Below are 288,358 nucleotides of genomic sequence, written 5' to 3'. Positions count from 1 at the left end.
CTGGATTCTCTGGCTCTAGAGTAGCTCTGCTGATCTGGTTCTCTGGCTCTAAAGCAGTTCTGCTGACCTGGTTCTATGGCTCTAGAGCAGCTCTACTGACCTGGTTCACTGGTTCTAGAGCAGCTTTGCTGACCTGGTTCTTAGGCTCTAGAGCAGCTCTGCTGACCTGGTTCTCTGGCTCTAGAGCAGCTCTGCTGACCTGATTCTTAGGCTCTAGAGCAGCTCTACTGACCTGTCTCTCTGGCACTAGAACAGCTCTGCGGACCTGGTTCTCTGGTTCTAAAACAACTCTGCTGACCTTGTTCTTTGGCTCAAAAGCAGCTCTGCTGACCTGGTTCTCTGGCTCTAGAGCAGCTCTTCTGACATGGTTCTGTGGCTCTAAAGCAGCTCTGCTGACCTGGTTCTCTGGCTCTAAAGCAGCTCTGCTAACCTGGTTCTCTCCCTCTAAAGCAGCTCTGCTGACCTGCTTCTCTGCCTTTAGAGCAGCTCTGCTGACCTGGTTCTTATGCTCTAGGGCAGCTCTGCTGACCTGGTTCTCTGGCTCCAAAGCAGCTCTGCTGACCTGGTTCTCTCCCTCAAAAGCAGCTCTGCTCACCTGGTCTCTCCGGCTCTACAGCAGCTTGGCTGACCTGGTTCTATGGCTCTAGAGCAGCTCTGCTGACCTGGTTCTCTGGCTCCAATGCAGATCTGCAGACCTGGTTCTCTGGATCTAAAGCAGCTCTGCTGACCTGGTTCTCTGGCTCTAAAGCAGCTCTGCTGACCTGGTTCTTATGCTCTAGGGTAGCTCTGCTGACCTGGTTCACTTGTTCTAGAGCAGCTTTGTTGACCTGGTTCTTAGGCTCTAAAGCCGCTCTGCTGACCTGGTTCTCTCCCTCTAAAGCAGCTCTGCTGACCTGCTTCTCTGCCTTTAGAGCAGCTCTGCTGACCTGGTTCTTATGCTCTAGGGCAGCTCTGCTGACCTGGTTCTCTGGCTCCAAAGCAGCTCTGCTGACCTGGTTCTCTCCCTCAAAAGCAGCTCTGCTCACCTGGTCTCTCCGGCTCTACAGCAGCTTGGCTGACCTGGTTCTATGGCTCTAGAGCAGCTCTGCTGACCTGGTTCTCTGGCTCCAATGCAGATCTGCAGACCTGGTTCTCTGGATCTAAAGCAGCTCTGCTGACCTGGTTCTCTGGCTCTAAAGCAGCTCTGCTGACCTGGTTCTTTGGCTCTAGAGCAGCTCTACTGACCTGGTTCACTGGTTCTAGAGCAACTTTGCTGACCTGGTTCTTAGGCTCTAGAGCAGCTCTGCTGACCTGGTTCTCTGGCTCTAGAGCAGCTCTGCTGACCTGATTCTTAGGCTCTAGAGCAGCTCTGCTGACCTGTCTCTCTGGCACTAGAACAGCTCTGCGGACCTGGTTCTCTGGTTCTAAAACAACTCTGCTGACCTGGTTCTATGGCTCTAAAGCAGCTCTGCTGACCTGGTTCTATGGCTCTAAAGCAGCTCTGCTGACCTGGTTCTCTGGCTCTAGAGCAGCTCTTCTGACATGGTTCTGTGGCTCTGGAGCAGGTCTGCTGACATGGTTCTGTGGCTCTAAAGCAGCTCTGCTGACCTGGTTCTCTGGCTCTAAAGCAGCTCTGCTAACCTGGTTCTCTCCCTCTAAAGCAGCTCTGCTAACCTGCTTCTCTGCCTTTAGAGCAGCTCTGCTGACCTGGTTCTTATGCTCTAGGGCAGCTCTGCTGACCTGGTTCTCTGGCTCCAAAGCAGCTCTGCTGACCTGGTTCTCTCCCTCAAAAGCAGCTCTGCTGACCTGGTTCTCTGGCTCTAGAGCAGCTCTGCTGACCTGGTTCTCTGGCTCCAATGCAGATCTGCAGACCTGGTTCTCTGGATCTAAAGCAGCTCTGCTAACCTGGTTCTCTGGCTCTAAAGCAGCACTGCTGGCCTTGTTCTCTGGCTCTGCTGACCTGGTTCTCTCCCCCTAAAGCAGCTCTGCTAACCTGCTTCTCTGCCTTTAGAGCAGCTCTGCTGACCTGGTTCTTATGCTCTAGGGCAGCTCTGCTGACCTGGTTCTCTGGCTCCAAAACAGCTCTGCTGACCTGGTTCTCTCCCTCAAAAGCAGCTCTGCTGACCTGGTTCTCTGGCTCTAGAGCAGCTCTGCTGACCTGGTTCTCTGGCTCCAATGCAGATCTGCAGACCTGGTTCTCTGGGTCTAAAGCAGCTCTGCTGACCTGGTTCTCTGGCTCTAAAGCAGCACTGCTGGCCTTGTTCTCTGGCTCTGCTGACCTGGTTCTCTCGCTCTAAAGCAGCTCTGCTGACCTGGTTCTGTCCCTCTAAAGCAGCTCTGCTGACCTGGTTTCCCTGGCTCTAGAGCAGCTCTGCTGGCCTGGTTTCTCTGGCTCTACAGCAGCTATGCTGACCTGGTTCTCTGCCTCTTGATGCACAGCGAGTGAGTGTGTACATCAGTGGGTCTCATCTCCTCCAATTAAATCCTGCAAATGAAAAAAAAAAGTGTTTCGAGTCCTTTAAAGGAAAGAGTGTATATCCTCTCATAAACTATACAATCCCTGTGGGCGTGGGCAAACGGAGACAGGTGGCAACCAGTTGGGATTGAAATGCCTCGTTTGCAATCATTGCACTGTCTTTGGCATCATTTGTGACGCCAAATGACGCGCAAGAATGAAATCCGCAGGCGGAGCTGAGACAGGGCTTTGGAATCCGTATTGATTCCAAGAAGCCCTCTGCATGGCAGAGCAGCGTGGGCTGCTTTCGCCAGGCCGAGACCTAAAAAGGATTACAAGGAAAAGACAGGAACTAAGGAGGGAGAGTGACTCTGGAGAAGATGATTGATTTATAGCTCATGTGTTGATTGTGAGACCCCCTCTATACAATGAGACTCGCCTACATAAGAGAAAGGAGCAGCAGAGCCAAATGTAAGGAGGAATGAGATAAAAGCTGGTTCTTAAAAGTAAGAAGACAGTAGCGGACCTTTACGTGGCTTTAAAGCAGATTTCAAATGCAATGGTTGATACGAATAAAATGGTGACATTCAATACAGATGAATTAACATTTTAGAATACGGAATTAGGGCAACGTGCTTGTTGTACTTGTGGAAAACTTGAAGAACTGGTGGAAGTGTAGGATGAGAATCTGTATAAAATGAGAATAGACAGATCATATAGAATGGACTGACCGAATGCTATTTACATGCTACCACAGTTGTCCTACTGAGAATGAATCTAGGAGAACTAATAAATACCATCAGAGAATTGGAGAATGTGAAAAAGTATACAGATAATTGGGACCAGATTAAAAGGGAAAAACAAAAGGAAAAGAAGCAGAAACAAATGTACATGTGAATGACACTGAATGTGAAGTGATTGTCATAGTCAAAAAGGCTTTATTTCGATAAATGTTATCATAAAAGCTTCATTTAAAATTTAAAATACACAAATTCATGTTGGAAATAACAAGATAAACAAAAACACAAAAAATGTAGTATACTGTTAGTTAAAAAGTTTCCAAAGTTCATTGGAAAAAAGAAATAGTTCATAAAATGGTTTAAGAAACGAATTAAACAATTGATTTAAGCCTCTTAGATCTAATGGACCAAGCCCATGATAGGAATTTTGCGAAAATACAAGCATATAGGGTACAACAGTCAGATCTAAGTACGCGTATTACCTCCACATGACGCCTAGTGCCTAGCTGGCGACATAGATGTTTAAGCCATTTCTTCCGTGGCAGGGTATACTCTCCGCATTCAAACAAGAAATGCGCCACTGTCTCTGGTCTACATATACACATTGGACAAAACTCTGTAGTTTGCACAGGTGGTTTCCACCGCGATGAAAAAGCATACAAAGGAAGAGTACCTGCTCTAAATTTAAAATAGAGGGCCCTATCAAAAGGTTTCTCGATTATATCTAAATATAGTTCTCGTATTGGCAGGTCCTTAAATTTCAGGAAATCTTCCGTCAGTCTGCCCAAGCAATCATTAGTGTTTCTTTTTGACGCTATCCAGCTCCAGTACAGGGTCTTAAGGGTTTCCTTTGGTGGAGAGGATCCGTTTAACCATGCTTCTTTTAAGCCCAGATTAAATAACAGGATTTTCATGTCTCTCAACCATTTAATTTTCTGCCATCCTGGAAGTGACATAATTTCTGAAAGGCCTTGCGCATATTTGTCAAGTTCCTGTACTCGCCACAGGCCGCCCATAACAGCAATGGCCGAAGTTTTGCTTTGTCATCAATTGGGCGGCAACCTAGATCCAGCATTAGCGGGACCATAGGCGTACCTTGCGGGAGAGACATAATTGCTCTGCAAAATTTCCTCTCAGATCTTGGCAGTTCGTTTGTAATAGATGAGCCCCATAACTCTGCCCCATAAAGAGCAGAGCTAACCCCTTTGGCTGTATAGATTTCAAGAACAGTAGATATGGGTCTAAAAACACAAGAGCGTTGTTCTTTCAATAGGGCTCCTGTTAGACGTTTATGGGTTAGCAACATTTTATCTAGATGAGGGGCCCATTGCATTTTGTGGGACAACCGAATGCCTAGATAGTCGAAAACTTCTACTTTCCCCAAAGGTTCTCCATTCAAAATAGGAGGGCAAATAGTTTTTTGGGGGGGATTCGGCACAAGGTACTTCGTCTTTTCAGTATTGATAATCAAACCCCGTTCAGAGCAAAAGGACTGAAAATTGTTCAAAAGTCTTTGGAGGCCAATCGGGGTTTTCGATATCAAAAGAGTATCGTCCGCGAAGAGAAGGGTAGGTATACGCTCTCCAGCCAGGGATGGTTCATCTGATGGATATTTCCGAAGATGCTCGACCACCCCATTGATGTAAAGGGAAAAGAGGGTGGGAGCTAGGACACATCCCTGGCGGACCCCCCTCTCTACAGGGATACTACTAGTTTTTTCACCATCTGGGCCCCACCTTATCTGGGCAAAACTGTCTTCATGGAGCCTGATGAGTAATGAGAGAATATAATGTGGCAACCCCATGTCAGCCAGAACTCCCCAAAGGGTCTCCCTCGGTACAAGGTCAAAGGCAGTCTTTAAATCGATAAAAGCGAGATAAAGACTGCCCTTGCCTATAACCACTACCCTCCAATATATCATCATCAGCCTAAAGGCTTGCTCGATTGTACCTGTGCCCACTCGGAACCCTGCCTGGTAATCGGAGAGTATTTTGTTTTGATCTAACCAATCCAATATCCTGACCAGTAGGACCTTGCCAACTACTTTTTGGCTGATATCCAATAAACGAATTGGTATATAATTGGATGGATCATCTCTGACGCCTTTTTTATAAATGGGGACAACCTCCGCCCCTTTCCATGATATGGGAATCAGTGCACCCCTACAGATGGCAGTGAGAAGGCAGTGGATGAATTTTCCCCACTTCTGAATATCTGATCTCAGCAGGGGCCCCGGTATACCATCCGGTCCAGCAGCTTTTTGGGGCCTGATGGTACTTATGGCATACTCCACTTCTTTTATTGTAAAGTCAGAGCTTTCCTGAAGGGTCGCCCAATCCAATTCAATCGCAGGTAAGTTCCCTGCCCTTACTTCAGCAACAGTGTATAACTTTGAGAAATGGTTGACCCACGCCTGGCTTGGGATATTACATGTTATAGGATCAGTGTCAGGTCTGTTTCTGGCTCTTTTTTTATCCCAGAAGCATTTTGAGTCCTTAGAGCTAGCCTCTTTCAGAGTACGCCAGTACTCCTCTTCCCACTCTTTTTTTGCATGTGCCAGTGTAGTCCTATGCTCTTTCCTGGCTGTCTGTATCGAGGGTTGGGATTTGCCCTTAACGGCCTCTATTAAGAGTGACTTAGCCCGTCTGCATGCTGGGGTGTACCACTCGTGCTTCCCCTTGGGTTTACACTGAGGTGGATTCCTCCCTGCAAAGCCCTTACCCTGAAATACATCCCCTATGGACTTCACAGCTGCCTCGAAAATAGATGTCACCTTTTCAACTGGATAGGCCAGATTGTTAGCATCTAATTCGATCTGAGAAGTCTGAAGTAATTCCTTGATGGTAGAAAGTTTAACAGTGTCAGTGGCGATTTTATTCCACTTGAGACGTCGTTCACAGGATGCAACAGTGGTTTTATAAGTGCATTTGGGAAAGGGTACGATTGTTTTACTAGACCAGGGATCGTGTAAAGATAAAGAAAGCGAATTATCATCGCTCTCCGCGGTGGGTTGGACAACCATATCCTGGACCAGTCCCCAGAGTTTTAAATCCAACAGAATATAGTCAATTCTCGAGGTTTGATTAACCCTGTTGAAGGTGGGAGCACCTAAGCGATCTGAAGTTGTGCGGCCGTTCGTGGCTCTTAAGCCAAACTCTAGTGTTAGGGCATTTAGTTGAACTGCAGTTCGTGACCATCTTTTTATCGGGGCGATAGATAATGCTGGAATATCCCATCTACTATCGTCCTCACTTAGGTCTGAACTGCCCTCCATAGGGAGTGGTTCATATGTACAGTTAAAGTCGCCCGCTATTAAGATATAATCACCTTCTGCGTGATCTCTAAGTTCTGCTTCAAGGTTGGATAATACTGGGGGCGTGGCTTGGCGCCCGACGAGGACGGCAGCGCGGATGTGAGCGCTCCGGGTTGCTGAGGGCTTTCGCCGCCTCTATCACCCTGCCTGCACCTGCAAAGCACCATCTCATCGACCGGAGACCGCCGTCGACAAGGGGCTTTAAGATGCGGTCCTTTTCAAGTAGCGGAATTGCCGCTTTGCCGACTTTTGCAGCGGACGCGGCTGACTGAAAGTCGCGCCCGCCATTTTGTTTTCCTGCCACCGAGGAGTATGACGCTTCTGCCTCGCCAGCTTTCAAGCCTGCCACGGAGCCCCACACATCATTGAGTCTTCCTACTGAGGTACAGTCCACTGCTCTGCTTCACTGCTGCATGTGTGTGCCACATATCACTTCTCTACGCATTTTAACGAAGTTTCACTCAAGTTTTCTCTGATTGGCGGCCATTTTAAGCCAGTGAACTTTTCTTTCTGAGGAACTCTCCCCCTTCAGTTGCCTCTTCGCTGAAACTGCTGTCTTCTCTCATGCGCATGTGTTTGGCGCTATTTACAACTCAAGACAGTTTTAAGCATTGTTGCTGCACGTTCTCCCTTTCATGCTCCCCCTGCGTCCATGATATCCTCTCCTTGATGGACCTCCTCGGCTCTGTAACCTGCTAATTATCTACACGCGTCCTCCTGGTGATTTCACGCCCCCATCATCACTGCGTTAACTCCTTCCTTTAGCGAACGTGTTGCTGTTTCATCCATTTTCCTTGCGACCTGGTACACCTGCATCCTTTGCGGTTTGCCAGATATAGACTTTGACGTACACTTTTCATCGCCTCTGGATGAGCAGAGACTATTACTGAACTTCACCACTAACTTTTTTCTCCTTCCCTCTTATGGAAAAAAAGGCATTCCAACGCACTACCAAGCCTCCGCGTCGTGTCTTCCTTAAAAACTCTAAAGTCTTCTCTGCATTGGCGCACCTCGAAGCTTCTCAAGGTCTTGTCACTCAAATGTCGCAGTCCAGTACGGAGCGGTCCGTCCATCCTTCAGGGAAGATCACGCCGAAACGCCTTAAAAAAGACCCTCCCTCGCCAACGGGATCCACATCAACTGTCTCAATGGAGTTACTATTGGAAGAGATCCGTGCTCTTAGACCCTTCATGGAAGAAACGAATTCTAAGCTGCAGGTTCTCACTGACAACTGGTCCCAGATGGATGCCAGAGTCACCACGGTGGAACAATCTCTAACTTCTCTCCAAGAGTCTTCCTCTAAGGTATCACACATGCAGTCTCAAATTTCCTCTCTTCAAAAGCAAGTTGAAGAATTGGAGAACCGAAACAGACGCAATAATCTTCGTATCTACGGCCTGGCGGAAAATTGTGAGGGGAGTGACCCCATTGCCTTCTTCAAATCATTTCTGCCCAAGCTACTTCATCTACCTGAGGATACTGTCCTTAACATTCAGCGTGCACATAGGTTGGGTCGCCTTCCCTCCACTTCTTCTCCTTCTTCACGACCAAGAGGTGTCATTATGTACTTCTTAGAGTACACTGACCTCCTCAAAGTTATCTCAGCGGCTCGTGCATCACCTCGGTTGCAATGGATGGGCTCCAGTCTTTTCTTTGCGCAGGATTATGCAAGAGCCACAGCCAGCCGTCGCAAGGCCTTCTTGGATATGCGGCCAGAACTCCGAGCCATTGGAGCCAGATATGGTCTTTTTCATCCTTGCCTATTCAGAGTGACCTACAACAACAAGACTACGACATATGAAGATCCTGTCCGTCTTCGAAGCTTTTTGAATGCAACCCAAGCCTCTGATATGGACTTCTCTGGCTCCTCCTCAGCTTTCCCGCCATGATTCCTGCATGAAGAAGCGTTGAAGTCTCAATCAAGCTGCATACTTGTCTTGCACTGTTAAATGCATTACTGTTGGTTTATGCCACGTTTTCTGGCCATTCCTGTTTCCCTGTTCTTCCCCTCTTTTTTCGTCGTTTATCTCATATCTCCGTTCGTTAGTTCGTACGATTCCCCACTGTTTTCTTTACTCGTCTCATTGTACTTTATTATTGTTCTGCTCTCACCCTCTTTCATTTCTTTCCCTTACCATTGGTTTCCCCCTTTTTTTTTTTTTTCTTCCTTGCAGGTTTCACAAAAAGTATGGCGTTTCCCCTCCGACCTGTTGGTTCGTTCGCTTCTGGCGCTTGCTTCCTCTGCCTGGCGCCCCCCCCTCATCCACTTCCTCACGTATCCTCCCCCTGGTGCTCAATCCTCCTCGTTTCTACCCTCCGTAAGTATGTTTCCCCTTCTTTCCTGGTTGTTCACTTTCCTTCTTGTATCTTTTTCACCTTTAAATCTCCCAATGTCCTCTGTTTCACAGGTGTCTCTCTTTTTTGGTTTTCGAACATTTCTCTATTCCTGTCCTCTCATTATCATTCTATTTATTTCACGGACTACTCTATCCTCTTCTTCAAACTATTCGCCCCTCTTTTCCTCTTTGCTACCCTATTTTCTCTCTACTTCTCCTTTCGCTCATTATTGCATTGTATTGACTTTCATCAATTTCCCTGATCTCCCTGATCCTTTTAATCTTCTGGGTCTTTTTTCCACTCCCTTTTTCTCTTTTGACTTCTTCTTCTTCTCTGACATGATATGTCTCTGAAAGTACTCACATGGAATGTTAAGGGCGTCAATTCCCCTATCAAACGACAAAGAATATTATCTCATCTTTCACGATTGAATGTGGACATTGCTTTTTTACAAGAAACCCATTTATCTGCTGAAGAATCTGCTAAATTGAAAAGAAGCTGGGTGGGGGATGTTTATTACTCTCCTGGAGATGGTAAACGTAATGGCGTTGCTATTTTATGTCACAAGGCTCTTTCTCACTCCTTGCTTGCTCAAGAGTCTGACGCCGAAGGTCGATGGATTTATGCCAAACTCTCTGTCAAGAATGTTCCAATTTCTCTCCTAAATGTTTATGCCCCTACCACTGGTGATCCCACTTTTTGGCACTCATTTTCTCAACACATCACCAGGTTCATTGATGATAATTTTATACTAGCAGGTGATTGCAATCAGCCCCTGGATCCCTTTTTAGATAGGAATTCTAAAGCACACTTTATCCCTAACAAATCTCATAAATCCTTTTCTCAAGCTATTTCCCAACACAAACTCATTGATGCCTGGCGTCTTTGTAATCCAGACCTTCAAGAATTTACCTTTTATTCTCCATGTCACCATTCCCAATCCCGAATTGATTACGTCTTTGTTACCCACAACATTGCCCAAACTCTTACATATGCGGAAATTGGCCCAATCTTACTCTCTGACCATGCCCCTACATTAGCTCAATTGGACATCCTACCCAAATCAACGGGCCCTAAACGTTGGCGTTTCAATAATTCTCTCCTCCTGGACCCTAAATTTACCACCTCCTTCACTTCCTTCTCCCATGAGTTCTTCTCCCTAAATGATGATTCCCCTGTCCCCAAACACACCATTTGGGATGCCTTTAAAGCGGCGGCGAGAGATTTCATTATTGGATTCGTTGCTAAAAAACGTAGAGCTGCTCGCGATTTTACTAAGGCTATCCTTTTGGATATTAAGAAATTGGAGCATTCTTATTTCACCTCCCGCTCACAGCAAACTTTAACCGCCCTGGTTAATGCTAAGATGAAATTCAACAAAAAATCCACGGACGATGCATCCTTGTACTTGTTAAAATCTAGTGCCAAATTCTATGGTGGCAAAAATAAGGCTGGCAAGATTTTAGCCAATTATCTCAAGGTGAAACATAATAAATTAAACATTGAATCAATCTACGACACCAATTCAAACCTCAAACACACAGACGCAGACATCCTCACTGAATTCTCTACCTTCTACAAGACCTTATACTCTTCTGAAACTCAGCCTTCCTCCCACGCTCTGGACACTTTTTTCTCCTCCATTCAAAAACCATCTCACTTTCCACTTGACCTCTCCCATTTAGAACTTGATATATCCCAAAAAGAACTCCTTAAAGCGCTTCAAACCCTTCAAAAAGACAAGGCCCCTGCGCCGGACGGCTTTACAGTAGAATTTTTCCTCCACTTTTCAAAGCTCCTTATCCCTAGACTCCATTCCCTCCTTGGCACCTTCCTCTCCTTAGGTTCCTCCTCAGGCTCTTTTTCTGACGCCCATATTTGCCTCATACCCAAGGAAGGCAAAGATCCTCAACACTGCAAGAACTACAGACCAATTTCTTTGGTCAACATTGACTATAAGATCTTTGCAAAATCTCTGGCAGCGCGTCTTGACCTTCTTCTTCCAGACCTTTTGGGTGAGGAACAGTCGGGCTTTGTCAAAGGCCGTTTTATCACTGACAACACCAGGCTTCTCTTTAACATCCTCTCCAAATCTCGCCCATTACCCTATCCCCTTGCGGCCATTGCCCTCGATGCCGAAAAAGCCTTTGATAGGGTTGAATGGACTTATTTATTTCACACCCTCCGTTGGTTTGGTTTTGGTCCTGTTTTTATATCCTTAATCTCACTACTTTACTCTAACCCACGTGCAGCGGTGTGTGCTAACGGGCAGATATCTTCCTTTTTTGATCTAAAAAGAGGGGTTCGCCAAGGCTGTCCCCTATCTCCCTTTCTTTTTAATTTGGCTTTAGAACCCTTCCTCTCCAAGCTTCGTCAAAATCCCTCCATTCATGGTTTCCAATTGTCCAATTCCCACATCAAACTAGCCGCCTATGCGGATGACATTTTGCTATTTATTTCTGACCCTTCCGTTTCCATTCCTGCTTTTCTTACTGAAGTCCAAGCTTATTCCCAAATATCTGGCTATAAACTCAATCATGATAAATGTGAGATCCTCCCCTTGACTACATTCACATTCCAACCCGATTTTGCTGCTTCTAATTTCACGTGGAAATCCTCCAATATTAAATACCTAGGGATGCATGTTACCCCTACCATTCCAGATACAGTTTCCCTGTGTTTATCCAAATGTATTCAAAAATTAACGGATCTCACATCCAAGTGGCACCCCCTTTACTTATCCTGGTGGGGTCGTCTGGATACCATTAAAATGATGCTGTCTCCCCTTGTTCTCTACACCCTCTCCAACATTCCGGTCCCTATACCCTCAAAATTTTTCAAAAAGATTAACTCTATTCTAATCTCCTTTCTTTGGAATAAAAAGAAACCACGAATGTCCCTAACACGTCTAATTCGTCCTAAATCAGAAGGAGGGGCTAACTTCCCAGACTTCCCTGCTTACCACAAGGCGTTCCAGTTGAGGCAGGCCTCTTTTTGGTTACAAGACCCTACCGCCCCATGTCCTTTATGGGCCAAATTCGAACGCCTCCTTCTCTCTCCCTTCACCTTTGCTGACTACCTCTCCTTTCCTCGTAAACCTGCCTCTATTTCTACTCAAATCCATAAGTTTACCACTAAATTACTCATCTCCTCCACTCACTCACCCCCTACTACCATCGCTGATTTCCTCTCCTCCCCCATATGGCATAATACATCACTACTCATCCGTAACAGACCCTTTTTCTGGAAAACTTGGTATACCCGAGGGTTGCAATGGATCTCCCAACTTTTTTCTCACTCCTCCATCCTATCCTTCGACACCCTCCGCTCTCTTCATGACTTACCCGCCCCCTTTGCTGGTAAATACCACCTGCTTAAAAACGCAGTCTTAACAAAATACAATAGCCTCTCTCAGCCCTGCTCACCTTCTGCTTCACCTACCTCTACTTCCACACTTCATTCTTTCTTGCGTACTACACCGAAAGCAGCTGCTATTTACAAATATCTTCACACCGGTGAGACCCCCAGATCTAAATCTAAAGTGGAAGAATCCTGGGAGCATGATCTGTCTGTCTCTTGGCCGATTTCCTTTTGGGACAAAATCTGGATCAAGCTCCGCAAGTCTTCCAGAGCAGCGACCCTCACTCAGACCCTGTTTTTTATTTACAATAGGCTTCTCTTCACACCCTCTGACCTCCACAAACGCTTCCCTAACACTCCCCACACATGCTGGTCTTGCTCGTCATCGCAAGCTGATTTATTTCATATGTTATTTCTATGCTCTCATGTACGTAATTTTTGGCTGCAGGTTTGGACTCAAATTAATTCAATATTCCACACCTCCATTCCTTTTTCTCACACACATATCTTTATGGGGAGCCTTTCCCCTTGCTGGGATGACGCTGATCTAAAACCCCAGATCATTGACCTATTACTTGCCGCAGCCTTCCAACAAATAACGGTCAACTGGAAAGACTTCTCCAAGATTTCCTTCAAAGCATGGTGGTTTAATGTATGCCATAATCATAGACTCGATACTGCTCATGTTTTTCCGGCATGTATGGCTACAAAGCGCATGGACTTGTGGACTCCTGTCACACTTTATCTGGACTCCTGTAGTAAACGCCTGTTTCACCCTTCGCCTCCACAACAGGAAGTTCCTAAACCTCCTTAATTGCTCGATACATTCCACTTATCCTCTATTGTACCAATTTATTTCAATGTTCTTATGCTTTTCATATTTTATGCTTAATATGTCTTTTCTTTTCCTTTCCCTTCTTTCTCATTTTTGCACCCAGATTTCTTTGATTATAATGCTTACATTTACATGACTGTTTTATTCTGCTCAGATTTTTCATTTGCTACCACGTTGTACTTTGTTTTGACACCTGGTTTTCTATCTTATTATTCTCAAATAAAAATTTTCTTGAACTTAAAAAAAAAAGGTTGGATAATACTAACGACGTCAACCCATTTTTAGTTCCTCTGGCATAGACATTATACAAGGCAAGGGATAAGCCCCTACTGTGATTTCTCAGTACAATTGCCAATATATCTGGGCTGCTGACATGCTTAGATGTAATGTAGCTGTTGAGGGAAATGCTTACCCAGATAAGAAGCCCCCCAGAGGGACGACCCTTCCCTTGTATGGTTTTCACAGCGGGCACAAAGTACGTTACAAAACCAACCCGGTGGAGCGGTTCAACACTCCAAGTCTCCTGAAACAGGCAAATTTTATGCGCCTCGACCAAGTCGTTCCATTCTGGCGAGCCTAGTTTCCTATGGATACCTGCAAGGTTCCAGCTAAGTATTTTTATTGAACCCTTGTCAGGGTTAATATTCCTCCTAATGTTATTATGTGGTCCCAGGCACTCTGTTGGTTGCATGGATGATACTATTTGGATTTTAGTTGGGACTATCTGGAATGATAGCTTAGGGCTCTTAGTTTGCCAACCAATCAGTGTATGCTCCTCCTCCCCCTGTTTCAAGTTTAAAGATGGGGTACTAGTTGACTCAGGGATGAGTCAATCTATCTCATCGAGCGCACAAAACCGGTTCCAGTGTGTAAACTGGGAGGAAAAGGGTCAACTGCAAGTGGGCCAGGCCAAGGTGATTGCCACTGATGAGAGGCATGCTGGGGAACTTGTGGATAGGCCCTATTTAAAGTAAAGCTAGTTTTCGGGATGTGTTGTCTATATACCATCGGGTAAAAGTAGGAGAGGGGAAGTGGGTGAATTTGGGTATTGGCTCCGCTAGTAGGTGCACTACATATGTGGTTCACTACCGCTGTATTCCTGAAATTAACGGTTATGACATCTCCTGCTATAGTTTTGGTGTTTCTGCCTACCCACTCTCCTCTTCTAACCGCAAGTATTTCCCCGGGCATATATGGGGGTAGGGGTCTGTTTAGCTGTAACCATTGGGCACATTTATTTCTTAATTCAACATTTGTTTCCCTTCTTCCTTCCTTCAGTGGTGGTACGCCCGTTAGTACGACCACAAAAGGTGCAGCTTCCACTGGCAAATTAATTGTCTTAAAGCGGGCTGGTCTTGACTTTGACTCTTGGCTTTTAGTAGGGGAGGATATTAATATTGTGTGTTTACTAGCACTTTGGGCATCTTTAGTTGCTCGGTTAGAGGGTTTTCCAGTTCCCAACTCCTGCTGAGTCCGCAAAACGGAATCAGCAGAGTTTGGAAAACGGTGCAGAAGGAACGTCTTTTTTTCCCATTTTGGGTCGGACAGTGTGGGTCTTTTGCTATGTTTGCCGTATTTGCCGGAGGCAGTTTCGGCTTTGTAGCAGTGTCTAGTTTACTAATGTTTCCCCCCAATGTCCCCCCTTTTGATCCCCCTTGGGGTAATGTACCCTCGATACTGCCTGGCTTGTTAGACCCAGCCCCTTTGGTATTCATTAGTGATGTCAATCTATCAATTTTTTACATAAGGGGCTTAATGTGAGCAATGATCGTGGCTTCTAGGTCCGCTTTGAGATCCGTTACCATGTTAATTACCCAGCAAGGTATACCTGGTGAGTGATTAGGAATTGGGGTCACTAAATTATGATTACGTGTATTAGCGTTCATCCTCTTCTTTTTCCTATGTACACTACTGACATTGCTTACATTCCCTTTTCCTGACCGTGTATTACTTGATGTTTCGCTGTCCCTTATGGAATCTGAATCGGGCATGGAGTTCTTTGGGACCCCTGGTGACTCGGTAGGAGGCTGACCACACGGGAGTTCCGCGAAGGAAGCAGTGACTCCAAGACTTAAGTCCAAATCCTCGGTAATATCTAAAGATGGAGACAAGCGATGAACTGCTGCCTCCTGGGAGTCGTGCAAAGTTATTGTTGGTGGTAAAGATAGCCTCTTTTCCATGTTGGCTATAGCTGAAGATACAACCCCAATAGTTTGTTGCAACATAGGGTCAATAGCAGTTAAAGTGGGGACCGGTTGGGGTACAGGTTCCTTACGCTTGGTTTTGGATCGTAAAATGGGCATTTTACCAGGTTTCAGACCCTTCCTCATGCCAGCGAAAGTATGCACCAGAAAGAGGGGTGGCCTGACCCGGCCTCTTCTGGCCGCTGAGGGCCGTAGAGGGCCCGCCCTTTGCCCGGGCTTCGCCCGGCGTCCCGCTTGCGTCCCGCAATGCGGGCCCTCGCCTGATAATGTAGATGAGAGGGCGTTTGTGGGCAGGGCACGCAGGGGGCGCTGACAGGATGTTGCTTGGTCGCGCAGGGACTCCTGGGACAGTGAGTCCCTGCCGCGCTACTCCCCCGCAGCCTCTCTGCATCACAGCTGGATCACAAACACGGTAAACAGGCAGCAGACAGCGTTGGTGGGCAGTCCTCCCACGAAGCAGCTCCCGCGAAGCGGGAGCGGCGAGAAGTTGCAGCAATGCAGGTAAGGGGCAAAGCAAACAGAGTATCCCCACGGCGTCCAGAGATTACACGGAGGGTCACACAGGTCTGGTGCACCGAGGTCCTTTTCACCCGTTTGCCGGTTGTGGGCGGGGCACGCAGGGGGCGCTGACCGGATGTTGCTTGGTCACGCAGGGACTCCTGGGAAAGTGAGTCCCTGCCGCGCTACTCCCCCGCAGCCTCTCTGCACCACAGCTGGATCACAAACACGGTCAAACAGGCAGCAGACAGCGTTGGTGGGCAGTCCTCCCACGAAGCAGCTCCCGCGAAGCGGGAGCGGCGAGAAGTTGCAGCAATGCAGGTAAGGGGCAAAGCAAACAGAGTATCCCCACGGCGTCCAGAGATTACACGGAGGGTCACACAGGTCTGGTGCACCGAGGTCCTTTTCACCCGTTTGCCGGTTGTGGGCAGGGCACGCAGGGGGCGCTGACCGGATGTTGCTTGGTCGCGCAGGGACTCCTGGGAAAGTGAGTCCCTGCCGCGCTACTCCCCCGCAGCCTCTCTGCACCACAGCTGGATCACAAACACGGTCAAACAGGCAGCAGACAGCGTTGGTGGGCAGTCCTCCCACGAAGCGGCTCCCGCGAAGCGGGAGCGGCGAGAAGTTGCAGCAATGCAGGTAAGGGGCAAAGCAAACAGAGTATCCCCACGGCGTCCAGAGATTACACGGAGGGTCACACAGGTCTGGTGCACCGAGGTCCTTTTCATCCGTTTGCCGGTTGTGGGCGGGGGATTGTTGAAAATGTGTTCCCATTGAGAGAAGCGCATGGAGGAGTATACGTTCATGTACCGTGGTCGAGATCTGATCTTCTTAAAAGAACTTTCCAGAGTTTAGAGAAGAGTCAGGGAATTGGTATACAGAGGTGGAGAGGTTTGTGACTATTTCATAGGTGCATCGGTTAGATTTAGATGCTTTGTTTTCTATGGTTCTGCCCCAGGATCAATGGTACAATAGCAAAACAACTGGGCAGTGACCAGAGAAAGATTGTCAGAGAAATGCCCCACTGTCCAAGCCTTCTGCAGTTGTCATGGTGGGAAAGTATAAACAAGTGATTGATCATTTTAACCCCTTGGCTGCGGGGTGTTTTCCCCCGCTGTGCGGGGGGGGGGGCCGCGCGCGGCACCGCTGTGCTGTTGACAAGCTCAGCTCGTCATGAGGCACAGCGGAGCTGCCCTCGTGACGAGCTGAGCTCGTCACACCACACCCGTTTTTAGAAAGTTTAGCACAGCGGGGAAATTATACCCGCGTGCGAACGTTCTAGCGGCTTTGACGAGCTCAGCTCGTCATGAGGGTAGCTCAACCGTCCCTGAAAGCAAATCATTTGGAGCTGGATGGAGAAGAACTCCCTCAAAACAGATACATATAAAACAGAACTGGTTATCATAAACAGTAACACCAATCCCTGGTCAAACTCTTATTGGCTGATTGAGCTGGGGATGTTGCAGGGATTCTGATTGGGAACAGAACTATGCTTGAGACCATCGAACATTAGCATCTAGGGACTGAGTCACGAGAGCACCTAAGTATCCACAAGCCCGAATCTGACTATCTATAGGGCCTCTCTCTTTTGCCCTCCTAACCTCACCAGAGAAGCAAGTTAATTGGCACGCCCAGATCACAGCACTCTCAACCCTCTAAGGAATCGTGGTGGCAGGACACACCCTTTCACTCTCTCACTCGTACTTCTTTACAATAAGAAACAAAAATAGTTTATAATATGTATTTAAACTATCATGCTTTAGAGGCACTAGTTGCTCCACAATTAGAGAACAATTGCATACTAAAAATATTATTAGCATGGTTAACAAACCATATATTATAAAAAGCCCCGTCATATTACAAGATAGATTAGCCTAAATCCCCACCTCTACTGAAGCTAAATGATTATATTATGGATCTCTGGGATTAGTGGCGGACCCCGTACCTGTGCATACATAGATGCATGTTCTACATGTTAGCTGACACAATAGTTTTGCTTCAGGACCTTCGCCAACTAAGATCGTCCAATCAAGCCCTCGCCACAGTCCCGCGCATCCGAAAATCCACCATGGGTGGCAGATCCTTCTCCTTCCTGGCCGCCAAGACCTGGAACTCACTCCCCTCTCACCTCCGCCTTACTCAAAACCACATCTCATTCAGAAAAGAACTTAAAACGTGGCTATTCGACAAATAATGAACCCCTTCCCAAGCGCCTTGAGACCCTCTGGGTGAGTAGTGCGCTATATAAATGCTCGAACTTGAACTTGAACTTGAACTTGTGTTTTTTAGAGCTCCTGCCCTCAGTTATATGACAAGATGTGTGTGCCCACAAACAGCAGCTGCATTCTTGTATTATGTCTAGGTGCTAATGCCAGAGAGAATAACAAGGTGCAGATAAACAAATACAAAGCACAGCTTGAAAATAGGATATACTGAAAATGAATAAAGAAATTGTCAATTTGGAAAAATAATCAAACTTGTGGTGTTTTGGAGGACTCCATTGAGTCACTCGCCTTATTCAAAGGCTAAGGACTCCATAAAGGAGTCCAACTCCGCAGATGATGATTGGTCCACATCCCGAGCAACGAGCTCCAAAGAACAGACATGATCCTTGATCTCAGCTGATGCCAAGTCAGTTACCGGGCAACCTGCACCCGTGTTAGTAGAGCCTGTATCCTGTGAATCATGTGCCGATACACTGGTTAGTGGCTCAATCTAAACATGTTGGAGAAGTTGCAAGCCTAAAGTCCAGTCCTGAAAATGGATAGTTCAGGAACTCAGCAGTCCAAAATCCAAGTCAGAGGGTGTCTGTGAAGTCAGGCATATGTTCAGTGCCCATTCGAAGGGGCACCAGATGCAGTGGAACCCAGGTTGCACGCAGGCAAACCAGGCAGGCCAGAAAGTTAAGGACCAACAAGATCCAGCTGCTGCAGAAAATATATTCCAAAGATCTGAAGCATACGCTCACGGAAATGTTGGAGCGGTTCCAGTTCCAGAGGGCCAGCCAAGGAGCATCCATTGCAGAGAAGCAGACACAGGAAGAGTGTGCCGCAAATGGGGAATAACAGCAACAGGAATCTTCCAACCACACTCAAAAAATAGAGTGAATAAAAGCCGGTATTATTCCAAAGATAGTTTGGAACAAACTAACAAGGCCGGAGCCGACAACCTTAAAAAAGCCGGCCGTACTAGAGGCATTAAATATTTGATGCACCAATTCTTTGAAATGCAGGGGCAGGTTTGCATTTAACAATGACTGTATTTCACTAGAAGTTCTAGACACCTGAAATTCGAAGGTTTCACAAGCAGATGTGAGAGTTACCTCTTGTTGGAACAATTATGCTCTGAGTCTGCTTAGCATGTTGAAGTCTGCCTTCAGAGTTGGAATGGGAGGCCAAAATTATCTATCTACAATCCCATGCAGTGGGGGAAACAAGACAGTGTTGCAACAAGTGACTAACTGATAAACATATAAAATATACAAGACTCCAGCTCATATTCCACAACATTCTTGATGGGTAGGCATTAAATAACCCATCAGAGAGCACCGAAATAAGGGGGAGAATTGCGGGAGCTGGGATTCTTTTTAAATGGCATGCCAAATTGGGTGCCAAGGCATTACATGCGCTGTTGATTTTATCATGTTTACAAACAAGTCAAAGTCAGACACAAGAGTTGCATTCTTCTCAAGTAATAAAAACTTCCTTATTGGCACGTTCACAATGATATGTAAAGGGAAGTGACCATAATGCATGGTTGAAGCTGCTTCCAAGCAGTTCGTATCATCCTACAGGGAAAGGTTTCATGCAAGCTGTGAATTGAAATGTGCAGATAGGCAGAGAAATAACACCATGTATTAACCATACAGCTGACGGTGTTTTAGCTAAAGTGAATGGAAGTTGTTCTAATTTCTCTAAATGCAGCTTTAAATAGGTCGTATCTTTCATCGCAATCAGTTGTTGTTTGTGTGTCATTTTAAAAGGCAGGAATAAATCACTGCAATGTAAGTGGTCTCATTTTACCTGTCTATTTTTAAGTGTTTGAAGCGTCCACTTAAATTGCCTAATAGTCCTAAGCTGACTTTGCCCATGATACAATGTTGACATGTCACTTTGCACAATATCAATAACAGATGACACAATGTTGTTTCAATATTACATTTGAGAAGACAGAGTATTCCCACTATTATCTACAACAGCAAACACTTTATCCAAATTATCTTAGTCAATATGTCTTAAACATGCAGCAGCTTCCATCTGGGATCATTTCCAAATGTCATTATAGGTAGCATAAATACATCTTTTAGAATGTGGAGATTTGGGATCTAAAAGTAAATGTGGCAAATTCCCACCTTTGGACAGGAGAGAAAAATGTTGTTTCTCTCCAGACAGTGCGGAATATTCCAATTATTGTGGACATAACTTCCCCACCGAATAAGAGGTAATAATACCAGATTGTGTTGACTTAGAATACCAGGGATCAGGTCGGTTTGATTTGAACCCAGGTGTGGAATGAAGAAAACAAGCATGACAACCATTAGTGTCTACTTGCCACAACAGCCACCCGGTAGGACCTGAAAATGTGGAATTCAATGTACCACTCTGCACCATGCTATTTAATTGTTCTTCAGTGTAATTTGCCAAACGTTGTCAATTATCAAAGTGAACAATACAGAAAGTTGTCGGGACATCCATTTCTTTCATTATTGCCAATCCCAGACATGTAATCTGCTTGATCTTTTAATTTCAGAAAATCAGTTGTGTGGAAATGTAATAGGCACGAGATATGGTTTCCAACCGTTGGAAAGAGGAAGAGGTAGAGGAAGAGGTGGAAGAGGTGTGGCGCCGCGGCCAGGGCGACTGACTCCGGAATCTGGGGATCACGGTTCGATCCCCGGCTCCGGCGGCAGGTTAGCCCAGCACCATGTGACTCTGGGCAATAGCTTGCTTAATCTTCCCGACAGCCCCCAGCGCCTAGAGACCCTTACGGGTGATTGTGCGCTTTACAAATGTGGATTATTATTATTATTATTATAACCGTTCCCTAAACTTGCCAAGATATCTTACCCCAAATTGATTTCAAATCAATTCTTTCCTTGCAGTAATCACAGCCTTCAAGAGAGATTTGATTGGCAAACAAAGCTGTATTTATCAATCAATCAATCACGACACATATAAAGCGCACTACACACCCGTGAGGATCTCAAGGCGCTGGGGGGTAGTGCTAGTGATCGAAGAGCCAGGTCTTGAGGAGTCTCCTGAAAGCCATTAGGTCCTGGGTCTGTCGTAGGTTGTCGAGTTGGGAGAAGGATCTGCCACCGGTGGTCATTCCTCGGATGCGGGGGACTGTGGCGAGGGTGAGGCTGGCGGAGTGGAGCTGGCGGGTGGGGGTGTAGAAGTTGAGTCGAGTGTTGAGGTATGCTGGGCTGGTCTTGTGGAGAACTTTGTGTGCGTGGATGAGGAGCTTGAAGGTTATCCTCTTGTTGATGGGGAGCCAGTGCAGTTCTCTCAGGTGGGGTGTGATGTGGCTGTGGTGGGGGATGTAGAGGATCAGACGTGCTGACGCGTTCTGGATGCATTGCAATCGCCTCAGGAGCTTGGCCGACGTTCCTGCATAGAGGGCGTTTCCGTAGTCCAGCCTGCTGCTGACGAGGGCCTGAGTGACTGTTCTTGTCTCGGTGGGGATCCACTTGAAGATCCTGCGAAGCATTCGGAGGGTGTTGAAGCAGGATGAGGAGACGGCGCTGACCTGCTTAGTCATGGAGAGGATGGAGTCGAGGATGACCCCTAGGTTGCGTGCATGGTCGGTGGGTGTCGGGGCTGTTTCTAGGGTTGCAGGCCACCAGGAGTCATCCCAGGCTGAGGGGGTGCAGCCGAGGATGAGGACCTCCGTCTTGTCCAAATTCAGCTTCTGTCGGCTGTTCCTCATCCATTCGGCGTCGGCCTTCATTCCTTCGTGGAGGTTGGTCTTGGCGGTGTGAGGGTCATTGGTGAGGGATATTATCAGCTGGGTGTTGTCGGCGTAGGAGATGATGTTGAAGGTCGTGCTGTCGGGCAATGTGGGAGAGGGGTGTCATGTAGATGTTGAACAGCGTTGGGCTGAGGGAAGAGTCCTGGGGTACGCCGCAGATGATTTCAGTGGCCGTGGAGCGGAAGGGGGGGAGGCGGACACTCTGAGTTCTGCCGAAGAGGAAGGATGGGGTCCAGTCCAGGGCCTTCTCTTGAATCCCGGTGTCATCCGTAGGCGTGTACGTAGTGCGTGGTGGCAGACTGTATTGAAGGGGGCTGACAGGTCCAGGAGGATGAGGGCTGCTGTTTCTCCATTGTCAAGCAGGGTCCTGGTGTCATCCGTGGCGGCGATGAGGGCGGTCTCGGTATTGTGGTTGCTGCGGAACCCTGACTGGGACGGGTGCAGGATGCTGTTCTCCTCAAGGAAGTGGGTCAGTTCTTTGTTGACGATATTCTCAGTGACCTTCGCAGGGAGATGGGTTGGAAGTTCTTGAGGTCCTTGGGGTCCGCCTTGGGTTTCTTGAGTAAGGCGTTGATCTCGGCATGCTTCCAGCTTTCTGGGAAGGTTGCTGTCACGAAGGAGGTGTTGATTACTTTCCAGAGATGGGGTGCGATGGCTGTGCTTGATTTGTTGAAGATGTAGTGAGGACATGGGTCCAGTGGTGACCCGGAGTGGATGGTGTTCATGGTCTTGCTGGTTTCCTCGTCATTGACGCTGGTCCAGGAGAGTAGGTGGTTGGTGCAGGTGGTGGTCGTGGGGGTGGTGGTTGTCAGAGCGATTGTGGCGTTGAAGATGTAGTGGATGTTGGCGATCTTGCGGTGGAAGAACGTGGCCAGTGATTTGCACAGTTCTTGCGAGGGCAGGATATCGTTGGTGTTGGAGCTAGGATTGGAAAGTTCCTTCACGATGTTGAAGAGCTCTTTGCTGTTGTGTGCGTTATTATCCAGGCGTTTTTTGAAGGAGGCCCTCTTGGCGGCTCTGATGAGTTGATGGTGTATGCGGGTGGTATTCTTGTGGGCTGCGTGGCTGTCCGGTGTTCATTCACGGAGCCAGTTCTTCTCCAGATTTTGGCAAGTTCGTTTGGAGGGCTGGAGATCTTTGGTAAACCAGGTGGCTTTCTTGCTGGTGTGTTTGTCGGAGGGTGTCTTGAGCGGGACGAGGGTGTTGGCTCAGTCGTTGATCCACTGTTTAAGGTTGCGGGCAGCGGTGTTGGGGTCGGCGGGGTCGGCAGGTGGGCTCTGGGCGAGGGTGTGGTTAACTAGTCTTCTGTGACCTTGCTTCAGCAGCGTTGAGGCATCTGTTGGGTGCGGTGGTGTGTGGTGGGCTTCCTGAAGGTGAAGTGGATGCAGTGGTGGTCGGTCCAGTGGGGTTCAGTGGTGTGGTCGAAGGAGAGGTGGGGGCTTGTGCTGAAGATGGGGTCAAGCGTGTGTCCGGCAGCGTGGGTGGGTGTTGTCACGAGCTGTCTGAGTCTGAGGTTGGCGAGGTTGGGGACCAGGGTGGTGGAGTTGGTGTCGTTGTTGTTCTCGAGGTGGAAGTTCTGGTCCCCTAGGAGGATGTAGTCTGTGGAGGCAAGGGCATGTATGCTGATGAAGTCGGCGATGGAGTCGCCGAACTGTGGTCGAGGTCCGGGGGGTCTGTAGACAAGGGTTCCTCTGAGGGTGGTGTTGGCATCGGTGTGGATCTGGAAGTGCATGTGTTTGGCGGTGCTGAGGGTGGCGTCGGTGTTGGTCAAGACTCTGAGGGTGTTTCTTTGGACTATGGCGATTCCTCCTCCAATGTCGTTGGTACAGTCCCTGCGGGTGATCTTGTAGTCTTCAGGGATGGCTATGGCAATGTCGGGAGCTGAGGTGGGGTTCAGCCAGGTCTCCGTCAGGAAGGCGACGTCTGGGGAGGTAGAGTCGAGAAGGTCCCAAAGTTCGACGGCGTGTTTGCCGGAGGAGCGGGTGTTGAGGAGGATGCATCTGAGGTAGTTGGGTTCTTTTGTTGGAGGTTTGGTGGGCTGGATGCTGGTGAAGCCGCAGATCCGGCAAGAGAAGGGTACTTGGGTGCGTTTCTGGGTGGCCCGGAAGCAGGTGTGTTTTCATCCTGGGTTGAGTGCGTGGAGGGTGTTGGCATTGTAGCGGAGTCGGGTGTCGTAGAGTCCGCGGGGGCCAGGGGGTTGAGGTGTAGGTGAATGTGATGAAGTGAGTGTAAATGTAAAAATTCCTCCATAATTCTACCCATTAATTTATTCTTGGTGATCTGGGGTATATTTAAAAACCCGAGCGTGGATAATGGGCTACAGAAACTATGTGTAGCTTGTTATTACCATATGATGGTCGACATGTTTCAGCCCACTTGAAAAAATATTGGGGCTTTCTTCAGGACCTCTCAAATAAAAGTGAGTGACGTGAAAAGAGAGAGTGGTAAAAATAGTTACCACGTGTTAAAGTATTTTTAGCACTCGCGCTAAGGAGTGCTATATGCATGGAGGACTGACCGTACGTTAGTCCTCGCAATTTGATAAATACTTGAAGAGAAACAATATAGTACAGTACAATGGTTATGAAACATTAACATCATTCCATGGATATTGCCAGCATTGGTAGTGGACCTACAAGGTTTTTGAGGCTTGCGGTATAAGACATACGTGCATCACCTTTAATACACATGCCTTCCAATACAATGAGTGAGGTGCTTTTGTGAGCCCTGTATTAAAGGTAAAACAGTGGCAGTGGCTAATCTGTAGGACTTATGGTGATTAGTTTTGTGGAAAGACCAGATCAGATAGCTATGGTGCGCTGTGAAAATGCCTATGTTAAAGCTATTTAACGTTGTGTGAAATCGTAATGTATATATATTGACTTAAGTAATAATTACACTAATAGTTTTGCAGGCTTTCGCATCTGGTCCTGGGGGGGAGCAAGCCGCTTTTAAGTCACAAACTAAAGTAGAGGAATTAAAAGAGAAGAGAGGATCAATGAGGACATCCGTGCTTGTTTTATAGCAAGCTCTATCCTGCCACCAGGCAGGTCGCTCCCCTCACCGCCACGCAGCCCCCTTGTGTGACCTGTGACTCTCTGCTGCCGCCGACCATGTTCAGCCCGCCTCCCCTGCGTCTCTACTGGTACTGTCTTTGTCTCTTTCCTCTGTGCCCATTTTGCCTTTTGTACCCCCTTCCTCTCTGTCCATATTTGCCTTTTGCTTTTATACCTTTCCGCTTGTTTGGCCCATTTCCCCCTTGTGCCCCCTTCCTTCGTTGTCCCCTTGCCTCTGTTTCCCACCGCTGCGGCCCTGCGGCCCCGCCCACTCATCTCCCATTGGCTGCCCACGCTCCCAGCTGCTCTTCCCTCCCTCTGACCCCCATATGAAGGCCGCACAGCGGCTGTGCGCAGCGGCCTCGGCGCACCAAAGGCAAGCCCGTCTGCGCCCGTCTGCACCTGGACCGCGCCCAGTGCCAGAACCCCTGGCTCCAGCCGATGCCAGGGCACCCGACTGAGATAGGACACGGCCACCCTCATCGCACTCACCGGACGACCTGCCGCCTGCCATCAAGCCACCCCGAAGCACACCCACGGACCCTTCACCTGCCAAGCCTGCAAATTCACCTGCCACCGAACCTGCACCCCGCCCACCGAACACAGCAACAATACCAACTACCACCTCAAGTGCATCCTCCTAAACACCCGCTCCATCCACAAACACTCCGTCGAACTCTGGGAACTCCTTGATACAACAGCACCAGACGTCGCATTCCTCACGGAAACCTGGATGAACGCCTCCTCGGCCCCCGACATCGCCATAGCCATCCCGGACGGCTACAAAATCACCCGGAAGGACCGTATCAACAAAACTGGAGGAGGAATCGCCATCATCTACAGGAACACCATCAGCGTCACGACCAACACCGAAGACACACTCACCGTCTGTAGAGGAATGCTCATCTACAGACCCCCAGGCCCACGGACACAATTCAGCGAAACCATCCCCGACTTTATCAGCCCGCACGCTCTAGCCTCACCAGAGTACATCCTCCTAGGGGACCTGAACTTCCACCTGGAGAAAAACAACGACAACAACACCACCACCCTGCTCGACAACCTCGCCAAATTCGGACTCAAGCAACTGGTGGACATGCCCACCCACCTCACTGGCCACAAGCTCGACCCCATCTTCTCCGCCAGCAACCACGTCTCCTTCAGCCACTACACCGGACTATACTGGACCGACCAGAGCTGCATTCACTTCACCTTCAAGAAGACTACATCCCACCACCACACGCTACAGATCTCCCACAGATGCTGGAGCAAAGTCACCACAGACCAGCTGACCACATCGCTGAGCCAGAACCCACCTCTGACACCAACGACGCAGCACACAATCTCGCGCAGTGGATCACCAACTGCGCCGACGACCTCGCTCCACTAAAGAAACCCCCAGGCAAGACTGGCAACAGAAAAACCTCATGGTTCACAGACGCCCTCAAAATCGCAAATAAATCATTCCGAACCCTCAAAAAAAGCTTGGCGCCACAAACGGACATCAGAAAACATGACAGCCCTCAAGAGCGCCTCCCGCGAATACCACTAGATGATCCGCACCACCAAAAGGACATTGTTCAAAGAGCGACTGGACAACAACACCCACAACAGCATGGAACTCTTCAGCATCGTCAAAGAGCTCTCCAACCCCAGCGCCAGCAACAACGACATCACACCGTCGCAAGACCTCTGCAACTCCCTTGCCACATTCTTCCACCGCAAGATCGCAGATATACACGACAGTTTCGGACCCCAGACTCCGCCTCCATCCACCAAACCAACGACCCCCACCACCACCCTCAGCACATGGACCCCCATCAGCACTGAAGACACCACCCACGTCATGAACACCATCCACTCTGGCTCCCCCTTCGACCCATGCTCTCATCATATCTTCAACAAAGCCGACACCATCATCGCACCCCACCTCCGGAACATCATAAACAGCTCCTTCACGTCAGCCACCTTCCTGGAAAGCTGAAAAAACGCAGAAATCAACGCCCTTCTGAAGAAACCCACAGCGGACCCCAAAGACCTCAAGAACTTCCGCCCCATCTCTCTTCTCCAACTAAAGTCATCGAGAAGACCGTCAATAAACAGCTGACTGCATTCCACGAAGCAAACAACTCGCTCGACCCATCCCAGTCCGGATTTCGAGCCAACCACAGCATCGAGACCGCCCTCATCGCAGCCACCGATGACATCAGGACCCTGATGGACAACGGAGAGACAGCCGCCCTCATCCTCCTGGACCTCTCGGCAGCCTTTGATACCGTCTGCCACCGCACCCTAATAACCCGCCTCCACAACACTGGGATCCAAGGAAAGGCTCTGGACTGGATCACATCATTCCTCTCCAACAGAACCCAGAGAGTCCGCCTCCCTACCTTCCGGTCCGCGGCCACCAAGATCATCTGCGGCATACACCAAGGATCCTCCGTCAGCCCAACCCTCTTCAATATCTACATGAGCCCCCTCGCCACCATCGCACGCAAACACAACATCAACATCATCTCCTACACCGACGACACCCAACTGATACTCTCCCTCACCAAAGACCCATTCACCGCCAAAACCAACCTCCAGGACGGAATGAAAGATGTCGCAGAATGGATGAAGCACAGCCGTCTGAAGCTCAACTCAGACAAGACGGAGGTCCTCATCCTCGGACAATCCCCATCTGCCTGGGACGACTCCTGGTGGAACACGACGCTGGGCACCGCACCGACACCCACGGACCACACACGCAACCTGGGATTCATCCTGGACTCCTCCCGCACGATGACCAAGCAAGTCAACGCAGTCTCGTCCTCATGTTTCAACACCCTGCGCATGCTCCGAAAGATCTTCCGGTGGATCCCCACTGAAACCAGAAAGACGGTCACCCAGGCCCTTGTCACCAGCCGACTAGACTACGGGAACACCCTATATGCAGGAACCACAGCCAAACTCCAGAAACGTCTTCAGCGCATTCAGAACGCCTCCGCATGACTCATCCTCGACATCCCTCGCCACAGCCACAGCCACATATCCGCCCACCTGAGAAACCTGCACTGGCTCCCCGTCAGCAAGAGGATCATGTTCAGGCTGCTCACCCACGCACACAAAGCGCTCCACAACATTGCCCACGAATACCTCAACAACCGCCTCTCGTTCTACACCCCCACCCGCCATCTCCGCTCCACCAGCCTCGCCCTCGCCACCGTCCCGCGGATTTGCAGAACCACCACCGGGGGAAGATCGTTCTCCTACCTGGCAGCCAAGACCTGGAACTCCCTCCCGGCACACCTACGACTGACCCAGGACCATCTCACCTTTAGGAAACACCTCAAGACCTGGTTATTCGAGCAATAGCGCCCCCCCTCCCTTCAGCGCCTTTAGACCCTCACGGGTGAGTAGCGCGCTCTACAAATGTATTGATTGATTGATTGATTATTCCAATCTGCAGTTTTTTTTAAATTAACGTGGGTGCAGCAGTAAAGCCAGCTGTACGCTGACATAGTTTTATCTTTCTTTGTGTTGAGGTCTCGTCCACGGGTTCACCTATGTGGGGTCCTCGGAAGCAGGCTGGCACCCGTCCTGGTGGCTGCACTCGTTTTGTTGGATATGTTCCAGTACTGGAATCGCTTCCAGGTGGAGGGTGCTTCATCACGCACGTAGCGTGTGATGCAGAAAACGCCTTTGCGTGTTAGGAGAGGTGCCGGTGTCTATAACGTTACCTTACACTTTGCTTGTCCTCAATTACCGGATGTGGATTGTTAAGCTCTAACGCAAATTTGTTATTTACACTCGTGGGCTCGATTACTTTGCACCAGAGTTTAATTTAGACGCACTATCATTGTCTTCCGCGGTTTGTGGCTAATGCAGAGGAGGAAGAAGTGCCACGGATGTTAGAATCAGGGGCGGTTCAAGGCTCATGGCGGCCCTGGGCAGGGAGCATAGGTAGGGGGCCACGGAAGAGGGGGTCTGGCATGGCAGAGTGCGGAGGCCAGTGAAGAGGGTGGGGGTCAGGGTGTTTGAAAGTGGAACAGAGCCGGAGGACGCCAAGTCCCTGCCAGGGGCCACCACGCAAATATGTATCCATCCTCAGAGGGTTATTATATTAAGGATATATATTGGTGGGCTGGCCGCTGGGGTTTGGTGGCCCTGCGCTGGTGCACAGGTTGCACATGCCTAAGGCCGCCCCTGTTAGAATCACCCTTTACAGCGCAAAGTGTCATAGATTGTACAGTACATTTTTCAAAGGGGAGTGTACTTTGTGAAACAGTGTGTAAGCAGCTAAATTCCAATGAAAACAGGCTCCCTAAATGGCACAGCTGGTCTTAATAGCGTACTTGAGTTACGAGGAAATGCTCAACCGCATTAAAGGAATTCATGGAACATGCTGAATATTAACACTGCATCAAACTATTGTTTATTAAGCATTTTGCCAGGCTACTCTTTTTTACTTACTTCTGGTCCAAATATTAAATTGAGTAGGAGAGGAGTAACAAAGTGTAAAGATATCATTCGCCAGCATGCCGTCATGTGGCAGGTACAACCAATCACTGATTTGACACGATCAACGGATGACACAGGATCCCATTTCTGTTTAAGGTGCATAGAAGACAAACGCTACAATTAAGACTCTCTAACACTCCCTATAAGGAATTAAATGTCAGCTAATTAAAACAAGCCGCGAGTGGTGCGCGAGAACACGCGCGCGTGCTTGTGTGAGGGAGCAGGCAATCTGTTTTGCATTATGGCGCACGAGTCTGGGCACGGTAATGCAAAACGGATGTCGGGCGTGTGAGTAACCGCCACCAACAGGCCATGGGCGGAGCAATGCACCCGCCTTTGGCAAATTGCGTGCCGTCTTTGTTAAAAAGACGCACGCAAAGGCCAATAGCCTGGGGCAAAAGTAAAAGCACACACGCATCGTTTGCGAGCCTCTGAAGCGACTTCTGAAAGCCCCTACATGAGTCTTCACCACGCTGTTACAGGCTCGACCTAACAAGCATTTGCAATGTATTAGGTCTCGCATTTATGCAAGTTTGAGCTATTGACATTGCAAATAACAATGCTTTTTATTTTTGTTTTTAAAATATAAATAAAAGGCATTATCATTTACAATGCCAAGAGCTTAAACTCTCGTAAATGCGAGACCTATTGCAATGCAATAAGTCCCACATTTATGCACGTTTAATCTATTGGCATTGTAAATGACAATGCCTTTTATTTATGTTTTAATAACATAAACAAAAATAAAAGTCGTTGTTATTTGCAATGTCAATAGCTCAAACTTGCATTAATGCGAGACCTATTGCATTGCAAATGCTTGTTGGGGAAGTAGTCGAGGGCTCGGAGATCCAGACTAGGTCGCAGGCCCTTTTCCAGGACCATAAAGTAGCAGGAACCACCGCCTACTTCTGGCGCGGATCCCTCTCTATGGCTTCCTTGGCCAAGAAAGTCATGACTTCCTCTTGAGACAAAGTCAGATGATCTTCCGACAGCAGGTTAGTCTCAAAGTGGAGGGAGAAGCCCCGTTGGACTGTCTGAAGAACCCACCCGGGGTGGTGCCCCAAAACCGGTTCCAGGATGCTTGTTTTTCCGTCCAGGGAGGACCTGGCCTAGCAGTTCTGGCTGGACTGTTCCCATGAGGAACAGGGTCAAGGCTTATTTGCATATGGCTGGGTCCAAACTGGAATGGCGTGGCGAGCAAAATAATGTTGGATTAAATCCAGATCTGCGACAGGGGGTGAATGTTTCACAATGTTCAACATTTCGTCCATCATCTTTGTGAGTGGTAAATGAAGTGCACAGAGGCTCAATGTTACTGGTACATTAGCAAGACATTCAATGTGTTGACGCTAGAACTAAAAGTAGACTTCTATGTACAGAGTCCTGCTGTGAGAAAAGAGTCACTTTAACCCCAATCCTTCCAGCTCCACCTTGCGTTTTGTCCCCAGTCTCAGACCCACCCTGATTTATTTGCCGACACAGCAGTAAACCCGGTAAATTCCGAAAACACTCCAGAGAGCTGAAAAACACAGCCACACGACTCGTGTTCAGTAACTGCCACATATCTGAGGGTCACACCCAAGATGTTAGTGTTCACTGCCGCGCTCCTTTTGTTCCTGATCTGGAAGGCGACCAGCCTTTCCCACCATGCAGCCACATCCTGGTCAGGCGAGGGGAGCCGGGACTTATGTTTGACTCCACTGCCATATATCCAAACACGCTGCTCTATGGGGCTAGCTGGAGGGGAGAACAGATGCTAAGGGGGAAGAGCACAGCCCTGGAGGTGGGCATCTCGAGGCAGCCATGTCATCACCGGGAAACTGTCTCCCCACGTGACTGCCGGGCTGCGAGCAAGAGTGAAACACCGACCCCCCCAACGCAGCCATCAATGGTCGCCCCGCAGAGGCTGGCCGGACAGACCAAGAGAAGGTCCGAGACTAGGAAAGCCACAGAGGTAGGAACATAGGAGGCAGGGTCTGCGACAAGCCACTCCACCCCTGGAAGAGCATAGAGCTGTGCTATGATTGTCTAAACTCTACTGAATCCAACTACCTCCGAAGGATGAAAGGTGCGGCCCCCCCAGCTGCAGGCTCGATAGATGTCAGCAGCAAGCATTTAACCTCTCGAGCTATCTCACCATTTGACTAATCAGGCACTGTTGTTCCTTGTGTTGTCCTCTTCTAGAACTCGATAGGGTCGAGGGGCACCCCCTGACCACGGCAACAGGCCCATGGCCGGACTGACACCTTCAGGGGCTGCTCCGCCACGCCCACGCCCACTCCAAGGCCAGGGCACTTCCTGAAAGCGGAGCCTCAGACTGCAGAACTCCGATCGAAGTGACAGTGTGCCCTGGACACAGGTGGGGGAAGGGAAGAGGTGAGCAGAGCACCCCGCGGCAGATGTGGCACCCCGAGGATACGGGCAAGGGCAGCTGGTGCCAGGAGGTTGGGGGCAGGGAAACTAAACGCAACGCCTGACCCAACGGCTCTCCCCGGCGCTGTACCCTCCTTCCTGGCTGTCAACAGTAGGCACTCACTACCTGCCTACTCCCTCAGAGACACCTCCTGAGTTCACACAACAGTAGGTGCGCACTATTCCATCCCTGTGGAGAACACTCTGCCATTTGCTGCTGTCTCAACAGTGGGCGCTCCCTTCCTGCATCCTCCATCAGAGACACCACCAGCCCTCACACGACAGTAGGTGTGCGCTACTCCATGCCTGCAGAGACAGTTCCTGCTGCCTCCACAGAAGGTACTCAATGCTTCCTACCAGACTACGTTGCTACAGCAGACACGTAATGCCACTCCCGCTCCACCATAGACACAGCTCAGGGCACTCTCGCCTGTCTTACAGAGCAGAGACTGCTCCCCACTCCTGGAGTACCGTAGGACAGCAGAGACACCTCTTGCCGCTCACTGCGCTCACACTACAAATTGTGAAACTGGACAGCAGGGTTCAAGCGGTCTGAAGTACCCCCGTATACGCAGGCACGCCTGGACGCCGTTGAGAACACGAGGCTGCTGCTTCTCGGACCAGCAGAGCACCATGAAGAGCTCAGGTTCATCGGCGATGGGCTTCAGCAGAACCAATGCTTCAAGGCAGAATTAAAAACCCGCGCTGACTTGGACCTACAGCTCAACACTAGCTCATAGTGCCCAGGTCAAACATGAAATGAAAGCAGTGCCGCCCCTCAGAGACTTGGCATCGCTTGGGTCCGTTTATTTAGGACCCCGTCCAAATCCTGCCAAGTGTAGTTACACGGCTGCTTAGCCAACTTTAGACGGACGGTGGTAGGGAAGTGTCTGCCAAGTGCTACGCATGGTGGTAATCCGCACCTCAACTGCACGCATATTCCAGTTTGCGCACAGCCCCAGTGCAAAGGGACGGCACCATTTTTTTCACTATTTATGGTATTGTACCAATGTGGGTGGTCGCATTTCTACACAAAAATTAAAAACAGCAAGGCTAAGTACTTTACAGACTGAGGCATTTTTAAAGTTCTCACATGGTTATAGAGATCATCTCAGTGCTACATTATTTGATACTGGAAGGCTCATCTCTAACCATCTGTCGAGTCTCTGGGCGTGCTCATTCAGTCAGGGCTTTTTGTCTAAGGATATTTGCATTCCCAGACTTCCATGTACTCCATTGCAAAATCATAAATCCACTTCATTTGTAATCTTCTTTGAACAAAATCGTATTGCAATGCCAAAAAAGCAATAGTTGCTTCTCTGTGAAATGGATCACAAAAAGAACAAGCCCGCGAGAGGTGCGCGCGCATGCGCCACAGCGAGACATTTTGGTTTCAATTATCGCGCCCGTGTCTGGGCATGATAATTGAAACCACATGGCGGCGGTGCCGGTAACCGACACCAATAGGCCATGGGCGGAGCAATGCGCCCGCCTTTGGCCAATTGCGTGCTGTCTTTGTTAAAAAGACGGACGCAAAGGCCAATAGCTTGGGCTAAAAGGAAAAACACACACGAGCATGTGCGATTCCTAGGTTAGTTTTCTAACCCCCTACATGAGGTCTCTTGCTGCACGCCAATGATGCGCACTGCAACGCTAGGCGCGAGACCTGAAAAGGAGTCTGTTAGGGTGACCAACTGTCCGTAAATTTCACGGACAGTCCGTCATTTCGTCCGTCTGTCCGTTGTCCGTGAAGGATTTTTTAACGGACGCCATTTGTCCGTAATTTTAACCGGGCACCGGTCGCCCCACCCTAAAGCAGGCACAGCTTGCCCCCACCTCCCTTCCTGACTTGACATGACGCATTCAGGGCTGTTTGCATCTTGATAGATGCCCCTGCTCTTGAAGCTGCAGCCCCCCCTCCCACCTCCAGCCCTTGATGAGCTGTTAAGAGGTGCTTGAAGGTGACAGAGGGGGGCTGCAGCTTCAGGAGCAGGGGCATCTATTCAGATGCAAACAGCCCTGAATGCGTCATGTCTCTGCAATTTGTGTGAGACATTCCCTTTCTGCCCAGGGCCCCAAACATCCTACAACCGGAGGAAGGAGGAGGAAGTTTCCACACATCCTCCGGGTGTCACAACATAACAAAGTTTGGAGCGAAGTCAAATCGGACAGATTTTATTTAAGAAAATTTTTTTACAGCTCGGACTAGAAGCTGAAAACATAAAAAGTGTCCAGCATTCATTGGCTCTCGTGGGATTGGGCGGCAAAGAGATTAATACTGCTTGTTCATTGCACGACCCCCAGCTAATAAGTCACACCAGCAAGACAGAGAAGTGCAACGCACTGTCACACACGCCAGCAAAACACTCCCCTGACACTCCCACAGCCATCTAATCGGACTCAAACATGATGCTCAGGTGTGCTACCTCTCACCCTTCCATGCAGACGATGCTACAGGTGACAAGATACGTGTATCACTTTGGTCATTAGGCACAACACCAAAACACTTCCAACACAATGGGGCTTTGCGGGGGGTGGCCGACCGGAGGGAGGCTCGCCCCCCCGGGGATTTTGGGGCTCCGGGAGGTAGGGGAGGGGGAATAATAAAAAGAGGACACAGGAAGGGATATTGGGCTGGTTGGGCTTGGCGGCGGTTTTTGGGCTTCTTTTGGGCTGGGAGGGTACTTAAACGGCCATTTTGGGTCACTGGTCACCATTTGATGGGACAGTGACCCAGCAGCCGGGGAGGTGTAGGGGTTTTTTGTTGTGTAGGAGGCTGGTAGTGTTACTGAGGGCGTTTACACATTGCGGGGTAGTGTGAGCGTCTTGGACTTACTTTTGAGCGTTTTGCTGGTCGGTTTGGTGCGAGGCGGTCGGTGGCGCAGTGAAGAGGCAGGCAGACGCGGAGAGCGGATAAAATGGCGGCGGATGATCTGGCGGACTCGAGGGTGCGGGAAGCGCTTCGCCTTCTGGCGGAGGCTGGCAGGACCGATATCCTCCGCAGCGGAGTGCGGGTAAGGCCACCGCGGCGCGCTGCAGATGGCGCCGCGGCGGCTGTTGCTGCCTGTGACCCGCCGAGGTCACGTGCGCATAAGGGGGAGGGGGCGGGAGCTGCGAAGAGGGCGGCGCGCGGTGGCGGCCCACAGGCGGCTGGTGCGCCGAAGCGCAGAAAGGTACCGGGGAGAAAGCGCGGTTCAGGTAGGAAGGCGCCCCTGGTGTTTGTGGGGGATGTCGTGGGGCTGGGGGAGGTCAGGCATGACGGGGGGGCGGGAGTGGATGGCTCAGGAGGATCGGGTGTGGACGGGGAGAGGGGTGCGGTGCACACTGAGGTCGCGAGTACAGGGGTGGGTGAAGGGCATGAAGGGGGAGGGGCCGGGGGGCTGGGGCAGACGGTGGTTGAGGTAGGGGGGAATTAGAGGGGGAGGGGAGCGAGGGGCTTTTGGAGGGGGTGCAAGGGGGAACAGGGGGGGCAGTGCAGGGAGGGTTTGAGGGGGCTGGAGGGGTATCCCCGCTTTTAATTGAGGATACTGAGGGGGAGGAGGAGGAGGGGGTGGGGGGGTAGAGTGGGCAGGAGGTGGAGGAGTCTGAGGAGGAACAGTATAACCCGTCAGGCGGTAGGAGTTCACCGCGGGGTGGGGGGCGGGGGGTGATGGGGGGAGGGGGTGCGCAAGGGGGCAGGAGGGTGCAGGTGGGGGGTTGGGGGATGCGCCGGGGGGTGGGGGCGGAAGGAGGTGGGGGGAGGTTTTTTGGGGGACCCAGCGGAGGTGAGGGCAGTTTTGAGGGTGCGGGGGAGAGCAGGGGGGGGGGAGTTGCATGGTTGGGGTGGGTGGGGGGGTATGGGAGGGTGCGCGTGGGGCGGGTCGGGTGGGGTAGGAAGCTGGGGGTGGGGGGAGAGTGGGTGGGGGGGTCGCCCGGCGTGGCGGGGAGGACATTCTGCGGCAGGGGGGAGAGGCGGTTGGGGAGGTAGTGGAGATGGTTTTGCCCCGGCTTGCTGGACTTCCCCGTTTTTCTCTTGGCAGGAGCAGTGGGGGAGGGGCTCGGGTGAGCAGCATGCGGCTCCACCCCGCCGAGTGGATGGGCCGGCTCTGCCTAGTACGGGCGGTCGCGCTCCAACGAGGGACCTGGGGTGGTCCGAAAGAAGATGGACGGAAAGTAGCTCTCCAGCGCCCCCCTCCCGATGGGTCGATCCGGCCGCCGGGGGACGGGGATGGAGCAACGAGGCAGCGGTTTCTTCTGATTACCAACATGAGGGTAGACGGAGAGTGAGTGTGGACCTAGGGGCCTTGATGACGGAGTGTAGAGCTAGAGCAGGGTTGAGCAGGGTATCTCCTGGTAGGATTGTGGTAGAGGGGGCAGGGGGGGCGGAGCTGGAGTCGGAGGAAGAAGGGGAGCTGCGGGAGGCCGGGGAGGTTTGTAACGTTGTTGCCAGTGTTTTACAGGACTGCCCCCGGCAAGTGGTGCCGCGAGTGACGGCCCCCCCTGATGATCTGGTTAGGCGGCGGGATCCGGTGAGGACGCCAGCCTTGACGCCAGGTAAGACCAGTACGGGGTCGGGGAGTGGCTTGGGCACGCCTCAAGGAGGCAAGGCGGGAGGGAGTGGTGTTGGAGGACACCACGTGTCGGTTGGGACGGATGCGGAGGGTGGGGATACAGTGAGACTGGTGAAGGGTAGGTATGTGATGGATGCCGGTGTGTGTACGGAGGCGGTTTGCGGGTCGGCGGGGAGTGCGGGGTTGAGCGGGTCCTCTAGTGAGTTAGTGGCGGCGAGTGTCGGAGCGAAAGGGAACGGCGAGGGTCCGGTTGCAAGCGCGGCGGTGGGGACCGCTGGGACGGACGTGGCTTTAGGTGGGTCGGCTGCGTCGAGTGCCGGGGCGAAAGAGAGCTGCGACGTTCCGGTTAAAAAACTGCCGTACATGGGAGTGGCAAAGCCGTTGGGGGCGCATTTGTCATTGGCGACCAGGGAGAAGATATGGAAGGGGGAGTATGTCGAGATCTTTCGGTTGCTGCATCGGGAATTGATGGCCAAAGAGGGGTCGAAGGAAGAGGAACAGGAATTGGCGCGGCGGCCGAGGGTGCCGGTTACTATTGAGAATTGGTCAGGGCGTTCTTAATCTATGCGAGCGTCTACTGTGAGAAGTATCCTGACAGGGCAGTCGTGCTGTTCAAGTACATGGATGTAGTGCGGAGGGCGCAAGTGACTTACGGTGGCAATGCGTGGTCGCATCACGACGAGGAGTTTAGGGCGCGCATGTCGTCGGACCCGGAGGCTAAGTGGGGGGATTTGGAAGCGGACCTTTATCAGCAGACAATGAGTGGGGTGAAATTTGGCCGCACTATCTACACGGCAAGTGGTTTGCCACTGGCTTCCACACCCTTTTCGGCTCGCCCCACCCGTGGGGGGGTGGGACCGGGGGGAGCTGGGAGCTTCCAGAGCTGGGGGGCCTGCTGGGATTTCAACAGGGGTTCCTGTCTCCGGCAGATGTGCAAATTTAAGCACGAGTGCTCCTCTTGTGGAAAACGCCATCCAGAATCGCGTTGCTGGGGGCTTTGGGGAGGCCCCACGCAGGGCACATACCCGGCTCCCGTGCCAGGCAGGGGGAGAGGGGGGGGAAGGGGGGGTGCGAGTACCTTGGGAAAAGGCTCGTACACCGGTTAGGCTGGACCGGTTGGAACCCCTCTTGGAGGTTTATCCGCGGGCGGATGATGCGTCGGTGCTGCGTCGGGGTTTCAGGGAGGGTTTCCGGTTGGGGTACGAGGGTCCGCGGATTGCTCGTTGGGCGGAGAACCTGAAGTCTGTGAACGCACACAAGGGCATCGTCCGGGAGAAGCTTTTCAAAGAAGTGAGAGAGGGGAGGATGGTGGGACCTTTTGAGGTGGCGCCGTTGGAGGATCTGATCATTTCACCCATTGGAGTGGTGCCAAAGAAAGAGCAGGGTCAATTTCGCTTGATTCAACATCTCTCGTGGCCGGAGGGCGCGTCGGTGAACGATTTTATATCAGCAGACTTGGCGTCGGTGTCATACTCGTCCGTGGACGTTGCGAGAAAACTGGTGATGACGGCGGGACGAGGGGCGCTCATGGCAAAATGCGATGTAAAATCGGCATTCAGACTGCTGCCGGTTCACCCAGAGGATCATCAGTTGCTGGGAATACAGCTGGACGGGTTAATTTTTGTGGACAGAGCGCTTCCGATGGGGTGCTCCGTGTCATGTGCCTTGTTCGAGCGTTTCAGTTCTTTCTTGCAGTGGGCGTTTTCCTGGCGCACAGGCTCTGAGGCGATTACGCATTATCTGGACGACTTCTTCCTGGTGGGTAGCCCCGGTTCAACGGACTGCCAGCAACAGCTGAGTAGTTTTATGGACTTGATGAATTACCTGGGGGTGCCTTTGGCGCCAGAGAAGACACAGGGGCCCAGCACGGTGCTGTCGTTCCTCGGGATAGAGCTCGACTCAGCGGCCATGGAAGCACGCCTGCCGGAAGACAAGAGGTCGGCGATGGTGGTTCTGGTGAGGGACATGTTGGCCAAACGGAAGGTGTTGGTGCGGGAGGTACAGGTGTTGTTGGGGCACTTGAATTTCGCGTGCCGCGTGGTGCGGGCGGGGCGGACCTTTTGTCGAGGGTTGGGACTGGCTTTGTCGGGGTTGTCGATGCCTCATCACCACGTACGGCTGCCGGCGGGCGCGAGAGAAGATCTGTGCATGTGGTTAGTTTTTTTGGAGAGATTCAACGGTGTTCCCATGGCGCCGCCGGAAGAGTGGGAGTGGGACATGACGATGTCATCGGATGCGGCGGGAGTCGGCGGTTTCGGACTCTACTGGGCGGGCCGGTGGTGCGCGGAGCAGTGGCCGGAGCAGTGGCAAGCGGGGGGGAGAAGCATTGCTTTCTTGGAGTTGTTCCCGCTGGTGGTGGCTGTGACAGTGTGGGCGTGTGAGTTGGCGCACAGGCGCGTGTTGTTCAGGGTGGACAATATGTCGGTGGTGCAGGTGGTGAACCGGCAGTCTGCGAGGGAACCTCAGGTGCTGAAGCTGATGCGCGTGTTTGTGTTGCGGTGCCTGGAAAACAATATCTTGTTTCGGGCACAACATGTGCCGGGAGTGGACAATGACATTGCGGATGCTTTGTCTCGTCAACAGTGGCAGAGATTCCATGGGCTAGCCACGGAGGCGGAGGCGGTCAAGACGGAGGTGCCGGAGGAGATGTGGTTAGTGGGAGAGCGCGGGTCGTTCGATTGGTGAGGTCGTCAGTGGCGGTGTCCACGTGGAAGAGTTATGAACAGGCCTGGTTGGAGTTTCTGCGTTTTGGAGCGGTAAGGCAGCGGGACAGGTGGCGTCGGGAGGAACAGGTGGTGCAATTCATGCTGGGGTTGATGGACAGAGGTCTGGCGAGAGTGACCATTGCGGGTAAACTGGCGGGTGTGGCGTTTATGGGCAAGCTTTGGTGGGGCTATGCTCCCTCGGCGGGGGAATTGGGAGGGCGTCTTCTGGAGGGTTGGGAGAGAGAGAAGGGGGCCCGGGTGCGGCAAAGACGGCCCATTACGGAGGCAATGTTGGAGGGGTTGCTGAGTCGGTTGCCGGTGGTGTGTAGAGATCAGGAGGAGGCGGTGCGGTTTTCTACATTGATGTCGTGGTTGTATTTTGGGGCCTTTCGGGTGTCAGAGCTGGTGGGTTTGAAGGGGCAGGCGGGATTGAAGTGGGGGGACGTGGAGTTTCGGGGTAGGGAGGTCGCCGTGCGGCTTCGACGTTCCAAGACCGATCAGCGGGAGAGGGGCACGTGGGTGGTACTGGGTCCGGGGGACAAGGAGGCGGTGAGTCCGGTGGAGTGGGGGAGGCGGTTGGCGGCCGGTGGAGCGCAGGCGGGTGCGGAGGTTTTTGACAGTTGCTATGGGTCCTGCGGCACGCCCTGCGGTCTATGGGTGAGGATCCAAAAGCTTTCGGGACGCATTCTTTCCGTATCGGGGCGGCGACGGAGGCGGCGCGCCGGGGTTGGGGGAAGGAGGACATAAAGCGGTTGGGGCGCTGGAAATCGGATTGTTTTAAGACATACGTCAGGTTGCGAGGGGTAGTGGTGGAATGAGTGGGTGTGTGGACTTGCTGCTTACATGTGTTTCTTTTCAGGTGCAGTGGCGGGGCCTACGGCGGCGGCAGTGTCCATTTATGTGGTGGGACATTCTTTTGTTAAAAGAGCGGAAAAGGCCGAATGGGATAAATGCAGGAACCTGAACCTGGAATTAGATGAGCAGTTGTTTCAGTGCCATTGGAGAGGAAAAGGGGGTATGCGTTGGCACGAGTTGGTGCCGGTTTTAAATAACGTTGTTCGGGGAGGGGTGTGCCCGGATGTTTTAGTGGTTCATCTGGGTGAAAACGACCTGGTGCAATGTAAGGGTTTGGCTCTGGTGAAGCAAATGCGGAGGGATCTGTTGGAAATCAAGAGGCAGTGGGCGGGGTGTCACATTATCTGGTCTGAGTTTATTCCGAGGAGATGCTGGAGGGGGGCAGTGAGGCCGGGGGCGATCGACAGAACTAGGAGGAAGATCAACAGGGAGATGAGGACCTTTTGTGAGAAAGAAGGGGTGGGCAGAATGGAGCACCCGGAGCTAACGTATGGAGCCATATATTTTTTCTTGGAGGATGGGGTACATTTGTCCAGGTACGGGATGGAACTTTATGTGGTACAGTTGAAGGAGGCGTTGGACAGGGCGATAGGGGTGAGACGGTATCCGAAGGTTCAGAGGTCCTAGGGGGGGGGTCGAAAGCAGTAAAGGCTTTCGAGTGGCGCTTTCCCTAGTTATAATGGGGGGGTAGGATAGGAGGAAGGAGCTTTACTGGTTGGAAGGGAGTGAGTGTACATAGGGCAGAGGTTTTAAAAGACATTGAGCCAGGCGTTTGTGTAAATGATAAAGAGGTTTATGAGGTTGTTGGGGAAATGTTTAGGGGTGGGGGTGGGGGGATTTGCAGATATGTGTATATTTAGTTAGGCCTAGTTTTGTGCGGCAAAGGCCAAGGTTGGGGTTATGTTCAGGATGCACCTGTTTCCAATAAAAGCGGCCTTTAACACACCATATACCTGTGTCCGGTCGGTTCTTCCCCTCCCCGTCTCCCGATGGGCCCCAAACACACTGCAATTCAACATCCTTCCAACCAAGCACACCCAAAGTATTTCACCGAGGCAGCACGTGCTTCTCTTCACAGCACAGAGCTTGATTACTGTCTTTAGTCATTGTAAAATGTGTCATATTTATTCTTACTTTTGCTTGTACACTCTGTTCAGGCTATTTTGGTTTGTTCTATTCCTGCAACAGTTCTGACACCTTCGGGTAAAGTCCGCGCTTTATAAAAATGCATTAAATAAAAATAAATTAAATAAATAAATAAACTGTCACTAAATTGTAAACAAACCTCGATTCTTCGAACAAGAAGTATTTAATGTAATAAAATAAAGAAATGGCACAATCGCACCCACACTGATTAACAAAGGTTGGAGGACAATCAGTTATACCAGTTCTCTTAGAGTATCTCCTGTAAGTACTGTACATCACAGTGGGGGGTGGCATTTTGGACAGAGAGCCTGTCATCTCGTTGTCTTGTGCAGGAGGGGGCGAGGAGCCCTACCCCACCCTGGAAGAGACCAAGATGATACTAGAATACTGCATGCCCACCCCTGTGCCCGGCCTGGTGGATCCTGTTCCCCCTCCTGCCCCCCTCCCCCCGTGATGGCTCCTGTCCCTCACCCCCCCCCCCCCCCCCCACCTGTGGAGGATCCTGTCTCTGCCCTGGGGGGCTTCTGTCCCAGTCCAGGAATGGCTCCTGCAGCTCAAAAAGGCTCAGCTCAAAATTAATATGGACAGGTGGGCGAGTGAGTAAGTGAAGGGATGGGTGGATGGCTGGATGAATTAGTGAAAGGGTGAATGGATGAATGAAAGATTGATTAGATGGATAATAAAAGAGGATGGATGGATTGATGAGTGAGTGGTGGAAGGATGGAAGGGAGAAAGGGTAAATAGCTGGATGAATGGGTGGGAGGGTAGCTGGATGGGTGAAAGGGTGGATGGGTGAGTGAAAGGATGGATGAGTAAAAAGGTGGATGGGTGAGTGAGTGGGTGGGTGGATGGATGAGTGAAATGATGGATAAATTGATGAATTGATAAGGACAAGGGTGAATGGATGGACAGATGAGTGAAAGTGGATGTAAGGATGGATGAGTGAGTGAAAGGGAGGGTAGATGGACTAAAGGATGAATAGATGAGTGAAGGAGTGAAAGGATAAATGATGAGAGAAAGGATGGATGAGTGTAGGGTCAATGGATGGATTCATGAGTGGATGAGTAGATGGATGGAAGAACAGATTGCTAAGTGAAAGGGACGATGGAGACAGAAAGGGAGGATGATGGATGACTGAAAGGGTGGATGGGTGGAAGGATGAGTGACTGGATGGATGGATGAGTAAGAGATAGGATGGCTGGATGGGTGAAAGGGTAAATGGCTGGATGGATGAGTGAATGGATGGATGGCATGAAGAGTGGATGGATGAGTGTACAGATGGATAGGGTGAAAAAATGGATGGATGAGTGAAAGGATGAAGGGATGGATGAGTGAATGGATGGATGGCATGAAGAGTGGATGGATGAGTGTACAGATGGATAGGGTGAAAGGGTGGATGGATGAGTGAAAGGATAGATGGAAGGATACACGATGGATAGGTTTGCAAATGGTTGAATATGTTTGGATATGGCTGGGCTTACTAATATACTATTGCACGACCTCTAACGTGTCTGTAAAACTTATCCAATTGTCCTGAATTTGTGTCCTGAATTTGCACCCATGCCAGTTGGTCACCCTGGAGTCTGTGGGACACACATCTCTCATTACACGTTCTGTTTGAACAGAGTTGTGATTTAATCTGTCTTAGGGGTGCCAGGCCGTCGTGTTGCTAAAGCGCCGTGTGCTCTGGTGCAAGTCATTTATCCCCAGCCGTTGCAGCCGGTGATTGGTCCCTGCACGGTGGTGCGCCTGGAGCTGTGCGTAATCAGGACACATCGCTGTTGTCAGGGGTGTCAGGCTAACTCCAAGAACGCAGGATAAACTCATTAAAAACCATTGCAACCGAGGGCCCTGGCGAGTTGATTCGGGGCCTTGGCACCGCCAGGCTGTGCCTGTGCCCCCGCCCTCTCTGCTGCCCGCCTCCGCCACGGGGATGGCATAGCTCCTGGAGGGGCCTAGCGCTCTTTGCCTGCAGTCTTTCGGTATAAAGGCGAGCTGTGAGCTCATGACATAGTGCTCAGCATCGGCAGCTAACGTTTCCACGCGTCCCCCAGGATCAGAGAACCATGCCACTTACCTGCTGGGCCGAGACGCGAGTGGTACCCTGTCAGACATGTCTCCTGGTGCTGGGGGGCTGGGGTGATGGTGAGGGGTCGGTGAGGGGTCAGGGGTGTGTGCCGGTCGCACCTCTCACAGCTGCCCACAGCCCGGCTCTCTCCACCTCGGGCCGTTCTGCCTCTGCAAAGAAGGAAGGGAGGGTATGAATGCGCAGCACCTGGCACAGAGGGGCACCGACGGGTGTGAGGGGTCGGTGAGGGCTCAGGGGTGTGCGCCGGTCGCACCTCTCACAGCTGCCCACAGGCCGGCTCTCTCCACCTCGGGTCTTTCTGCCTCTGCAAGGGAGGAAGGGAGGGTATGAATGCCCAGCACATGGCACGGAGGGGCACCGACGTGTGTGAGGGGGAGGGAGGGCACAGGTGGCAGTGCCATCCAAGCCTCACCTCCTGGGGTCTGCAGGGGGTCTGTGTCCCTGGCAGCTGCTGCTCTGCCCTCTGCCTCCTTCAAAGACTGGGGTTATCTGTCCCTTCACTTCCTCCTCCCCCCTGTTGGTAACATACACCTCAGTCACGCACCGACTAACCCCCCGCAGGGACCCCACACTCAGGAATGTTGCATTTTCTCGTGTTTCAACAATCCACTCGTTTCTTGCAAACCACGTGACTTCCTTGAAGCTGGCGGCTCCTGGCCACGTCCAACCCTCTCTGAGAAAAAGAAAATACTTTTTCAGGGTTATGTATCTCTTGTTTGATTTCTTTCATAAAACTGTCAGCAGTAAAAGAATCCGGAATGCTTCCAGAATGGCACTGAAGCCCTGTACTCCCGACACACTGCTGTTGGAGCGGAGTTTACCTCCACAATACTCACTGGAGCCCACACACATCATGCAATAGCGAGCAAACCCTACTGCGAACAATTTGGAATCTATACAATGATAAAGCCGGATTCTGATCTACCTTACCCTCACCAAGGATCCTCCCAGTTCGCCAGGATCTTTCTATCTGTTGAACAGTGTGAAGGGAAGAACCTTCCGTCTTATTACATGACCAACAGCCTGATTCATCAAGCCAAAATCGGCTCGCAAAGGGCCAGAATCTGAGAATCTGGCCCTTTGCGAGCGCTATTTTTGCATTTGGGATTCATCATCCCAAATGCAAAAATCGGTAATTGCTAATTCGCTAAATTGCGAGGAATTACATTTAAGGAATCTCTATTTGAGATTCCTTAAATGCAATTCATCAACCATTTTTAAATTGCTAATTCGCAATTTCGGGCCGCTATTTACCGAGAGGTCAGACCTCTCGGTAAATAGCAAAATCTTAGAAAAAAGCTTTTAAAAGCATTATTCTAAGTTGCATGTTGCACACACACATGTCCTTTGGACATGTGTGTGCGCATCACCTGTTCAAATGTGCATTTTAGGGGTGCTACAGGGTGTCCTTTGGACACCCCTGGCACCCTTAAAATCGCTATCTTATTTGCGAGTAGTAAATTGCTACTCGCAAATAAGGAATAACTCCCCATTCATTCCTATGGGCCTTTTGGCCCATAGGAATGAATGGGGGGTTATTCCTTATTTGCGATTAGCAATTTGCTACTCGCAAATAAGGAATGTGTAGGAATCGCTATTTATTTAGCAATTCCTACATGAATCCCGTTTTGCGAGTCCTTAATAGCGATTCGCTATGAATCGCTATTAGGGGCTCGCAAAACGGCCCGTTGATGAATCAGGCTGAAAGTAGCACACAAAAACCCACATGCAAAATAAGGAATCGCAAAATTTGCGATTCCTTAAATGCAATGTAGGAAGCACCCAAGTTGTGTGACTTTTGGCTTAAGGAATCGCAAAAATACCACCAACTACAGGGTTATTCTCCCCAGAAAATTTTGGGAAACGACAGACCAAAATGGTAAATTTTACAGCACATTTTTCATTACATGTTCAAATTGTTTCAACTTTCAAAGCACAGTAAATAGCAGATGATGACCTTATCCCCTTGGCCGCGGCGGTAATTCCGCCACGGCTCTTGGGGGGGTAGGGGGGGGGGCCGCGCGGCGCCGCCATGCTGGTGACGGAACCATTCTGTCACCAGCCACGGGTGGGCTGTGCTAAGGACGGAGTAGTTCCGTCACGGCCCGCCCGCCCATTAGAACGCGCCGCACAGGTGCGAAATTAACCACTCCGTCATTAGCACAGCCCACCCGTGACTGGTGACGGATTGGTTCCGTCACCAGCATGGAAGGGGTTAAAGAACATCAGGTTACCCACCCCGTCATATGTACCCACAGACATCAAAAATAGACACGAGTAGTGAATCAGAGAGAACAAAGTAAAAGTGAGACCAGCCCCCACGTGGTGTGTAGCGAGCAAGCGCAGTGAGCAGCCACTACCAGGGGGAGTTTGGAGGGTTGAACTTCTCCCCCCCCAAGAAAATATGAGAGACAGAAAGGCCCAAACAAAGCATTTTTCAACATATTTTTCATTACATATTAGATGGTATTAACTTTTAAAGCATAGTAAATGAAATTGCATACAATGCTGCCCAGGACTCTTTAAGGGGCTGTGTTGGACTTGGCCCTTTTCACGGAAATTTTTAGCTTTTTGCTTCCCCTAATTCTGGATGTCCCCCCTTTATAATGTAATTGTATAGGCCCTGTGAGGTTGTAATGCCCTGTGTATTGTTAAAACCCATGCTAGGTGCAGGTGCCCTCTACCCTCAACATGGCTGCCATAGGCCCCTGCTACTGCAGTGTGGTCTTGTTAGGGCGCATTCTAGTTGCCAGGAGCTGGCAGGGACCCCAAACAATGTTGCCATTCCAGCCGGCCTTGCCTGCCCACAGTTAGAGTAGGGAAGCTCCTGGCACCTTCTAGAATAAGGGCAGAGCCTAGTTTTGCCGCCTTAGAGGGTGGTCACCTGACCTGGGCCTATATAAGGAAAGGGAGGGAAACTTTCCAGTCAGTTGGGGCATCACTGACCTGGGGAACCCACGCAGGAGTTTTAGGCGGTAGGGCCTAGTCAGGGACTTATGCCACTGAGAGTGACAGGGTTTAGGTGCTGCCTCTTAAGTTGAGTGAAGTACCCTGGACTACCCACTGATCTGGCCCGGCGAGAGGGGAACCCAGGAACCATCTACAGTGACCTGCAGAGGAAGCCTGCCTGCAGCCCCCAACTCAATCCCCCCCTTCAATAAGAAACAAGGAACTGATATTTACAAGGGCGCAGGAACCATTAAGCGCCAAGAAGAAGTTTAACTGCGCTGACCAGGTACTGGACTGTGCTGCACCTGCGCCCCCCTGACTTCACCTGGGTCCCTGCGCTATTCTGCCACTGTTGTGTGGCCTTACTTGAGGAAAGTGCCCTCACTGAAGTGTCTGCTAAGCGCTATCTCTGCGTAGCGCTATCCCCCTGAACTGCCTTCCCAGCGCTCTTCTGCTGTGCCCCTGTGAAGCGGTGGGTCCTTGGAGACTATTGTGCCCTGAAGCGCGGTGCCTGAGAAGCACTATTATTTTGACTGTCTGCCCTGCCCGAACTGCTGGGTGTGCCCCCACATCGTGTTTCACCCAAGCGCTGTGGTGTTCCTGAAGTGCTATACTCCTGAGACGCTACTGCTGTCATTGCCCCTTGATAAGCGCTGGAATTCGGGAGAGGATTGCTGCCCTGAAGTGCTGATGCCGAGACTGCCCCAAAGCGCTGACCATGCAGAGCGCTACACTACACAATCCTGCTGTGAGCCCTGAAGCGCTATCGTTGTCCTGCGCCGTTCCGCCCTGAAAGCGGCTGCCCGACTTACCCCGGCAGAGTGGTAGCCCGTGGAGCCTTCCTGCCCCGCCATCGTCTGTCCGGCGGCCCCCGGCGCCACGAGAGGGCCACCGCCGAGAGGCTGTAGGCCGCGCCCGGCCTAGGTGGGCGATCGTAAGAGGCGCTGCCATTCAGGGCGCCTGTGGGCCGAAGGCACCGCCGCAAGCCCAGCCCGAACGTGGAGAGTCCCTGCGGCAGCCCCCAGTGCCAGGAGAGGGCCACCGCGAAGTGTGAGAGTGCCGCGCTAGGCCCTGAGGCAAGAATACCCCCATCACGTGACGGGGGACGCCAGCCGTGTCATCGGCCGCGCCCCCGTCCAGCGCCGCGCAGCCATTGGCTGCCGTTGCCGCGCCCTCAGGAGCTGCGCTGCTATTGGCCGCTAAGGCCAAGCCCCCCTACAGCCGCGTCCTGATTGGTTCCCGGGCCGTGGAGGCTGTGGAAGGCCCGGGAACAGCTTGTTGTCGACTGGGAGGGCTCTGAGGAACCCGAGAGCCCCTCCCTTCCAGCACCATCGCCGGAGGGCCCCGAAAGAAGCCTGGGCCCTCCCCACACCGGAAACCCACGCAAGGGCTCCTGTGTGAGCCAAAGAGAGAAGGTAATCCCTGGGGAGGTGGGCGGGAGGCCGTAGAAGGCCCGAGTTCGCCCCTCCCCGGGGGAAAGTTGAAATTGGGCCCCGTTGGCCCTCACAAGGCTCCCTGAACTGGGGAATAGCCCCATTGAAGACTGGTGACTGGGCCTGTTGGCCCCTATCTGCCCCAGGAGTGGGTTGTTCCTAGGTAATGAAATGTTTTTCCGATGTAATGAAATGTTGATGACTGCGCAATGCAGCATTTGATTTCCTTGAATGCAATGGATGCTTACAGAGGAAATGTTTGCTCTTCAATAGGGAGGTAGGCTGTGTTGAGTAGGGAATCAAATCCTTTACTCCTGAATAAGGAAATGTTGTACCTGCCTTATGAGAAGGTTCACGCGGACCCAAGGAGAGGTTGCCTGGGTTTTGATGAAATCTGACCCCGGCCTGTTGAACGGTTCAATACTACTAAATGAAATGCTCACCTTTGCTTGAGGGAATGTTGGTTATACCTAATGAAATGGTTATTCTTCCCTAGGAAAATGGTGATTAACTACCTACCAGTAGATGATTAAAGCTTTATTCTCACCTGGGGGAGGTATATATTCTTGCCGGATGAAAAGTTATTCTTGCCTAGTGAACGTATTCATTTTACCTAACGAAATGCTCCTTCTCACCTTAGGCATGGTTCATTCCAAATTAATGAGATGCTAAAGGAAGCCTACAGTTACCTACTGACATGTTTACTGTTGTGTCAAGAAACGTCATTTCTTCCCTGACAGGGTTGTTGCGATATGCGGAGTTGATTAAGGAATTACACCCTTTACTCCTGCAGGGAAATGATTATTAAGAGGTGCTGCATTGATGTTGAAATGGTCATGTTTACCTTATGGGGTGTTACCTCTGATAGAGGACATGTTTTACCTTCAATGGCCTGTTTTACTCCTGATACAGGAAAAGAGTTATTCTAAACTAAGGCAGCGGCTAAGGAAATGTTTTACATTTAGCGAAAGGTGTTATCTTCATTTAATGCACTGTTTATTCCTGCTAAAGAGTTTTATGTAATGTTCACCCTTTCTTGGTGAGAGGGTAATTGTTTTACCTACTGAACAGCTTACTTACTTGATGAAATGGAGATTTCTTCATACCTAATGAGATGTTTGGCTCCTGTTTAAGGAGATGCTAATTCTTTCAGGAAATGTTCATCGTTAACTAATGAAATGCTAATTTTCTAATGAAATGTCATGGTAACATGTTAAATTGGATATTGAACTGCTCCCTTTTCTCCCCTCCTATGAAATGCTTTGATGAGTAACTGATACTGTGATTTTCCACTCCTGAACCTTAATCTTACATAAAAAGTTATTTGATTTTTAATCAAACACACTGGAGTAACGTCAGTCATTGCGTGCCTTTTATTGTCTCGGTGGGTGTGTGCTGTGTAGTCACTTAACACCTAAGCTTTCGGGTGCCTACCTGCTCGTGCCAGGCTACCCCCGGGGAACTGGCGACCCCAGTTCCTACAGGCTGCAGTGCACATTTAGAGGAAAGAGTGACTGGATATATGATTTTTGCATTAAGGAGAGGCAAACAGGTCATCCAAGATTTCCAGGATATTATTTGCATTAAAGTAAATTGTATCATCAGCTGACAATATGACAGAAGTATTAGGTGGGGCGAGTATGTTTGTTTGTGGATTAAACGTAGAAATTATGTTTTTAACTTTATTCTAAAAAATAAAAAAAACTTGCAGATTGTCACACAGCGTTTGTTTGGGGGTGACCAATTTGTGAAGAGCCAGGTGGATTAATTAGGGTGAGCACCATGGAGACAATTATCTTTGTAGCATAAGGGGATGCTAAAATTTCTTTAGTGACTAACTCTGCTTTAGTGGCTCTAATCACCTTTTTGTAATTCTTCAATGTAACCATAAATTCATATTTTAGTTCCATCGAATAGTTGGTGCACCAAGATGTTTTTTTAATTTTTGCATTTGCGCTTTGATGACCTAGATGTCCCCCTGCAAGTGGGTGCAGTCACTCCCTGCTCATTCAGGTACCTCCATTCCCACCCACTCTCGGCACTCCTTGTTCTCCGATCTGCAAAATTCATGTATAGAAACGGACCAGCATTGTGGTGCAGCAGGAGGAACCTCAAGCACCCTTAGCAGCTGCTGCGTCACAGCAAGAGACAATGGATGTCTGGAAAACCTCAACACTGCTTCACTGTCCAGTAACTTCCTGCGACATGCAACAACAGTCAGAGGAAAACGTTGTTCTCTTTGTAGAAGCGTCATCAAGCCCACAAAGAGGAGGAAACATCTTGAAGCAGAAAAAAAGCACAGTTCCCCCCCTCTTGTTAGGAAAGATACGGTAACTTCCTAAAACATAACCTTGTACTCAGCAAGCTCACGCGGTCTCAACCCAATGTTTTCACGCTTACTCTGCCTACGGTATTACACATCACGCTGTCGCCACTTAGTAACAGTTAACGACTGAGAGCTTAACCAAGTATTCTTCATTACAAGTCATGGGTTTGTCTTTTGAAAACCAGCATGCTCATAATAGAAAAGAATAAAGAGCATATCATACAGGAAATGTGAAATGTGCGTTGTAAAACACCTCATGCTTATAAACCCCCATCAAACAAAACTGTTTCTCTCCAAGCCTGTCATCTTCCATAAAAGGTACAGCACATACAAGGCCACTAGAACCAGCAGCCCTCCAGACCAGTCAGAAAAAAACAACTACTGGAGGTGGACAACGGTATACAACCTTTACCACGCAACTTTTACCACGACCTACCTTTACCACGCAACTTTTACAACGCAGGACCCTTTACCACGCATACCATTACAACGCTGGTATTTACAACGCAGGTACCTTTACAACGCATACCATTACAACGTAAGTATTGGTAAGTATATAAATTTATTTAAAATATTTTAGGTTTGGGTTTTGGGTAAATGGGTATTTTTAGGGTTCAGGGTCAGTTTTCAGTTTTTGGGTAAAGGGGTATTTTTAGGGTTCAGGGTCAGTTTTCAGTTTTTGGGTAAAGGGGTATTTTTAGGGTTCAGGGTCAGTTTTCAGTTTTGGGTAAAGGGGTATTTTTAGGGTTCAGGGTCAGTTTTCAGTTTTTGGGTACAGGGGTATTTTTAGGGTTCAGGGTCAGTTTTCAGTTTTTGGGGTACAGGGGTATTTTTAGGGTTCAGGGTCAGTTTTCAGTTTTTGGGGTACAGGGGTATTTTTAGGGTTCAGGGTCAGTTTTCAGTTTTTGGGGTTCAGGGCTAGGTTTGGGTTTTGGGGTACAGTGGTATTTTTAGGTTTCAGGGTTGGGTTTGGGTTTTGGGGTACAGGGGTATTTTTAGGGTTCAGGGCTGGGTTTGGGTTTTGGGGTTCAGGGGTATTTTTAGGTTTTAGGGCTGGGTTTGGGTTTTGGGGTACAGGGGTATTTTTAACATATATATTTAAAAATTAATAAATAAATATTAATATAAATAATTAAAATATTAAATATTAAAATAATAATTTATTAATTTAAAAAATATTATTAATAATTACATTATTTTACCATATTTTTTACTTACCTATACTTACGTTGTAATGGTATGTGTTGTAATAGTACCTGCGTTGTAAATACCAGCGTTGTAATGGTATGCGCGGTAAAGGGTCCTGCGTTGTAAAAAATGCGTGGTAATGGTCTGCGTGGTAAAAGAACGCGTGGTAACGTCATATATCCGTGGACAACACCACACCAAAAGGCCAAATGCCAGGATATTACCAGACTGGATTTAAAAAAAAAAGAAAAAAACTGCAAAAATAGAAAACCAAAAGACACACATTCTCAGTCTATACTCCCATGATCTGGAACACCATCTTCATCAACATCAGAACTTCCCCAAGCCTTATGCCACACAAGACCTTTCACTGCCCACAAGCATCCTGCTTCATCGTAAACACTTCTGAATTGTAATGTGGGGCGCTTGAACTTATTTTGTACTCTAATGCTGTGTAGCCAGGAGCACACCCAGGCCCTGCACGGTAGTGCTGCGCCGCCCACCACCCATAAATCAGATCTGGCCCCTGACCAATGCAAACAAACAAATACTACACTCTCCTGTGCTGCGGGCGGCAAACAGGGGAGATTAAGTTACGGGGTGCGGATCTCTTACCTGGCTGTCCTGCTCTGAATGCCTGCCTCCACCTCGCCCCAGTCACGTGCACGTACCAATGCGCATGAGCATCGCTGCGGACCCCACCCTAAAAAAAACAGCAGCGCCGCGAAGGCGGTGACATATGTGCGCTGCGCGTGACTTCAACAACAAAACATCATCATGGTCCTGTGACAGGAGGTGAGGTCAGGTGGTGATGTAGTGTGTAAGTGTAATACATTAATGAGTAGGGCCGCAGGGCGGTGCGGCGCTGCGGCGGCCTGGCTGCCGCATGATCAAAATGAAATAATTTATGTGAAATCGGCGCGGCACCGCAGCTCACACGCAGACAGCAGACAGGCGGCCTGATTGTGATGTGCATAGCTGCCCAGGTTTCAGATTGCTTATGTGTGACATTTTCATAATTTCAGTATAATTATGAGTGACATTCAATGACTATGAGTGAAAGTTTCTTGCAACTAAAATCCAGCCATGAAGAAGAGGGAAAACCTACAAATATAATAAATTACAGTCATCTGAGTAGCGAGAACTATAGGAAGATCCTAAAATGGCTGCAAAGCACCAGAAATGTAAGGGCACAAACTTCACAGGAGGGCCTGGAAGTGATAAATGAATATTATTCCATTCCACCACCAAAAATCAATGTGATCTCTCTCCTCCTGCCTCCCCACATCACACCATACTCTAGACCCCAGCAGAAATAAATCACATGGATTCTGTCTGGAATACACCCTTGGCACTTTTTGTTTCAGACAGGATGACCACTGTGCTCCCCAGTTATGCCCATCAGGAGCCTTAAATGAGGGTACAATCCCAGTTTTGACACCGCCCGCCCTATATATTCACTAGCTTAAGCTGAGGCGCCTACCAGTTGGGTAGCAGGTAGGTGTGATATGTATCATCTCCACAACTACCTTCTACACAACTGGTCTTAATGCCAGAGTCACCACGTCTGTGATACAAGATGCTAGGCCTTTTTACAGAAAGCTGTAAGCACATTTTGTCCATAAATGTAAGTTCCACGATAATTTTAATGAAAGGTTCCCCTCAATTTGGCATATCAACAGCAGTTAAAATTTCAAATGTAAAGCTGAAATATGCTCTATGCATATATTTCACAATATTTGTATTGTGAGTAAAAAACTACCATCACATAGTTTGCTCACCCTGACTCGTGAAATAATGGCATTTTGAAGAAGACCTTCTATCTGTGGTAGCAAGCCTCAGCAAGGCCTACCAGTGCAAGGGATTTGCCCTTCTCTGCTCAGAGTCCTCAGACCAATAGGAAGAAGTTGGCACAGAAACTGGAATAAAAAAGACAAAGTTTATTAGACCTCAAGAGGTGGAACTACATTCACACAGCACCCTTCGGTAGAGTATGAGGTAGCACACTGACTGGAAGGAGCTTTGTCCTTTTATACCCACACAGGGGCTCAAATGACGGCGGTACGAGGTACAGAATGCTGGTTTCAGATACATATAAGGTCATACAGAGAGTGTGCTAGCAACAAGTGGGAGGGGCTGACGGTTAGCTAATTCTGGTGGACACAGCCTGACAGTTACAAGTTGAGGACAGCTGTAAGCTCAACTGAGCATGTGTGAAGCAGAAGAAACTAAATACATCTCGTTTCTAGGCATATTTCAAGAGCAGTTAACAGGAAGGTAGGACAGAGCACATGGTAGCACATGGCAAACAAAATAGCTGATAGAAATACAAAATGGAGTCCGTAAACGGACAAGATAGTCTCTAAATACAAGATGTCTTCTGCTAATGCTTAACCTAATCATTGCTAAATTACAACATCATGACACAGACACTCATGACACAGACACTCATGACTCAGACACTCATGACTCAGGCACTCATGACTCAGGCACTCATGACACCACCACTCATGACTCAGGCACTCATGACACCACCACTCATGACTCAGGCACTCATGACACAGACACTCATGACTCAGACACTCATGACTCAGACACTCATGACACAGACACTCATGACTCAGACACTCATGACTCAGGCACTCATGACACCACCACTCATGACTCAGGCACTCATGACACCACCACTCATGACTCAGGCACTCATGACACAGACACTCATGACACAGACACTCATGACTCAGACACTCATGACTCAGGCACTCATGACACCACCACTCATGACTCAGGCACTCATGACACCACCACTCATGACTCAGGCACTCATGACACAGACACTCATGACACAGACACTCATGACTCAGGCACTCATGACACCACCACTCATGACTCAGGCACTCATGACACAGACACTCATGACACATACACTCATGACTCAGGCACTCATGACACAGACACTCATGACACAGACACTCATGACACAGGCACTCACCACATAAGCACTCATGACACAGACACTCATGACTCAGGCACTCATGACTCAGGCACTCATGACACAGACACTCATGACACAGACACTCATGACTCAGGCACTCATGACTCAGGCACTCATGACACAGACACTCATGACACAGACAATCATGACACAGGCACTCACCACATAAGCACTCATGACACAGACACTCATGACTCAGGCACTCATGACACAGGCACTCATGACACAGACACTCATGACACCACCACTCATGGCACAGGCACTCATGACACAGACACTCATGACACAGACACTCATGACTCAGGCACTCATGACACCACCACTCATGACTCAGGCACTCATGACACAGACACCCATGACACAGACACTCATGACTCAGGCACTCATGACACAGACACTCATGACACAGACACTCATGACACAGACACTCATGACTCAGGCACTCATGACACAGACACTCATGACACCACCACTCATGACTCAGGCACTCATGACACAGACACTCATGACACAGACACTCATGACACAGACGCTCATGACACCACCACTCATGACTCAGGCACTCATGACACAGACACCCATGACACAGACACTCATGACTCAGGCACTCATGACACAGACACTCATGACACAGACACCCATGACACAGACACTCATGACTCAGGCACTCATGACACAGACACTCATGACACCACCACTCATGACTCAGGCACTCATGACACAGACACTCATGACACAGACACTCATGACTCAGGCACTCACCACATAAGCACTCATGACACAGACACTCATGACTCAGGCACTCATGACACAGGCACTCATGACACAGACACTCATGACTCAGGCACTCATGACACAGGCACTCATGACACAGACACTCATGACACCACCACTCATGACTCGGGCACTCATGACACAGATGCGATGCCTCCAGGCCCATCTGATTTCTAAGGGAGAGGTGTGGCGCCGCGGCCAGGGCGACTGACGCTGGAATCTGGGGATCAGAGTTCGATCCCCCGCTCCGGCGGCAGGTTAGCCCAGCACCATGTGACTCTGGGCAATAGCTTGCTTAATCTTCCCGACGCCCCCCCGCGCCTAGAGACCATAACGGGTGATTGTGCGCTATATAAATGTTGATGATTATTATTATTATTTCTGCTCAAGATTAAGGCCCCCTGCGGATGGTGTTACATTGAGACCCTAATGACCCTGCACTTGTGTTCTTGAGGCTTATTCCATTTTTTATGCAGGGCGTGATTAAGGCCAACGAGGGATACGCTCATGTGGCTATACCTTTATGTCTGGGTCTTGATGCCGATGCTTACTCTGCTCATGTCATGCTTCATGATCCATTCCTAGTACAGGGTATCTGCCTTGCACGCCTATTGTTCTTTTTGTAGGGGATGCTAATGCAAGTCATACTGTGCATTTACGCCTAATGTTTTATTTTATGCTAAATGCCTGCTGTTATATGCCTACTGCTAAAGTTATGCCTCTATGCTCTCATGCTTGTGTTGATTAGGTATAGTGAGATTATATGCTTACGGGATTGCTCATCCTTTGATTGATGCTGTTGATATACGGACCTGTATAAGGTTATGCCACGAGTTAATGCCTATGTCTTTCTTGCATCCTTGGAACTAATGGACTTACCTTTTTCTTCCTTTTCCTTTGCCCTGTACATAATCCCCCTTGTATATATTGCCCCGGCGCCAGTTGTTTACGATTGCTTATTTGGTACAATACAAAAGGTATTCTTTTTCACTAAAACTGGTTTTGTGTCTCTCTTTGTGATTTGCCTTGGGTGTCGTCTGTGTGTACTGCGTGGATGCTTCACACATGTCCTCAGGAGTTTAGCCTGCCCGCTCTGCACCATGCTACCCCCGTGGACTTGGCTACCCCGTTTCTAACAGGCATGAAGCCTCTTACGACACTGGGACGCCCACACCACCCAGGCATGAAGAGCTGCTTACAGATAAGTATGCGTCTTAAGGGATTTGGGACGCCCATACCACCCAGGCATGAAGAGCCGCTTACAGAGAAGTGTGCATCTTAAGACACTTGGGACGCCCACCCCACCCCGGCATGAAGAGCTGCTTACAGATAAGTATGCGTCTTAAGGGATTCGGGACGCCCATACCACCCAGGCATGAAGAGTCGATTACAGATAAGTATGGATCTTATGACACTGGGCATGCCCACCTCACCTAGGCATGAGGAGTTGATTACAGATAAGTATGCGTCTTAAGACACTGGGGACGCCCACCCCACCCAGGCATGGAGATCCACTTACAGATAAGTATGCGTCTTAAGACACTGGAGACATCCAAATGACCTAGGCATGAATAGTCCATTACAGATATGTATACAGTTAAGCTGTCGTGAATGGAAGCATGAGCAAACCGGAGACTGCTTAATCTTTGCAGTATTTACCTACAGAAACAAAAGTGTAAGCTTGGGTTTAACAAAGACTCGAATTGTACTGTGTTCCTGCAAACCAGCCATACCACCTCCTCTCTTGCGTCATCATGTTTTTATTTTGCGTGGTTTCTTTACAGAGCTTGCGGCTTGACAAGAATATGCTATATGGCCTCTTCAAAAGAAATGATTTCTGGTATTTATCTTTTTATTTGTAGTGTGATGGCGGAGGTAGCCTTATTGTTTGATCTGTTATGAGAAATGGGGTTGCGTGAAAAGAGTAAAACTACAAAGATCATAACACAGCAGAACCTCAAAAATGAGTCACGTGCTATATTATATATTGTTTTGGTTAATTTGTACTAGTAACTGACAGGAATGTCTCGAATTATGTTTCATTTGTTGATGTCAAGTGAAAACTTTTATAACTGGGTGCACGTACTAGAGGCGAAAGAATAGAGGGGCATATTATCAAGGGGGTTTATCTCCGCTTTAAAAGCCAAGAAAACCGAGATAAAACTATCTCCCTATTACCTAGCTGTCGCTAACACCAGTTAGCGACAGCTAGTAGGAGATAGCGACCATCTTGGGCCCCGCTTTGCATGTCAGTGATATTTATCGCTAATGACATGCAAAGTGGGCGTGCCAAGATGTTATCGCTATCTCCTATTACCAACCTTTGGAAATTTTTGCGCTAAGCGCTAATATCTCCAAAAGCTAACGCCTGCCCCTGAGCAGTTCTTAGCCATGTTATCCAATGGGAGGTGAATAACATGGCTAAGCGCATTAGCTCGATAATGTATGAATATCGCTGACTTTTCAGCGATATTCATGCATTGCGGCCGATTTTTATCGCATTTGCGATAAACCTTGGTAATACCAAGGTTTATCTGCGATAAAAATCGCCGCAGGTCGGCGATACATTTTTGTCTCTAACCAAAATATGCCCCAGAGTATTTTTTGCGTTTTGATTGAAGCTCTTCTCACAGGGTGTGCAGTGACAAGGCCTCTGTGCTGTGTGTGCTCTTTGGTGCTGTTGCAGAGTTAAGCTACAAATAAAGCTGTTCTCACAGGCAGTGCAGTGAAAGCGTCTCTCTCTTTATCTGCCCTGTCAGCAAAGCTCTTTTCATGCTCAGCGTGGGTTCTCGGGTGCAGTAAAAGATGCCTCTTTTGGGTAAAGTTCTTCTTACACTCAGGGCTAGGATAAGGTCTTGGGCTGGTGTACATTCGTTTGTGTCTCACAAGTCGTGTGCATGTAAAGTGACTCGAAATCCTTCGGGCATATTACCAAAAAGTAGCGATAATTGTCGCTAAATAGGCTTAGCGACGAATTTTTTCATCGCTGCCTATCGCTGGATATGTTAGCGGAGAAAACATGCTATTAGCAACGTTTTTATCCATTGTGCTAAAATATCGAGCGATAGCTGCGAAATGTGTGACTATCGCTGAGAATACAGCGATATTCACGCATTAGCGACGAAATGCTCTTAGCCATGTTATCCACCTCCCATTGGATAACATGGGTAAGAACTGGTCTGAGCAGGCGTTAGTTTTTGGCGATAGCGGGAATATTTCCATTGCTACGCCTACCTTGCTAATAGGCTATAGCGACTTTAGCGACTGCTTTCAGTCGCTAACAGGTTGGGTACGCCCACTTTGCATGTCATTAGCGATAAATATCACTGACATGCAAAGTGAGCCCCAATCCGCTCGCTATCGCCTAAAAGCTGTCGCTAACATTAGTTAGCGACTGCTTGCTAATAGAGCGATAGAATTATCGCCGCATAGTCCCCGAAAACGGCTGCTAAACCGGCGATAATTGCCTATCGCCACCCTTGGTAATATGCCCCTTCATTCGTTGGTGTTTTCTTTCGTTGATTCTTGCAAAAGCTTTAAGTTTCTCTTCCCCAATCATACTTTCTGTCTGCGACTGCTGTGCTGCACAATGAAAAGAACTCAGAAAATTATAGTAAGGAATATGTCTTGAAAAACCTGCTCTGTTACAATATGTGAAAGGTTAACAGTAATATCTAGGAAGCATTGAAAATGTTCCTACCTGTAAGCATGTGTCTGCCGCTTGACGTACTACAGCCCACGCTCTCTGCACCGCCTCCGGTGGGGTTTTGGGTTTGGAATGTGACATGTTTAGTTCAAAAACAGAAACCAATAGCTCTTTCTCTTAAACGTATATGCGATTAGGCCTTTACACATTTAAATCATACATTAAAAACATTGCATCTATAAGCATTAGTTCCATTTCAATTTATATTTGAATAATCAACCTACACGTGCAGACTTATATAGAGTGCACGTTTAAACCTAATGCATTACATTACACATGAACTAAATCGTTTAAGCAGCATTTACATTTTCTTTTCATTTAGGCTCTACATCAATTACTGTAAATAACACAATTACACAATTACATTTCTATCATTACTAATATATTTCTGCACTAATACCACATTTCTACTAATCACACATTATTACACATTTAATATGTGTAATGCATTAACTGTGACTGTAAGATCCATACACGGGTATTGGCTAATTGACTAGCAAGGTACCACCCCCTTCAAAAATGATACATTTTCAACTTGCGGGAAAAATGCAGTTGAACACTGAGGCACTGAGAGGTATATATGCATGAGAGGGATGTATGACGTTACAACGCATACTTTCACAACGCCTACCTTTACATCGCAAGTTTTACAACGCATACCATTACAACGCATAATGCTTTTGGGTGCTGGATAGTGAATAGTTTAATTTACTATTCCAACTCCAGTCCCCGTGGATAGTAGGGAAGGTGTTGGATAGTAAATTAAACCTATTCCCTATCCTAGAGCGCCCCCCAGCGCTATGCGTTGTAATGGTTTGCGTTGTAAAAGTTGCGTTGTAATGGTAGTTTGTTGTAAAAGTTTCGTTGTAAAGGCTGTATACCGCATGAGAAACTTGCAATGCTGTTGCGTCACTTTTAGGAGGCACAAACCTTTCAACCATATCTGTGGCTTTGAAGGGCTTCACAGATAAAGCAGCAGAGATTATTATTATTATTAGGGAGTTTTGTAAAGTGCCTGGTGTACGCCTGCAGGCGTCAGCAAAGCTCTTTTCATGCTCAGCGTGGGTTCTCGGGTGCAGTAAAAGATGCGTCTACGCCTGTAGATCTCTGCCTTGCCTTACTCTGCAGTAGGGAGGCGTTCCATGGTCATTGTGTGTGGGTGCTCCCAGGCAACAGCCACGGATTTTTGTGCTTTCCCTGATTTACAATAGACTTTAAACCTGGGGCAGCACCAAAACATTAACCTTCCCCAGGGGAAGCACAACAAGGACAAATATCTTTTTTTGTCCTCATTTTTATCTCTTTCTGTGTGTGCTGCATTTTGCAGCACACATAGAGAGAGGAATACATCTCCCAGGATTGTTTTTGTGCCCCTTCCTGCACAAAAACAATCCTGCCTGTAACACAGGCACCCTTGTGGAAGAGGTGTGGCGCAGCGGCCAGGGTGCCTTACTCCAGACCTCAGGGTTCACGGTTCGATCGCCAACAGCAGGTCAGCCCAGCACCATGTGACTCTGGGCAATAGCTCGCTTAATCTTCCCGTGAGCCCCCAGCGCCAGGAAACCACCTTGGAGGTAGCTGTGCGCTTTACAAATTCAAGGTTATTATTATCCTTACACCACTGGCAGCTGCATCTTATACAGCTCTGTGGAGAGTCTACCCTTCTTCCAGAGAAAGGTCCCCACCATGGCGTGTAAGGTGCAGAATGAGTCTCAGTGGATGTTTACCAGAACGTTGTGGAAATAATATAGTAATCGGGGAAGTATCACCATCTTTGATAGCGACACTCTGCCTTGTACTGTGAGCGGAAGCGTGCACTGCAATTGCAAAAGCTTCCCGGAAGTCCAATCTTATATCTGTGATCTCCGTTATGCCCTCTCAGACATCACAACATATATAAAGGCATCATCCGTGTAGAGCGACACAACCTGTGACACCCTGTCCAATGGTATGCCCCAAGCCTGGCCCTGTTGTCTTAGCATCTGTGCCAGTGACTCCATTGCCAAAGCAAAGAGGAGCAGGGAGAGACGACACCCCTGGTTTGATACATTGCCCTATCTTCACCCAGGTTGATGAGCCGAATAAAAGAGTCTGATAAGCCGCTGCAATCTGCCATCTATGGAGGCTAGTGTCGAAAACATGCAGTCCCAGTCGATGGTGTTCAACACTTTTTCTAAGTCCAACACTACACCATCTGCACATGGCCCGTGCGCTGGAGCCAGTTCCAGGACCGTGTGGAGCCTCCATATATTGAGGATGGTAGATCTGCCTGGGATATAGCCGGTTTGATCCAGGTAGACCTAACGGGGCGGGGGATATAATGTGGAGGGGAGCCATCCTCGAGAACAGATGGGCTTTGCTGTTTAAGACAATGAACGCACTGAGCTTGGATAATCCGCTGTACACTTTGGCGCCCATCCAAAGGTTTGGAATTATTTGTGGGACTTTGTCTGGCCGCCATGATTCCAAGCTCAATTCTTGATGGGCTATTTCAGTCAGGATTTTTCTTTTTTTATATATCACGAATGGACTTCAGAATCTTGGCCAGGCTGATATCCTCAAATGTTTAAATGTTTAATAAAATAGATAATATAAAAAAAGAGTATGTGTCGGAGGTCAGCAAAAGAAACAGAGGCAAGCTGTGGAAAGTGGTGGACAAGGAAATGAAGTAAACCGTTTTAGTTTCTTTGCAGTAGTGTCGTCTAGGATTATTCAGTCTGTTTTACAAACACAGCAAAAGGTGCTGCCAGTCTCCTCGCTGGGCAGACATTTCCAGACTGGAATGGGGCATATCACAGGCTAGTCGCCCCACCCGGATCCCAATAAATTCAGACCACACCAAATGTACGTTTTTATGGAAGAATTGAGGCCGAAGTTTATTAGGCATTTTTCAACTTACAAGCAATCCTTCAAACACCATTTAACTTATTAGGCGAGCCTTTGTCCTTAACCTTGTAATGTTGTGCAGTCTAGTAGTTGGGATGGGAGGAGCAGCGGGGTTGAGGGAAGAGGTGGAGTAGGAACAGGAAAGGGCAGTTAGAGTAGGGACAGGGTCAGAAGAAGATGTAAGAATAAAGCTCTTATAAATATAAAGAATTGTCAGTCGTTATTGCCACTACGACATGACAACTGGTGACGAGGGTGGGATTCAAGTGACCTGCTAGTCCTGCTGGAGAGCAAGAGAAAGAACTGACCTGTCCCGGACACCAGCAAGACGCGATCGCTGTTTGCGACGTCTGTGCCCTGAGGTCGCCGCTGCCCACAGCCTGAGGCCAGCGGTGGAGGACTCATCCCACGACCAGGAGATCGTGTGAGGCCACTCCAGAGCAGTGGAAAGTGAAGCACTGCCCCTCCGGTGTCCGGCGCTATTTTCGCGCCAAAATCGGGAGTGTGTCCCGAAGACTGAATCACGAAGGAAGGGACTGGGAGCCCACCCCAGCCTTCCTGAAGCGTCCTGCCCAAGTGAGGACCGCAGCGAGAGGCGAGTGAAGCCCGCGGAGGCGCCAGAACAAAAGCGCTGCTTTTGCCGACATCGGGTCTCACCCCCGATGCGTGAGGAACGGCACGTGGCGATCGCAAGATGCTGGAGCCTGCCCCGGCCTACCTGAACGGTGGAAGTGGCCTAGGAGTGGAGGTGGAGCTGCCAAATTCCTGCTGCTGGAAGAAGAGACCCTCGGTGAGTGCAGAAAGAGACCGAGTGTGATTGATGCTGAAGAGGAACTCAGGCCTCGTGGATGACTGGTGGCGGCCATTTTGAAGTCAGGCGACTGTAAAGGACATCCCTATGAAGTGAATGGGCGGCCATTTTGAAGTCAGGCATTGCCAGTGAAAAGGCAAAACAAGCATTGGAAAGTCAAAACAAGCATTGACAGATGCAAACAAGCATTGGCGAATGCAAGTGAAGAGGACAAGTAACGCAATAATAAAAGAGTGACTGGTGCAGTAACAAGCATTGAACTCTCCAAGGTGAGAAGGAGCCAGAAGACCGGTGCGTCATTGACATCAACTCAGCCATGTCAAATTCACCATCCTGGAACGGAGGTGGGGCAGCAGCGGCTGCAGCTGCCCCAGTCGCGCCCCTCGTCTCGCATTTACGCCCCCCAGAACCATTGACCCTGGTGGCGGGCGGAAGTATGGGTCCTCGATGGCAGGAGTGGCTGGAGGATTTTGAGGACTACCTAGAAGGGTCGAAAGTCACTGGAGACAGAGACAAACTAATTGTACTCCGCAATCTTGTTGGCAAAGAAATTGGGAAAGTGATCAAAGAACTACCGACAGATGATAAAGGGACCTATGATAAAGTACGTGATGCACTTAACAAAAAGTTTGTACACAAAAGAAATGTGGACTACGAGAGGTATGTGTTTCATCAGGCCCGCCAAGATAAAGAAGAAATGATGAGCACCTTCATCTCACGACTGCGTCGACTATCACAATACTGCAATTTTGACTCCTTTTCAACTGACGATGCCATCCGACTGAAAGTCATCGATGGTTGTCATTCAGAAACCCTTCGCAGGCGACTGCTAAGAAAGAGTCATAACCTCGATGAGATTGAAGAGATGACAAGAGTGCATGACCAGGCAGAAGAACATGCAAAGGTCATGGAGACAGGACGGGGCGAGAAAAAGGAGCAGGCGTACTGGACTCAAAGCTCCGGCCCTCAGAGAAGGTCGGGTGACCATCAGAGAAAGTCTCGCCCAGCGTCTAGACACACACGTCGAAGTCATCAACGCCACGACTCGAGAAGAAGAGGAAAGAGATCGAGCTACACCAGGAAGCCAGAACGTACAAGGAAGTGCTATCGATGTGGGTATGATTTCCCACACACAGATACGTGTCCAGCGATGGGGCAACAGTGACGTAAATGTGGACGCATGAACCATTTCGAAATCATGTGTGGAGTATACAACACGGAGAGGAAGAGTGAGAAAACTAGATCTCGGACGGATGAAAGGTGACACCATGCAAAGGCTGTGCAAGACAGGGCAGTGTCGTCCTCTGGCTCGTCACATTCCAGCAGAGAGTCTCACAACTCGCACTGGACTAGGCGGTCAACGTCCAGGGACTCAAGGTCGACTTCTCGAGAGACAAAATACACCGACGAATATGTCTGCATGGTTGCAGACCCGGATCAACTAAAAAAATATCCTCTGCTGGACATCGAAGTGGGGACTCACGCCACTAAATTTGTACTTGATAGTGGAGCGTCACTAAACTACATGCTAGTGACTGAATACACCAAGATGAGACCGCAGCCCACGTTAAGCCCTGCACACGTCAGAGTATTCACCTGGATGTCGAAAAAACCACTTCACTCTCTGGGCAAGTTCGCCACAACGCTTAAGCATGAGTCCACAGCAATTCAAGCCTACATTCACGTCATCCATGGACCGGAGGCTGATTGTCTCCTCAGTTTGCCCACAGCTGAGAGACTCAAACTGGTCGAAATATTGTACCGAGTACATGACAATCCAGACATTGTCCAGAAGTTTCCCAAGCTCTTCCAGGGACTTGGCAAAATGAATAAGTGCCTGATTCGCCTACACATAAATAACCAGCTGCGTCCTATTGCTCAACATCCAAGGCGAGTCCCTTTTCACCTACAACAGGCAGTGGAGGACGAGATTCAGGAACTGCTTTAAGCGGACATTATTGAGAAAACAGACGGTCCCACACCATGGGTGTCCCCCGTTGTGATCGTCCCCAAAAAGGGCACCCCTGAGAAAGTGAGATTATGTGTGGACATGAGGCTCATCAACACTGCAATTGAACGGGAACGACATCCAGGGCCTCACCTGAGCGACATGATAGCAGCGCTAAATGGAGCCAGGGTCTTCTCCAAATTAGATCTCAATAAAGGATATCACCAATTGGAGTTACATGAAAAATCGAGATACATCACAACGTTCGCAACACATTTGGGTCTATTTCGCTATAAAAGACTAAGTTTCGGAATCCCTTCCGCAGCGGAAATCTTTCAAGAGGTGATCCGTCAAACCATCAGGCACATCCCGAATTCACTGAACTACAGTGACGATATACTGGTGTATGGGTCAAATACTCAAGAACATGATCAGGCCCTGGACCGCGTGCGTCATGCCCTCCTGGAAGCAAACCTAACTTTGAACAAAGACAAGTGCGAGTTCCATCAGTCAACACTCAAGTTCTTTGGTCACGTCTTTTCAGGAGCTGGGATGAAGCCTGACCCCGAGAAAGTGACTGCGCTCAACACCACCAAGAGCCCTCAAGATGTCAGCGACGTCCGGTCATTCCTGGGCATGGCCAGCTACTGCTCCAGACACATCAAAGACTATGCAACGATCAGTCATCCCCTTCGTGCTCTCACAAAGCAAGGACAACCGTTTGTGTGGAGCCCCTCGTGTGAGAGGGCATTCCAAGAAATCAAGCAAGCCGTGGAGTCAGCGGATAATCTGGCCTATTTCAACACCAAAAGGAAGACGGAAATAACTGTGGATGCCAGTCCTGTAGGTCTTGGCGCCATTCTGGCTCAATACGATAACGACACGGAGCGACGCTACATCGTGGCATACGCCAGCCGCAGCCTCTCAGACACTGAGAAAGCCTACTCGCAGCCCGAGAAAGAGAGCCTAGCGGTTGTGTGGGCATGTGAACATTTCCATGTATTCATCTTTGGCAAACATTTTACCATGATCACGGACCACCAAGCTCTTGTCACTATTTTTGGTAACCCCAAGGCCAAGATGCCACCCCGCATTGAGAGGTGGGGTCTGAGATTGCAGGAATACACCTTCACCATCATTCACAAACCCGGGAAGGGTGAGAATCCTGCGGACTACATGTCCAGACATCCACAGACATCCCATGAATCACGCTCATCGATGTCTGAAGAGTACATACATTTTGTGGTAAGTGTAGCCCGACCGCCCGCAGTTCCCCTTGAGGCAATCAGGGAGGCGACGGCCCAAGACAACATCCTCCAGAAAGTAATGCGCCGGTTGTGCACGCATCGATGGAGACATGAGAGCGAGGATGAAATGAAAGACTCACAGATACGTCATGAGATGCAAGCCTTCCGTCACGTCAGGGATGAGCTGTCAACCACCTCAGAAGGGCTCTTGCTGAGGGACCACCGGATCGTCATCCCTAGACAGCTACGCCAAGGAGTGGTTAACCTGGCACACGAAGGTCATAGAGGAGTGGTTGCCACCAAAAGAACACTAAGAGAGAGAGTTTGGTTCCCGCAACTAGATCAAATAGTTGAGTCCACTTTGAAAGACTGTCCACAATGCCAACTGGTAAAATCAGGCGAGCCTCCAGCTCCCCTTCAGCTGACACCACTGACGGACGGAGTATGGCAAGAACTCGCCATGGACTTCTATGGACCCCTCCAATCTGGTCGGTATGTGGTGGCAATCATGGATGAATACTCGCAATTCCCAATAGCTCAATTTGTGCCATCCACCAATGCGTCCAGTACAATAGCGGTACTGGATCAATCAATCAATCAATCATGACACTTGTATAGCGTGCTACTCACCCGGAAGGGTCTCAAGGCGCTTGGGGAGGGGGTTCACTACTGCTCGAACAGCCAGGTCTTCAGTTGCTTCCTGAAGGAGAGGTGGTCCTGGGTCTGCCGGAGGTGGATGGGGAGGGAGTTCCATGTCTTGGCCGCCAGGTAGGAGAAGGATCTGCCTCCGGCGGTGGCTCTTCGGATGCGTGGTACGGCGGCGAGGGCGAGACTAGCAGACCGTAGCTGGCGGGTGGGTGTGTGAAAGGTCAGGCGGTCGTTGAGGTACTTGGGGCCCAGGTCGTGGAGAGACTTGTGTGCGTGGGTGAGGAGCCTGAACGTGATCCTCTTGTTGACGGGGAGCCAGTGCAGGTTCCTCAGGTGGCCAGAGATGTGGTTGCATCGGGGGATGTCCAGGATGAGTCGGGCGGAGGCGTTCTGGATGCGTTGGAGTCTTTTCTGTAGCTTGGCTGTGGTTCCGGCATAGATATTTTGAACAACGATATTTTTGTGCCGATATTTTTGTACCTCGACATTTTTGTTGTCGATATTTTGTCAGTGATCCGTTTCCGTAATCCAGTCGGCTGGTGACGAGGGCCTGGGTGACCGTCTTCCTCGTTTCGGTCGGGATCCATCGGAAGATCTTGCGGAGGGTGTGAAAGCATGAAGAGGAGACGGCGTTGACCTGTCTGGTCATCGAGAGGGAGGAGTCTAGGATGAATCCCAGGTTGCGTGCGTGGTCTGTAGGCTTGGGGGCGGTGCCCAGGGCTAGGGGCCACCAGGAGTCGTCCCAGGCGGAGGGTGATGGTCCCAGGATGAGGACTTCCGTTTTGTCTGAGTTCAGTTTCAGGCGGCTGTTCTTCATCCACTCGGTGATGTCTTTCATCCCTTCGTGGAGGCTGGTTCTGGCGGTGTCGGGGTCTCTGGTGAGAGAGAGGATCAGCTGGGTGTCGTCGGCGTAGGAGATGATATTGAGGTTGTGTTGGCGTGCGAGGGTGGCGAGAGGTCTCATGTAGACGTTGAAGAGGGTGGGGCTGAGTGATGATCCTTGCGGGACGCCGTAGATGACTTCAGTGGCCTCGGATCGAAACGGGGGGAGGCGGACTCTCTGTGTTCTTCCGGCGAGGAACGAGATCATCCACTTCAGTGCCTTCTCTTGGATGCCGGAGTTGCTGAGGCGTTGGACTAGGGTTCGGTGGCAGACAGTGTCGAACGCTGCGGAGAGGTCCAGGAGGATGAGTGCCGCTGTTTCCCCGTTGTCGAGCAGGGCTCGGATGTCGTCAGTGGCTGCGATGAGGGCGGTCTCGGTGCTGTGGTTGGCTCTGAAACCGGACTGCGAGGCGTCGAGGGATCCATTTGCCTCGAGGAAGGCTGCAAGTTGGCTGTTGGCGATCTTCTCTATGACTTTGGCAGGAAAGGGGAGGAGCGAGATGGGGCGGAGGTTTTTGAGGTCGGTGGGGTCCGCTGTTAGTTTCTTCAGTAGGGCGCTAAGCTCGGCGTGCTTCCAGCTCTCCGGGAAGGTGGCGGTGTTGAAGGAGGTGTTGATGACGTCTCGGAGTTGGGGTGCGATGTTGGAGTCGGCCTTGTTGAAGACGTGGTGGGGGCAGGGGTCAGTCGGGGATCCGGAGTGGATGGTGTTCACCGCGTGGGCTGTGTCTTCGGTGGTCACCGTGGTCCAGGTGCGGAGGGTGGCAGTGGGGTGCGTTGGTTCGACGGTTGGGTGCGTGGATGGTGCGCCGAAGCTGTTGTGGATGTCGGCAATCTTGCGGTGGAGGAATGAGGCGAGGGAGTCGCAGAGATCTTGTGAAGGGGTGATGTCGGTGTTGCCGGTGCAGGGGTTGGAGAACTCCTTGACGATGCTGAAGAGTTCCTTGCTGTCGTGGGCGTTGTTGTCCAGTCGATCCTTTAGTGATTTCTTCTTGGTGGTGCGGATGAGCTGGTGGTACTTGCGGGTCGCGTGTTTGAGGGCGGTCATGTTGTCAGTGGTCCGGTCGAGGAGCCAGGCTTTCTCGAGGGTGCGGCAGGTCTTCTTGGAGTCCTTGAGTTCGTCGGTGAACCAGGGGGCCTTCTTGCTTCTGGGTTTGCTGGGAGGGTTCTTCAGTGGTGTGAGGTCGTCGGCGCAGGTGGTCAGCCATTGCGTGAAGTTGCGGGCTGCTTTGTTGGGGTCCGGTGGAGGAAGTGTTTGCTGCGTGGGGCGTTCCCAAGGAACTCAAAACGGACAATGGCCCTCCTTTCAATAGCCATGAATTCAGTGATTTTGCGAAACACCTAAACTTTCGACATCAGAAGGTTACCCCCTTGTGGCCACAAGCAAATGGCACCATTGAAAGATTCATGGCCACTTTGAAAAAGACTTTCCAACAGGCTACGCTAGAAAAGAAAGATTTGCAGGTGGCTCTGAATGAAGTGTTAAGGGCGTATCGAACCACTCCACACGCCACCACCGGAAAATGCCCTGCCACACTCATGTTAGGTCGACCCATCAGGACAAGGATTCCTACGTGGGAAGGAGCTCTGGCACCGGTGTCCCTGACACGCATTCATCACGAAACTGCCAAGGCTGACTGTGCGGAGAAGAACAGAATGAAAATATATGCTGATGCCCGACGCATGCCAAGACCCCCTCCCTGCAAACTGGAGATTGTGTAGTGGTCAAACAGGAACAGACCAAGAAGACGGACTGTAGGTTCAAAGATGAACCCCTCACCGTTACCCAGCACAAAGGCACCATGATTACGGCTGAGTCGGAGCAAAGAAGAATTACTCGCAATGCATCTCACTTTCAGAAATGCACACCAGGTATGAAGGAAATACTTGAGAAAGACACGTTGCAACCAGACATTGGTGAAGCAAATCAACCAAGCCCGTCGATGAGGTTTGGCCAGTCGCACGGAAATGCGATGACCGACAGTGGACCCTGTATCAGGCCACGAAGAGACATTGTCAAACCAAAGAGATTAATCGAAGAAATGGACTAGAAGCGGTTCAAGTTTTTTGTTGACAAAGGGGGAGATGTAATGTTGTGCAGTCTAGTGTTGGGATGGGAGGAGCATCGGGGTTGAGGGAAGAGGCGGAGTATGAACAGGAAAGGGCAGTTAGAGTAGGGACAGGGTCAGAAGAAGATGTAAGAATAAAGCTCTTATAAATATAAAGAATTGTCAGTCATTATTGCCACTACGACATGACAAACCTATAAGCTCAGCACTGTGCCTTACATTCAGTGTGGGTCCATTTGCCGAGGTGACCTATCACCTCAGGACTCAACCCTTCACTTTCACTCTGGGCAAGCTTCTGCTTCCAGCCCGACCAGGTAACCTTTTTACTTCTGGTTGCCACACCCTCCCCTTGGGCAAGCATCTGCTTCCAACCCAACCAGATGACCTTTTCACTTCCGGTGTCCACCCACTCCCCAGATAATTATCCGCTTCCGACACGGCCAGGTGACCTTTCACTTCTGGTCTCCACACATCTCCTTCCGGGTAAGCGTTTGGTTCCAACCCAACCGGATGACCAATCACTTTTTAAATTTTTTTATTGTATTTTTATTGCATTTTAACACGTATGGAAAAAAAAACAACACCTATACAAAAATACAAAAAGAAAAATGAAATAATATACATCTGGATCACATAGGACTAAGGCAAATACAAGACTTAACAATATCAATACAAAGCATGGTGACGGGTAGAGGAAGGGCAGATGAAAAACTAGTGAAATTAGAGCAATAGAGAAAAACCCACAATTGATTGACAGGGCGGGAAGAATACTATTATTATTAAGAATGCAACTGGACATAAGAAGATCATAGAGTCATGCAAAATCATCTTCAATAACATTCTGAGGCATTACTTATACCTAGATAGATCAAAATTAAACATTAGTCTTCCGGTGCCTCTGCCGATTCTCTCTGCGCTGCGTGATATTGAGCAAAGAGACTCCAAAAACTCTTGGATGGTAACAAGGAGGGAGTATTTCATTATAGACATCAGATTGGGTGTTGCAGTATACCATGTCATGTTCCCACTTTGTTACTGTGGGTACAGGGCCCCTCAACCATTGCATCGCCAGCCGGCATTTGGCCTGGAGGAGACCGATAGCCACCAATTTGTGCACACTTTTCCTAAGGGAGTTGGTATAAGCTAGGTGCCTCATTTATGAAAATTGACGCATCGCTGCGTGAAAACAGTGATGCGTCACTTTTCACTGCGCACTCCTTGCGACACCAATGATGCGTCATATTTAATGCATGACGCATCATGTCGCAAGGAGTTACAGATACGTCAGTATTTCTGACGTATCTGTAAGCGCAAAAGTGACGCATTGCTGGAGTGTGTCACAAAAGTGACGCAACTCCAGCAATGCTCCCTTTCACATGGGGCAAGCCCCACATGAAAGGGCTTGCGTCAGTCTTACGCCTGCCATGAGGCAGGCGCAAGATTTTGACGCAACGGCGTCCTAAAAGTGACGCAGTGAAATCTCAATGATTTCACTGCGTCACTTCTATGACCCTTCCTTGCGTCAATACTCCCCCTTGCATACATTATAACTGGCGCAGGTATAATGTGGCGCATGGGTTTAAAAAGTGACGCATCTACCTAGATGCGCCACTTTCTAAATATGGTGCAACAAGGCGCATTATTTACGCTGCTGGTGCGTCACAAAAAGTGACGCACCGGCGGAGTAAAAGTGACGCGTGGACTCATAAATGAGGCCCTAGGAGCGCCAGCAAGGGGTCTGGTGTGAGGGAAAGCCCAAGAATATCATACAGCTTTTGCAACATCACTCCCCAATAGTGTTCCCCCTTGGGGGCACTGCCATGCCTGATGAAAAAAACTAGCACTCGACACACAACACCGCTCACAATTGTCTGTCTCCCGACACCTGTACAAACTAAAGCTACCTCTTGTCAAATCTATCTAATTTAACTATTGGCAATAGCTCTACTTGTAGTGTTTTAGATACAGCATAGATACAAGAGAAAAGAGAAATAAGTGGCTTTCATTTAGATTGTGTTTTATTTATCAAAAAACGTTATTTTTCTCTTTTTTTCTTTCTTTTTTTATATTTAAAACTATTATTTCAGAGGATACAAAGCATGAGATTATTTACAATATCATTCAAATATAAGGAAGAGAAATCACATTCTATTATTTCTCCGTTCATAAGTATTTATATAAGGTAATGACCCCGACAGAATAAGGACAAAAGTGAAATCAAACTCTCTCCCTCATACAACCTTTCTCACCGTTCATTCCTCTCAGACATACTAGCTTTCATACTGTGCAAATATATTCACAAGGAAACACATCTGAGACAGTGAGCTGTCTGTCTTATAGAAATACATTCAGAAAGGGCATCAGTCCATCATTTTGGTTTAGAAAAATCCTTTCCTTGGCACGGATCCTTAGATGGAATTCTCAGATGTGTGTGGCTGGCCTACGTACGTTTCGGTGAAAGCAAGATGTTATCACTTTCATCAGGGCCGAAAAACTGCAATTTCAAAGAAAGACATGGGGGTTCTTAGTATCTACAATAATACAATACAATTATAAGTATCTATGCTGTATAGCTAACCAAGAACAGAGGGGCATATTATCAAGGGGGTTTATCTCGGCTTTTTTGGCTTTAAAAGCCAAGAAAGCGGAGATAAAATGATCTCCCTATTACCAAGCTGTCGCTAACACCAGTTAGCGACAGCTAGTAGGAGATAGCCACCATCTTGGGCCCCGCTTTGCATGTCAGTGATATTTATCACTAATGACATGCAAAGGGGGCGTGCCAAGATGTTAGCGACTGGAAACAGTCGCTAACATCGCTATCTCCTATTACCAACTTTTGGAGATATGCGCGCTAAGCGCGAATATCTTCAAAAGCTAACACCTGCCCTGAGCAGTTCTTAGCCATGTTATCCAATGGGAGGTGGATAACATGGCTAAGAGCATTAGCTCGGTAATGCATGAACATCGCGGACTTTTCAGCGATATTCATGCATTGCGGCCATTTTTTATCGCATTTGCGATAAACCTTGATAATAGCAAGGTTTATCTGCGATAATTTCTGACGATGCTTAGCGTTAAAAAATTCGTTGCTAAGCATCGTTAGCGATAAATATCGCTTAACGTTGGTAATATGCCCCCTAGTTTATTATTCTAAAACATAAATTTTCGTGCTTAGAGATGAGAGTGTTACCACTGGGGAGACACCATTCAAAACTTTGAAACTTTGAAAGCCGCTCATTAGAAAAAGTAAACAGGTATTTACAGGGAATAGGATGAGGAAAAGTGGAAAGCCCAAGATCTGGACAAAGATCTTACTGGTATCACCAAGAGTGTGGACAAACAAGATGCGTGATATTTTTTAAAACCGACACCAAGAATACATTAAGAATCTAACTAAAACCTACATGTTTTGAGGAGAACAGTTTTTGGTAGGCGCATTTTGTTTTGTCACTGGGTCGGTATGTAGCCATCGTACTTAAGATCAGTAGCTGTAAGAGGGGACAAAACCTACCAGTTAGTTCTTATAACAGTCCTATGGCTGGTGGCAGGCTGTATGAGGGCTCAGTCAGATGAACTCTGTGACCCTCCCACAATCTGTTCCTCTGAGCACTGCCACGTACAGCGAGCTCAGCTCCCACTGCACACTCCAGGGGCCTTATTTATGAAGGCCTTGCGCCGCCGGTGCGTCACTTTTAATATGGGAAAAAGTGACGCACCGGCGGCGCAAGGCCTTCATAAATAAGGCCCCAGGCCTCTCATTAGCCTACTGTGCATTTCACTCATTCTCAGATGTGAATAAAACTTCTAGGCGCTTACTGAAGATCAGCGAGTATCTCTGAATGCTGCATGAAAACAATAAGAGTTAAGACATCATTCCTAGGAGCTGGAGACCAGAGGCTATATGCAAACTATGGTTCATTTGGAATGGTTCATAAACAAAGATTAAGACGTCAGAGAGTTATTCAATATCTCACCCAAGATAAATACCGTCTACAACAGACCAAACAATAGGTATAAGTAAGGAGAGTTAAAATGAAGGTGCAGTTTACAGAGGAAGGAAAAGATCCACGTCCACAAAATGTGTGAAATATTTGGAGGCCAACGATGGTATGGGGGAGAGTCTGTAAAGGTGGTAAGACTCCGCGAATCATTGTGTGCGGTACAATCCAATCCAATTGGATTTGTAAATCGCGGCTAACCACCTTTGAGGGTATCCAGACACTAATCAATAATTCATTTGTATTCGACGCAATGTGTGTAGGCCATTCTCGCGGTGTTGTGGTCTGGGTCCAAGTCGCAGCTGAGTCTGGCAGCTTTCTGTGATATTTAGTTCATGCTTGCCCTTTTTCACTGATCAGCAAGATCCCTCCAGTGATGTCACTGCGACGATCTCCCTGCACACACCTTCTGCCCCAGGAGCTACTTGCAGCCCTATTTGTGCCTTTTGACATCAAGACCTGCTTAGCAAGATGTTTCTGCTCACTGCCAAACTTCCCAACTGAAGTCGCCTTTGAAGCTGCAGGGGGTTGCTCAGTCATCTGACTTCAGTGAAGTTTCTTGCTGTGAAGCATGACACTTCACACATCTCCACCCACAACTGAATTATTGTCCTGGAACGGTGTATTGCTTTGGCAAACACTGGCAAACACACAACTTTAACATTGAACTACCTACAACCTGTAGCTTAGAGTGATGAAGCCTCTACAGTTGCTAGACTTCATAAAAGAGGAGGGGTACGGCTCCCTTCGACGGCTTGTCCCGGTGCACCCTAGCCCGACACCCCCCCTTGTGATCAGCACCCAGGCAAGCGCTTACAACCAAACAAATGTCAGCGCTTGCGCATCAGTAAATAGGGGTAGCAAGCGATACTAATGCTCTTACTGATAAAATGTCATCCCTGATGACTAGAAACAGTCTCCAATACTGTAAAAGAGTTCTTGGAAACTGTCAACCACAGACTAAGTCCACAGCCAGGCACATTGCGAAAAAGAGGTCAGTTTTCACTGGAAAAATGTGATGTGTCCTCGTTGCGTGTTGGTCCGTTTCCTGTCACGGGCACTAGGCCTTCCCACACAAGTCTGAACAATTTTTATCAGGAGACTTGGTGCAGAAATGCAGGAAGTGAAGTTCCTGGGAGGGCTTTCACGCTAGGAACTCACCTCTCGCCCTGCTGAGGTCCCGCTGTGGTGTGCTGTTTGTTTTCCGTGGCTGTGGTGGCGGCTGGGCTTTGCTCCGCCGCGGGTCATCTTCCAGCACTTCCGACTGGCCGGGCTTGGCTCCGCCGGTCGGGAGACACAGAACTACAGATCCCAGCAGCCTCTAAGCCAAGGTCGCCTCCCCCATCATCACCTTTCAGCGCCAGGAGGCGCATAAAGCTGCGCCAACTTCCTCGTCCCGCGAGGACGTGCGCGGGACACGCCGGGCTAAGCCCGGGCAAAGGGCGGGCCCTCTGAGGCCCTCAGAGACCGCAGGAGACCGGGCCGGGCTACCTCCCTTGGCTTTTCTACTTTTGCACAACTAGGGTAATCCCACACTGTGTTTGACTATAAAAGATTAACGGCCTGTTAGATTCCTGATGGAGGGTAAAAGTAAAAGCAGAGTGGTGGTAAGAAAAACACCCATGCACACACTTTCCGCTTTCAAGAAAACAAACATAGAATGTTGCAACAAACAATTGGGGTTGTTGAGACTTTCCTTACCAGCTAGTATGTGTTTAATAAGTCAATTGCCAAAAGTTATCAACCCACATGTTAGCGTTACAAACGAAACAACGATATCACATGACTCTCTTTTGTTACAATCTTTTGCAGGTTTGCCAAGGTATGACCCAATTCAATCTGATGTACCACAACCGTTAGAGCCTTCTGTTTTCTGTGTTAGGGAGAGCAGACTGTCAATAACACCTGACTTGTCAGCTAGTATAACACCGCAGCCCCTAACGCAGACTGATGTGCCTATAGACATAGGGGAACTGGATGTTTGTGACACTAATGCCATCATCTCAATTGTACAAACTAGTGACATCAGTTTGTTAAGTAGCGAAATCGATTGTGATTTTGCCCCACCTAAAAGGAAACTTACCCAAAGTAGAAAAAGGTTGATAATCAATAAGCAGGGTAAAACATATAGAAGGAAAAAGAAGAGAGCAGTACAAACCCTAGTAACCTATGAAAGAGAGGGCGAGATACACCAGTGCAGCGGAGGTACACACCTAAAGGATACACACTCAAAGGAAATACTAACTCCAACTAATGTCGAGGTACTTGTAGCATATCTGGACAAAATGGTAAAATCCTATATTTCACCAGTGATGGAATCTCTCGAAATCTTAAGTAAAAAAGTAGAGAACCTAGAAAAACTGGGCATAGCCAACTTGGATGTCCTAGAACATCTGGGCATGCAAGCCAGATCCCATACAACTAATGCACACTCTGGGAGTCTGAGCAAAAACACACCAAGTACAGCAACCCGAATTCCAAGTGTGTCCACTACGGTGGCGAATCCGGTAACATCTGTAAGTGGAATGCAGAGGCCAGTAACCACCGCCCCTAACATAGTAGATGGGCAGAAAGTAATTGGGGGTCAGAGGAACATCAGCGACCTTGTCCATAACAATAAGAACTTGTCAGTACCAAGGCGCCACACTAATAACATCATCCCAGCCACAATTAATTTGCCACCTGAATGTAGACCATATGTAGCGATTCTCGCTAATGTTCCCAAATTGCTGCCCACCCAATTTGAAAATCAGGAAACATTAAAAAAATAAAACCCTGCACTGGTTGGTGAAAAACTGTGGCTTCCCAATACGAGGGGCAGGTGAGATTATAACTACACAGAGGGTAGGTTGGGTGGGACCAAATAAAAAGGAGATAAATGGGGACTGTATAGTTATAAATTTTAGGACTACTGAATGGGCGAGAGATTTGATTTTACACGCACCCATGCCATCGAATCATGAATATAACACCACGCTGTTCCCACTTGATTATTTTTATAGGAACCAGTCAGGAAGACAAACTTCTACACATACCTTCCAGCACCCAAGAGTTGCCCTTATCAATCGTCCTATTGCTGCCCCCATTCTCCCCCCTTTACCTTCTAATATATATGACAACTTTTTGGTTCCAACCTCTAATAGATTTAAGTTGTTCAACTCACTAGAGGAGAATGATTGACTGAATGTTTCATCTATGGCCCCGCACCCTGAAAGTGCCGTAGTGGGTGATACAGTAATTAAGGAAAAAGATTTGGGGGACCAAAGCTGTGTAAAAGCTGTAACTGAGTCAAAGTTAATTCTGCTCAACAATGTGTCATGTATTGATAATGATATAGATAATGATGTAACTGTGACAAATGTTAATGTTAATGTTAATACGACAGTAAGTCTAGAAACATCATCCTTGTCAAACCACCCTGAAGGTACAGGAGCCAGTCATGTTGACTCCCTTGTAATTACTACCTGGAATGTAGCGGGAATTGTTGCAAAACTATGTACCCCGTTCTGGGACAACTTTATTACATGTGGTTATGATATAATATGTTTACAAGAGACGTGGCACAGAGGACAAGTACAAGTGGAAGGTTATACCTCCTATAGCGTGTCAGCAGTAGCATCTAAGTCTGGCAGAGCAAAGGGCGGCCTACTGACTCTGGTCTCCACAAAATTAACGGAATTTAATGTTGGGGGACATACAGTAGTGTGCCAGCATGCGTCTGTTTTGCGACTAACACACAGTCATGGCAGGGACTTAATTATTGTGAACTTTTATAACAATATTGTGGGTCCCAACCGGGATAAGATTGTTCCAGATGTCGAGTGTGTAATTGAAGCTGCAATTGCTCTTTCAAAGAATAATTTTGCAATACTCTGGACAGGTGATTTTAACATTCAAGCTTGTAGTCACGCTTGGAAGGGGATTTGTGGTCATTATGAAGAGCATGCAGGGGGTGACAGTGCTTTTGTTAATCATTTTCCGCACAGTAATTATGGCAGCGCATTGAATAACTTTATAGCCAAATTAAATTTGGAGCTGCTTGAATGCACAAAGAATAAAATCAATGAAAAGTGCCCAACATTTAGAGGGAGAGACGCCCAATCGAATATTGACCATATTTTGGTGTCTAATGGCTCCGTTTACTCCAATGTTTGGGTAATAGAGCAGCCTGTGAGTGATCACAATAGCATTTCAGCGGAGTTAATGGGCTGGGGCCCAAAAACTATTGTGCATGGCAGGCCTGTCCAAGGGATCACTGCTGTGAGACCAAATGGTATGAGAATTAAATGGATTAAAATTGACCCTAACAAATTAACGAAGGGTGTTATTTGTAAATGTACCTGAGAGGTGGATTACTGCCTTGCACCAAATGTGATAGCGTCCACCGTACTCTCTAATTTTTTGAAAATTACATGTACAGTCGAGAATTCTTTGGTAATAAGAAATAGGAAGCCTAAAAGAAATAATACTGTGTGGTTTAACAAACATTGTGCTCAGACCCTAAAAAAATTTAATTTAAATTTAAAAAGAGTGCTTGGTGATAAACCTAGAGATAAAGAAAGAGTGAGAGAAGAACGAACTAATTATAAGTTGGCCCTGGCAACCAGGAAAAAAGAGTTGCAAAACGAAGCCTGGAGCAAACTTGATATGGCCGCTGCAACTAAAAATCATAAACTTTTCTGGGAAACTATTAATGGCCCATTCTTAAAGAATGATAATACTCCTGAGGTCAGTTCCCATGTCAGCTGCCTCGCATGGACTGCGCACTTTTCAGAGATTTTCAACTCTGATTTTAATTTAGATGGGTCTACTTTTAATATAGACACAGTATCATGTTTTAAATGGCAGAAAATGCAGCTTTTTTTTTTAACTTTAAGCGAAGTCACAGAGGCAATTAAAAACAGTAAGGGGGGTAAAGCACCTGGGCCTGATGGGGTACCCATGGATTTCTACAAACATGAAACGTCCCTATGGGCCCCAATTTTAACTCGTTATTTCAATGCTGCGGTGGAAGATAGTTCACCACTGACATGGGGACAGTCAATCATCATACCCCTCTACAAAAAAGGATCCAGGTCGGAGGCCCGAAATTATCGTCCAATCTCACTTTTGGACTCAACAGTTAAAATCCTTAGTCGAGCCCTATTAGTGAGATTGGAAGCCTGGGCTGAGAAGAAAAACATCTTGATCCCAGTGCAGTATGGGTTCCGTAGGGGAATGGGTACAATGGAGCAGTGCGTGAACCTGGAACTCATAGTCGGCAAGTATACCAAAGCTAAACCCGGTAATCTCTACCTGTGCTTTGCCGACTTGAGTTCTGCATTCGATCTGGTGGAACACGCACTGCTCTGGCCCACTCTCTTGGCACTGGGTGCCCCCATTGAAATTATCCATCTGCTTGCCCGTCTGTACAATAATTTATCCAGCAAAGTTAGGTTTGGAACAGATGGTGTGTGCACCCCTTTTTTTAAAGTCAGGAGAGGCATCCGCCAAGGATGCGTACTCGCCCCCCTACTGTTTTCTCTTTTTATAAATCAGGTTGATATAACTTTAAGACAGACTAATGCAGATGCTCCCATTATTAATGGTAGCCCTATCCCAGTCCTCTTATACGCGGACGACGCGGTTCTCCTTTCTAGGACCCATAATGGACTGCAACATTTAATTAATCAATTCCACGTATTATTTGAAAGTAGGAAATTGAAAATTAATAAAGGGAAGACTGTTACTATGGTGTGCGGTAAGAGACCAAGAAAATGCAAGCCCTTTTTTTTAGAAGGGGAGAGACTAGAATTTGTTAGTAGTTTTTGTTATTTAGGCATCACCTTCTCGGGAGATGGGAGATGGGTTAATGAACAAAAAAGTGTTCTTTTTAAAATGGTCAGGAATACAAACTATATTTTTAGATTTGCTGCTAAATTAGGGGATTGTAGAATTTATGAAATGCTAACCACATTTAACGCAAGATGTATTTCTTCAGCCATATATGGGGCCGGGGTTTGGGGGTACGATGCACAGAGTGCCAAATTGGTTCAGGGCAAGGAGAATGTGTTTTTAAAACGATTGATCAGTGCCCCGGCTACGGCTTCAACTGAGTTAATACATAGGGAACTAGATATGAACCATGTTAATGATTTAATCGCCCTCCGTCCCCTGTCCTTATGGCGTTCAATTTGGGCAAAGGAGGAGACAAAGTTTACGCAGGACGTAATAACCGATTGTATTAAACTTGACCGCCGATCGAATATCCCCTGGCTGAGTCACATACAACATTGGTACAAAACATTGTATGGTTTGGACATTTTTAATGACTTAATAATAGGTTCCACACTATCGAAGCGGGAGTTGAAAGTCTCATTTTTGAAGTATACAGCTGGGATTAGAATGGAAAAATATGAAAAACAAAGTACATTCAATCTTTACCAGCAATACAACATCAATGAAGGCTTCCAATCTTACCTTGCAACGGTTAGTATTATTTCCCATCGATTTGTATTAACCCGTCTCCGCCTAGGAATTGTGCATCACCTTGTGGCTTTTCCTGTGCCCAAAAAACCTGGTACTTGTCTGTGTCCTTGTGACGGTAAATCTAAACAGAGCACGTGTCATTTTATGTTATCTTGTAAATTTTATATCTCTTTTAGAAAATTTTATTTGAAACCCATCTTTTTAAAATACAATACGCGTGGTATACAATCAGCGATGCAATTATTGTTTAATCTAGAGACCCCAGACGTATGTTTTCATGTGGCCACCTATATTTTAAAATGTATTTCTGTAAGAAAATCAATTATTGTATGAATTTCCTTAGCTGCTAAATGTACTGTGCACTTTAAAGAAGATGTTGTCGACATTATGCACTTTATCATGCTAATTTGCACTTACATGTATGCCGTATAAATTACTGCTACTGTATAATATGCACTGTTAGAATGTATAGCACTTGCACTTTGCTTTATTTTAATTGTATATAGTTAGACTAAGTGCTGCTAATTGCATATTGCACTTTAGGAAGGTTGCTATTGAACCTTGCTTTTCATCTGGCCAATTTGCACATGTTCTGCACTGGAATTATACTGCATCCTCTTCACCAAACATCTGCCAGAGCCTGGCTCTGTCCATGCCTGGCACCCCTGCAGCCCCTCAAGATAAAACACTTGTTTCTCTAAATCCCTGAACAGCCATCTCCAACATCCAGCACCGTGTCCCCGCCTTGTCCCTGATTGTGGCTCCAGAACTGGGCAACTGCTGCTGAGGAGCAGAGTCTTCGATATGTGCAACCCCCCCCCCCCCCCCCCACCCCCATCCCATGGAGACCCTTCAAGAGGCTGAATATGGTATTTAACTGGACCTTACCAAGCACTGAAGGCAGATACTCTGGGCCCGATTCACAGAACTAACTTAAGACAAAATCCTAAACTTACTACTATTTTGGTATTCACAGAAGGCACTTACTCATTTCGGTATTCACAGAAGTTAGGAGTCCTTACTTTACTACTCCTAACTCATCCTAACTTTAAGTCTTTTGGTTTTCACAGAAGGCATTTAGGAGTCCTACAGATAGGACTCCTAACTTCTGTGAATACCGAAATCTTAAGTCTTAAGTTAGTTCTGTGAATCGGGCCCAGTGCTTGGCTTTCAAGTAAGAATTAACCCCAATGCAGTGTCTGTAAAAATCTGAAACTTGCTGCTAGGAGATGCCTCCACCCAGCAGACATGCGTTTAGCTGAGATACCGCAAGTAACACAAGGCGGCAGAGCCTTCAATTTTATGACCCCCTTCCCTTGAAATGCTCTTCCACTGGCAGTTAGAGATAATAATAACTTCTCTTTCGAGATACAGCTTAATACGTGGCTCTTTTCACAAAATCCTGATTTCGAAAGATTCCTTCTGTATGTACTGATTGGATATTAGCGCCGAGCAAGGCTTGGGTGGCGGTTGCACTCTAGAAATTCCATTCCATTTCATTCATTCATTCATGCTGGATCACTTTAATTGTGATGCACAAACCAGGGGCGGCTCTAGGCTCATGGCGGCTCTGGGCAGGGAGCGTAGGGAGGGGGCCCCAGAAGAAGGGGTCCTGGCGGGGCGGAGCCCCCCGGAGCTCTGGAAGGGGGTCAGGGTGTTTGGAAGTGGAACAGAGCCGGAGGCCGCCAAATCCCTGCCACTAGAGCCACCACGCAACTATGTATCCATCCTCAGAGGATTATTATATTAAGGATATATATTGGCGTGGCGGCCCCTGGGGTTTGGCGGCCCTGTGCAGGTGCACGGCTTGCACATGCTTAAGGCCGGCCCTGCACAAACTAGTGCCAGGTTACTAAGATACACGTTCGATGAAAGATGTAATGAAATTGAGAATCTTCCTCATACGTACTGGGAGAAAAGATACTGCCAAGCCCATGCAGTATACTCTCGTCAGAAGAATCTGGACGATTAGAGGTTTGTAAGTCAATTGTTAAAAACGAGAGGGGATTTCATACATAGTTATGTGTCTGTGTCTTGTAGATGATAGGTTATCAGCTTCTTAAAACAGTCGCATTTAGAAAGAGCTGAAGCCAATATCCCTGAAACCAGATTCACTAAAGTAGACAAAGTCTTCTGCCCAGAGCAGCTCCTTCCGAGGAGTATCCGTAGGTTCTGCACTGCTGGATTCTGTTTAAATGCCCATTAAAGAATCTTGCAGAGCAACACGTTTCCATCGAAATAGTAGTTTCACTCTTAAAATGATGTGATGATGTGAAAATGTACATTCTATGCTAAACCAACCACTGCCTGCCGGCTCACGGGTATTTTAGGAGGGAGTGACATTCTTGAGTTAATTACTTGGTTTTCCTTTGAAATTGTTGAGCTGAGCTCGTCATGAGCGTACGAGAGGCGTAACTCATGACGAGCTCAGCTCGTCATCAGCGTCGAAGGGGTTAATGCTAAATTACATTAAGCATAACTTGGTAGTGATTAATGTTAACTGGGGTTGACAGGGATGTGCTCTGTTTCTTTCTTTCTTATACCGTATTTGTTTTAGGGCGAGCCTAGAGTCAGCGCCCATGGGCTGCTCCGCGAGACTTGCTGCACGGGAGTATGGAATAAACGCCCCACCCACTCTCCACCCATATTTGTCATTGGCTTGTGTCATTGTCCTTCGTAAGTGATTGCTTTTGATTTGTATATTGGCTTGTTAGTCCCCCCTTAGTACTGTCTTTCTTTGTAGCCTCCCATGGCGACAGGCCCTTTCACTTTGGTTGTTACACGGTGGTGTTATTTAGTCTTGTAAGCACTATTTTCTTTATTGAGTTTCTCTTACTGCAGGCACAACGTGCTTTGTTCACATTCAGCGTGCCGTGTGCGTTTTCTGTTTTCAAGTAGCCGTGACAAGGGCGGCCGCTTCTTTGGAATGGCATAGGTCTTGCATTTAAATGCGAGACCTATTGCACCGCAAATATTTTAGTTATACCATCTATGGAGGAGAACAACAAAAACAATTCTTCAGAGTCTAGCGTTTTTGCATTGAAAAGTGCACTATTTCTGTAAATCATGTGTAATCAAGCCACGTTTATAGTGTGTGTGACGCCACTCGAAGAGGGCTCGTGTTATATGTAAATTAATGGGAAACAAAGCTTCTGTGTGTGCAAAAACAGGTGTGCAGCTGTCGTCTGTTGAGGGTTGCAGGCTTTGTTAAATGTGGGGTGCAGGGGTGCTCAGTTTTCCAAGGTCTGTGTTATGTTTCATATAGGTACCCTAATATAGGCCCGGGTAACATCATACCCTTGCACTTACATCTCCTCTCCTACACTACACAGTAAAGAGCCTTTTAGGATTGAACCTTTACCTCGTTCTACTCCTGGGCGCAGAAGGAGGGTTTCCCTGAACAATAGTGTTCTTTGACTTCATCTTTAGACTGACCCGGTATGAATGAATATTCATAAGGGTTCTTGGAAACCAGGCAGGGGCTACACCACCTGCATAATATCTACGCACAAGGTTCATCCCATGTGTCATCCTCAAACCCAATAATGGCTAACACAAGAAACAAGGGACAAAGGCACCCAAGATACTTTTCTGTATAAATACAGCATCTCTTGCTTGTATTAGTTAGACGGAACCAAGACTTCCAGGCCGACACACTGACCAGAGACGCTGCGGCTCCTGCATGCAGACGCTCCAGCTGACAGCGGTCTAAACATCCCTTGCGGGGTGTCCAGGTCGAGACCAGGACGGGGTCCCACACTTTCTTTCTTCAGGTAATGGGAGTGACTGAGCGAAAGGTAGTACATTGTTTTCATGATCCTGAGGTATCAGGGTTGTCATGTTCTACGGTTGCCAGAAACTATTCTCTCCCCGATAAGAGGAGATTCTGGTAGCACTGGGAGCTAGCTAATGCAAACAGGCTAGCATATTCGGTGGGGGTGCTCAGAGTTAGTCTGCCAGCAATCCTACAGTTTATGTTATCCAAACGCCCACGTCCTGCATGGGTAATATAGGAACTACATGACATCTGGGCTGGGGACATCTGAGCTTTGATCCGCCGTTAGTCAGGCTGCTCCAAGGATGAGCTCACTTCCCAGAGGATTGTCTGCCAGATGTGCAGACTGTTAGAGGGGGATTACATGGGAGGAGGCATGGGAAGAGGCACATCTGTGCTGGAGGAAACCCTTCACTTCCCAGCTTTTGAGACAGGGGAATCTGTATCAGGTTGCCATCCCGGGACTGGAACTGGGAATGAGTGTGCCCAAGACTGGGTGAGGAGACTGGCAGAGGAGGACCCCTCTCTCACTCCAGCTGTGACCGGGGAGGCTGAACAGACCTCTTCACACAGCAGTCAGTCTCGGAGCAGGCTGGGTGCCAGTGGCTGTCAACTGCGCTCGGGAAGCCCGCAGGACCTGGTATGCTGCCGAGCCGCATACCTCCTGTCATAGACCGATCGACCGACCTCTGACACCACCGAATGAATGCTGTAAGTAGCAACTTTGTGACACAACTTTGTCCTTCTTTCATTTTATTTTATCTGTTTTTGTCAATGCCAAACATAGCGGGTGCTTTTGGAGCTTATTATTTATTTATTTATTTGTGGGTTTATACCGCGCTTGAATCGACTCCCGAAGGAGTATCTCTGCCTAAGCATCTTCATCTGAAGTCTAAACACGAACATACCCCACTGACAGAACTGAAGTGCAGTGTAATTGCGCTTATATCGCGCTTAGTACCCCTGATGGGGCATTCAAGCCTTTTCTGGCGAGTAGCAGACAACTCTGGAAACCAATGTCAGTGATTGATCTAGTGGTCAATGATTACTAAGCAATTTTGGTCTTAGTTTTATGCTGCCAAGGGACCCGTTCCATGCATTTACTGCAGTGTTTGTAGTAGATGAAGCTAATAGGAGTTGTGTGTGGACATTAGTGGCAGCTGTGAGTTCCTGCAGATGGTTGGTGGGGTAAGTAGACAGGATAGAGGAGACTTAGGGCCAGATGTAGGAGCCCTAATACCGGTCAGAAACGGCCGATTTCGGCCGTTTCCGACCGGTATTAGGGTTTTCAGATGTAGGGGGCTGAAAATGACAGAATCGGTATATTTACCGATTCGGTAAAATTACCGATTCAGTAAATTACCGAATCGGTAAATATACCGATTCTGTAATTCCAAATGTAGGTGGCACAGTTTACAGTGCCACAGGCCCTTAAGAGTCGGTATTTTACCACACAATCCTATTGTGTGGTAAAATACCGAATTCAGGTGTGCATGCACATCTGTGCATGCACACCTGTGCAATGTGACACACAGACATGCCCTTAGGGCACGTAAGTGTGCCACATGTCACACAAGCCTGTACTTGGGGTGCTAGAGGGTGTCAAAGTGACACCCCCTGCACCCTTGCAGGATTCGGAATTTACCGATTCGGTAAATACCAAATCGGTATTGCCCATTGATTCCTATGGGCGTCAAGGCCCATAGGAATCAATGGGCAATACCGATTCGGTATTTACCGAATCAGTAAATACCGAATCTTACAGATTCGGTATTCCTGATTTCGGAATTACCTACATCTGCCCCCTACCCATTTACAGACTCTTAAATACCGAATCGGTAAAATTCGGTATTTAAGAGTCTGTAAATGGGAATTACCTACATCTAGCCCTAAGTCTTGTTAGGTTTCAAACCGGAAGTTGCTATACTCATGAGAGAGAAGGGAGGTTTGCAGAGGGTGGTATGTAAGGAGAGGGTTACTGGATAGTAAGGAGATGAAACCAATCTATAGTTTTAATATAAGAACCATTTTTTTCATGTAATGTTTTTGGAATATAAGGGTAGGAGGTTCTTGAGAGAGGATGCAATTTGAGGATATACGACTCTATATACAAACCACATTATCTGCATTTGAGATTGTTTATTACTCCTATGTGGGACGCATAGCCGCACAGACAGTATGTTACACTGCGTGAAAGTGCAATGTCTGCTTTGAAATGCTTCCTTGCCATAATTATCATGGTATGGGGTGCTGATAGTGCGATGGATGAGGAAGCGTTAGAGAGATACATGCACGCTTATATTTCATGGCATTCTGGCAGCACTCCCTAGCTCTGTGGGTCCCTTAGTTGTGCTGGTAGTATTTAGGTCAAGACTGGGCTGTGAATGCGCTGCTTTGCAAGGCATGTTGTATTTGAGTATGGAGTTGAAGCTCCGCCCACTCTCTGCCCATATTTTTCATTGGTTTGTGTTGTTGATCTTTGTAAATGCTGGCTTCTGATTCGTTAATAGGCTTGTTAGTCCCTCCTAAGTATCGCCTTGTCTTCATTTCTAACCTTCCATGAGGACTGGCCCTTTTACTTCTGTTGTTACACGGTATGTCTTATTTAGTTTGTAAACACTGTTTTGTTTAATGAGTTTCTCTTACTGCATACGCAACATGCTTTCCTGCAACATTCAGCGCACCATGCGCACTTTCACTTTCCAAGCAGTCCGGGACAATTGCGGCCGCTTCTTTAAAATGAAATAGGTCTCGCATTACAAGAGTTTGAGCTATTGGCATTGTAAATGACAATGCTTCTTATTTATGTGTTAATTATCAAAGTAGAGAAAAAAAAGGCATTGGGATTTACAATGCCAATAGCTTAAACTCTCCCAAATTCGAGACCAATTGCATGGCAAATGCTTGTTTTGTAAAGGAGGGGGCATACAATGTGGAGGGGAGACACCGTCGAGAACAAATGGACTTTCTTGTTTGGGACAATGTACGCACTAAGCTTGGATAATCCGCTGGACACTCTGGCTTTCACTCCTAAGGTTTGCATAGCTGCCGAGGTTTCAGATTGCTATGTGTGACATTTTAAAAATTTGAGTGTAATTATGAGTGACATTTCAACAATGATGAGTGACACTTTCATTTGATCAAAATCAAGCAATGAATACTACGAAAACATATAAATATCAGAAATTACACCCATTTGAGCATCGAGAAACTCTAAGAAGAACTCAAAACTGATGCAAAGTGCCAGAAATGCAAGGGCACTTAGGTGTGACTGTGGGAGGTGCTCTGCTTCTAAGTGCCTGGCATCACACTGCAATCGACGACCTACAGCCCTCCATGGGTTCTGGGGAACTCTGTCCGCCCTATCATGACTCTCTAACTGCCATGTTTTCAGTTTGATTGTGTGGTATTTCAGTATACTTAGGAGTGATATTCTATGGCCAAATCATTGACACTTTGAGTGCCCATTACCTACTACTGTGCGCATTACAATCAATGGTTTGCATAGTTAAAGTGCTTTCTCAGTCGCAGAAGCAGGGGATGTCATAGCATTATAAATAGAGAAGTCACCATGCCCTGCTGCGCCAATCAGGTTTCAATTATTTTTGTCTCCTTAAAAACAGACAGACATATGCAGGAAGACTGAATTAACCAGGTGAGGTTTCACAATGTAAGAGAATATTTTGTCACTGATTACTTGAACTTGCATTTATCTTTCAATTAAGGTGCGTGCTTTAGATGTGTAAAGGTGAAACACTAACGAAAATACAGACAGAATAATGTCCTTTCTAACCACGCCTATGGCCCACGCACTGACACTGCCCCCATTGCTGCTTGACTCACCTGTGCCATACCAGAAATGACTGACAGGGAAGGCTGAATCAGTAGATAATCACGTTCTGCAGTGCACCGAGAGGAATAGTGTGTGTGCAGCCATTGAGTGTCATGCTACGTCATGCTACGCTGCCGGCTGTTTTCTAGCGTTGCTACCAGGCCCCAGTTAAGTCACGGTAACTGCAGTGGCCGGTGCTTGAAAGATGATTTGTGTCAGCTGAACAGGCAGACTGGCTCTCCCAAGTCAGTGCGCCGCCACTCGCAAGGAACTGGAGTACAAAGAGCCCACACGTGACTGGAGGCAGGAGGGCAGATGAGGACAAACAGGGTCCCTGCCCTCCACACATGTGGATGGTGGTTTTGGGGGCTGTTGGGGTGGGCTGTGGCTACAGGACTGGCGCAAGGCAATTGGCGAGCCCACTACTGGCTGCAATCATGTGCGTGCGGACGGGACATTTGTTAAGTTGCGGCCTCCGCCTGCATGCGAGCTCTGCCATAATTATAATGCAGTTGCCATAACTGTACCTGAAATGTTGCAAGTTCACAAGAGGGCCCGTGGGGTCGGGTCTATCGCTGCCTCACACAATGCGCGGCAGTCTAGGTTGCGAGCTGCCATACCCATTGCACAAGTCACTGCAGTCCATGGAGAAAGACTGGTAAGGCGCCCAACGCGCCGCAGGAGCCGGACAGTAGTTCTAAATTAAACTCCCTGCCTTTGGCAGGCGCAGCAGGAAGTGACGTCACCAGGCGGCGCCAGGTATGGTTTTATCTCATTGGAGCTCCCCGGCCTGTGATGTTAGTGGCCTTTGCGCACTACCGTGCGAGAGCGGAGAGACATGCAGGGATATAATTTTCATATGTTGGAGCTGCCTAGCACTCAGTCTAGCAGCTACAGCACCATACCGGCAGGAGCAGGCCGCGCTGCAGTGCCAGCTGCCAGACTCTATAATATTACCGGTGACGCTCAGGCACTATGCAAATGCGTGACAATGCATTTCAGTGCAATGATGCGGATCACCACACTGAAATGCGTTAGAGTCACACCTGATGCATGATTCTTCGCAGGACTGGGTTTGGAATTATTTGTGGGACTGTCAGTAGCTGCCATGTTTCCGAGCTCAATGATGCTTGATGGATTACTCCAGCCTGTTTTTTTTTATTCATCACGCATGGACCCCAGAAGCGTGGCAGGGCTGATTTCCTCAAATGTTTAAACGTTTAATAAACAAGATAATATAAAAAGGGTATGTTTATGAGGTCGACAAAAGAAACAAGCAAACTGTGGAAAGTGGGGCCAAGGAAATAACCACGTAAGACGTTTTAGTTTCTTTGCAGAAGTGTCCTGCAGGATGACTGAGTCTATGTTACAAACACAGCATCTGGTGCTGCCAGTCCCTCCATGGGCAGACATTTCCATATGGGGCAGAGGGGTCTGAGGTCAGTGGAGCAGGCTGTAAGGGTCTGAAAACGAAGGTAACTGCAGACAGACCCCCAGGGCATCTCTCCCCTGCAGGAGGCTGGGACACGCTGCAGTCCTGCCAAGTATCACGCATCATGTGTGACACTAACGCATTTTAGTGTGGTGTTACGCATCACCGCACTGAAATGCTTTGTCACGCATTTTTTATGTCACTGAAACTGGCTACGGCGCTGGTGCTAGCGAGCCAGCTCTGCTGCTCCAGACTTGCGTCCAGCAGCTCTGGCAGTGTGGCTCGCCGGCTCATAAGCAGTTAAGTTCTAGTGCTCCTGAGCTCCGGCTGAGTGAGCCACTGGTGGCACGGCAGTGATACAATGTTGTGTTTGCGGCCTCAGGCGCCTGCCATACTGGCTGCGTTTATTAATCCTCGTGCCGCCCGTGGCGCCGCGAGCCAGGCTGTTTTACAGCCCACCCTCTGCCAATCAAACCGATTAAAATACTTCCTGCACTGCACTGCAGGAAGTGAGGTCACCAGACATTGAAGAATCGGCGGGGGACTTGTACTTTGTGGCGCTGCAGCAGTGTGCTGCCTCAGATGTTGGTGACTGGCAGCACATAAATTAATAATTATACACCACACAGTTGGCCGCAGCAGTGGCATTCCGGGCAGCCCGAGGCTTTTGTCGCACACTACTGTAAGTCAGTGATAGCACGATGGCCCGCCGGGCCGCTGCGCTGCATGGTGACTGGCATGATCGGCGCAGGGAGTCTGCCAGCAGTGGCGCAGCTCATCGTGTGCCAGTGGGGCCGTGACCCCGTCACCACGGTGACCCCATGCAGCTCACAGCCGCCGGACGACCGTGTAGTAATGCTTGACTGAGAAGACCCGCGTTGTCCCAGTACGTTTTTACTGTCAGTTTTAGTTACTCTAGTTTCCGCCACTGCTGGGCAGGCGCTGCTGACATGGCCGGGCAGTTGGAGTTATAGTACTTTGCAGCTCCTGTGAAGCAAAGCGGGCATGGTTTTGTTTTCGTTATGGGGGCACCACAGAGAAGTCAGACGAGGGCATATCTTTAACTCTCGTGCTCCTGACCTCCCTTGCCCCCAGACAACATAATGACTGATGTCGCCAGTCGCCCTTCAAATCACACCCAAGGAGCCGAGAGGCCTCTGTACCACGTCGTCATCAGCGAAAACAGAGCCCCGCTGCTGCTCCGGGAACAGCTGTCATCCTGGGACCGTAATAATTAGGAGGTCATTAAAAAAATATTCATGTCCCAAAGAGAAGCGCTGTGCATTTGTTAGAGTATATTTTGTGTTCTTTGACTAAATATTTACCTCTAATGAATTTATTAACTTGGTCTTTAATGAATGTCAGTGCGTTAAATTGGTAACTACTTTTACAGCCATGAAGAATGTTAACACATTTTGGATCTGTAAGGGAGACGAAATATTGGTAAATGTATCTATTGTCAAAAGCTGTCTTAATTTGCACTGCGGTCAATAGGTTGTAAGAAGGGCTGGTTCCAAGAAGAAGCTATGAAAATGAGAGCTGTCTTTAATTTATAACAAAGTGTCAAACATAAGCCAGTGAAATGTTACTCATAAATATCCTGAAAGCATATAAATGTCACATATGGGAAAACAGAAAACCTGTCTGCTATTCCCACCCCATCCAGACACCAGAGCCCCCACCCCCCTCCCCCAACTTAAACAATTTACTACAGAAAATTAGTTAACTGGCTGATGAGATCCAGTTTCTCGGTGCTGGGAGAGAAAATGTTACTCATATTCGTTGAAATGTCACTCATAATTACACTAAAATTATGAAAAAGTCACACATGGCAATGAGAAACCTTGTCAGCTCTGCCGCTGCCGGTGCTGACTCTGCCTCCGGTGACCCGGACACTGTTCGACCTCGAGTCACAGAGGAGCTCAGCTGCTTCCGGTCCCGGGGCTGACTCTGCCGCCGCTGACCCGGAAACATACCTTTCTTTATGGGTCATGTAAATCTTCATTCCGCCTCCGCTGCTTGTGCTGACTCTGCCGCAGTTCACCCGGGAGCAGCAGCTTGCAGGGAAAAAAGATGCTTCAAACAACCTCCGCTCGGAGCTGCCACAACCTCCTGTCACCCGGAAGTGAATCTGTTCATGAGTCAACTACAGAGGGGAGCAGAGGCAGCTTCCAGGAGAGGTGAGTCCAGGGGCAGAGGGGAGAGGTCAGGGGGCACCAGGAGAGGAGGAGAGATGACACCAGGGGGGGGTGAGACCAGGAGAGGAGGAGAGATGACACCAGAGGGGGTGAGACCAGGAGAGGAGGAGAGATGACACCAGAGGGGGTGAGACCAGGAGAGGAGGAGAGATGACACCAGAGGGGGTGAGACCAGGAGAGGAGGAGAGATGACACCAGAGGGGGGGTGAGACCAGGAGAGGAGGAGAGATGACACCAGAGGGGGTGAGACCAGGAGAGGAGGAGAGATGACACCAGAGGGGGGGAGGTGAGACCAGGAGAGGAGGAGAGATGATACCAGAGGGGGGGTGAGACCAGGAGAGGAGGAGAGATGACACCAGAGGGGGGGGTGAGACCAGGAGAGGAGGAGAGGTGACACCAGAGGGGGGTGAGACCAGGAGAGGAGGAGAGATGACACCAGAGGGGGTGAGACCAGGAGAGGAGGAGAGATGACACCAGGGGGGGGTGAGACCAGGAGAGGAGGAGAGATGATACCAGAGGGGGGGTGAGACCAGGAGAGGAGGAGAGATGACACCAGAGGGGGGGGTGAGACCAGGAGAGGAGGAGAGATGACACCAGAGGGGGTGAGACCAGGAGAGGAGGAGAGATGACACCAGAGGGGGGGTGAGACCAGGAGAGGAGGAGAGATGACACCAGAGGGGGGGGTGAGACCAGGAGAGGAGGAGAGATGACACCAGAGGGGGGGTGAGACCAGGAGAGGAGGAGAGATGACACCAGAGGGGGGGGTGAGACCAGGAGAGGAGGAGAGGGGACACCAGAGGGGGGTGAGACCAGGAGAGGAGGAGAGATGACACCAGAGGGGGTGAGACCAGGAGAGGAGGAGAGATGACACCAGGGGGGGGTGAGACCAGGAGAGGAGGAGAGATGATACCAGAGGGGGGGTGAGACCAGGAGAGGAGGAGAGATGACACCAGAGGGGGGGGTGAGACCAGGAGAGGAGGAGAGATGACACCAGAGGGGGTGAGACCAGGAGAGGAGGAGAGATGACACCAGAGGGGGGGTGAGACCAGGAGAGGAGGAGAGATGACACCAGAGGGGGTGAGACCAGGAGAGGAGGAGAGATGACACCAGAGGGGGGTGACCAGGAGAGGAGGAGAGATGACACCAGAGGGGGGGTTAGAGCAGGAGAGGAGGAGAGATGACACCAGAGGGGGTGAGACCAGGAGAGGAGGAGAGATGACACCAGGGGGGGGTGAGACCAGGAGAGGAGGAGAGATGATACCAGAGGGGGGGTGAGACCAGGAGAGGAGGAGAGATGACACCAGAGGGGGTGAGACCAGGAGAGGAGGAGAGATGATACCAGAGGGGGGTGAGACCAGGAGAGGAGGAGAGATGACACCAGAGGGGGTGAGACCAGGAGAGGAGGAGAGATGACACCAGAGGGGGGTGAGACCAGGAGAGGAGGAGAGATGACACCAGAGGGGGGGTGAGAGCAGGAGAGGAGGAGAGATGACACCAGAGGGGGGGTTAGAGCAGGAGAGGAGGAGAGATTACACCAGAGGGGGTGAGACCAGGAGAGGAGGAGAGATGACACCAGAGGGAGGGGGTGAGACCAGGAGAGGAGGAGAGATGACACCAGAGGGAGTGAGACCAGGAGAGGAGGAGAGATGACACCAGAGGGGGGGTGAGACCAGGAGAGGAGGAGAGATGACACCAGAGGGGGTGAGACCAGGAGAGGAGGAGAGATGACACCAGAGGGGGTGAGACCAGGAGAGGAGGAGAGATGACACCAGAGGGGGGTGAGACCAGGAGAGGAGGAGAGATGACACCAGAGGGGGTGAGACCAGGAGAGGAGGAGAGATGACACCAGAGGGGGTGAGTCCAGGGAGGAGGAGAGATGACACCAGAGGGGGGGGTGAGACCAGGAGAGGAGGAGAGATGACACCAGAGGGGAGTGAGTCCAGGAGAGGAGGAGAGATGACACCAGAGGGGGGGAGACCAGGAGAGGAGGAGAGATGACACCAGAGGGGGGGAGGTGAGACCAGGAGAGGAGGAGAGATGACACCAGAGGGGGGAGGTGAGACCAGGAGAGGAGGAGAGATGACACCAGAGGGGGTGAGACCAGGAGAGGAGGAGAGATGACACCAGAGGGGGTGAGACCAGGAGAGGAGGAGAGATGACACCAGAGGAGGAGAGATGACACCAGAGGGGGTGAGACCAGGAGAGGAGGAGAGATGACACCAGAGAGGGGTTGAGACCAGGAGAGGAGGAGAGATGACACCAGAGGGGGGTGAGACCAGGAGAGGAGGAGAGATGACGCTAGAGGTGGTGAGACCAGGAGAGGAGGAGAGATGACACCAGAGGGGGGGGGGGGTGAGACCAGGAGAGGAGGAGAGATGACACCAGAGGGGGGGGTGAGACCAGGAGAGGAGGAGAGATGACACCAGAGGGGGGGAGGTGAGACCAGGAGAGGAGGAGAGATGACACCAGAGGGGGTGAGACCAGGAGAGGAGGAGAGATGACACCAGAGGGGGGGGGAGACCAGGAGAGGAGGAGAGATGTCACCAGAGGGGGTGAGACCAGGAGAGGAGGAGAGATGACACCAGAGGGGGGGTGAGACCAGGAGAGGAGGAGAGATGACACCAGAGGGGGTGAGACCAGGAGAGGAGGAGAGATGACACCAGAGGGGGGTGAGTCCAGGACAGAAGAAGAGATGACACCAGAGGGGGGTGAGACCAGGAGAGGTGGAGAGATGACACCAGAGGGGGTGAGACCAGGAGAGGAGGAGAGATGACACCAGAGGGTGGTGAGACCAGGAGAGGAGGAGAGATGACACCAGAGGGGGAGAGGGGAGAGGAGGAGAGATGACACCAGAGGGGGAGTGAGTCCAGGAGAGGAGGAGAGATGACCCCAGAGGGGGTGAGACCAGGAGAGGAGGAGAGATGACACCAGAGGGGGTGAGACCAGGAGAGGAGGAGAGATGACACCAGAGGGGGAGTGAGTCCAGGAGAGGAGGAGAGATGACCCCAGAGGGGGTGAGACCAGGAGAGGAGGAGAGATGACACCAGAGGGGGTGAGTCCAGGGGGCAGAGGGGACACCAGAGGGGGTGAGACCAGGAGAGGAGGAGAGATGACACCAGGGGGGGTGAGACCAGGAGAGGAGGAGAGATGACACCAGAGGGGGGGTGAGACCAGGAGAGGAGGAGAGATGACACCAGAGGGGGGTGGGACCAGGAGAGGAGGAGAGATGACACCAGAGGGGGTGAGACCAGGAGAGGAGGAGAGATGACACCAGAGGGGGGGGTGAGACCAGGAGAGGAGGAGAGATGACACCAGAGGGGGTGAGACCAGGAGAGGAGGAGAGATGACACCAGAGGGGGGGGTGAGACCAGGAGAGGAGGAGAGATGACACCAGAGGGGGGAGTAAGACCAGGAGAGGAGGAAAGATGACACCAGAGAGGGGGTGAGACCAGGAGAGGAGGAGAGATGACACCAGAGGGGAGTGAGACCAGTGAGAGGAGGAGAGATGACACCAGAGGGGGTGAGACCAGGAGAGGAGGAGAGATGACACCAGAGGGGGGGTGAGACCAGGAGAGGAGGAGAGATGACACCAGAGGGGGTGAGACCAGGAGAGGAGGAGAGATGACACCAGAGGGGGAGTGAGTCCAGGAGAGGAGGAGAGATGACCCCAGAGGGGGTGAGACCAGGAGAGGAGGAGAGATGACACCAGAGGGGGTGAGTCCAGGGGGCAGAGGGGACACCAGAGGGGGTGAGACCAGGAGAGGAGGAGAGATGACACCAGGGGGGGTGAGACCAGGAGAGGAGGAGAGATGACACCAGAGGGGGGGTGAGACCAGGAGAGGAGGAGAGATGACACCAGAGGGGGGTGGGACCAGGAGAGGAGGAGAGATGACACCAGAGGGGGTGAGACCAGGAGAGGAGGAGAGATGACACCAGAGGGGGTGAGACCAGGAGAGGAGGAGAGATGACACCAGAGGGGGGGTGAGACCAGGAGAGGAGGAGAGATGACACCAGAGGGGGTGAGACCAGGAGAGGAGGAGAGATGACACCAGAGGGGGGTGAGTCCAGGACAGAAGAAGAGATGACACCAGAGGGGGGTGAGACCAGGAGAGGTGGAGAGATGACACCAGAGGGGGTGAGACCAGGAGAGGAGGAGAGATGACACCAGAGGGTGGTGAGACCAGGAGAGGAGGAGAGATGACACCAGAGGGGGAGAGGGGAGAGGAGGAGAGATGACACCAGAGGGGGAGTGAGTCCAGGAGAGGAGGAGAGATGACCCCAGAGGGGGTGAGACCAGGAGAGGAGGAGAGATGACACCAGAGGGGGTGAGACCAGGAGAGGAGGAGAGATGACACCAGAGGGGGAGTGAGTCCAGGAGAGGAGGAGAGATGACACCAGAGGGGGGTTGAGACCAGGAGAGGAGGAGAGATGACACCAGAGGGGGGTTGAGACCAGGAGAGGAGGAGAGATGACACCAGAGGGGGGTGAGACCAGGAGAGGAGGAGAGATGACGCTAGAGGTGGTGAGACCAGGAGAGGAGGAGAGATGACACCAGAGGGGGGGGGGTGAGACCAGGAGAGGAGGAGAGATGACACCAGAGGGGGGGGTGAGACCAGGAGAGGAGGAGAGATGACACCAGAGGGGGGGAGGTGAGACCAGGAGAGGAGGAGAGATGACACCAGAGGGGGTGAGACCAGGAGAGGAGGAGAGATGACACCAGAGGGGGGGGGAGACCAGGAGAGGAGGAGAGATGACACCAGAGGGGGTGAGACCAGGAGAGGAGGAGAGATGACACCAGAGGGGGGGTGAGACCAGGAGAGGAGGAGAGATGACACCAGAGGGGGTGAGACCAGGAGAGGAGGAGAGATGACACCAGAGGGGGGTGAGTCCAGGACAGAAGAAGAGATGACACCAGAGGGGGGTGAGACCAGGAGAGGTGGAGAGATGACACCAGAGGGGGTGAGACCAGGAGAGGAGGAGAGATGACACCAGAGGGTGGTGAGACCAGGAGAGGAGGAGAGATGACACCAGAGGGGGAGAGGGGAGAGGAGGAGAGATGACACCAGAGGGGGAGTGAGTCCAGGAGAGGAGGAGAGATGACCCCAGAGGGGGTGAGACCAGGAGAGGAGGAGAGATGACACCAGAGGGGGTGAGACCAGGAGAGGAGGAGAGATGACACCAGAGGGGGAGTGAGTCCAGGAGAGGAGGAGAGATGACCCCAGAGGGGGTGAGACCAGGAGAGGAGGAGAGATGACACCAGAGGGGGTGAGTCCAGGGGGCAGAGGGGACACCAGAGGGGGTGAGACCAGGAGAGGAGGAGAGATGACACCAGGGGGGGTGAGACCAGGAGAGGAGGAGAGATGACACCAGAGGGGGGGTGAGACCAGGAGAGGAGGAGAGATGACACCAGAGGGGGGTGGGACCAGGAGAGGAGGAGAGATGACACCAGAGGGGGTGAGACCAGGAGAGGAGGAGAGATGACACCAGAGGGGGGGGTGAGACCAGGAGAGGAGGAGAGATGACACCAGGGGGGGTGAGACCAGGAGAGGAGGAGAGATGACACCAGAGGGGGGGGTGAGACCAGGAGAGGAGGAGAGATGACACCAGAGGGGGGAGTAAGACCAGGAGAGGAGGAAAGATGACACCAGAGAGGGGGTGAGACCAGGAGAGGAGGAGAGATGACACCAGAGGGGAGTGAGACCAGTGAGAGGAGGAGAGATGACACCAGAGGGGGTGAGACCAGGAGAGGAGGAGAGATGACACCAGAGGGGGGGTGAGACCAGGAGAGGAGGAGAGATGACACCAGAGGGGGTGAGACCAGGAGAGGAGGAGAGATGACACCAGGGGGGGTGAGACCAGGAGAGGAGGAGAGATGACACCAGAGGGGGGGTGAGACCAGGAGAGGAGGAGAGATGACACCAGAGGGGGTGAGACCAGGAGAGGAGGAGAGATGACACCAGAGGGGGAGTGAGTCCAGGAGAGGAGGAGAGATGACCCCAGAGGGGGTGAGACCAGGAGAGGAGGAGAGATGACACCAGAGGGGGTGAGTCCAGGGGGCAGAGGGGACACCAGAGGGGGTGAGACCAGGAGAGGAGGAGAGATGACACCAGGGGGGGTGAGACCAGGAGAGGAGGAGAGATGACACCAGAGGGGGGGTGAGACCAGGAGAGGAGGAGAGATGACACCAGAGGGGGGTGGGACCAGGAGAGGAGGAGAGATGACACCAGAGGGGGTGAGACCAGGAGAGGAGGAGAGATGACACCAGAGGGGGGGGGTGAGACCAGGAGAGGAGGAGAGATGACACCAGAGGGGGTGAGACCAGGAGAGGAGGAGAGATGACACCAGAGGGGGGGTGAGACCAGGAGAGGAGGAGAGATGACACCAGAGGGGGGAGTAAGACCAGGAGAGGAGGAAAGATGACACCAGAGAGGGGGTGAGACCAGGATAGGAGGAGAGATGACACCAGAGGGGAGTGAGACCAGTGAGAGGAGGAGAGATGACACCAGAGGGGGTGAGACCAGGAGAGGAGAGATGACACCAGAGGGGGGGGAGACCAGGAGAGGAGGAGAGATGACACCAGAGGGGGTGAGACCAGGAGAGGAGGAGAGATGACACCAGAGGGGGGGTGAGACCAGGAGAGGAGGAGAGATGACACCAGAGGGGGTGAGACCAGGAGAGGAGGAGAGATGACACCAGAGGGGGAGTGAGTCCAGGAGAGGAGGAGAGATGACCCCAGAGGGGGTGAGACCAGGAGAGGAGGAGAGATGACACCAGAGGGGGTGAGTCCAGGGGGCAGAGGGGACACCAGAGGGGGTGAGACCAGGAGAGGAGGAGAGATGACACCAGGAGGGGTGAGACCAGGAGAGGAGGAGAGATGACACCAGAGGGGGGGTGAGACCAGGAGAGGAGGAGAGATGACACCAGAGGGGGGTGGGACCAGGAGAGGAGGAGAGATGACACCAGAGGGGGGCGTGAGACCAGGAGAGGAGGAGAGATGACACCAGAGGGGGTGAGACCAGGAGAGGAGGAGAGATGACACCAGAGGGGGGTGAGTCCAGGAGAGGAGGAGAGATGACACCAGAGGGGGTGAGTCCAGGAGAGGAGGAGAGATGACACCAGAGGGGGGGAGACCAGGAGAGGAGGAGAGATGACACCAGAGGGGGGGAGACCAGGAGAGGAGGAGAGATGACACCAGAGGGGGGGAGAGCAGGAGAGGAGGAGAGATGACACCAGAGGGGGTGAGAGGGGAGAGGAGGAGAGATGACACCAGAGGGGGTGAGAGCAGGAGAGGAGGAGAGATGACACCAGAGGGGGTGAGACCAGGAGAGGAGGAGAGATGACACCAGAGGGGGTGAGACCAGGAGAGGAGGAGAGATGACACCAGAGGGGGTGAGACCAGGAGAGGAGGAGAGATGACACCAGAGGGGGTGAGACCAGGAGAGGAGGAGAGATGACACCAGAGGAGGAGAGGGGAGACCAGGAGAGATGACACCAGAGGGGGGGGTGTGACACCAGGAGAGGAGGAGAGATGACACCAGAGGGGGGGGTGAGACCAGGAGAGGAGGAGAGATGACACCAGAGGGGGTGAGACCAGGAAGGAGGAGAGATGACACCAGAGGGGGAGATGGGGGGACACCAGAGGGGGTGAGTCCAGGGAACAGTAGGGAGAGGGGAGGGGGCACCAGAGGGTAGATGAATTCATGATTCAGAGGCAGAGGGGCTGAGAGCAGCCATGGCTCCTGATTCTTGTTCAGACTGACATTGCTTCGATGCTGGATGTCCTGGTGCAGATCTTTGGTTATAAGAGCTTTAGATCTAAGAGGTATCTTCGCCTGAAGGGATGCCTTTCCACATTTCTAGACAGAATATCACCTCTTCTAACTGATTCATATTGAGGTTTTCCTAATGACCCTACATGTTGTGTTGTACAACGTTTGAAAGCGGATGAGCTTTGTTCAGTGGGACTCAAGCCAGATGCTGAGGCCATTTGTTGATTGACAAAAGCCATTTGGTCCTGTCCGATCAGCTGATCTGGTCCGATGGGTCGGGCATTTTATGGAAGAAGACTGGGTTGACATGAGTACATTTATGCACACTCAATCAGGGGTTCAGTTGTGCCCAACACATTTTTATTGGGCTCTAGGTTGGAGACTATTATGAGGGTATAGATTGGTCATCTTATTGTATTTCTAAAGACATTCTATTATAAGCCAATATCCAATGTGCCATCGGTGCTCGTTGACCCGCTGTAAACAAGCATAATCTCAGCCTCCGGTCCTGACATAGAATAAAAAATGATCTAGCTCCTGCATCAAGAATTATTTTCAATTCGATTAAGGGCACAGGGTGAGGATTATCCCAGTGTTAGTCAACATGTACATTAGTTGTGAATTAGGCCCTCATTGACATGGTGGCGGCATGTCCAATATGGATGCTGGACATGTAGTAATTGTTTTACTGTTTCTTACCGCCAGAAGGAACAATAAAAGCATTATAATGCTCCGCTCACCATGGGAGAAGACTCTCATGGCGAAAGGAGCAATGTATTTATTGTTTACAAAAAGAAAATCCAGTTTCAGGATTTTCTTTTTGCAAAGAAAAGACAATTACTCCATGCTACAGGGCTGCGTCCTGCCGGCACAGCCCCGTAGAAGAGAGTAATACCCATTGCCAGAAACCGCTGTCATGTTTTGATAAATGACTGCCTGCTCGGCGGTCATTTATAAATTAGGCGGACGGCGTCACCACCATGGGGATAGAGTAATTTACTTTCGTCCCATGGCGGAACTGCATACCATCCGCCCAATAATAAATCAAGCTTTTAATATTATATTCTATGATTGTGCCGGGTTTGAATATTTTCATTTAATGTCCTTCTCTGTTATTTGAATGTTCTGTTTTGGGTTGGACCTTACCTTGTTTAAAGTTGTTTCACGTACTAAGCAGGAGTAAAGGCTGTTCTAGAAAGCTGCACGGCCATATGGGCATTGCGCCATTAACAGGTTGGATCCTGTTGTCTTTCTGGAGTTGCTGTCTTTAGTGACAACGTTTTCTCATCCATGACCACCTGGAGGGTTTTACGCTATAGTGTAATTCTGTATTGTAACATCCATATTGGAGTTACAGTGACTTTTTGTTCTTCAGTAAGTGAAGTTCCAAGTTGTTGGACTGAGCAAAGAGGAGTAGTTTTGGTGCCTCTGATTGATAAAGGGACATGTGTGTGCTGATTAATTACTAAATTGATGGGAAATTAATTTTTTTGTGTTTGACTGTTCTTAATGGCCGCAGCGAATATTATAGCAAAGACTGAAAAGCTTAACCTTCACCTCTGTGATGTTAATAAAATTGATTGTTCTTGACGCAAAACCTACTAAACCTTTTATCCTTTTAAATGTTCTGTTACGTTGTACACTCCAGTGCACGTGAACAATATCCAGCTCACAGAAAGCCCGTTAAATGTTCAATTATGGCCTCCACTCCAGTGCGCATGAACAGCTTCCTGTGTAAGCTGCATGTTTGATACCCCTCCATCTCTAGGATTCTCTGAGGCCACAAGTCATATATTGCTATGTACTGCAGGAGAGGGAATGGTTTATGACATTCTTCAGCCTGTCTCATGAAGCAGCAAGGTTAACACCCTCATCGCACAGGTACTATCACAAGTTCACAGGCCCTTCTCTCTTAATGCTGGTAAGTGAGATTTGACAACTCACACCTGAAATATTGAATGTGGTGCCAGCGTATTCCAGGGAATCTTCCTTTTCAACACTACTTTAGCTCATTATACATCTGGTACTTGTCCTTCATACTGATACAGCTGCGTGGACTCTAGTCGTGAGTCAAAGATTATCTGCTATTGCTGTCAACTTGTGGCCACTTGTTTAGAACTAAGATACGTAGTGTATTATCACATATCCATCTCCAACCTTCTAACACCTCATGCACACACCACAGTAGCATAGGTAGGTCGCAGGCGTAGCCACGCCCAGTGAACACCACAAGGCCTCTCTGTCTCCTTCCTTCAGGATGTGTATTGAAGTTACACTGTTGAGCTTGGCCTTTGGAGTCAAGAACTGAGAGGAGCAGCTCAGGGTGTGGATACAACACATGATGGGAGACAGCACCTTGGCAACCCTCCCACTCACTCGTTGCGCCGTGTGTCACACAATATTGGCTGAGCAGGTGATATCACACGGTTCGCACAGAATTAGCTGGAAATACCTTCATAGATCAGATTTCCACGAATTGTTTGGTGGTTCTGTGACGCCTATGTCCATGTGAGTTTAAACCATCCCAGGTCAGCGGCGGCTGCCTCAGAAGCTTTGTTTTTAGTGTTGGGGGAGGGGTGAATTTAAAGCACCTCAGGTTGTGCTCTGTGCAAAGCCCTGCCACCTTCACGGACCTGACCCCCACCGCACATATTAAAAAATGTTCATAGATTGGCAGGTCTGAACCTGTGACGTTGTACGGGGGAGTCACAGTTCCTATGAAAAAATGTGATAGAAGAAGAAGGAGAGTGTCGTTCTCTTAATATAATGCCAGGGGACAGTGTGTCCTTATCTTGGTGCCCCGAAGGATGTCATGCTTCATCATTGCGGTACAAAAGGGGGTGGTGATGGACGGAGCATCTGAAGCAATCAAACAATCACACCCAGTCAACAGATCTGGGTTTAATCCATCACCGTTCTTTAGCCCACTCTGCCACCCAAGTTCAGACATGGCCATATGCAAATCAGTCTGACCCTGTGCCTCATGGGAACAGTCCAGCCCAAACTGCCAAGCCATGCCTTCCCTGGACCGGAAACAAGCTTCCTGGGACCGGTTTCTGGCATTTCAGCCGTCTTTAGCCAGGCTTGCTTGAATCCAGAGGCAAAGTGAGCAAGGGACTCACGTCTGAGCATATCCTGCCAACTTATGGCGAACAATCACCATTCTTTAGCCCCCTCTGCCACCCCAGTTCAGACATGGCCATATGCAAATCAGTCTGACCCTGTGCCTCATGGGAACAGTCCAGCCCGAATGCTTCATCATTGGGCGGTGCTCCTGGTCAGGCCGGCGCTGCAATGCCCCAAGGGACCCCGAAGGGTCATATTTTCATATTTATTTGATTCAGACCTCAACTGAGATCAACAAATACATACATAAAATTATTATTAGTGAATTAAGATAACATTTTTATAACTCTTTCTAAGATAGGGAAATAACAATGTATTACGTCCGCTTATACAGCATTTGATTGTATAAGTATATTAAAATTATGCACTTTACCTTCAAAACAGCTTTAAAAAAAAATCAAAAACTTAAACAGATTATAGCATACAAATTCATTAACTGGAGGATTACACAGCAAGATTAAATCATTTGATAAAATAGCTTTGTACTTTAATTGAATTGGAATTATGTATCGTCGTTGAGCCTCTACCATACTTGAATTAGGACAAATTAATAAAACGTGAAGCAAATCTTGTCGTCCACCGTGACACAATTCACATATGCCTTTAGCGTTATTTGTACCGTCCCAACTGGCTAAAACTGTTGCTAATGGGAGTATGCCCATACGTAAGAGTAGGATACAGCGCCTTACCCCATGTTCTAATTGAAATCGTAGATAGGGAGCATGGGTTTCAAATTCTATATTTGCTGCGAACACTTTGTAATGCTTTAGCTGGCTGCAATATTCTTTTTCCTTTTCATAACTGATTCTAGGGGCCAGATGTTTTAAAAAGAGCTTCAGGTGCGTTAGTGACCACTCCTGTAACCGTGCTGCAGTGCACCGTGAAACCTCAGAAGCTTTGATCAAATTCCTATTAACAGTATACCCAGATGAATCCTCTCTAAAAATTTCAAATTTTAATAAGTGTCTTAGGGCCAGATGTAGGTCACCAAATACCGGCCGTTACCGACCGGTATTTGGTGATTGAGATGTAGGGGGCCGATAGGAATCAATGGCAATTACCGAATCGGTAAATACCGATTCGGTAATTTACCGAATCACACAGATTCGGTAAAAATCAACAAATTTTTTCCTACATCTGATTTACCGAATCTAGAATACCGAATCGGTAAAATTCGGTATTCTAGAGTCGGTAAATCAGATTTACCTACATCGGGCCCTTAATGTATTTGGTTCTGCATGTAGGAGGTTATACGCCCGCATTATGATGTTAGAGATTACACAGGCGAAAATTCCCGAAGAGCTTGAACTGGTACCGAATGAGACACGTTTACCAGTTTTCGTAGTACGGTCCCCACCTTTACTTTTATGGCTTGCCATGTTTGAATTTGTGCGTATTCCATGGCATGTGATAGAATCGGAGGGATTTTCATACCATAGACTTCCAGCATCGGTATAAAATGTCTATTTCCCGTAGAGCGATACAGATGTTTGAAAGCCCAAACATGGGAGTCTGCCTTCCGACTTAAACGTTGAAGGGGGGCTGCATCTTGTAGATTATATGTAAAGATTCGGCCCAGATAGACTTACTGTTTTACTGTCTCGATTGGTTTACCTTCTAATGACCAAACATAAGATAGAGGTTTTTCTTCTGCCACTAAAAGGAAGAGCTTTCGTTTTAGAAATATTTGCCACCGGAAAATTTTCAGTTACATATTGATTTAATTAATTCAGGTTTCTTTGCAAACCTATTGGGGTTCAATCAAATATCACAATATCATCGGCATACATTAAACAGTGTATGTCAACTTGAGCTAATTTTGGTGGATAGTTTTTAATTTGGGAGAAAAGCCCGGGTAAACCACTCATATAAATGGAGAATAATAAAGGAGCTAACAGGCTTCCTTGTTTCAAGCCATTCTCCGTGGTGAAGGGTTTGTTTAAACCCTTTTCTCCCCCCGTGTGTGCTCTATACACCATGTTACCTTATGGAGGGAGATTATTATTTTTAAAAGATCTGTAGGAATCCCCAGATTCTCTAGCTTTCTCCATAAAATGAATCTTTCTACACTGTCAAATCCAGTTGAAAAGTCTATAAAAATACAATACAGAATTTAAGCATTAGTCCTACATATTTGTCAAGAACTGTTTGAAGCACAGCGATGTTATCCAATGTTGAATGCTTTGTATGAAACCCTGCCTGAGACAGGAATCACTTCATTCGAAAAAGCCCAGTCTCTTAAATGTTCCACGACACTTGCTACAAAAATCTTGCCAGTGGCATCAAGAAGTGCTATTTGTCTGTAATTGGCAGGATTCGTTCTTGAGCCTTTTTTCAGGAGACGAACCACCACACTTCCCGCCAAGATTCTGGTACTTCCCCGCTCTTCAAACAATATTGAAAGAGTGGGGCTAAAAATGTTCCCCAGTCATCAGCATTATTTTGTAGGACTTTGATTGGGATCATATCCGGGCCCATTGCTGCTGCTGAAGACCTAGCAGAGATTATGAAAGCTGATATTTCTGTGGCTGTAATTTTCATTAACTACTGATCGCCTTGGCTCTTCTGTACATTACGCTGTCTGGTTCTGATAGTTAGGCTTGTAAAGCCTGAGAATTTGCTTCTCCCAGTCAGTTGATGATACTCGTGTGGCTTGAATTGATTTTCGTATCCCCATTTGTGCAGAAATTATTATTTTCCAGAACATTTTAGTTTTACTGCAAATTGGATGTCGACCCAGACACGATCTCTTAGAACTTTGCTTTCTCTTACTTTTCTCCGTTGGTGTTTGTAGGAGAGTAGGGTCTGCAATCCTATGATCACCCAGATTTTTGCTTTTTGCTGCACTGGTTTACGACTTTCCCTGGCTGTGGGCCTGCTAATCAGACCCACAGCCTAGCTGTTCTCTCTATCCAAATTGTACTTAGGTACTGAATTGGCACTGGGCCCTCTCCAAGTCCCTGTACCCAGGGCTGAGGTGCACCCAGAAGTCTCCCAGGGGCTGAAGCATGTATTGTGCCACCCCTGGATTGACTAACTAAAACTGACACAACTGGCTGCACGACAGCTGGGGCAAGGTGGTGTACTCACCCTTTGCTTTAGATATAGTATACCTATATCTAACCCTAAAATGGACACACAGATCTCCTATCAGTCACTCCTATAGCAGGCCTTAACAATCCTGAAGGCAGAGTGCTTGGAATCGTGTGAGATGGTGCTCTAGCATGAGCTGAGCCTGTCTGCGGCGTTCGGGATCCATCCCTTAGCCGTTTCCATGATATCGCATACCATATACTCTTAAGTGCATTATAATCCTCGCGGTTATGTGCCAACTCTGGTATCGCTTTATCAAAACATGTCGAGTAAGGTGTCATACGAATTGGAATACTAACCCCTCGCCAATTCTGGCGACGGGGTTAGCATTCCACCCTTCTAGAGGGACACGACATGCCTGTAACCTATAACCCGGGTAAAAGTCAGACAGAGCCTTAACATTCACAAAATGGATGCTGCCACCGAGACACAAGTCTGCCCTCCTGCTGCTGGGAGTCCTCCCAGAGCAGGAGATAAGGACAAAGGGTTTCCTGCCAGGGGCGGTGCCAGCACCGTCCCAGACAGGGTTTTGTGTATTGTAGGTAGGCAGGGCTTTAGAGGAAGGTGACTGCAAGTAGCACCCCGGTGCTCACTGTGCATAGGCCGGCTGGAACCAGTTCCAGGGTCACTCCAGACCCTGTGCTGGGGAAAAGCCCGCCAAGGAAGTGGGTGTAACCACCCCCCTCCTAGTCCCACCCATAGGGCAGGACTTAGTCGCGTGCCAGCCCCTTTTTACAGGATAAAGGTAGAGACTGGCCCCCTTCCAAATCAGATCATCTTTGAATCCTGAAACTACTTTCTGCGAAAGGAACTCAAGACTTCTTCCTAAGATTTCTCCCTTGTGACTAAGGAGTAGTCACCCTGCATCCGCAGGCACCATCTAAGAACACTGCGGTCTGCTGTAAGTCCTTCCTCCGGAATCCGACTGCCCAGCTCGACGAGAACCGGCTTCCCTGGCACCTCTGACCTCTACCCACCTCTACAGCCCAGCTGAGAACCGTGGGTGCGACGAGACCTCAAGGGACCGGCCATCTGCAAGACTGCACGACTTCTTTCCAGCAAGCCCGCCGAGTAATCTACTGGTGAGTGCTTTGGGGTCCGAGAAGCCCCGACTCTGAGCAGCTCCAGCTCCGAAGTGCAGCCCCCCAGCATCTCCACGATCTGCGTGGGGCCCTTCTGCTTTCCGCTGCTCACCGCGTTGTTTGGCTACTAGCCCGTTGGCTTGTGGCCTTCCTGACGACGCCCGACGACATTTCTGCTGCTGGTCTGGTTGCTCCAGACTGGCCCTTGCTCCCTCCCAGAAGAGGAGCACCCTGGACCCTCCTGGTCCACTCAAGACGCCATTTTGAGTCCACCGCGTGGGCTTGAATTAGCCAAGGCTTGTTGCCCAATCCTGGGTAACTTCGACGCCAACGACTTCATCCTTCGTGGGACAGCTCGCACCTCCATCCTGGTCGCCGACAACGCCTCCTGGTCCGAGAGACTGCAGAGCCCAGCAGCGCCCACTCACCTGACTGCGGTGACTTCGCCCGGTGCCATCCTGGTGCCCACTTAATCACTGGCTAGTGATTCAAGAACTTGGTCCCCTCTGCTTTCAGGTTTTCTTCTTCCTTGATCCAGGCTTGGATCCATCGAACTTTTCTTCACTGGTCGCCTGCCAGCAACTTCTTCCTTCCAGGCTCCTGGTCCGGCAACGAGATCCCCGACGTCTTTTCAGACCTATGCAGCTGCAGCCCCTGGGCTAGGTAACTTCGGCACTCCGGTGTCCCAGCATAGCCTCACTATCCAAGGGTCAGGATCCACTGTCATTTTCTCCCTACCAGGTCGGGTTCGCCCGTGAACACTAACTTTGTGAATTCTAGCCTCCATAGACTTTGTCCCGCATCCCGCGTGAGAGTGCACACTCTGCACCCGAGTCCCCTAGGCCTCCTAGTAGTAATCTAACGATTCCCTAGTCCAGTCCTAGCGATTCCAAAGCCTATTAGAACTGTTACTTACCTGCTAGTAATTCGCATTCCACTTTTAGCGTATATGGTTTTTCGTGCCCCTCGGGCATTTGTGTAACGTGCTAACTTAAAAGTATTTTCGTAAGAGTTTTGTTGTGTGCTTAGCACCCTGTCCTCATAAAGAGTACAGGGTTGTTGTGATTCTAATAAATACATTGTTTATTTTCATAACACTTGTGTGGTGTCCTTTCACTGGGTGTTCAAGGGGTAATGTGATGGTAAAACAGCTGGCTTAACACGCCCTCTAGAGTCTTAGCCTTAGACTGCTCGTATCCATGCTACTAGGATAGCTGGTCTATAAGGTTGACTTACAACCAATCATCAATAAGGGTTGTTTGGACTGATATATAGTGATCACTAGAATAGTGAGCACTGCACATCAGGCCAACTTCTCACATTGGTGAGCAGCGGTTGGGATTTGAGCTTGCTGTTGTTTTACCACACATGCCCTAAGAATATCTTGTGAAAGATCACATAAGTACTAAAGGTACATATAACTTAGCTTAGAATACTCTGAGTTCTACTGAACCAGCTGTTGTAGCTCCTAGGGCCTAGCACACCCTAAACTACAACTCTAGCAAGGGATCAGTAGGCAAACATATAGTGTAGGTAAGTGCACCACTTACACCTCACTAGAAAAGCATGTCGACTCAGGGGGACTCTACTGAGACTCCCCTGGTCAGTGTTGACCCTCCACAGGTCACTTCAAGATATGCAGCTCTCAATTTTCAGGAGATGAGACAACTCTGTGTCTCCAGGAAACTGAAGCAGGGGTCTAACCCCACCCTTCCCTTTCTGATAGGTCTCTTAGAGACATATGATGCCAGAAAGCTCTCTCAGTTACATGAGAGCATGCCAGCCTTAGAGGGAACCTCTGGGGATCCAGACCTCCCCAACACTGATTCAGCAGTTGAGGAGGAGGATGAGGAGGTACTCTCTGGGGATGAGGTAGACAAGGGTCTTGAGGTAGTCAGAAGGCTAACTAGGACCAACTTAGACTTACTTGGGCTAGGATCTGGGGGCCCCCCAGTACTAACCCGAAGTGGGCCTAACCTTGGAGTTAGGAGAGATAGATCTCTTTCTAGGGACTCCAATAGATCTCTGCACTCTAATGCCTCTTCTCAGGGGAGAAGGAATCCTCCACAGAGGAGATTTACTTCCCCTCAGAGAAGGGAGCATGAGGCTAGGATGAGACAAGCTGAACTGAGGATTGAAAGGGAAGAAATTGCCCTGGCCAAAGAGAAGCTTGCCCTGGCAAGAGAGCAGCAGATGAGTGGGCTAGCTCCCACTGGTGGCAGCAATCTCCCAAGAGATAGAGAGAAGGGTTTAGATACTAAACACCTGACTAAAATAGTGCCCCCCTTTAAGCAAGGGGATGACATCCAGAAATGGATGGCTGCTCTGGAGAGGGCCTGCACTGTGCAGAACATTCCCCAGAGTCAGTGGGCAGCTATACTGTGGCTCTCCTTTGATGGTAAAGGTAGAGATAAGCTCCTCACTACAAGAGTGGAGGATGCTAACAATTACCAGGTCCTGAAGAATACACTGGTTGATGGGTTTGGTTTAACCACTGAGCAGTACAGGTTGCTGTTCAGAGACACCCAGAAAACTCAGTCTCAGGACTGGTCTGATTTTGTGGATTGTGCCACTAAGGCTTTGGAGGGCCGGTTGCTGGGTAGCAAGGTTACAGATTACACAGGATTGTATAATCTAATGATGAGAGAACAAATTTTGAACAATTGTCAGAACCAGTTGCTGCACCAGCACCTTGTTGATTCAGATCTGACCTCTCCCCAAGAATTGGGAAAGAAGGCAGACAAATGGGTCAGGACAAGGATCAAGCAGAACCAGAACCAGAACCAGGGTGGTCAGAAGAAAGCAGACCAGAAGGGTAATGTTAAGAATGAGCAAAATGACCAGAAGTCTTCACCAGGTCCCCAACAAACCAAAGAGGGTGGGGGTCAGGCTTCCCAGAAAAAGAAGACTCAAGAAGGCCAGTCAAAAAGGTGGTGCCAGTACTGCAAAAGTAAATCTCACTGGTTTAGTGAGTGCACCAAAAGAGGAGGAGGACAAACTCCTGCCACTACAGCTCCTAAAGCAACTGCACCCCCTAGTACAGTCAGTAGTGGTAGTGTCACTCCCAAGGCATTAGTTGGGTTAACCTTGGGTACTGAGGGGTCTGACAACTTAGTTGGCACACTCACTCAGGCTGTCCTTGTCTGTACAGGGGATATGGATATGTCCCCTGAAATAAGTCCCAATACTTTGGGCAAATACAGGCAGACACCTTTGATTAATGGCAAAATGGCTCAGGCCTATAGGGACACTTGTGCCAGTGTCACCATGGTGACACCTAACTTTGTGGACCCTGGACAGATCATGCCAGGTACTGATTTCCTGGTGACCAATGCCAGCAATGTCACTACTAGTCATAGTGTGGCAATTGTAGCTTTCTCCTGGGGTGGAGTGAAGGGACAAAAGAAAGTTGTAGTCAGTTCAGACCTCCCAGTTGATTGTTTGTTGGGCAATGATTTGGAGTCATCACAATGGTCAGAAGTGGAGCAGAGGACTCACATGGAGATGTTAGGCTTGCCAGCACATGTGCTTGCTGTGACTAGGTCACAGGCCAGAAGATGCCCCACTGAACAGGTGCTGGATCCTGAAATTATGGACCAGACACCTCCCAAGAAGAAGAGCAGTAAGGGTAAGGCTTTGCCTTCCCCCTTGCCCCAGGTTGAGGATCAAGTCTCTGAGGAGGCTGATCTAGAAGAGCTGAGGGAAACTGAGCCTAAAGAGCTTGAACTTGATCAAGTTGAGTTTCTGGGCTCAGGGGGACCCTCCAGAGCAGACCTGGGGAAGGAACAGTTGAGCTGCCCTTCCCTTGAACCCCTCAGACAGCAGGCTGCTGCTGAGGCTGCAGGGAATGCCACAGGTGCCCACAGGGTATACTGGGAAGATGGACTCCTGTACTCTGAGTCAAGAGACCCCAAGCCTGGTGCAACCAGGAGGCTGGTCATCCCCTTGTCTCTGAGAGGTTTCCTTCTCACCTTGGCCCATGAGATTCCCCTTGCAGGTCATTTAGGTCAGACAAAGACTTGGGACAGGCTTGTCTCACACTTTCACTGGCCCCATATGAATGAGAATACCAAGGAGTTTTGTCGCTCATGTGTCACTTGCCAAGCCAGTGGTAAGTCAGGTGGCACAACAAAGGCCCCCCTTATACCACTACCTGTGGTGGGGGTTCCCTTTGAAAGAGTGGGGATTGACATTGTTGGTCCAATGGAACCCCAGACAGCATCAGGACACAAGTTTATACTGGTGGTGGTGGACCATGCCACCAGGTATCCTGAGGCTATTCCCCTTAGGACCACTACAGCCCCTGTAGTGGCAAGAGCCCTAGTTGGAGTGTTCTCCAGAGTGGGTTTCCCTAAGGAGGTCGTTTCTGACAGAGGTACAAACTTCATGTCAGGATATCTGACTGCCATGTGGAAAGAGTGTGGTGTGAACTACAAGTTCACCACACCCTATCATCCACAATGCAATGGGCTTGTTGAGAGATTCAACAGGACCCTGAAAGGGATGATTCATGGACTACCTGAACCTCTTAGGAGAAGATGGGATGTCCTGATCCCCTGCCTCTTGTTTGCTTACAGAGAGGTCCCACAGAAGGGGGTTGGCTACAGCCCTTTTGAGCTTCTGTATGGGCATCCTGTAAGAGGACCCCTGTGTTTGGTGAAGGAAGGATGGGAGAGACCTCTCAAAAAGCCTGCAACCAACATAGTGGACTATGTACTTGGTCTCCGCTCCAGGATGGCTGAGTATATGGAAAAGGCATCTAAAAACCTTGAGGCCAGCCAGGAACTTCAAAAAGCTTGGCATGACCAAAAGGCTGTACTGACTGTGTACCAGCCAGGACAGAAGGTGTGGGTGCTGGAGCCAGTGGCCCCAGCAGCTCTGAAAGACAAATGGTCTGGGCCCCACACCATCATTGAGCAAAAGGGAGAGGTTACCTACTTGGTGGACCTTGGAACTCCCAGGAGCCCTCTCAGAGTGCTCCATGTTAACAGGCTCAAAGCATATGTTGACAGGAAGGACATGAGCTTGCTCATGGCCACAGATGAGGGACAGGAGGAAGAGAGTGACCCTCTCCCAGACCTGCTCACTCAGAATCCTGATGATGGGTCAGTTGATGGTGTTGTCTTTTGTGGCAGCCTCACTGAACATCAGCAACAGGATTGCAGGCAAGTTCTGCAATCCTTTCGACATATGTTCTCTCTGACACCCAGCCAAACTGATTGGTGTACCCATGATGTTGACACTGGAGACAGTCTGCCTGTCAAGAGTAAAATCTACAGACAGCCTGATCATGTTAGAGACTGCATAAAAACTGAAGTGCAGAAAATGTTGGAACTGGGAGTCATTGAGCCCTCAGATAGCCCTTGGGCTAGCCCAGTAGTTCTAGTGCCAAAGCCTCACACCCAGGGTGGTAAGAGAGAGATGAGGTTTTGCGTAGACTACAGAGGCCTCAATGCAGTCACTAAGACTGATGCCCACCCAATACCAAGAGCAGATGAGCTTATAGATAGATTGGCTTCTGCCAACTTCTTAAGCATATTTGATTTGACAGCTGGGTATTGGCAAATCAGGTTAGCTGAGGAAGCCAAACCTAAGACAGCATTTTCTACCCCTGGAGGGCATTATCAATTTGTGGTAATGCCCTTTGGACTGAAAAATGCACCTGCCACCTTCCAAAGGTTGGTGAATCAAGTCCTCACTGGGCTGGATGACTTCTGTGCAGCTTATCTTGACGATATTGCTGTCTTTAGCTCCACCTGGGAGGATCACCTGGTCCACCTGAGGAAAGTGTTAGAGGCCCTGCAAAAGGCAGGCCTCACTATCAAGGCCACAAAGTGCCAGATAGGGCAGTCACAGGTTGTATACCTGGGCCACCTTGTAGGTGGAGGCCAGGTTCAGCCACTGGAGAGTAAGATACAGGCCATCAAGGACTGGACTCCTCCAATCACCCAGACTCAGGTTCGAGCTTTCTTGGGCCTGACTGGGTACTATAGGAAGTTTGTCAGAAATTATGGGTCCATCGTGACCCCCCTTAATGACCTGACAAGCAAGAAGATGCCAAAGAAAGTTCAGTGGACAGCAAGCTGTCAGAAAGCATTCAATGACCTAAAGCAGGCCATGTGCACAGCACCTATCCTCAAGAGTCCAGATTACTCCAAGCCATTCATTGTCCAAACAGATGCTTCTGAGTTGGGTGTGGGAGCTGTTCTGTCTCAACTGAATTTTGATGGTAATGATCAGCCTATTGCTTTCATTAGCAGGAGGTTGACACCCAGAGAGAAAAATTGGTCAGCTATTGAGAGGGAGGCCTTTGCTGTGGTCTGGGCCCTGAAGAAGCTGAGGGCCTACTTGTTTGGCACTCACTTCACCATTCAGACAGACCATAAGCCCCTCTTGTGGCTAAATCAGATGAAGGGTGAAAACCCCAAACTGCTTAGGTGGTCCATTTCCCTACAGGGGATGGATTTTACAGTGGAGCATAGACCTGGGACTGATCACAGCAATGCTGATGGGCTCTCCAGGTATTTCCACTTAGAGCAAGAAGACTCACCTGGTCAAGGTTAGTTTATTGTCCCAAAGTTTGGGGGGGGGTCATGTAGGAGAGTAGGGTCTGCAATCCTATGATCACCCAGATTTTTGCTTTTTGCTGCACTGGTTTACGACTTTCCCTGGCTGTGGGCCTGCTAATCAGACCCACAGCCTAGCTGTTCTCTCTATCCAAATTGTACTTAGGTACTGAATTGGCACTGGGCCCTCTCCAAGTCCCTGTACCCAGGGCTGAGGTGCACCCAGAAGTCTCCCAGGGGCTGAAGCATGTATTGTGCCACCCCTGGATTGACTAACTAAAACTGACACAACTGGCTGCACGACAGCTGGGGCAAGGTGGTGTACTCACCCTTTGCTTTAGATATAGTATACCTATATCTAACCCTAAAATGGACACACAGATCTCCTATCAGTCACTCCTATAGCAGGCCTTAACAATCCTGAAGGCAGAGTGCTTGGAATCGTGTGAGATGGTGCTCTAGCATGAGCTGAGCCTGTCTGCGGCGTTCGGGATCCATCCCTTAGCCGTTTCCATGATATCGCATACCATATACTCTTAAGTGCATTATAATCCTCGCGGTTATGTGCCAACTCTGGTATCGCTTTATCAAAACATGTCGAGTAAGGTGTCATACGAATTGGAATACTAACCCCTCGCCAATTCTGGCGACGGGGTTAGCATTCCACCCTTCTAGAGGGACACGACATGCCTGTAACCTATAACCCGGGTAAAAGTCAGACAGAGCCTTAACATTCACAAAATGGATGCTGCCACCGAGACACAAGTCTGCCCTCCTGCTGCTGGGAGTCCTCCCAGAGCAGGAGATAAGGACAAAGGGTTTCCTGCCAGGGGCGGTGCCAGCACCGTCCCAGACAGGGTTTTGTGTATTGTAGGTAGGCAGGGCTTTAGAGGAAGGTGACTGCAAGTAGCACCCCGGTGCTCACTGTGCATAGGCCGGCTGGAACCAGTTCCAGGGTCACTCCAGACCCTGTGCTGGGGAAAAGCCCGCCAAGGAAGTGGGTGTAACCACCCCCCTCCTAGTCCCACCCATAGGGCAGGACTTAGTCGCGTGCCAGCCCCTTTTTACAGGATAAAGGTAGAGACTGGCCCCCTTCCAAATCAGATCATCTTTGAATCCTGAAACTACTTTCTGCGAAAGGAACTCAAGACTTCTTCCTAAGATTTCTCCCTTGTGACTAAGGAGTAGTCACCCTGCATCCGCAGGCACCATCTAAGAACACTGCGGTCTGCTGTAAGTCCTTCCTCCGGAATCCGACTGCCCAGCTCGACGAGAACCGGCTTCCCTGGCACCTCTGACCTCTACCCACCTCTACAGCCCAGCTGAGAACCGTGGGTGCGACGAGACCTCAAGGGACCGGCCATCTGCAAGACTGCACGACTTCTTTCCAGCAAGCCCGCCGAGTAATCTACTGGTGAGTGCTTTGGGGTCCGAGAAGCCCCGACTCTGAGCAGCTCCAGCTCCGAAGTGCAGCCCCCCAGCATCTCCACGATCTGCGTGGGGCCCTTCTGCTTTCCGCTGCTCACCGCGTTGTTTGGCTACTAGCCCGTTGGCTTGTGGCCTTCCTGACGACGCCCGACGACATTTCTGCTGCTGGTCTGGTTGCTCCAGACTGGCCCTTGCTCCCTCCCAGAAGAGGAGCACCCTGGACCCTCCTGGTCCACTCAAGACGCCATTTTGAGTCCACCGCGTGGGCTTGAATTAGCCAAGGCTTGTTGCCCAATCCTGGGTAACTTCGACGCCAACGACTTCATCCTTCGTGGGACAGCTCGCACCTCCATCCTGGTCGCCGACAACGCCTCCTGGTCCGAGAGACTGCAGAGCCCAGCAGCGCCCACTCACCTGACTGCGGTGACTTCGCCCGGTGCCATCCTGGTGCCCACTTAATCACTGGCTAGTGATTCAAGAACTTGGTCCCCTCTGCTTTCAGGTTTTCTTCTTCCTTGATCCAGGCTTGGATCCATCGAACTTTTCTTCACTGGTCGCCTGCCAGCAACTTCTTCCTTCCAGGCTCCTGGTCCGGCAACGAGATCCCCGACGTCTTTTCAGACCTATGCAGCTGCAGCCCCTGGGCTAGGTAACTTCGGCACTCCGGTGTCCCAGCATAGCCTCACTATCCAAGGGTCAGGATCCACTGTCATTTTCTCCCTACCAGGTCGGGTTCGCCCGTGAACACTAACTTTGTGAATTCTAGCTTCCATAGACTTTGTCCCGCATCCCGCGTGAGAGTGCACACTCTGCACCCGAGTCCCCTAGGCCTCCTAGTAGTAATCTAACGATTCCCTAGTCCAGTCCTAGCGATTCCAAAGCCTATTAGAACTGTTACTTACCTGCTAGTAATTCGCATTCCACTTTTAGCGTATATGGTTTTTCGTGCCCCTCGGGCATTTGTGTAACGTGCTAACTTAAAAGTATTTTCGTAAGAGTTTTGTTGTGTGCTTAGCACCCTGTCCTCATAAAGAGTACAGGGTTGTTGTGATTCTAATAAATACATTGTTTATTTTCATAACACTTGTGTGGTGTCCTTTCACTGGGTGTTCAAGGGGTAATGTGATGGTAAAACAGCTGGCTTAACACGCCCTCTAGAGTCTTAGCCTTAGACTGCTCGTATCCATGCTACTAGGATAGCTGGTCTATAAGGTTGACTTACAACCAATCATCAATAAGGGTTGTTTGGACTGATATATAGTGATCACTAGAATAGTGAGCACTGCACATCAGGCCAACTTCTCACAGTGTTGTTTTTTCAATTTCCTGGTTTCTCCTTGTCTTGTGGCACAAAAAGAACGACATTGATTTCTAATCAATTTAGTTCTCAAGAATTAAAATCAGCTTGTTTTCCTTTTTGAGGTGTTCTACCGTTTACTCGCCTTGCTGGATTGGCTTGGAGAGAGGCAACTACGCACTGTATTGCAGCTTCAAATCCGTTTATTGGGTTGCCTTCTCTATTTGCAGTTGTTAACAATACTTGGGAGATTGTGTGGTTTATTTTACTAATTGCTTTCGAATTTAAATGGATCATTCCTGTTTTATGATTTACACTTGCCCACCTTCCAAAGAGCTTAGGGACCACGAAGATGTATGCTGTGTGAAAACATCTATTTCTATAAAAAGCAGTGCATGGTCACTTTCGTGTGTAGATTGAGTGGAAAATGATTGGGCCTTCGAAAACAGATCAAGACTACAGATGAAATAATCTATAATTGACTGCTTGGTGGGACCCAGTCTAGTGTATGCCGCCGGTATATCTCCATCGATTCTCCCATTTAAGATAATGCCGTTAATTACTTCGATAGCTGACAGGAGCGTGTTCCCCCTGTTATCTGCTTTTGTCTTATCGGGAAATACTGGAGTCGGAATAAAGCAAGCTTCTTCTTGAGGAGGTTTACCCCTGTTGTAAACTAGAGCATTAGAAATCTTTCCATTAAAAACCCCAGCCATTATCATCATTGGATATCCTTCTACTTCTAATATACATTCGATTTCCTTAAATGCTTTTGTCAAGAGATGTTCATTTGAGGGTCCTGGCGGGAAATAAACATTAAAAAGTAGGAGATTTGAAGGAGGCTCCAATCTTTCCTTAATCAGGGTGTCATTGAGGTGTAAGATATCAGAACATGATTTAATCTTGCAGTAGATTTGGGTGTCATCGGCGTAAATTTGGAAATTGATTCCAGATTGCTCAAGAATGAGGGTTAGAGGTTCCATGAAGAGGTTGAAAAGAGAGGGAGAGAGTATAGATCCCTGGGGGACACCAAGGGAGATAGGACTAGGTTTAGATAGGCAATCGATAATTTTAATTTGTTGAGTTCGGTGTTGGTAGAAGGAAGAGAACCACTTGAGGACTGAGCCATTAAGGCGAAAGCGGTCTTTGAGAGTGCTAAGAAGGGCAGAGTTGTTGATAGCATCGAACGCAGCAGAGAGGTCAAGGAGGATGAGAAGGGAGGACTCCCCCTGTCAAGGAATTGGTGAATGTCATCAATTACGTTAATCATGGCTGTTTCAGAACTGCAGCCCTTCCTAAAGCCTGCTTGAAGTGGGTCCTACAGATTAAAAGTGAAAATGTGTTTGTCCAATTGATGCAAGACACATTTTTCGAGGGCTTTAGAGAGAAGCGGGAGGTTAGAGATAGGACGGAGATTGCTAAGGTCGTTTGGATCTGCTTGAGGATTTTTGAGGATGGGGGTGATTTGTCCAGGGTTGGAGGTAGACAGGGACACAACCCGTAGCCAATGAAGAGTCAATGATAGTGTTCCAATAGGGAGCAATGATGTGTTTTAAATCTAGGACAAGGTAAGTAGGGAGCGGGTCTTTGGTGTGAGAGGAAGGTTTGAGTCTAGTAATGATGTTAAGGACATCACGTGCAGTAACAGGGTGGAAATTATGCCAGGAGGTGTTATTTTTTAACAGGTGGTAGGAGGGGTAGAGTTCAGGGGGAGGAATGACGCGGGGGAGGAGAGAGGCGTCAGGAGGAATAGAAGGAACGGGGAAATCGTTGGGGAAATGTCAAAGGGGGTAAGGTATTGAGGTGGTGGGGGGTTAAGATGAAGGATTGCTCAATTTTGTTGATTCTTTCAGTGAAGAAGTTAGAAATTTCTTCACATTTCTCAGTTGAGGCCAGTAACTTGGGGGAAGCAGAAGCTGTTTGGTTTTTAACAATGCTGAACAGTTCTCAGGGTCTATTTTTGGCCCGATCCAGTTGTGAACGGAAGAAGGAGGTCTTTTAGTTGAGAATGTGTTTTTTATACTTGGAATTAGCAGATCTTAGGAGGGTCCGATTTGTGCGAACGGGTGTTGTCTCCAAGTGCGTTCAATCATTCTAAGAGAACGTCTGTTCCTGTCTATCTCCTTTCTTAGAAGGATTGCTACGCCGCTTTTTCCGTTGCCTCTTCTAGAGGCCTCTGCCGCCTTGACGAACATGAAATATTCTTTTTGAAAGAAAGGCGCCAAGGACCATGTTTCTTATAGTAGCACAGTAGAAGGTGAATTTTCCAATATGACAGACATCTTATCAGTATTTTTTCATGCGATGTTCCATGACACTATCAGTTGACTATCGCTAAAAAGGCAGCTTCAATTCCTTGTCAGACTTATTCCTGTTCAGAGATCCCGCGAACCATGCCCAGGAATTTTCATCCGATAGTGACATTTTTCCTGTGTCCAAGCCATTCCAGATTCGCCGAATTCCATCTTTTATAGAGATCAATAGGGGGCTATCTTGCACGAATTTCCTTGTTTCACCTCCCGCGCCCTATCTTCTTCATCATCTTTTGAATGATTACAAGTTTGGCTGGCTTGTTTAACTATTCCGATGTTGAATCCGTTTTTATGGAAAATGTCTTGTTCTTTAATTATGATAGCTGGGACTACGTTTGACCAGAACTCCCTGTGAGCCACCGAGCAGAGCGATATATTAGGGAAAGAAACTATTTTTATTTCTTCTGTAGTTAGTGATTGAAGGGGTCTAATTTTGCGTAATAAATCAACGATTCTCCTGCGGTTTAATGGATAATTACCGCTGGGAAAAATGTCAATTAATTCTAGGGTGCTTAAGTCTAAACATTCCAGGCCACCCTAATGTTCCTGGTTGGCATGTTGAACTTGAAAATTACGCTCTTTAATTTTTAAAGGTTTTATTGAAAAATTTTGTTATAAAAACATCTCTGGGGTCCCAGCCACTGGCCCATTGAATTGGGTACCGCGCCAACTCCTTCCACCGCTGTCCGCAACCTGGGTGTTATCATAGATGATAGATTATCTATGCGACAACAGGCCACTAAGGTTGCGGCCATCTGTTTTTCAACGTTACGGTGGCTCCACAAGATCCTATGGATGCTCCCTCTTCCATCCCGCAGAACTGTAGTCCAGGCGCTTGTAACATCTCGCCTGGACTATGGCAATATCCTTTATCTGGGTGCAGACAAAGCCACCTTACAGGTGCTACAGGTAGTGCAAAATGCAGCTGCACGCCTTCTTAAGAATGTTCCCAGACGCTCCTCAGCCAAGGCCGCCTTACATGACCTTCACTGGTTGAGTATCCCTGAACGTATCAAATTCAAGGCACTCTGCTATATGTTCAAGGTTAAGCAAGGCAGTGCCCCAGCCTACCTCCAAAAGCTGATAACACCCTATAAACCCTTACGGCCATTAAGGTCATCAGACATGGGAAATTTTACCATGCCAAGATGGAAGCTGACAAAGATGGGAGGTCGCTCCTTTTCCACTCTAGGACCTAAATATTGGAACTCACTCCCTTTGGCTCTAAAATTAGAGACCAATTTGTTCCGCTTCCGTAAGGCCTTAAAGACACTGCTTTTCACTCAACGTGCCTAATAGTCTGCTGTAGCTCAAATCAGGTGAAGTTGCCTCCTTCTTCTTTAGTCTATCCCTTGCGCCGGGAAACCCACTGTGGGTAGCTGTGCGCGATATAAGCTTAAAAATAAATAAATAAATAAATAAATAAAGGATTTAAATCTTTTGTGGCTTGTGCTTCGACTTGAGGTGCTTTTAAAGACTGCTGCCGATTAGTATTTGACTACTCATTTCTGCTTTTCTTGCCATGATTAATTTCTTCCATTTTTTGCTCTGAAAGGCTTGTCTGAAGAAATTTTACTTTTCGTAAGACTCTTTTTGTTATTCTTCATTTAGTTCTTTTCTTTGATGTTTACTTCTTGTTAATTTGCCCATTCTTGGGAAGATCCTTTTTATGCGTCATTGTCTCGGGTTCAAGTTGTGACGTTTTATTGTGAGGACTTTCTCTGACCCTCGTCCGACTATCGATCGCGAAGTAGATAGATTCATTTTTCAATCTTTTCCTTGAAAAATTGGAAAAAGAGGTATTGGGTTTTGCATGTCATTTCCCTTTGCATTCTCTGGACAAAGGTCTTTAAATAGTGATCGAAGGGAATACATTTCATCACTAGTGGCACGATTAGATTTTTGATTCCGTTTAGATTGGGTTCTCCCCGTCTGGGTCGCCTTCTGCTCTACCCACTTTCCGTGTGTCGGAGAATTGCTAGAGAATGGGGATTTTAGATTACATTTGTCTTCTCTGTCTATGTCGAGCTGTAAATTTAATGACTGCAGTTGGGCTATTTGAGCAGGTTGAATAAGTTGAGTCAATTGTTTTTTCCTTTTTTTGTCAACCAGATATTGTAGGATTCCTGTTTGAGTTTCTGATATCTGGTCCGTGTTTTCCAGGTTCTTTTTTAGAAGTGTTAACATAGGGTCCATAAGTCTCTGCAACGATAGTATGGTACCTGAGACAGGGTCTTGCCTATTTACAGTTAGTGGTACAATGTAAGACGGAAACTAAGAGAAATATGAGAAGTTGTGTCCCGTCTCGGCCACATTACTCGGAGTACTAGATAGAATATGCTTTGGCTGTTTTTGAAAATCATTTGTGTCAGGGTGGCGAGGCGACATCAAATTGATATCTGAGAGAGTGAAATCAATTGCTGCTATTTGCCTAGGGCCCTCCTGGGTCTCTATTTTGACCTTATGCCCAATAGGTCTTTCCTAGGCCGAAGCTCCGCCGTCTCTTTGAACTTGCAGCTAGATTCATCAAGCTTAATTGCGCTCGCAAAGGGCCAGATTCTGAGAATCTGGCCCTTTGCGAGTGCAATTTTTGCATTTGGGATTCATCATCCCAAATGCAAAATTCGCTAATAAAGAAATCGCACATTTGCGAGGAATTGCATTTAAGGAATCTCTATTTGAGATTCCTTAAATGCAATTCATGAACCATTTTGAAATTGCGAATTCGCAATATAGGACCGCTATTTACCACGAAGTCAAACCTCGTGGTAAATAGCGAAAACTTAGAAAAATGTATTTTAATGCATTTTTCTAAGTTGCATGTTACACACACACACATGTCCTTTGGACATGTGTGTGTGCACAACATCAATGTAAATTCACATTTCAGGGGTGCTACAGGGTGTCCTTTGGACACCCCTGCACCCTTGAAATCGCAAACTTATTTGCGATTAGCAAATTGCTAATCGCAAATAAGGAATAACTCCACATTCATTCCTATGGGCCTTTAGGCCTTTAGGCCCATAGGAATGAATGGGGAGTTATTCCTTATTTGCGATTAGCAATTTGCTAATCGCAAATAAGGAATGTGTAGGAATCGCAATTTATTTAGCAATTCCTACATGAATCCCGTTTTGCAAGTCCTTAATAGCAATTCCTTATGAATCGCTATTAAAGACTCGCAAAACTGTACTTTCATGAATCTGGCCGTTAGTCTGTTGGGATGTTGCAGAATAAGGGGCTTTCAAGTGGTCCATTGCTTGAATACTTTCCTGCGCAACATCCTTGAGTGGTGAGAGATTAGGCTCTGAGCTCTCTATTCTTACATCTACTTCGTCTTTGTCTGTACTAACAGGTTGCTCCAGCTGAGCCTCCAGAGGAATTCCTTTAGGTGTTTTGTAGATGCTATTGTAAGTGTAAAAAAGTTTGTTATTATAGCATTCTCTGTGGGCGCTCCGAACTGAGACATTTTACAAATGCTCTTGTAATTAACTGATGTTCGTACAGTGCCCACTTTTTTCATATGAACTGTGCGGGACCACAGCCTTTTATAGACCATACTGTTTTAACTGAATTTGAACAGATTGGGGTAATTACAGAGATGGATGAAGCTTTTCCAAACACAATGCAAACACTCTTGTGTTCTAGCAGTTTGTAACTGTCTTTTATGATGTGTGAAATATAAATCGAGCTTCATCAATTGTACCATTGAGTTTTGACTTTTTTGAAAACGTTGATATGTCCGTTTGTCAAGGGAGATACTCAGGATTAATATTAAAAGTATCCTATCAAAGTGGGAGCACTTAAGTCAAGAACGGAGTCAAGTCCTGAGTGGGGGCACTCAGGAGAACTGCAAGCCTGGCCGGGCCGCTTCCGCTGTAGATCCCGGCCCCGTTCTCTGCAACTATGAATGTTCTGTTGGAATGTTTCTGTTGGGCGACCACCAACAGGCGTATTCTTTACTGCTCCCCTTCCTTGCCACCTCGCTCTCCTCGCCCTCCCTACTTGCTGCTCTTGGCTACAGCCACCTGACATCAGCCGCCCACAGTCTTTTTCAGTCGATATTTTGCCTCCGCCTCAGTTCCGCTCTCCTCTCCCCTGGCCCAGGCAACTCCGGGCTCAAGGTTCAGGCTCCAAACTCCCCGTAGCCACGTACACCTGGGTCCGCTCCCCAAGGTCACAGCCGCAACCGGGGGATACATGTCTGCTGTCCCAGATCGTACCCCCTTAATCTAACTAGCACGGGTGTCTGAGGAGTCGGAGATCCGGGGGTCCGGGCTCGGTGAGGCTTGGCGTGTTGCGGACACAGTGCCGATCTCGAATGCCGGCAGCTCCGCGGCGACGGCATTGTGAATACACGAAGTGGACTTCTCTCTGCAGTTACGATTCGAATGTTTGAAGTAGGAGCTGAGCTTGTTGCAGAGGTCCTGAGATGGTGAGATGTCCGTGGCTTCGTAGGGGGGTTTGGTGAAATGCTGTATAACATTGACGAGTTATTTTGCGTTACTTGCGTTGGTGTGGATTTTGTTCTTGATAAAAGGTCCGCTTGGTGGCTCTTATGCGCTGGTGGTATTCATTCATGGCATTCCTGTAGTTTTTCTGGTCTTCGGTGGTTTTCCTGTTCCGCCAGAGTTTCTGAAAGCGTCTGCAGGAGTGCCTGGCTTCTTGTAGGTCGGTGGTGAACCAGGCTGCCTTCATGGGGCGTTATTTGACAGGGTGGCTGAGGGGTGCGAGCTTGTCAGTGCAGCCAGCTATCCAGCGGTATAGTTCTTTGGCTGCGGAGTTGGTGTCGGTCGTAGCGGATAGGGGGGTCATGGAGGAGGTTGGTGCTGACGCGTTCCTCTGTGATCTTGCTCCAGTTCCTTCATGGTGGGCGCGGAGCAGGTTTTGGTGCGATGGTGGTGGTGAAGGTGAAGTGCACGCAGTGGTGGTCTGTCCAGAGGGGCTGCGTGGGGTGGCTGAAATGGATTTTAGTCCCTCCTGCGAAGATGGGGTTGAGGGTGTGTCCGGCTCTGTGGGTGGAGGTGGTGATGAGCTGCTTCAGTCTGAGGTTGGCGAGGTTGAGGTGGAATTTCTGGTCTCCGATGAGAATGTAATCGGTGGAGACCACGGCGTGTGGTGCGATGAGGTCGGCAATGATGGTGGTGGAGGAGGCACGAGGGCAGGGGGGCCTGTGGACGAGGGTCCTGCGCAGCATGGTTCTGTGGCTGGTTTTAATCTGGAAGAAGAGGTGCTCTGTGTTGGAGAGGGGGTCGTTCGGGCTGGAGGTGGAGAGTCAGAGGGACCTCTTGTGTGGGATGGCGAGTCCTCCTCCTGGGCGGTGGGAGCGGTCCTTTCTTTGGATCTTGTATCCGTCGGGGATGGCGGTGGCGATGTCGGGCGGACGTGGAGTTGGTCCATGTTTCCGGGAAGAAGGCAACGTCTGGCGGGAGGCTGTCGAGGAGATCCCAGATCTCTGTGACATGTCTGTGGAGGGTGCACACATTGAGGATAATGCAAGTCAGGGCTTCGGTGGTGAGGGAGTCCGGTGTGGGTCCAGCGGTCGTGGGGGGGCTGTTGATGGTGAAGGATTGTCGATATTGTAGGCAGGAGAACTGGCCGTGGGTGGCGTTCGGCATCGATCTCTCTTGTTGTAGGAGAGTAGGGTCTGCTTCCTCGGAGAAGTGTGGCTCAGTGTTTAGAGCGGCAGACCCTGATGCAGAGGTCTGGCCCGGGACCAGGGCTCAATTCCCGCCTCGGCGGGACTTGGACTCAATTTCCTCTGACCTGATAATTCTCGCCTCGGTGCCTATTCTAATCATGAGTTCCACTCTGTGAGTCTGGGCAATAGCTTGCTTAATCTCCACAACGGCCCCAACAGCGCTGGGATGCCTGGCTTCACCTTGGGGGTGCCCAGGAGTGGGCATTTCACAGGGAAAAGCCAGGAAGGGTTCAACAGCGGTATGCATACAGCTCCAAGACGCCTCCGGGTATAAGTGCGCTATACAAGTACGAATTCATTTCATTTCATTTCATTTCCTCAGGTCACCCCCACTTTCTGCTGTGATTATCTGGTTTTTCGAGTTTAGTGTGGCTGTTGGCCTGCTAATCATCAGACCCACTGCCCAGCTGTTCTCTCTCTAAATTGATACCATGTACTTTAGGTACATACCTGATTGGGTATTGGGTCACCTTTGTGAGCCCCTGTATAGTGTATCATAGGTGCCCAGGGCATAGGTGCGCCCTAGGCCTAACAGGGGCTGCAGCATGTATTATGCCACCCCTGGTTGGCCATCCAAACTGACACCACAGGCTGATCACTCAGCTTGGGCAAGGTGGTGTAATCACCCCTTGCTTAGATATAGTATACCTATATCTACCCTTATATATAGACACATATATATACCTATAAGTCACTCCTATGGCAGGCCTTGACAATCCTGGAGGCAGAGTGCTTGGTTTTATGTGAGAGGGTGCTCTGGCATGAGCTGAGCCCTTCTGCAGCTTTCGGAACCATGTCCTTATAGCTGTTCTATGATATAGCCATACCATATACTCTTAAGTGCATTATAATCCTCGCGGTTAATGCTAACTTTGGTTTGGCTTTATCAAAACATGTCGTGTAAGGTGTCAAACACTTTGGAATACTACCCCCTCCCCCGCCAGTTCTGGCGGCGGGGGTAGCATTCCACCCTTCTAGAGGGAGAAGGCATGTAGTTACTGCTTTACCCGGTTATAGTTAAACAGAGCCTCAGCATCACAAAATGGATGATGCTGCCACAGACACGAGTCTGACCTTCTGCAGCTAGATGAAACTCCGGCAAGGGAGGCCTGGACAATATCAATCAATCAATCAGAGCATTTGTATAGCGCACTACTCACCCGGAGGGTCTCAAGGCGCTGGGGGGGGGGTCCGCTACTGCTCGAACAGCCAGGTCTTGAGCTGCTTCCTGAAGGCGAGGTGGTCCTGGGTCAGGCGGAGGTGGGTCGGAAGGGAGTTCCAAGTCTTGGCGGCCAGGTAGGAGAAGGACCTTCCTCCTGTGGTGGCTCTTCGGATGCGGGGGACGGCGGCGAGGGCGTGGCTGGTCGATCGAAGCTGGCGCGTGGGAACGTAGAAGTTGAGGCGGCTGTTGAGGTATCCTGGTCCTTGGTTGTGTAGGGCTTTGTGTGCGTGGGTGAGGAGCCGGAAGGTGATTCTCTTGTTGACCGGGAGCCAGTGCAGGTCTCTCAGGTGTCCGGAGATGTGGCTGCGGCGGGGGATGTCCAGGATGAGTCGTGCTGAGGTGTTCTGGATCCGCTGGAGTCTCTTCTGGAGTTTGGCGGTGGTTCTGGCGTAGAGGGAGTTACCGTAGTCCAGACGGTTGGTGACGAGGGCCTGGGTGACCGTCTTCCTGGTCTCGGTGGGGATCCATCGGAAGATCTTGCGCAGCATTCGCAGGATGTTGAAGCACGACGAGGAGACGGCGTTGACTTGTCTGGTCATGGAGAGGGTGGAGTCCAGGATGAAGCCCAGGTTGCGTGCGTGGTCAGTTGGTTTGGGTGCGCTGCCCAGGGCGGGGGGCCACCAGGAGTCGTCCCAGGCGGAGGGTGAGGATCCCAGGATGAGGACTTCCGTCTTGTCCGAATTCAGTTTCAGGCGGCTGTTCGACATCCATTTGGCTATGTCTGTCATCCCCTCGTGCAGGTTGGCTCTGGCGGTGGCGGGGTCGTTAGTGAGGGAGAGGATCAGCTGGGTGTCGTCGGCGTAGGAGATGATGTTCAGGTTGTGCTGGCGTGCGATGTCTGCGAGGGGGCTCATGTAGACGTTGAAGAGAGTTGGGCTGAGCGAGGAGCCTTGAGGAACGCCGCAGATGACTTCGGTGGCCTCCGATCTGAACGGGGGGAGGCGGACTCTCTGTGTCCTTCCGGCGAGGAAGGAGGTGATCCACTCCAGTGCCTTCTCCTGGATTCCGACGTTGCTGAGGCGCTGTACTGTGGCAGACACTGTCGAAGGCCGCGGAGAGGTCCAGGAGGATGAGGGCCGCTGTTTCTCCGTTGTCGAGCAGGGCTCGGATGTCATCTGTAGCTGCGATCAGGGCGGTCTCGGTGCTGTGGTTGGCCCGGAAGCCAGACTGCGAGAGGTCGAGGGAGCCGTTCGTCTCGAGGAAGGCGGCCCGTTGCTTGTTGACGGTCTTCTCGATGACTTTGGCCAGAAACGGGAGCAGCGAGATGGGGCGGTAGTTCTTGAGGTCGGTAGGGTCTGCTGATGGTTTCTTGAGTAGAGCGCTGAGTTCGGCGTGCTTCCAGCTCTCCGGGAAGGTGGCGATGTCGAAGGAGGTGTTGATGATGTCCCGCAGGTGGGGTGCGATGACAGCGTCGGCCTTGTTGAAGACGTGGTGAGGGCAGGGGTCTGTCGGAGATCCGGAGTGGATGGAGTTCATCGTGCGGATGGTGTCTTCGGTGCTGATCGGGGTCCAGGCGCGGAGGGTGGTGGTGGGGGGCGGTGGTTCGGTCGTGGAGTGCGTTGGTTGAGTGCTGAAGCTGTTGTGTATGTCCGCAATCTTGTTGTGGAAGTAGGAGGCGAGGGAGTTGCAGAGGTCTTGCGAAGGGGTGATGTCGTTGTTTCCGGCGTTGGGGTTGGAGAGCTCTTTCACGATGTTGAAGAGTTTCTTGCTGTTGTGTGCGTTGGTGTTCAGTCGTTCCTTGAATGCGGTTTTCTTGGTGGCGCGGATCAGCTGGTGGTGTTTTCGGGTGGCGAGCTTGAGGGCAGTCATGTTGTCCGGTGTTGGGTCTCTGCGCCAGGTTTTCTCGAGTGCTCTGCAGTTCTTCTTGGAGCTCTTGAGTTCGTCGTTAAACCATGGGGCTTTCTTGCTGCCGGGTCTGCTCGGCGGGGTCTTCAGCGGGGCGAGGTCGTCTGCGCAGTCGCTGATCCATTTCGTGAGGTTGGTGGCTGCTTGGCTGGGGTTCGTTGTGCTGGTGGGAGGGTTCTTGCTCAGGGAAGTAGTGAGCTGGTCTGCAGTGATCTTGTTCCAGCTTCTGCGGGGGGCCTATTGCTGGTGATGGTGGAGCGTGGTCCTTCTGTAGCTGAAGTGGACGCAGCTGTGGTCCGTCCATTGGAGTCCCGTGGCGTGGCTGAAGGCGATCTCCTTGCTGGAAGGGAAGACCGGGTCGAGCGTGTGTCCAGCGTAGTGGGTGGGGGTGGTCACCAGTTGCTTGAGTCCGAGGTTGGCGAGGTTGTCCAGCAGGGTGGTGGTGTTGCGGTCGTTGTTGTTCTCCAGGTGGAAGTTGAGGTCCCCGAGGAGGATGTAGTCAGCGGAGAGGAGGGCGTGTGGGCTGATGAAGTCGGCGATGTCCTCGCTGAATTGTGTGCGTGGTCCCGGGGGTCTGTAGATGAGGGTGCCTCTGAGGGTGGTCTTGGGGTTGACGTGGATCTGGAAGTGCAGGTGTTCGGCTTGTGCGAGGTTGTCGTCGGTGTTGGTCGTGATGCGGATGGTGTTCCTGTGGATGATGGCGATGCCTCCTCCTGTCTGGTTGACGCGGTCCCTCCGGATGATCTTGTAGCCGTCCGGGATGGCGATGGCGATGTCGGGCGCTGAGGAGGCGTTCATCCAGGTTTCCGTGAGGAAGGCGACGTCTGGGTCTGTGGTGTCGAGCAGGTTCCAGAGCTCGACGGCGTGTCTGTGGACGGAGCGGGTGTTGAGCAGGATGCACTTCAGGTGGGTGCTGCTGGAGTTCGGCATGGTGGGTGCTGGTGTAGCGTGGGTCCGGTCGCAGGTGAACTTGCAGGAGAACAATAAGTTTCCTGTCGAGGGAGGTGCTAGCACCTCCCCAGACAGCCTGTAGTGTATTGGGGCAGGGTGGGTTGAATGGAAAGATGCTTTTCCAGACACTGCCTGGGGCACACAAGGTGCTCCATGCATAGCCCGGTTCAAACCAGTTGCTGGGGCACTCCAGCCGTGCTCTGGCGCAAAACTGGACAAAGAGAAAGGGGTGTAACCACCCCCTTCTCAGGGTCCACCCATAGGAGGGACCTAGAAGGTAATCCAGCCCCTTAGATTAGTATAAAGATAGGAGCAGAGTCTAGAGACATTAGATTATCCTGGACTGAAACTCTGAAATGAAACTCTTGGATCTTCGACGTTCTACACTGACTAGAAGACTGTAGACATCTCCCTTGTGGTCAAGGAGTGACCACCCTGTGCAAACAGGCAACACCAGTAACTTGCCGGTTTGCTTTGTCGATGCTCCTGCTGGAACCCGAAGACTCAGCGACTCAGGAACTGGACTTCCAGACTTCTCCGACTCCGATCCATATCCACAGCAAAGATGAGACCCGTGGCGGACACGAGAGACCTGGGACCGGACACCTTGGACTACCTACACTTTGCTAATAGTGCAACGACCGAGGCACCCTCGAAGTTGTGCATTGGGGTTTGAGAAGCCCCAGACCCGAGCGCCATTTGCCCTGAAGCTCAGCCCTCCACACTCCACGAGTGCAGCGTGGGGCCTGCTCTTGCATTTCGGCTCAAGGCGTCTACCCGGTTGCTTGCCCGTTGTCTAGTTAGCCCTCCAAAGACTTTCTTTTAAAACTACACCGCTTTCCTGGTTGCTCCAGGTTTGCTCCAGCATTCCTGCAAAGGAGAAGCTCCCCAGACCTTGCTGGTCGGAACTGAAGCCCATCTTCCCGTCCTGCGTGGATTGTGTTTGCCAAGGCTTGTTGGGTCCAATCAGGATACCGACACCGCAGTCAACTAGATCCTTCGTGGGACAGCTGGAATCCAGCTCCTGGCCGTCATTGACGCCTCCTGGTCCTCGTGGCTGCAGAGACAAGCTTCCCCTCTTCACCTGATTGAATCTCCACATCGCCTTGTTCCATCCTGGTTCCTTCCTGGTCACTGGCTAGTGACCCAGACTCTGTGCCCTCTGCTTTCAGGTTCTTCTCATCTTCGATCCACCCTTGGATCCACCCGGACACTTTTCTCCTGGTCGCCTGCAGCACTTCTTTGCACCTCTCCATGGGAAACGGCAACGAAACCCGACACGAAAAGACACCTATGCACCCGGCTTCCCTGGGTGAGGTAACTCGAGTACTCTGGTGCTCCCGTGCGTGTTGACTCTCGAAGTGTCCTAGTTTAAAAGGGTTTTACCGTAGTCCATCCGGAAGTGTCCTTAATCTACTACTTTGTTACGTTTACGTTCCCATTATAACTCTATGGTAACTCGCGACTGTGTTCCCACACTGCACGCGTCTCCCGTGGGTCTCCTACTTCCTAACCTTTGGTTCTGTAGTGTAGCCCCAGTGATTCCCTAGGCCCTAGGCCTATTCACTATTCCTGAAGTGGGTCTTATACCACTTACTTAGTATATGGTTCGTGAGGCCCCTAGGGCGGAATTGTATTTGTGCAACTTATAGTATGCTTATTGAGTAACTTGTAACGTATCTCGAACTCTGATCTCATAAAGAGTGCAGAGGGGTTGTGTTAGTAATAAATACATATATAATTGATCTATACCTTGTGTGGTGTCCTTTCATTTGGTATTCAAGGGATTATAATTGGTAAAACAGCTGGCTTCACAAGCTCTCTGAATTTTTAGCCTAAGCCTGCTGGTCCATGCTACCACTAGGATAGCTTGTCTATAAGGTTGAGTTTACAACCAACATCACAAGGGTCGTTTAGACTGGTGCAAGATGCCCACTAGAATAGTGGACAACATATGCCAGACTAATTTCTCATATTGGTGTGCAGCGGTTGGGATAAGAGCTTGCTGTTGTTTTATCATATAATCTTAAGATATCATTTGAAAGATCACATTAAGGTACCTGGAGGTACATATAAATCAAGTCTTATAATACTTTAAGTTCTACTGAACTTAGCAGTTGTAGAGGAAAGGGCCTAGCACACCCTGACTACAACTCCTAGAGAGGTTCTAGTAGATAACACTTAGTGTAGGTAGGTGCACACACCACACCTCACTAGAAAATGTCCTTAAGAGGAGACCTAGTGTGTCTCTCCCAGCAGAAGTTGATCCTCCCAGGGCACCTTCTCACTATGATACATTTACTTTTAATGAACTTAGAAGTTTATGCTCACTCAGGAGACTGAGACAAGGACAGAGTCCAACCCTGAGGCACCTGATAGATCTATTAGTGGAGTATGATACCGAAAAGGCAGCAACCCCAGATCAGACAGGTAGTGGAGGGGGGGGGGGCATCCCTCAACAGAGGATTCCCATGATGACCATCCAGGGGGTGCTGATGATGAAGAGGATGATGATCAGGTCCAAGTTGGAGAACTGAACCAGGTCAACCTAAGGCTACATGGGGCTGGAGAGGAGTGAATCCAGGCCAGACCCCCAAGTGGGCTTAACACTGAGCGCAGAAGGAGGACATCACTTTCCAGTGAATCCCACCACTCTGGTGACGCAATAGGGTCAGATGCCTCAGCTCTAGGGAGAATGACTTCCCCTCAGAGAAGAAAACATGAAGCTAGGATGAAGGAAGTGAATCTTAGGATCAAGAGGCAAGAAATTGCCCTGGCCAAAGAGACCCTGGCTCTTGCAAGAGAGCAAATGTTGAGTGGGGTAGAACCCACTGGTGGTAGCAACATCCCTAGAGATAGGGGAAGGTCAAATGACCATAGAAGCCTAAGTAAGAATGTCCCTCCCTACCAGAGTGGGAATGACATCCACAAGTGGATAACTGCTTTGGAGAGGGCTTGCAAAGTACAGCTGGTACCCCAGAGTCAGTGGGCAGCAATCTTATGGCTCTCCTTTTCAGAAAAAGGTAGAGACAAGCTCCTCACAGTTAGTGATGAGGATGCTGATAACTACACAGTCCTCAAGAGTGCTCTGGTTGATGGGTTTGGCTTAACCACTGAGCAGTATAGGTTGCTGTTCAGAGATACCCAGAAGACACAGACTCAAGACTGGACTCACTTTGTAGATTGTGCCACTAAGGCTCTGGAAGGCTGGTTACTGGGCAGTACGGTCGAAGACTATACAGGATTGTATAATTTGAATATGAGAGAACAAATTCTTAATAATTGTCAGAACCAGTTATTGCATCAACACCTGATTGACTCTGATCTGACCTCTCCCCAAGAATTGAGAAAGAAGGCAGGCACATGGGTCAGAACCAGGGTGAAGCAGAAGGTACAGAACCAAGGTGGTGATCAGAAGAATCAAGACCAAAAGGGTGGGGAGAAAGCAAAAGCCCAGAAGTCTTCGCCAGGTCCCCAAAAAGCTTCTAATGAGGGGGGTTCACAGAAATCCAAAAAGAAAGAAGGTCCAAAGAAACCATGGTATAATTTTTGTAAGGTTAATACTCACTGGACCAGTGATCGCACCAAAAAGGAGGCAGCTCCAATCACCTTTGCCCCTAAGGCAACTGTTCAGCTAATAGTGGTGGTTCTCAACAGAAGGGTGTAGTAGCGTTAACCCTGGGAACTGAGATGGATTCTGGCCTAGTCAGAATACCAACTCAAGCTGTTCTTGTCTGTGATGTGGACATTGCTATGTCCTCTACTGTGAGCCCCAGTAACCTGGGCAAGTACAGACAGACTCCTTTGATTAATAATAAAGTGGCTCAGGCCTACAGGGACACATGTGCCAGTGTCACCATGGTGACGCCTAACTTTGTGGACCCTGGACAGATAATACTAGGTGACAATTACCTAGTGACCAATGCCAGCAATGTCACTACCACCCATAGTATGGCAATTGTTAATTTCTCCTGGGGAGGGGTAACTGGCCTCAAAAGGGTTGTTGTTAGTTCACACCTCCCTGTAGAATGTTTGTTGGGCAATGATCTGGAATCTTCAGTCTGGTCTGAAGTGGAGTATAGGACTCATGCAGAGATGCTAGGTATATCAGCACATGTCCTTGCTGTGACCAGGTCACAGGCCAAAAAGTGCAAAACTGAACAGGCCCTGGATCCTGAAATTATGGACCAGTTGCCTACCAAGAGAAAGAGCAGTAGGGTTAAGGCAGTGTCTTCCCCCTTGCCTAAGGATGAGGATCAGTCTTCCAAGGAAGCTGACTGTGAGGCCCAAGAAGGAACTGTCCTAGAAGAGCTTGAGCCTGATCAGGATGAGTTTCGTGGGACAGGGGGACCTTCAAGGGCAGATCTGAGGCAGGCACAGTTGGACTGCCCCTCTCTTGAACCCCTCAGACAGCAAGCTGCTGCCAAGGCTGTTGGGAATGCTACAGGTACCCATAGAGTGTATTGAGAAGAAGGGCTCCTGTATTCAGAGGCTAGAGACCCCAAGCCTGGTGCTTCCAGGAGGTTGGTCATACCTTTGGCATTCAGGGGCTTCCTTCTCACTCTAGCCCATGATATTCCCCTAGCAGGACATCTTGGCCAGAACAAGACTTGGGACAGGCTTGTCCCTCACTTTCACTGGCCTCATATGTCAGAGGATTGTAGTGTAGTTCCTATTATCCCAATAGGCTCTGCGCATTGGAATAATACCTTCAATAGTATAGGCCTAGACCAGACGTTAACTAGGTCTACTACTGTCGATATTAGACTTAAAGTTTTGGGTTTGCCAGCTAGCTCAGAGTTCACTAGAAACTTTCTCGACTAGGCAAGGAGGAGTTGAACCTCCCTGGATAGACAAGAAGGGATTTAGTTTCTGACAACCATAGAACATGACAACTTTGCTCTCCCCTAATCAAGAGTGTATCTCTAGAGTCGTGTGAAAACAAAAGACGACTTATTTTACTCAGTCAGTACGTGCATTCTTAGTCTCACCAGATTGTAGAGAAAAGGAAGAGACGGGCGTGTTCAATAAAAGATGTTATTTATTGATCAGTCTCTTTTCTCATACAAGAGAAATGGATCGATATTATTGCAATACTTATGGTTAAGTAAAGTGCATACATTAAAAGCAGAAGTATAAAATAATACTGTAAAAACATTGATATGGTTTCTAAGCCATATGATGGTTTAAAATGGATAAAATAGATACATACACATATACATTTGACTAATCGTACTCAACTGGTGTTTCTAACTACGCCTACCCCAGATGTACCTGACCTAAGCCTAATACGTGGGCGGGAGTAGAAAGTAGCAGTTTAAGTTAAGTTTGTTTTGCCAAGTGACTGACCCAAGAATTCTCTGTGAGGGGTTATTCAGTTCTGTACCTGGAGTCTAGGATGAATGAGGGATGGTATCTCTCGTCTCTGGTCTCGATATTCCAGGCTGCCTGCGAGGGCTACCCGGAAGCGCCGGAGCTGGATTTCTCGGCAGGAGAAAGCAGCGTCTCGTTCTCAGCGCGTCAGGAAGGCGGGGCTGCGCCAGCGGGGTCTGCTCTGCTCTGGGCTTCGGCAAGTCTGGCTGCTCCGATCTCGTCACCACCGCGTGTGTTTGCATAGGGCAATATTGGTAATATTTATACCTTTAAGGTGCCGAGATTGACGTAAGGATGGACATAGATACGTCAATAAGGATGTCATACGACCTGGTCGTTAGCACATTCTTTTGCTGAAGTTCTCGGTGAAATCAAAACAATGGCCGCAGGGTTTTTCCCAGGTCTGTCATAGGTTTGATTTGTTTTGAGAACTCCGTATGCCTTATCAGGGGCTGGAGGAATATCGCTTGTCTAATTAGATGGCAAGCGTTATGACCTAATCAGATAACACGTTCCTGTGCCGTAGTGTGGCTTAATCAGATAACAGTTTCTGCATCATGGGGGTTTTCTGCCTCATGGGATGGCTGCTAGTTAACTTGTTAACCAGAATAGGGTCAGGAATAGGGGGATCGATACAGGACCTATAGGAATACATCACACCCACTCCACGCTAACTATGGACATATTTACTAATCTATGCATAGTAAAACATACTGTAGAGTATCGTGTATACCTTACCACCCCAAAATACATAAATGCATTCTGAAATTATCAAATATACGGAAAAAACAGTCACATGTAATATATGCACTCAAGCTGTAGAATAATGCTAAAGTAATCACGCATATATATACAATAATCATAATTTGTATATGAGAATTTACACATGAAATGGCTCTTAATACAGAAAAAAGTTTCGAGACCATTCCATCACAGAATAAAATAATTATGAACATACCAGCGGGCAGCTAATGTCTATATAGTATCTAAAAATAGAAATTTTAGTTCTCTAAGAATAGTTCTTACTTTAAGCAGAAAATAAGTGTCCCGAAAAATTCGTAAAAATATTTTTGGGCTGTTGAAAAAAATTGCTGTCCGTGAACTGGAGGGAAATTGTTCATGGTATTTTGCTATTCTAGTTGAAGGCCAAATTCAGGGAACGCCGTGTGCGAGCTTGCTCAACAGTCTCTACTTCTGCTCTGGTGAGAACATCATATCATTTAGACTGTCGAAAAAGCTGTCAACAGCTTCCTGGGAGAGTTCCACTAACTCGGAAAAGGATGTAACCATGCATTCGTGCGCATGATTGTCTCCATTGACGTTTTGATTAGAATTGCTGACAGAAGGTCGTACCTGATCAATGCTGCTTTCATCTTGAACTTCACTACCCCTTAATCGTAGTGGTGAAGCTTCCACGAATGCCGTCATCAGGATTGGTAGCCGTTGAGGGCAGCACAAAGCATGAGCCTTTATTGGACTCAACAATGTTTCTGCATCCATTGGCGCATCTGATTGTAGCGTCAGACAGGTGTCTAACACGCATTCTTCTCCGCATAGCAAGCACCTTAATACAGGTAAAACACATCGTTGCCACATTGGTCGAAATGAAAGAAACCAAGTCATGTTCAGGTCTCTAAGCCGGGATAGTCCCAGGACTTTTGATATCCGGTCCCGGTATCCAATGGCTAGGATTGTTTCTTCCCTTGTCGCAGGTGTTTTGTCTGTGACATGGTTTGCCATAACGAAATATAAGGACTAGGAATAGGATTCCTGCAATTAGTCCCAAAATGAGGGGAAGTCCGCCAAAAATCGAATGGACGAAATCTGGAAAAATACCCAGTATGGCTTTGAATGGTGTTAATGCCATCGAAAATACTGTCTTAAATACTTTTGAGACTCCACTGGTATCAGAAATATTTAAGATTTCATTCAGGATTTCTGCGAAATGTATGGGGGAATTAGTTGATAACAATGAGTGAATCTCTGCAGTCGTCCTTGCGACTAGGAGATCATATGTTTCTTTTGATGACGTGAGCCTGGTCGGCGTCTGAAGAAGCACTGTTTTCATTCTGCTTAAAGTATCTATTCGAATAGAAGTAATTTTCAAGTTGGGCCATGCCCTTGCCTCCCTGTCTGGAAGGGAGCTGGGGAACAATAAGCGTCCACAGCACTTGACCTTCGCAGTCGTAGTTACGAGATAAGGAGTCCCGGGCATAAGACTACAACATCTGCGGTCCACAATTAGAACGTAACTCCCATTATAGAGTCTTTGAAAGAATGGTTCTATCTCTGTTGCAGGTGTGCCTAGCTGGTGACATGAAAGGTTATTTGAGTTCCCTTCACAGGCTCCATGCAAACTAATTCCGTTACACAGAAGTGTACCGCTTAGTGACATCGCACAATTATTGCCACTAAGAAACACTTTCTGTCCTTTATTACTGACACATGCATGTGAATAGGGCAAGTTCCATTTGTTTTAATGTACCTCTTTCCCAATTTTTCGTACATGCCAGCCTGTATATATTTTTGGCAGTATTGAAACCTGAAGGTAGATATTGGAATATTAATTATCCCATGTATTATCCATTCACTGACAGGTCGTTCTGACATTGTCACTGGTAATCTCTCGAGTTTCTCAATGCTCAGGATTGTATAATCAGCACCCTTTTGTGCCATACTGATTTGTTTATCAGTAAGGTTAAAGATATTGAATAGTGACGTTGTGTTGATTAAACGCCAAGGCACATAGCCTGAACGCAGATTTTGTAACGTCCAGCCAAGCTGCACAATAGAACGCAATTGAGACTGACCGTGTTGTAACAACAGTAAGTCTTGCGATAATATGTCGATTGCTGAAGACACAATGCTGTCCAGAGAAAAAATTCTGGAGGACAGAGTCATTAACCCATTGTCCACTACAGAAAGTGATTGTTCCAAATTAATACGGTCAATTTCCCGTATTCTTTCTGCTGTCTCAATTTGAGTCACCTTCCAGGCCTCGTTGTATGCTGCATATACAGAGGCTGCTATGAAACGTTTCTGACGCTGTTTGCGCGGTCCCATAATGAAATCACGCAAGTCAGCACCATCAGTAAGTAAAGTTAGGTGTTGCTTAATTTCTTCCAGTGTGGAAGTTTGTAGCCATTGAAGGCATAATTTGCCCACACTGTAGGTGGTTATTATTCCTGGGTGTTGTCTTTGGGAATATCTAGGGTCTGGCCTGGTCATTTTGAACCCCTGTGTTTTGTTCAGGAATCTGCCTTGACAGTTATTAGTATCTGTGGGCCAGATCAACCACTTTTTCCAATCAGGATGTGTTCTGTTTTGGTTTAATACATAATTTACGTCTATCTCTTCATCTGTAGAGCTATTGCTGTTCATTGTTGGTTTTGGAATAGACGGTTTATTTAAGTCTTTGATTTTGGCTAGGCCAAGACAGGTAGTTTGTTGAACAGTGTCATTTAAAAATATAATTTGTTCTGGGATCATGCAGGCTCTAAACAAAGATTCTATACCCTGTACTTGCCATTCTTTTGTACCCCAAACACTCTTTACTTCAACGTTTTTGTCCCAATAATCAAAACCAAAAGTATTCATTTGTTCAAAGAATGAGTCTGAATATATCAATTTCGTGTTTGTTATCATGGTCTTTGTCCCTGTCTTATTTGACAATTTGAAATAAAATGTTTCAGCATTACTTGTGCTAAAACCTGAAAAGTATGAATATTTGTCATAAACGGTTCTTGAGCTTCCTTTTGGAGGGGTTGCACAATGTTCCCATTGATTATAATTTAAAACATTTCTAGGTTGTGCAGATCTATGTAGAAAATGGTTACCATAGTGGTTATAACAGTACATACTATCATAATTTGTCGAACCCTGCAAATAATCATGTTTGGTAAATTTAGCAGACATCACTAAGTCAGACATCATATTATTTATACTTTCAAAGTCCCAATCATCAGCAAATGAGCTTGGTTTTACAAAGTCACTCAACGAGATCTTAATCTGGTGTGGATATTTCAGGATTTCAACCGGACCATAAATTTCGTAGTCAGTGTTGTCCCATGCTACCCCACCCGGTATAGGATTGGCTGTGAAGTTGACTGAAGAAAGTTCTCTTTTCTCGACGTGTGAAGATGTGTGTGGTTTGAGGATCAAGTTGATTTTCTGACTTGCTGTGTCCATTTTAGCATATTTTCCCTCAATGAAGCGTCCCAAAGTTAGTACCATGATGAGCCAAAGTATGAGGATAAATGCACCAAAACCCACCCAAAATTCAATCCATGGAGAAATCAGATATGTTTCTTTCAGTTGTTTCAAAAGTACTTTAACTTTATCTTTAAAGGTTTTTGTTGATGGCTGTGTTTTTGATTCAGTGAAGCCTTCAGAGGAATCATCGAAGTTTATGAAGTAGCCGGATGCAGTTCTGTCAATTGTTCCAATTGCTTCAGGATTACTGTTTCTTGCATAGTCGTTTGTTACTTCATTATAGATTGGTGTGTCTCTGCTAAATGTTTTTATTTGGGTTTTCAGAGGTCTGAGTTCTATTGCATTGTTGCATAGTCCTTGTTGTTCTTCTGTAGGTGTTTCGAATGTGATGAGCCTTTTTGTTAGGACCTCTGTACTGGTAGCAAACCTTGGTGTTCTGCTACTTATTGGGAGTCCACTTGGCCTACTGTTTGTTATCGGCCACATGTTGTGGTTTTACCAGGTCGATGGATACAACTCGGTTCTCCTTTTTACCAGCAAGCGGCGGTAGTACAACTGATCTTGTCCCGTTGATAGACAAGACAGGAACTGCTTTTCTGTAAGAAGGCCCAAATTCCTTCTTTACCGCGATCTTTTCTCTGACTAGATCCCCGACTTTTGGAATCCAGACAGGTCTTGCTGGGACAGGTGGTGGTTCTTCAGTGGTTGTTGGCTGCTGTTTCAACTTTATGTTGCTCAGGTCTTTTCTTGTTTCGTTTAAGTCCTGCAAAATAGCCAAACGATCTTTGATATCAAAGCATTTTTCCTTCACCACTGAAGTCTGACTGTCGAGGTCTAAGACTAACATCCTAGTTCCAAATAATAATTCGTACGGACTGAATCCCTTCAGAGAATTTCTTGGCAGGTTATTTAGACTACGTTGGACACTTATTAGATGTTTGACCCACCCAGCTCCCGAACCTAATACCTTTGCCGTTATAGATTGCTTTATGTCACGGTTTTTTCTTTCAACAATTCCGTTCCCCTCAGGGTGAAATGGACAAGAGTACCGCAATGTAACGCCCATGCTGACCATGGCCTCCTTATAAGCTCTAGAGCTAAAAGCAGGACCATGGTCCGAATGCAGCATGCCAATTGCGTATGTGCCGATAAAGACTCGCAAATCTTTTATAACAGTTCTGGCGTCAGCCGTTCGCTGGGGCCACATCCATATGAATCTCGTGCATGAGTCCACTGCAACCAAGATATATTTATAGTTACCATCCCTTTGTAAGGGACCACAGTGGTCTAGGTAAACACAGGCTAATGGTTTATCCGAGATTAGAAGGGGCGTCTGTGCTGGACGTTGATACTTTCATTCTTTGACATATTTCACATTCTAAAACATAGTTCCTTGTTTGTCTTCTCATTTGTGGCCACCAGTATCTCTGTTTTAATAATGATACTGTGGCTGAGACGCCAGCATGTATAGAAGCAAGCCCTTCGTGTGCCGCTATTATCAGTCCTAACCTATGTTCCATGTTTGGAATTGCCTTATCCCCCACTCCAGGGATTCGAGCAAAAGGAACATTGTTTGCATCAGTTATGTATGAGTATTTTACTGGAAAGCCTTTTGGGAGTGTTTCTATCGAATCCTTTTCTGTAGCGCTGACAGCCTGTAATATTTCGCTGTCTATTTTTGTTTTTGACCGTGTGATGGCAGCTACGGAAGCCGTTTGCACAGCTGCCTTCGCGGCCTCATCAGCCAATGAATTCCCTGCAACGTGAACGCCATCACGTTGATGACTCAGCGTATGTATCACGTGAGTCTTTGGTAGTTCTTTTTGTAATAGAACTACTTGTTCCCAGAGCATCTTATGCTTGATTGTGCCTCCTTTTGCATCCTTAAAGCCATTCTGAAGCCAGATCTGCAAGTATTCATTGTAAGACTGAACGCAGTAATACGAATCGCACACTATGAGTGTGGGGAATTCTCGATCGGTATTTTCAAGCGCCATCTTAAACGCCAGTAGTTCAGCTCGCTGAGCTGTACAATCTCCTAGAGATTGTGTCTTAGTGATAGCTGGTTTGAATTTTCCTTCGTGCCAGCGACCTTTAACAATCGCGCACGCAGCACTGTAAGCTTGTTTACCCCCTACTGCGGGTTGTGCTGATCCGTCTGTATATATTATACAGCCGTAATGTTCTAGAGGCAGAATTTCGGTCGGCGGAGGACATTCAAATTCATATTGGAGAAATTCTTGTGTTTTTAAGTTAGGATCAAATTCGTATGCCACGTCTGTTGCAGCAAGAGAATTAGCCCATTGTATCCATCTCGGATGGAGCGCTTTAGCATTTGGAATGCTTGCTTTTGTTACAGCCTCTAGGGCTGGTATTGGTGTCACGATTATTATTCGTTTACCTTGTGCCAGGGCTCGTTCTTTTGCTATAGCTGTCTGTGTTGCAGTAAGAATTTTTTCCGTTGGGCTAAATTTCATTTCAGCCTTAGTGTACAAGTGTGATTTGAATGCAATTGGTACCTTTTCTCCCTCATTAGAGGTCAGGTATGTGAATCCGCATCTTCCTGGGATGACTCGAATCACAAGATTGCGTGTGTTATCACGTGTTTCTAATTTTGTTTTAATTAACATGTCTGTTTGTAAGGATCTCAAAATTTCTGTGTGTATTTGAGTCCAATTGGTTCTTTTAAAATCTGGTTTTATTAGATCATAAAGGGGTTTGACCCTTTCTGCGTAATTTGCAATGTATGTTCTTCCGAAATTTAGGAAGCCTAGAATTGACTGTAGGTTTTTTAGTGTTCTAGGTGCTTGGAGTACGGCACATTTCTCTAGGAAATTGTCAGCCAGGCTTTTGCCTTCACTTGATAATTCGTATCCTAAGAACAGGACTGTTAGATGGGCAATTCTAGATTTTTTAAAGTTGAATTTGTAACCCTCTGCTGCGAACCCAAGTATGATGGTGTTCACTCTCTTCAAGTGAGTATCCAAGTCATCATCTGTTAGGTATATGTCGTCGACATAAGATAATGCTTCGTCATCATATGTTTGTAGTAATTCTGTTACTCTCGCTGAGAATACCCCTGGGCTATTCTTGTACCCCTGGGCTAACCGACAGAATTGTTTTTGAGTGCCATTTATTGAGAACGCAGACAAATATCTGCTCTCTGGTGCTATGTTTTGACAAAAGAATCCATTAGAGATGTCTAATGTTGTTTTGTATTTTTTGCGCACTATGTTATTCATTAGTGCAGCACTATGCGAGTTTTGCACTGCAAAAGTTTTGCAACATGAGTTAAGGTGTCGGTAATCCAAAACTAGACGATATGAATTGTCTGGTTTGGAGACCGGAAACAAAGGGTTGTTCATTTGTGAGGTGCAAGTTTCAATCACCCCCTGGTATTCTAATTGATCTAGGATTTCTTTTACCTGTTTTTTTAGCTTCTTGCTTAATTGGGTACTGTCTTTGTGCAGTAGGTTGTGATTTTAACTGGATTTTGTGAGGAGGAGAGTCCTCATCCCATCCTACATGATTTTTATATAAAGCAGGAGCTTGAGCTACTGCCCACTTTCTGGCAAGTGTGTATTTTTTATGAATTGGGATATGATTTGAGAAGGCAGGCATAATTATTTCTTCGCCACGAGGGCACTCCCTGACAAACTCTGGTGGCCAGTCTTTTTCAGCTAGAAGGATGTCATAGCCCTTGGAGAGATTATCCCAAAATAGTCCCCTTATTTTTCTAGTCTTACCCCCTTCTATACGTAAAGTTATTTAATATATTTTGTGAGGTTTGCTAACTCTGGTGTCTGCAGTTTCCACTTGAAGATATTCATTCGTGTCCACTGTCTCCAGATGATTCATAAGGACTTTGCGAGCTATGCTCACTTCTGCTGCGCTGTCTAGCATTGTCTGAGCCCATTCTCCGTTTTTCAGTTGTGTCCTCAGTATTCTCGGCATTGTTTACTACCTTGATACTGGCTACCTTCTTTTTTGGAAATTGTAGTTTCTTTTTTAGATGAGCAGATTCCTTGTCTTTGGACTTGGCGTGCTCTTCTCTTTGTTCTGATCGTCCTCTTCTTTCCGATTTCTGCGAGGAAGTCTGAAAAGATTGAGAGGGACGTGTATCAATGTCTTGATATCTATCAGGCTTCTTTATATTATCCCTATTTCTAAGGTTATATCTTTTCCCAGAGGGGTCACTTTGGGGTGACCTGTGTCTCTGGTTCGGAGATTTTTCTCTCCGCCGAGGAGACCTTCCTCTGGACTGGAATTTTTTTTCTTTAGGATTGGATTGTTTGTTTCCATCCCAGCTCTTTTTTTGTGATGTTGAATTATTATTAAAAAATATTTTTTCAGGACTTTCAATCAGTTGTGGTTTTACTGGTATTCCACCTAAGCTATCGCTACCTAGTTCCTCATAGGATTTTTCTATAATTCTGGCAATTTCAGCTGGTTGGTCTGCTATATCTGTCTCCTTTAACCTCTGGCGGATCGCCACGTTTGCTGCTTCTCCCTTTATGTTGGCTAATAATATAGCCGAGACCTGCTTGAAGTCTTTCAGTAATTTCATACCAAGAGTTAAAGCGGGTTCTGGACCGTATTCGTCTTGAATTTGTTTTAGCACATCTGGTATTACCGAAATGGATGGAACACCGTGCGTTTTTGTGTAGATGGAAGCAAAGCCTGTACCCCAAGTGTCACAGTCCTCCACGTGTGGTGCGATTCCCATTGGAAGACAGATAGTCAGAATCCTGTGTTTTTCTAACGGGGTGGTGTCTGGAAACACCGCCTCTATTTGGTTGATTTTTTGTGCTAACCAGAATGGTATTTGTTCCCGTTTAGCTGGTACTTTACCTAGGCAGGACTGTATGTTCTGTGGTGTAATTTTATTTGTGTTCCCCTGATGAGGGGTCAGCTGTGGAATTTTAATTGCTGGTTGGATTGTTGAAGTCCGCATTACATATTGGACTAATTGTCTATGTATTTTTATTAATTGTTTTAGTTGTATTAAAAGGTTTGCTGCAGACATCCCATCGATGTCTGGATGTGGTGTGTATCCGGCTAGAACCGGCCACGTTGCTCCTGGTCTACCTAATGGACCGAGCCTGGTGATGTGATTATTATGTTTTAGGGCGCCATTAAATAAGAGCAGATGCTCTTGAAATTTAAGTGGTACTTCCACCTCCTCGAAAGGAGTGTACTCATTAGGAGGTTCCTCTGTTTTGTAATAGTGGAAGACCTTTGTTACAGCATTTGCTGCTGGAAAATGTATCCATGAATAGAATACCTCTGTCTGCCGATATTCGTGTGCCTCAATTACGAATATGACCGTGCCACCTCTAGGTGTCAGTCCATTTTCTATAAGTTTTAAAGTTATAGATTTTCTTGTGTTGACCGCGATGAGTATTATCTCCGGGTCAGCGTCTTGCAGTGCATTATCAGCTGCTGCGAGTTCAGTTGCTATTCTAACTGCCTCTCTTTCTCCTTCATTGTCTGACATTGTACTGTCCAGAAGGTTATTTTGTTTGTTCGCAGATCAGGTTCTTATGGAAACAAAGATTAGATGCACAATATTTTGGAACAGTGTATCCTTCAACGTTGACTAAACCAAGGACCATACATAGGAGTTTCCTCCTGCGAGGTTTGGCGGATATTACCTTTCACCCACTCCAGACGTCTTTGGAGTATTATGGGAAAAAGGGGTCTGAGTGAAAAAGCACGACTGAGTTACTCTAAATGTCTTACGTTAGTTTTATCGCCCATCCAAACACGTTGGGCGCCATGTAGTGTAGTTCCTATTATCCCAATAGGCTCTGCGCATTGGAATAATACCTTCAATAGTATAGGCCTAGACCAGACGTTAACTAGGTCTACTACTGTCGATATTAGACTTAAAGTTTTGGGTTTGCCAGCTAGCTCAGAGTTCACTAGAAACTTTCTCGACTAGGCAAGGAGGAGTTGAACCTCCCTGGATAGACAAGAAGGGATTTAGTTTCTGACAACCATAGAACATGACAACTTTGCTCTCCCCTAATCAAGAGTGTATCTCTAGAGTCGTGTGAAAACAAAAGACGACTTATTTTACTCAGTCAGTACGTGCATTCTTAGTCTCACCAGATTGTAGAGAAAAGGAAGAGACGGGCGTGTTCAATAAAAGATGTTATTTATTGATCAGTCTCTTTTCTCATACAAGAGAAATGGATCGATATTATTGCAATACTTATGGTTAAGTAAAGTGCATACATTAAAAGCAGAAGTATAAAATAATACTGTAAAAACATTGATATGGTTTCTAAGCCATATGATGGTTTAAAATGGATAAAATAGATACATACACATATACATTTGACTAATCGTACTCAACTGGTGTTTCTAACTACGCCTACCCCAGATGTACCTGACCTAAGTCTAATACGTGGGCGGGAGTAGAAAGTAGCAGTTTAAGTTAAGTTTGTTTTGCCAAGTGACTGACCCAAGAATTCTCTGTGAGGGGTTATTCAGTTCTGTACCTGGAGTCTAGGATGAATGAGGGATGGTATCTCTCGTCTCTGGTCTCGATATTCCAGGCTGCATGCGAGGGCTACCCGGAAGCGCCGGAGCTGGATTTCTCGGCAGGAGAAAGCAGCGTCTCGTTCTCAGCGCGTCAGGAAGGCGGGGCTGCGCCAGCGGGGTCTGCTCTGCTCTGGGCTTCGGCAAGTCTGGCTGCTCCGATCTCGTCACCACCGCGTGTGTTTGCATAGGGCAATATCGGTAATATTTATACCTTTAAGGTGCCGAGATTGACGTAAGGATGGACATAGATACGTCAATAAGGATGTCATACGACCTGGTCGTTAGCACATTCTTTTGCTGAAGTTCTCGGTGAAATCAAAACAATGGCCGCAGGGTTTTTCCCAGGTCTGTCATAGGTTTGATTTGTTTTGAGAACTCCGTATGCCTTATCAGGGGCTGGAGGAATATCGCTTGTCTAATTAGATGGCAAGCGTTATGACCTAATCAGATAACACGTTCCTGTGCCGTAGTGTGGCTTAATCAGATAACGGTTTCTGCATCATGGGGGTTTTCTGCCTCATGGGATGGCTGCTAGTTAACTTGTTAACCAGAATAGGGTCAGGAATAGGGGGATCGATACAGGACCTATAGGAATACATCACAGGATAAGAAGGAGTTTTGTCGCTCCTGTGTCACCTGCCAAGCCAGTGGCAAATCAGGTGGCACCACAAAGGCCCCTCTAATACCACTACATGTGGAGGGGGTTCCCTTTGAAAGAGTGGGGATTGACATTGTTGGACCAATGGATCCCCAAACAGCATCTAGGCACAGGTTTATTCTGGTGGTAGTGGATCATGCCACCAGATACCCAGAAGCTATTCCCCTAAGGACCACAACAGCCCCTGTTGTGGCAAGAGCCCTCCTGGGAGTTTTCTCAAGAGTGGGTTTTCCGAAGGAGGTTGTCTCAGACAGAGGTGCAAACTTTGTCTGGGTACCCTGATAGTCTCTCCTCCCTGAGCTTTACCTGTAATACCATAAGTAGGCAGTATTCCCAGACCGACAAGTAGGGCACTTGGAGGCGGGTCCTTATCATCTCTGCAACACCGGGGTGCAAGTCATCAGGTAAGGTTTGCATTACTGAACCAGTCACCTGATCGCTTGACGTCGAAAAGACAAGGTCCAAAAAAGTGGCTAAGTGCGACGGTAAAATCTTGATCAGGACCTACTGCTTAACCTATCCGATCCGCACTCCATCACAGTTGGCCTTAGATTTTGATTTTGTCCCTGGCCAGTGTGACCAGATAGCCTTGGTTGGCGCTTTGTGCTTTTTGGCACCAGAAGGCACATTTTTTTAAGTTAGTCTTTGAAAATCCATATCTCCGGTTCCCTACATTTGATTTTTGTTGTTCTCTATTTATATATTTTGATGTTTGAATTTTATTGTGTTGTTTCTTTTACTTTTTTACTGTTTTGGTGATATTAAATGCTTTACACTTGCCTGTCTCCAAAATGAAGCCTGACTGCTCGTTGCTACGTTACTAGAGTTGCGCAAGGATTAACTTGACTGGATTTGATGAGTGATTGTGGCATTATTACTAGCTGAAGGTGCATACCTCCACCTACTAATAAGCCAGTTTCCCACAGTAAGGCACTGGATTTTGGACCCATGAGCCTATCCGGAGCTTGGTACTAAAAATATGTGCATGAAAGGAATCGTTTGTAATGGGTTTCTCCATTTTTTTTAGCACAGCCCTTTGAGTACCTCTTATTGCGTGAATTATACAACTTCAGGCAACCTTTTGTCATCTAGGTAAACATCCATGAACACACCCATGCCTTTATACCACGACCATTATCATGCACAAGTTATGCGTTTGTCTTCTAGCGCTGGGTTAGTTTGTGCATTAATGTCTTTAAGCATGAGGCATCAAATCCTAAAAAGTCTGTTACCTGGGCTGGACGTTACCTGTTCTGCTGCACAACGAGTTTTTAGTTTACCTTTTGTTACTGCTTGTCTGTAGTGTAAGTGCTTACGATTCTTGATTCTTGTCTCATTTTCTCTTGCAGGTTTTCAGGAGATGCTTTACAGACTGTCAACGGAGTCAGCAGGATTAAGCGCTTTGAGGCCCTTGCGACGCAGTGCTCGAGCAGGTAGGCGTGTGCTGGCAGTCTGGCGCAGTCTAAAGTGACCGCGCCAAGAACACACCCAAATGGCAGATGGGATCGCTAAATCCCACAAGATTTCGCTCTTAGCTGTTACGGGGTGGGTGGGGATTTTTGTAAACAATGTACATGCTTCGTCTGCAATCACTGTCCTATGCGCTTCGAAGCTGCATCAGGAGTCCTCTACCTTGTCAATGTGGGGCTGCGGTAATTAGTATCATTATATGTGACCTTATTCTTTGGATCGTGTAGTACCAACCAAGTACTGTGTACAGGATTTTACATGACAATGAATAGTACAACAATGACACAGAATTCCGTACAGTTTGCAACACACACTGACTTTAAATACACAACCTCTGACATCAGGTCCTTGTGTAGTGTAGTTCCTATATCCCTGATAGGCCCTGCGCATTGAAATAATATACACTATAGTTGTGGCATAGGACTGAGGTCAGTAAGCCTCTATCGAGTTCATTAAAAATAATTACTTTTGTGTGCCAGCTAATTCAGAGGTCACTAGAAACTTCTTGAATAAATAAGAAGGGATTAGTTTCTGACAACCGCATAAACATGACAACTTTGTTTCCCTTAGAATCGGGACAGTCTCAGAATCGTGGAAACAATAGATAACAGTTTTACTCAGTCAATCATGCATGCTTCGTTTCTACAGAGTTTACACAGAAATAGGTAGACTGGCGTTTCAATAAAAAGGGTTTATTGAACAGTCTTATTTCTCGTGCAAGAGATATGAGCTGCTACAATCGTAAGACAGAATGCGAAGTATAATACTTACAGCATTGGCAGTAAGATAAAATAATACTGGAATAGCATGGTTTGTAGCTATGACATATATTCATAAAAATACATACATAAATAACACAGGCTAAAATGTGAATACTCGTCTAGTGCTTCTAGCTAGTTCTACCCCAGTGTACCTAACCGGAGTGTAGTACGAGGTAAAAAGTAGGTGCTGTTTTTCTATAGTCTAGTTTAGCTATAGTTAGGATTGGTGTTGCCAAGATTTACCAAAAGTCCCTCTAGGTTCTAGTCTGCTCCATACCTTAGAATGAGAGGGGTTGGTATCTCTTTCCGGGTCTCGATCTCTAACACCACGCGAAGGGGAGTCAGAAACACTGGAGCTGGATTCTCTGCGAGGAAGATGACAGCGTCTGGTCAGTGTGTCAGGCGGGGACTTGACTTCCTTCTGAACCTGCAGTGGCAAGCCGTGCAAGTATGCAGCCGTGACTTGCCATGGCAAGTGAAGGTATATTTATACCTTGAAGGTGTTTAGGAATGCCAGTATTGATGTAAAAGTCGGGCAGAGGAATGTCATGACTGAACCCCTAAGGAATAGATGTTCATGCATAATAAATGAGTTCTTGGAGAAATCAATAATCCAAGCAAGGGGAAGTCCTAAAGGGTTAGGAGTCTGGTTTTCCAAGAACTCGTTGTGACGCGGATGTAGGTGGCAATGCCTGTATTTGGCTAGCATGGCTAATGCCTAAATAAGGATTGGATTTCTATGCCTAAATAAGGGCAATGCAAATTGTGCCTATATAAGGGCATAAGTCGGGAAACCTATATACAGTATCTAAGCCTTAAATCAATCTAAAACGCTATTTAAAACAGTTAAAGAGCTAGCCGGCTCAAATACCTCACCAACTCCACCTGATTTAAATAAAACACAATGCAATCAACTAGCCGCATTTTTTGTCGACAAAGTTGATAACATTTATCAGGCCATCGAACTAAATCAGTACAATCATGACGAAGTTCACAGTGACGTACATGGTCCTAACAGACCATGTATCCAAGAGGCTACTTTAGATACAACTTCTGATAAAGCTCCCACTCCCTCACTAAGCGTCTGGCCTATACTCAACGTTGAAACTGTCACTGAACTTCTAAACACGATAAAATCAGGCTCACCTAATGATCCCCTACCATGCTCCATCTTAAAATTACTTAGTAAAAAAGCTTTATCCACTATCACGGACCTTTTAAACAGCTCCTTGAAGGAAGAATGTGTGCCTCAGGAGTGGAAGCATGCAGTGATTCATCCTCTGCTAAAAAAAGCTGATGCAGACCCGAAGGTACCCTCGAATTTTCGACCAATATCTCTCCTACCTATTTTTGCCAAAATTCTAGAGAAACATGTCCACCGTTGTCTCTCGCATTTTATAACCACACACGACCTGTTACCTCCCCATCAATCTGGCTTCCGGGCTGGTTTTTCAACGGAGACCACCCTATTAGGTGTAACAGAAAATATCCGTTCAATGATAGATAGGGGTGAAACAGTGGCACTGGTGCTTCTTGACCTCAGTGCCGCATTTGACACTGTTTCACATGCGGTACTAATAAAAACCCTTCACTCACTTGGCATCTGTGGCTCTGCCTTAAATTGGATTACATCCCTAGTTGAAAACAGAACATTTCAAGTCTTTTCCAATTCTGCTTGTTCTGATACCTATACTTTTAAACATGGAGTCCCGCAAGGCTCAATTTTAAGTCCACTACTTTTTAATTTATACATGAGCCCACTTGCAAAAATAGCTGAGGAAGCCGGCTTAATAATGTTCTCTTATGCTGATGATTCTCAGCTTCTTTATTCCCTTCCACCATCAGGCATTAATGGTCCTTCCACATTAAGCCTAGGATTAACGAAAATCGCTGGATGGATGCAAAACAACTTCCTGAAATTAAACGGTGAAAAAACCGAACTTATTATTTTGGGAAGAAATAAAGAACTCTGGGGACCCCAACACTGGCCCTCGGAAATGGGCCCTCCTCCAATGCCAACCAACCAGGCCCGGAACCTAGGCTTTGTTGTTGATGACACACTTAGTATGCACCAGCAAGCCATTAAAACATCAGCCACCTGCTTTGTCATCCTGAAGTGGCTAAAGAAAATCTGCTGGATGTTACCGGATCACACTAAAAAAACTATCATTAACGCCCTTATAACATCAAGGTTAGATTACGCTAATGCGTTATACTTGGGGTCCAACAAAGCTACAGTCCGCAAACTGCAAACTGTGCAGAACGCAGCCGCGAGACTGTTAGGTAAAATTCCTATCCATGCGCCCACTACCAAACTCATACGTGAACTACACTGGTTAAAAATTGAGAACAGAATTAGATTCAAATCTTTATGCTTCATGCACAAAATCTCAACAAACAAAGCTCCTAAATACCTACGAAATCTGGTACAATGTTACCTTCCATCTAGGACGCTGAGATCTGCAACAGCGAATAAATTTGTTGTTCCCAAAATAAAACTATCACGCATGGGAGGCAAATCCTTCGCATACCTTGGTCCCTCCTTGTGGAATTCCATGCCACAAGCTCTGCGCTCAGAGGCTAATTACATCAAATTCAGAAAAGCCTTAAAAACCTGGCTATTCAACATCTAAGTCAGCTGTTCGATTACTCACCACTGAATCACAGCGCCGGGAAACCCTTTGTTGGGTAGCTGTTTGCGCTATATAAGATAAATAAATAAAATAAATAAATCGACACACAACTCTTGAATCCGGAGTTCACTTAGGCAACGGCAGTCTGCTTCAGCGTGATTTATTTTGGGTCTCAGGAAGTCCTTGTCCTCAGCTTCGATGATGGGCAGCTCTGGAGTCTTCAGCAGGGCACATCAGTGCAGTCAGGCTGAATAGCGGTGATGGCGGCAGCAGCTTGGCTCTCAACATCGACATCTTTTTCTGGAGCTTTTTCACAAAAGTCGACAAAAAGTTCTCAAACTTTCAAATCTTTTTTTGAAAGGTTCTTTGAGAGTCAGAAGGGATCCATCGCCCCAGCCAATGGTTCAGAAGCTGTGGTTTGCCTCCAGGGGTCTGGGTCTCTAACTCCCACAATGCATCTGGTCAGTCTGGGAAAACTCAGGTGAAGCTGGTCAGCTTAGTTGTCCTCTTGGTGGGTGTTGCAGGTGACCTCTTCCAGCACTTTTCTACCTGTTGCTGCTCAGGAAGTCCACTCCTTATTCTTGAAGACAGGCAAAGTCCTTGTCTGGAGCCTTTAAAGTGCAGCAGGTGCAGTCCTTCTGAGTGGAGTCCATGTGACTGCCGTCCATGTGACTGCCGTCCATGTGACTGCCGTCCATGTGACTGCCGTCCATGTGACTGCCGTCCATGTGAGTGCAGTCCATGTGAGTGCAGTCCATGTGAGTGCAGTCCTTCTGAGTGCAGTCTGTCTGAGTGCAGTCCGTCTGAGTGCAGTCCGTCTGAGTGTAGTCGTTCTGAGTGCAATCCGTCTGAGAGCAGTCCTTCTGAGTGTAGTCCTTCTGAGTGCAGTCCTTCTGAGTGCAGTCCTTCTGAGTGCAGTCCGTCTGAGTGCAGTCCGTCTGAGTGCGGTCCGTCTGAGTGCGGTCCGTCTGAGTGCGGTCCGTCTGAGTGCGGTCCGTCTGAGTGCGGTCCGCCTGAGTGCGGTCCGCCTGAGTGCGGTCCTTCTGAGTGCGGTCCTTCTGAGTGCGGTCCTTCTGAGTGCGGTCCTTCTGAGTGCAGTCCTTCTGAGTGCATTCCGTCTGAGTGCAGTCCGTCTGAGTGCAGTCCTTCTGAGTGCAGTCCTTCTGAGTGCAGTCCTTCTGAGTGCCGTCTGTCTGAATGCGGTCCTTCTGAGTGCAGTCCTTTTGAGTGCAGTCCAAGGCTCTAGCAGGTGCAGTCCTTCTGAGTGCAGTCCTTCTGTGTGCAGTCCAAGAATCCAGCAGGTGCAGTCCTTCTGAGTGCAGTCCGTCTGAGTGCAGTCCATCTGAGTGCAGTCCTTCTGAGTGCAGTCCGTCTGAGTGCAGTCCGTCTGAGTGCCGTCCTTCTGAGTGCCGTCCTTCTGAGTGCAGTCCGTCTGAGTGCAGTCCGTCTGAGTGCAGTCCGTCTGAGTGCGGTCCTTCTGAGTGCGGTCCTTCTGAGTGCGGTCCTTCTGAGTGCGGTCCTTCTGAGTGCGGTCCTTCTGAGTGCGGTCCTTCTGAGTGCGGTCCTTCTGAGTGCGGTCCTTCTGAGTGCGGTCCTTCTGAGTGCAGTCCTTCTGAGTACTTTCCGTCTGAGTGCAGTCCGTCTGATTGCAGTCCGTCTGATTGCAGTCCGTCTGATTGCAGTCCGTCTGATTGCAGTCCGTCTGATTGCAGTCCTGAGTGCAGTCCTTCTGAGTGCAGTCCTTCTGAGGGCAGTCCTTCTGAGTGCAGTCCATCTGAGTGCAGGCCTTCTGAGTGCAGTCCTTCTGAGTGCATGCCTTCTGAGTGCATGCCTTCTGAGTGCAGTCCGTCTGAGTGCAGTCCGTCTGAGTGCAGTCCGTCTGAGTGCAGTCCGTCTGACTGCAGTCCGTCTGAGTGCAGTCCTTCTGAGTGCAGTCCTTCTGAGTGCAGTCCTTCTGAGTGCAGTCCTTCTGAGGTCAGTCCTTCTGAGTGCGGTCCTTCTGAGTGCAGTCCATCTGAGTGCAGTCCTTCTGAGTGCAGTCCTTCTGAGTGCAGTCCTTCTGAGTGCATGCCTTCTGAGTGCAGTCCGTCTGAGTGCAGTCCGTCTGAGTGCAGTCCGTCTGAGTGCAGTCCGTCTGAGTGCAGTCCTTCTGAGTGCAGTCCTTCTGAGTGCAGTCCTTCTGAGTGCAGTCCTTCTGAGTGCGGTCTGTCTGAGTGCAGTCCTTTTGAGTGCAGTCCAAGGCTCCAGCAGGTGCAGTCCTTCTGAGTGCGGTCCTTCTGAGTGCAGTCCTTCTGAGTGCGGTCCTTCTGAGTGCGGTCCTTCTGAGTTCGGACCTTCTGAGTGCGGTCCTTCTGAGTGCGGTCCTTCTGAGTGCAGTCCGTCTGAGTGCAGTCCGTCTGAGTGCAGTCCGTCTGAGTGCAGTCCGTCTGAGTGCAGTCCGTCTGAGTGCAGTCCGTCTGAGTGCAGTCCGTCTGAGTGCGGTCCGTCTGAGTGCGGTCCGTCTGAGTGCAGTCCGTCTGAGTGCAGTCCTTTTGAGTGCAGTCCAAGGCTCCAGCAGGTGCAGTCCTTCTGAGTGCAGTCCTTCTGAGTGCAGTCCTTCTGAGTGCAGTCCATCTGAGTGCAGTCCGTCTGAGTGCAGTCCGTCTGAGTGCGGTCCGTCTGAGTGCGGTCCGTCTGAGTGCGGTCCGTCTGAGTACAGTCCTTTTGAGTGCAGTCCAAGGCTCCAGCAGGTGCAGTCCTTCTGAGTGCAGTCCTTCTGAGTGCAGTCCGTCTGAGTGCAGTCCGTCTGAGTGCAGTCCGTCTGAGTGCAGTCCGTCTGAGTGCAGTCCTTCTGAGTGCAGTCCGTCTGAGTGCAGTCCGTCTGAGTGCAGTCCGTCTGAGTGCAGTCCGTCTGAGTGCGGTCCGTCTGAGTGCGGTCCGTCTGAGTGCAGTCCAAGGCTCCAGCAGGTGCAGTCCTTCTGAGTGCAGTCCGTCTGAGTGCAGTCCGTCTGAGTGCAGTCCGTCTGAGTGCAGTCCGTCTGAGTGCAGTCCGTCTGAGTGCAGTCCTTCTGAGTGCAGTCCTTCTGAGTGCAGTCCTTCTGAGTGCAGTCCTTTTGAGTGCAGTCCAAGGCTCCAGCAGGTGCAGTCCTTCTGAGTGCAGTCCGTCTGAGTGCAGTCCGTCTGAGTGCAGTCCGTCTGAGTGCAGTCCTTCTGAGTGCAGTCCTTCTGAGGGCTGAGGGCAGTCCTTCTGAGTGCAGTCCAAGGCTCCAGCAGGTGCAGTCCTTCTGAGTGCAGTCCGTCTGAGTGCAGTCCATCTGAGTGCAGTTCTTCTGAGTGCAGTCCTTCTGAGTGCAGTCCTTCTGAGTGCAGTCCTTCTGAGTGCAGTCCTTCTGAGTGCAGTCCTTCTGAGTGCAGTCCGTCTGAGTGCGTCTGAGTGCAGTCCTTCTGAGTGCAGTCCTTCTGAGTGCAGTCCTTCTGAGTGCAGTCCTTCTGAGTGCAGTCCTTCTGAGTGCAGTCCTTCTGAGTGCAGTCCTTCTGAGTGCAGTCCTTCTGAGTGCAGTCCTTCTGAGTGCAGTCCTTCTGAGTGCAGTCCTTCTGAGTGCAGTCCTTCTGAGTGCAGTCCCTCTGAGTGCAGTCCCTCTGAGTGCAGTCCCTCTGAGTGCAGTCCCTCTGAGTGCAGTCCCTCTGAGTGCAGTACTTTTGAGTGCAGTCCAAGGCTCCAGCAGGTGCAGTCCTTCTGAGTGCAGTCCTTCTGAGTGCAGTCCTTCTGAGTGCAGTCCTTCTGAGTGCAGTCCTTCTGAGTGCAGTCCTTTTGAGTGCAGTCCTTTTGAGTGCAGTCCTTTTGAGTGCAGTCCTTTTGAGTGCAGTCCTTCTGATTGCAGTCCTTCTGATTGCAGTCCGTCTGATTGCAGTCCGTCTGATTGCAGTCCTGAGTGCAGTCCTTCTGAGGGCAGTCCTTCTGAGTGCATGCCTTCTGAGTGCATGCCTTCTGAGGGCAGTCCTTCTGAGTGCAGTCCTTCTGAGGGCAGTCCTTCTGAGTGCGGTCCTTCTGAGTGCAGTTCATCTGAGTGCAGTCCATCTGAGTGCAGTCCTTCTGAGTGCAGTCCTTCTGAGTGCATGCCTTCTGAGTGCAGTCCGTCTGAGTGCAGTCCGTCTGAGTGCAGTCCGTCTGAGTGCAGTCCGTCTGAGTGCAGTCCTTCTGAGTGCAGTCCTTCTAAGTGCAGTTCTCTGAGTGCAGTCCTTCTGAGTGCGGTCCGTCTGAGTGCAGTCCTTTTGAGTGCAGTCCAAGGCTCCAGCAGGTGCAGTCCTTCTGAGTGCAGTCCTTCTGAGTGCGGTCCTTCTGAGTGCGGTCCTTCTGAGTGCGGTCCTTCTGAGTGTGGTCCTTCTGAGTTCGGTCCTTCTGAGTGCGGTCCTTCTGAGTGCGGTCCTTCTGAGTGCAGTCCGTCTGAGTGCAGTCCGTCTGAGTGCAGTCCGTCTGAGTGCGGTCCGTCTGAGTGCGGTCCGTCTGAGTGCGGTCCGTCTGAGTGCAGTCCTTTTCAGTGCAGTCCAAGGCTCCAGCAGGTGCAGTCCTTCTGAGTGCAGTCCTTCTGAGTGCAGTCCATCTGAGTGCAGTCCGTCTCAGTGCATTCCGTCTGAGTGCAGTCCGTCTGAGTGCGGTCCGTCTGAGTGCAGTCCTTTTGAGTGCAGTCCAAGGCTCCAGCAGGTGCAGTCCTTCTGAGTGCAGTCCTTCTGAGTGCAGTCCAAGGCTCCAGCAGGTGCAGTCCTTCTGAGTGCAGTCCTTCTGAGTGCAGTCCGTCTGAGTGCAGTCCTTCTGAGTGTAGTCCTTCTGAGTGCAGTCCGTCTGAGTGCAGTCCGTCTGAGTGCAGTCCGTCTGAGTGCAGTCCTTCTGAGTGCAGTCCTTCTGAGTGCAGTCCTTCTGAGTGCAGTCCTTCTGAGTGCAGTCCTTCTGAGTGCAGTCCTTCTGAGTGCAGTCCTTCTGAGTGCAGTCCTTCTGAGTGCAGTCCTTCTGAGTGCAGTCCTTCTGAGTGCAGTCCTTCTGAGTGCAGTCCTTCTGAGTGCAGTCCTTCTGAGTGCAGTCCTTCTGAGTGCAGTCCTTCTGAGTGCAGTCCGTCTGAGTGCAGTCCGTCTGAGTGCAGTCCGTCTGAGTGCAGTCCGTCTGAGTGCAGTCCGTCTGAGTGCAGTCCGTCTGAGTGCAGTCCTTCTGAGTGCAGTCCTTCTGAGTGCAGTCCGTCTGAGTGCAGTCCTTCTGAGTGCAGTCCTTCTGAGTGCAGTCCCTCTGAGTGCAGTCCCTCTGAGTGCAGTCCCTCTGAGTGCAGTCCTTTTGAGTGCAGTCCAAGGCTCCAGCAGGTGCAGTCCTTCTGAGTGCAGTCCTTCTGAGTGCAGTCCTTCTGAGTGCAGTCCTTCTGAGTGCAGTCCTTCTGAGTGCAGTCCATCTGAGTGCAGTCCGTCTGAGTGCAGTCCTTCTGAGTGCAGTCCTTCTGAGTGCAGTCCTTCTGATTGCAGTCCTTCTGATTGCAGTCCGTCTGATTGCAGTCCTGAGTGCAGTCCTTCTGAGGGCAGTCCTTCTGAGTGCATGCCTTCTGAGTGCATGCCTTCTGAGGGCAGTCCTTCTGAGTGCAGTCCTTCTGAGGGCAGTCCTTCTGAGTGCGGTCCTTCTGAGTGCAGTCCATCTGAGTGCAGTCCATCTGAGTGCAGTCCAAGGCTCCAGCAGGTGCAGTCCTTCTGAGTGCAGTCCTTCTGAGTGCAGTCCATCTGAGTGCAGTCCGTCTGAGTGCATTCCGTCTGAGTGCAGTCCGTCTGAGTGCGGTCCGTCTGAGTGCAGTCCTTTTGAGTGCAGTCCAAGGCTCCAGCAGGTGCAGTCCTTCTGAGTGCAGTCCTTCTGAGTGCAGTCCAAGGCTCCAGCAGGTGCAGTCCTTCTGAGTACAGTCCTTCTGAGTGCAGTCCGTCTGAGTGCAGTCCTTCTGAGTGTAGTCCTTCTGAGTGCAGTCCTTCTGAGTGCAGTCCTTCTGAGTGCAGTCCGTCTGAGTGCAGTCCGTCTGAGTGCAGTCCGTCTGAGTGCAGTCCGTCTGAGTGCAGTCTGTCTGAGTGCAGTCCTCTGTTGTGCAGTCCAAGGCTCCAGCAGTCCTCCTTCGGTTGCGTCAGGCTGGGATCTGAGGGGCTCCTGCAGATCATCCATATGTAGTCCACAATCTTGGCTGGTGAGAGAGGGGGCACCGCAACCAATGGGGTTCAAGTTGCCTCCTCCTGTGATGACCACTTCCTGGGAAGGGTGGTATATTTTTGTCCTTGAACGTACGGTTCCTCAAAAATCAAAATGGAGGAATTCTCTCCTTAGAGTGCCGGTCTGGCTAACCCAGCTCACAGGTCTGACTATCTTTTTCCTACACTCCTCTTGCAGCCCCTCTCCTAATCTAATCAGGGGGGGTTCCTATCTGGCTGGGGATCAAGGAAATGGGGGCTGGCCTCGGTCCTGTGACACCTTTTCTTCTCCCTTTGAAGTTCAGTTTATCTCCCCAGCCCCCTTCTTGTCATTGCTTTTCCACACACAGCTCTCCTCCCATTGGATTGCTGTATTGTTTCAGCCCCAGGCCTCTTCACATCTACTCAGGGAGCAGCTTGCTCAAGTTGTTAAAAGGCTGACCATAAGAAGAGGCAGCTACAGGGCATCTTTAAGTAACTTCAGGATAAAAACTTCTAAAACTACTTTCCTATAATATTTATAATAATTCGTTCGATTTATTGTAACTATTATTTTGATACTATGAATTATGTTGCCACATAACTTTATTAAAAATGTAGACTTTATTAAAGTTTAATAAAGTCTTTCCAAGTTAGCCTAATGAGCTAGCAGCACCACAAGGGGGTACAACAAATTGGCAGTTTTTACCTGCCACGGTTTATAAACATATTTTATATTGTCTTAACTTTTTATAACAAGGCTCCCTACCCTCGGGGCACCTAGGGCAGGCCTTAGGGGGGGACTTAAACGAAAGAAAAAGGAGGTTTTGGATTTTGGAAGCACTTTTAATTCTAAAGTAAAATTTGGTCCTCGTTTTATTTTTAAGGCAGGTATGGCTTTAACACGAGCTCAGCTCGTCATGAGCGTCGAAGGGGTTAAAACGAGACTAGACACCGCAGTAGTGCACACGTAAGTGCTTTGAGTCCACTGACGTCCTTAAACCTTCCTGCCATATTATATATTAGGGACCTACAGTAGAGTGTCTTGGTCATTTATAATGATACCAAACACCATATACTTTTAAGGACAGAGCACTGGGTCTGGTTAGAGTCAGTCACCACCAGTAATGAGTCATTAAGGGGGGTGAGGTGTTCACGGCAAAAAAGGATGATTTTCCTACCTCCCTCCGGTTCAATCAGTCAGGCCGGGCACCACTCATTATTTACTGACCAAGACTTCACTCCTGTGCACCCATAACCTCATTAAGATGCAACCATGTTTTGGAATTTTTAAACACTGAATGATCCTTGTTCTGGTCATAACTCCAGTTTATTCAAAAGAGAAGTACACAAACTAAATAACACAGAGCTCTACCCAACCTTGGACCCACATATTCCATGTGGAAAGTTCCAGACTACAGCCTTGTCTAGTTTCCCAGGTCCATGCAGGATGTACTACTCCAATCCAGGTTTTTTCTTGGAATTCTGGGATTTGTAGTCTTCTTTATTCCCTCATCAAACAGGACTACAAGTCTAAGAATTAAAAGAAAAAACCTTGCCAGCACATCGTTCATGGACCTGGAAACTGTAGTGGCTATGCGGACTTTAACTAGAGAAACTAGTTACCCATCACCCCCCACCCCACCAAACAGACCACAAAGGACAGGGAACGAGAAGAAACAAGCATTCGTAAATCTCATAGGCTTCACCTATGTGATTAATATATTTTCTTTGTTGGAAGTTTTAGTTTAGTGAGCAGTTTTGCAATACAAGTTACTGAAACTCCGTAAAAGTGTTATGACCTGTTTATTGAGAAAGGTCCCTTTAATATGCCTGATTGTGATCAGCAATAAAAGAAGGCAAAGGCTCGGGATCCTGGGTTCTTTAAATGTGTTATTGGCCTTCTACAAACCTCTATATACTCCCGAAACCCAGCCCCTTCCCTGGGAGCTTGCCTCTTACTTTCAGTCGATGGCTTCTCCTTCTTCTTCCTATATGGATTTTACTTCACTCGAATCAGATATAACCCTGACAGAACTCTCCCATGCGGTTTCAGTCTTAAGACGTGGTAAGGCCCCTGGCCCAGATGGCTTCTCTATTGAATTTTATGATCATTTTTCAAAACTTCTACTCCCCCCATATGCTTCTCTTGTTCAATTCATTCATTGCTGACGGCTCTTCCAAAGGAACCTTTCAAGAAGCTATGATTTGTCTCATTCCTAAAGAGAATAAAGACCCCTCTCTTTGTAAAAATTATCACCCCATTTCCCTTGTAAATACTGACTATAAGAGCTTTGCCAAATTACTTGCTTTGCGAATTGACCCTATTTTGCCTGAACTCATTGGCCCTGAACAATCGGGCTTTGTTAAAGGACGTCTGTCCTCTGATAACTCTAGAGTCTTCTTTAATGTCCTAAGTAAAGTGTCTTCCTTGCAATACCCTCTTGCGGCCATCACATTAGATGCCGAAAAGGCGTTTGACAGGATCAGTTGGGACTTTACGTTCCATGCCCTCACTTGGATTGGCTTTCCCCCTAAATTAATTTCTCTCATTTCTCTTTTATATTCTGGCCCCAGAGCTTCTATTTTTGCCAACGGGAAAGTTTCAGATTATTTCTCCCTCTCCACAGGTGTCCGACAGGGATGTCCCTTATCTCCCCTATTGTTTATTGTAGCACTGGAGCCCTTTCTTACGAAAATACGACAGGACTCTCAAATTACCGGCTTCAATCCCGGCCCTAATCAAGTCAAATTATCCGTGTATGCAGACAATATCCTTTTATATTGTTCCAACCCCGACACCACCCTCCCTGCCTTCCTGTGTCAAGTTGATGCTTTTTCGCAGATTTCAGGCTATCGCCTCAACCGTGACAAATGTGAAGTTTTACCCCTGAATGTTTTATGTCACCGCCATTACTTTGATCACACTGGTTTCTCCTGGCAAATGATTAAGGTGAAATATTTAGGTTTTTGGTTCTCTCCTTCTATCTCTGACATTTTGAAAGCTAATTGTGACTATATAACTAAAAGATTAACTGATTCTATTACCAGATGGCATCCTCTGTTTCTTTCGTGGTGGGGTAGATTAGATTCCATTAAAATGATGTTGGCTCCTTTCGTTTTATATTCATTTTCTATGATACCTGTCCGTATACCTTGTTATTATTTTAAACGTTTGGACTCTCTCTTACTAAAATTTCTCTGGAAGAACAAGCCTTCACGGATCGCCTTGTCTTTCCTTAAAAAGGATAAGGAGTTTGGTGGTCTTAAATTTCCAGACTTTAAGTCATATCATTACTCTTTCATCCTTGTTAGAATCGGAGGTCTATGGTTGGCACAGGTATGCACTTGTGACAAGCAGGGACCTTCTCCTCTTTTCGGGGCAAGGGAACTACTCCTTAAGAATAACCCCTGCTCACCCTCTAGGTTGCGTGGCACGAGCAGATAAGGCTAATCCTCAGGGCGATAGTTAGTTAAGCATTTATGATCGCATACAGTAAACCCACTGACTCACTCTTGGTCCTAAATCCCAGCGATCCTCACCCTGTATAGCTTTGCGGGGATTGATTGTTTGCTGTTTTTGGGGATATTTCAACATTGCCTTAATATTGCTTCCACCATATGCAACGGTGATGTGATTTGTCTGTTTCGCTGGACTTTGTTCTGCTCACTCCCTTCGTATCTTACTTAACTCATATTCTCTTGAGGAAGGTGGAGACACGCCCACACGTGAGACCACGCCCACCCGCAGGCATTCTTAAGCGCTGACTACGAGCGCGCCATTTGAATGTGTGTTGACCTCTGAGGCGGAAGCCGGAGGACTTGTTCCTTTTTAAAATTGTATTTTCTGTCTTTTTAAAAACAAAATACTCACTCTCACTAGCACTCTCCACCGCGCCGAGCAATCTCCCGCATACCCCCTGACACAGCGGATCCTATCGCTGCACCAGGGATTTCCCTCTACCGCCATCGCGGCTCGAAGGCGGAGACACGCCCACACGTGAGACCACGCCCTCTCCCCTCCCTTCAAATGTGCCAGCCACGCAAGCGCAGCGGACGAGCGCAGCGGGAGCGCCGTTTGCGCGCCGAGGGCGCGCTTAAGGCAAACCCGTCTGCGCCGGTCCGCGCTCGAACGGGCTCAGGGCTACAATCCCTGCCGGAACAAGCTCCCACTAGGGTAATATACTCGCGCCGAGACCTTCTCAGTCTCAGACCCACCAACAACAGCACCTGCAACTATGTTCATGACCTAGACGGTCAATTCACTAGCTGCACAATTTGCCACCCAGCCCAGCTACAACTATCCATTCCACGCGTCTCTCACCCGGGCCTTAAACTTGCCTCATTGAACTGCAGGTCACTCCCCATGCATGCCCTGCTCATTAACCACCTAATAGAAGACCACGAACTAGACATTCTATTCCTCACGGAAACGTGGATCACCGACCACTCGGACTCGGACGTGGTCTTAGCCCTTCCCCCGGACTATAATATCCGGTCCCAACAACGTCCATCTGGCAGAGGAGGCGGACTGGCCATCCTCTACAGGAATCATTTTTCCTGTAGAACCTACGATGCCCACATCCTGGACTCTGAAAGCCTTCATTTCACCATCCAGCTAGCACCGACTAGCACGCTGTCAGGCCTCCTAGTTTATCGCTCCCCTGGCCACTATGGCCCGTTTGCTAGCGCCCTCTTAGAGTCAATAGCTTCTTTGGCCCATTCCACCTCCAATTTCACTATACTAGGAGACCTAAACATCCATTTCGACGACCCCCTTGACATTGGGGCAGCCGATTTGATCACTGACCTGGCGGCCTATGGCCTCATACTTACCAACTCCGGAGCCACACACACTAAGGGTCATTTACTAGACCCTGTGTTTACTAACCTCCACACCCTACAAACCAAGGAGTCCCTCCCCCTCCCGTGGACGGACCATTTTTTGGTCCCCTTCCGCTTACCAGGGGATTTTAGGAAACCCCATAAACCCGCCACCTATACTAGGGATAGAGCATGGTCCAGACTTTCGGCTGAGGATTGGGCCAAAGCCCTGGACCAGGCAACCCCTAGTCCATCGGAGGACCCAGCCACCGCGGACAGAAAGTTCAGGGAGTGGATCTCCACCTCCCTCGACTCCATCCTCCCCATAAAAACCCGTGAGGATAAAAACGGGAAAACTGGGTCAGCTCCATGGTACAGCCCGGAACTAAGAACTCTCCGCATTGAGTGTAAAAAAACGGAGCGACTATGGAGAAGGGACTGGCTCCATACTAACAAGGACGCCTACCGTAGGTCGGTGAGATCTTACAAAGCCGCCTTGAGGTGCACCAAAGCCGCATATTATGACACCAGAATAAGGAATGCCACCAACTCAGCGAGAGAATCTTACCTCATCGCCAAAGAACTGCTGAAAATACCGGCGCCCCCTTCTTACAATTCATCTTCGCCGGACAGAAGCGATGAACTGGCAACATACTTCGACTCTAAAATCACCCGTATCCTAGTCTCCCTCCCGCCTCCTAGTCTACCTAATCACATGGACTCTGACGCACTCACCAATCAGACAGGAAATATACTGCCCCCACAACTCACTGCCTTTAGGGCAGTATCATTGGACGAAGTAGGATCAGCCCTGGCCAAACTGAATAGCGGCTCCCCCCTTGACCCCGTACCTATCAGATTCCTGAAAGCAGTCGTTCCCACTATCCTCCCCACCATCACGGAACTCATCAACATCTCGCTATCCCAGGGCTCTGTTCCACCGAGCTGGAAGAGCGCTGTAGTTAAGGCTCTTCTCAAAAAGCCCCAACTAGACCCCTCCGACTTGGCCAATTATCGGCCAATTTCGCTCCTCCCCAGTATCAGCAAAATAGCCGAGAAACTGGTAAACGTCCAACTGTCCCAGTTCCTTGAATCAAACAACCTTCTACGTCGGTCCCAAACTGGGTTCCGCCCTGGCCACGGTACAGACACCGCCCTCCTCGCTGTCATCGAGGAGGCTAGGTGCATTCTGGATTCAGGAGGGTCAGTGGCAGTGATCCTCCTGGACCTCAGTGCAGCCTTTGACACGGTGAATCACCGTGTCCTACTCCACCGGCTGGCCGTGGCGGGACTCGCGGACACGGCGCTTGCGTGGATAGAATCTCTCCTATCAGGCCGCTCTTTCCAGGTATGGGACGGCAATTCCCGCTCAGCCCCTTTCCCCCTCACTAGTGGAGTTCCCCAGGGGTCGTCATTAAGCCCTACTTTGTTCAACGCTTATATGGCCCCCCTTGAGGATGTCGTCTCCCCTTTCGGAATCAAGATAGTGAGCTATGTGGACGACACGCAACTGGTCGGCTCACTCTCTCATCTTGACAATCACCCGGACAATCTGTTGAACTGCCTCCAGGAAATCCACCACTGGATGTGCGAGTCATCATTGAAGCTCAACGGATCGAAAACCGAAGTCATGCTCATGGGCAAGAAATGGTCCACCATCCCACCTTCGGTCTGGCCAGACGCTTTCGGTGAGGTGCCCTCCCCGAAACCAGAAATCAAGACCTTGGGAGTCTGGCTTGAACCGGAGTTGTCCATGAAGACCCAGGCAGCCAAAACAGCAGGCACCTGCTTCGGACTTAGGCGTTCCATCCGTAAAATCCTCCCACTACTCCCGCCCCTATCTAGGAAACTCTTGATTCAAGGTTTGATCCTTGCCCGGCTGTGGTAAATAAATAAATAATACCTCTATTTTTGATAACAATAACAGATAGCTCAATAAAATAAGAGTCAAGATTCGAGGTAGTAGGAGTTTGCAGGTTTAATACAGCATAAAGGACAGGAACAGGACAACCTGCACAGGAATAGGATGGCAGCTAGCTAGCAGGGGGGCCCCGACAGCTGTCGGGCAGGATCTGGAATGAGCGCGCTAGCTTTTAATAACAATACACAAGTATATATACTAAAACAATTGCATTGCAGTACATACAGTAGGCGGAACAGTGGGTGGGGCCTGTAACAGTCGCGAAAGATAAGGGTGAAAGTAGGTGTAACAAGAGGCGTGTACATAGACATGTGATGTAAACGTAACAGAATATGTCACAAATGAGGCGGAAACATGGAGGGGGCTACCTAAGGAGCCGGGACCTCTAACCTAGTGGTGCGCGCAAACTGACAATGACGTGTTACTAGGGAGAAGCTGGGGGCTATGACTTCTGCGTTAGAAGCAGAGACTGAAGTCTGGAGAGTCAGAGCGACATGTACCTAAACACTATCTAGTATCTGATGTTTAGAGAACATGTTGATAGAATCCAAAAGTTATCAGGGTAAAGGCTAACAGACACTAAGACTGGTGCATGCATTATTCTACATGTAGTGTGTGTTGAGGAATATTAAATGACCATTAATACAGTATTTCTCTTGCATGGAGACGTAAAGGCTTGACCATGACGGAAACTATTGATGCGATTCAGTAACTTTAGGAATGCAGAGAAGGAGGGCTGGACTGATAACTAGAATCATAACATATTCTTGGCAGACTGGCAGGCAGAGCCAGGCCGAGCCGGGCACTGTGAGGCAGGAAGTAAGTGAAGGGTCAGGGATACAGGTGGGGGCTGTATCGCTCCTCGGAGAGGGTTCAGGAGACAGGAGCTGAATCTGAGTCCGGGCCCTTTTGAGGCCTAGAAACAGGGACTTTACAATGAAATAACGTGCACACTGTGAAACGTGGCAACGTTGCTTTACATAGGCCTGATACTCGTAGCTTTCACGAGAACTGGAAACTGGCATACTAGAGATGGACACAACTGTAATTGCATCTTTAATTGATCATGGGGGATACATATGCATATTAATCATGCACATATAACATAGGATGAGGAACACGTAGGGACACAGAACATGGCAAAATTTACTTTTCCACATTCCCTCCTTGTCACTACGTTTCCATCAGGGAACATCAATATTCATGATACCATCTATCATTTCATACAGTATCATTTGCTCGTCTCGAATTTTCTTGGAACGGGATTTAGGACGGGACTTGGGACTAGGAATACAAGAGGTAGCACAAATGCCGCAAATCGCAGGGCCACATTGTATACAGAGGCAGCAACTGAATATGATCGCTACTGCAATACCTAGAAATGACAATACTTTCCATCCCCAAGCAGAAACTATACTCCAGAACCAACCGGACCATGTCCAGGTGCCTGGATTTTGACCGGACCATGTCCAGGTGCCTGGATTTTGGTGTAACTGATGGGCAATTAGCTGAATAAACAGACGGCGCGTTATTAGGAATGAAAATGCAGCAACTAGATCCGATGACTCTACATGCTCCTCCTCTATCGGCTAGTATGACGTCAAGAACGAGACGATTCTGGAGCACGACAAATCTCATAGCAGATTGCTCTTCGGTTAAGTTACTTAGAGCAGAGGCAGTCTCATTCACTACTGCTTCGAGGGTTCTGGTCAATCTACGGATTAACTTACTATTCTGGACAGGTCCTATAAAGAAGAAGAAACCTTTATTGAAATCTGTATACTGTTCTAGAGCAGTTTCAGTTTGATCGACAATTGGGGACTCGATCTCCCTTTTATGTCTAAAGTGTACTAGATGTGTGTTTCTGTGATAATCGGATGGGGCTAGGAAAACAGGTGGCAGTAGGAAGGCAATGTAACAGGTTCCCTCCCAATCGAGGGGCAGACGAACATATGCGGTCTGACCACAAACAAAATATGAATGACGTGAAGCTTTGAAAATAGTTTTCCCACTGTCACTATACTTGACAATAGTAGTACAATCACTATGTCCTACATGTACGGAACCATTATTTCTGACACATAATTCGCCTTTGACTGGTAGTACTGAAATAGCAGGTAAGTCTGGAGTAGGATCAGACTGAACATTCAGGACCATAAAATTCGAAGAATAATTACCCAAATTATAAACTTCATTTTCTAGGTCTAATCCTGTTCTGTGGGGAAGACCTTGCTTGTCTGGAAAACATGTACTGTTCAAAAGGGACATATCATTTGGAGATGACGTTAACATGGACCAGGCTCCACATGAGCCATTATGTGAAAACGGATAAGGAAACAGTGGCAGAACTCCCTTCGGTGTCTGGAAAGGGGGGAGTCGACCACACACCCAACAATTAGTGGCATTGCTGGTCTGGTGTGAGTAATGTAACATGCGGATAAATGAATTGTTGCGCATAGCAAGACGATAGGACAGTTCATGAGGAGGCAGATCACTAAACGTGTGCTCTACTGTAGCATTAGAAGACTTATTTACATGAGAAATTGGAAAACATAAATGAAATGCATAACTCGTGCAGGTAACCATCAGGCTGAGAAACAATATAAAACTTAGAAAAACGATACATCGGATTGAGTTTTGACTAACTCTCTCACTATGGGGGTCTATTTCATACATGTCAGATACCTGTCTAACCGTTTCACCTAGGGGAGGACTTAGACAATTAAACTGGCTGACTTATTTTACTAGACCGGAGCTTCTTTTTATACTCCTGCTGCGGAGTTTCCTCTAACAGGGGAGGCTTTGAATCAATGTCATTTGCGGGACAGTTCTTAAGAATAGTATCTTGGCAGTCTTTAAAATCTTGACAATCCTTGGAAAAGTTCTTGGAAACAGTTTGTAGTCAGTGAAATTTCTTGACGTGAGACAGATGGACCCACCCCTTTCTGCCTTCCAACTTGACGGCAGTACGGGTGGTTAAGAGGACCAACTTCGGCTCCTTCCAGCGAGGCTCCAGCGGACTTGAACGATCAAAATTCCGGACGAGAACCAAGCTTCCTGGAACGATTTCATGCGGTTTCACCTCGGTATTGTCTGGAAATGCGGCGGCAACCTGTGAACGACAAGAGTGTAGGGCAGACATCAAGGAAGCTAGGTAATCTGTCAGCATATTACTGGAAACATCTGTAATACTTCGGGGTCTAGGTGTACCCCACATATTCGGGGGGCGGCCGAATACGACCTCATAAGGAGACAGGCCTGACCTGGAATGTGCGACCATGCGCATATAAAACAGAGCGACTGGCAAGGCAACTAACCAGTCTACACCTTTTTCTTGACAGACTTTAGCAATACGGATTTTCAAGGTTTGATTATGTCTCTCTACGAGACCGGCTGCTTCTGGATGGCGTACACAATGGAACTTCCACTGGTACCCTAACAAAAGGTAAACGTGTTTCATGAGTTCAGATGAGAATGGCTGGCCGTTATCAGAATATACGACCCTAGGGAGTCCATAACGGGGGAAGAACTCACGAACCAACTGCTTGGCAGTGGTCGCGGCTGTGTAGTCTGGGACTGGATATGCTTCTGTCCACCTGGACAAAGCGCATACAACTACAAGGACATACTTGAAACCTCGACATCGCTCCATCTGAATATAATCCATCTGGAGGACTTCAAAAGGGTGGTCAGGGGGCTGGAATCCACCTTGTTCCACCGGGACACTTTTACCTGGATTAAACTGGCAACATATCATACAGGTACGGACTTTCTGCTTGGCTGCAGCTCGTAAATGCTTGTTAAACCAAATGTTCTGGATACTGTCTAACATGGCTTTTTCTCCTAAGTGTGCTGGACTATGTGCGGTATTGATAATGACTTGAACCATTGAGTCGGGGAGAAACCATGTGGCTTTTCCCTTCGTCAACCATCCCTGATCTGTCTGGACCCCTCCTTGTTCGGACCATTTCCTGATTTCCTCGGGGGTAGCATGTAACTGAATATCTATGACTTCTTGAGTAGGGTCCTTAACTGTCATACAAGTAGTCTGTTCTAGAGTGGATGTCGGTGTCTTGTTAACTGGTATGTCTGGTGTCTGTGCTGTAAGCTTGGCTGTTCGATCTGCTAGATCATTACCTTGGGAAATAATTTCAGTAACTTTAGTATGTGCTTTGCATTTCATGATAGCAATAGATGTCGGTAAATGTATTGCATCTAACAGAGCTTGAATAAGGAGACCATGCTGAATCTTGGTTCCATGAGAAGTCATGAAACCTCTCTCCTGCCAGAGCACTCCGAAGTCGTGTACAACTCCGAATGCGTAGCGTGAATCTGTGTAAATATTAACTTTCAGGTTCTTAGCGTGTATGCAGGCTTGTGTCAGAGCAACTAGCTCTGCTGCTTGAGCAGACAGGGTGTCAATACGGTGTGTTTCAATAACTTCAGTGTCAGTAGTCACTGCATACGCGGCTACTAGTTCTCCTGTACTCGTTCTCATACATGAACCATCCACATAAAGTGTCAGGTCAGGATCTGGTAATGGAATATCTGTCAGATCTTGTCTTGGCTTAGTCATAGTGTTAACTACTTCCACACAGTCATGTGTGGCAGGATTCGAAGTAACTGACGGTAACAGTGTAGCAGGATTTAGAACGTTGCAGCGTCTGATTTCTATGTGTGGCTGGAATAGTGTCAGTTCATAACCTGTCAAACGTGCAATTGTCAAGTGCTGAGTCTGTGTTCGGTTTAAAAGAACTTCCACGGAGTGTGGAACTCGTACTGTCAGGGAGTGTCCTAATACTATGGAATCACTTTGTCTGATAGCTAATGCTGTGGCTGCAACTGACTTGAGGCACGCAGGCAGAGCCTGGGCTACTGGATCTAAAGTGCTCGAAAAATAAGCACAGGGCTTGTACTGTCCTGCTTGATCTTGTGTGAGAACAGATAATGCTGTACCATCACGTTCTGTGACAAAAAGTGTAAAAGGCTTACTGTAGTTCGGTGTTGCTAGAACAGGAGCTTGGCATAAAGCTTTCTTTAACTCATTGAAACTAAGTGTATGTTCAGATGTCCAAGGGAGGACAGTCGATACGGCTGCCTCCTGTGTCGTTAACTGTATCAGTGGCTTGGCTAGAAATGCATACTGAGGAATCCATTGTCTGCAATAAGAAGTAAGGCCGATAAAAGCACGTACCTCATTCTGTGTCTTGGGCTGAGGAAGACTCGCTATTAACTGGATGCGATCGGGTGTCAACTGCCTACCCCACTTGGACAGTAAGTGGCCTAAGTAGATCACTTGCTGGACACAGAATTGAAGCTTTGAAGGGGACACCTTGTGCCCCATCTCGGCTAGGAAATACAGGACTGTAAGTGATGCTCGCTCGCAAGCACGTTCAGAACGGGCTGTGATCAGTAGATCATCGACATACTGGAGCAGGGCAGTGTCAGTTGGCATGTGAATGTTGTCTAGTTGTCTCTTAAGTGCTTGACTGTAAATACTAGGACTTTCTGTGAAACCTTGAGGAGCTCGTGTAAATTTATAGCTCCTTCCATTTAAACAAAAACCGAAAAGGTACTGGCTGTCTGGATGAATGGGGACACTGAAAAATGCATTCTTGAGGTCAATTACGGTAAAAAATATTGCCTCAGAATCAATAGCTGTCAATAGAGATGAAATATCTGGAACAACTGGGTACTGAGGAATAATACATTTATTGAGTTCTCGAAGGTCAATCACTAATCGATATACTGGGGGTGCATTTGGATCAGTACGTTTCATGACTGGAATGATCGGAGAATTACATACATTGGAGTCAGTTTCTACAACTACTCCTTGAGCCATGAGCTCGTCAATAATTTTGGATAAGGCTGCTACAGCCTCAGGTGGCAATCTGTACTGTCTGATTCGTGGCAAGACTATACCTTGCTTGAGAGTCACACGATGGGGTGTGATTCGCATGAAACCAACATCAGTTGGACCTTGCGCCCATAGATGCTGCGGGACATTAGACAATCTTGGATCAAAATCTCGTAATACATAGTGACCCTTGAAGTCACGTAAAAACAAACGTATTCCCTCTGGGGAACAGCAAATAACTGCACCTAATTCTTTCAGTGTTTTAATGCCTAACAAATTTTCTGGACATGACTTCGTAAGCAATAGATCAGTAGTTCGGGACAATGGACCTACTTCTAGAGTAACTGGCTTTGATATCTCGTTTACAATAGGCTTTCCTGAAAATCCAAGGGAAACATTTCTAGAGCCTGAGAGCGGAGCCCCTGGAACCTCGTCGTGACTTATGGTAGTCCTACTTGCCCCTGTATTGATCAGAAACTTTCTGTCTTTCCCTAATACTTGACTATGAACATAGGGACCTTCTTGATCTACAGGAATCTCGATGAGAGGCAAGCCTACCTCCCCCTCTAGGCTGTTTCATGAGTACGCTTGATACTCTGGATACTCTGTCTGAGCATACTGGTACATCTGCTGTGTAACATGCTGTGTTGCAGCAATAGGCTGCTGTACTGGAACTGTCTGTTGTGCATTCTGTGGCTGAGAACTCTGTGAAACTTGTTCTTGTCTAGGCGGACGTGGTCTTTCTTTAGTTTTACCAGTGGCTATATTGTGTTTCAGAACTGCACACTCGTTTATAAAATGACCTGGCTGTTTACAATAATTGCATGTCCCTTTAACGGGAGCTGCAGGATGACTGGCTTGATGCGGACCCCTCTTCTGACTGTCTTGAGGAACAGATTGTGCAACTAGTTCTTTCATTTTCGTGTCTTTCATACGTCTTCTCTCGTGTTCTTGCTCTTCTCTGATTCTATTCTGGTGATACTGGAGCATCTGTAACATCTGGGACGGAGTACTAGCTTGCCATGTACTTTCGACTTTCAAAACTCGATTCTTAACTTGTGGACTTGAATTCTCGACTAATTTAGTAACAAAAAGATGCGGGTATGACTCGCTACTCGTCTTCAAACCACTGTTTATGATAAAGCATTTCTCAAATCTGGAATAAAAATCACTAGTGTCTTCGTCTTGTTTCTGTTTACAGGCTGAGATTGCATCCCAGTCTTCCTTTTTAGTGGCTAATAATCTAGGCAAAACTTGTATTAATAGTTCTGGTAATTCTTTACATTTGTCTCCAAGACCGGTACCTGGTACTCGTATCTTATCTTCAGCTTCTAGAGCTGTCCAATCAATCTTTTTCTCTCCCACCTCCCAATCTTTTTCCTTGAGTTTCTCGTATATGCCCGCAGGCAACAGGACTTTTAACATTTTAATAATATCTGGATACGTGTATTCTCCCATACGGAGCATGTCTTTTAATTCTCGGTGGAACCCTGCTGGATCTTTGTCGTGACAGGGAATTAATTTCTTCATCTCTAAGAGTTCCATCTTGGTAACTGGGGTGTAAACAAATACTCGTTGCATCTCACCACCCGCTGTCCTAACTGGGTGTACTTCTCGTAACGGATGCTGTCTGTCTATGTAAAACGGTTTACTTTCTGGAGGTGAGACATGAACAAAATGCGGGTTCAGAAACATACTATATTTGTGGCGCTGTTCTAGAATGACGCTAATTAAATCGGTACCTAAACCTTTCCATCTATACTGGAGTAACTCGTTCAGGATATCATGTAACGGACCTGGATCAGAATGTTGACCCTCATACAATGTAATGAGGTGTTGGATCATATACATACCCACCAGTCGCTGCTCGGCTGGGGGCAGTTTCAGAAACATTTGTGCCACTATTTCGTCTGGAAAAGTGGTAGAATCAGTAATCCATCGGACTGCTGATCGGGCTAGTTCTTGTTCATGCATGGTACTTAACTCACTATAACCGATTCGTGATTTCAGGATTTGATCGGTAGCTTGAAATACTTGTTCTAGAGAGCCTTGTTCTGGTGCTGGAAGATGAAAGGCTTTCTTGTGTTCTAGGCGTAAATGTCGGTCTGGAAATCTAGATTTACCTACATACGCTATTCTGGCAGTATTCTCGTCCTCGACCTCTTCAGGAGAAGAGTCATTTTCTTTCTCGCTTCCTGGAGCTTCTGTGCGTTGTTCGTGTATCTTTATTATTTCTTTACGAATTTTCTTGTACATATGCTCTATACTATTGAGTGTCTTGTGCTTACCCTCGGCTATATTATCACTCCACCTTGTCAGAACTCTCATTTCGGTCGGATCTTTAGTCGGGGTATCTTGTTCCCGTATTAAACAATTGATCAGGAACTTTAATAACATGAACTGGATCTCAGATTTCCTGTGAGACATTACTTCAGCAATACTTTCTGGATCTTGTCCTGTACGAATGAAACGATACATTCTGTCTAGATCTTCTTTCATATTCGGTAGGGTGACCAAATACTCGGACACCTGTCTTATACGCACGGAATATAGAACCATACTATCCTCGCCTGGGACTGGATCATAACAGCATTCAGTAAGAACTCGTCTGATTTCTGCAACGGACTTAAATTTGGGCGTGCGCTGTAACGCACGTTCATGTAACTCGACTGCTCCTAAACGCCTATTTGGCGGCGGGGTACCAGGAGGACCTCCTCCCGCGGCCCCTATACTGGAATCGTCGACTGATACTCTTCGTGCTGGCAGAGTGACTGATGTGGCGGGAAGTTGTACTACGGGCTGGACCGGGGGTACCGTAGCAGGTACTGCAAAAGGTGCCCCGGTGGCTGGAAGACTATGAATCACATTATTTACAGGAGCTGGTGGAACAGGATTTGCATATTCCGGGACTGTGTCGTCCAAATAGGACGAGATAAAAATATCAGCTGCGGTCGGTTTGTGACGTAGCTTGGTCGGAACTAAGGGTGGCGGAAAATTACTGGATGCCTCCGGGGTTGCTTTTGGCAAGCCCTCGGCAAGAAGAGGATACATACCCTTAATGAGGGCATTCCTCTGTCTGTCTGACTGTTCGGTTTTAACTCGTTCACCTATTTCGACTAATTCCCTTTCTTGGGCTCTTTCTAAGGATTCTCTACTTAATTCTGACTTTCTGATTTCTTTTTCGGTTCTTTTATGAGATTCTTTGCGCCATAACTCGATGGCATCTTTCTGTGACTGTCTGGCTTTCTTTTTCCATAATACTTCTTCTACTCGCATGATGCACTCGGCATCCCACGTACCTGATACGGGCCATCTATACTTTTCTTCTAACTGTTTGGTGTACTCCACCCATAAATCTAGATATAATATGGCACTTATGCCATGCTTTTGATACATAAAATGACCTGGACTGTCCCTAGGCGGGACAGGAACTGCTTCTTCTAACAGACCTTTTCTAGTTTTTAACTGACGTAACTTGGAAAACAAAGGCATGACTGAACTGTAGTCTAGACACAATACAATACACAATGAACACGATAATTACACCACTTTCATACCACGACATTAAAATACATGAATGACATTTAAAATAACAGTTCGGACAAAATACTACCTGGAATACTGAAAACAGAATACAGAATTTCTCGAGAACAGAATGGACTAGAACAGAAACTAGATGCACTGCTAAAACAGTACGAAACTTACCGGTCTCATAAAGAGACACGTCAGGACCCGCATCCACCTAAGTGGACACTTCGTGTTGGATCTGTGTACCCCAAACCCACGGACCAGAGACAATGCAATTGACCCTGTCTAGATACTACCCCAGCAACGGTACTCACCGGGCAGCAAGAACGGAAGGCCTCTGACTGGACTGGACTGCTACGACGCCGGACGGACGAACTTCGGACTTCTGTTACGGGTGGGCCTCCGGATACCTCGGACCTTGGACTCTCGGCTTGGGCTCTGGTCGGGACTCGCCGCGTTCCTCCACCGCCTCGTCTGGATGCTGGACCGCAACCTCCGTCTCCTCCGTGGGCCTGAGGGATACTTGAAGCAGAAATATCTGCACGTGCACGGTATGGTTCCGTCACGGCTGCAGAGGATCAGGGGGCTTGCGTGGCTTCACCGGCGCGTGGGGAAAGGGCAAGTCCCTATTCGGGCGCCATTATGTGGTAAATAAATAAATAATACCTCTATTTTTGATAACAATAACAGATAGCTCAATAAAATAAGAGTCAAGATTCGAGGTAGTAGGAGTTTGCAGGTTTAATACAGCATAAAGGACAGGAACAGGACAACCTGCATAGGAATAGGATGGCAGGGCCCAGCAGGGGGGTCCCGACAGCTGCCGGGCAGGATCTGGGATGAGCGCGCTAGCTTTTAATAACAATACACAAGTATATATACTAAAACAATTGCATTGCAGTACATACAGTAGGCGGAACAGTGGGTGGGGCCTGTAACAGTCGCGAAAGATAAGGGTGAAAGTAGGTGTAACAAGAGGCGTGTACATAGACATGTGATGTAAACGTAACAGAATATGTCACAAATGAGGCGGAAACATGGAGGGGGCTACCTAAGGAGCCGGGACCTCTAACCTAGTGGTGCGCGCAAACTGACAATGACGTGTTACTAGGGAGAAGCTGGGGGCTATGACTTCTGCGTTAGAAGCAGAGACTGAAGTCTGGAGAGTCAGAGCGACATGTACCTAAACACTATCTAGTATCTGATGTTTAGAGAACATGTTGATAGAATCCAAAAGTTATCGGGGTAAAGGCTAACAGACACTAAGACTGGTGCATGCATTATTCTACATGTAGTGTGTGTTGAGGAATATTAAATGACCATTAATACAGTATTTCTCTTGCATGGAGACGTAAAGGCTAGACCATGACGGAAACTATTGATGCGATTCAGTAACTTTAGGAATGCAGAGAAGGAGGGCTGGACTGATAACTAGAATCATAACATATTCTTGGCAGACTGGCAGGCAGAGCCAGGCCGAGCCGGGCACTGTGAGGCAGGAAGTAAGTGAAGGGTCAGGGATACAGGTGGGGGCTGTATCGCTCCTCGGAGAGGGTTCAGGAGACAGGAGCTGAATCTGAGTCTGGGCCCTTTTGAGGCCTAGAAACGGGGACTTTACAATGAAATAACGTGCACACTGTGAAACGTGGCAACGTAGCTTTACATAGGCCTGATACTCGTAGCTTTCACGAGAACTGGAAACTGGCATACTAGAGATGGACACAACTGTAATTGCATCTTTAATTGATCATGGGGGATACATATGCATATTAATCATGCACATATAACATAGGATGAGGAACACGTAGGGACACAGAACATGGCAAAATTTACTTTTCCACAATAGCAATGCTGTCTATCTGGGAGCCCCTGAATCTACCCTGGCCAAACTCCAGCGAACTCAAAACGCGGCAGCCCGGCTCCTTATGGGCCTCCCTTCCAGAACCTCTGCCAGACCAGCGCTGAAGGCCCTACATTGGCTTCCAGTGCGGCAGAGGGTAGAATTCAAGGCGATGTGCACTGCCCACAAACTCCTCAATGGTCTTGGCCCTTCTATCCTGAGAGACATGGTCACCCCCTACAAGGCCCCTAGACTCCTACGCTCTGACAACGAACGCCTGGCCACCGTCCCGAGATTCAGGAAGGCACGCACTGGCGGTAGACGGTTCGCAGTAAAAGCGTCTGCAGGATGGAACTCACTCCCCCGCTTCCTGCGACTGGAACCCTGCCACCTCCTCTTCCGTAAAAAACTGAAAACTCTGCTTTTCCCCAAATAAGCTCCCCTTCCCCCTCTGGTCTCCACTTGTATCATTAGCGCGGGGATGCCTCCGGGTCACCAGGCACTTTATAAATCGCTAAATAAATAAATAAATAAATAAAATAAGGTTGTATTAAAAATACGTAGACTTTATATAAAAATACTTCATATGCAGAGTTATCACAAGACCATATAACGTTTAGCGATTGAGGGCCACCAGATTTAAATAGGCACTTGTTCTTTAAGCGTTCTTGGTTCAGCAAGGTACGATGACAGGGACAACAAACGTTGCAGACCCTGGATCCGATGCAAACTCGGGCTAGAGTTCAATTGTACCTTGCGTTGAGTGTCCAAGGCGTTTCAGGCGCGGACACTCAACGCAACTGGTGAGGGCGGACCCGGGACGAGGCCAACGGTTCTCCACAGTGAGGAGGGTTTTGGCGATCCGGGGACTGATGCAGCTCACAGGGCGAGGCGCCGTTCAGTCCTGCGGGGCGTACTACTTCTTAGCACGCGAGGTCGTACCTGTGGATCTGTGAGGGGCGTCGCGTTCTCGGGCAGGCGGGTGCAGCACCGGGCCTCCGGCACCACTGTACGGAAGGCCTTTCTTGAGGTGCGGCACGAGCCTTGGTATGCAGGAGGGCAAAGCGAGACAGTCGGGTACATTACGACGTACGGACCGTCCGAGGCTATCAGATGCGCTCCGTGCAGGATTCCTTCGGGAGAAGATGAGAGGCGCACAACGCGCTCCGTAGCAGGCGAGGTGACAGGAGAGCGGGCGGCCCGGCACTGGAGCGGAGAGCGACTCAAGCTTGAGCGGGGCTCTCTGCGGCGGGGCGACCAGGCTTCGAGCTGTCATGACCTTAGGAGGGGCAAGGCACCCGAGTCACAACTCCGGCGAGGGAATAAGACTTAAAGGCCCAACAGCAAACGGGCACAGGCAGAATAGAACCCACTGGTCCTGGGGTTCCGTTCAGGGGGCAAGCTCGTGATCAAGCCCTTGGAGATTGTTTCAGGCACAAGTCTACAAAGTCCTCTCTGGTCTTTTCCTCTCTGTTCTCAGCAAGGCACCACTGCAGGCCATTCCTCCAGGGCAGAGACCGGTTTACTTCCTTCAGCTTCTCTTGGTCCTTCTAGTCAGGCAGAGGTTTGTCGTGGTCAAAGCAGGATCTAATTTGTTAGGAGCAGGGCTCCGATATTTATACTCAGTATCTTTTGTCTTTGCAGGCCAGGGGGCCTGAGCCTGGTTCAACCCAGTTTTTAAGCACTCTGTTGACAAGAAGCTGCCGTCTTCTTTCAGGGTGCAGGGCAGGGACATCAGACGCTCCGCAGGAGGTGGAGCCAGCATTGTGGTGGTGGAGCACAACCCTACTCAGAGTCAAGGACTACTCCGCCCACCCATCCTGGTGTAAGCACCCTATTCACCACCTGGTAACCCCGACTGTCCCCGGGAATCCCCCAGCCCTGTCACTCACACCAACCCAGACAGCAGATACACATCCTGGCAGAGGCGGGCTGAAATAGTTAGGCGAGCAAATGCTAACTTTCTAAAAGTAGCATTTGCAAACACAGGATTTTAAAATAAACCTTGCTAAAGGAAGTATTTTATTATTCTGGCATACTAAACTCGACGTGCCACCGTGTTCCCTGAGCCTGCCGGGACTATAGCGTGTAATAATTCCGGCAGCTCACCTTGGCCTAAGAGAACAGGCAGCCCTTCAATAGTGAAGAACGAAAAGGGCGGTAATTCACTATTAGGACATGCCACACACATCATGGCTTGTCCTACCTTACGCTTACAATGCACCCTGCCCGTTTGCCTACCATAGGGGTGACTGATATGAAGGTTAGGGAAGGCTTAGGGACTGGCAAGTGTGTGCACTTGCGCAGTCAGCATGACAGTACCAGACTGTACGCAGGCTCTGCAATGGCGGACCCGAGACACATCTTACAAGGCTACTTCTGTGGGTGGCGCAACCAACGCTGCAGGCCCACTAGCAGCATTTGTATCTACAAGCCCCGGCACTCCTCGTGCACATTACTGGGGACTGACAGTAAACCAAAAAAGCCAATCATGGAAATCAATTACGGATACACTTTATATTGGGAGAGCATATGCACTTTAGCACTGGTCAGCAGTGGTAAAGTGCCCAGAGTCATTAAACCAACAAAAACAGGTCAGAGAGAATATTAGAGGAAGGCAAAAAGTTCAGGGATAACCCTGCCGAGAGGGCCAGGTCCAACAATCCTCAAACAAGCCTCTCGGTGGCTCTCCACAGAATCCGTCACTTATCCTCCTGTTTGGTTATCCTTGGAAAAATCTCTTATCTCGCTGTTTGATTTTCCGGACATTCTTGCTTTTTCTGCAAATGTTTCCCTCCTGAACTCTCCTGTTCTCACTCACACCCGCCATCTTTTAATTCCCCTCTTACCATCCTCTTATCCTTTTCTTATTTGTCTCAGCAACCCATTTGGCACAACAAACTACTTCGCATTAAAGAGCGATTTTTTTTCTGGAAATCATGGATTTCCCAACTCCTACTTGATAACACTCCCCTACCCTTTGCTGAACTTCAAACTCAATTTCTTCTTCCTAATTCCTTAAAGAAACAATATGATCTTTCAGTCCCGGCTCTTCACCAATATCTTCAATCTCTTCCCTCTTCTTCTGATTTGCCCCCCTCTTCCTCTACTATTTTCCCACTTTTAGATACTTCTCCTTCCGCTTCTTCCATTTACAAATGTCTTATAACCCCCTCTGAACGTCTCAAGATGAAGACTGAATTAGCCTGGGAACAGGATTTAGCAAAATCTTGGCCTGTCTCTTTATAGAATAGGCTGTGGTTGAAGATTCATAAAATGTCCAGAGCAGCTAACAATACCCAGACTCTTTACTTTATATATCAGCGTTTATTATTATCCCCGAAAAAAATAGCATCGTTTTCCCCTGACCTCTCTCCTAAATGTTGGTCCTGCCCTTCCCAGAATGCGGATTTACTTCATATGCTATTCCTTTGTCCCAATATCAATTCTTTTTGGCAATCAGTTTGGTCCCGTATACATGTCATTTTTTACATCAAAATCCCCTTCTCCCCTCTAATGCCCTTTTAGGTTCACCTCCAGGATTATCTTTCGCTTGTCTTTTTCCTGTATTTTTTTTTTTATAATATTTTTTCCTGGACTAATTGATACTTATTGTCTGTTTTGACTTTTCATTCCTTTTGACTATTTAGCATACAATGTTATACTGTGCAATTTTGCTTTAGTTAAAGTGTATTCTGTTCTTATTATTTTCCATTTTTCTTTTGCCCCCCCTTTCCTTGATTTAGATACAGATGTTTATTGATTCTGTCTTATCATTCTTCTTCAATATGCTTTTTATTTATCCGATTTCCTGTAACTTATGTTCATTGTTATTATATCTTCTGTTCTCTGTTTTGATTCAATAAACTCGAACTTAAAAAATGTGTTATTGGAACCCCACCCAGTAACCAGCAAAACCTCTCTCTACAGTAACTTGAAATAAACTGAAAGGACAAGTGTTCTAACGCCAACTCTTTAAGGGATCAGGTGTCTATTCTAGACATTTCCCTCTAAAGCTATTGCAAGTAATCCTGTTAATAAGATTTTACATATGTCCCTTTGTCAAAGTCAAAGTCAAAAAGTAGCTTTATTCGGTTTCAATTTCGGAAATCCATAAAAGCACATAGTAAAATACAGATAAAAAACATTTAATCTCTTTCATTAATTTCATTCTTTACATCAATTCAGTTATCACCGTCCAATTAAAAATAAAAGAACCAGAAATACCAAAATGCCACTATATCCAAGACTGAGTTAAAACTTTTTTAGTTCATTGGCAGTCTGAATCTCAGCATACTTTTTAAAAACACTGAAACGCTATACAGGGTAAGCTCATCCTCCATCATTTGTAATCTCAGTAGCGCTGGTCTGCACTGTCTAAGCCCCCAGTTGATAAATAGGACGAGTATATACCTTCTCCTGATTGTAGAGTAAAATTTACAGAAGAGGGTACAATGTCACATTGATTGTTGGGACACGTCATCACAGGGACAAAGGGGCAAAGACTGTGACCAAGTGTTAATCTCAGGGAAGGTCACGAGTCTGAAGAAGCTGTCCCCCCTGAAACGAGTTAGCAGCATCCGAGTAAAGCTACTCGGAGTAAGTTTTAAGTATTTCTGTAGCCCAAGACCATCTAACATCAATTGGTTTTGCATTAATAATAATACAGAATTTTGTATAGCGCGAACAGCTACCTCACGAGGAGGTGTCCCGGCGCTGAGAGAACAAGTGTATCAGACCATGGAGGCTGGAGAGGGTAGCATTTAGCGAGACTGGGTAAACAGCCAGGTTTTCAGCAGGTGTTTAAAACAGGCTTCAGATGGGGCCTGTTTGAGGGTGATGGGTAGTGAGTTCCATAGATTGGCCACATTGGCCGAGAAGGTTCATCCGCCCAGCCGGGCTCTTTTTACTCTAGGGGCTGTCAGTCGCACGTGGTTGTTGGATCTGAGCGAGCGAGATTGGGAATACCTTGGAAGTCGAACTTTCAGGTAATTTGGGCAGTTTCCATATAAAGATCTGAAGGCCAGAGTAAGTGCTTTGAATTTTATTCTACTAGCAACTGGTAACCAATGAAGGGAGAGGAGGTACGGAGAGACTGAGTGCTTGAACGGAATCCTCATTAAAAGTCTCGCAGCCGCATTTTGAACCAGTTGTAGTTGCTGTATAAGGTACTTTGGTAGGCCCAAATACAGACCGTTGGCGTAATCCAGCCTGGATGTGACTGTGGCGTGGACTACGTTTTTTTGGCAGCTAACTGGTAGAAGTCGAAGAATCTTATGTAGATTCCTCAACTTGCTCATACAGCAGCCAGCAACTTGCTGTATGTGTGAAACAAAGGACAACTTATCATCCCACCGCACACCTAGATTTCTTGCTGAATGGCTAGGCGAGGGAGCTAGACCCATCTCTGCCGGCCACCATAAATCAGATGGTGGGGGGGGGGGGGGTCTTTGCCAAAGAAGATCACCTCAGTTTTACTAGTGTTGAGTTTTAGTTTATTGGTGTTCATCCAGCAGGCTACGTCTTGTAGGCACCCCTTGAAGTTTGAGAAGGATGCCTCTGACACTTCTGAGTATGGGAAAACCAATTGGGTATCATCGGCGTATGAGATTGCCTTGATCCCCCAATTGGCGATCAGCGTAAAGAGTGGAGCCAGGTAAACATTAAATAAAAGTGGGCTCAAAGCCGAGCCCTGTGGAACGCCACAGTTCAGCGCTTTAGGTGTAGAAGAGACATCCCTCAATGCCACTTTCTGAGTTCTTTGAGTCAGATAGGACTGTAACCACTCCAGTGCCTGACCCTGGATGCCTATCTCCGCTAGTCGAGACAGTAGTATAGCGTGGTCGACCGTGTCAAAGGCGGCCGACAGATCCAGGAGCACCAGCATCGCTGAGTCTCCCGAGTCCATCGACCACCTTACTGACTCTGCCACCTCAATTAAAGCTGTTTCGGTGCTAAATCCAGGTCGGAAGCCTGATTGCGTCTCGTGTAGAGTTTTGTTGTATTCAATGAATTGATTTAATTGCCGCTGGATAACTTTTTCAAGCATTTTGCCTGGTGCTGCAAGGAGGGAGATTGGACGGAGATTATTGAGATCCTTAGGGTCCCCATTAGATTTTTTCTTTAGGGGGAGAAGAGTGGCATGTTTCCAAATATCCGGGAACACCCCCGCTGAGATGGACAAATTCCAAATGCGCTGAATAGCGGGGGCCACAAAGTCAGCTATGCGGCTCCAGAGTTTTGGAGGGCAAGGGTCGTCTGGCGAGCCCGATTTGCAACGACTTAGTTCTTGCTTGACCGTATTTAGGTCTATTGAATCAAATTGTGTCAGGGTAGCATAGTTCGGTATTAAGCCCGCTAAATCGGATTTAACCGTGGTCTTCACTGGCCCAAAAGACTCATATACTTTCTTGATTTTAGAGTCAAAAAAGTCCGAAATGCTGTTGCAAAACGAGATTGATGGGGAAACTTCCCTCTCAATACATATGGGTTTGAAAAATGACTGAACTATTTTAAAGGTTTCTTTGCTTGAATGTTCAGCTTGCTGAATCGAGTTCGCATAGTACTGTTTTTTGCTTTTCTGATGGCTTTATGCAGTTTTTTTGAAGCTTCCTTATAGCAGGCCTTCTCTGCAAGATCATAATTTAGCCTCCAAAGTCGCTCCAACTTTTTACAGTGCGATTTTTGCACTCTGAGCTCCTCAGAAAACCAGGGGGCAGATGGGGAGTCTCGTTTGGATATTGTGGCTGTTGCCGGAGCTATAGATGTTAGCATATTCCTGATCCAGTCATTAAAAAGCTGAGCATCGGTGTCCGCATTGGAGGAGAAGGTCGGCATGGTCTCAGCTAGGTGTGGACCCATAGTAGCTGGGAACAGCTTACTCCATTGTCTCTTCATGAACGAGCACTTACTGGTCATAGGTTTATCCGCCGTAACTATAAATTGAAATGGTATCAGGGAGTGGTCTGACCATATCAGGGGCAATGGGGTGTTAGCCATCATATTAGTGATGTTGGAGAATATTAAATCGAGCATGTGGCCCGCTCTGTGTGTAGGGCCCTCATTAACAAGTTTAAGGTTGGCTGAGTTCAGAGTGGACCTCAGTAAATCCGCTGAAGAACAGTCTGTCCTGTCCATGTGAATATTAAAATCACCGACAACCAGAAACTAGAATACCATAGCCTAAAGAAATTTTTTCCATAGTCCATAACCTCGCCTATGCTGATAGAACCACTCTTAAACCCCCTCCTTCACAGTTTCTTTGTGACTCCTTGAATTCTTACTTTTTGGATAAAATTGATACAATCAAAGCCAATATTCCTCCCCCTTCTTTTTCCTTTTACAGCCCCCCCAGCCCTCCTGTAAAAGCCCGTTTCGACTCATTTCCCCCCTTAACGGAAGATTCTTTTCTCTCCCTCCTTTCCATGGTCAAATCAGGTTCCCCTCTAGACCCTTGCTCCGCTCACATCCTTAGGCTCATTTTCACAACTTGTTGGGTACCTCCACTCTCTTTTCTTAACTGCTCCTTATCTCAGGGTGTTGTTCCCCCAATCTTAAAAGCAGCCATTATTCTTCCCATTTTAACAAAACCTGGTGCTGACCCCTCCGCTCCAGTCAACTTCCGTCTCATCTCCTTACTTCCCTTTTTAGGGAAAGTACTGGAACGGCATGTGACCCGAGCTCTTACCATCTTTGTGGAAGAAAACCAGGATTTGGCCCCTCGTCAAGCCGGATTCCGCCCCGCTCATTCCACCGAGTCTGTGGCGCTATCCGTCCTAGACACCCTTAGAGAAGGCATGGACACCAACCTTCCCCAGGCCCTGGTCCTCCTCGACCTATCCGCCGCCTTCGACACGGTGGACCATTCCATCTTACTTTCCCGTGTCGGGGCGGCCGGGGTCAGCGGGGTAGCCCTGGTTGTCCTCCTTCCTAAGGGACCACACCCAAGAAGTGCGGCTGGGCGACTTTTCGGCTGAGTCCTGTAAAGTGCCTTGCGGGGTCCCCCAGGGTTCCTCTCTTTCCCCACTACTGTTCAATCTTTACATTGCCCCTCTTATCTTTGCCCTTCAACAAATGGAGGTCTCCGTATTTAATTATGCGGACGACCTCCAGCTTATTTTCACCCTTTCCTCATCCCCTGATTCTATATCCAATTTTCACACTACTATGACATTCATCCGGGACTGGATGAGCCACAACCACCTGAAACTAAACCCGGATAAAACCGAATCGGTTTTGACAGGTGGTTGTGCCAGTCCCTGGTCATCTCTCTTTTGGCCCCCTTCCTTAGGTTTCCCCCCTTCCCCGTCCCCTTCCGTCAAAGCGCTCGGTTTCAAAATCAATGATCAACTCACTTTGCACTCACAGGTGAGTTCTGTGGTGTCTTCTTCTTTCCTCTCCCTCCACACTATCCGCAAGGTATCCTGCTTTTTCTCTCTCCCTGCCCTAAAACTCATCGTATTGGCTATGGTCGTCTCTAGACTAGATTACGGCAACGCTTTATATTGTGGTATGCCAGCTTACAATGTTCGACAGCTTCATCTGGTGCAGAACCAGGCCGCTCGCGTAGTCTATTGTGGGCTTTCAGGGGGGTTGTCGAACAAATCCACAGACAACGGGGTTTTGGGTAGTGCGGGTTTTATTATTTTGTACAGTCTCCTTTTCAGGACAGGCACTCGATAGTAAGGGAGGGGGTTTTTGGCCTCCTCCGTTGCTTCTTTCAAGGCTTCTCGCCGTCTATGCTCCCATTGTCGTCTGGGAGATGTAGTCCACGATTCCTCCGTTGTCAGGCGATGACCGGCATACCGGCAAAAGAACAGAAAGAAAAGACCAGGGTTAGTCCGGAGACCGGAGATCTGTTTATAAGGGTAGGGGGTGAGGGAGACACACGTGCCCGTTAACTACCCCAAAATCGTGACGTGAAAAAAACAGTGTGGGGAAACGTGCAGCAGATGTGGAGGGGCTTGTCAGGGGGGTTTGGCCCGCTTACGTCCCGCCCAACCCACGAAGCGTGACCGTACCTGGTCAAGCCACACTTCCCGGGAAGCGTGGCTGGACGATGCGCCTTCCCGTCGGCCTCCTGGCTTGTCGCTGCAGTCTCGCTCTTCTCTCGGTCCCCCTCCGGTGTTCTCGCCTCCTCGTTCCTCGCCTCCTGTCTCCTCCGTCCTCCATTCGTCCTTGCTCTTCTCGTCCAGTCTCCGCTCCTCCTCGTTCTCCTCGTCCTTCCTCCGCTCGTCCTCCCTTCTCGCTCCACGCTCCGCTCTCTTCACCGATCCTTCTTCCAGTCGCCACTCGTCTCCTCCGGGTGTAACACACACCTGAATGTCCTCAGGGCAGGATTTTACCTGTGATTGGAGGGAGTGTCCAAGGGCCGGCTCCGCCCAATTAAAGAAACAGTAGTCCTCCGTCTTCAGCAGGGGTTTGTAGGCGTCCACGTCTGTTGTCTTCCAGGTGTCGGTATGCTGCTCGAAAAGAGGGGACATATCAACAGGTAAGCCTGGAGGACCCGAGTCCGGGTCCCCCTCGTCACATCTATAAATTGACCAATTCACATCACGTCACCCCGCTTCTAAAATCCCTTCACTGGCTCCCTATTCGTGAACGTTCAGTGTTCAAAATGGGCTGCATTACCTTTCAGGCCAGTCAGGATCTGCCCCCGCTTTCATATCTTCTGAAATAAAAGCTTATAGGGAAGAGGTGTGGCGCCGCGGCCAGGGCGACTGACTCCAGAATCTGGGGATCATGGTTCGATCCCCGGGGCCGGCGGCTGATTATCCCAGCACCATGTGACTCTGGGCAATAGCTTGTTTAATCTTCCCGACGGCCCCAAGCGCCTAGAGACCCTTACGGGTGATTGTGCGCTTTACAAATGTGGATTATTATTATTATTATTATACCTGCGAGGGAATTGAGATCATCTTCCCAACACCTGTTGATTGTTCCTCGATTTCGCCGGAAAAAGTGGGGAGGCTCCAAATTCTCCACCATTGCCCTCAGTTTTTGGAATTCACTCCCACTTTACCTTAGGTCTTTGACTGATTATTCTCTGTTTCGAAAAGCTTTAAAAACTTTTCTTTTTTCACAGGCCTTCCCCCTATAAATCTTTTTTCTGTTCCCCGGTCACCCCTGCTAATTGAGGCTCAGTGAACCACAGCGCCATGAAACCGTAAGGTGTACGTGCGCTTTAGAAGTGATTTAAACTCAAACTCATTACCGATGGCTTCTTACCCTCCAGCTGCCACCTGGTATCTTCCAGGTAGGTAAGACAGATATTCTTTAATTTCTTCCTGGAGACAGCTGCCATACTAGGCGGATGATCAAAATATTCCTGATGACCTATGGCTATTAGAAAACATCTCACATACCTAAGCCACTCTATCTTCATACTCCCCTGATGGTTCATGCAATCCCTGATAATATCCCTATTTAGCCCTGTCTCTTGAGAAACCCAAACCCGGTGCCACAGCAGGATTGGGCTCAACTTAATGAGATCTGACACATACACTATGCCCAGCTCTTTGTGGCAAACATATGTGGAGGTTGACTTTGGCACTGCCAATAAATAACGAAGAAAGGCGTTTTCACAAGCCTGAATCTTACTGGTATCCGTAATACCCCATATGCCTGCACCATAAATTGCGGTGGACACGCACTTTGCCTCATAAATATCTATCAGGATTTACACCGGTCTACCCCCAAGCGTAATAGCAAAATTTCGCACAGCACCGAAAGCACGGGAAAATGCCAGCTTCCTTACATTTACAGCTGTGGCCCAGGTCCCTTTATTATCAAAGTTGATGCCTAAGTAAGAAAAGGTTTTGGTTAAATCAATTTTTGCACCCTCCAAAAAAATATTACACTGTACCTTACTGTTTTTGGAGCAGGACATGCTAAAAGTTTTGCTGATGTTAATTTTTAGGCCCCGCGTGCTCACAAATTCAGAAAAGGAATTAAGTGATCTCTGGAGTCCCACTTGTGTACGCGCCATAATAACGGCGGCGTCCGCATATAACAGGATTGGAGCTGACCTGCTTGTTATTTGTGGATAATCCTGCCTGTTAGCTATCAAATGGGATGCTACACTGTTAATATATAAGTTAAATAAAAACGGTGCCATAATGCATCCCTGTCTGACTCCATTTTCAATTGGAAATTTTGAGGTACACTCTCCCTTTATGCCAAAACGAACATTTGCGCCGGCCACCCGGTACAATTTCTTAATAAAATTTATAATACTGGGATCAATTTCTAAGCTAGTAAGTGTTTCCCATGAAATTTCATGACTAACGCAATCGAAGGCAGAGCTTAGGGCGACAAAAGTCAGGAATAACTTATCTCCTTTTGCGACCACATATTTACCAATAAGAACAGCTAAATTTAACCCTTGCTCTACTGTGCCTAAGCCTTCTTTAAAGCCATATTGGTATTTGGAGAGCACTCCCGTGTCCACTGCCCACGCCTGTAGTCTATTTAAGATGACCCTGCCGGCCACTTTCATTAGGGAATCTAGTAGTGATATGGGCCTGTAACATTTTGGGTCATGGCGATCTCCCTTTTTAAAAATGGGGATCACTATTGCTTCCTGCCAAGTTGTTAAAAACCCTATTTTAATGGAGCAGTTTAAAACATTTGTTAAAAGAGGGGCCCATAATTTGTTGTTTCATTTATAAATGTCCACAGGTACCCCGTCCGGCCCCGGGGCTTTACCCCCAGAGCTCTCTGCGATTGCTACTTCGATCTCAGATAGATTAAAGTTAATGTTCATGGGAAATAAACCCGGTGAACTATTTTCTACCTCTCCCATCAACTCAGGAACTAAGCCCCCCGGTGGGGACTCCTTCTCATATAAACCATTGAAATGATTTATCCAGGTTGCTTCCTCTATTACTTCATCAATACTGTTAGAAATGGGATCCCTGGCTGGCCACGGCTTGCGCCAAAGTCAGTCAGAGACCACCACTTCCACGTCAGGGCAAGGGAGTTACACGCCAAGATAACCCCTGCTCACCCCCTTGGTAACGTAGCACGAGCAGTAAGGCTAAACTTGGAGGCGATGTGAGTTAAGTGTTTGTGCACGCACCCCAGCAACAACACCCAGGGCCCACCACAAAGGAAACGCCACACAAGGTTATGTATAAAAATAGCCTTTGTATTACACCAAAACACATCAGATAAAAACACACACTTTACAATGTGCCAACAGGCATGGGCAGAATTTACAGGGGATATGTACAAGACGGATCACTGACATAATATCGACGACACAAATATCGAGATACACAAATATCGAGTCAAAAATATCGATTGACAAAATATCGACTCCCTATCTTCAAACAGGTAAGTACCAAAATATCGACTCCAAAATATCGACTTACAAAAATATAGACTGTCAAAATATCGATTTTTTAAAATGTCTTAAAATTAAGTTAAAACTAATATAGTAATACATATATTTAATATAAACTTAGAAATAATTATTAAAAAAATATAATTTTAATAAATAATTTATATAATTAAAAAAATTATATCACCAAAAATTACACACACACATATATATATATATATATATATATTCACTGAAAAAACCATAGGTTATAGACCATATATAGTTAGGAATTAGCATTTAAAAAACCTTATTTTACTCACACAAAACCATTGAAATTCCATATATAGTTAGTTGCACTAACTATATATTGCGCACCCGCAATCCACTGCTGATGATGTCACATATTACATCATTCATGACATGGTCAGTGACATCACTGATGACAACATCCAGTGACTATGTTTCTGTAAAGTTAAAATATGTCTTACATATTGAAGAATGAGTGGATGTATAAGTGTCTGGACGAAGGATTTAGTAGGTGCATGACTGAATGTATGAGTGAGTGATTAAATGTGTCTCACTGAGTGCATGGGTTAGTGACTAAACTGTCTTAATTTGTGCATCATTATGTCTGTTGTTCTGTAAACTGCTGCATGTGTTGATCAGTAGCTATATGAGTAACTATATGGGTTATTGATTGATTGCCCAAGTATTTGCATGGGAGACTGAGTGTGTGTGTGGCTGGATGGGAGGTGTGTGACTCTGTACAGATCAATGTGTACTTGTATCAATGATTGTATAAGAGAGTAAGTATGTGTTAGTATATGGTTGAAAACGTAAGGTGCTCTATGTTTAACTGTATAGAGTAGAAAATGGAAGTGTGATTGATTCTTTACAGGACTGACTAGGTGTGTGAGTAACTCCATGGATGAGTGGCAGAGTGTGAGTGTCTGTATAGGTGTATGAGTGCATATGATTGTGTTGTAAACATGAGTGATTGTATGTATGAATGATTGTATGGGTGAATGAGTGAATGTGTGTGTAGACGTAGGAATCAGTGAGTACGTATGTAGTAACTAGTATTGGTGTGTCAATGGTTTCAAAAATTATACTCTGTTTTTAACACTGGGTGAAACAGAGGTTATATTAAAATGTGAGGAGATGCATTGTATTGTCACATGAATGATATCATCAGTGATGTGGTCATTGATGTCAAATGAGATGTCATCAGTGATGTCATTTGAGATGTCATCAGTGATGTCATCAGTGATGTCACTGACCATGTCATGAATGATGTAATATGTGACATCATCAGCAGTGGATTGCGGGTGCGCAATATATAGTTAGTGCAACTAACTATATATGGAATTTCAATGGTTTTGTGTGAGTAAAATAAGGTTTTTTAAATGCTAATTCCTAACTATATATGGTCTATAACCTATGGTTTTTTCAGTGAATTTTCAAGGTTTTGTAAATGCTAATTCCTAACTATATATGGTCTATAACCTATGGTTTTTTCAGTGAATTTCAATGGTTTTTTAATAGCAAATATCATAAGCTGTCGAATGTCAAGTACGTGGTAAGAATTTTTTTTTTCGTGTTTATGCACACTGATCTGCTTTGATTGCTGCCCCCCACCCCTCATTTCTATTAGGAGTACTCTCTCTTTGCAGATAGTGAAGGGTAGTTAACGCAGCCCTTTCCCCCTTTGTAATCCGTCGTGCCTGCTTCTCTCTCCATTTGATTGATTGTTCTCTTTGGTTCATTCTCTATTTACAAACAAGCACAGAGTCGCAATACTCTGTTTAGTCTTTGCAGATAGCGAAAAATCGTGTAAAAAAACAAAAGGAATCGAGCAAAATCAGTAGGCCACTAATGGGATCTCTTTTTGACCTCGCTAAAATAGAAACATTAGGAACAACCTGTTGAAAATAGCAATGCGTATGTACATAAGCGGCGTTCATTTGTGTTCACAGTACCCCTTGTTGATTGTTTCAATCGAGCATTGAATTGTTCGATGTTAATTCTCTTAAGGATCTTCTCTACCTGCAAACGAGGAAGAATAGGAATATTCTCTCTCCCTTTGCAGATAGTGAAGGGTAGGTAACGCAAGCCTTTAACACGTCGTACCTATTTCATTCCTCATTGATTGATTGATTGTCCGAACATTGACTGTTTGGGAATTAGTTCTTTTTGGAGGTATTCCCTGTTTGCAAATAAACGTAGGAAAATCTTTGCAAGTAGTGAAAGGGTACGTAATGCGGACCTTTCTCCCCCGTTGTAATCTATCATGCCTATCCCCACTGATTGATGCACCTGTTTCACCCGGACCATTTACTAGACATACGTCATCTGGCCCGACCAGAGAGCACCCCTAGTGAAAAGGACATATGCAATAATAACGAAGTGATCACTGTATCCTGTTAACAGAAACTTTAGCATGAAACAACCTGGAAAGAAAAGAATAGGAAAACGAAAATCAGTAGGCCACTGATGAACATGAACTTTTATTAAACAACGAACAAAGAAACGATAACATAACGTAATGATAAAACCTATTAATGTCCTAGAAACAAGAAAACGTTAAAATATGCCAGTGGTGAGAGACCAGAAAAACAGTAAGAGAAACCAAATCACCCCTCGCTGTCCCACCGCCTGCCACGCCAAAAAAATCGATAGACTAGGGAAAATGCAAGTCAGTAGAACATCCGCCCCCACTCTGGAAACTTCCAAGGTGGGGCAGGGTTCCGGCTACGCCCAGCCGGGAGCAGCCCATATAAGGCAGGTCCTGCTGCCACGCCTCGGCCAGGAGATCCTAACGTAGGGTGTAGCCGGAGGAGAGGCCGAGACCAACGGGACCCGGCCAGGGGATTGCCTTTACAACGCTGAACAGTTGCAGGGGGGGGGGAATGTCTCCTCGACCCTCCCCTCTCTCTCCCAGTCCGGCCGCGGTGGCCCTTGAGAGTTGCAGGTAGTCCCGCCACATGCTCTTCCGGTCCGGCCACCAACGGTCGGGGGGCCGAGGCCGACGGAATCCGGCTGCAGCCGATAAACCAAGAAACCCGTTCATGGGGCCAGAGCCAGGGGCGTCCGGCCGACATCCACCGGAAGCCCGGCCCGAAGACGGACGGGACACTTCTTTCTTTTATAATGGCTGCGACAACACTGGGGGGGGATGTCTTGCACATGCCTCCGACCCCCCCCTCGTCCTCATCGCCTGGTCCGGCCATAACAAATCTCAAGCGAGACGCCGTGGGGTGCACTGGGAGGGAGAGACGGTGCGAACAGGCCTCTCCCGCCTCCCCAGTGTAGGCTTCCCAGCTGCACCCTCAGCGGTCCAGGCGCCCGGAAAAGAGTTCTTCCACTGTGGCCATGCTGCAACGTCTCGCCCGGCAGGGTGGAGCCCGTCCGTTCATTTGACCCCGCGATCGCCAGTAGCTACCGAACTCTCAAAATGGCGGTCGACCTGGCAAGAGCGGGCCCAGCATAAAGAAATGGCCCGGTCACTGGTTGACTCCACCACCGTAGTCCTCCACGACCTTGAAGATTCTAGAGGAGCCGCGGGAGTCTCCCACCCCCGATGGGGAATGACTGCCATGATCACCCGTGGAGTGACGAAACTGTATCCGCGGGACGTCGGCGCCAGCCTCACTTTGAATTACTAGAATCCTGCAGACCTCACTTCCGGTGAAAGCACAGTGTGACCCGGTAGGAAAAATTGTTGCACCCCCTCCCCTTTTTGACTGATAGTTCAAACCACCGATCCTTTCCTTTGCCCTTTTAACGGAACTTTGGACTGCCTCCCCCTCTTTTACATTTTCTAGAGAAAACAAAACATTAACCACTACATTAGCATAGCAGTTGACACCAGAACTGTTTTCAAATTGAAAACCAACAACATCTTCAACAGAATCCTTTTTGTTTCTGCTGTGACCCTGCTCCAGCACAGGCATTGTCCCCAGCAGTAATTCTGCAATGCCGGTAAGAATAGCTGTGGTGCCTACTGGACTCACTCACCCCCGCGGCGCCCCACGCCGTTATTTGCTGGGCGGCAACTTGCTAGACATCACCTTCGTGACATCCAGATTTCAGCGCGTTCTGCTGCCTTGGAACTATTCGCACAACAGACCGCTACTGACAAGAATATTTCATTATTGGTGCTGTCAATTTCAATAAATCTATTACTGTTTTTGTTTTGTTGTATATATTTATATGTTATTAAAGTTTTATATTCCTACTACTTTGTTGGAGTGCTATATATTTTTTATGTGACACATAATTGTAAAAACTTTGATGTACAAAGAGTCATTCCTGGAATCTTCCGCTTCAGGCTCGGTCCCCTCCCCAATCACAATACAGGATGGTTTTCAGATAGTAGGAACACGTGTGGTGTGACGGATCTCATCGGGTGTGGGCCTTGATCTACTATAACTCCTTTGAAGAGGGGTGATTCTTTACAGCTGGGGCCATAAACTACATCTGCAGGGCTAGCTGATAGCCTGGACAATCGGACACAGAGGAAGAGGAGTGTCACAGGGTGCGGTAGTGAATAGGGCGAAAGGGAGGTGTCGGGCGGGCACAGTGTGATTCTCAGGGAAGAGCAGCGCAGATGGGGGGAGGTTTATTGCCCATGCATAAGACAGAGAGCGGGGGTGACCAGTGCCTGGGGAAGATGCTTGCGAGGGTGAGGAGCCATGCTACGAATCGACAGCGTGCAGAGAGTGGGTCTGGTCAAGACATCTAAAATGGCTGCCGTGCACGACAAAAGTGTGGCATTTCAAAAAAGGCAAGATGGCGCAGACAATGTTTTTCAACACTTCCTCATTTCCTTCGAATCGAACGTTAACAGACGTTGGGGCATATTACCAAAGTTAAGCGATATTTATCGCTAACGATGCTTACCAACCAATTTTTTACCACTAAGCATCGTCAGAAATTATCGAAGATAAACCTTACTATTATCAAGGTTTATCGCAAATGCGATAATAAACGGCCGCAATGCATGAATATCGCTAAAAACTCAGCGATATTCATGCATTACCGAGCTAATACTCTTAGCCATGTTATCCACCTCCCATTGGATAACATGGCTAAGAACTGCTCAGGGCAGGTGTTACTTTTTGGAGATATTCGCGCTTAGCGCGAATATCTCCAAAAGTTGGTAATAGGAGATAGATATCTTGCATGTTGTAATGCAAGTTATTGTGGTATATGGAACTCATACCATAATCTCTCAGGAAAGCAGAAACTGATCCTTTTGGGACCGCCTAAAAAGGCCTAGGGGGTGAGGAGTACTCTACTTTGCCCCCTTTTCACGTTCCGAACTATTTTATTTTACTCTCTTCTGTAATTACACAAAATACCAGCGATAAGATGCATCGGAGACACACAGTGAGAGAAAGGAGGCCGGAGATGAAGAAGACATGTCAAATACACATTGGAGATAATATAGTGGCAGAAGGGAAGTAAATATGAGTAAACTTACCATGTAACATAAAAATGTTGCACTCTATACTATAAGTCTCATTTTATACTACAATCACTTCGCTACAACCTCATAAATTAAAAATAAAAATAAATAATGTCTCAAACAATTTTTGATTTCTAAATATAAATTTATTCTTCAAAATTTTCTAAATTTGAAACAACTAGTAACATGTCCTCATCAGTAATTTCCTCTTCAATCATCTCATCTGGAATCTCCTCATTAAAAGTCTGCAATGATGATTCTTGTAACTCTATGGTCTCCAAACACTCGATAAATTCGCCATCAAGAGATTGATCAAAAAAATCATTCAAGTCATCTCCTCCTTCTGACAATATTTCATTATTGGTGCTGTCCATTTCAATCAATGTAGTGGAATCATTCAAGTCATCTCCTCGTGACAATATTTCATTATTGGTGCTCTCAATTTCAATCAATGTAGTGGAATCATTCAAGTCATCTCCTCCTTGTGACAATATTTCATTATTGGTCCTGTCCATTTCAATCAATCTAATGGAATCATACAAGCCATCTCCTCCTTGTGACAATATTTCATTATTGGTGCTCTCAATTTCAATCAATGTAGTGGAATCATTCAAGTCATCTCCTTGTGACAATATTTCATTCTTGGTGCTGTCCATTTCAATCAATCTAATGGAATCATACAAGTCATGTCCTCCTTGTGACAATATTTCATTATTGGTGCTCTCAATTTCAATCAATGTAGTGGACAATTCAAAAGAAATTGCCACGGTCTCTTCATTGTGAGCCATTTTATTTTGAAATTGCTTGCTGTAAATTGCAGAAAAAAATAATCACTTTCATTTATCGTTTTTAGTAATACATAATATAAAACTAACTTCATCAACTATTTAGTATAACAGAAGGACTGCAAATAAATAACAGAAAACATTTTTCAAATTATCTTCAAGTGTACAACATAGTTCCCCTTACAAATTAACAACTCACCTTTTTAAAAGTAGCAGAAGTGTTAGTACTGTGTAAATCAAACACCAGAAATTCACCACCAAAAATTCCTCACAAATGTACCTCAGACAGTAGTATCACAAAATGGCTGTGGTTTCCTCTCATTTGACATATATACATAACCAATTAACTTTCATCACACACAAATACAAAACCAAAGTAACATTTTAATTGGTTCTAAATTTCAACACTTTCAAATGTGTTTTCCCCATGCAATTTTCCATAGGACATTTACATACGTCTACAGCCTGAATGGCTGAACGGAATTACACCAAACTTGGCAAAATGGTACATCAAACCTAAGAGGTCAGGAAGGATCTACTATGACCCCTTATGGTCATTTCCCCCTTCGCTTTGGCCTCCTCTTGTCTCTCAATCCTACCGAGAGACAAGATGGCGGCCGCTACGGACTGTTTGGAATGTTGACAGACGCCGGAGAACCAATCAGCTTCGCAAAGCTCCGTAACGCGAAAAGTACGCGAAGCGGAGCGCTGTTACAGATATATATCTTTTTTTGAACGTTAATTTCTCAAAATCCACTGGAGCACATATATTGAGACCTAGCAAAGGCACATCGGGCTACCAGTCCCTAATATTTTGCCAAGTTTCGTGCAAATCCATTCAGGTGTTCGATTATTATTATTATTATTTTTTTTTGCCCCGCGGGGCCCTTTTAAAACCTCCACATCAAACCTAGGGGGTCAGCGAGGATCTACTATTCCCCCTTATGGTCATTTGCCCCTTCGCTTTGGCCTCCTCTTGTCTCTCGATCCTACCGAGAGACAAGATGGCGGCCGCTACGGACTGTTTGGAATGTTGACAGACGCCGGAGAACCAATCAGCTTCGCTTCACAAAGCTCCGTTGCGCGAAAAGTACGCGTCCTAGGACGCTGCCCGGTCCGCTGTTACAGATATATATCTTTTTTTAAACGTTAATTTCTCAAAATCCACTGGAGCACATATATTGAGACCTACAAAAGGCACATCGGGCTACCAGTCCCTACAATTTTGCCAAGTTTCGTGCAAATCCATTCAGCCGTTCGGGCTAAAAGTGAGGCCAACCGCCCTATGGAAAACTCAATGTTAAAAACACGTTTTGGGACCCCCCTTTTTTCTCGGCCCCCCCTTGACGAACCCCCCCCAAATTTTCAAGGGCTGCTCAGAAACAAAATGTGCCATTTTCCTGAAAATTTCAGCCAATTCCGTCCACAAACGCCAAAGTTATTAGACATAGAATTTTCAAAAAACCCATAGAGAAAAAATCCTAACTATATATACCTACTGGCGACCGCCAGTAGGTAATATATATATATATATATATATATATATATTTAAACATATTATTAAATAAACATATATAACATTTTAGAAAATGTTTAAAATTTATTGTTACATCTATAGTGAGTTCAACATTAGCAAAAGTGTTGGATAGCGTAGAGGTAAAATTTACTACTCCCACTCCAGTGGGTGCAACAGTAGGGAAAGCGCTGGATAGCGTAGAGGTTAAAATTACTATTCCCACTCCAGGGATGTATGACGTTACAACGCATACTTTTACAACGCCTACCATTACAACAAAACTTTTACAACGCAAAAACTTTTACAACGCATACATTTACAACGCAAGATTTTACAACGCATATACCTTTACAACGCATACCATTACAACATAAGTATTGGTAAGTATATAATAATTTTTTGAATATAAATTAATAAAAAATATTATAATATAATTTAATATAATTTAATTTTATTAAATAAATGTAATTTAAATGTAATTTTACTTTATTTTTACAAAGTACCCCTGTACCCCAAAAACCCAAAACTGACCCTGAACCCTAAAAATACCCCTTTACCCATAAACTGAAAACTGACCCTGAACCCTAAAAATACCCCTTTACCCGAAAACTGAAAACTGACCCTGAACCCTAAAAATACCCCTTTACCCAAAAACTGAAAACTGACCCTGAACCCTAAAAATACCCCTTTACCTACAAACTGAAAACTGACCCTGAACCCTAAAAATACCCCTTTACCCCAAAAACTGAAAACTGACCCTGAACCCTAAAAATACCCCTTTACCCAAAAACTGAAAACTGACCCTGAACCCTAAAAATACCCCTTTACCTACAAACTGAAAACTGACCCTGAACCCTAAAAATACCCCTTTACCCCAAAAACTGAAAACTGACCCTGAACCCTAAAAATACCCCTTTACCCAAAAACTGAAAACTGACCCTGAACCCTAAAAATACCCCTTTACCCGAAAACTGAAAACTGACCCTGAACCCTAAAAATACCCCTTTACCCAAAAACTGAAAACTGACCCTGAACCCTAAAAATACCCCTTTACCTACAAACTGAAAACTGACCCTGAACCCTAAAAATACCCCTTTACCCCAAAAACTGAAAACTGACCCTGAACCCTAAAAATACCCCTTTACCCTAAAAATACCCCTTTACCTACAAACTGAAAACTGACCCTGAACCCTAAAAATACCCCTTTACCCCAAAAACTGAAAACTGACCCTGAACCCTAAAAATACCCCTTTACCCAAAAACTGAAAACTGACCCTGAACCCTAAAAATACCCCTTTACCCAAAAACTGAAAACTGACCCTGAACCCTAAAAATACCCCTTTACCCAAAAACTGAAAACTGACCCTGAACCCTAAAAATACCCCTTTACCTACAAACTGAAAACTGACCCTGAACCCTAAAAATACCCCTTTACCCCAAAAACTGAAAACTGACCCTGAACCCTAAAAATACCCCTTTACCCAAAAACTGAAAACTGACCCTGAACCCTAAAAATACCCCTTTACCCAAAAACTGAAAACTGACCCTGAACCCTAAAATTAAAATATTTATCAATTAATCAATTATAATTAATTACCAATTATATTTTAATTAATTACCAATTAATAATTAATTAACAATTAATTTTTAAAAAATATCAATAAATAAATTAACATATTTAATTAATTATAATTAAATTACTTCCCACCCTATTCCCCTATAAACCCACAACCCGCTACAGAAAATAAATTACTAAAATTAAAATATTTATCAATTAATCAATTATAATTAATTACCAATTATATTTTAATTAATTACCAATTAATAATTAATTAACAATTAATTCTAAATTATTATCAATAAAAAATTAACATATTTAATTAATTATAATTAAATTACTTCCCACCCTATTCCCCTATAAACCCACAACCCGCTACAGAAAATAAATTACTAAAATTAAAATATTTATCAATTAATCAATTATAATTAATTACCAATTATATTTTAATTAATTACCAATTAATAATTAATTAACAATTAATTCTAAATATATATCAATAAATAAATTAACATATTTAATTAATTAGAATTAAATTACTTCCCACCCTATTCCCCTATAAACCCACAACCCGCTACAGACTTATATTACACAAAAAAAAAAAATATTATTAACTTACCTTAAATTCGATATTTTTGTTGTCTATATTATGTCTAGTCGATATTATGTCCATTCTATATTTTTGATTCGATATTATGTCCATTCTATTCGATATTAATTTTCTCTAGTCGATATTTTTGTTGTCTATATTATGTCTAGTCGATATTATGTCCATTCTATATTTTTTACTCGATATTCTGTCCAGTCGAAATAATTGACTCGATATTATGACTGTACACCGTACAAGACCACTGTCAGGAATCAGCACTTTTAGAACTAGAAATTCTGTTAGAATTTGCACTTACAGCATAGAGTATAAATCACTTTAGCACACAACCAGTAACTACTGGTACCAGGTAAGTGCCACCTACGCAACCGTAACCACCTTAGGAGAATATTGCACAGGGAACCAGGACCTCACTAGCAACACCTGTACTGGGAAGAACAACCACCTAAGTATCACAATGCATGTATGGGTATAAGCAAGAACACATTACACATGATGCATCACAACATTCAGAGCTGTAGGGAAGGAAAACACATGATGCATAAACAACACATTCAGAGGTGTAAGAGCAAGGCACATGACGCATCAAAACACATTCAGAGGTGCAGCACAGGAGACCACATGATGCATAAACAACACATTCAGAGGTGTAAGAGCAAGGCACATGATGCATCAAAACACCTTCAGAGGTGCAGTGAAGAACAAATGCGCATAAACTCACATGAGCCACCACCTGTGGCAGTCCCTAGGCCAACTGGCCTCTCTAGGGCTAGGACGCCCTGTGTCCCAAAGTCAGGGGGGCCTAAACGTGGCAGCTGCCCACTAAGTGCTGGGCAGCTGTGTAGACACTGATGGGGCCAGTGTTGGAGCCTCCCAGGCTCTGAACCAAACGATTGCCCCCTGATCCCCTCTGGGCTCTACAAACAAGTGATGCCCCCTAGAGCCCTCGTGGCTCTGAACTAGAAACTGTGGCGCTTTGGAGCCTCTCGGGCTCTCAAGAGATCGGTGGGGCCGCTCTCGGGGGACTCAAAAACACAGAAATGCCGCCTTGAGCCTCGCAGGCTCGTTCACCAAATGTGGCACGTGGAGTCCCTCGTGGACTTGAAATCGCCAAAATGCCCCCAGAACGTTGGAGTCCCTCCTTTGGGGGACTCGAAATACAGATGACGCCCCCCAGCACCGGAGACACGGAGCAGCACTCACCGGGACTCTGGAGGGCGGGGGCTCCTCCTTGGCGCGGCTCCTTTGCTGTGTCTCCCGGGGCTCCGTCTGCTGGCGGCGTGCTGAACGCTCTCGGCGGAGACTCCGGGACTCTCCCTCCTTTAAGCCGGTCACCACGGGGCTCTCCCTCACTCCTGGGAGCCCCGTGGAAGGCGCCGGCTGCGGGCTTCCTCTTTCTCCTCGTCTCACCGGAGCGCGGGATGGGCTCCCGTCCGCTTCCGGTTTTGAATAGAGCACTTCCGGGTGTCCCTCGGTCACGCCCCCGGCCTGCCTGACTTCCTACTGTGGGCCGGGCGACGGCGGGGACAATTTCGTGGGGCAATGCCGGGTGGGCACTGGCTTTAAAGATAAATAAAGCGCTCCAAAAGCGTTAGTGAAAAATAAAGCACTCCCTGCGCCTAGCAGCTAATTACAGCACTCTCAAGCGCTGAAGACGAGTACAGCGCTTTCAGGCGCTTTAGAGAAGAAAGGAAGCGCTCCCAGCGCTAGGTCACAAATAAAGCGCTCACAGGCGCTTGTGGGGTGATTACAGCACTCCCAAGCGCTGTAGGCATAAAGTTTCAGCAAAAAGTCCTCGCAAAGTTCAGGAAAAGTCTTCCAGCAGGTAGGGGGGGCAAGGCTGGGTCCAGAGCCAGCTCACAGGGTCCTCCTAGGCAGGGAGGCAATCCCCAGTGGCAGTCCTCCTGGCGCTCAGCAGCAGCAGCCCCCCTCAGCAAAAGGATCCAAGAAGAGAACAGATTGTAAGGGGACACAGCCCCTTCTTATACTGTAAATTCCTTTGTCTGTGGGTAGGGTGGGGGAAGAACCAGTTGCAGCTGGTCTGGGAGCACCCTTGATGTGCTCAGCCCCTCACTCTATTCACTGGCAGGGCTAGGGTCATTAGACGCACACCAGGGGGCGGAGCCAGCATTGTGTGGGGAAAGCCCAGACCTATACAGGACCCAGGTGCACCCCTCCCTCACATCAGCATGCTAATCTCCACACTCACCGCCGGGCAGACCCATCATGACTCATGGAGCCTGGCACCCAGCCAGCTCCAGCCAATCACATGCCAGCATCTTTACAGCACACGCACAGCCTTGTCTATAAGTGGCACTTCTACACTAGACACATACACACCGCATGCATTATTGCGCAGCATTCAATCACACGAATCCGCACATACCAGACTCGAGTCTGCACACCCATGCATCAGGAACTACAAGGGACACAGACATTCCCCATGCATTCCTGTGGGAGGGCAGGCTAACCTTACTCCACGCACTCAGAGTGCGCACGCACTTTCCACTGGGACACAGTGAAAGTGCGCAGAACCCAAAAATCACCATCACCAGGTCACCTTTAAAAGCAAAAAGTTTAGGGGTGAGCCTGCCCGAAGGGCCAAGTCCAACAAAGACAATCGACTTTCCTCTCCTGAAAGAAAGGGGCATTTACTGCCTTCCAGAAACTGGTATTATCTTTCTGGAAGCAGGCTTCATGTAAAGCGTCCCAGACCTCCTGCTTTATGCCCTTTTTTCTTTTCTTTACCGCTGCATAATATACACTTCTAGTGAATTTTCGGTACTCTTCTTAGCGCTATTTTTAAGACTGCATGAGCTTTCATTCCGAGTTAAACCACCCCTCAATTTTGTCTTTTCGTCTCTTCCTTTCTGGCCTCTCCAGGGAGCGATTGATCTCCATGGAGATATTTGTGAAGGCCGACCTCACGGCTTCCGGGTTACTTGTTTCCGTGAGACAAATCATAAAGTCATCTACTCTTTTTTTTTGTTCATTTTTGGAGGAAAGGGGCAGGCTTAATTTTGTCCCATTTAAGGGCGTAGCCATTTATTTTTGCTAGGTTTAACTTATGAAAGTAAAGATTGTTTACCACTCCCAGGCGCTCTTTATTTTGCTTCATGGGTTTTAAGGAAAAGCTATTAGGATAATGGTCACTAATTGCGATTTCGCCTGTATTAAAATCAAACAGATTATGTGAAAATACTGCTTGAAACAATGACGAAATCAATTAGTGAATTGCAGCCCCTTCCATTGTATGTGGGTTTAAAATGAACTTGTGGAGCACACAATTCATTACCAAAGCCTAAATCCATTTCGAACATCAAAGTGTTTACAAGGTTTCCCGTTGGTGTATGTATGAAATGTGTACAGGGTTCACCTTTGACATTAACTACTCCACATATACCAGTTTGGCCATTTGGGCACAACAGACCGTTAAAATCCCCCATCCATATAACCCGATCTCCTGAAGGGCAATCCCTGTTTGAGTTTAGCATAACATGTGATAGACCCTCCCCTTCAAAGCCTTCTACGTGGGGCTGAGGGGCTGAGAAGGGGTCATGAAGCGCCTGCCTTCATGATCCATGGTATCAGGGGTAGCAAGTGCCACGCCAAGGGCGCCAAAGGAAAAGTCAAGGTTAACATGTCCTACGTTTAGTTGCCCCTACTTAACGTCTGTGTATGTGCTGTAAAGGGTGCTACAATTACGGGACGTAGGGCCAGATGTAGGAAGCCTAATACCGGTCGGTAACGGACGAAATTACCAAATTTCGGCCGTTACCGACCGGTATTAGGCATTTGAGATGTAGGGGCCTAATTTAAGGGTTCGGTAATTTACCGAATCGGTAATTTAAGGAATTGGTAAATTACGGAATTCTTAAATACAGATTCGGTAAATTACCGAATCCTTAATGTAGGAAGCACTCAAGTGAGTGCTTTTCACTTGTAAGGATTCGTTATTTACCACCAACTACAAGTTGGTGGTAAATAACGAAAACCGTTAAAAAAGAAATGTTGTGCTTTTTTCAACGGTGCCATATGGCAGACATACATGCCCTTAGGGCATGTATGTGTGCCACATGTGCAACCATGCACTATTCAGGGGTGCAACAGGGTGTCAATGTGACACCCTGCCACCCTTGCAGGTCTTCCCCCTCTTACCGATTCAGTTTTCCCCATCCATTCCTACGGGCCTCCAGGCCTATACTAATGAATGGGGAATACCGAATCGGTATTTGCCGAATTTTACCGATTCGGTATAAATTACCGAATGAATACGTACATACCAGTTACCCATTCTAAAATACCGAATCGGTAATATTCAGTATTTTAGAATCGGTAAATGGTATTTACCTACATTTGGCCCTTAGATCAGTTTAGAAGGTTTACATACACTTGGGAGCTCCACCTGCAGAGTTCCATCTTTTTTTGGGCAAGAAAATAAACGAGGGAGGTTAATCCAAAACCAGCCTTTGGCAGCTAAGCTGATGTATCACTCTGCAAATGAACTCTTTGTTATTTCTCTGTTTTACATTAGGCTCATTTCATGCTTCAGGAGTGCTCACCACTCTGGCTTTTGACATCTGCAGATCGATGTGAATTCTGCTGACTCTGCAACACACTTGCCACCTGCTTCCCACCTCTTGCAAAATTCATTAACACCGCTGAGTTTGTGAATGCAGCTTTGAGCAGTGATAGATGCAACAAGATGAAAGGAGCAATGGGATAAGAGTGTTGGTGAGGTGAGGAGGCAGTCTGTTTCTGTTCCCTTATGGCCAGCAAGTAAAAGGGGCACAAAAGGAACAACCTACTGCCTCTCAAAAAAAGGAAGCACTAGAGTGGGTGCCTGCTCTAGCCCCAGGGGGACTGGTGAGTGCTGCTGCGATCAGGGTGTGAGTTTTGGCAGAAGGCACACCATCCAGTGTTTCTGTGCAAATCACTTAATCTCTCTGTGGCTGTGAAGCGCTCAGATACCCTTTTCGGGGTTTGTGTTATGTGTAAAGTAGCAAACCAATTAAGAAAAAAAGTTCTGAAACCAAAGTGAATGAAAACTGTACTTGGGCTTTGGGATACTGATAAGAGCAAACACACAAGGAACAACAGAAACTAGTATGCTACAGCTAATTGAAACAGTAAGTGACCAGCACAAAAATCTATGAAAAGCAAGGGGCGGGATTTTAGCTCCTCTCAAGATTCATATGGAATATAATAGATTTCTTAAGCATAGTGCAAGAGCTATGCAGGCGAAAACTAAAAGTGAGACACCCATAACAGCCCAAAAACAATGCCCATCAGAAAACAGATAAAAAAAGCACAGGTAAACAAAATAGGAAAGAAATGTTGCCCCTTTCTAATTACTAAAATATGCTTCAGGTTCTGAATGCGACCGTCTTCTAATTCCGTATTCCCAATGACTAACCTAACAACTTTGAGAGCTTGGCTGACTCTGAAAACATCCAGTAGATCTGCAGGTGATTTAACAACAACCAAATTGCCAACTGAGAACTGTACATCAGTCACTGCTTTGAACGCATCATATTTTGCCTTGCTTTTCTGCTTCCCTCTCTTACTTGCACTTCTAGTACTTTCACTCCACCCGCACCCACTTGCCACATAAATAGGAACCGTACCCAAGCAGCTAAGGGCCCTGAGAGTTCAAGGCAATTTGATCCCAGGGGCCAGTGGGGGGATCTCTGTGCACACCAGTGGGGGAATCTGTACCTTTGTAATCTTATCACTCTGACTGCACTCTAAACACTCCCTCCCTTGGTGCTCAATCTGTAGATTCATACCCGACCACCAATAACTGTTATGTTATCGTATTTGTAAAGCGCATGGCTGCCCCAGCAACAGGGTGTCTCAGCGCTCGACCTTTCTTTTGTTTTAGATTCCTGTAGATGTCCTACATGTGCTTATTCAATAAAAGTGGCCCTAAGCTCCAGGGGAGTACTAATCATTAACTAAAAACAAAAATGTCTGCACTGACAATATATACTTGAATTTGCAAATGACACTCTTGAAGTGCCACAATCCACTTACACAAATACAACCTTTCTTGCTAAAAATATCTTGCAAGGATTTGTAGTCTTACCTCAAAGGGTACACTTCTAAGAATTTACATTTTGTTTTGAGAGCTTGAAACACGCCCAAAGCTGCCTTCAAGTTAGGGGAATGTCTACATTCGCCCCCGGCCAAGCCTTATATGCAAAGGCAATCATGGCTACTTTTCGATCATGCTGCTGTTCCAGTTTCACTCCTAGGCCCTTGTCGCTGGGATCCTTAGTGGCAAAATGGGGCAATCTTGGGGCCAAACTATGCAGACTGTGAGCATTCACAAGACACTTCTTAACAGCTTCAAATTCCTTCTCACATTCCCTACTCCACACGTTACTCCACACGTAGTCTGCACCCTTCCTAAGCAGGGCTCATATGGCACAAGTAAATTGGGTACAAATCAAGAACAAAATCTGACCTACCAAGAAGGTTTTGTGCCTCTTCTTTCTTCATGGGCCCATGTATTTCCCATATAACTTAAATGGATTAATTTTTGGGGCAGACCCCATCAGCAGAGATTATGTGATGTTGGTAGTCTAATTCCTGACAGGCAAACTTGCAAGAACAGCCTGACCTGGAGCTGGGTAGATCCTCTCCAACTCTTGAGATGAGCTAGTTGTTTTGAGCTGTTAGCTGGACTGTTGCCGATAGAGCTCCTCGAGGCATGGTGGCTGAGAGGGCTGCTACCAAAATGTTCTGCATTCTGGCAGTGTAGAGAATTCTGATTTTGGCAAAAAAAGGGAGGCATATATAATTAAAATGAGTGAATCATTTTTATTTTAAGTATAAACACGCAATGTAGTTTTGTGTAGATGTGTTTTGACTTAACCGTCCTGTTGTAATTTGCTGTCTTTTCTCTTTTGCTCCCCTTCACAGACACTTGATACTTAAACATCAGAATATCAGAATGGGCAGAAGAAAGGCTCCAGGAAAAAATGGAGACGTGCAGCATTCGGCTGAACCTGAAACAGCCACTCTACCATCTTCTCTTATCCATAATGTGTCATCTTCAAGATCCCAAAATGATGCTCAGAGGGACTGTGAGATGGAACCTCTATCGGGGAACCTGCCTAACATGATCCTTTTATCCATGCTGGAGCAGTTGGAAGCCAAACTGGATAAATTACAGAATACCCTAGAGGACGTGCCGTCAAGAGTCGCTGGGCTTATGGAGCAATCCTGGATAGCAAAGGGTCTGGATCACCTTGAAAATAGGGCAGTGTCTTTGGAGATGATCCGTTCAGATACAGTTAGAGATCATTGTGTCAGCAGGTCTCCTCCGATCCCTCTCTCAGTCGGGTCAGGGGAGCTGAACCAGTGCCTTCAACATGCATCTCGACATTGGCGTAAACCACATGAGATTCAGTGTCTTCACCCTACGTCTCCTCATGGGCATGATGCAAAGCAGAGCCAGTGCCTCCAACCGCTGTCTCCGGCGGGCCCTGGACCACGGCAGGACGGTACTGTCTCCAGGTGCCCTCCTCTGGATGTTCAAGTCATCCCAGGTGAGCCAAGCCTTCGTCTTCCACCAAGGTTTGATGATGGGCAGGAACCACAGCAGGACCAGTGCATACAACTAGTTTTCCAAATTGAACACGAACAAGAGGAGCAAGTGAGGAAAGAACTATTGTATGCAAATAGTTGGGACCCACAACAGAACATCTGCCTACAGCCACTGTTTCACGAGGGACATGAGTCACAGCGAAACCACTGCATGCAACCAGTGCTCCCAGAAGGGGAGGGACCAAGTGAACTCCTAAAACAAGAGTTGTTGTGGTTTGATGGTGAGGGTCAACGGCACAACGTCTGCAGACAACCAGCATTTCAAGAAGAGCAGAGTCTGCAGCACAACACATGCCGGCAGCAGATGCTCTATAATGCACACGAACCTCATCAGAACTTAAAGACCGAACCAATGCACCTTGAGGCACTCAGTCAAGATCGCAGCTATAAGCTAGAACCACCGAGTCCTGAGGACTACGATCAGAACTACAAGCAAGAACCACTGCACCCTGAGAAGCGAGATGAGAACTCTGACCTACAACCCACATGTGCTGATGCGCAGGGCCCATCTGGATCCTCATCATTCCTGCCACAGAATGCTCCTGATACTGATGGAGTTATCGCTAGAGACCCATTGGAGAAAGGAAATACAGATGCAGATGGATTGGTGCTCAAAGCCGTACCAGGTATTTGGTTTGTACTGAATTAACATCCAGAATGTCTAGTAAATTGTACAGTTCTTGTTAGAAATGGGGGTCTCTAGTTGGCAGAGGTAGGTACCTTTGTCCAAAATAGGGACCCTTGCTTCTAGTCTTGGTAAGGGGGATACACTTCTGAAATAACCCTGGCTCACCCCCTTGGTAGCTTGGCACCAGCAGACAGGCTTATCTCAGAGGCAGTGTGTAAAGCATTTATGAACACATACAGTAATACAGTTAAAACACTACAAATGGATGCCGCACCAGTTTAGAAAAATAAGTAATCTTTATCTAAACCAAAACAAGACCAAACGAAAAAAATCCACAATACAGTATCAAAAATAAGGCTTTCAAATGGTAGAAAGTTCAGTTCAGTGCAAGTTGTAAATGCAACACTTTGCTCACAAAGTACCTGGGATGCGTCACGCAAAACAAACAAAATGGCCGTAGGGAAGGTGATGCGTTTGTTCCTTACACGCAGGGAAGATGATGCGTTGGTTCCTTGCGTCGGGGGAGGTGATGCGTCGGTTCCTTACTACAGCGCAGGAGAGGTGATGCGTCAGTTCCTTACTGGAGAGGAGGTGATGTGTTGTTTTCTTACTGTCTGGGGAGTTGATGCGTCTGTTTCTTACTGCGTCCCCCGAAGATGCCACAGTCTTGGCGCCTCGATGCGAGGCCTCGATCCGGTACGATGCGTGGCTTCGTTCAGCCGCACAACAGGCTTTCGTCAGGATCTTTGCGGTGATCTCAGACTTCGGAGATCGTTGCACCCGATGCGTCGTTCGGTGATTTAGCGGTAGGCTCTGTGACCGTTTCTTCTGCGATGCGTAGGAAACAGGTGCTGATTCGACACGCTTTTTCGATGTTGGGTCGATTTTCCAGCTCCCAGCGACAGTCTCTAGAGGTCCTAAACAGCAGCAGGTACCTCTTTGCAGGTTGGAATTCCCAGCAAGGGAATTCAGGGGAGCTGGTGGTGAAGTCTTTGTGTCCCTGAGACTTCAGAACAGGAGACGAGCTCAGTTCCAAGCCCTTGGAGATCTTCCTTAAGATGACAAAGCAAACAGTAAAGTCCTTTTCTCCTTTCCTTGGCAGCAAGGAGCGACTGCAGGCCAACCCCAGACAGCAAACGGCACAGGGGCAGTATTCCTCCTCAGCTTAACCGGCTCTGCTCCTTGGCAAAGGTTCCTCTTAATTTCCCAGAAGTATTCTAAAGTCTGGGCCCCTCTTTTTATACACACAAACCCTTTGTTCTCTGAAGACAGAGATTGTCTGTACCCAGCCAAAACCAGTTCTGTGTGGCACTTTGCAAGTATACAACAACCTCCATTGTCAGTGTGAGCCCTGCATCCAGACACACCATGGGGGCGGAAGGAAGGCACAGCCTTATTCAGGTTACGGTGCTACTCCTCCAACCACTCCAAAGGCAGACCAAGCCTATTCAGCCCATTCTCATCAGACCTCTGGAGCCGCTGCCCCTCTCCACCCCCTGTCATCCAAAAGCCAGACATGCAATACACAAACCTAGCAGAGGCACACTGGATGGGTAAGCTGGAAAATACCTACAATCTAAAAGTTGTATTTTCAAACACAGAATGCAAAAATCACCCTCACTAAAAGATGCACTTTAACATTCTGAGTTCAGGTATACTAAACGTTATTTTTCTATCTTGTTCCTAGGGTCAGTAAAGTTTATAAGATGTTATAAACAAACTCCCCAGTCTGTCCTATGGGAACAGATAGCCTTGCAATAGTGAAAAACGAGATTCGCAGTATTTCACTATCAGGACATGCCACACCCATCAGGGCATGTCCTACCTTTTACATACAATGCACCCTGCCCACAGGGGTACCTTGAGCCTACCTTGGGGTGACAAATATGTAGAAAAGGGAAGGTGTAGGGACTGGCAAGTGTGTGCACTTGCCAAGTCAACATGGCAATCCCAGACTGCACACAGGCTCTGCAATGGCAGGCCTGAGTCACATTTTACAAGCTGCTTCTGTGGGTTCGCACAATCAGTGCTGCAAGCCCACCAGCAGCATTTGATTTCCAGGCCCTGGGCAAACACATAGTGCACTGTACTAGGGTCTGACAAGTAAATCAGATAGCCAATCATGGACACTCTAATCCATAGCACAATTTACAAAAGAGAGCATATGCACTTTAGCACTTATCAGCAGTGGTAAAGGGCCCAAAGTCATAAAACAACCAACAACAAGAAGACAAAATTCAGGAGCAAAGCAAAAAGCTATGGAATGACCCTGCAAAAAGGGCTAAGTCCAACAGTTCTGAAGGATTGTCACATAAAATATCTCCAAAGTGGATGTTTCCGGATTTTTAGTAAGACCTGCAGGGGGCCTAATCTGAGTTGTGTGGGGTGGTATCTTTGAGGGGGCCTGGAGTGAGCCAGAAGCGGTCATGTACCTGGTATCTTCTTTATTTTTGCAAAGGATTTTCTTATTCCCGTTCAGGAATAGGCTAAGAAATGGGACTCTGCGCATAAAAAATGACCTGAATTCTGGTCCGTGCATGAGACGCTCCATTCCGGGCTCAGGACCTCTTAGGAATAAGTGGCAGAATCAGTGATTTCAATTCAAGGACCGCACTACTCATTGTCCCCGTCCCAGTGTCAGATGAAAGTGAGGTGTTAATTATCGAGAGTAACATTGCCCTTCTTTGTTGCTAGTGCAAATTAACGCACTTTAAAGATTGGGCTGGGTCTATGTGATGTTCGAGTGCACAGAATTTAGGAGAATTTGGGTCAGTCAGGGTGTGCTGCTGGGGGGGGGAATGTGTGAAGAGTACAAGTGATCTGTAAGTCAGGTCTGTAGTGATGGATTGGGTAGGATACATGAGTTGTGTGAAAAGATGCATGACATTACAAAATTACATAGACAGCAGAACGGGGCGGCAGTGCTACTGACAGAGGTCACCGTTGATTTGGTCATCGTAGGGCTACAGTCAATTAGGGTCACATTTAACAACGGTAAGGGCAAGTCAGGGAGAACGGGGGTGGGGGCAGCCTAGCTTCTCTCTTTCTCTGGGCCTCGCTGTGCTGGGTTTGTTGCCTTCTCCTCATCTCCCACTTCTAACCCGTAGTAATTTACCCAGGGGGTCCAGATCTTCTTACATTTTTGGGTGCATCCTCCAGCCTTATGTCATTCTTTCCGCTACCATGTAGAGATCCATGCAGGCCTTCCATTCATTCAGTGTAAGGGGGTTTGGAGCTCATCAATATTGCGCTATATCCCTTTTGGCCACCACGACCCTAAGTTGCATAGTAAAAGTTTGCCGCGCGGCAGGTCTTTTGGGGATACCCAACACGACATACCTAGCCTCTAATCCGAGCTGTGCTCCAAGTATTCTGTTCAGTTCCCCCAGTATCTGGGTCCAGTACGGTTTTATACGGCTACATTCTCAGAGTGTATGAATGTATGTGCCCCCTAGAGCCTTACAGCATAGGCAGTTGGGTGAGTCTGCTCTTCCCATGGTGTGTAATCGTGCTCTATCACAATATACTCTGAGAAGGATCTTAAATTGTATTAGACGAAGCCTTTCGTTTATGGCTACCTCTCTTGGGTGCATCAGGGCCACCTCCCAATCAACATCTTCTGTGATGTTCTCCCACTTGGCCCTAAGTGGTCCCAGCTTGTCGGGATGTAATGTTTTGTAAGCCCATGAAATTGCTTTATTAGGGATCTCCTACTGCAAGAGCCTGTCTTCTAGGGGGTCAAATTTAAGGATATGTTGTGTCCAACCCTTCTGCCCTCCGTGCATGCTTCAGCCTGAGATAATAATAAAACAACCATGGGCCTTGACTCACCTCAGTAAGGCAGAGTCTATAAACTTTAACAACAAGAACAAGAGCCAGTACTGAGAACTAGTGAACTGTACCACTTTTTCAGCAAAGCATATATAACGCAGATGTATAGCCGCGATTGGATTTAATCCATCAGAGTTTGTTTTTATTTGCAAACTTTCATAGAGAACACAATACAAAATACTTCATAAATATGTGTGACAACAACACAATTAGAAACAAATAGACATAAGTCATAAAATGCCGTACACCATACTTCACTTAGACACCCCCATTCATGCTAGCTGTCTGAATCAAACCTCACTCACAATCAACCATCACTACCGCCTCATTCACAATCATACAGAAACACAACCATACAGACCAAATCCAGTCGTACAACAACCAAAGGGTGAATCCCACGTCAAAGAATGAAATCTCTACAATTGAACAAAAAACGGGTCATGCAGGGATGATTCTATGTCACACTTTGACCTTGCATGCCCAACAATGAATGTATAACCTATCACAAACAATGGAGACACAAATTTGTTTTGACAGGGAAAACAAACAGAAAGATCTGTTTGTTTTCCCTGTCAAAACAAATTTGTGTGTACGGCATTTTTTGCAGGTAAAGAAGACGCTCTCCGATATGAGGAGGTACGACAGCTGCACAGACAGCCTATATCCCCTAAGTGGGCCACCCTACTCATACTCTTCCAACAGGAGGTAAGAAACAACAACCTACCCCAATGAACTCAGTATGCACTACCCATGCATGCCAAAAACACCAATCGGGGTGCCCACGTTAACAATCCACGCCAAAACACCTGTGCCAGATCCAACTTAGCTGTGGTACACCAACACAAAGCCATGCATCCCTTGCCACCTACACCACCCTCTAGAGCTAGTCACTACAACTAGTCCACTCGCCCCTCACTCCGACCCCTCTGTTTATCTTCAGTTTCACCTTAAAGACATTTTGCAGCAGGATAAAGTAGCAAGCACCCACAACCGTGCGGACTCCGGTGCCTACGTGCACTCAGCAGAAAAGTTTTATATAATACACCCATGCTTAATTACTCTGATCTCTCTGCTCAGCACTAATGCAGTATGCTGTAAGACATCATATGACTGTGGTTTAAGTTGTAAAACTCATTAAAGATATTTACGAAAAAAAGGGTTCTGGACACGTTGCCAAGGATAGTGATATCATAAAGGTAAGCACTCAACAGAGGCTTCAGACAGCTGTCAGTGCATAGAACCACACTCTCAAACTCCACTGACAGGTGGATGGGCTACGGGAGGGGCTGCTGTGGTTTCTTGGGGGCGCTCCATCTTTCCGAGTGGGGGGCTACCACCTCAGATGATGGGTACCCTCCCCAAATGCCATTCACGATCCATGCGCACTCTGTCACTGAAACCCTGCTGTATCCGGCGGATGATCCCATAGCAAGGGCGAAACCAGTCCTAGGATGCATGTGTTCCAGGTCAGGGAGGACCTGTCTTGTCAGGCTGGACTGTTCCCATTGGAGGAGGGTCAAAACTGATTTGCATATGGCTGGATCCAAGCTAAGGTGACATGGTGTGCAAAATAACAATGGACTGGGATGCAGCCCAAGTAATTACCCATAGCTGAGATTAATTCAAGCCTTCCATCCATCAAATTTGTGTACAACTTGCCTCTAGATTTGCTTCTTGCATAGACACCTCAAAGAAACACCACTGGTGGATTCAGCAGGTGACAAAGATGCCCGCATGGATGTTCTAAGCAACGTACCAATGGTAGAGATGTGTAAAGCAGCAACATGAGAGGCTGGGCATCTGTTCATAAAAGATTTCTGAATGGACATGCATGCACGGAAATATGCCCAAATGTGCCTAATTGTTCTAAAAACATTATTCAATCAACTACCTCTTTTTTCATTTCTCCTCAAACCTAAATCTTCTTTTAAGTTTTTGCACAACCTGTGATTCTGCCACAGCATGGTGCCAATGGAAAACATTACTTGTAATTACTTGCAGCTTGTCATGTTGGAGGTTCACATGCACCACTAACTGGTAGTGTGGGTGGAAAATATATAGCAGGGCCATCCAGCCTCTTTTATACTAAGAGCTACTTATATTCAATAAAAATCACCCTCAGCAACTAACACAAATTATGAGTGTTACTATGGGGACCCCTTCAGACAATAATCCATTCTCAAACATTAGTTGCAGCACTGCTAGCAGTGTCCGGCTGAGCACATCAGGTATAATCACAAACAATAATGTCACAAACAGCTTTATCATTGTAACTCTGAATGCCTCTGTGTTACAGCAGTCATATACACAATGCCCCCAGGCACCAGAGAAAGAACATCAGTACTGGATTAACATTTAACTATCAGCCTTAATTATATTTTTCTGTAAGCATTATAGTATACATTCTGCAAATAAGCACATTGTGCTTTTAAATATATCCTTTTCCAATCTGGAGGCATGCCAAATCCAAACAAATGCTTTTATTTACCAGGCTGGGCAGCACGTCAGGGAGATACTGGCTCATATCTAGGGCGCGACCAGTGGGCCTCGAGCTACTCATTGGAAAACCATGCTATATAGGTTGCTCAGCTTAACTAAGCAGTTCATTTTTTATAGTACACGTGTAAGTAGACATACGTCTATTTACAGAGAAACAACACAATAATTTAAGTTGCAGTCTGCGTGCTGATGCATTATGCATTTCGGCTGCAGGATTATAAATCGTTCTCCAAATCTAAACTCATTCTTTGAACACAACATGTTGTACTATTCAGAACCTTACACTTGACATAGAGATAGTGCACCACATGTGGCTACAAGCGGCAAACAATTTGTTACAAGTAGTACTATTTTTCTTCCTTCGTAGATATTACTGTCCACCTTTCATAGATTATAACCGTGCATTTTGTTCAAGAAATATTTCCTATGTATAATGTTCAATGTTCTTTTCTTTCTGCAGATCAGCAGTCGCAGACAGAAAGTATGAACGGGACAGAGAAACTTAAAGCTTTTGGAGGAAGGAAGAATTTTGCTTACAAAATGAATGAAAGAAAACACCAAAGAATGTACAGGAGTGATAATTTTAACAATAAAACACTACTTGCACGGCATAAAAGAATTCACACTGGCCTACGAGCGTATTCCTGTGCTGTGTGTAAGAAGACTTTTACTGGAAAGACACATCTTTTAATGCACGAACAAACACACACAGAAGAGTATCCGTACACTGAGCATGAAATGCAGTTTGCTGACAAGCCAACTCTTGCACATCATGAAAAAACTCACAAAACAGAGCAGCCCTTTCACTGCAATATCTGTGAGAAAAACTTTACTAAGAAGACAAGTCTTATACAACATCACAGAATACACACAGGAGAGAAACCTCATCACTGCAGTGTGTGTTCCCAGAGCTTTACTCGTAAGGGAAACCTCTTACGCCATTACACCTTACACACAGGATGGAGGCCTTATCACTGCTCTGTGTGTGGCAAGAGCTTTAACCGCAAGGAACGCCTTGTAGGACATCAGAGAACACACACAGAAACAGGCTATGTTGCAGCACAGGATATGACAATAGTTTTAAATTAAAGGTGGCTTCAAGTAACACATACAAGAGAGAGGCCATCTCAAAGCACTGCAAACAGAGCATCATTGTAAAAATGAAATCTGATTTTTTTTATGTCATCTAAGAATTTACAGGTGAAGTTAGACCTTCTATGACGTCTTGGAAACCGTCAGGGCTGAGGTCTTCGCTTCCCTCTGAATGTCAGAAGAGCTTTAAGTTGACGGACAAACTTCAACATCTGCACCGTCTCCAAGCAGAAGGCTGGCCCTCCAGCTTCGCTCCACTAAGCAAAGAACTTCAGAGAGAATTGCTTTACTGTGAATGAAACTTTTTAAACACACATGAAATGTTTGCAGTGGTAATGAAGTGTGGAGCAAAGATAACTCCTAGGACCCAACAAAAAATATTGAAAACTGGGCAAAAGAGCAAAATAATCATGCAGATGAAATATTAATCAATACCCACGTGAGAATGAAAAATTAACACCCCCTTCATCAGTAAAATAGAAACATCTACTTCCTATCAGCATCTTCAGACTCATTGTTTACATCGTTTAAGCATTTATTAGAGACCATTCCAGGCAGATATATCAAATCAAAACAGAATGCATGGCTGTGTGGATTCAAACAACATACAAAGGTGGCACAAACCGAATTATTCTGAAATTTCAACTCTCAATAATGTTTCACGATTCACTTTTGTGATGGTTTATTTTGGTGAGGATAAAATACCTAAAAACTAAGTTCCTTATACATTACAAAAGAGCAGAGGGGCAGGTAAAGATAGTGTAGGAATTCTTTCAACAACTGCTGTGATGTGTTTTGTGAGTTCAGTTGTGATCCTGTTCTAGTGTGAGGGGTGAGATTGACAATTAGACTAGATACACCGCCGCAGTGAGCTGTTTGCCAAGAATGTCTTATTTTACGCAATAACACTTTGCTAATAAACTAATCTGCCTGCCTGTTCCATGTGGCGATGAGAATGGAGATACTTCAAACTCATCAGGGCGTTCAGAGTGTCTGTTTTCTATCTTGGTGATTACTCTGTCCCAGAAGAGGGTGAGGAGGAGCTTAAGCCCCCCTGCAGCCCTCCCACCACCAGTCCCTCAGATCTGAGGCATTCCAGTGTGTAGTTCGCTCCATCACTGTGTTTATTAGAGTAGTGCAAGCGTTACAAGTACAATTTACAATGTTGATATTTCAGACGACAACTTTTGATGTTTAATAGTGTAATTGCTTTGGGAACAACTTTATCCCTTGGACCTTTTCCTTCACTGAATGTATTGGTTGACTTAAAATAGTCTGATTACTCTGGACCCTGTGCCATCTGTGAGCGCCCAAGGCGTGCCTCCAAACCATTATATCGAAGCAACAGCACTAGTGTATGAAGGCTTGAATCATCCTGGTGAACTCTGTGTCCCCCACAAGATCCACCCGTGGTCATCAGTGACCATGTGTGATGAGTTTCTTTTAGGACCCACTGAGTTCTCCCCTATTTTAGCCTCATTGCATGTTTTAGGCCGCTTTGCATGCTTGTTTTTGTGTATCGATATTATTTTAGAAATACGCTGCATATGTTTTTATTATTCTGTTCTACAACTGGGTTTCAGTCTGAATATTTCGTACAAGGTCGATCAGCACCATGCCCTGTTTTTTCTGTGATCAGTTAGCAACACTACTTGGCATTTAGACACAACACGCCTCAGCCAGGCTCATATTAGACATCCCACGCAACGAACACATCTCTGGTCACCTTAAAGACCTCCACTGGCTACCCGTCAATAAGAGAATCACTTTCCGACTGCTTACCCACGCACACAAATCACTCTACGACATCGGACCAGATTGCCTCAACTCTCGACTGTCCTTCTACACCCCCTCCCGCCATCTACGTTCTTCCAGCCAAGCCCTCGCCACTGTACCTCGCATCAACAAGACCACCATGGGAGGCAGATCCTTTTCATACCTGGCTGCTAAAACATGGAACTCACTTCCCGCTTACCTTCGCCTCACCCAGAACCACCTAGCGTTCAGAAAGCAGCTTAAAACGTGGATATTTGACAAATAATCCTCCTCCCCTTCCTAAGCGCCTTGAAACCCTCTGGGTATGTAGTGCGCTATACAAATTTTTTGACTTGACTTGACTTGAACACAGAGGAACAGCGCTGTTTTCATGTGAGGCACCTCTTATCATAAACACCAAGACCTGCTGTTTGAAACCAGAGAGGAGGATTCTTGCAGAGGGAAGGTCCCAGGACGGACGCACTAGCTTTGCACAACCCGAGATGCAGACCACCTAACTACAAATGCCAGGTCTGGGGGCCGGTTCTAATCCCAGAGATCTCTGATATATCACTGTGTCAACTCCGCTACCTTCCCAGAAAGCTGGAAACATGCCGAACTCACCGCCCTTCTGAAGAAACCCACAGCGGAACCATCCGAACTTAAGAACTACCGCCCCATCTCACTCCTCCCCTTCCCGGCCAAAGTCATCGAGAAAGCTGTCAATAGTCAGCTAGCCATCTTCCTTGAATCCAACAATTCACTTGACCCCTCACAATCCGGCTTCCGAGCCAAACACAGCACCGAAACCGCCCTCATCGCTGCTACAGACGACATCCGAACACTACTGGACAACGGAGAAACAGTTGCCCTCATCCTACTTGACCTCTCCGCCGCATTCGACACAGTCTGTCATAAATCCCTCATACAACGCCTCAACAACGTCGGAATACAAGGAAAAGCGTTAGACTGGATCATCTCGTTCCTCGCCGGAAGAACCCAGAGAGTCCGCCTCCCCCCATTTAAATCACCGTAAGGATCATCACTCAGTCCCACCCTCTTCAACGTGTACATGAGTCCCCTCGCATCCATCGCGCGACAACACAACCTCAACATCATCACCTAAGCTGACGACACCCAACTGATCCTCTCCCTCACCAAAGACCCTAACACCGCCAAAACCAATCTACACGAAGGAATGAAAGAAGTAGCCGAATGGATGAAGAACAGTCGCTTAAAACTTAACTCGGACAAAACGGAAGTCCTCATCTTAGGATCATCCCCCTCTGCATGGGACAACTCATGGTGGCCACCGGCTCTGGGCACAGCACCCATACCCTCAGATCACGCACGTAACCTGGGCTTCATCCTAGACTCCTCACTATCGATGACCAGACAAGTCAACGCCGTTTCATCATCTTGCTTCAACATCCTTCGCATGCTCAAAAAAATCTTCCGCTGGATCCCCACCGATACAAGAAAGACAGTCACCCACGCACTAGTTACTAGCCGACTAGACTATGGAAACACCCTCTACGCCGGAACCACAGCCAAACTACAGAAAAAACTCCAACGCATCCAAAACGCCTCAGCCAGACTCATACTGGACATCCCCCGTCAAGCTCACATTTCCGATCACCTGAAAGATCTCCACTGGCTTCCCATCAACAAAAGAGTAACGTTCCGTCTCCTAACCCACGCACACAAGGCCCTCTACGACCTAGGACCCGAATGCCTGAACAAACGAATGTCCTTCTACACACCCACCCGCCAACTACGCTCATCCAGTCAAGCTCTCGCCACTATCCCGCGCATCAATAGATCCACCATGGGAGGAAGATCTTTCTCCTATTTAGCGGCCAAAACCTGGAATTCCCTCCCCACTCACCTCCGCCTCAGACAGAAAACAGCTAAAAACCTGGCTATTCGACAAATAATGCACCCACCCTGACTCAAGCGCCTTGAAACCCTCTGGGTGAGTAGTGCACTATACAAATTACTGAACTTGAAACTTGAACGTAGTGAGGATAGTCTTCGGAAGATATATCATTCGCCATAGGAGGGCTTTTATTGTGTAAAGTTTGCTCGTAATGCTAATTACATTGCTCAGCTGTATGCTTCCTAATTGCAGCACAATTGCTTCATGATAGAGCACTATACTTTCAATAAATATTGTAAACTTTCCTCGTGTCTTTCTTTTGTTTTTTATGGACATGCATGAGTGAGAGAACGAAAGGTGACTATCTGTTTCCACGGTTCCCCTGGGGCCAGATAGTTGTATTCTGCGGTGTATTCTGCGGTGCCAATTTACCTGTTACTCTGGTAAGGTTTGGAGGGCAGGTAAGGCACTGTGGGCTCGTTGGATTTGGGCCCATCGGTACTGACGTGGTTTGGTGACACAGTCCCTACATTCCAACGTCCTGTGGTCCCAGGCATAGTTCTGTTTCTAAACAGAATCCCTGCAACATGGCGCCACCAAAGCTTGTTCAGGTACCTATTACACGGGACTCCTGAGTAGTGCTTGTGTTTGTCCATAAGAGCCCTTACTTGTACCACTGGGGATTTCCGCGGTGTTGGGGATTAATCCTCCACAGTGTTTAGGAAGCATCAAATTATGTTGGTTGTTTAGGCTTGGACGTTTAAAAGGATAATCCACTTTTGTGTTTGCACTCTGATTCCAGTTCTGTTCTACTTATGGCTGCACCAGCACCTATTGTCATTGCAGGTAATTGCAGACCTGCTATCCATGCGCATGCGACATACCATGAAATTCCTGATGCAGGCGGTGATTTTATTTTTGTGGTTAAAGCCCATGATGGCTGTCGCTTTGAAGTATTTTATTCTTGGGTCGATTCTCTGGCTGTGGATGCTCAAACACTTGTCTTGAATATACAGTATTTGCACCACCAGCACAGTACAGAGCATATGCGCTCTTAGAAATGCCCTTATCTCATTGTTAACATCACATTTGGTTCTGAGGCGACCTTCCACATATACTTGCCCCAGTACGCATAGGTTCCCTTCGTAAAGATAGGCCCTCCTGGCTAGCTCAAGCTGTTTATACACCATTCCCCAGTGGAGGCTCCTCAGCTATGGCGGAGGAACGTCGCCCACTGCTTTCAAGCTGCGAGAGAAGGGGAAACATAACATGATAACTTTCAGATATTATCTTGTTGTGTTTCCTCTCCGGGTGGTTGGGTTGGCGGGTCGCTGCTCTGCTCACATAGCAGGGCAGGGGCAGAGTGGTTTACCCACTCAAGTGTACATGACTGGTTTCGGCAACCCGAGAGGCTGACCAAAAAGTTATTGAGAACTTTCCCCTCCTCCATGCAGGCTGCATTACAACCTGCATGGCGAAAACGCCCAGGCTCCTATTCCCTGGTTGAGCGTCCAACCGGGACGCTCACAATCAACCACAACGCTGCTTTGCAGTGTTGTGATTGGTCAGTGGGGCCTGGCTGTGCAGTGCTTCCTCCTCCTCCTCCTTCAATATATAAACCAAATTGTGTCTGTAATTCCTCTTATGGATAAGCACAGAATTTTAACTATGTGCTTACCCCACGGAATGGTTCCTGCAATAGGTGACTGTAATACTTGGGGCACAGTCTTTGCCGCTGTATATACCATCAGACATGGCACTCCATCCTTGTCTGTGTTGGCAGATGTGTTATAACAAATACAGCTGCTGCCCTGGATTTAGGGATGAAACTAATGGGGAATTTTCATGTGGTTTCTGCAATGATTCTTTCGAACATTAAAGGCAAAACAGCATCTTTGGCTATACACCAGCGGCTTGCAGGGATCACACAAGCCGACTGTCAACGTTACCGACCTATAAATATTGCTGATCGGTATACATCCATAGGACGCAGTAATTTGGGAACCAGACCTGCTAAACCAGTTCTTGGAAAACCTAGTAGAGACATGTAAGCCTAGCAAACCCTTGAGTTTGTTAAAAAAAACAAAGGATACATCTAAACAACTACAAAAAGGTAAACCTTGGAGGTTTACCACCCCCGGAGCCCTGTGAGAGGTGCTAGGATTTTCATGATCACACTAAAATCAAGGCTCCAGACAGATATTGGATTTCTGATACACGTTTTCCTCGTTCCTTGCGGGACTTATCTGAAAATCAGTACAAGAGAGGAGGGAGGAAGAGTATGTGAAGCCGAAAAGAGACTCACAATGCTCGTCTAATGTGAAGATAAAGGAGGGTAAATCTCCATTTAAACCCAACTTTCAGAAAAGAAGGTTGCGGCTAGAACAACTAAATATGCCAGAAATGCTGAGAACCCTTCTCTTGAACAGGGTTCACTGACATATTATTGTCACTACTAATGTCGACCTACATAATTATCGTCACACTAATATTGATAACAAAAATATCGACAACCTATACTTAATTAAAAAAATACACAAATCAACAAAAAACAATTGTAAAAATATCTATCAATAATATTGAACACACAAATATTGTTCACAAAAATATCATCAACTTTAAATAAACCTAGCACGACAAAAATATCGAAACAAAAAATATTAACTAACTAAATATCTTGCATACACATAAAAATGACCTCTACAAAACGATAAATTCGCACATTTACAGTAGAAATAGAAATATAAAAAAATCACAATAAATATGTTATATTTAAATAACCCATATTTTTACAATTTTAAAATATTTCATCATATTTTATACAATTGCATTACTCACCAAAAAATAAATAACATATATAAACATCAAAAATAAAAATACAAATATTTATTACATTGATTAAATTATATTGCACATAAAATAAATACTTATATTTTAATAAATACACATTTAAAGTCACATATAACTCTAAACAAAATGAATTAGCGTTTTGCAAATATGGAGTGGGGGTAGGGTAAAGTATTTTTTTGAGGTGATCATTTGCTGTTCGGAGTTCATTCTCTATGTTTTTAGACATGTCAAGGAAGTGGGAGGCAAATATGTTCCGATTATGATTCCGAATATGGCCGATTTTTAGCCTTGTTTATTTGCACTTTGAAGAAATTTGCTTTAGCGGGTCTGATATGCTTGTTGTAGGTGCTTCTTTGTGATTTTAATTACTTAGGGTGCTCTAGTGATGGTGAGGATCTCCCTGTCCGTTCAGCTATTCTCAGGTTGCGTCTTTGGTCATTTAGGCACCCATGAACCATGGTTTGAAGTCTTTAGAGAAGGTTCTTTTTAGCTGAAAAAACGCAACTGTGTCAAGAATGCTTGTCATCGAGCTGATGTAGTGGTTAGTGAGGTCGAGGGCCTCTGTCATGTCTACTGGCGGCAACAGAATGTTGTTGTTGAGGCAGGTTAGATCATGGAGGTTGATGTCATGTGTGTTCCTTTTCCATTGTTTGGGTTTCTTAAGTTGGTGTTTGTGTTTTAGCTGGTTTGGTTATGAGGAAGGTGATGTAGTGGTGATCTGTCCAGTCAGAGGAGATGTTCGATTCTAGTTTGATGGAATTTAGTCTAGCAATGACGAGGTCCAGTATCGTACCCCGGTTGTGAGTTGGGCTGTCATATATTTGAACCAGGTTAAGGTCAGTGAGGAAGGTTTTAAGGCTCTTGACTGAGGGGTCATTGTGATTGTTCCAGTGGAGGTTGAAGTCTCCAAGGAAGATGTGGGCGCAGTGTTGTCCTGTGTTGGAGGAGATGTTCTCCATGATTTGTTCGATGAATGAGTGGTTGTTGCCCGGAGGGTGGTAGATCAGGTGTAGTTTACATAGGGGATTGTTGTTGCTCACAATATTAATGCTAGGTATTCGCAGGAGGGGTGGTCGGTGGTTTGAGATTGGTTTACCTTGAGGTTAGTGCGATGTATACAAGCTATGCCACCCCCTGATTTTTTTGGTGTGTCTGCCCTTATGACGTCATAGCTTGGAGGGATTAGAAAGTCAAGTATGTGTGTAGAATCTTCTTTAGCCATGTTTCGGTTAAGTGGATTAGGTCAAGGTCATTCGTAATAGTGAGGTCTGCTATGTCGGCTGCGTGTTTTACGGCTGACCTGCAGTTTAGGAGCACGCACTTGAAGTGAGGTATGTTGTTCGTAGAGGTTGTCTCTATCAGGGGTGCTGTTTTGAGGTTGGCCTTATTTATCTCTCTTGAGTTTGGTGTTTGTTCTCTGTGTGGGTTCGATGCAATTGTTGAGATGGGGTTCAGATTACGTGGGAAGTCCTAAAGTTTTGTCTTGTATGTGAGGAGAAGGGCTTGGATGTCCTTTCAGAGAAGGGCTTCTTGGTTCTGGCCGGTCTAGATAAAGGTTGTGGTAGGGTGTGGAACGCAGTTTTGTGGCCAGGGGTCATTCCCTTCTTCGTTGCCTCCGTGCCCCCTGCCTAGAAAAGCTGTCTGTCATTGTGAAAAATGACTGACTGCAAACAGCCATCAGGAAACAATGGGGGATATGTTCAAGAATTGCCGCTAACTAATGCTAACATTAGTTAGCGGCAATTTATTTACCGCCTTGTACCGCTGAAAACGATCGCCATGGTACCAACGTATGTACAATATGTCGCTACATGGGGTTAGTTTCTCATCACGACAGGAATTGCTGACATTAAGACCTGTGTCACGGCGATATAAATCTTGCCACAAACGTGAAAAAAGGGGCAGCTGGCCAGAAAATGTTCCCTAATCGGGGCAACGCCACTTTTTTCACGTTTTGCTGGAAAATTAACTAAAAAACGCCTGCAAAGTTCACAAAACACTCAAAATGAATAACAGAGGAAACATGGAGGAAGCTGGACCCAGTAATGCTGGAGAGAACAACCCTCCTAACCCCTCAAACAGACAGGGGAACCAGCCAGAGACCCAGAGGAAGAGAAAAACCAGGTTCAGCCAGCAGGAAAATTAGGTCCTGATTGTGGAGGTGACAAACAAACAACACCAGTTTTTTGTCAGCTCCACTGTGTCATTGGGGACCAAAAATGCAATATGTCAGTCCATCGTAGCCAAAGTGAATGCAGTAGCAGAGGTCCAGAGGACAGTTACTGGCTGCAATAAGCAGTGGCATGATGCAAAGCGTAAGGCAAAGCAGAAACTGTCCAACAATCACCAGGCAGCACTGCAGCCGGAGGGGGGAGTCCAGCACCACAGGAGGAGCTGGATGCCTTTAGAGGATCAGGTGTCTGCGGTCATCTGCGAGGAGTCGGTGGTTGGAGTCCGGGGACAGGATAGTGCTGACCATGACCAGCTACATCAGAAACAGGGTGAGTAACAACCAGGGACTGGGAGAATGGGGAGGTGGACACCAATGTTGCTCATGGTCCCTGGGGGTAGCAGCCACATATCACTGTAGTCATTGAATATATGTAAAGAAACACATAATGGGGGTGTCACGGACTTGTAAAGCTGCACATGAAAACAATACAATATAGAGCAAAAATAATATACATCAGACTACAAACTAAGGGCAACTTGAACAAGTAAAGGGGCATATTTCCTGGAGAGGTGGCAGAGTGTCACATGTGCCTCCTTGACTCAACACCACACTCATACAAATTGGCTGCACAGGGCTGCATCTCATTGACAACAATATGATGCAGCCCTGTGAACCAGACTGCTCTGTGACTAAAGTTAGCAGGCCACCACCGATGACGGCTCACATGTACTATAAGGTGTCTGAGTTGATTTGAAGATTGTACATGTGCATGGAGAGGGACATTACTGCACAAACACATTATTCCACACAACACAGGCACCTCTGCACAATGGTACATGTGCCACCTATGAAGCACTATTTACTCACATTAGTGTCTGTTCATGACGGCATGTGTGTATGTAGACCCATGCCAGTGTGTCACACATTGGTGTTGGAGTTGGTGGTGTGTCACTACATGTGAGCTTCTAACATCACACATTGCTGTGATGTTTGTGGCACTTAGATGGTCTTGCTACGCAAATGTACTTGACCAACAGGCGGTAACTACTTGCCTATGATATCTACAAAGCAGCATGAAAAGCACAGCAATGGCTGCACATTCACATTAGAGTGTATGGATAGCTGGAGACACAGATGGGGACATTGATGACAGTCTGTACTACGGCACACATGGCTTCATTTTCACAAATATGTTTACACATTTCATGCAGTGCAATGCATCAAATGGTCTATGGTCAGTGTGCAATGACCATCTCAATTGTCAACATTACCTAAGATGGTAGGCAAGACATTACATGGTGTGAGTACATTCTTGTGCACACCTTAACATCACAGGCAAAGTCCTGCATGTCAGCAATGTGCCCAGATTATCTGGTATGTTAAATTATATTTGAATGGACAGATACCATGGTAAGTTTGTTTTGGTGTTGTGTGTACACATATTATTAGTACCCTATGGAATACAATATTATACAGACACAGCTCAGATAATCCATACTTAAATGTGTGTAACAGAGAGCAATCATGTGTTTGTTAAGCGCGACTACTCACCCGTAAGGGTCTCAAGGCACTGGGGAAGAGGGGAGGTGCAGGTTCCAGTCCATCAAGGAGGGGTCTGTCGAAGAGCCAGGTTTTGAGGTTTCTCGTGAAGATGGGGAGTGATGTTGTCTGTCTGAGGCGGAGCGGTAGGGCTCTCCAGGCTCTGGCTGCGAAGAAGGAGAAGGAGTGGCCGCCTGATCTGGTCTTTCTGGCACCGGGGACCATGACGTAGGAGAGCTGAGCTGATCGTAGGGTTCTTTGGGGTGCATGGAAATTGAGCCGGCTGTTCAGGTATGCTGGTCCGGTGCCGTGGAGGGCCTTGTGTGCGTGGGTGAGGATCTTGAAGGTGATTCTAGTCTCGATGAGGAGCCAGTGGAGTGTGCGCAGGTGCTGGGAGATGTGACATTGTTTTAGCAGGTTGAGGACCAGTCTTGTGGCGACGTTCTGGATGTTTTGTAGCTTGCGGGTGAGCTTTTTGTTTATTCTGGAGTAGCATTGCCGTAGTCGATTCTGCTGGTGACGAGGGTGTGAGTGATGTTTTTTCTGTGCTCGAAGAGGATCCATTTGAAGGTCTTACGTAGAAGGCGGAGGGTGTGGTAGCAGGAGGATGCGACGGAGCTGATCTGGCGGTCTATTTTGAGCTCAGAGTGCAGGATGATACCAAGGTTGTGTTCGTGGTCCATGGGGGTGGATGGGCTTCCGAGGGCGGGGGGCCACCAAGTGTTGTTCCAGGCATCGGGCCCATGATGAGTACTTCTGTTTTGCCTGTTTTGAGTTGTAGGCAGCAACTTTTCCTCCATTGGGCGACAGCTTCCATGCCTTCTTGAAAGTTGTGTTTGGCAGCGTTGGGTTCGTAGGATAGGGAGAGAATTAGTTAGGTGTCGTCTGCGTATGAAACAATGTTTAGTCCGTAGGTTCTGATGATGGGGGTGAGCAGAGCCATGTAGACGTTGAAGAGCGTGGGGCTGAGGGAGGACCCTTGGGGTACTCCGCAGGTGGTTGGTGTAGGGTCCGAGAGGAAAGGAAGGAGTCTGACCTGTTGCATTCTGCCAGAGACCCAGCTTCACATGTGAACATTCCATTGTTACTTTGGAATGCCAAGGCTGCACTTTGCATGTCACAGTCATTGCAGAAGCAGAAGTAACAATGCCTGTTCGCACGAGCAGTCTGGAGTTCTGGACTTTTTGGTTCCGTCCAGAGGTGTCAGGGAAAACACCCGAAGACCCCGGAGTTCAACCTGTCTCGGTGCACAAACAAACAGAAACACGGGCTTCTCGATGGTGGCGTCAAAGACCAAAGGTTTATTACTGCAGGGACACAGAAGTCACAGAAACTGCACACGGGCAGTGTCTAGGAGCCTGTTCAATTTGTACAAAGAGGGTTGTTCCTTATATACTGAATATTCTGCTCGGGGCAAATTCTTTACATGTTACCACAGTTCAAACCATTTGTGTCTTAAACAATAAATATTTGGCGTTGCACAGGAATCGTCAACAGTATCTGATGTCAAAACATTACGAATGAGGGGTTCCCACTATTCCATCATAATCCCATGTCAATTTCTCATTCAAGACCCGGACCGCCTCATCGTAAATTTCGTTACCTCCCCCTAATAAAGGCCCAGAAGGAAAGGAGCAGAGCCAGGTGTAGAAGATAGAAAGACAGGATAAGAGATGTTTGTGGGTCGTAAATGGGCACGGTTACCAGCTTCGGCCGCCTAATCATGATCAGGCCAACGAACACAAGAACCAGTATAGCAGGACTGGCCTCAGGCTGGGGAGGCAGTTCTTGCCGAGTCATGCTGCCACAGCGTTGCTGGCCTAAGGTGCACGTGTCCCTTGCAAGGTGAATCGCCGGGTAAAGCCTACGTGTCCTTAGATGAAAAAGAGGTCATTGCGTGTCCATTGACTATGTGAGGGCAAGGAATACAAAATGGCTTCCGTGTCTAAGATGGATGCCATGGGTAGAACAGAAACGTGTTTGTAACTGGAGTGCTCTTGCTCGTAGCATAGCGAAAACACCAGGATATACTAAATGGATCATTTGCGGTTCACTGATACCAAAATTATGTATTTACGACAATGTTACAAACACGAATAAAATCGTCACGGAACCTCAGACCCTCCTTTTGCCCTTACATAGGCAATTACTCAGTCTATGTCAGAATCTAACTCTATGCTCATTAGGTCAGTGACATGTTGTTGCATCATCATCCTGTCTCGTGTCTTTTCTCCTAATGCAGGTGGTTTTCTGAAACAGGTTGCAGCACAGAGACTACACAGAGCGGGACCACATTGGATAATAAGGCAGCACGAGAACAGAAATACTAGGATGACACCAATGACCATCAGAACCTTCCATCCCCACGCTGATACCAGAGTCCAAAACCACTCCATGAAGGACCAGTTTCCCTTGTCTACGTGTATGGAGTCGGAAATCTTGTGTAGCTTAGAGATCGCTTCATAGACTGTTGGAGCATTATTTGGAATAAAGACACAGCAGCTCGATTGGATCATTCTGCATACGCCACCTCGATCTGCAAGTATTACGTCTAGAACCATTCGGTTCTGCAACGTCATGAGACGATCCGCCTGAAGCTCAGCTGTTAAGTTACTAAGGGCACCAGCAGTTTCTGTAATAGTAGATTCAACTACCCGTGTTAGTTGACGTAGATTTCTACTATTGGCCATAGGCCCCCAAAACGGAAGGAAACCTTTGAAGAAGTCTCCAGCTTCCTGACCAGCGGTATCTTCCTTGCTGAAGACACCTCTTGCTACCCTGGTCTTGTGATAATCTGAAGAAGCAGTGTATGTCGGAGGTAACAATCGAGCAATATAACATGAACCTGAGAAGTCAGCAGGCAGCCATGTATACGCTCTGTCTTGACAGATGAAGTAAGTACCCCTAGCAGTAAGGAAGGCAGGGGAGGAGTTAGACGGAAATACGTAAGTCTCAACGCACTCACTCCTCCCTAGCTGAGCTCTCAGATTTCTCCCATTTCCTTGCAAACAGACCTGACCTCGGTGAGGCACGACCCAAACTGAAGTGGAGCTTTTACGCTTGCTTTCTCCCAAACTAAGGCGATACTCTGTAGAGTTCCAACTCAAATACACCCGTAATTCATCTCTAGGGTAAGATGGAGTATTATTGACGTCTTTAATCATGTCAATAATTCCCTGGACTAAAGCTTTGTTGGCTGAGTTGTATTTAGTGGACCGTGGTGGACGCGGAGGATAGGTCTCAAGGGCATATGAAAAAATGGTCTGAAAGGCCTGAAATGATCCATTGTAGCTAAAAGGCAAGACTAGATAGGGAATGCCTTTATCCATAGTGTGAGGTATCAAGCCACACACCCAGCAGTCTGTAGTATTAACTACCAGTTGGTGTTGATGCAAGAGCTGTACAAATGTATTGTTAATAAATTCTGAGCGTCGAGCTTGTTCGTGTTCAGGAAATGAGTGAAAAGAATGCATAGAAGAAACCGTAGAAGTAGTAGGATCAAGGGGAGGTACTGTAGTTACTGGCATAAAAATCAAATGCACACCAAAGATGATTCCACCCACCAACGTCATCAAAACGATTAAAAATGTTACTGCACATTGCATTAGAAAGCATTTGCTGTGAAGTATTCTGTACAGTCTATTTCTGCGAACATAAATTACATTTTCTCGTTGCAGCTCAGGAAGCTCCATCTTCTACAATCCGCTCGTGACCACTGATGATGTGTACGTAGATGAAAATGCCTCTGTCAGCCCTGGGAGTTCCCAGAACTAACAGAAAGATCGACCTTATGTCTGACCCCCGCAGATTCAACTAGGCACACAGCCACGACCCTACGGCTACCCAGACGGCAAGGCAAAATTTAAAACAACAAAATAATAGCAAACTTCCTGGCTGGAGGCAATGTATAGAAAATTCAAATCTGAAAATAGGCAGTTTCCTGCTTTATTTGTCCATATTGCGAGGTCGCAAGTTGTATCTCAGTTTTGCAGGAGCTGTCTGATCTGGAAACAATGTATTTTCAGCTGACGTTGCAATGTTCACGTTCGCAGATGACAAATGTTCTTTTGGTGCAGATGGCAAATGTTCGTTGGGTGTGGATGACAAATGTTCAGGGTTCAAAAGAGCAGTTTCAGGAGGAGAGTCAGAATTTGGTGAATCCGTGATCAGTTCTGCATCGCTGAAAGGTATGAACCTGGGGATTTGTTCCGTTTCAGAGGCACCGATTCCTTTCTTTACCCAGTTGTCGTAAGGAAGTGGCAGAGGCACACGTTTGACATGTGTCGTATGGATCCAGTTCTTCCTTCCGGCCACACGAATAGCAGTTCTCGTTGCTAGTAGGACTTGGAAAGGGCCAATGAATCTGGGTTGAAGATTTTTCGTTCTTGCAAAATTTCTAATGACCACCTGGTCACCTGGTTTCAGCTGATGGCCTGGACTCTCCGGTGGCTTTGGCAATGCATCGAAAACCTGTTGGTGAATAAGACTCAATTTAGCAGTCAAGTCGAAAAGGTAATCAATTAACATTGGGTATTCCAGCTGCTTGAATTCTTTTGGTCTAGGTACCCCCCAAACATTTGCAGGACGACCAAAAACTATTTCATAAGGACTAAGCCCTACTCTAGAATGTACAGTTGCTCTTGTTGATAGCAAAGCCAAAGGCAATGCGTCTGGCCAAGACAAACCCGTGGACGCTTGTATCTTAGCAAGTTTCAGTTTAAGGGTGCCATTGTAACCCTCGACTAAACCCGCGGACTGGGGATGATTCGCACTATGAAACTTCTGTCTAATCCCTAGGCCGGCGCACACACTCTGCATAACTTTCCCTACGAACTCACTTCCGTTATCTGACCATACAATCCGTGGCATTCCGTATCTGGGGAAGTATTCTTTAAGAATAATTTTGGCAGTGGATAAGGCAGTATTGTCCTTTAGCGGGTATGCTTCGATCCATCTGGAGAAAGCACAAACTACCACTAGGACGTATTTCAGGTTATTACAACGATCCATGTGAATGAAGTCTAGCTGGATCACTTCGAAGGGGCAGGAGGGAGGAGCGAAATGACCTGCAGGTGTGGGGATTCCCTTGCCAGGATTATGCATCAAGCATACCATACAATTTCTCACCACTCTCTCTGCACACTTACTAATCCCATCATTCTTCCAGACCGGAGCCAACATCTTACAAATCCCTTTTGAACTGATGTGCGCTGTTCCATGTGCCATCGTCACTACTGCAAGCACATACGCATCAGGCAACATCCAACGCTGTTGTTCTGACAAGTCAATCCAACACCCACTCGAGTCCAATTTACCCGTGCTCTCTTTCCATGCAAGTTTTTCCTCCTCAGTCGCCTCTTTCTGAATTTCTTTCACGCTTTCCACTGTGTCCTCACACATTCCAGACTCAGAAATCCATCTTGCAGACGTTGCAACATACATTCTACTCATCATATTTCTAGCTGTCTGTTTTGCAGTCTCATCAGCAAAAGCATTCCCACGACCAACATCATCCGTGATTGCTTTATGAGCACTGCATTTCACAATCGCAACTTCAGTCGGCAAGGTTAGAGATTCCAACAAGTCATTAACTAGCTGACCATGTTGAATCTTAGTCCCATGGGACGTAATGAAACCTATCTCTTTCCACAATCGGCCAAAACTATGGGCCACGCCGAACTCGTACTGACTATCTGTGAACACATTCACTCTCTTTCCCTTAGCTAAAACGCACGCTCTTGTTAGCGCGATCAATTCTGCAGCCTGGGCAGAATTCTGACTCACTCTTGCAGTCTCCACAATCGTACTCAAGGTCGTTACTGCATAAGCAGCAGTCACATCACCATTCTCTAATTTGAAGCAAGACCCATCAACATACAACGTTCCATCTGGATCTGATAACGGAGTGTCTTTTAGATCAATTCGTCCTTTTGTTTCTTCCTCAGTTTTGAAATAACAGTCGTGTGGTTCGGAATCACTCGACTCTTGGCTAGTCGGCAACAATGTTGCTGGATTCAATACATTGCATCTCTTGATCTGAATATGACTAGCTAACAGTGTCAGTTCATAACCTGATAATCTAGCACTGGTAAGGTGTTGCGTCTTGGTTCGGTTCATGAGTGTATCCACAGCATGAGGAACCATAACTACTAGCATGTTGTTCATTACTAAACCAGCAGATTGTCGAATGGAGGCTGCAGCTGCGGCTGTAGCTCTCAAGCAACTAGGCAATGCTCTAGCTACTGGATCTAATGTTGATGAAAAATACGCACAAGGGCGTTGTTTATCACCAAATTTCTGCGTCAACACACTCAATGCACAACCTTCTCTCTCGTGGACATAGAGCGTGAATGGCTTACTGTAGTCGGGTGTACCCAATACAGGTGCTGAACACAGTGCATTTCGTAACTCAGAAAAACTCTGCTGACATTCAGCAGACCATGGTACCGGACTCGGAACACCTTTCCCAGTCAAGGCTACCAATGGTTTTGCCAAAAGAGAAAAATTTGGGATCCATTGCCTACAATATGAGGTAATACCTAAAAAGGCGCGTACTTCTCTCTGCGTGCTAGGAACATTCATTTGTGTAAATGCTTTTATTCTCTCTGGGGTCAACTTCCTTCCCTCCTTTGACAAGAGATGACCTAGGTAGGTCACTTCTTGGCAGCAGTATTGCATTTTTGAAGGTGACACCTTGTGGTTCAAATCTGACAAGTGATGCAATAAAGAAATCGTAGCTGTTTTGCAAGTTTCCTTGTCATCAGCAGCCACTAGAAGATCATCGACATATTGTATTAAAGCAGAACCAGGAGGAAGTACGAAGGAATCTAACTGGCTTTTTAATGCTTGACTGTAAATGGATGGGCTTTCACAATAGCCTTGTGGAGCGCGTTTAAACCTGAAGCTTCGTCCTCCTAGAGAGAAACCGAAGATATCTCTGCTTTCTTCGGCTATCGGAATGCTGAAAAAGGCATTTTTCAAGTCGACAACCGAAAACCATGCTGCTGTAGCAGGAATCAACGTTAACAATGCAGTAATGTCTGGAACCACAGGAAACTGTGGAATCACAATTTTATTAACCTCTCTGAGATCAATTACAAACCTATATATTGGAGGTTTTGTAGGGTCAGTTCGTTTCAAAATAGGCAGTACAGGACTATTACAGACATTACCTCTAGTTTCTTCTATAACGTCTTTCTCAATCAGATCATGCACTATCAGTAGGAGCGCACGCTCACCTTCACTAGAGATTCTGTATTGTGGAATTCGTGGAAGTTTGACATTTGCTTTCAAAGTTACTACATAGGGTGGAATTTCCAATAGACCTACATCATTAGGACCAGTCGCCCAAAGAGTATCAGGGAGTGAACGCAGCTCTGGTGGGAGCGCATCCATCGACAAGTACATCGGAGAGATTATTCTTTTACCCAACGTAAGCTGTACTCCTGCTGGAGAACAGTACAATGTCGCGTACAGGCGTTTTAACAAGTCTAAACCGAGCAGATTTTCGTTACAACCTGTCGTCAAAATCAGGGGTGCTTTCAATTGACGGGGTCCAACAGAAATAGACAAAGGACCAGAAACCGGATTGTGAACAGGGGCGCCAGAAAAACCTACTGAAACGTTTGTTAAGCCAGACAAAGGTGCGCCAGGGAGTTTCGCATAAATGATAGAACTTTTTGCTGCACCAGTATCCAACAGAAACGGTTCGACTATACCTGATGTTGCTACTGCGACATAAGGCCCACTCTGATCTACTGGAACTGATACTACTCCCTCTCTTTGTCCATGGCTGTCCTAGTACTCACTTTGCTGACCTTCCTCACTAGCTTCATAATAGTCTTCAACATGATACTGTGGAGACCTATTCTGTTGGGCAGATTGTCCATTTCGCTGGTCGAAATAATTAGAAGGGCGATCACTCGTCTGCGGAGGCATAGCACCTCGTCTTCGACCTCTAGAGTTTTGCATAGAACTACCACGACCTCTCTGAGCTGCCGCAGCATTATTTTGTGCCCGAACTGGACACTCATTTTTGTAATGACCTTCCACTTTGCAATAAGCACATTGATTCCATTGGTATTGTGGCCTTTGAAAATTATAATCCGTTCTTTGATATGACCCTTGCTGCATATTAGTCTGATTCGTGCGAGGCGGATAAGCTTGCTGTAAAAGTACTTTAGTTTTTAAATCTTTCGTCTTTTTATCTGATTTTTCCTTCTCTTCTTTATCCCTATTTTCATAGTACTGGGCAGTCGCAAGTATTTGCGCAGTCGTAGAGACAGCCCACGCACTTTCAGAATTCTTTAATTTACCACTAAGTTCTGGCAACAGATTGTGCACAAATTTATCAACAAATAATCTCTGGCCTCCTTCTGTGCTCATATCCTGACCACTATGATCCACGAAAGTCTCCTCGAATCTTGTGAAAAAGTCGGAGACGCTTTCGTCTTTCTTTTGTTTGCACGCGGACAATTTGTCCCAGTTAACGCGCAATGCTGGCATCAAGGTTTTCATTAAATCGATTATTCTACCAGGCAAATTAGCAATTAGGGGTTCTGGTTTGGAACCACCTATTTGTTGACCATCCGCTGCAATTATAGCTGCCCAGTCACCACCTAGGGCAACTGGATGATTCTCTTTACGAATTTTAGCCCAAATTGGTTGCGGTACTACATTACCAAATAGCATATCTATGTCAGCAAGATTCAATACACAAGCGTCAACTGTTTGAGCCAACTCTTTGTAGTACCCTGCAGGATTTTTACGCGGATCTGGCAAGGCCTGTTTCACTGCTAATACTTCAGCTCGCTTCCATGGAATATGTATCCAGACTCTCTGGAATTGGGCCGGAGCGGCTGCGATACCAAGGTTTACATTAGCTTGCACAGCTTCACGCCAAATTGGTGGAACCTCTCTCATTGGGTATTGACGATTTTGTTTCGTACTACGTTTCTCTAACTCTCTCGGTGAACGAAGGGATGAGTCGGTCCTATAACTTAGAACCAGTTCCATCGCTTCTTTTATATTTTGACCGACTATCATACCTGCAGCAAACTCTTTCTGAACATTAATTAATTCTCCTAGATTTAATTCAGGGTCATCCTCTTCCAATTCCTCACGTAGAAGGAAACACATTTCATCGAACACATATCGTTGTGTCGGTTCATTCCATTGCATAAATGTATCTAATACATCTTGTACATTATATCTTCCAACTTTTGAAACCCATCTAAGAGCAGTGGAATCTAATATTCCTCTTTCTTCGGTACTGGGAATCTGGCTACGCCTCTGCACAGAGTCAGAGATAGGAGTCTTAATCAGAGTTTTATAGAAGGGAGATAGAATATTAGAGACAGAATCAGTGATTCTCCGACGAACAGAAAGCGGAGTCATAATATTGGCAGAAGCAGTAAATAGAGTAGCAGTTGGAACAGATAGATCAGGAACAGTAGGAGTAGCAGGCAAAATAGCTTGTGAACTAGCAGGTGTGAGCGACACAGGCATAGGTAAAGAAGCCGGCAACCCTGGAAGGGGGGCTGTCAAAGGAACATTAATATTGACCACAGGAGGTACAGGAACTTGATTCAGGGGAGCGGGAACAGGGACACCAGGTTGTCCAGCAACCGGTAATTGAACATTCGGTATAGGTGGAGCCGTAGCACCCTGTGCATACGGTGGGGGTGATCGTAACAAGTAAGACAACAGGGGATCCTTTTCAGGGTCCTCTACTATCTTAGCTGTACTCGATGGCAAAGCAGGATAGCACTTGTCTATCGCTAAATTACGCTCTCTATTGGCCACCTCCATCGCTTTTTCAGACTCGTTGAGTTGCAGCTGCCTAGCAGACTGCTCTAAAGTCAACTCTTGCTCTTTCTGTTCTTTCTTCAACTTTTTAATTTCTCTCTGTTTAGATTCTTTTCGCCAATAACGGAAAAAATCAAACATTGCCGGCCGGGCTTTCTTCTTAAACAACCTTCTTTCTAGATTATCGAGAACTTCAGGTTCAAAACTACCATGTAGTGGCCAACTAAGGACACCATCTTTCTCTGTGAAGCGGATCCATACCTCGTTATAAGAGATAGGGCCCACACCAAATTTGCAATATAGATCATAAAGGGGAGTTCCAATCGGAGGAACCAAACACGAGTCCTCCAACTGGGAATCACTGTTGCAACTGAAACAAGACAACATACAATTTTTCCGACTTACCATTTTATAATCCGGAACACAGAACAGACAAAATACAAACAAAAAAAATGCGCACTCGAACCAAGAACTTAGGCCTACCAGAACTGACAAATGTATCGATACCTGAACTGGACAGAATGATTATCGTAACCAGAATAACCAGTGATAATCTTACAGAACTGAACTGAACTGAGAACTAAAAAGGATTAATACTTAACTGAGGCACTGAAGACGTCACCAAGGAGAAACCCGTCACGTCTCGCCGTACTAAGGACTGCACCTCGGGTCCAAGACAGGGCGACGGTCAAGGCAACGGACCACTGCAGCCGTCTGAACGGGAACCCTCGTGGAAGAGAACGTCGGGGCCACTTTTGCGATATGCCGGGATCGATGAAGTGGGGCGCCTCCCTCTGAAATCTTCACACGAAGCTCCTCGAACTCTTCAGGCTTTTGGACCGGTACCGAATGACGTCGCCCCACGTTGGGCGCCAATTGGAGTTCTGGACTTTTTGGTTCCATCCAGAGGTGTCAGGGAAAACACCCGAAGACCCCGGAGTTCAACCTGTCTCGGTGCACAAACAAACAGAAACACGGGCTTCTCGATGGTGGCGTCAAAGACCAAAGGTTTATTACTGCAGGGACACAGAAGTCACAGAAACTGCACACGGGCAGTGTCTAGGAGCCTGTTCAATTTGTACAAAGAGGGTTGTTCCTTATATACTGAATATTCTGCTCGGGGCAAATTCTTTACATGTTACCACAGTTCAAACCATTCGTGTCTTAAACAATAAATATTTGGCGTTGCACAGGAATCGTCAACAGTATCTGATGTCAAAACATTACGAATGAGGGGTTCCCACTATTCCATCATAATCCCATGTCAATTTCTCATTCAAGACCCGGACCGCCTCATCGTAAATTTCGTTACCTCCCCCTAATAAAGGCCCAGAAGGAAAGGAGCAGAGCCAGGTGTAGAAGATAGAAAGACAGGATAAGAGATGTTTGTGGGTCGTAAATGGGCACGGTTACCAGCTTCGGCCGCCTATTCATGATCAGGCCAACGAACACAAGAACCAGTATAGCAGGACTGGCCTCAGGCTGGGGAGGCAGTTCTTGCCGAGTCATGCTGCCACAGCGTTGCTGGCCTAAGGTGCACGTGTCCCTTGCAAGGTGAATCGCCGGGTAAAGCCTACGTGTCCTTAGATGAAAAAGAGGTCATTGCGTGTCCATTGACTATGTGAGGGCAAGGAATACAAAATGGCTTCCGTGTCTAAGATGGATGCCATGGGTAGAACAGAAACGTGTTTGTAACTGGAGTGCTCTTGCTCGTAGCATAGCGAAAACACCAGGATATACTAAATGGATCATTTGCGGTTCACTGATACCAAAATTATGTATTTACGACAATGTTACAAACACGAATAAAATCGTCACGGAACCTCAAGTCCAAATGGCCTGAGGATCATGCTGTGCCTTTGTATGAGACCCTGGTGTCTACACACAGATACTGCTGAGTTACAGCAGAGGGACTGGGATGACAATGCCTGCGTTGTGCCTGATATTGTGGTCCCATTTTCTTGACCTTATTGCATGAACAATGAACATTACATGATGGCAAGTCTTGTCATGTTATTGTTTTAAATTCAGTGACTTGCAAACTACGCATGTTGCAACTAGTTTTTCTCATAATTGAAGGCTGTTACCGGTAATGTACAAATGTTAGTGTGCATTGCAGGACACACACAAACAGTACATTAATGTTAGAGGGTAGACATCCTATCTCTTTGAATGTCATCTCAACGTATTTAAGCAAGAGCAGGTTGCGCAGACCGTCACTGTCGAGGAGGAGGACTTTCTGCTCTACAAGACTTGCGATGCCGGGGACATGCGATGTGGTCAATTAGAATGTCCACTACCATCGCCTGCATCAGTATTTTGAATTTCAAGTTAGCATTCCATGCTGGCCCCTGTGTTTCATTAGCTCTGCTCACCAAGGATTATGCTTCCTTAGTCAGTGAGTCGGAGAGAGCGATGTATATTGACGGCTGCTGTAGTAGTGAATTGTTAGTAATGGTTGTGAGTGAAGGAGAGGAGGACCAGGGCTTGAATTTGCAGATTATCCTGGTAACAAATGCTTGTACCTAACAGTTTTACATGGACTAAATGCAACTTGTGATCTGCTTGCAAATCTTGCTCTCCAAGAGGCAAACATGTGTTGCATCCTATCATCAACACATGTTATTGAGCACTTTGTCGTATGTTGTGTTTACTTGGATTATTGATGTTCTGTCCACTGCTATATTTGCTAGCTGGGAGGCACATTTTTTTGTTAATTTTCACTTGACAGCTATATGAACTTGTGATGTAATAAAACAATCATACAGGATAACAGGTTGGGCTTCGGAGAATAATATATTGTCCGACTCCCAGTATGGCTTTAGAGCTGGGAGGAGCACGGAGGACCAATGTCTGAACTTACATCTAATTATAGCTAAATACACGAAGGCGGCAAGGGGCTCCATTTTCCTGGGCTTTATGGACCTATCCACGGCCTTTGATCTGGTCAATAGATCAAGGCTGTGGACAATGCTCCTGGAGATGGGCCTTGATCGGCCCCTTGTGTATTTTTTGGCTGAGCTGCATAAAGACCTAAATGCCTCAATTAGGATGTCGAACGAGGGGAAACGTACGTCAAGTTTTAAGTCCGGTAGAGGGGTGCGTCAGGGATGTATTCTGGCCCCCATGTTGTTTACGCTGTATGTGAACTCGTTGGAGGCAAATTTGTTAACAGCCACCCTTGACATCCCGCGCATGGGAGGAACACCGATCCCGGTGCTCCTCTATGCCGACGATGCTGTCTTATTAGCAAGGACTCCGCTGGGCCTACAAAGATTGTTGGACTCTTTTGGGGTTTTTATGAAAAGCCTGGATCTGGTGGTAAATAATGGCAAATCGCATATCATGTCGTTAGGTGTCTCAAAAAACAATGTCAAGACCTTTTACTGTGGCAGTGAAGAAATCACCAGAGTGAAAGTATTCACCTATTTGTGAGTAGTTTTTGATGTTAGGGGAACATGGTCCCCACCGCTTTCAATAAAGGTAAACGCAGTGAGAAGTTCTTCTGCTGCAGTGTTAGGATTCGCTAAAAGATTGGGGGGGAAACCCTATGAGGCGATCCTGGCAATTTATATGGAGTCTGGTAATAGTATCCCCTATAATAGTATCCCTTATTTGCGAGTAGCAATTTGCTACTCGCAAATAAGATAGCGATTTTAAGGGTGCCAGGGGTGTCCAAAGGACACCCTGTAGCACCCCTTAAATGCACATTTGAACAGGTGTTGCGCACACACATGTCCAAAGGACATGTGTGTGTGTGTAACATGCAAAAGAAAAAAATGCACTAAAGTGCTTTTTACACTATTTTCGCAATTTACCACCAAGTCAGACTTGGTGGTAAATTGAGACCAAATATTGCGATTTCGCTATTTCTAATTGGTTGATGAATTGCATTTAAGGAATCTCTATTAGAGATTCCTTAAATCCAATTCCTCGCAAATATGCGATTTCGGTAATAGTGATTTTTGCATTTGGGATGATGAATTCCAAATGCAAAAATCGCACTCGCAAAGGGCCAGATTCTCAGAATCTGGCCCTTTGCTAGCGCAAATCAGCTTGATGAATCAGGCTGTAACTCTTTTCATAGATGGCTATTGACAAAATTTCGGTTCAACCAAATACCATATGGGATTTGCAGGGCTGGAGTAGGCTCGAGGACGCTGCTCCGTGCAAATGTGATGATTTCTCTCCCCAAGACATCTTGCATTTTATGTTTTTTTGTCCTTTGTACCATGAGGCTAGGAAAAGGTTTATTTTCCCATTATTGAAAAAGATGAATTTTATTCAGTGTAAACCTGCTTTACTGTTTTTACAACTGTTGGAATCCCCCGAAACCACGTTTAGTGTTGCCAGCTTCCTTGCTGCGTCTGTTAGAAGCAGGAGGGTTAGACAGGATGCTGCACAGGAAAGTTAATCCTTTTAATATAAGTCTAGGTATATTGATTATTGGCTTTAATAATGGAAATGTTTGTTAACGATTTTAGAAATGTCCTTTGTACTGTGTTTTAAATTGTATAACATATTTTTTAAAAATATTTTTAATGTTTTGTATATGTATAGCATACTTTTATGATTTTAATTAATCGAATAAAGTGGTTTGGCTCGACTTGACGACAGGAATTTTGTGTATTGATATTTTATTAGACCAATTGACAGTCTTTTTTTATTAAAATAAATATACTTGCAAAGTAATATTTGTTTCCTGTGATTAGGTAAAAAATGTACATATTATTTGATCTCTTCTTGATGTTCCTGCAGCAGAAGGTGTGGTGTGTCTAGCATCTTAGCATCTGCCTCTTCGTCCTGCCCATGAGATGGTTTGTCCTGCTCCTCCTGGTCTTCATCCAGTGGCGTGTTTGCGCGTACACAAATATTGTGCAGAATGCAACATGACGTTATGATCGTGCAAACCTGTACAGGAGTCTGACCCGATACATCTAAGCACCGGAACCTGGATTTGAGGACTCAAAATGTCCGTTAAACTATGGCTCTTGTGCCTCCCAGTGCAACGTTCTAGTCTCTCTGGGCCTGTGTGTGTGTGTCACTCTGAGGGCCTCATCAGCAATGAAGTGAGTGCATATCCTTGATCACATGAAACAGATAATGGAGTTGTTGTAAACGAATCTAGGACCCTAGTGTAACTTTTCCCGATTCATGCCCTTATATAGGTATACTTTACCCTATCCTTATATAGGCATAGAAATCATTACCATATTTGGCCAGAGCCTTACAGCCCAAATACGGCAAGGCTACTTCCACTAAGTTCCAAAAATTCACAACGATTTCTTGGAGAAACCCGCCTTCAGCAGCTAGGATCTTCTCCCTGCTTGAATATTAAGTTATCCAAGAAATCCTGGAACCCAATATATATATATATAAATATTCCCTTGTTTAAAATCATCTTATTTTAATTTAATTCATAATTTGCTTTTATACTAGAGATGCTATGACTAGAGCTTAATTAAAATCATCTTATTTTAATTTAATTCATGATTTGCTTTTATAATTCAGAGGCTATGACTAGGGCTCACAGGAAATAGATGATCATTCATTTATCTCATCTAGGAGAACTTATGGAGCAGAGCAAAGAAGACAAGATGGAGTACGGAGGGAATTTGGAGAGACCATATGCTTAGGAGGATGGCTGTAGACACATTTGATAGTAACAACAAGAAATCTATTGCAGAAAGAGGAAAGCGAGCTAACCTGAAAGATTGGCAAGGAGAAATTTAGGGCAAAAAACTCATTAGAAAAAAAGTATGGAAAAGGAATGGAGTGCAAGGATAAAAAGTACATATACGAAGGGAAAAGAAAAGTGAGATTCAGCCATCAAGAACGGAAAGTATGAAAAAGTAAACTGGAGTAATAGAAAATATATGTTCTAAGATGTTCCAATATTGTCGAACGGCTTTATACTTCCTAGTAAAAACTGTGTTTCTATTGGACAACATAAACGTCAGGATTGTGCCAGATTGATTCTATGCACACCCCCAGGATATGCTGGCTGTAATCCTGCCAGCCCACAGAGCACTATTGGTACTGTAGGAGGATGGATATCTGACTATGGTTACCCCCAACCTTTTGCCTAGTGTTTAGCTGGTTTTCGACTTAGTTGGCCTGGGATCCTGCTAATCAGGGCCCCAGGCTATCTGCTCTCTCTGTAAAATGGACACCATGTACTTTAGGTACATGCCTAATTGGGTATTGGGTCACCTTTGTGATCCCCTGTATAGTGTACCATAGGTACCCAGGGCATAGGTGCATCCAAGGCCTACCAGGGGCTGCAGCATGAATTATGCCACCCCTGGCTGGCCATCCAAACTGACACTACAGCCTGATCACTCAGCTTGGGCAAGGTTGTGTAATCACCCCTTGCATGCATAGACCATGCATAGACCGGTACAAACCAGTTGCTGGGGCACTCCAGCCCCAGCTCTGGCACGAAACTGGACAAAGGGAAAGGGGTGTAACCACCCCCTTCCCTGGTCCCACCCATAGGAGGGACCTAGCAGGTAATCCAGCCCCTCAAATCAGTATATAGGTAGGAGCTGAGTCTAGAGACTTTAGATTATCCTGACTGAAACTCTGAAATGAAACTCTGGACCTTCGACATTCTACTGCAACTAGAAGACTGAAGAAATCTCCCTTGTGGCCAAGCAGTGACCACCCTGTGCAAAGTCAGGCACCATCAGCAACTTGCCGGTTTGCTTCGTCACCGCTCCCTCCGGAACCCGATGACCCAGCATGCAGGACTGGACTGCCAGACTTTTCTGACACCGACCCACAAGCACAGCAAAGCTGCGACCCTTGGCGGACACGAGAGACGTGGGACCAGATTCCCTGGACTACCTGCATCTTGTTAACCTTGCAGCTTCTGAGGCTTCCTCGTAGTTGTGCATTGGGGTTTGAGAAGACCCAGCCCCGAGCAGTAAGTGCACCAAAGCTCAGCCATCCACACTCCACGAGTGCCGCGTGGGGCCTGTGCCTGCATTTCTCCTTGACGCGTCTTCATGGTTGCTAGCCTATTGGCTAGTGGCCCTCCTGAAGACTCCATTTTGAATTAACACCGCTTGCTTGGTTGCTCCGGGCTTGCTCCTGTTTCCTGTGAAGGGGAAGCTCCCCAGACCTTGCTGGTCTGAACAGAAGCAGATCTTCCCTTTCTGCATGGGTTGCCTTTGCCACGGCTTGTTGACTCCAATCCGGAAGCCGACGCTGCCAACAGCGAGATCCTTTGTGGTACAGTCTGTATCCTGCTCCTGGTTGTCATCGACGCCTCCTGGTCCACGTGGCTGCAGAGACAAGATTCGCATCTTCACCTGATTGCTCCCAACATCGCCTGGTTCCTTCCTGGTTCCATCCTGGTCACTGGCTAGTAACCCAGACTCTGTCCCTTCTGCTTTCAGGTTCTTCACATCCTTGATCCACCCTTGGATCCACCCAGACACTTTTCCTCTGGTCGCCTGCAGCACTTCTTAGCAGATCTCCATAGGATTCGACGACGAAACCCGACACGACTTCACACCTATGCACCCGGCTTCCCTGGGCGAGTTAACTCGAGCACTCCGGTGCTCCCGTGAGTAACAGCTATCCAAGTGTCCTAGTGTAACTGGGTTTTTCCCGTAGTCCACCCGGAAGTGTCCGAAATCAACTACTTTGTTAACTTTACGTTCCCATTGACTTTCTATGGTAACCCGCATGTGTGTTTAGACACTGCACACGCATCCTGTGGGCCTCCTACTTCCAAGCCTTTGGTCGTCCTGGGTAGCCCCAGCGAATCTCTAGGCCCTAGGCCTATTCACCTCTCCCGAAGTGGTTCTTATCCCACTTCTTTAGTATATGGTTCGTGAGGCCCCTAGGGCAGAATTGTATTTGTGCAACTCATAGTATGCTTATTGAGTAACTTGTGCTGTATCTCAAACTCTGGTCTCATAAAGAGTACAGAGGGGTTGTGTTAGTAATAAATACATATATATTTGATATATACCTTGTGTGGTGTCCTTTCATTTGGTATTCAAGGGATTATATATGGTAAAACAGCTGGCTTCACATGCTCTCTGAAGTTTAAGCCTAAGACTGCTTTGTCCATGCTGCCACTAGGATAGCTGGTCTATAAGGTTGACTTTACAACCATCACCTGTTTGGACTGGTGCGGGGTGCCCACTAGAATAGTGGACATCATATACCAAGCCAACTCCTCACAGGTACACCAAACCTACCCAGGTAGGAGATAGATTTTGCAACCTCAGGACATGACCAACCAGATTTCCCAAGGAATCATGGTAACAAATCTAGAGTTATTTGTTTGTACTCTCATGCATACCCAAAGCATTACGATTCTTGAGTATAAGATGTGTGCTGTAATGATCAATGAAAGGAAACAGAATAATGTCATTACCATTACAAGAATAGCTAAAAAGATGAACAAGTCCACCATTGTGCTAAAACAGTGCTCCTACATAGTGCTCCGTAACCTAGTCTTGTCTAGGGTGGGTGATGTGCAAAATCCCCGCTGGGTGGTCTAACTTTCCCAATCCCTCCGAGTGCCATCAGGCTGTCCATCTTGTGGACGGTCGGAAAACAGAAAACAGCTGAGCAGGAATTCTGGCATGCAGTGACTTCGCAGTGTCAGTGCTCCTCTGACCTAATCAAGGAAGTAGTTCTGCATATATAATAAACAGCACCCATATGAACATGTCGAAACCCCAGTCAGGTTGCAACTTTTTTTATTAGTTTGATAGCTTTGTCGTTTACAGGACAATAACAATAACTAGATTTGCGCAGTGAACTTTATCCCTCGTTTAAGGTTTCACAATAGTGTGTCTACAAAGTTGAAATATAAGATGCATATATCTTGGTGTATCTCAACAACATATTTATCGGTATTAAAATAGTGCCATGTGGTAGTGTTCTAAACGTAATTCCACCACAGGTGATTGTTGCCCCATTGGATAACATGGGCTGGCATTGGGACATTACCTCTATGTCCAGCTCCACGATGGCCCATCTAATTTCTTTCAAGTGTGTGCTTTTTAATCCTTGACACACTGGTGGTGGTGAGGTGTAACCAGTGTCTACATAGGTGACACTTCAGAAACTGCCCACCTAATTTAACAAGTTTTCCCTTGTCTTTGCTGACTTTTTCGAAGCCTTGCTGCCCACACATAAGTCTGACCTCATGCTTGGAAGTTTGTGTTGCTCCCGGAGGTCAGAGACAATGGACCTGTGTAAGCCGGAGGTGACACCATCACCCACACATGGTGATTCGTGAATTGAACAGGCAATGCAGTGAGCCTCACAGGCTTCATTCGTGACACTGGTCAATGTAACAGTCCCCAGCTCGAGGACAAACCCTTCCCCTGCCCCAGGCACTGTATTTCATGGGCAGACGGGAAATTCACTATGCAGGAGGCATGCACCTCCACAAGGCTGACCCCACCTCCAGGGGCTGGCAGATGAGGTGAACCACTGAGGATGGTTCTGGCAATCTTGAATTTAGGCTGAAACAGGTTCTGACTAACTTTAGTGACATACAACATCAGGATGTTGTTACTACTGAGGCGGATTAGCCACAGGACATGATTCCTATTGGCTATGAGGCCTCACACCCACTAACATTCCCTAAATCTAGGATTTAAGGGGCACCCCAGACACCAGAACCTCAGGTTCATCATGATACCAAGAGACCCGTTACACAACGTAGCAGGACTCCACGAAGAGAGGTGCACCTGTGGTAGCCGCCCTGTACTCACTGGATTTCAACTCGGTCATGGCAAGAGTTTAGTTAGCAAAGGAATGTGAACCCCTCTACAAACCCCAGACATCACAAGAACTCCCTTGGTTTAGAGGATCTAGTCCCCCGCAGTTGGCTCGCTCAAATTACAAAGTCCACAACCTTAAAGTCTTGCACCCCAAGCCACCTGACATGTCTGCTCCATGTCCTTGTGTAGGTGGCTTCTGGGAACTGTTGTCCCAACCCTTAGTGAGGCTCAGCTTTCTACACCATTCCCCTGGTCCTCTGGATAAAGATTTCTCTAACCAGAGTTCTTGAAGATACCAAGGCTTGCTGTTTTTTAGTTCAATGACAACCTGCTTGATTGAATGCTTAGAAAGCAGAGATATATCTGCTCAAAGAAGAAACTGATAGAGAGCACAGGTCACCAGACTCCGATTACCATACTCACCTGGACCCTAAAACAACATAAACGTGTAGTGAGTTTAATCAGATAACCTGCGCAGTTTTACTCTAATCAGTGATCTATGAATTTCATTTAGGACCTATACCATTGACTTACCAATCCTTGTCAACGATACCTAAAGTCCTAAGGGATCAAGGGAGTTAGAGTCATAGGTAGAAAATAACATTGCACTCATATAATAACCACAAACTCGGGAAGTGTTTAAACTCTTTATCTAAAATACCTTAAATAGAATATTTTCAATCAGGAAGATAACAATTAAAATGAAAATATGCAAAGATTTAGTAAGGTAGTCTCTACGCATTTAACAATTAAAGGGTGGGGAGAGAAAAGTAAACAGTACAATGACATACCCACATTGAATATTTACCTAGAATGGTGTGAAGAACTAACCCTGGCCACGGATTAGTCAAAGGATAGAGCCCAAAGTGCAAGTGCCAGCACAGACGACAGGTGCCGACCAGAAATCAGGACAGGGGCAACCAGATTTGGATCAGGGCAGGACCTCCACAGGCTAAGACTAGCACCCGCAGTTAAAGTTGCTACGCCAGCGCTACATCCCTCTCTGCAGCTAACAGCCAGAACCCTGATTGGGTCATCGAACATTCCGACAGAGTGCTCCGCCAGCACCCTTACTCCCAAATCCCAGTTGGGTTATAGAATCTTCTGACAGAGTGCTCCGCAGCACCTCTGCTCTTGGTCACCTATTGAGTGTGTTGGGTGAGTGACAGGTCAGCTATTCGATCAAGTCGGACAAATTAACTAACTAAGCCTAACCTAGTTATACTATTTTCCAGGTCAGTGTACCACCCCCAATGTTGCAAGTATAAGGATACTCAAATTTGATTGGACAAGAGACGGGGAGAGGTCATCACACCATACCAAAATGAAACTTCTGCTTCTGAATATTTTAATAACGTTCCCGCCCATCAAATTTAATTTTCCCAGCATCTTTATTCCACCCAACAATGGATGTTCTTATAGAAATACATTGTTAATAATTTTCTTCCGCATAGGGTCAGCGGGTCATTTTCCCAGGCGCATCTTCCAGTGTACTGTAGCTTGGCATTGCTTCAAGGTTAAACGACTTCAGTTCCTTCTGAAATTGGACATGCGCGATGTGGGCTTTCAAGATGGAGTAATAGCACCTCCCAGGCCCAATATTGTCGTTACATAAAAATAGAAAAGAAACAGTTTTAGGACACGGAATAAATGAATGCACTGTATACCACTTATCTCTACTCTATTCCCATTACTTTACTTTAACTATTGCATTATAGGTTAAGCAGAACGAACAGCTTAGCAAAAGCAGCAGTGCAAGCTTCATGCATGCTGTAACAGAGCAGACATCTTAGTTCTAGTGCGCAGAAGCAAAAGATTCCCTCCAAAGCAGAGAATTCGTCATGTCACGTGAATGTGACAGACACATGCGCGGTGACAAATCCCGCATAGCAGCAGCCATTTTAATGCGGGCGGATTAACCTTAGTAAATCCACATTGAAAAGCTCCCCATAGATACAAGTGTCTTTGTGGGGTGCAAATATTAGTACACAAAACATGTTTATTAGTACATTATGAGTTAAAGGAGAGGGCTGAGTACAAGCAAGTCGCTCTACGTACGAATCCTTGCTCAATCACAACCACTCCTGTGGCTCCATCATAAAGATCCTGCATTAGTTTTGACCCTTTCTTGGCACACCTGCTAGTTCTTCTGGCCAGAGATCCTGTTCAGCACCACAGGTAGCCAAGAGCACCTCTACACCGAGCCCCTGAGCGAGGTAGATTGGTCCAGGACCAGCTCCTTGCTTTAATTCTAAAGGGTTTTGCTCATCTCACCCATGCAAGTACTATTGTGCTAAAGTAACTATTTCAACAGCGCAATTCTGATTTACAGCTCCGTTTGACAGCTGAAAGAGCACCTCTGCAGCTGTGTTGTATCCTGCTTCTCCCTGCTCTTCTCTCTGTCTTGTCCTTTCTTAGTCTCTTGTACTCTGCTGCTCAGCCTGTCTCGATGATGTCATCCTTAGCTCTATCTGTGTATCTTGAAGTGTACTGTCAGTTACCTTGGAGGCTGAGCAGCAGGGCAGCTGCTCCGGGTGGGGCATTTATCTTAACCTTTACTGGAACCTGGATTACTACCTTATCTAAATACTCTACTTGATTATTTGATTACCAAGAATAAACATACATCCTGACACAGCAAATAAGAAGTCACCTTTCAATTATTGGATTTTACACTGGCGACGATTTAAGGAAAGAAAGCACGCGTGATCAAAAAGATATTGCAACAGAAGAAACTATCTCAACCTCATGCCCAACCTCTTGAGAGCCCCACCGGTGTCTACAACAACTGACGGCCAGAAGTAAGTTGGGTTTAGGACATCTTACAGCACACCTAAACATTGGATGTTTATGTTGTCACCTGCTTCTTTAAAGCTGCTATTACATGGAATTTGCAACTTGATGTTGAGGCTCTCTGCCTTACACGCATCCTACAAAAGGAGGTGATTTGATTTGATTAACTTGGAATCTGCCTGCTACTTGTCTAAAAAGGTATGTGGATATCTGACTTTTGCACAATCCACTTGTGTTTGAAAGTGCTGTCATCAGATCTGTGAAATGATCCTGCGTTGGTGTGCTGTGAACAGTTGCCTAGTGCACCTTTGGGGAGCTGGAGAGTCTGCATCGTTAGAGTCCTTGCCACGAGGATGTCAGCCCACATACATGTGGTGGAGTTTATGATTTCATACTTTTTTCGGGGTGAAGGATTGGGTCCCGGTTTGAAGTGACTGTGAATGTTCTGCATTCGATTGAAAGTTAAGCACAACTGACATACAACAATCGGTGTTAAACAGCACCCATATGACCATGTCGAAACCCCAGTCAGGTTGCAACGATTTTTTCTAGTTTGATAGCTTTGTCGTTTACAGGACAATAATAATAATTAGATTTGTGCAGTGAACTTTATCCCTTATTTAAGGTTTCACAATAGTGTGTCTACAAAGGTGAAATGTAATATACATATATCTTGGTGTATCTCAACATCATATTTATCGGTATTAAAATAGTGCCAAGTGGTAGTGTTCTAAACGTAATTCCACCGCAAGTGATTGGTGTCCCATCAGATAACATGGGCTGGCATTGGGACATTACCTCTATGTCCAGCTCCACGATGGCCCATCTGATTTCTTTCAAGTGTGTGCTTTTTAATCCTTGACACACTGGTGGTGGTGAGGTGTAACCAGCGTCTACTTAAGTGACACTTCAGAAACTGCCCACCTAATTTAACCAGTGTTCCCATGTCTTGGCTGACCCTTTCGAAGCCTTGCTGCCCACACATAAGTCTGACCTCATGCTTGGAAGTTTGTGTTGCTCCCGGAGGTCAGAGACAATGGACCTGTGTGAGCCGGAGCTGACACCATCAACCACACAGGATGATTAGTGAATTGAGCTGGCAATGCAGTGAGCCTCACAGGCTTCATTCGTGACACTGGTCAATGTAACAGTCCCCAGCTCGAGGACAAACCCTTCCCCTGCCCCAGGCACTGTATTTCATGGGCAGACGGGAAATTCACTATGCAGGAGGCATGCACCTCCACAAGGCTGACCCCACCTCCAGGGGCTGGCAGCTGAGGTGAACCACTGATGATGGTTCTGGCAATCTTGAATTTAGGCTGAAACAGGTTCTGACTAACTTTAGTGACATACAACATCAGGATGTTGTTACTACTGAGGCGGATTAGCCACAGGACATACCAAGAGACCCGTTACACAACGTAGCAGGACTCCACGAAGAGAGTTGCACCTGTGGTAGCCACCCTGTACTCACTGGATTTCAACTCGGTCAAGGCAAGTCTAGTTAGCAAAGGAATATGACCCCTCTACAAACCCCAGACATCACAAGAACTCCCTTGGTTTAGAGGATCTAGTCCCCCGCAGTTGGCTCGCACAAACTGCAAAGTCCACAACCTTAAAGTCTTGCACCCCAAGCCACCTGATATGGCTGCTCCAAGTCCTTGTGTAGGGGGCTTCTGGGAACTGTTGTCCCAACCCTCAGTGAGGCTCAGCTTTCTACACCATTCCCCTGGTCCTCTGGATAAAGATTTCTCTAACCAGAGTTCTTGAAGATACCAAGGCTTGTTGTTTTTTAGTTCAATGACAACCTGCTTGATTGAATGCTTAGAAAGGAGAGATATATCTGCTCAAAGAACCAACCACTCCTGTGGCTCCATCATAAAGATCCTGCATTCGTTTTGACCCTTTCTTGGCACACCTGCCAGTTCTTCTGGCCACAGGTCCTGTTCAGCACCACGGGTAGCCAAGAGCACCTCTACACCGAGCCCCTGAGCGAGGTAGATTGGTCAAGGACCAGCTCCTTGCTTTAATTCTAAAGGGTTTTGCTCAACTCACCCGTGCAAGTACCATTGTGCTAAAGTAACTATTTCAACACCGCAATTCTGATTTACCGCTCCGTTTGACAGCTGAAAGTGCACCTCTGCACCTCATTCACTTTAAAGAAGTAAAATTGTGCTAGCTGTTATGAACTGACCGTAGACCTTCAGAGACCTTAACTCCGAGTGGGTTCCATTGAACTCACTCTTTAAAGTATCAACTGCATAAATGTGTTTTTCCCACTGAACATAACGTTAATATTTTTCGCATTGCAAAGTATTGATTTATTTATTGCTTGAAAATTGATCGCTCCGGTCATACTGTATGTTTTGATGTAATTTTTGTATCTAAAAATATATAAAAATCAGAGCAGTTTTTCTAAAGTGGTGCTGGAATCCTCTCAATGTGTGTCAATAACTTATTCTCTACGAAGAATGGAATGCACACCTTTTATTTCGAAATCACTCACATCTATCCAAATTACTATTCCAAGATTGCGTGCAAACTGGCTCGATGCCATGCCCAAATGACACCATTTAACCATTAGCTCCAAGAGATGGGGCACAATTTAACCCCAAACCAGGGCACAGCATGTTGTGCCATTGTGGCGGTTTTACTCCATGTTCCAAAGTTTATTCATTTTTTTCTTGCGTTTCTCCATCTTTTTGTGTTAAGTTATTCTGCTATTGTAGCCCACAGTCGGAGTATTTAGCCATTTTTCAAGGTTTCTTATGTTCCCAATGTGTCCATCCGGACCTCGAATATAAGAACACGACTGACGCCTTGTTCATCTCTGGCAGCATTTATTCAAGTAAAAACCCAATGCATTTCGGGCTGAAACAGCCCTTCGTCAGGGGTCACTGAAAATTGACAATGAAATCGTAATCAGTACATATTTTTTTCATGATGTTTTAGCAAATCATTAATAACAAACCACTACCACCTTTACGTATTCGGTCATTTTTTTATATATATTAAACACATGTTATCTGCACAACGTATCTCACTTTACTGTATGTTTTGATTTCATTTTTGTATCTAAAAATATATAAAAATCAGAGCAGTTTTTCTAAAGTGGTGTTGGAATCCTCTCAATGTGTGTCAATAACTTTTGTCCATGTTGCTGATTTGAAAAGCTTCACAATTGTTCCTCCAAGTAGCCTGTATGCTCTTTGTCACTCCACCAGGACTGATAAAAGGTATACTTGGAGAGTATACTGAGAGGAGGTCTATAGAGAGAGTGCCCGGGTTCCATCTTTGCATATTTTATCGGTATTGCACTGTAAGGCACCACTGCAAGACCACATACTTCTACCATACAGAAACCACACTTTATCACACAGGAATCTCAATCCAAGACGTCACTCATAATTAATCACATCCACCAAACCAGAGAAGCAGAACAAGGACAAGTTACCTCTCCCCGCCCTGGAATGAAAGCTTCGGTATTGCGATTGAGTTTTACTTGGCAGGTTTGCATAAGACAGTACTGAAACTCTTTGTTTTTAGTTCTGATCTTAAGATACTTTTTCTCATACAATTGTCTTTTTATTTCTGCATTCAAGTGCGATCTGTAAGTCAGGATTGCAGTTGAGCGATAAAACTAATGCCAAAAGTATTTCCTCAGTTCCCCTCCAAATATCAAAATCATTATGAATATACTGAAGCAACATTCAACTTTTGGCTATGTGGGTTTCTAGGATTGAAAATACAGGCTTCATACAATTGGTCCATGTAAAGTTCTCTCAAAAGGTGATGGGAGGAATGCTTGAAAGTAATCTAACCACGGGCACTCATGCGGGTAGCATTCCCACCAATGATTCTTTTGCTCACCATGCCACCTCGGTTTAGACCTTGCCTTTGGCAAATCAGTCTTGACCCTGCTCCTCATGGGAACCATCCAGTTGAACTGCCAGACTATGGCCTCTCTGAAGGCAAACACAAACAAACCAGGTTTGAACCGAGGTGGAAGACAAGAAAACAGAAGCTACAAAGGTGGTGAGAGTAAGAAAAGAAAACACTCTCTACTATAAAACAATACTAAGAAAACAAAATAAGAATTGGCACAATCACAAGACTGACAGCTAGTGTCAGACCGATTGGCTTTACCAGTGCTTATTTCCTTGATACTGTATCAGGGCCTAATCCCGACTTGCTTTACAGAGGTTCCAACACCTCTACACATTTCTCATTACAGCAATAAGACTCTACACATGGTCTAAAAATCAAAGCAGGTTTTTCAATGAAAAAGTGTAAGTGGCCACCTTCACTGCAGACTCAGAATAGCTCAAAGGTTTACTGTCCACTCCTCTTCATACCTCACAGCTCTTGCAGTGCCGAGAAGCTCCTCTCAGACCTTGTCCCCTTTAGGACAGGTGCAGGGCTTTCAAAAATGGATTTTTGGTCTTAGCATCTTTCATTGTCTTTCTACTTCTGTTGAACACAAGGTCTTAAGTAGGTCCTTTTGTCCAGTTTCGTCTTCTTGATTCATGTAACTCAAACAGCTACTCTGGTAAGATGCAGAACAGATATAATATACAGCTCAATGGTGCCAGGACAGGGTTCACTGCTTACAAGGTGGTGGCAACGCCTAACATTGCTATCACATCTTCTAGGTACCCCATTCTATTGGTGATTCAAAAGTCATCCCCTAACAAATTAAAATATCATCGTCCCATTTGTAAAAAGAAACACCTAAAATAAAACAAATTGGGAAGTATTGATGCCAGAAGGTAATGAAATAAAGAGTGATAAAAGGAACAATATGAAAACAAGTAAAATGTCAGAAAGGATCAAATATAAAGACAACATAAAGAAGAAGCAGGAAATAAAGAGAAAGTATGGAAGTTGGAATAAGAGAAAGGATACAGTAAGAATAAGGAAAGAAAATATTCTGGACAAGAGAAAGTCTAAGATACAAAATAGAAAAAAAGCAACGAGGAAAGTTGGAAGCCTATACAGGATGAAAGAATAAAATATAAGACTAAACAAATGAAAAGGCAAAACCCATAGAATTGAACAATGAAGGAATAAAAGAATGTAGGAAGAGAATGAAGTGAGATTTAGAAAGCAAAAGTGAGAAAGGCAACATGAAAGGAGAAGAAAGCAGTTAGGAGAAAAACACAGAACAGAAAGAAAAAGAAATCAAAGCCAATGCACGATCCACTTTCATCCAAAATAGGTCAAATTAGCACAAGTTCATGGGTAAACTTGTGAGCAGTAGCACCACGCCAAGGTTTTGACCTTTGCTACTGGACATTCACACCAGCCGTGGGGTAGTGGGAGTACCGGCCGGGTGGTGACGTGGGAGGGGGAGGGGCAGGGTGGGGGGTAGTAATGAATGTATTACGGAGTTTAACAGGTAAGTAAACATATAAATAAATAAAACTAATTTTGTTGCGCGCACTGCATCGCGTTTGGTGATGCAGTGCACGCAACAAAATTCTTTTTATTTATGTATTTGTTTACTTACCTGTTAAACTCCGTGATCCATACATTACTACCTCGCACCATGCCCCTCCCCCTCCCCACGTCACCGCCCGGCCGGTACTCCCACTACCCCGCGGCTGCATTCACAACATTCACCGTCATTCAGGGGCTACCCTTCTTCCCATCAGACCTGTTGACAACCGGTGACCAGCTCCAGATAAGGTGGTGCTTGGGTTCGTCGAGCTCAGGGCAAAACTCAATTTGCCTACTGGAGAACCTGGAAAATAGCTTGTTGTTTGGCCATACCACACCGACTGGTCCGTGCACCCCCAACTCACAGTGCATGACTGTCTTCTCATCGGTACTGCGCCCTGCCTGGTGTTTGTCGATTTCTCCTCTCTGAAGGAACCAAGCAATCACTGGGCAGACACGAGGTTCTTCCTGATCCCCCCCCCTGAAGGAACCAGGCAAGCCACCATTCAGTCCTCGGAGAAGTAGAGCTGTTGTGGCCATCCTGTCTGTCTGATGTCAGTCTGAGTGCCCTCATTCACACAGCACTCACACCATTCATAGACACTCACACCATTCCTAGGCTAGCCCACACACTGCAGGCAGCCCTGGCTAGGGCTCTATATATAGCTAAGTGGTGAATGATGTCATAATATCTGCCAGGGGGGTGATGAGGTCCATGATGTCACAAGCCTGCCAGGACCCGGGATGTGACGTAGTACCTGATGTCACAAGGGATTGATGGAAACGCTGATGACACTCAAGGCTGCATGGAGAGACCCGTGTTACAGTATGTTGATAGGTGTCAGCCCGTCTGTAACATGACATCACAGAAGCAAGAGATTCAGGGAAGGAAGTCAGTTGCAATGAACTCATTATTACGGTTTCCTGTGTTCTCTTATTTGCTTACAGATTTTTATTTTGAACCTGCCTAGACAGACAGAAGCTGTCAGAGGATTTGTTTCAGAATTTCTCTTTGTCTTAATTATTCTACAGATGTTGTAGCCACTGTGGTCAATAATTAACAATAGTCATCTATCAATGTCGCTGCCAAAAAGGATGTCCTTCAAACCCATCGTAACAGAATCTGTGAAGGCGCTGGTGAGACGCGCCTCGTGCCCGGCACAGGAATGCGCAGCGTTTCATTCTGTTTCCTCCTATCTGCTCTCCCCATTTCACAGGTGTGATTCAGGTATTCAAATGGCAGGGTGGGATCTAGGAATTAGAAGACTCCCTGCATCTTTCTTCTGCACTGACTGGCAGAGCCTGACAGTGGCCTTAGGGCTGGGCTCTGCGTCTTCAGCTGTGTGAATGCCTCTGTGCTGGCCTTGCCTGCCCTAGACTCCTTGGGTGACTCTACACAGCTTCAAGAGCATTGCACCCATCCAGTCAATAGAAGGTAGTTCTGGGTACACAGGGGAGACGAGGGACCCAACAAAACTGCAGCCTTGGAATCCGCTCATTACTACTCACAAAATGAACCTTAGACATCATACACAGCTGCTACTTGAACCTGAAAAAACCATCTTATGTTTGGCGCAAGAGGCATTCCAAGGGTAGAATTTGCATTCCAAACATAGTTCTGACTATCCAAATTAGAAGTGTGGTTCCAATCTGCATTCTAATGGAATTCTTTCATTTCCTAATTAGAACTCTCATTCCAAACGTAGAATGTCATTTACAAAGTAGAACTCATTCTAAATTAGAGCTCACATTTCATATTAGCAAGGCCTGAACATCACATAGTGGCTTCATTGTGACACCACAGACACCTTCATTGCAAGTCTTGATGTACATTTGATTTTGCACAAAAACTAAATTTCTGATCTAAGGGGTACTGCCAAACAAAGTAACACTACTGCACTCTCAGGGTTTGTCATGGATACATTTGGCCAGGTAGAGCTTGTGGAACGTGTCCATGGAAAACTGCAGGGAACTTGGGATAAGTCTGTCAAAATCAGGGCATAAAGGTGGACGTCAGCTATGATTCTCCAGTGCAAGAGCACAGCTGTCACATAACTGTCCCTGCAGAGCACAGCATTTGCCAGTCAAGTGAGGTTCCGTGACAATTGTAAGTGATGTTTTCGACTCGCACGAATATGGTCGAGTCTGGTATCTAAGAACCGCAAATGACGAGTTTAGTAAGTATGCGCAGTTTCGCTGTGCTAACTTAAACCGTTCGTTTGATATGTGGGTTTTTCATCTGTACCCACGGGTTCCATCTTAGATACGGCATCCATTTTGTCTCTTGCCCTCAAGTAGCCAGCGAACGGACACTGTCCACTTCGTTACCCTGGGACTTTCAAGATATTTGTGGAAGACACATGTTCTTTGTAAATATCTTTTACGATGAGGGGGATGATACTGTAAGGCAGATGGCCCCGCTTGAGGCGTTTCTGCCGTGCCGGTTTATTGTCTCAGCCGTGCATCTCATTAGGCACGTCCCTTTGATGCCTGTATCTCGTGTTTCCCGATACCTCCCCTTTTACACCCTTTTCGATCTCCCACTGTCTCCATCTTCCTCTGCACCTGTCTTTGTCCCTATTTTAATCTGTTTTACTGCCGATTGGAATTCACTAATGTTGGGAAGATGGGTTTTTACAGTTGGGAACCGCCAAATGTTTCCGCACTTATGTTCCGGACCTTATGTGTACCAAAGTGACCAAAGCGACCCCTCTGGGGGATAATTATGGGAACCAGGTTGTAAACTTTTGTGTACCATGTTGTCCTATGAGTAAATTCTGTATAAAAGGAGCGCTCCACAGAACCAATTTGAAGCAGTCTCCCCAAGTTGCACGTGTTGTACTTGTTGTGACTTCTGTGTTCCCTGCAGTAAATAAACCTTGAATCTTTGACGCCGAAGGAAGTGTCCCGTGTCTCTGTAGTTTGTGCGCCGAAACAGGTATCCCATGAAGGTTATAGGTGTTGTTCCCTGGCACCGCTGGTACTGTTAAAAAGTCCAGTCCTTCAGTTGGCGCCCAACGTGGGGCGACTTCAGCGGTACCGGTCCAAAGCCTGATGATCGTGAGGAACTTCGTGTGAAATCTCCGAGGGAAGGTGCACCCCGCTTCATCGATCCTGTTGTCGAAATAAGTGGCCCGAAGTTTTTCCCTGCGAAGATTCCCGCCTCCTGACGGCTGCGACGGACCGATGCCCTGACTGTCGACCTGTCTTCGACGCCCGGCGTAGACCTTATGTACAAGCGAGACGATAGACGGGCCTTCCTGGTGACGCCATTGAAGTTCTGAGTTAAGTATTTGTGGGTCGCTCCCAGTCCTTAGTGGTTGTTCTAGCTTTTGAAAGCTTTGTTGTTAGCCTTTAAGGCTTTGTGGTAATAGCTCACTGAGCTTTGTAATAGCCTCCTCAGGCTTTGTGGTTAGCTCTCCGAGCTTTGTGATAGCCTTAAGGCTTTGTTGTATTGCATGGTTCCATTGCATTTGTGGTTCTTAGTATTGGTCCTTAGTATTATTTGACAGTTGCAATTGCCAAAAACCGAGGGTTTTGACTTACACGAGGTTTTATTGCTTCGGTAATCCTTGAAGTTTGATACTAGGTTAGTGTGCACGATGCCTAGCCATAGTGATTTGTTTCGTATTTTCAAATGTTGCGCAATGGATTCCCGGTTGGAGGACTCGTGTCCGATACCTCCAGTTGGAACTCCGATACATGATCTTTATAGTCGACATGGGGTGGGTCCTATAATATATAATGATTACTGGGTCCACTATACAAAGAAAGACGGTGATCTTAGATGGCCACAACATGGAACTTTTGAACTTTCGATTTTAGATAATCTTGAGGCTAAATTATTTTTAAAGAAAGCTAGGCCAGCTATGTTTGATTCCTTTCGGATATGGCGTAAAGAGGCCAAGCAGAAAGAAATCAAACAACTTAAAAAGGATCAAAAACAAGAGTTCGTTCCTGTAATGCAAGCTATAAAAGAATGTAGACAAGACAAAGAAGAAAAAGACATGGAAATCGCTACTAGATTGCATCACATGAAAATAGATAAATGTTACCCAGTTTTACCGAATAATCTAGAAAAGAAAAAAGAAGATTTGAAGGAGGATTCCTTGCTGTCATACTTGATGAAATCACCACCTCCTTATGTACAGGGTGCTACTGCTCCTGTAGTTGCTCCTGTAGTACCTCCTGTTGTTCCTCTTGTTGCTCCAGCGGCTGCGGGCCAGCCCGCTGTTAGCCCTACGTTTGTTTCACCACCTGTTCTTGTTCCTACTGCTCCTGTACCTGTACCTTCGCAGACTGTTGTTTCTGCTACTCCAACTATCTTGTCCGTTCCTACTATGCCTTCTTTCACCTCCAGTGTTGTTGCCCCTGTTTTTCTTTCTCCTTCTGTTCGTAAGCGTGTTCCTAACTCTGTTGCTACTCTTTATTCACCTCTTTCTGGTCCGTTATTTTCGTCTGATTCATCTGAAACTCCTCAGAGACGGAGTCAGATCCCTAGTGGTAGGGAGAAAGAGACGTTAGTAACAATGGCACATAGGTGGATAAGACATCCTGCTAATTACACTCCTCGTGTAGTCTTTGATACGTTTTCCCAGTTTAATGAGCCTACGCAGAGATTCGTATTTGAGGAGATGTGTAACTTTTTGAGGGAAGAATGGTATAATGATGATGTAGATAATGTACCGTCCGACATAATTGAACTTCAGAGTCACTTTTCAAACTGTATGATTATAGGAGACGATGTACGACGTGCCGTGGAACGCTTATTAGCATTCAGACCCACAGCACATTCTCGGATATCATTAGATGATACCACTGAGAACTGGAAAGCGGTTCCTGGTCAGTATCCTATGAGAGAGGTTCCGCCACTGTGGGTGCCTGGTGATCCTAATGCAAACCCTGTGGTGCTACCGCATTTTCGAAGGGTGTGGATACATCTTCCATGGAAACGATCAGAAGTTTTGCAAGTGAAGCAATCCTTACCCGATCCGCGTAAAAATCCGGCTGGTTATTATAAGGAGTTATCACAACTGGTAGAAGCTACTATTATGAATATTGCCGACATCGACATGTTGTTTGGCAATGTGGTACCGCAACCAGTTTGGGCTAAAATTCGTCAAGCCAATCATGCAGTTGAATTAGGGGGTGATTGGGCTGCACTGCTAGCAGCTGATGCATTACAAGTTGGTGGGGCCAAGCCTGAACAGCTGATTTTGGACTTGCCTCAGAAAATCATTACGCTCATGAAAACTCTCATGCCAGCGATGAAGGTGAACTGGGATAAGTTATCAGCTTGCAAGCAAAAGAAAGACGAGAGTGTCTCAGATTTCTTTACAAGGTTTGAGGAAGCGTTTGTCGACCACAGCGGCCAGGACATGGGCGCTGAGGGAGGCCAGCGGTTATTCGTTGACAAATTTGTGTCGAATTTGTTGCCTGAACTAAGCAACAAATTAAAGAATTCAGAAAGTGCGTGGGCAGTTTCAACCCCTGCGCAAATACTAGCAACGGCTCAGTATTATGAAAATAGGGAAAAGGAAGAAAGTGATCGTGTAGAAAAGAAAACTAAGGAGCTCAAAACGAAGGTTTTGTTGCAGCAAGCATACCCTCCACGATCAAACCAAAATGATTCGCAACAGCAGTATCGACCACGAGCACAGCCCGATAGGACACAGCCGCGCTCTGACAACTTTGATTATAGATCTTCACTTGGCTATAATCAGTGCGCATATTGTAGGAGAGAGGGACATCTAAAATATGATTGTCTTGCCTTACGGGACCGTCTGAATGGTGTGTCGACACGTGGAAACCGTGGTGGTGGTCCTCAACAGGCACCTCGTGGTAGAGGTCGTGGTTCATTCTACAATCAGAGTGATCGTTATCAAAATCAATCAGACACAAATAATTGTTTTGACCAGCGAAATGCGGGGTCAGTTCGATCTGCACAGTATAATGTTGATGATTATTATGCAGACCATGAAACTGTTGTAAATGACCATTACTAGGACAGCCAACGACAAAGAGAGGGAGTAGTGTCAGTTCCGGTCGATCAGAGTGGGCCTTACGTTGCAGTGGCTACATCAGGTGTAGTTGAGCCTTTTCTGTTAGACACTGGTGCAACGAAAAGTTCCATCATGCATTCAAAACTCCCTGGCGCACCCTTGTCTGGCTTAACAAATGTTTCCGTCGGATTCTCTGGCGCCCCTGTTAGTAATCCAGTCTCTAACCCTTTGCCTCTTATGATTGGACCTCGTGAGCTAACCGCTCCACTGATTCTCTCTACAGGTTGTGGTGAAAATCTTTTGGGCCTGGATTTGTTGAAACGATTATATGCAACATTGTATTGTTCCCCCGAAGGAGTGGAACTTACATTGGGACGGAGAGTGATCTCTCCCATGTATTTATCGGTTGATAAATTCCCACCGGAATTGAGTTCCCTCCCTGCGTCTCTATGGGCCACAGGTCCCAATGACGTGGGCCTGTTAGACATTCCACCCTATGTGATTCAACTGAAACCAAATGCGCGATTACCGCGTTTACCTCAATATCGTATTTCTCTTGAGGGCGAACGAGCGCTGTTAGCAATTGTTTATGATCTCATTGGAAAGGGTGTTGTTGAAGAAACTCGTGGAAATGTATGTAATAGCCCTGTATTGCCAATTCTGAAACGAACTGACCCAACTAAAACCTCCTGTGTATCGTTTTGTAATAGATTTGAGAGAGGTAAATAAAATAGTGGTTCCACAATTTCCCGTGGTCCCTGACATTACGGCTTTACTAACAATGATTCCGGCAACTGCCTCCTGGTTCACAGTGATCGATCTAAAGAATGCTTTCTTTAGCATCCCGATTGCAGAGGAAAGCAGAGACCTATTTGGATTTTCATTAGGAGGTCGCAGTTTTAGGCTAAAACGCGCTCCACAGGGCTACTGTGAGAGTCCGTCAATCTACAGCCAAGCACTTAAAGGTCAGCTTGATGCCTTTGTATTACCTAAAGGTGCAGCTTTGATTCAATACGTTGATGATCTTTTAGTGGCAGCTGATACAGAAGCTATTTGCAAAACGGCTACAGTATCATTATTGCACTATCTACATGACTTACACCACAAGGTATCGCCTTCAAAGCTACAGTATTGTTGTCAAGAAGTTACCTATCTAGGTCACTTATTGTCAAAAGAAGGGAGAAGGTTGACCCCAGAGAGAATTGCAGCGATTTCCCGAATGACTGTGCCAAAAACTCAGAGAGATGTTCGCGCCTTTTTAGGTATTACGTCCTACTGCAGACAATGGATTCCAAATTTTTCATTGTTGGCGAAACCATTGATAGCTCTTACATGCAAAGATGTTTCATCCCCAGTACCTTGGTCTGAAGAATGTCAGAAAAGTTTTTCTGAATTGCGTGATGCGTTGTGTTCGGCTCCTGTGTTGGGCACTCCTGACTACAGTAAGCCGTTTACACTATACGTTCACGAGAGGGATGGTTACGCGTTGAGTGTTCTGACACAACCTTTTGGTGGTAAGCAACGCCCATGTGCCTACTTTTCTTCGACTTTAGACCCAGTAGCAAGAGCCTTGCCAAGTTGCTTAAGGGCAACAGCGGCAGCTGCGGCGTCCATTCGACAGTCCGCAGGTCTAGTCATGGATAATATGCTCACGGTAATGGTTCCGCATGCAGTCGACACTCTATTGAACCGAACGAAAACTCAACATCTGACAAGTGCAAGATTGTCAGGTTATGAATTGACGTTGCTGGCCAGTCATATACGGATAAGACGATGTAATGTGTTGAATCCAGCAACATTGCTGCCGATCGACACAGAATCAAGTGATGAAGCAGTACATGACTGCTATCTCAGAACTGAAGAGGAAACTAAGGGTCGCATTGACCTAAAAGATACTCCATTGACAGATCCCGATGGTACTTTATATGTGGATGGTTCCTGTTTCAAGTTGCCGAACGGTGATGTGACAACTGCGTATGCTGTAGTTACATTGAGAACGATTGTGGAAAACGCAAGGTTAAGTCAGAATTCGGCTCAGGCTGCTGAGTTAATTGCTTTGACGAGAGCGTGTGTGTTGTCTAAAGATAAACGGGTGAATGTGTTTACAGATAGCCAGTATGCGTTTGGTGTGGCACATAGTTTTGGACGACTGTGGAGAGAGAGAGGATTCCTTACGTCACATGGTACGAAGATTCAACATGGCCAGCTTGTAAATGATCTTTTGGATGCACTTACGTTGCCTAAGCAAGTGGCGATTGTTAAATGTAGTGCGCATCGTAAGGTGACGGATGATGTTGGTCGTGGTAATGCGTTTGCGGATGAGACTGCTAAGGAGACTGCCCGGAACCTTAGCACTCGAATGTATGTGACGAGTTCGGTTAGGTGGCCTGTAGAATCAAGTATGTGTGAAAACACTATCAAGAGTGTGAAAGCAATTCAGAATAAGGCCACCGAGACTGAAAAGGCGAAGTGGAAAGAAAGTATGGGAAAGTTGGATGCGAATGGTTGTTGGATTGACTTATCGGAACAGAAAAGATGGATGTTGCCTGATGCGTATGTGCTGGCTGTTGTGACTATGGCACATGGGTTAGCACATATTAGCGCGAAAGGTATCTGTAAATTGCTGTTTCCTGTGTGGAAGAATGATGGTATTACGAAATGTGCTGAACGCTTGGTTAAGAATTGTATGGTATGTATGTTGTACAATCCTGGTAAGGGAACCCCAACTCCTCCTGGTAGTTTTGCTCCCCCTTCATGTCCCTTTGAGGTGATCCAATTGGACTTCATCCATATGGAGCGATGCAATAACTTGAAATACGTTTTAGTTGTTGTTTGCGCATTCTCCCGATGGATTGAGGCCTATCCTCTCAAAGACAATACTGCTTTATCCACTGCGAAAATCCTACTGAAGGAATACTTTCCTCGGTATGGAATGCCTAGAATTGTGTGGTCAGACAACGGAAGTGAGTTTGTGGGGAGTGTGATGAAGAGTGTGTGCAAGGGCCTTGGAATTAATCAGAAATTCCATAGTGCCAATCATCCTCAGTCAGCTGGTTTGGTTGAAGGGTACAATGGCACCCTTAAACTAAAACTAGCAAAGATTCAGGCTACGACAGGTCTTTCATGGCCTGACGCTTTACCCTTAGCATTGCTGTCAACAAGGGCAACTGTACACTCCCGAGTAGGGCTCAGCCCCTATGAAATAGTGTTCGGTCGTCCTGCCAATGTTTGGGGGGTCCCTAGACCGGGTGCCTTTTGTGATCTTGAGTATCCAATGTTGATCGATTATCTTCATGACTTGACTGCTAAACTGAGGTTAATTCACCAACAGGTTCACGAAGCATTGCCGACGCAGACGGAGGGTCCAGGCCACCCGCTCCAGCCCGGAGATTGGGTGGTAACACGAAACTTTTCGCGCAAGAACAATTTGGATCCCAGGTTCACTGGACCCTATCAGGTCCTCCTTGCCACGAGAACTGCAGTTCGTCTCGAGGGGCGGAAGAATTGGGTGCATGCCACCCATACCAAGAAAGTCCCCATCCCGTTGCCAGCAGACTCGTGGGTGAGGAAAGGCAGTGCATCAACTGAAACCGAAGGATTGCCGGCGTTTGTACCTTTCAGCGACGCACAACCTGTCGGAGAATCCTCAGTGCAGCAAAAAGGCATTATTGAACACTTGTCATCAGAAGACTCAAGACCAGAACATTCAGCTGATCAACAGGGCGTTGTCCCTTCGACGGATCTTTTGTTTAACGAACAGACACGTCCTGGGAAAACCCGATATTTTTTGCGATCCAGCACTAAAGACTAATAAAAAACCGTTCTGTCCCTTGACAAGTGCATTATCCCGTTTTCCATGATCAGTTTTGAACACTCATACTATTGTAATTATTTTGTACATATTCATTGAGCTTCGTTCCTTACACTTTTTGTTTCCACAGCTGAGAGACATTGTTTTCACATATATATATGTGAAATGAAGGCCGTAGGGCCGCGCGCGTACTTCCTCCTGGTTAGTAGGTCTTGACGCTAGGTTAAAGACCGTCGGTTCCTGGGAACTCCTAGGAATTGACTATTGCTACACAGAACGAAGTGCGTCAAGAAACGTTGCGGACGGTCATAGGGAATGGCATTTTCAAAGCTGATGGACTTGGAAAGAGCTCAAGCACAAAGATTCAAGCTGCAGCAACTCAGTCGTACCAAATGTTTTGTGTTCCAAATATTCGTACTATTTGTGACTGTTTCTGCGTTATTGGTGGGTGGAGTATATTACACGATGTTTTACTTCTTGCCTTCTACCATACCTACTCCTACCCCTGACCTTAAACTCACCTCCACTGTTTCTCCTCATTCTTTTCACATCTTACCTGAACACGAGCAGGCTAGACGAGCAGAATTCCGCAACAATTCCTTTATTCAGCTCCTTCATCAGCATCAGTTAGTGGTTAACACTACTAATTGTTGGGTGTGTGGGTTGATGCCGCATACTACGGATAAGGGAATTCCATATCTGGTGTTACCGTATAGCTCCCAAGGGTCTGCTCGAGCATTTCAAACAATGTTTCAAAGCGCACTGGGTTTCCACCCCATTCGAGAACCACGTTCCCCCTACTCTGGTCCTACTTCGTACCAAAAATCTTTGTCTATAGCAATAGAGGATTTAGATAGCGATATCTATGATCCCTCGCTTATCCCTGAAGAAGAGGTACAAGCCTATAGGGTCCTAAGTAGAGGCGAATATAGTGTGTTCACTGGTGAAAAACAGCTTAAAAGCTCGCCTCCGATATGGGTCGTACCCCACATTGGTAATTTTTGTTTAATAGGTCGCGGCCGTAGATCGAAAGCCCGACTTGGAGAGAGTGCTTGCACTGAAAATTATATTTTGCCAATGGTCTCGTCCCCTGTGTTTTTGGCTGCCAAGGGTACATACTTTATTTGTCATGATCGTGCGTATGCATGGTTGCCCTCTGACTTCATGGGCTCATGTTTTATCGCAAACTTGTTGCCTCCGACGTTTACTGTAGATGCAGATTATCACAAAACTAGAGTTGTGAGAGGCGTAATTAGCGAAGAGGATACTGCCGGTCAAGAGGCAGGAGACTTTTTCAAGGGTTTCCTCCCATTTTGGGGACCTATGGTTAATAGTAGGAACCTGAGACCGTTGACTCGAGTGGTAGAATCGACAGCTAATATTACTGCCAGTGCCCTTGGTAATATCACCACAGAACTTCAGGCGGATAGACTTATGACGTTACAAAACCGTATGGTTTTAGACGTGATCTTAGCAGATCGAGGTGGGGTATGTAAGGTGATCCATTCGAGCTGCTGTATTTTCATTCCTGATAACGCTCCGACTGTCTATCAAGCCATCTCGAAGTTGCATAAGATCTCCGAATCCATACACGTGGATGTAGGGGATTGGACGCTACTTGGATGGTTTTGGGGCCTGATGTCGACTTGGGGTTGGAAGATTCTGATGATCATTGGAGTCGTTGTAGCGTTCCTGTTCACGTGTTGCCTTTGCGTGCAGTGCGGTCCTGCCTTATGTGGCCTCTGTGCTACAACGTGTATGAGACAGCCACCTGTTACCAAAGGGTCTCGGTTGGACAGAGCTATGCTACAGCAACATCTCGAGGATCTGATGAATATCGAATATGATTCCGACTAGTGCTTGCCTACATGAGGGCAAAAGGAGCGTCTGAGGTTCCGTGACAATTGTAAGTGATGTTTTCGACTCGCACGAATATGGTCGAGTCTGGTATCTAAGAACCGCAAATGACGAGTTTAGTAAGTATGCGCAGTTTCGCTGTGCTAACTTAAACCGTTCGTTTGATATGTGGGTTTTTCATCTGTACCCACGGGTTCCATCTTAGATACGGCATCCATTTTGTCTCTTGCCCTCAAGTAGCCAGCGAACGGACACTGTCCACTTCGTTACCCTGGGACTTTCAAGATATTTGTGGAAGACACATGTTCTTTGTAAATATCTTTTACGATGAGGGGGATGATACTGTAAGGCAGATGGCCCCGCTTGAGGCGTTTCTGCCGTGCCGGTTTATTGTCTCAGCCGTGCATCTCATTAGGCACGTCCCTTTGATGCCTGTATCTCGTGTTTCCCGATACCTCCCCTTTTACACCCTTTTCGATCTCCCACTGTCTCCATCTTCCTCTGCACCTGTCTTTGTCCCTATTTTAATCTGTTTTACTGCCGATTGGAATTCACTAATGTTGGGAAGATGGGTTTTTACAGTTGGGAACCGCCAAATGTTTCCGCACTTATGTTCCGGACCTTATGTGTACCAAAGTGACCAAAGCGACCCCTCTGGGGGATAATTATGGGAACCAGGTTGTAAACTTTTGTGTACCATGTTGTCCTATGAGTAAATTCTGTATAAAAGGAGCGCTCCACAGAACCAATTTGAAGCAGTCTCCCCAAGTTGCACGTGTTGTACTTGTTGTGACTTCTGTGTTCCCTGCAGTAAATAAACCTTGAATCTTTGACGCCGAAGGAAGTGTCCCGTGTCTCTGTAGTTTGTGCGCCGAAACAGGTATCCCATGAAGGTTATAGGTGTTGTTCCCTGGCACCGCTGGTACTGTTAAAAAGTCCAGTCCTTCACAAGGAGCCGTCACACAGTCACACATTCACAATGTTCTCTCAGTCAACTTCTTCACCAAGAAGAGGCTGGACAGGTACAGGACCATTCAACTGATCACACAAAAGGGAAAGGGAATGGGATGGTCAATGGGAGATGGAATGATATAGGGCCTTCGTGTTACCTTTATATGGAACACACAAAACCAACTCATTCATATCAATTCGCTCTTTTCAGATCCAGTAGGAACAGATGTTGTATTTCATATCGGTACCCTAATATAGCTCCAAGGAACATCGCACACTTTCCCTAAATCAGCTCCCGTTGTTTCATATGAACGAGCCTTATAAGGGCATAACTCCAAATAAGGACAGAAGGACTTATAAGTACATCACGCCTTATAAGGACTGCAGCCTTTTATGGACTAAACCTTTCACCTGAAGGCTAGCATATTCAGCGGGGGTGTACACAGTCAGTCTGCCACCAGACCCACGGTATATGTTATCTGTAAACAGCCTAGGTCCTGCATGACAGGGTACTATTGGAACTACGCTGCCCAGGCTAGGTCATTCATATATATATATATCTATATATATATATTGCAGAAAGCAGGAACAAAGTAGGAAATCCCACCAAGAAGTCCAGCGGCACACCAGAGGACAGTACACAGATTTTATTTGTGCACACAAAGAACAACGCGTTTCGGCAATGCCTTTCTCAAGTTGAGGAATTGCGCTCTATCTCCTATAGAAGTAACCTCTTGATTCATGAACATGAACAAAATACTATCGTGTTGGAACAAATACCAAAACAATACACTGCCATTGCAAAAATGATTTTCTTATGTCCACAATACTTGTAAATAAATTGCGATTCTCCTATTAACATGACCAGAGAATCTGGATTTCATTAAAGACACGGAGGCTAACATTATGCATTAATCCTTTTAATGCAGCTCTCACACAGCCGCTTACGTCACAAAGGTAAGAACAAGAATTAGGTGACATCATAGTATCCATAAAGGCCAGGTGCCAAGGGAGATCAGCCTCTTTTAAATGCCTCGAGTGACAGGAGAAGTTGAAACGGAGGAACAAAGCTTGAACTTGAATGAAGAACTGGAGACCATCTTGAATTCCAAGTAGATCCATCAGTTAGAATTGTCTGAAATGGAAAGACGAGGTAAATCAGGAGGAGGAAGGAAAATGTCTTCATGAGAAGCATGAACAACAACATCACAATAAGAGGGCATGAAAGTGTTGTAAAACAGATTAAATAATTGTAAACCAAAATAAATAACAATTCACAATTACCCTCAGGGAGGGATGGGAGGGATAATGTTAGCCTCCGTGTCTTTAATGAAATCCAGATTCTCTCGTCATGTTAATAGGAGAATCGCAATTTCATTACAAGACAGGAGGCTACATTATGCATGTTGGTAGCCTTGAATAACTGCATCAGAAACATGTTCAATTGGTTTACAATAGTGATGTGCAAAGGTATAGGCGTTAGACCAATCCGCGGATTTAAGGATAGCGTCCAACTCACCACCAGACCAGAATGACTTGCTGGCCATTGCGCTCCTGAGAGAGTGAGCCTGGAACTTAGACAGGTCAATACCAGCGAGGTTCATAGCGGTTTTAACCCACCTTGCGATAGAGCAGGATGAGATGGGTTTAAAGGGACTAACGTAAGAAACTAAAAGTTGATTTGCACCAGGAGGACGAAGGTTAGACATTCTGGAATCGTATTCCTTCATGCAATCAACAACACATAGTTTTGGGTGAGAATCGAAACGAGGGTAAAAGATAGAATCAGACATGGTTTTAGTTCTTCTAAATATTTCGAATTTAACACCAAACATGTCGTAACATCTATTAGAGATGTCGAGAGCTTTGACATCAGAAACGCACAGACGCACTTCTGTAACCTTCAGCGGCACTTCGAAAGCTACAGCGGCATTTTTTAAGGACTCTGCCCACCTCAGCCTACCTCTCGCCGCACCCGCTCCGCGGGTGCCGCATCGTTTGTTTGGACACCGGGGCACAGCCAGGGGAGACTGCAGCAGGTTCACCGGGTGAGTGCGGTCAGCGGGGCTGCGAGCGTGCAGGGGACTCCATTGCCCAGGAGTCCCTGCTAGACCATCTCCCAACTTCCGGTCCGCTCTCCCCGCTGCCGCCCCCCGCCTTCCTGCTGTATTTAAGACTCTTTCACTTCTCCACCTGTGGGACGCCCTAGCGCACAGACGCACTTCTGTAACCTTCAGCGGCACTTCGAAAGCTACAGCGGCATTTTTTAAGGACTCTGCCCACCTCAGCCTACCTCTCGCCGCACCCGCTCCGCGGGTGCCGCATCGTTTGTTTGGACACCGGGGCACAGCCAGGGGAGACTGCAGCAGGTTCACCGGGTGAGTGCGGTCAGCGGGGCTGCGAGCGTGCAGGGGACTCCATTGCCCAGGAGTCCCTGCTAGACCATCTCCCAACTTCCGGTCCGCTCTCCCCGCTGCCGCCCCCCGCCTTCCTGCTGTATTTAAGACTCTTTCACTTCTCCACCTGTGGGACGCCCTAGCGCACAGACGCACTTCTGTAACCTTCAGCGGCACTTCGAAAGCTACAGCGGCATTTTTTTAAGGACTCTGCCCACCTCAGCCTACCTCTCGCCGCACCCGCTCCGCGGGTGCCGCATCGTTTGTTTGGACACCGGGGCACAGCCAGGGGAGACTGCAGCAGGTTCACCGGGTGAGTGCGGTCAGCGGGGCTGCGAGCGTGCAGGGGACTCCATTGCCCAGGAGTCCCTGCTAGACCATCTCCCAACTTCCGGTCCGCTCTCCCCGCTGCCCCGCCCCCCTATTTCACTTGGCCACTTATTTATTGCCCCAACACTCCCGCAGCGCGGGACGCAGCCCGGGCGAAGACAGGGCAAAGACTGGGCCGTTTGAGGCCGTTCGAGGTCTAAGAGGGCTGGGCTGGGCCACCCCCCTTTGGTTTTAGTCTTATTGCTATTTATCTTTTATAGTGTGGCACATATTACAGTCTTATTGTTGTGTGTATATTTATTTATTGATTTGTACTCTGTAATATGTGTTCACGGGGTAGTCGGAGTAAAACCCTTATGGCTGCTAGCAACTCTAATAGGTCCATAGATGATTTCCTAGTCAAAACCAATTTGGCTATTGACGAAGAAATCAGCAAAATGCAGCATAAGGTCTCCCTAGAACTCGATGCTGCACGCAGGCTGTCGGCGCATATTGCCAATTCAAAAAAATCTTCCCTGGGGAATATTGCATCTGCCCGTACCCCTGATCGTTCTGCTAACCCACGACCCTTGCTAACATCGGTTGTAGTACACCCTGTTCCCTCCATTATTCCCTTGCATTCACCTCCAATTTCCCAACCTAACCCAGCACAACAAAGTATTGGCTCCGTCCCTCTGTTTAGTATTGCTGGCCCCTTTCCACTTCCCAAAGCAAGTCAGGCACCTAGCCATTGTAGTGCTAAAAAAGCGGCAGCATACAAAAAGAAATGCCTTGCGAGAACCTTACATGCTAGGAAAAAAGCTAGAATAGCTAGGCTAAAGTTTTTCAACAGTAGGCGGGCCATGGGTTCTCCTGCGGTGGAAGATGTTACCCCCAAACTAACACAAAATGATTGCAACGGGGAAGCTACTTCTGAAATAGCTAGTATGGTGGAAGATGATATTCTTATCATCTCTCCTAGTCAGAATAACTTGAACATCCTGGAGGGTCGGGTTAGCGGTCCCGAGCAGGTCAAGGAGGGTGATAGTGAATTCCTCCAACTAGTCTGGGGAACGCTAAAGCAGTTACTTTCCCCCCTAGAACTAAGGCTCTCCCGTATAGAGAATAATCTCCTTGAGATGGATAAAACTATAGTTACTTTGGCTAGTTTGAGCCTTAAGGAAATGGATGCTAGGCATTTATGTACGACCGCACCCACACCACAGCCCCTAGAATTGGAACCCGTTCGTCCACCCCCACAACCAGCCCCAACTATCCCTGAGACTCTACCTATTTTTAAACCTATCCCAAAACCCCGTACTACCACTGTAAAAACTACTGTGCCCACCCCTAGTCCAGCGGTACCTAAGCTCCTCCATCCGCATAAAGCAGCATATAGGCTGAATACTGTTTGTAGGGCACCAACCAATCACACCCCTAGGCTGCCCTTGACGCGCAATCCAACACGTCAGGTCAGTCGTCATAACTTTCGCGGAGGGTTTATCGACCTTCCGCCTGAAGCAGGGTCGTATGTTATTATACTAGCCGGGGTTCCAGAGTTGGGTCAAGATTCCCAGGAGAATGACCTTTCTCTAAAAAACAAAGTCATCCACTGGCTGAATTCCAACAAACAGCTCCCCGATCACCTTAGAAGTAGTGTACTTATGGTCCGGAGAGTTCCTTGGATTGGCCGCACCCATAAATCGATAACAGGTGATTGTGTGGTGGTTTCATTTTCTGATCCCCACACTGCCCAGTATCTTTGTGCTTGGCCATCTTCTGAGGCCAATTCCACAATAGTGGTGAGGCCTCTTACTTTTTTCTACCCTCCAAGGCAACAATTAGCGAGTGAGGGGCAGTGGACCACAGTTAGGAATGTTAGTCGCCCGACCCATAGTTTTGTTGGACTAAATCAGCCTAACTGGTGGCAAGGGTTTCCGACCTCTAATAGGTTTGGATGTTTGGAGGAGGTGGATTGACTTGAGAGGTCTGGACTTACACCACCACCCAGGTTTACTCTCCACCAACGGAGGTCTCCAGCTCCTAACCTATCCCATGTTGGGTCACCGTTATCTAAAAACCAGGGCGAAATTTTAGACCCGTTACCCACTCCTGCTCTGGCCAACAATGTAATTAAGGGTGTGTCACTGCTACCATGTGCTCTGACTACGGATTGCCCATTAAGAATAATTTCCTGGAATATCGCAGGACTACGGGGACGCCTGGAGAATGACGATTGGGTCAACTTTGTTGACCTATATGATATTGTCATCCTCCAGGAAACTTGGTCAACTATCCCATTGTATAGGTTGGGCTATCTGAACTTCTCAAAACCCGCAATTAAGAGCCCTAAGGGTAGGGCCTCCGGTGGCCTTACTATTTGGATAAAAAATAACCTGGGCTTTCATGGTAGGGAAACACTGGTGGCGTGTGTGGACCTTTTATGTATTAGATTGACTAAACCTAACACCACTGATATCCTTTTAGTTGATGTCTATGCTCGTGGTCATCAGGGTGGGAAAAAACAAGCTGTCCTGGACGATCTGGATCTCCTACTTAAGAATCACTGGACTGACCAGATCGTAATAGTAGCAGGAGATTTGAACACCCCCATTGAGCCCATCTCCACTTTGGCAGAGGATGTGGGCTCTGAGGAGGATATTGTTTGGGCAATTCCCCCACTTACTATTGTAAAGGGTGTTAGGGGCACGGAGGCAGCCTTACATTGGCTGGGCTTTTGTTTAGAATGGGGCCTAAGGGCCGTCAATGGGCGCACACGTTCTGATTGCCTTGGGTCCAACACCTTCGACAACGGTTTGTCTTCAAGCCGTATCGATTATATATTGATTAACATACAGTATTGGTCCATCGTTCAAGACATGGTGGTAGAGCCCCGCCCAGAGAGCGACCATAATCCTCTTTCACTAGAGGTTTTGGTCCCAGGTATGGGGGCACCTGTTAGGAGCACTAATAGCCTAACATCTGATGTTATCTTGTGCGATAACAGGCGCCGTGTGAAATGGCCTAGGGTGTTGGAAGACCCTATACTTATCTCATTAATCGAGGAAGAGGTACGGGGCGTGTGGAGTAGAATGCTCCAGTTATCTCCTGCTGGTAACTCAGACTCTATAATTACCAATCTCCATGAGGAGTGCTTTTCGGCCCTTAAGAACCTTCTCACAAAACCATCTAGGTCTGCCAATCCCAGAGCATGTAAAAAATGGTATAATAAGAAATGTAGAGCTGCCCACAGTGATTTAATCGCTGCCATAAAGGCCAGGAACCTTGATGCCATAAGGACAGCAAGGCAATGTTACAAGCGTACCATCCAGGCTGCTAAGCGAGAGTGGGATGACTCCTATTGGCTTGACCTCCTTGGTGCATGTGATTCCCCTAACCCAATTGATTTTTGGCTGATTTTAAGGAGGGGAAAGGAACCTGCCGCACAGATTCCGGCAAACCATGTTTCCGCTCAATCATGGGTTGATTTTTATACTGCTCAATTTAATGACCCAAATGTTGCGGAGGTATTGCCGATAAAATCCGCTCTACCCCCCCAACTATCACTGGCAGGAGATAGACTCTTGTTTTCGGAATCTGATACCGCACTTGCTCTCGAGTCAGTTCAGTCGGGTAAAGCTCCTGGTATTGATGCTATTCCCGCTGACCTGTTTAAACTTAAACCTGACTTATGGGTCCCTTATATTACCTTATTGGCAAACAACATAGCCTCAGGGGCCGAGATTCCTTTTTCATGGAAGGGGGCGGAAATTCTGCCAGTTTACAAGAAGGGTGACCGCTCCCTTCCTAACAACTATCGGCCCATTAGTTTGATCGACTCAGTTCAAAAAATCGTGTCGAGAATGATCTTGGCAAGAATCCTGGACTGGATCGATTCAAATAATATACTGTCCCCCATGCAGGCGGGTTTCAGGTTTGGGACTAGTACCGTTGACCAAGTTTTTCGGTTTACACTACTTTTTTGGAAGGTGGTCTTGTTGGGTGAAGGTATGTTATTTGCTGCATTCGTCGATCTTAAGTCGGCTTTCGACTTAGTGCCAAGGAAAAAGCTGTGGGAGGCCCTTAGTAGCATGGGCTTTCCGCCCGAGCTTCTGATTCTAGTCCAGCGACTCCATGAGGACAACTATGCCCAGGTTAGGTGGGGTAGCCAGGGGCAGGTGACCAAACGATTCCCGGTACAACGAGGGGTGCGTCAAGGCTGTGTCCTAGCCCCCACGTTGTTTCTTTTATTTATTAATCAGGTCACACAATTCTTTCTTAACACCCAGTCGGATGCCCCTAAACTGGGTGGCCGAATGTACCCCATGCTAATCTTTGCAGATGACACCCTTTTGCTCTCTAAAACTAGAGCCGGCCTTCAGGTAGCCCTGAACAGATTTTCTGAATTTTGCACTACGAATGACTTGCAAATAAATACGGACAAAACCAAATTTATGGTTTTCTGCAAGAAAAATCCCCCCAAATGCACAGTTTCCTTAAACGGAGTCCCCATTGAGCAGGTTAGGACCATGACATATCTTGGAGTGACCCTAGATCACCGTCTCACTTGGAACTCCCAAGTAGAAACGTCCAAACTTAAATTTAACAGGTTGGCTGGCAGTCTGATTCTTGAACAGAGGAACTCGCTAACTAGGTGTGTTACCCCTGTTTTAAAAATTTATGACGCGAAAGTTATCTCTGCTACTCTTTACAGAGCCGAAGTCTGGGGTCATAAGAATCTCTCCAGTTTGGTAACTGCCCAGAACAGGTTTTTACGGAATCTGGTTAGTCTCCCCCAGTCTACCCCTACTAAACCCCTACTGTTGGACCTTGGTTGCAGACCAATCGATGAGATGGCCCAGTACCGTCTGGTGGCCTTCTGGCGCCGTCTCTGGTCCACTCCCGAGCTTGGTCTGTTCACCCAGGAGTTGGAGGAAGTAAAACTCATGTGGGGGGCACACAAATTGCAATGGTTTGGGGTAGTGAAAAACATATTGAACTTGATGGGTCTTCCGGAGCTCTGGTCCAACCCAGGGGGGTCCAGATTTCCATCTAAACTTGAGTTTAAGGCGCTCTTCTGGGACGTTAACTTAACTGGCTCTTTTCTAGTGCACAAGGCTGCCCCCTCATTAGAACAGTACTGGGACCTAATCACAAGGGTATTGGATCGAAAACTGTACCATCAGTTTCGAATTGGCACTTTGCCCATTAACTCTTTTAGAGTAAAGTGGGACAAGTCCATAGGAAACAATTGCCCCTGGTGCTTTGAGCAGGAAGAAAGTGTTGGCCACTTCTTCTTTGGCTGTCCTGCTTATGGAGCACCAAGAAGTAAGTGGTTAAGACCGATCTGCTTGACCCTTAATAGTGGTGGCTACCAAGATGCACTTTTGAAACTCCGTACCATTAGGTCTGAAATCGTAGTGGTATGTGTTGCTAAATACTTGAGATGGGCCTGGTTGATCCGATCCAAAAAACTGGGTATTCCTGTTTGTTGAATACCCTCATCCAGTTATTCATAGTACCTGTATGGTTTTTAAGTGGTATCTAACTATGCGCATTTAATCTGCGTCCCATTTGTCTTATTATACACAGTCGTGATGTATTTTTTATTGTTCCTAGGAATGAAATGTGTATATTATTATCTTATTGTAAAATGCTCTTTAATATGTCTGTATGATTGTAATCTGTCTTTTATGAATCATTTATTCGAAATAAAGACTTATCGAATCGAATCGACATCAGAAACTCTGCGACAAGAAACTAGACATAAGAGAGAGGCAAGCTTAATTGAGAGACATTTCCTGTTAAGGAGAGAATTATTAGGCCATGAACAAAAGAGATCAAGCAAAAGTTTAACATCCCAAACTGATTGATATCTAGGACGAGGGGGTCTCTTAAGACGAATGCTTTTGAGAACTCTACAGATAATAAAATTTTTACCTACCGTTTTACCATCGACAAGAGCGTGGCCGGCTGAAATTGCAGATCTAAAACAATTAATTGATCTATAGGAGAGACCGTTATCATAGATTTCAACAAGGAAATTAACAATAAAGACTATAGGAGCCTCCACGGGATCCAAGTTCCTCTCCAAGCACCAACTAGACCATTTCTTCCAGATGTTATTATATCTGTAATGGGTTCCGGGTGCCCAAGACTCTCCGAGGAGAGTGAGAGCAGACGACGAAAGTCCAGACAATTGGTGAGATTGCCTGACACTTTCCAGGCAAGAAGGTTCAAACTCCCTGAAGCAACCAGGTGATGATCCTCTCCGTCTGCGTTTAGGAGGAGGCCCTGAATTGCGGGAATCAAGAAGGGAACGTCGCAAGAAAGTTCCAGAGCTGTGGGGAACCAGGCTTGAGACGGCCAGAAAGGGGTTATCAGGACAAGGGAGCATTGTTTCTGTCTCACCTTCTGGAGAACCCTCTGAATCACCGCAAAGGGGGGGAAGGCGTAAGGGCGAAGGGGAGCCCAAGGCTGGAGGAAAGCGTTCACAGCTAGAGCACCCGGGTCTGGCATCCAGCTGAAGTACTGGGGAAGTTGGAAGGTCAACCTGCTTGCGAAAAGGTCCACGTCGAAGGGACCCCAAAGAGTGTTCAGGGAATTGAAGGTTGACGCATCGAGTTTCCAGTCGCTGAAGTCTTGAAGGAACCTCGAGTTCCAATCCGCTGAGATATTGGATTTCCCCGGAAGGTATTCTGCTCTCAAAGAAATTTTGTGTTCTAGACAGAACATCCATAATCTCATGGCCAGATCCGATAGGTCTGCCGACCTCGTGCCACCGAGACGGTTGATGTAAGAGACCGCAGAAACGTTGTCCATTTTCAGAAGGACAGATCTGCCATGAAGTGAGTGTCTGAAACTCATCAAGGCATAAAGCCCAGCGGTCAGCTCTAAAAAATTTATGTGGTGGGAGGACTCCGAAGAGATCCAAACTCCACCGGTGTTTTGGTCGAGGAGGCGAGCGCCCCAGCCATGGAGACTGGCGTCTGATTCCAGGACAAAGTCTGGGGTGGAACCGAAGATAGCCCTTCCGTTCCATGCATCCAAATTGTCCAACCACCAAGCGAGTTCTAGTCTCGCTGGTTGGTCCAGAGAGATCTTGTCCCCATACCAGAGACCGGACCGGAGGGCTTGGGCTTTCACCCTCTGGAGAGCACGGTAGTTTAGAGGGCCCGGGAAGATAGCTTGGATCGAAGAAGAAAGAAGACCCAAGAGTCTGGCTAGTTCTCGTAGAGAGAGAGATTGATGTTTCAGGACAAACCTGATTTCTTTTCGGATTTTCGCAATCTTCTTCTTCGGCAGTGAAAGAAGACAGCTTGAGGTGTTCACGGTGAAGCCTAAAAACTCCAGGGATCTTGAGGGAGTCAGGATGGACTTCTCTCTGTTTATAATGAAGCCGAGATCCTCTATCAATTCCATGGAGACCCTGAGGTCTTCTAGAATTTGTTCCTGGGTTTGAGACATGATGAGGATGTCGTCTAAGTAGATAATTAGGCGAACCCCTCTTGCTCTGAGAATCAAAACAATGGCTCTCATGACCTTGGTGAAACACCATGGGGCGGAAGAGAGACCGAAGGGGAGAGCTTGAAATTGGTAGAGGTGTCCGTCCCAAATAAATTGGAGGAAGGATTGGTGTTCCTTGGCCATAGGGATAGTAAAGTAGGCGTCCTTTAGGTCTAGCTTGACTAGCCAATCTCCTTGGAGGAGAAGGTCCCTGAGAAGATGGATGCCCTCCATCTTGAAGTGGCGATAAACCAGGTATTTGTTCACTTCCCGTAGATTTATCACTGGCCTCCAGCCTTTGTCCTTTTTCTCTACCAAGAAGAGGGTACTTACAAAATTCTTTTGTGACCAAGGAACCTCGATAATAGCTCCCTTTTTCAGCATAGAGGAGACCTCCTCCTTGGCGATAGCTAGATGTTCCGGGGGGAGGTCCAAGGGTCTTGGAGTCATGGATTGGTAAGGAATGTCCACGAAATCTATCATGAACCCGCGGACAGTTTGTAGGACCCACGGGTCCTGAGTGTAACTTTCCCAAACATGGTAAAACAATTTGAGCCTTCCCCCGACCTTTGGAGGGGAGGGAGAAAGGAGGGCACTTACTTGGGGTGTTGGTATTAGGTGCTCCACGGTAGGGGAATCTTCTGTCTCGGGAACCACGACCTCCTCGTTGGGGGTAGAACTGCTTGTTCGAGGGGTAGTATCCCCTTCCTGCACCACCTCTTCCTCTGCCGGAGTTATAGGGCCGGAAGTTGGCACGGCCGGAAGAACGGCCCCTTTTTCCGGCCTGACCAAAAACATTAGATGGGAAGACTTTTTTCAGATTACTTTGAGCCCTATCAAGCGCCGTAAAGGTCGCGACATATCTGCCAATTGACTTAATCATATCTTGCCCGAAAAGTAGGCCTTGAGGTTCGGAAGAAGGTTCTTTGTCGGCCAGGTCCCCGAGTTTGGGGTTAATTCTGTTTAAGACAGTTTTTCTCCTTTCCATGTTCAGGCTTGAATTGGCGTTTCCTAGGAGAACGATGGCTCTCTGGCTCCAACCCCTGATGAGCGCAGTGTCGAGGGGAGTATCTGAAATATAGGACTCCTCAGCAAGATCAAGGATTTTGGTGAGAGGGCCTAGGATGTCTAGAAGACGGTCCTGGCAGGATTTAAATGCTCTTTCGAGCCCTTTTCTTGGGTCCTTTCCCAGTTTAAAAAGAAATTTAATAAGGTCTGGGTCAAGGTTGGGGGTCTGGCAGACCTTATCCCCAATCCATGGTCTCGGGCACTCGGCTCGCATAATGTTCCTTGTATCAGTTTCCAAGGAGTTTCTTAGCCATTTGGTTATAAACTTGCCGACATGTTCCTGGGGGGACCACTTAGAGCTATTGGGGCGTGAGATATTGACAGGAGAAAACATCTCGCCCCCTAGGGGGTCAAGGATGGTATCCTTGGAGGAGGGTCTAAATCCGAAAACGAGTTGGGGTCCGAGTCGTTGGAAAAGTAATCATTAGGGTCGAAAACGAACTCGTCGTAGGGTTCCCCGAAAGTCTCCTCCACGTCAGAGTAGGTATCGGAGAGAGCACTAGCACCGTCACCAGTCGTGCCGCTTAGGACACCTTCCAGAGTTGTACCGCCAAGGGTACCCAACCTAGTTGTGCCTGGAGGGGCACCAATGCCTCTTGGAGCGCTAAGGCTTCCCGAATCCAGAGAGGTGCTAGGACCTCCAAAGTTCCCCGCACGACTATCCATAGTGTGCTTGGTTTTTCTAGGTGCTTTAGGCTTGGTAGGGTTATTGGGGTGTTGTCCAGGATCACTGAGGGTCCTCTTACGAGACATTACCTCGCTAAAGGTATCGAGCATGCATGCTCTCATTTCTTTTTTTAGAAAGTTTTTAAAAGCGTCACTATTGTGAGAGGGAGAGGAAGCTGTAGCGTCCTCCCTCTCCATATCTGACATTTTATTTTGGGGTAGTTAGCAGAGTGATAGTATAGAAAACAGAAGGCTTATCCTGCCTCTTTACTCCCCTTTTTTGTAATTTTTTTTTTAATGTATATAAACCACAAGTAAAATTATGCCTGTGCCTGCCAGAAAACGTTAGCCGGTAAATGTGAAGCCAATTATGCCTCCGTTTGCCCTAGGAACGTATTTGGGCAAAGTTATGCTTAAGACCGACCGAAAACAGCTGTTCGTCGGTGAAAGGGAAGCCTCTCGCAGCAACTGACGTGCTCGAGGCAGTGGAGGCGCTGGGAGAAGAGGAATGACCCTAAGGAGGCAGGGGGCGTTGCGCCGCCGCTGCCGAGGGTCATTCCTCTAATGCGGGAGGCGCGAGGCGCCGCAAGATGCCAGTATGGTATCGGGTCGGAGCGCGAGGTGGAAACGGGCAGCGGGATGCGAGGAAACAAGGATGAGGCCCATAAAGGCAAGAGTTAAGGCATTCACCATACGGCCGATGTTAGTATTAAATGAAAGCTGCGAGCGGTCTTGGCGCACATAGAGCGGGTGAAATCGAGTGGCCTCAGGGAGGTTACAAGGGAAGGCACGGTGCGGGGAAGACTACCGTAAATTGGAAGTCTTGGGGAGGAGTTACGATGGAGGTAACACAAGCAGCGCCAGATTGAGAACAGACAAGCCCCTATGGGGATAAACACGAAAAGCAGTAGTATATACCATATATATAAGCAATATCATACATCATATGTATATGAAAAAGTTTCAGTAAGCAATAAGAAAGAATACCAATATCAATATCAATATCAAGGAGTAAGCAGACACAAGGAGTAGCTTAGTAAAGGCAACTTATCTGTCTGAGAGCCGCATTCAAAAGAGGCTGATCTCCCTTGGCACCTGGCCTTTATGGATACTATGATGTCACCTAATTCTTGTTCTTACCTTTGTGACGTAAGCGGCTGTGTGAGAGCTGCATTAAAAGGATTAATGCATAATGTTAGCCTCCTGTCTTGTAATGAAATCAATTTAAAATGTCTGAAAATGCAGAAAATGAGTGCAATAAAATCACATTTGAATTGCCAATGCAATCATTTCGTAAGCCTGTAATTAACATGGAAGAAATACTACTAAGCCAATCGACGCGCTAGATACATTCCAAATATAGAGCTCAATCGTGAATACAAACGAATAAAAATGAATAACTTATAATTAAAGCAATCATAATTGGAACAGAAATCCAGAAGCGAGTCATGCTGTGTAAAATGGAACAGCTTTGGCAACATTAATGTACTGAAACAGATTTCTGCATATAACAGCTGGAGGGAAATATTATTGTACAGTAAGAGCATGGAATGAACTTTAGTCCATGAATAGTTTTATGAGGCTAATCAATTCCTGTGTATGTGCGTCCCCCATCCCAAACAAGTGATAAAAATATATATACAAAGTGGTATTCACTGGGTTAGAGTAGACAGTGGGAAGATTAATAACCACCGTTGGTCCAAGAGGGAAATTTCGATTATATCGACAACCCAGAATCAATATCGGAATATGATAAGCACCTTACTCTAGAAGAAAATTCAACAAGCCTATTATATTTCAATTGTGGCAATAACAATACATATATGCAGGAGCGATCCCTATTATGGGCCAACTAGATCTCCCCAATATATATATATAAATATTCCCTTGTTTAAAATCATCTTATTTTAATTTAATTCATAATTTGCTTTTATACTAGAGATGCTATGACTAGGGCTTAATTAAAATCATCTTATTTTAATTAAATTCATGATTTGCTTTCATAATACAGAGGCTATGACTAGGGCTCACAGGAAATAGATGATCATTCATTTATCTCATCTAGGAGAACTTATGGAGCAGAGCAAAGAAGACAAGATGGAGTACGGAGGGAATTTGGAGAGACCATATGCTTAGGAGGATGGCTGTAGACACATTTGATAGTAACAACAAGAAATCTATTGCAGAAAGAGGAAAGCAAGAAAACCTGAAAGATTGGCAAGGAGAAATTTAGGGCAAAAAACTCATTAGAAAAAAAGTATGGAAAAGGAATGGAGTGCAAGGATAAAAAGTACATATACGAAGGGAAAAGAAAAGTGAGATTCAGCCATCAAGAACGGAAAGTATGAAAAAGTAAACTGGAGTAATAGAAAATGTATGTTCTAAGATGTTCCAATATTGTCGAACGGCTTTATACTTCCTAGGAAAACCTGTGTGTCTATTGGACAACATAAACGTCAGGATTGTGCCAGATTGATTCTATGCATACCCCCAGGATATGCTGGCTGTAATCCTGCCAGCCCACAGAGCACTATTGGTACTGTAGGAGGATGGATATCTGACTATGGTTACCCCCAACCTTTTGCCTAGTGTTTAGCTGGTTTTCGACTTAGTTGGCCTGGGATCCTGCTAATCAGTGCCCCAGACTATCTGCTCCCTCTGTAAAATGGACAGCATGTACTTTAGGTACATGCCTAATTGGGTATTGGGTCACCTTTGTGAGCCCCTGTATAGTGTACCATAGGTACCCAGGGCATAGGTGCATCCAAGGCCTACCAGGGGCTGCAGCATGAATTATGCCACCCCTGGCTGGCCATCCAAACTCACACTACAGCCTGATCACTCAACTTGGGCAAGGTTGTGTAATCACCCCTTGCTTAGATATAGTATACCTATATCTAACCCTATATATAGACACACAGACACCTATCAGTCACTCCTATGGCAGACCTCGACAATCCTGGCGGCAGAGTGCTTGGTTTTATGTGAGATGGTGCTCTAGCATGAGCTGAGCCTGTCTGCAGCTTTCGGAACCATGTCCTTATAGCTGTTCTACTATATAGCCATACCATATACTCTTAAGTGCATTATAATCCTCGCGGTTAATGCTGACTTTGGTTTGGCTTTATCAAAACATGTCGTGTAAGGTGTCATACGCTTTGTAATACTACCCCCCCCCCGCCATTTCTAGCAGCGGGGGTAGCATTCCACCCTTTTAGAGGGAGAAGACATGTTGGTTACTGCTTTACCCAGTTAAAGTTAAACAGAGCCTCAGCATCACAAAATGGATGCTGCTGCCACAGACACGAGTCTGACCTCCTGCTGCTGGACGAAACTCCGGCAGGGGAGGCCTGGACAATAGGTTTCCTGCCTGGGAGGTGAGAGCTCCTGCCCAGACAGGGTCTTGTGTATTGGGGCAGGGTGGGTTGGATGAAATGAGACACTGCCTGGGGCACACAAGGTTCCCGATGCATAGCCCGGTTCAAACCAGTTGCTGGGGCACTCCAGCCCCAGCTCTGGTGCGAAACTAGACAAAGGGAATGGGGTGTAACCACCCCCTTCCCTGGTCCCACCCATAGGAGGACGTAGCAGGTAATCCAGACCCTCAAATCAGTATATAGGTAGGAGCTGAGTCTACAGACTTTAGATTATCCTGACTGAAACTCTGAAATGAAACTCTGGACCTTCGACATTCTACTGCAACTAGAACACTGAAGAAATCTCCCTTGTGGCCAAGGAGTGACCACCCTGTGCAAACAGGCACCATCAGCAACTTGCCGGTTTGCTTCGTCACTGCTCCCTCTGGAACCCGATGACCCAGCAATGCAGGACTGGACTTCCAGACTTCTCTGACTACAACCCACACCCACAGCAAAGCTGAGACCCTTGGCAGACACGAGAGACGTGGGACCAGATTCCCTGGACTACCTGTATCTTGTTAACCGTGCACCTTCTTAGGCTTCCTCGAAGTTGTGCATTGGGGTTTGAGAAGCCCCATACCTGAGCAGTAAGTGCACCAAAGCTGAGCCCTCTACACTCCATGAGTGTCGCGTGCGGCCAGTGCCTGCATTTCACCTTGACGCGTCTTTGCAGTTGCTAGCCCATTGGCTAGTGGCCCTCCTGAAGACTAAATTTTGAATCAACACCACTTGCCTGATTGCTCCGGGCTTGCTCCTGCTTTCCTGTAAAGGGGAAGCTCCCCAGACCTTGCTGGTCTGAACAGAAGCTGATCTTCCTTTTCTGCATGGGTTGCCTTTGCCAAGGCTTGTTCACTCCAATCCGGAAGTCAGCGCTGCCAACAGCGAGATCCTTTGTGGCTCAGGCTGTATCCAGCTCCTGGTTGTTGTCGACACCTCCTGGTCCACGTGGCTGCAGAGACAAGCTTCGCATCTTCACCTGATTGCTCCCAACATCGCCTGTTTCCTTCCTGGTTCCATCCTGGTCACTGGCTAGTGACCCAGACTCTGTCCCCTCAGCTTTCAGGTTCTTCACGACATCGATCCACTCTTGGATCCACCCAGACATCTTCCTCCTGGTCGCCTGCAGCATCTTCTTGCAGCTCTCCATAGTATTCGACGACGAAACCCGACACGACTTCACACCTATGCACCCGGCTTCCCTGGGTGAGGTAACTCGAGCACTCCGGTGCTCCCATGGGTAACAACTATCCAAATGTCCTAGTGTAACTGGGTTTTCCCGTAGTCCACCCGGAAGTGTCCGAAATCAACTACTTTGTTAACTTTACGTTCCCATTGACTTTCTATGGTAACCCGCGTGTGTGTTAGACACTGCACACGCGTCCTGTGGGCCTCCTACTTCCAAGCCTTTGGTTGTCCTGTGTAGCCCCAGCGATTCTCTAGGCCCTAGGCCTATTCACCTTTCCTGAAGTGGTTCTTATACCACTTCTTTAGTATATGGTTTGTGAGGCCCCTAAGGCAGAATTGTATTTGTGCAACTTATAGTATGCTTATTGAGTAACTTGTGCTGTATCTGAAACTTTGGTCTCATAAAGAGTACAGAGGGGTTGTGTTAGTAATAAATGCATACATATTTGATATATATCTTGTGTGGTGTCCTTTCATTTGGTATTCAAGGGATTATATATGGTAAATGTGAGAAAGAAGGGAATGGCCAACTATCCAAGGGACAGGGTACCAACAAGTATCAACAAGAAAAAATCCCTTGGGTACAACTAATATTTCAATAACAGTCTTTCCCTCACACATCACCCTTCAATCATGAATAATTTGGCATAAGAATACAGTGGTTATTAATACAAGAACACCTCTAAATCATAAAAACCTGAAATAGCTATTATCACAAAGTGTAAATTTATTTATATCATATAATCAATTAAAAACATTAAAAACAATCCAAATAATACAGAAACACAAAAAAATATATATCCACAATGCAAAAAGAGAAAGAGACTCAAGGTCCATGATGTTGAGACTAACACATCGGAATGTTAATTCAATGGAATCTTTATCTGAGAGTCAGAATCACATAGCCCGTCCTGACAAAATGTTCCGTGAATTTAACTAGCGTGGGTTGCGTCGACGCGTTTCGGTGTATTGCTTTGTATGCACCACCTTTATCAAGACTAAAATTTCATTATGTCTCTTGTTCAACCAATGTTTCGATAAAAATTGATCATGAAAATTGAGTAATGCCAAAATTTGCTCATTACGTGGGGAACTGTCAAAATCCTTCTTGTGAATAATGGACCATCTGCATCGTACTAACAGCAACTGATCCACTGTGCGGGCACTGTTATGATGTCCCTGTGGGAGCTGTCTTATTCTCCTGTGTTGTTATTCTCCTGTGTACATATACAGGTCATAAATCTGTGAATAACTTTGGTTAATCTACAATTTAAACGCTCTCCTGTGCTGCAATTTATTTCTTGGCACTTTGTGGCCAGATGTAGGAGGCCATTTACCGACCGGTAACGGCCGATTTCGGCTGTTACCGACCGGTAAATGGATATTTGTGATGTAGGGGGCCAATTTTACTATTCGGTAAATTTACTGAATCGGTAAAATACAGAATCGGTATTTTTGCCGATTCTGTAACTGCCAGATGTAGGTGGGACTCTTCTGAGTCCCAAAGGCCTTACAGATTCGGTATTTTACCACCCAATCCAATTGGGTGGTAAAATACAGAATTCAGGTGTGCATGCACATGTGTGCATGCACACCTATGCCATGTGACAGACAGACGTTCTCTTAGGGCATGTCTGTGTGCCACATGGCACACATGCCTATATTTGGGGTTCTAGAGGGTGTCAAAGTGACACCCCCTGCACCCTTGCAGGATTCGGTATTTACCGATTCTGTAATTACAGAATCGGTATTTCCCATTGATTCCTATGGGCTTCAAAGCCCATAGGAATCAATGGGAAATACCGATTCTGTAATTACAGAATCAGTAAATACCGATTTTTACAGAATCGGTATTTCAAATACCGATTTTACCTACATCTCCCACCTTCTATTTTACCGATTCATAAATACCGAATCGGTAAAATTCGGTATTTATGAGTCGGTAAAATAGAATTACCTACATCTGGCCCTTATTCTTATAACGAAGTCCGCTACATGAGACGGTGACTTCTTTACCGGAACCTCAGAATTGAAATCCCCATGTACGGTGGACCCTCTATGGCAGTCGAGATCAATGTCGGGCTGCGTCCGTTTTCCAAAAGAAAGGGCTCTCGTGAGAAATGCGCATGCACGGGTGTCCGCGCATGCGCATTTGGATGGGAGAAGTCAGCGCGAAATAGAAGAGGGAGCCCCGGGACGCCGTGGACCAGGTAAGTGCTTTTAATGTACTTTTACTGTAGTTGTTACTTGAAATTATGTATGTAGAAGAGGGTGGGAGGGAGGCGGGCAGCGCGTAGTGGGGCTACGCGAAGCGTGTGAGTGGGCGTAGCCTCATGCCCACTTCACGTAGCTTTGCGGAGCCCCACTACACATACTATGCCCACCGTTAGTTCCAAACCTACCCTCAAGCACCTGATAGAACTCATGGAAGAATATGATGCTAAGAAATCAGCTAACCCAGGTCCTACAGGCAATGCAGAAGAGGGTCAGCCCTCAGCAGAGGATTCCCCTGATCACAACCTAGTTGATGACTGTGAAGTAGAGGAGGACTCTGAGGGGGATGACAATGGCCAGGTCCAAGTTTGAGTACTTAGCCAGGCTAACCTAAGCCTACATGGGACTGGAGAGGGCCTAGTACCTTACAGACCCTCAAGCAGGCTTAACACTGACCACAGAAGGAGGAGATCCCTATCCAGGGAATCTCATCACTCTGGTGTCTCCATAGGGTCAGATGCTGTCAGGAGAATGTCTTCCCCTGACAGAAGAGAACATCAGGCCAGAATGGAAGAAGTCAATCTAAGGATTGAGAGGCAAAAACTTGCCCTAGCCAAAGAGAAATTTGCTCTTGCTAGAGAGCAAAGGTTAAGTGGATTAGATTCCACTGGTGGCAGCAACATCCCTAGAGGTAGGGAGAGGTCAGATGACCATAAAAACCTAAGTAAGATTGTCCCTCCCTACAAGAGTGGGGATGACATCCACAAGTGGATAACTGCTTTGGTGAGGGCTTGCAAAGTACAGCAGGTACCCCAAAGTCAACGGGCAGCAATCTTATGGCTCTCCTTTTCAGAAAAAGGTAGAGACAAGCTCCTCACAGTTAGTGATGAGGATGCTGATAACTACACAGTCCTCAAGAGTGCTCTGGTTGATGGGTTTGGCTTAACCACTGAACTGTAAAGGTTGCTGTTCAGGGATACCCAGAAGACACATACTTAGGACTGGACTGATTTTGTAGACTGTGATACTAAGGCTCTGGAGGGCTGGTTACTAGGCAGTAAGGTCAAAGACTATACAGGATTGTATAATATGATTATGAGGGAGCAGATCCTTAATAATTGTCAGAACCAGCTTCTACATCAACACCTGGTGGACTCGGATCTGACCTCTCCCCAAGAATTGGGTAAGAAGGCAGACAAATGGGTCAGAACCAGGGTTAGGCCTAAAAATCAGGGTGGTGACCAAAAGAAAGATAATACCAAGCCTCAATAGAAAGGTTGGGATAAATTTAAAGATAAGTCCACTACAGGGCCCCAAAAATCCTCTGAGGGGGGTGGGTCCCAAACTCCTTCCTCTAACCCTAAAAAGCCTTATTGTCATGTATGTAGACAACCTGGCCATTGGAAAACTGACAGCAGTTGCCCAAAAGCCAACAATAAGGAAAATGTTCCTACAAGCTATACTTCAACACCTCCTGTTACTACTAGTAGTAATCCCCCTGGTGGTATCTAGAGATCTCAGCCTGGGCTGAGGTAGAACAAGAAACCTATTCCAAAATGGTAGGTCTCCCTGGAAAGGTTAGTGGGGCTGTTATGGCCACAGCCCCAGCTCAAGATTTCCTCCCTGAAAAGGTTGGTAGGGCTGTGCTGGTCTCAGCCCAATCTCAAGCAGATTCCTTCCCTGAACAGGTTGACAGGGCTGTGATGGTCACAGCCCAAACTCAAACCGAGTTCCTTCCAGAAGAGGTTGGTAGGGCTGTGATGGTCACAGCCCAAACTCAAACAGATTTATGTGTTGTGAAGCCTGAAACTATGGATCACTCCACACAAACAGAGAGCATTGGGGAGGAAGAAAAGTCTCCCTCCCATCAGACTTTAGGTAAGGGTCACCCTCCTGAGGGAACTGATCCTACCCCTTGTGAAGAAACTGCCGCAGAGGTAGCCAGGCCTGGCCTGACTGTTATGGTTTTGCGGCATGGGCTGCGCAGAAGACCTTGACATGTGTTTATCTTTGGTCTCCCCTATGTCCTTTACACACCTTCCCTAATGCTTACTGAACTTCCCTACACGATAGTGGTCTTTTGAGACGCTCCCTTATTCACATAAAGGGACGCGTCTGAACGTAGCCATTGCTTGGCTTACTGTTCCGGTACCACGCCCCCTTCTTTCCTTCCTGGTTGCGAGAGGCGCCTTCCCTTGGCGTCTCTACTTTGCTTCGGTTTCTTCTTATACCCTGGAAGAACTTCTCTTCCGACCTTCAACTGTAGCCGGAAAACGCCCTTATCAACTGACAATCATTCAGCATGGAGAGTCCTTTGAAAATCTCCATTTGCGCCATAGACCCAACCATTAGTTGCGAGGAGGTTATCTAGGACCTCCACTCTCCCCGCTCATCCCTGAAACCATTTTCCTCGCCCTCGGAGCTTGGAGTTCCTCGGAGGGTTTACCCTCCGTCCTTTTAACTCGGGCTGTTCATTGTCCCCACTTTTTGGCTCCTGCTTGACCGGACGGTCATTTCGGGGATCATATTTATTTTCTTATGCCCTGCTGAGAGAGTGCTCGCTCCGCCTGGAAACGTTTTCCCGGGCCGGGCAGCACTCCTCTTGAGTGTGTAGCTGCTCCACTCTTTGTCCCCCCGGAGACCCGGCCAGTGCACCTCAATTCCTCTTCCCATTTATTTAGTGTATGATTGGTGTATGTGTGCGTCCTTTCCTGAGTCCAGCTCTATTAGGCCTGGTATCATAATTCCCAGGCAACGCTCTTCAGAAAGGGCCCCCTTCACCAAGGCAGCCCATGGGCTTCACTGGGGTAAGTGACCTCTGTATAAAACACATGTCAATGTAACGAAGTGGGTGCTCTTTGGATATTGTTTAGTAGTATTACTATCCTGTCCTGTTTTCTTACAGCTCTGAATACACCAGCCAGACCTGCATCATCATCCCTGTTGTTTAACCCCTTGTATGGTGAGAGTTGTGGACACTCCTTGGGGTTTTCCCCCATACTTTTAGAGAACAGCTATTTTATTTATTTATTTATTTATTTATCGCAATTTTTAAAGCGCATCAAATACCCCTACGGGTGTCTCGGCGCTAATGTTACAGATCGTCACTTCAGTAGGGGAAAAGATTTAGGAGGTAAACAGCCAGGTTTTGAGACTTTTTCTGAATTTTAGCAACGTGGGGGCAGTTTTAATGTGGAGTGGAAGAGTGTTCCATAGTTTGGCAGTTGCGATGGTAAAGCATCTGTCTCCCCAGTTGGTTTTTTTTGTTCGAGGGACTTTTAACAGGTGGGCTGATGCCGATCGTAGTGTTCTCTGATGTTCCAATGGGCAGAGAGCTTTTTTCAGGAACCAAGGTCCGGGATTGTTCAAGGTTTTGTAGGCTATGCAGAGTGCCTTAAACTTTATTCGGCTCCTGATGGGGAGCCAGTGCAGTTTTCTGATGTACGGGGAGGTGGGAGTAAATTTGGGAATGGATAGAAGAATTCTAGCCGCGGCATTCTGCACTGTTTGGAGCTTATTAAGTACCTTTTCCTGAGCATTCAGCAATAGGGAGTTGCAATAATCTGTTCTAGAGAACACTAGGGTACTGATCAATGTTTTACCAGCGGATTGTGGCAGGTAGGGGAGAAGTTTCTTTATTCTTTTTAGGATGAAGAAAGCCGAGGATACCACGGAATTGGCGTGGTGGAGGAACGTCAACTTGTTGTCAAAAGTGACTCCCAAATTTCGTACCTTGACCACTGGCTGGGGGGGCGTGCCCATCTGTGATGGCCACCACTGGGGGGACCAGGCCGGCTGCAAGCTCCCGAATGTCATCACCTCCGTTTTGTTGGAGTTCAACTTGAGGCAGTTGGATGACATCCAGGAGCTTATCGCCTTCATCCCTTCCTGAAAGTTTGCTGCGACAGATATTCCGTCATTGTGCACTGATAGCACTAATTGGGTGTCGTCAGCATACGTTGTGAGGGCAATTCCATGGGATTTTATTACTCTCGCTAAGTCCGACACATAGATATTGAAAAGTGTCGGACTCAGCGAGGAACCCTGTGGAACTCCGCAGGGAAGGGAGAAGGTATGAGAGGTGAAATTACCTATCTTGACTGTTTGTGGGCGGTTGGCTAAAAATGAGGCGATAAGGTCTTTGGCCTTGTCTCTTATGCCTAAGGCTGAGACACGGTCGATCAGAGTGACATGATCGACCGTGTCAAATGCAGCGGAAAGGTCCAGAAGTATTAGGACCGCTGCGCCTCCTTTGTCCATAGCTGTTCTGATTTCATCTGCTGCCTTGAGCAGTGCAGTTTCCGTTCCATGGCCCTGTCTGAAGCCGAACTGAGTGTCGTCTAGAAGGTCGTTGTCATTGATGTATTTGGAGAGTTGGGTATTCATTACCTTCTCAAAGATCTTAGCTGGGAAGGGAAGGCAGGCGATGGGTCTATAACTAGCAGGGAGAAGAGGGTCCAGCGTTGGTTTCTTGAGGAGAGGTTTAATAATTGCTTCTTTCCAGACCGATGGATAAATGCCTGTAGAGAACATGGCGTTGCAGATGGTAGATAACGCGGGGGAAATGGCTTCTGGGATAAGATTCAGAATAGCTGGGGGGCATGGGTCTAGGGGGGATCCCGATTTAGTGCTAGTTACCAGATGCCGGATTTGTTCTTGATTCGTCGGGTTGAAAGAAGTAAAACTGACATTGTTGTTTATGGGAGGTGATGTCAAGGAGGGGATAGAAGATGATTGGGAGAAAGTCAGAAAGATGGAGCTGACCTTGTCCTCAAAGAAGCTAGCTAAATTGTCTGCTAGGGGTTGTGAGCCTTCTAATCGTGGGGCAGGTGGATTGGACAGAAGAGTAACCACCTGAAACAGTTCTCCTGCTGAGTTTTTTGACTGGTTGATTTGAGCGGTATAGTAGCGACCTTTTTCTAAGTTTATGAGTTTTTTGTAAATGGAAAGAGCGTTTTTATAATTAGTTTTATCTATAGGGTTGTATTGCCGGCGCCACTTCCTTTCGAGGTTCCTGCAATGCTGTCTCTGAATTCGGAGGGGCTCTGTAAACCATTGTGCTGATGGTAATTTCCTGTTTCGGCGTGAGTTTTTAATTGGGGCTAGTTTATTGCAGGCCGTGGTTAAGTTGTTTAGATAGTTAGAGGAAGACAGCGTAGGGTCCTGCTCGATGGGGATGTGGGTTTGTTGCATTATCTCTGTTAGCTGAGATAGGTTGATATGTTTCCAGTCTCTATACGTGGATTCGGCAACAGATGTAGGCGGGGGTTTAGTAGGGCTTACTTCGATGGAGAAGCAGATTGCTGAATGGTCCGACCATATCAGAGGGATTACTTGGGTAACGGCTATTTGGGGGTTGTTGGTGAATAGACCGTCCAAGGTGTGACCCGCTTGATGAGTGGGTGATTCCACCATTTGCATCAGACCGGCGGCAGCTAGATCCGTGATTAGCTGTGTAGTATCCGGGTCGTTGGGGTTTTCCAAATGAAAATTAAGATCGCCCAGTAAGGTAAAATACGGGGAGCCTGCAGTCCCTTCGATTATGTTTCCTAAGTTGGCTAAGAACTTAGATCTCGATCCCGGAGGTCTATAAATTAGCATGCCCTTAAATGATGATTTCGCAGAGAGGCTTAAAGTAAAAAGGAGGGCCTCGTATTCGGGACATGTGGTTTGTACCGTAGAGAGTTTAAAGTGGTCTCTGTACATTATGGCTATACCTCCACCTTTTTTCTTGGGTCTGTCTAATCTGCACACGTTGAAGTTGATAGGGGTGGCAGCTTTGAAGTCTGGACCGGAGGCTTCGTCCCCCCAGGTTTCCGTGATAAACAGAAGATCCAGTTTGTAAGTGTCTATTAATTCAGCAATTTCGAGCTTGTGTTTGGGAAGTGATCTTGCATTTATAAGCGCTGCTAATATTGGACGTGAGGCAGTATTGGTCAGTTTGGGAGTGTCCAGAGTACACGTAGGGCAGTGGTGAGGGCCCATGAGAGGGTTGGTATGCCGGAAACAAGGAGGTACATGGGGCCGTTCCGCTACGTGTCTGAAGTTATGCAGTTCGGCAGCGGTATAGGTGTATCTTACCGGGTTTGCCGCCCGTGGAGGAGTTGAAGCGGCAGGGGAGGTGGCCCTTAGCCCGTCCTCGGCGCGGACGAGCGCAGACGAGCTTGCCTTATGCGCGCCTTCGGCGCGCATTCGACTATCATGAGTGTGTTTACTATTGCATTCTTGGTACTGTTTTTTGGAGGTTAGGGGGATTTATCTGGCTTGTATCCTTTAAAGTCTGACACTGACAGAGCCTCTGATGTCAGTGGACCCTTCCAAGGTGGGACCCAGTCTGGAGCAGGCAACCTGCCCCTCTCCACCCTGCCGCAGTCAGCCCAGGGCTATAGAGGTCAGGGAGGCCAGTGGACCCCAAAGGTCCCCCTGTCCAGAGGAACCCCCCATCAGCAGATTAGGGGCACCCAGTCTAGCAGCCCTAGCCAGGTGAAAATTCCTCAAACCTCTGAGGGAACTCCCGTACCCTTAGGTAGGAACCTCCCCAGGTGGACTCTGTTGGGCAAGGGCATACCTGGAGCCCAGTGGCCCCAAACCTGTCCTGTCCCTCCAGAAGTCCAACCAAAGGAAACCAACCTCCAGCTGTAGGTAGCAAGAGGTTGACCCTGAGAGCACAGTTTAACTCACTTAAGGAAAGAAAGGCCTATATGGTGGAGAGTGATTGGAGCAAGCTGAGCCCAACAGTAGTAGAGCCTCACTTCAGTACTCCATCTAAGTATGGGTGAAATTTTGCGAATTCGCATTCCGCGAATTCCCGGATTTCCCTGCAAAATCGCAAAAGAAAATCAGCGAATTCGCGGAATTTCCAGTGAAATCGCGGATTTTTTTGTGATTTGCACTGGATGCCACACACTAGCACTATGAAACGTCTTCCCGTCCTTTCCCCACTATGATGGACAGCTCACTCAAGGGACCTCAGAGCCTTTTGGCGCGGTGCAAAGTTACAAGCACAGATGGTCACTGGAGACACATCTTCCGGCTCTTTACGCAGCTGCAGTGTAGTAAAAGCACTAAGGGGCAGATTTAGAAGCCCCTTGCGCCTCTTTTGCCCCGCAGTTGTGTCACTTTTGTGACGCAGCGGCTGCACAAAAGATGCGCCATGGTGCTGGGTATTAACAACGTCCTCCTAAAAGTGGCTGAGTGAAATCTACAAGATTTCACTCAGTCACTTTCAGGCCAATGCTGCGTCAAAACCCTGCGCCTGCTTGAAGCAGGCGTAAGGCTTGACGCAGCATTGGGGAGATAGGGAGATAGGGCCCCCCAGAGCATTGCTGGAGCTGCGTCGCACTTGCGACGCATCTCCAGCAATGCACCGCTTTTACGGCACAGATGTGTGACGCATCTGTGCCGTTTTTGCCACATGGTGCGCCGCATTGTAAATGCGGTGCACCATGGGTGGCGGAGCTGCGTCGCAAATATCTAGCGCATCCCTGGGGATGCACCAGATATTGTAAATCTGCCCCTATACATTTAGCCAACGAGGGAGCACTTACTGATTGGACAGTAGAAAGTACTCCAGTTGAGTAGAGGTATTGCACAAAACAGTGGTATCTTCGTGGACAAACACGCAGGGCGGGATTCATTCTGGCACGATGCTTCTGTCACAAAAATTAAACCTCAACAGAAAGTACTTACAGATACAAATTAAGCAGGTGCCCGAGTTGACGCTCAAATTCAGTAACGTAGTAAATCCGCCCTAAAAAATTGTGAGCAAGGTCGAGGCTGGGCAAGTGTCCTTTATCCCCATATCAGCCCTCTTAAATGAGCTGTATTCCTTGAGGAAGTCTGTGTATCCATGAGTTTCTCGAGCGCCATCCCCGTGTAGTTCCTGTGACCAGGAACCTGCTTTCTCCTCATCTGCTGCCCTGCTCGGCCTCTGACCCTTTACAACAAGAGGCATGTGAACTCGCATTGAGCCCTGTACACCACACACTACCCTTTAAAACAAGAGGCATGTGAACTCGCATGAAGCCCTGCACACCACACACTAGCATAGCGCTAGTGTGTGGTGTGCCTCTGGCACCCCTGTCACCCTCTAGTTCATCACAGCACCCTCTGGTTGACCACTGTCACCCTCTGGTTCACCCATGTCACCCTCTGGTTCACCACTGTCACCAACTGCCACCCTTTGGTTCACCACTGTCACCCTCTGGTTCATCACAGCACCCTCTGGTTCACCACTGTCACCCTCTGGTTCACCACTGTCACCCTCTGGTTCACCCCTGTCACCCTCTGGTTCGTTACAGCACCCCCTGG

At 47.2% G+C, this 288,358-nt stretch overlaps 1 protein-coding gene across 1 annotated transcript; it reads left to right on the top strand.

Annotated features, from left to right (window-relative positions):
• The first annotated feature begins 90,519 nt into the window (after positions 1-90,519).
• Positions 90,520-212,343, top strand: LOC144810004 (uncharacterized). The gene is made up of 4 exons (XM_078673756.1): positions 90,520-90,554; positions 145,106-145,189; positions 201,935-203,247; positions 210,040-212,343. The coding sequence occupies exons 3-4, from the start codon at positions 201,966-201,968 to the stop codon at positions 210,666-210,668; spliced, it is 1,911 nt and encodes a 636-aa protein (XP_078529882.1). The 5' UTR covers positions 90,520-90,554; positions 145,106-145,189; positions 201,935-201,965; the 3' UTR covers positions 210,669-212,343.
• The last annotated feature ends 76,015 nt before the right edge of the window (positions 212,344-288,358 follow it).

Source organism: Lissotriton helveticus, chromosome 1_1 (genome assembly GCF_964261635.1).
Source record: "Lissotriton helveticus chromosome 1_1, aLisHel1.1, whole genome shotgun sequence".
NCBI classification, from domain to species: Eukaryota; Metazoa; Chordata; class Amphibia; order Caudata; family Salamandridae; genus Lissotriton; species Lissotriton helveticus.
This window is presented reverse-complemented; position numbering and strand designations above follow the sequence as displayed.

Bases quoted from the DNA above. Each gene is read 5' to 3' on its own strand.
- LOC144810004 (XM_078673756.1), top strand. From the start codon at position 201,966: ATGGGCAGAAGAAAGGCTCCAGGAAAAAATGGAGACGTGCAGCATTCG. The intron at 203,248-210,039 runs GTATTTGGTTTG...TTCTTTCTGCAG, and splicing joins GGTGCTCAAAGCCGTACCAG to ATCAGCAGTCGCAGACAGAA.